At 38.0% G+C, this 288358-nt stretch overlaps 15 protein-coding genes, 1 long non-coding RNA gene and 5 pseudogenes across 23 annotated transcripts; 9 read left to right on the forward strand and 12 right to left on the reverse strand.

Moving 5' to 3' along the window:
• Positions 1 to 11289: 11289 nt before the first annotated feature.
• On the reverse strand, positions 11290 to 15755 carry Cnga4 (cyclic nucleotide gated channel subunit alpha 4). Its single transcript, XM_005341094.3, has 6 exons — positions 15575 to 15755; positions 15348 to 15449; positions 15045 to 15151; positions 14172 to 14817; positions 13092 to 13441; positions 11290 to 12255 (listed from the first exon to the last, which is right to left on the reverse strand). Exons 1-6 carry the CDS (start codon positions 15634 to 15636, stop codon positions 11795 to 11797), a joined length of 1728 nt encoding a protein of 575 aa, XP_005341151.1. The 5' UTR covers positions 15637 to 15755; the 3' UTR covers positions 11290 to 11794.
• A 4305-nt stretch (positions 15756 to 20060) lies between these two features.
• Fhip1b (FHF complex subunit HOOK interacting protein 1B) lies at positions 20061 to 45693 on the forward strand. 7 transcript variants are annotated; one of them, XM_078046572.1, is made up of 13 exons: positions 20097 to 20340; positions 22212 to 22309; positions 29850 to 30178; positions 30305 to 30943; positions 31338 to 31496; positions 31655 to 31741; positions 31937 to 32104; positions 38059 to 38138; positions 38334 to 38539; positions 38968 to 39759; positions 42125 to 42303; positions 42460 to 42622; positions 45174 to 45693. In XM_078046572.1, exons 3-13 carry the CDS (start codon positions 30041 to 30043, stop codon positions 45530 to 45532), a joined length of 2970 nt encoding a protein of 989 aa, XP_077902698.1. In that variant the 5' UTR covers positions 20097 to 20340; positions 22212 to 22309; positions 29850 to 30040; the 3' UTR covers positions 45533 to 45693. The 7 variants fall into 7 exon arrangements, with proteins under 7 accessions (XP_021576401.1, XP_040140794.1, XP_077902698.1 ...); XM_013365594.4 differs by having other exon boundaries at positions 20097 to 20256; XM_013365595.4 differs by lacking the exon at positions 22212 to 22309.
• A 108-nt stretch (positions 45694 to 45801) lies between these two features.
• C4H11orf42 (chromosome 4 C11orf42 homolog) lies at positions 45802 to 50048 on the reverse strand. Of its 2 annotated transcripts, none has more exons than XM_040284862.2 (3): positions 49977 to 50048; positions 46417 to 47215; positions 45802 to 46046 (listed from the first exon to the last, which is right to left on the reverse strand). In XM_040284862.2, the coding sequence occupies exons 1-3, from the start codon at positions 50046 to 50048 to the stop codon at positions 45859 to 45861; spliced, it is 1059 nt and encodes a 352-aa protein (XP_040140796.2). In that variant the 3' UTR covers positions 45802 to 45858. The 2 variants fall into 2 exon arrangements, with proteins under 2 accessions (XP_040140796.2, XP_077902699.1); XM_078046573.1 differs by having other exon boundaries at positions 45885 to 46142; positions 46412 to 47215.
• Positions 50049 to 54772: 4724 nt separating this feature from the next.
• On the reverse strand, positions 54773 to 55890 carry Or52w1 (olfactory receptor family 52 subfamily W member 1). The gene has a single exon (XM_005341090.4). It carries the CDS (start codon positions 55777 to 55779, stop codon positions 54817 to 54819), a length of 963 nt encoding a protein of 320 aa, XP_005341147.3. The 5' UTR covers positions 55780 to 55890; the 3' UTR covers positions 54773 to 54816.
• A 19467-nt stretch (positions 55891 to 75357) lies between these two features.
• Positions 75358 to 86142, forward strand: Or52b2 (olfactory receptor family 52 subfamily B member 2). Its single transcript, XM_078046571.1, has one exon. It carries the CDS (start codon positions 81857 to 81859, stop codon positions 82832 to 82834), a length of 978 nt encoding a protein of 325 aa, XP_077902697.1. The 5' UTR covers positions 75358 to 81856; the 3' UTR covers positions 82835 to 86142.
• Positions 86143 to 92712: 6570 nt separating this feature from the next.
• LOC120889640 (uncharacterized) lies at positions 92713 to 123833 on the forward strand. The gene is made up of 2 exons (XR_005733647.2): positions 92713 to 108225; positions 122073 to 123833. It is a non-coding gene; the product is annotated as an uncharacterized LOC120889640 (long non-coding RNA).
• Or56b4 (olfactory receptor family 56 subfamily B member 4) lies at positions 113499 to 114465 on the reverse strand. The gene is given in 2 exon segments (XM_021720719.3): positions 113499 to 113672; positions 113674 to 114465. Coding segments are annotated over 2 exon segments (966 nt in total).
• An 11491-nt stretch (positions 123834 to 135324) lies between the features above and the next one.
• On the forward strand, positions 135325 to 141027 carry LOC144377119 (olfactory receptor 52K1-like; annotated as a pseudogene).
• Positions 141028 to 145494: 4467 nt separating this feature from the next.
• Positions 145495 to 146364, reverse strand: LOC144376813 (serine/threonine-protein kinase 38 pseudogene; annotated as a pseudogene).
• Positions 146365 to 153454: 7090 nt separating this feature from the next.
• LOC144376814 (olfactory receptor 52L1) lies at positions 153455 to 154576 on the forward strand. The gene has a single exon (XM_078045090.1). The coding sequence runs from the start codon at positions 153595 to 153597 to the stop codon at positions 154543 to 154545; it is 951 nt and encodes a 316-aa protein (XP_077901216.1). The 5' UTR covers positions 153455 to 153594; the 3' UTR covers positions 154546 to 154576.
• A 9689-nt stretch (positions 154577 to 164265) lies between these two features.
• Positions 164266 to 165210, forward strand: LOC101968106 (olfactory receptor 56A1). The gene has a single exon (XM_005341123.2). The coding sequence runs from the start codon at positions 164266 to 164268 to the stop codon at positions 165208 to 165210; it is 945 nt and encodes a 314-aa protein (XP_005341180.2).
• Positions 165211 to 185861: 20651 nt separating this feature from the next.
• Positions 185862 to 187140, forward strand: LOC101958264 (olfactory receptor 56A4). Its single transcript, XM_005341088.3, has one exon. The coding sequence runs from the start codon at positions 186113 to 186115 to the stop codon at positions 187052 to 187054; it is 942 nt and encodes a 313-aa protein (XP_005341145.2). The 5' UTR covers positions 185862 to 186112; the 3' UTR covers positions 187055 to 187140.
• Positions 187141 to 194754: 7614 nt separating this feature from the next.
• Positions 194755 to 195750, reverse strand: LOC106145506 (olfactory receptor 52L1-like). Its single transcript, XM_013366207.3, has one exon. It carries the CDS (start codon positions 195748 to 195750, stop codon positions 194755 to 194757), a length of 996 nt encoding a protein of 331 aa, XP_013221661.2.
• A 9388-nt stretch (positions 195751 to 205138) lies between these two features.
• On the forward strand, positions 205139 to 207512 carry LOC120889641 (olfactory receptor 56A4-like). The gene is made up of 2 exons (XM_078044920.1): positions 205139 to 205387; positions 206817 to 207512. Exons 1-2 carry the CDS (start codon positions 205139 to 205141, stop codon positions 207510 to 207512), a joined length of 945 nt encoding a protein of 314 aa, XP_077901046.1.
• A 7344-nt stretch (positions 207513 to 214856) lies between these two features.
• Positions 214857 to 215804, reverse strand: LOC144376815 (olfactory receptor 56A3-like). Its single transcript, XM_078045091.1, has one exon. The coding sequence runs from the start codon at positions 215802 to 215804 to the stop codon at positions 214857 to 214859; it is 948 nt and encodes a 315-aa protein (XP_077901217.1).
• A 9266-nt stretch (positions 215805 to 225070) lies between these two features.
• On the reverse strand, positions 225071 to 226012 carry LOC101967826 (olfactory receptor 52E5). Its single transcript, XM_005341122.2, has one exon. It carries the CDS (start codon positions 226010 to 226012, stop codon positions 225071 to 225073), a length of 942 nt encoding a protein of 313 aa, XP_005341179.2.
• An 11137-nt stretch (positions 226013 to 237149) lies between these two features.
• Positions 237150 to 242088, reverse strand: LOC144376665 (olfactory receptor 52E4-like; annotated as a pseudogene).
• Positions 242089 to 245396: 3308 nt separating this feature from the next.
• On the reverse strand, positions 245397 to 246317 carry LOC101967541 (olfactory receptor 52E8-like; annotated as a pseudogene).
• A 15757-nt stretch (positions 246318 to 262074) lies between these two features.
• On the forward strand, positions 262075 to 263023 carry LOC144376816 (olfactory receptor 56A4-like; annotated as a pseudogene).
• A 4727-nt stretch (positions 263024 to 267750) lies between these two features.
• Positions 267751 to 268656, reverse strand: LOC144376667 (olfactory receptor 52L1-like). The gene has a single exon (XM_078044921.1). The coding sequence runs from the start codon at positions 268654 to 268656 to the stop codon at positions 267751 to 267753; it is 906 nt and encodes a 301-aa protein (XP_077901047.1).
• Positions 268657 to 282871: 14215 nt separating this feature from the next.
• LOC101957976 (olfactory receptor 56A3) lies at positions 282872 to 283819 on the reverse strand. The gene has a single exon (XM_005341087.2). It carries the CDS (start codon positions 283817 to 283819, stop codon positions 282872 to 282874), a length of 948 nt encoding a protein of 315 aa, XP_005341144.2.
• Between the last annotated feature and the right edge of the window lie 4539 nt (positions 283820 to 288358).

Below are 288358 nucleotides of genomic sequence, written 5' to 3' on the forward strand. Positions count from 1 at the left end.
TTAGTCTAGATAATACCTTGTGATATGCTGAACAGAGAACCCAGCTTCACTGTAGACTTCTAGCCAACGAGTATGTGAACTAATGAGTAGGTATTGTTTAAACCATGAAATTCATGGTAACTTGCTACAGCAGCAATAGAAAAAGGATATACCTTCCATCTCAGGAAGCAGCAAGTGTAGACCCTTATAAACCAAGCAAGAAAGAAATGAAACATTGGGAATTTGTTGAGATTTAGAAAGAAAGATTTGGAAAGATTGCAGTGGCAGCAGTGTGGAAGGCAACCTAACGAGTGAGACTAATAGGATTCTATGATAGTAATTCTGGTGAGAAATGATGGTGGTTCGAACTAAAGTCATTGAGGCTATACAGAAATCTGAAGATGACTCTTTAAATTTATTTTTGGTACTGGGGATTACTGAATCCAGGGGCACTTTGCCACTTTACCCAGTCCATTTTGAGACAGGGTCTCAGTACATTGCTGAGGCTGGCCTCATACTTGTAATCCTCCTGCTTCAGTCTCCCAAGTAGCTGGAATTGCAGGCATGTGCTACTATATTCAGCCTTGAAGAAGACCATTTAACAAAGCTTGGATAAAGACCAGCCTGCTGGATAGGGAAAGACTATCCAGACCAGGCTGGGTAGAGAGAGACCATGACAGAGAAGATAGGAAGAAAACAAAAGAACGAAGCATCATAAAGCTAAAGAAGAAGTGATCTAGGGAGAAAGTGCTGATCTTGTTCAAATGCTTCTCTTGGATTAAAACAAACAAACAAACAAACAAGGATTGAGAAGTGTACTATGAATTTAGTGACTTGGAGATCCTTGGCAACCTTGAAAAGAGCCATTTTGGTGAAGTCACTGAGGCAGAAGATAGGAGGGTATACTAAAAACTGAATGAAAGGAGGAGGTGGGATGAGTAACATTAGGCAAGTATGATTATTTTTTTAAATTTTTTTAACTTGTAGATGAACACACAGTATCTTTATTTATTTTTAGGTGATGCTGAGGATCAAACCCAGTGCCTCACACATGTGAGGCAAGTACTTTACCATTGAGCTACAGCTCCAGCCCCGCAAGTATGATTATTAAGAAATTGAAAGGGGGCAGAACTAGAGATGGATGTGAAAGTAAAGAGTTTTAAGGTGAGAGAACTATAACTTGTTCTCAGATGGAATTACTCCAATATATATAAAAGTCTGAAGATTGATAGATATGTAGAGAATGGCAACACAGAGAATGGCTAATTTTTAAAAATATTTAATTGATTTTATTTTTTAAATACATGACAGCAGAATATATTACAATTCTTATTATACATATACAGCACATTTTTTCATATCTCTGATTGTATATAAAGTATGTTCACACCAATTCAGGTCTTCATACATGTACTTTGGATAATGTCTATCACTTCCACCATCATTGCTAACCCCACTCCCTCCCTTCCCCTTCCACCCCTCTTCCCTATCTAGAGTTGTCTATTCCTCCCATACTCCCCCTCCTTACCCCAATATGGCGCAGTCACCTTATATCAGAGAAAATATTCGGCATTTGTTTTTTGGAGATTGGCTCACCTCACTTAGCATTATTTTCTCCAACACCATCCATTGACCTGCAAATGCCATGATTTTATTCTCTCTTTATTGATGAAATATTCCATTGTGTATATATGCCACATTTTAAAAATCCATTCATCTACTGAGGGTCATCTAGGTTGGTTCCACAGTTTAGCTATTGTGAATTGTGCTGCTATCAACATTGATGTGGCTGTGTCCCTGTAGTATGCTGTTTTTAAGTTCTTTGGGTATAGACTGAGGAGAGGGATAGCTGGGTCAAATGGTGGTTCCATTCCCAGTTTTCCAAGGAATCTTCCAAAGAATGGCTAATTAATAATGCCAGGTTGCTGAGAGGGAAAGGATGTATAGAATCCAGAGTAGAAGTGGAGATGATGGAGAATCAATCTCATTTGTAAGAGGAAATTAGTAGAAGAGGATAGTTATAGATGAAACTAAGTCACAGCCAACCACATCACTGCTCTATTTTCGTTTTTGTTTTTGCAGCTTTATGACTAGGACAGTGGTTGTAGGTGGAAGTGAAAAGTGAAACATCCAGGTCAGGGTCTTAAAGGAGAGCCACAGACCCTCTTTTCCTTACTGCTCTTGTTTGCAGGCTGACTGGGGATAGGAAGGCAGGAAGGGTAACTCACTAGGGATGGCAGAATGACAGGAAGGAAGGACCCTGGGTCTTTTTTATTCTCAAATCATTTTATCATTCTTGGTTTTTACGCATGAAAAAGAAAAAAAAACCCATACAATCTTATGTCTCTGTAATTTTTTTCTCTATTGTCATAGCAACCTAACCAGCATTTTAACTAACACAGTAGATTTATAAATTTGGCAGGGAGCTGCTGTCTTATAGTTCTGTTATCTCTTTGAAGTTGAAGATTAGGCTATCCATGACTGATGTGTGTTTAAAATTTTAGGAGCCAAGAAAACCATATAATGGGAGAAGGAAAAGGGAGACAAGAGGAAAGTAGTAAGACAATAGGAAAATATTGGGGCGCACTGGAGGGTTGATGACCATAAATTTCCAGTGTATCAATTTCTCTAGCAGAAATCAGCTAGTTGGATGCAAATATAACGAATATTGATGGTTTGCTTTATTCAAAATTGGGATTTTTAAATATCTTTAAAATTTTTTTAGTTGTATATGGACCCAATATCTTTATTTTATTTACATATTTTTTATGTGGTGTTGAGGATTGAACCCAGTGCCTCAAATGTGCGAGGTAAGTGCTCTGCCACTGAGCCACAACCCTAGCACTCACAATTAGAATTTTAACACAGTTGTAGGATGTAAAAATAAAGGAACAAGAATGAAGTCATGGGCCATGAAATCTCTGCTGGACATGGAGAAGAGAGAGACTATGCAGGACGTGACAAGGCTTAAAGTGAGAAATAGGTGAGTTCCAGAAGATTGGCAGTTGTCAGCAATGAGGAAGAAAAGTTACGAGTTTCAAGGATTATTGAGAATGAGGAAGCAACACGGTGCATGTAGGACCCCAAATCTGATAGATAATGTTGAGAGATGAGAAGTCATTCCTTTCTGCAGGGGATGGTATATCCCCTAAGATATACCATTCTTAGGGACTGTTCGTTTTAGTATAGGTGTAGGGAGTGCTCAAAGAAGTTGAGAATATAAGAGTTTTAGGCTTTTGGAAAAGAAGTTATAGGGAACAAAATTTATCTGACAAGCTTTTCTTAGTCCCACAAGTCTGGATTAGGTGCCTTCTCTGTGTGCGTATGTAACACCCTGTATCTTTTAATATGGTAATTCCTACAATAACATGTCTTGTAATTGTTTTTTTGCTTATTATTTCAGGGCTCTGTTTCCTGCCTTTGTGACTGTATTTGGAGATAGAGCCTTGAATGAGGTAATCAAGATTAAATGAGGTCATAAGAGTGGGTTCCTAATCCAATAGAACTGGTGTCCTTATAAAAAGAAGAGGAGACCAGAGATCAATCTCTCTCCCTCTTTGTCTCCCTCTCCACTATACACAGAGGAAAGATCACGTGAGGACACAGTGAGAAGGCAATTGTCTACAAAACAGGAAGAAAGCTCTCATCAGAAACTGAATCTTCAAGTACCTTGACTTAGGACTTCTAGCTCTTCTAGTGAGAAAATGTAATTCTGGTGTATAAGCTACCCAGTTTGTGGTATTTTGTTATGGCAGCCTGAGCAGACTAATACGTGCTCCTTTCTTTAATAGTTTATCAAAAGTCCTCCCCACACCTCTCATTACTTGTTTTCTGTCTTTTTATCTCACACTCAGATTCTAGCTCCACTGACTGTTCATGCTTGACTTCAGGAAACTTGAACTTCAGTTTTCTTGTTTGTTCAATATTATTCATCATCTTTGGACCTTGCTCATATTCTATAAATGCTAGTGGGTAATGGGATGTGAGAGTCAGGAGATGGTGAGTTAGATTGATTTCATGAAGATGATTTACAAGGATGACGAAGAAGAAGAAGAAGGACAAGGAGAAGGAGAAGGAGAAGGAGAAATAGCTATAGTGGAGAAGGGGGAAATACCATGAGCAGAAGAGGGAAGAGAGGGGATAAAAATGTAGTGTTAAGAGGGTAGATACTCATATCTCAAAATCAGGAAATTTCATCTATGCCAAGAGTAATCCAGCATATGGAGAGAATGAGATTGCTCAGCTCCAGGAAACAGAAAGTGTTTAGATCTGAGCAAGGAGGGAAATGCAAAGTCAATATAGATAGTCACAGGAAACAATTGCAAGACGTTCTGAAGTAGGCTCAGGGTCAGTCCTGAGTGAAGCTGTCTTTAACTCAAGCTTTGACCTGCCTAGGTTATCTGCTATTTTTTGTTTTCTTTTGTTTTGCTTTGCTCTTTGGAGGGGGATTTTGGACCACCTATCTTCAATTTTATATCTAGAACAATTTCTCTTTCCTTTGGGGAAATTTCAGCCATCTGTGCTCCAATATGGGCACATGATCTTTCTTCCAGTATTCTGTAGTACAACTAAGATAAGAGGGGAACACTTAATGCTTCAGTAAGTGTTCAGGAGAAACAGCCAAAGAAAGGAGAATATAGTTCCTAACACACAGAGAGATAACTTGCTTTATTAGGTGCTGCTATTTCTAACTAGCTTGTAGGTCTAGGAAACCCAGTGTTCATGATCCAGAGTCATGTAATGTGCTCTTCCTCCGGCACCCTGGTTCTAATACCCAGGAAGCTTGGATCCAGTGCTAGGAGTCATAGTTCAGTCCTTGGGGTGCCTGCTTGCTCCTTCCCCCTTTGCTTAGCTCCTCTCTCTGTGTCTGATTAGGTGCCTCTTCCACACCTTTCAAGGCCCTCTCTTCACTGCATTTCTATGATGTGCAGACGTGCTTCTGTGCTGACTCTGCCTACGCAACCCCTGCCCACACAGGAGGCTCTTCTCTTGGAATAAACAAGGAGGGAGCAGGCTGAGAAAGCAGGTGGCTGGAACCAGAGCAGGAAGGGATGTTGGGTAAAAGAAAGAAACCAGGGGCAGGACTGGACTTCTACATTCCCAGGGCTTGTGCTGGGAGAGAGCAGAGGCACATCCCCAGAGGCTGACTCTAGCTAGATGATTATACTTTGCTTTACACACAGGCCTTCATAGGTAGGCTAAGAGAGGTCTGGATCTGCCAAGTCAGGGCTTCACTTGAGGGATGGAAGAGCCAAAGGAAGGTCATTCAGAAAGGGTTTCCATAAATGCCCCCAAGTTATTAATCTCCAGGGCCCTATAGGACCTGTTGATGAAGGGAAAGACTGAGGTCAGCAGGCTAAGGTACTGAAAATGGAAAAGCAATGACAGGAAAGGATCTGTGTAATTTAGGGGTGAAAAGTACAGGGAATTTTCATTCATTTCAGTCCTGAATGTTCCCAGCCATCAGTGGTACTACCTTCAACAGAGCTGCTTTAGACTCTGATTTGGGCACAATCTCCTCAGTAATGTCTCTTCTTATCACCACTGATATACTTTAGTCCTTGTGTAAAATGTAGGAAGAAGGGTTTTCACAGACCAATTGAGATCACAATTCCCTAACATCATTCCTTGTCCCAAAGATTTCATTTCTCCCTGGGTAATTCTCTCAGCTTTTCAAAAGCAATGCAATCCTGAGGCCTGGGAGGGAGTTGTAAGGAGGGATGGGAAGGAGTTCCTTGCTCCCTCTGCTGGCCAGACCTGGCATTGTCAGCACAACCCAGAAGCCAGTGGAGGTTTAGCCCAAGCACAGCTGGACAACCATGCCCCAGAACCCTCAAAGTAAAACCACTATCAGAGGGACACGAATAACATCATAGCTGCTATTCATCATTAAGAAATCACTATCTTCCAGAAACTGGCAGGCAGTTTACATTCATTATCTCATTTACATTTTAATTCTATAGCATTTCCTACAAATGATCCTGATAGGTTTTATAGAAGAGACTGAGAGAGAGTTCCTCAGATAGTGATGTTTCAGAACCAAAACCTAACTCTGATTGATCCAAATACATGCTCTTTCTTATATTTTGTACTTTAAGGCCAGCTTAACACTTGTCCTGTCTTGGGCCATGACTTTGTTCCCAGCTCTAATCCAACTTGAACATCCATCTTTGATTCTAGTCTCAAGCTAGAATCCACCCACCTTGCCTCCTGCTCCTGGCTCCTAGTGCTTGCTCTAGATCTTTCTCCAGTTGAATGGCCTCTGTCCCTATGAATCTGATTTCCTCCCAAGGTTGATACTTTTATTTTCATCTGTCTTCTGGGGTTAGCAGCCAAACACTAAAAAAGAAAAAGGTGGGATGGGTTGGGCTAAAGAAGCTTTAGGGAGAAGCTAACTGGGAACACTGAAGAGGGGTGTACCTCCAATATCTTAGCCCTGCTGAGGTATCCCACAGTAATGAGCGAAGTGGGTGAGTCCTGAGGTCCTGTGGGAGGCAGAAGAACTAAACAAAACAAAACAAACAAACAAACAAAAAAACCAGTTTGTTCTCAGCAGGAGGGCCCTTGAGCAGTCTTGACAGCCCTTTAGAAATTTAGCAGCGACTCCAAAACTCCTGTCTCTTCTCACAGCTGCATGTGTGCAGGCCTGGCTATTGGCATCCCTTCCCCACAGCAGCAGGTGGTCCCTTGTTTTTGGCTGCAGTCCTGATATCACACTTCAGCACATTGGGCAGACTTGCTAGGGATTCACAAGCTTTCCTTTTCACAACTGGATCCTTCTCCCTTGTTACCACAGTTACGGCCTATAACCTTCGTTCCCCAGGAAGCAAGGAGCTTGCCTAGTTCAGAAAGTCCCTTTCTTATCTCCCCATGAGAAAAAGTATGACAAACCTGGATTTCATTCCATGTGACTTAGGAGCCCTGTGAGAGTAGGAAAGCTAGTTCCAGAGCTTCAAAATGAGATGATAGTGGCCTCTTTCTCATATCGTTTTAAGGATTAATTGAAACAATTAATTGGCCTAGGACCTAGCATAAGTAACTCCTCAACAAATCAAATCTAATATTTTTAGTTGCTTTGTGGGCTTCAGTTTCCTGATCAGGAAAAATGAACATAATAATAACTTAAATTTCCTAATATTGTTATAATGACAAAATAAGATAATGTATGTACAGCAGTTTAGAATGATTCAATGACAGTTATAAAAATATACATTTCCTTGATTCTCTAAATCAGGCAATTTGCATTTAAGCTTTTAACCACCTACCTTATGGGGGATTTGATCTCAGAGGTGTTTTGTGGTATTCTTTCTGTTCTCTCTTTCCCTAGTTAGGGGCTTGTAAACATCTCTGGGTGTTTTATGTTAGACAGGCCTGGAACAGGCCTTTGGTCTTCAGAACCTGCTGATTATGCTGGTATGGGTCTTGTTCAAGCCTGCGCACCCTTAGGGCACATGCTCTGAGATTCCAGTTATTAATGTCTACTCTGCCATAATGACCATTCTCCAATTTCCAAAGTCTTAACTCTAAGTGTTCTCTATTCTGATTCCTCTGTGGAAGTGGATTCCAGGCTGCTTTTCTCCCCAGAGACTCTGTGATACACAATTTTGGCTCTATTACCTTTGCCTTCTGGTGTTATTCTTGTGAATATGGCAAAAGGGAATTTGCAGATGTAATTGAGGTTAATAATCAGCTGGCCTTAAAATGGGGAGATTACCTTGGCTTATTCAGATAGACCTAAACTAATCAGATGAACCCTAAAGATCTTTCTCTTGTACTAAAAGGAGAAGTGAAAAAAATGAGAAAGATTTAATATGCCTTTGTTGTCTTGAAGATGAAGGGGACTTGTATCAAGGACACAATCAAAAGGTTCTGAATTCTGCCAACAGTCTGAATGAGCTTAAAGCAGATTGTTCCATAGAGCCTCCAGTTAAGGGCTCAACTCAGCTGACACCTTAATTTCGGTCTTGGGAGACTCTTAGCAAAGCCTGATTTTCTGACTCAGAATAGCAAGATAATAAATGGGTGGTGTTAAATTTGTGTAATATGTTACAACAGAAAAAAGCCTAATATTATCTTTAAGAATCCCATTTCTTTTCTCCTCTTCTCCATCTTTTCCTTCTTCTTCTTTTGAAGTATTGGAAAATGAATGTAGGAGTTCTCTACCATTGAGCTATATCACTAGTTGTTTAAATTTTTATTTTGAGACAGAGTCCCAAATTTACGGAGGCTGGACTCAAACTTGGATCTTTCTGCCTCAGTCTTCAGAATAGTGGGATTACAGGTATGTACCACCATGCCTGACCCCCATTTCTTTTCTTAGTCTTGGCAAATTTCCCTATTTAGGCCCAGAAGCTTCCATTTCTTCAACTCTAACCCCTTTCAGACTGTCAACAATTTACCTCTAAGTGAATTGTTTGTCAAAACCTAGGATCCCTAGTCATAAAATAGTCTAAGACAGAGTTTCTGACAATTTCTGTCTTGGACCTTCCCATACCAAAAAAAAAAAAAAAAACTTTTTAAGTTTAGGGATATAAAGATTTAGGTAATTTCTTTGATAGGTGGAGGTATAAAATGTTCAAAGCCCAAAATGACTATTTCAATAAAAATTTCTTGCTACATATATAAGTACTTAGCCTAGTGTATGATACACATTAATATTCTTTAGACCAGAAAATATTTATTATTTTGTTATTTCAGGAACATAAGATTTTGTTCACTTCGGCCCACCCTGAACTTACTTTATCCAGCTTGATTCCCAAAATATTGTCTTTAACAAGGTGATGGAAACTATTCCTTGATTGGATGACTCTAGTATGGAATTGCTGACATTTAAGATGTCTTAGGCATAGTGATTCCACTATGGAGAATCTGATCTTGACAGATGTGGTAGTGCATATCTGTAATCCCAGCAACTTGAGAGGCTGAGGGAGGAGGATCACTAGTTCAGTTTCAGCAACTTGGTGAGACTCTGTCTCAGAATAAAAAAATCAAAAAGACTGGGGATGTGGCTCAGTGGTTAAGCACCCTGGGTTCAATCTTGGGTACCAAAAAAGAAAAAGAAAAAGAATAATAAAAAAAGAGGGCTGGGGTTGTGGCTCAGTGGCAGAGCACTTGCCTTGTACATGTGAGGCACTGGGTCTGATACTCAGCATCACATGAAAAATGAATAAATCAAATAAAGATATTGTGTCCATGTATAACTAAAAAAATTCTTTTTTAAAATAATAATAATAATAAAAAAGAAACAAAAAACTGATCCCCTCATCTGAAATAGCAGAGGCAGAGCAAAATACATACCTGGCTCTGGAAGAATTTTGCTTTCGCATCCAAATTATGCCAGGTAGTCAGTCATCACCCCTACTCTACTACACACCAGGATTCTATAGGGTGGGAGTGATCACTTGTTCTAATAGAGCCTGCACATTGTATTGTGTCGACAAAAAGCTTACTCTGAGTTCCCTAATGCATCTGGTACCACCAATATGGTCTTTACTACATACCCACCCATTCCACTTCAATATGAGTTGAGGACAGAGATGGTAGAAAACCCTCTTGAAAGAAGGTCAAAGGTTATGTTTTCTCTCATATATGGAAACTAGAGAAGAAAAAAAGAAAAGATAGATGCGGGCCGGGTGAGGGTTATGGTTTAGACAAAAGCTCACGTGTGAAATGATATAAGAAAGTTTAGAGGAAAAATGATTTGGGTTACAAGAATCTTAATGTAATCAGCGCATTCATCCCCCCGCCCCTGATAGGGATTAACTAGGTAGAAACAATAGGTAGGTAGGGTGTGACTGGAGGAGATGTTGCTGGGGGTGTGCCTTTGGGATATATATTTTGTCCTTGTTGAGTAGAGCTCTTTCTCTGCTTCTTGGTGGTCATGTCCTAACCTGATTTCCTCCACCACACTCTTCTGCCATGATGTTCTGCTTCATCTCAGGCCTACAGCAATGGAGCCAGCCATCTATGGACTGAGACCTCGGAAACCTTGAGCCCCCACATAAACTTTTCCTCCTTAAAATTGTTCTTGTAAGGTTTTCTGGTCACAGCAGTGAAAAAGCTGACTAAAACAGGGTCAAGGATCTCAAGAAAATCAAAAGGAGATCAGTAGAGGAAAGGGACCGGGGGTAGAAGTAAAGGGAGGAGGGGGAAGTGCTGGAGAGTGATATTGGCCAAATTATATTATTATATTTTGTGCATGTACAAATATGTAACAAAAATCCCATCAATACGTTCAACTATAATGCACCAATAAAAAATATGGAAAAACATTAAAACCTCCTAAGAAACTGACACACACCTTCTTCTAATTTTGGACTCTATGTGCGTCAATTCTCTTCACTTTGACTGGCAAATATTTGTGTACTTATATGCCAGGCATGGTTTGGGCCTTGGGAATACAGAGATAAACAAGACAGACCTAGGGCCAGACTTATGAATTTTAGTATTTTGTGAAGAAAATCATAAAATACCTGCATATTTTTAAATGATTTGAAGTACAATGACCCTAATAATCTCTCATGATAGTAGAAATTTACTGCTCAGTTATACCTATAAGTCAAGCCCCAGATTCATTTTAATATATCTCCTGGCATAGCTCAGACCTGAAGACTGGCCTATCCTGGAGGAGCTGAAGTGGTAAGCCAGGGTGAATGTGATTCAGAGCTGATATCAGACTTCTCTGTAGACTCAATGCCTTTCCAGCCCCAAACCAGCAGCCCTTCTTCCAAGCACACCAAGTTACTCCAAAACTCCCAACACACTCATCTCTAATTTTCCCAATGATGTTCCACTCCACCTAGTCTCTACTCTCTATCCTATATTTATGAATACCATGCAATGTAGGAGGGTTGGATTTCTGCCGGCACCAAGGCCAGCTCCAATAACTGGTTGGATAGGGAACAGCCAGGGACAGGTACTGGGAACTATTTCCCCCTTGGAAATAGTCCTGAACACAGGGAAGACCTGGCTCCAGATTCAAAGATTGGTCCAGAAGAAGGAAAAAACAGAGTTATATGGTCTGGTTCACTAAACTAGATCAAACCCCTTAGAGCTCAGAGTTGAGGACATACACTATGGTGTGGAATGCAAAACCAGCATATGATATGAATATATCTATGAAAGTATGTGCACACCTGTTAGCGATGTCATGTATAAGATGACTTTTCTTTACCTCAGTACTCTCCATTCTTTTAGTACTCCAACTTTTTTGAACACACCTGTGCTCCTCACCCCTGTGACTCAGAATTCAGACAGAATTTCTCCTGGCCCATCACTGGCTTTGCCTTTTACTTTTAGTCCCATAAATGCTTATGAGGAGGCAAATACTTTATTGAAGTGCAATTTGCAGGGTACATTTGCTAACCACCCATATGGGGAGCATTCAAAGGACATCTTGGAACACCAAGGCTCTGAGTGCACTTTTATGTTTTCACAAGCAATGTACACATCTGTATGTGGTATCTCTGTGTCTGTTGGTGTATGACTGTCAGCATATGTTCGGGGGTACGTGACTGAATGTGCTTATGTGATGTGATATAACTTATATCTATGCTTATGAAAAAGCATTGTGTGCTCTGAGAATGGGAACTCTAGAGCATATTCTATGGAATATAGAATGTTGGGCCAGTGCATGCATATGCTGCTGAGTTGGGGGATGAATGTGTGTTATACCCTACATCTCTAGCTGGGCATCTACAAATCAATTCACTCCTGTCTCTGTGAACTAGCAAATAAGATGGCTGTTTTTGCAGGCAGACTTTCCTACAATTCTGAATTCACTTGGAAGGTGGGTTTCCAGGGGACAGAGATGGAATCATTCTGGTCCTGAGGGTCTCTCCTGGCTGGTCCTTCCCCCTCTGTCCTTGGAAGTTCCTTCCCCAGGCTCGCCTTCATCATCAGCCTCAGTCAAGTCCTCAGGCATTGGCCACTCTCTGGTCTGCCACTCCAGCCGTTCAATACGGTAAGCAATCTTGAGTGCACTGGATTCCAGCTCAGCCAGTAGGCGAGCAAACTTGGTCTGTAGATCATCAAGCTGTTGATCAAGGTTTCTCAGCCGGGACTCTGTGGCTTCCTGTAGGGCAATCTCAGCTGCCTCAGCATTTACATCCAACTTATTCAGTTTCAGCAGGATCTCACGGCCCTTCTCCTCCATGACAGCCTGGGCTTGTGGATACTCACTCAACACCTCTCGGAGGTCCTCCTTGCTGAGACAGAATAGGTCTGAATAACCGAGGCTCTTAATGTTGGCTGTGCGACGGTTTCCAGACATGTTCCCTGTGGCCCGTGGGTGGACAGAAGGGAGGATAGTTAGCAGGGATGTGGGAAGGTACCATTTCACTCCTGAACTAGGATTCCCCCCTCCAATTCATTCAATAACGTACTGGGGACCAGACTCTGTGCTGGTTGGGTATCAGTGACATGCCTCAAAAATTCATGATCTAGAGGAGAAAGACATTTAATGGGATAGTTATATAACAGTATGGTTGGTGCAGTGTAGACATATGCACTAGGTACTATGGGAAGACAGGCAAAGAGCCCTTGTCAAGCTGTAAGGCAGAGAATTTAAGGAAGCCTGGAGGAAGAAATGCCTGAACTGGGTAGGAGGTAATTAGGGGAAATAGGAAATTGAGTGGGAGGAGAGCAATCTAACCAGAAGGAGGAGCAAGAATAGAGAGATGGGCAAATTACCAAACTTCTCTAAGCTTCAATTTCCTTATCTTCAAAATGAGAGAAGATCAGTTCCTACCTTATACAGCTGTGTGAGAATTTGAATTGATGCATGATAAACACTTAGAGCAGGGGATGTAGCAAGTATGAGATAAACATCATTATTACTATCACCTCCATCATTTTCCAATGGTCTGTTGGTGCCTCAGTCAGTACCCATAAAGTATGCTTACTCTCCCTTCTAAGGACCCACCCTGCCAATTGACCTAGGCTCAGTTTCTTCTCAGTGTCCAGCTTCTCTTCTGAGCCCTGTAGTGACTCAGGAAGGGGTGAAGTTGCCTTCATCTAAATGTGCCCTGAAGTACCATCTTGCTCCAGGACAGAGTTCTGCTATCCCATTCTTTTCCCAACTCTGTTCCTGGAAAAAATGCTGGGGTACCCACCTTTGATGTTGATGATACTGATCTCCCCAAAGTAGAGCCCTGCACCAAGCACAGCATACTGTGTGACACCATCATCTGCCACGACAGCCAGTTGACCCTCGCGGATGATGTACATCTCTCTGCCAATGTCCCCCTTGCGGCATACATATTCGCCTGGTGAGTAGGTCTGCGGTTGCAGCTTTAGCACAAGTTCCTCCAGCAAGCTGGCCTCACAGTTCTGGAAGATCTGTACCCGGCTCAGAGTAGACAGGTGTACGGACACAGCCACTTCTGCTCGCAGCCGCTCAGGCAAATGCTGTAAGATGGCTACCTCATTGGTCATCTTCTTGTTGATCTGCAGGTGCTGGTACCTGGGAGAAAGGGTAGTGCCATTTCCTCACCAGCCTGTCTCTTCCCCTTCCATTAGGGCTTAGATCAGCCAAGATCTCAACCACACTCAGGTCTTGCAAAGGTCATGGAAGAACCTGATAGTTGGCTAATATCCTTTCTTGGTTATAGATGTGTTTTGGTCTCTTTGACCTCACCCAAGGTACAGATGCCTCCACCACTTGACAATGAGTACCATACTGTTCACTTTCTGTCAGACTCCATCCCACCCATGATCAATGTTTAGTATTTCCTCCACTGATAGCTACTTCAGTCACCAAGCTCCCATCTTCTCTGAGAGCCTTCTCTCTGACTCACCAATTTTGTGGCACTTATATTTGTTAGAACACAGTATGACATACCATGATACAGTCAGTCATCTTGTTGGTCTTCTGCTGGTGAGGGTGGTGTTGCCCTTCTCCACTCACTCTTTCTAGAGCCTTCTGAGCCCTACCAGACAGTGGGCAGCTCCCATTCCCTGGTTACCATGTTGTCCTTCTTTTTGCATGAGTTCCTCTTCCTATCAGTCTCTTACCTACCCTCTCCCCGGGTTAGATTCCCTCTGTGGAGAACACTCCTTTCCAAGCCCTCCAGCAGACTTACTGCTGGATGAATTTAGACCCTCTCAGCCCAGTCAGTGAGTGGCCCCCACCCCCAACCCTGTTCTGCTAGCACACTCCTCCCTCTACTGGTGTGGAACCCAGGTATTCTCACCAGTCTATAACTCGCCGCTCCAGCCGCCGGTTGACATGGTGCAGCTTCATGTACTTCTTCACCAGGGCGTGATCTGGGTAGAAAGCTGCATCTGCGGTGTTCATGTTGTAGATTACAGAGCTCATGCTACCCATGATGGTGGCAAAACCCATGACGGCCAGCAGGAAATCGCCCACCATGAAGAGGTACTCCTCTTCCCGGGCTGGCAGTGGTGTATCGCCCACGGTTGTCAGGATCAGTGTGGAGAAGTAAAAGCTGTAAAGATACTGGCGCCGCAGACGTTCAAAACCAGGCCGCGCTGGGTCTGGGTACACCCATGCGTCACGCCCAAAGCCCAGGTACCGGGATAGTGCAAAGTATAAACAGCTGTTCCAGTGGATGACGACAAAAATGTAAAGCATCAACTTGGCGATGCGAAAGGCGTTTGGGTAAGCTGTGCGGGTCTCTGTGCGGTCGAAGGCCTCGAAAAGGCGAGGCACACGAAGAAAGCGGTTGAGCCTCAGCGTAGGTATGTGTGGGCCCAGCTGCACGTAGACAGCATCAGTGGGGATGAGTGAAGCCAGGTCCAACAGGAAGCTCCAGGTGCGGACATAGCGACTCGCGATTCTACCCTTGTCAACCACCAGGATACCCTGTTCTAAGAATCCTAGGGGAGGGAAGAAAGGGATGCACTGAGATCAACCACAGGTGAGGATGGGCAGGCCAGGGACACAAACACAGGGACAGGGTGGAGGTGAGCAAGGAGATATTGTCAAGCACAGAGAGACACATGTGAAAGTGCTACCACCGAGGGGACCTTGTTCTTTCTGCTATGAGGGGCTTTCTTTGGGAAGGGAACATGAAACCAAGGGTCAGTTCTAGGGGCTCACTGACCCGTGTGGAAGCGCACTATGATGTCTAGAAGGTAGAGCAGGTCACTCGTGTAGTCCAGCACGAACCAGGCCAATAGATAACCATGTTGCAAGTCAGGAAAGCAGGCTCTGAGAGGTGGTGCAAAGGGAGGACAGAGGATTGGCTTAAAGGCCAAGCTGAGTAAGGCGGTTCAAGGCGGGCCCCTAAATACTATTCTGCCTTGGGCCCTACAATGGGTACTGCCCCTTCCTTAGGCCCTGCCCAAATGCCCACCGCTCTTCTTCATCCCTACTTAAGGCCTCTGTTTTAGCGCCCCTGCCAAACCTGCACACGATGATGATGAGGTTATACATTACTGGGAAGACCATTGTGTTCAACCACCAGTAGTAGTAATCCCCAGATGGATCCAAGACAGGCAGCTTCTTCCTGTGGGCAAAAAGAGAGATCCTGCCTCATGTGTTCAGCAGACATTTGATAGGTGCTACGAAGAGGAATGAGATTCCTTTGGAGTGAGGTGGATAGATCTGACACAAAGGACCAGAACTCCTTACCTGGTTTTGGATGGGGCAGGTGGGCTGGATTCTGTAGTCTTCACTTTGCTGTCTTGGCTCATGATTCTGTAGCCTGGTGCTGGCTTGTGCAATATCCAGGGCCTCTCTGCCTGTAGGTGGCTTGTGGAGGAGGGGGCTATTGCCTGACTGTGTGGAAGAGGCTGTCCTTGAGCTCTAGCTGTGACTTCTGCTCTTAGCAACACAATCAGGGCTAACAGTTACTGAAGGGTGGAGGCAGTGTATCTCCAGCGACCCGCCCTGTCTCCCAGGGTTTAGGCTTACACCTTCCCAGCTAAACACCTTTAATGAGGTCCCTGGAGAAAATGGGTGTGTGTGCCTCAGAAAGAATCCTATACCTTATTTCTTTCTCCTTTGTCTTAACCCCAGGTTGAGCTACAAAGGGACTCTCTAGATCAGGAGACCGGGGTTTTTTATTGTAGGTTCATACACTATTTTACCTTGTTAAAATTCTCTGCTTGAGTCTCATTATTTACTTATTTAACAACTATTTGCTGAGTGACTCCTCTGTGTCAGGTGCTATACTAATCTCTGGAGACAAAGAGATGCCTCTCACATCAGTTGTGAGCTCTGCTTTTCTTATCTGTACCCTTATCTACTACCACATCTACTCAAGCTCCTTCCTGCTGGATGATGTGATGGGGAGGCCATCTTATGGGACTCTTTCCCCTGTTCCTTTCCTATTATCTCCAGTGCCTAATGCCACTAGCTTCCAACATTTGTCTTTCTGTGAATATGCTTAAATTTCTCCCATACCAAAATAACAACCCTATTAATTCTCCCTGAACCTGATGTCCCTTTCAGTACTATCATCTTTCTCAGTCAACAAGTCATGATCAGAATTCCTGCTATGTGTCAGGCCAATATTGTGTTAAGTATTGGGGATAAAAAAAAATGAATGGGACATACTCTCTGTCCTCTAGAAAGTTAAGTGGCTACACAGAAAGCTGTTATTGTACATAAGAAAGTTCCTAATTGAGTTGGGTTCTGTAGGATGAATAGGAGTTAGATACAGAGCTGGGAGGGTGAAGAGCACCAAAGCAGAGTACATAAAGTATGCAAAGACATAGAAACATCAAAATCATTGTGACTAGGAGAATACCAATCTAGTGTTTTTATTTTTTAAAGAGAACCTGTGGGGATAATGGTGAGAGAAGAGACCCAAGTGAAGAGGAGTTTTATCAGACATGTTACAAAGCTTGAATTTTACCCAAAGGCAATGGGTGACCAGGGTCAGATTTGTGTTTTTTTCCTTCATTTATATTTTGAAATCCCTTCTTCCCATAGCTTCTGTAATAGAACAATTTCTTGGTTTTCTGTTTACTTCTCCTTAGTTTGTTTCACAAGCTTCTCTGCCCATTTCTTCTAAATTGGTGTTTTTTTAGGACACTGTTCTAGGCCTTCTTCTCTTTTTACTTGCTTTACCATTTCAGGTGGATCTTAGAATTTCTCACAGAATTTCCTTTGACATCTAATGACTCTCAAAAATTTTCCCTGTGCCAGGCATGGTGGCCCATGCCTATAATCCAGCAACTTGGGAGGCTGAGGCAGGAGGGTTGCAAGTTTGAAGCCATCCTTAGCAACTTGGCAAGACCCAATCTTATCTTAAATAATACTACTAATACTATTATTATTATTATTATTATTATTATTATTATTATTTTGTACCAGGGATTAAAAATTGAGCCACATCCTTAGCCTTTTTTTTTGTATTTTAATTAGAGACAGGGTCTCACTGAATTGCTTAGGGCCTTGCTAAGTTGTTGAGGCTGGCTTTGAACTTGAGATCCTCCTGCCTCAGCCTCCCGAACTGCTGGGATTACTGGTGTGCGCCACCATACTTGATGGCAAGACCCTATCTTAAAAAAAAGAAAAACAAAAGATGTAACTCAATGATAAAGCACTCTTGGGTTAAAGCATCCCAGTGCAACAAAACAAAACAAAAAATAAACAAAAATTCTTTCTAAGCTTCAGTTATTTATATAATTAACTACTTACTGAATGTCCTCACTTGGATATATCACAGTCACTTTCAAACTACCGGATCTATAACTGTGTTCAATATCTTTGCCCATTTACTCTTTTCCCTATAATCCCTATCTCTTTGTCCTTTAAGCCAAAGACCTAGAACAATTATTTATTATTATTATTGTAATACATTGTACAAGGGCAGTTGAAAAATGGCCACAAATTCTTTCACAATGCTCTCTGGAGATTATTTCAACTGAGGGAGTATAGCAAGAGTATGGGGTGTGACTTCTGAGGTTAGATAATAAAAAGTCACATGGCTGATTTCTGGATCTTTTGAAATACTTGTTGTTTGGTAGCTTCCTATCAGAAATCTCTCTCTTGCAACTCAATTATCACATTGTAAGAAGCTGTGCTTGATAGTGCCAGTTGAGTCCAGCCTTTAAATTGTCCCAGCCCAGGCATTACACATGTGACTGATAAAAACTCTAGATAATTCCAGCCACCAGCCTCAAGTCAGCTTCAGGCATTTGGACTTCTAGATGAGGCTACAGACATCATGGAGCAGATACAAGCCATTCCTGCCATGTTTTATTAGAATTCTCAGTTTCTGTAAGCATAATAAAATGGCTACTGTTTTATGACACTAAGCTTTGGGTGGTTCATTGCCCAGCATAATAGCCACAACAAATAAACATATAGAAAAGTGCACATTTACTAAGGATATAGCTTGATAAGTTTTCACAATGTGAACACAACAAAGTAACTAGCACTTAGATCAAGAAAAAGAACATCACTAATCTCAGGAGTCACAGTTTGTCCACTTCTAATCAATACTTTTCCAAGGCTATTTATTACCCTGACTTTTTATACCTTAGCTAAGTTTTACCTAGTTTTGAATTTATATAATCTATCAGTATTTAATCCTTCTTCCTTCCTTTCAGATGAACCTAATCATCAACTTGTCTTTTAAAAAAATCTTTTTAGTTGTAGATGGAACACAATGCTTTCATTTTATTTGTTTTTTTATGTGGCGCTGAGGACCAGAACCAATGCCTCAGATGTGGGAGCAAGTACTTTACCACTGATCCACAACCCCAGCTCTCTCATCAAGCTTTTCTAATGTCCACATGTCCACTACTCTGGATTCTTATCACACTACTTTGGGCCTTATTAGCTCTTGACTGACCTTTTACAAAGATTCCCTTACTATCAATCTGACCATATATAAAACTGTGTTTAACTCTCTATTGTCCCAAGGATAAAAATCAAAATTTCCACAGGGCTTGTAAAACTCTCCTGTACCTCACATTTATTCCTGTCTTTAACCTCATTTAACCTTTCCTCTGCATGTTGCCTAGGCTCTGGACACACTGTACTGACTGTTTAGAACACCTTCCACTTCTCTGTTCTGCCTTGCCTGGGTATATGCTGGTCCTTTTGGTTGAAACTTCCATTTCTTCTTCTTCTTTTTTTTACTTTGAAAGACCTTTAATTTTGAACTAATGTCAGAGTTTTAGAAAAGATGCAAAAATAATACAGAACGTTGTAAACTCCTTATCCACATTCCCCTAATGTCATCATCTTACAGAAATCTAGAAAAATGATCAAAACCAGATAATTAACATTGACACAATGTTTTAAACTACAGACTTGATTTGAAACTTCAGCTTCTCTAAGTTTTTCTTGTTTCCCAAGACTCAGCTCAGTATCTCCTACTGGAAGTCTTCCCTAAGCCCTTTCACCCTTCCTTCCACCCATCCTCTGCATACCCAAATCATCATGATAAGTGCTGTCCCAGATGTTTCTTTGAATATAGCACTTTTCGCACTACTTTGCGATAGTTTGTGTCTAGTTAAGGGTCTGAGGTCCTGGAGGGCAGAGATCTGTTCTAATGATTCTGGAATCCAGCTTGACATGTAGCAATTATTTCATGTTCCTTGGCTGACTGAAACAGCACCCAAAGGGTCACCGAGCAACACAATGCATAGGTGTTGTGGGTGACTGGCAGAGGTAGTAAAATGATCTAGTTCCTTTGCAGTTAGCATTCTCCAGGGGTTCGCTTTTCACAGGTCCCGCCCACCTACTGACTCCTCCCTCAGGCCTAACCTTTAGGACTAGTCACGCCCTTCCACGCCCACTTGTTCACTCTAAGCACCTCCCAGTATCCGTGGCTACGCTCCTTGGCCCTAGTCTTTTCCAGCCCATCTCACTCCTAAATCCCGCCTTGCTGGTCTTTTCCCTGCCTCTAAAAGTCCTGTCACTCCTTAGGTCCTGCCTTCTGCCCTCTGGTTCGACCTTTCCTTCCCAGGCTCCGCCCCCGTCCTGCACCTCTCCGGAGGTCTGCCCCTATGATATGCTGGAGTCCTCCTGAGGGGCGGGGTTTACAGTGCGAAGGGGCGGGACCTGGAAGACAGGCGGCACTCCTTCCTCGGAATGTCGTCTGCCTCCCCGCCCCTGCGTTCGACCGTTGCCAGGAAACAAGAGTCAACGCTCTGTTTTTGGCCGGGCCCAGCCAATGAGCTGGCACGCCATTGCCCAGTTGTGCGTCGCTGGGCGGTTACGTGTGTGCGCGGGGGCGCGGGATGCGTGTGGCGCGGGGCGGGGCGCGGCTAGTGCGCCTGAGGAACGATGGCGGCGGCCTGAACTCACCTAGTACCGCCGCGCCGACAGGGCCTGGCCGGAGTCGGCGTTGTGTGAGTGAAGAGTATACGCAGACCGGAGGGCCCAAAGAGTCGCATGAGGGAATGAGGGACTGGGGAATGATGGCACCGAATTTGGTGACTATTGGTTGTGAGGGGACTGGGCGAGGGGTTGGCAGGTGGTGAGGGGCTAATGAGTGGGAAGGCAGGGTAGCAGGGTGAAGAAACTAGGGATCAATGGACGAGTAAGAGGCTGGTTATGTGAGAGGAGGGGAAGTTTTATGAAGGGACAAGTTGAAGGAACTCATGAAAACGATTTACTAAGAGGCTGGGTCTCCTGAGGGCAAGGGGGAGGGACAGTCCTGGGACCAGAGTGAGTGGCTAAGGCCTGTGCAAGGAGTGGGAGAGTAAAGGGCGAAGGCGGGACCCTTGGGGATGGCGGTGAATGACGAGGGAGCTGAAGGCAGGGCAAGGGAGGAGGGAATGAAGGTGATGAGATGTATATATGGGTGTGAGGTGGTTGGTTCTGTGGCCTTCTTGGGTGGACCGTCCCGTCCAGTGAAAACAGTAGTTTGGGATTGAGTAGGACAGCTTGGGTGGAAGTGTTGTGCATTTGTGTCCCATGCTCCCATGGGTTTGGAGGGGGAAAAAAGGCGTCATGGGCAACAGTAGCTATGATAATGAAAGTGATTTTTGAAGTTCTGTCACCAACAGCGTAATCATTGGAGCCCCATTTCCCTCAAGTTTTTCATTTGGACTGCAAACAAGCTGGACCCTTATGAAGTTTTTTTCCCCCCTCTCTGCCTGCTTCTGAGCAACCTTACTCCACTGTTACGCTTTACATATGGTTGTCATCTATATTGGAATGACCACCTTCAGTTGCTAATTCTACTTTCATGGAAGTCACATATCACATATGACTATATTTAGACTCCCAAATAGGATGGTCTTTCTCTCCTTTTCTTGGAATTAAATTAAAAATTACTTCATTGAGGTAAATTTATGTACAACAACTCATATTTAAAAGGTACATGTGATTAGTTTTGACAAACATACATTTTTACAAAACCATTTTGAAGATACTAAATATTTTTACCATCCCCAGAAGCTTTCTTATTCCTTTGCAATTAATTCCTCCTGCCACATTCTTTAATTGACATCACTTTATTAGTATTTTGCAAGTTCCCTTCTTTTCACCAACACAGACACATGAAAATTTTAGAAAGTTTGTTTGTCATTCAGTGATAATCGACACTTTCAGAATACTGAAATTTCCTCTCTGCTAATGATCTGCCATGAGCTGAAGATGCCTTGATATCTCTCTGGTCTAAAAAAAAAATTGTCCTCTCTAGATCATTCCCTGAGAATTAGGAGCAGCATCAGTCCCCATTCTGTTCCAGACTCTTGGCTTTAGAACCAGCTCTTCTAACTATAGTATATTTTCATTGCTTTTCTCTGGAGGCCAAATAGGACTTCATACTGGTGGAACCCTTGGCAGCCTGCCCAGACAGCCAGAACCCTATAGGATCTGCATGGGTAATACAGGTTTAGAGTAGTGTTCCTAAACCCTGGGCCAAGGGCTCAGTTTATGATAGTTTTCAGCTGTATGAGAAAGAGAGCATAGTGAGTTTTTCATTAAGATAAATTTATTCTGACATTATAATTTTTCTTCTTTTGGTGTTAAAGTGTTTTTTCACCCATGAAATAATGGTGACAGTAGATGGTGAGTTTTTTAAAAAAGATCCTCTTTTCCAAAATAAAAAGTAACAACTGTATTTTTAAAAAATTTGTTTCTACTGGTTAACAAAATTCTGAAATTTACAGTGTGATGGTGGCTATTGTTAACGTTGAGGAAGCATATAACATATTAAACAGTGATTCTGTTTAACTTCTGACATCTGAAGAGCATTCATACTTTCATAGTAATCATTTGCTATGAAGTAAAAATGTCATGCTTTACATAGAAATTTCAAATTTTACTAGATTTACATTGATACCTTGTGTTGTAGGCAAAGGAAATAATTCTTATAAATGAAGAATCACATTCAGAAGCTAGAAGTCACATATGGATAAAGTGGCAAAATTGGACTCAGAACTTGGTTTCAGAGTGAGTGTGACTTGGGGAAAGATTTGTAAATAGAATAAAAGTGATTTGGGACAGAGAATCTAAGACTGACAAAGTTGTTTTTTTTTTTTTTAAAGATTCGTAATTGTTCTGTTTCCAAAAGAGAGATTAAAGGGGCTTTGAGGGCACAGAGTTGAGGGTTTTGTTTAATACTTTGTCAATGTAACAGGTAACAGGTATGCATAGCACTTGGATAACATCAAGATAATGATAGGATAAGCAAAGTCGCATATTAGAGGATTCTTAGGAACTGTCCAGATTCTTAGTTGCACTTGATGGTAAGCTTATTGTATGCTATACTGAACTCTTCATTGAAATAGTAATTTGTTAAATACAAAAGATTTATGTTCTAGAAGATGAAACAGATGAGGATGATGATGTAGACATAGGAACATGTTTGGGGGTATTGTATGTAGCTTTTTATTTCATATCTGCTATGTGCCAGGCACTCTGCTAAGTGCTGGAACAAAAAACTCATTCCTTTACATATTCATTCATTTGTGCACTCAGTAAATACTTCTTGAGCATATTGACTGTTCTCCTGTTGCTTCCATTTTATGGGATAACAAAATAAGTAATGGTCCTATGAAATCTCATGGAGTTTGCAGGCACATGAAAAAATAGTTTCAGTTTAGAGAATGTGAAATATAAAAATATATCATAATGAGGTGATTACTTCTCTGTCTAGTCTGTCTCTCACTGTGTTCCAAACATACATATCCGGTGATTATTTATCTCTACAGGTATCTCAAAATTAACATGCCTAAAACAGAACTTGTATCCTGAAAATGTGCTTTTGTAACCTATTTCACTTTAGACAAGGACTTCATCATTATCCTTCATTCTTTTTGCTCCTTTATCCCCTGAATTCAGTCACTAAAATCTTAATATGTTTTCTTCTCTGTTATCTTTTCTCTATTTATTTCCATTACCATGACTTCATTATTAAAGCCTTGGTTTAGGTCCTGGTCATCTCTCTTATGATTTTTTTTTGGGGGGGTGTATTGTCTTAAAACTTGCTCTTTTCTAATTCATCCCTAGAATGGTCTTTCTAAAAATGCAAATCTGATCACAGAACTCATTGGCTGTGTCCTTTAGGACAACATCCAAATTTTTTAACATGGCCTCATTTGGCCTTATTTTACCTCTTCAGCCTCATCTTCTGCCATTCCCTACTTTGTATTCTAGCTTGAATAGAATTGTTCATAGTTCTCTAATGAACACATTACTGTTTTGAGCCTTGAAATCTTTGCAGTAGCTGCTGCTTCTACTCGGAATGCCTTTTCTTTTCTATCCAGTGAACTTTTCTTATTCTTTTAGGATTGGTTTTGTCAATGTCAGTTAACAGAAGTAGAGATAACCATGTGTGAGGTGAGGATTTGGTGTTGTAATGGGAATCACTATGTGATAGAGGTGCGTTTCCTGATTATAAGGCTCTGCTGAAGTCCTATGAAAAGATCCTTGTAAGAAGTAGAGATGGTATTGGGGAGAGGGGAGGTGTGAGTTTGGACAATATCCTGACACTCTATCTGAGGGATGGAAAAGCTGAGAGGTATGTATGAGCTGAGCTCTAGAGGTAGGCTCCTACTGGGTGGTTCCCCCCACCCCTTGCCCTTTTTATTCTTTTGAGGTTTAATCTGGTCTTTCTACTTTCAGTATTTAGAATAAAAGCCCATTCATGCTTCTTATATTGGTAATCAGTCTTCTTGACTGTGAAGAACCATTGTAGGGAAGGGTAAACCTTAGGACTTTACTGATATGTTCTTGGAAGGTCTTTTTGGTTTCTTCCTGCCTGATGTAGATACTGCAGGTGTATCCCTGCCCCCAACTCTCTCCTGTTTGCCTCTCCCAGGGCAAAGGTTCTTAGGTAAAGCTGAGCCACTTCCTCCTGTGGGTCTGCTGTACTGAGACTGATTGACACTCTTGCTGTATGTACCTGTAAAGTTGTATTTTGGACCCAAGGTGAGGGCCTCACCATGGCCATTTGGAAGTCTTGAGAGATCAGCATCTTCTTCCCCTTTTTACTGTGTGAGTGAGCCTGAAGGTAAATCTGGAAAGAGGGGAGTCTACCCTTGTTTTGGACTTTTGCTACGGGAGGAAAAGAGTGATAAGAGAGTGGTAATTCTGCCACTTTGTCTTGTTCTGAACTGTGCTGAGAATATCAACCTATGTATGGCCTTTTACATTTTTTCAATATATGAACAGGACCTAGATTAAATATTGGATTCTGAGTTGCTGATTCCAGTGTGGTTCTTCTCTTTGCAGTCTCTAGACAGGGGTGGGGGAGGCTGTAAAGAAAGGTCCTGGAGACCAATCTTCCTTGGGTTTGGGAGCAGTATTCTTTTATGGCTAAGAAATAGAGCAGTAATGGACATCCCAAGTATGTATGTTAAAGTTAGGAGCATTTTGTTAATCTTTGGAATTGAGTTCCAGAACTGCTGAAGGCAGTTTTTTAGATTTGGACACATTAAAATCTTATTTTGCTGAGATTGGATAGTTGGCTTTCTTCAGCTTACTGGAGTATGAGTGGGAGGTGGTGAGTATGGACACATCAGAGCAGATTAGATCTCTCCTCTCAGAGTTGTGGGCTTCTTGGTTAAACAAGATCAGAAGAGGAGGAGGAAATAAACATGTAATTTACAGAGTACTTGCATTATGTCTGAAGTGCTACATAAGTTATTTAATTCTTAAAGCTAGTAATACTTATTTCACCAGGAATTTATTGATGAGCAAACTGAGTCTCAGATGTGGGAAATGATTTATTTAAGGAAACTGGAAAATGATTGACTGAGGTTCATAACTTTGTTTGAGGGACTACAGAGCTCAAGCTTTACCTATTACTTTGTGTTATTTTTTTCCCATATTTTTGTTGGTGAATTATAATTATACATGATGGTGGGATTCGTTGTTACATATGGATATACATGATATAACAATATAATATGACCAATATCATTCCTCAATATTTCCTCTCTTCCCTCCCCCTGGTCCTTTACTATACTGATTTCTCTTCAATTTTCATGCACCACCATTCTTTTCTTTTTTTCTTCTCTAAAGCTTCCACATATGAAAGAGATCATATAACCCTTGTCTTTCTGAGTTTACTTTTTGTTATTCTTGGGTGATGATAGGGTTTCTATTTGTTTTCAGTCTCAAATGAAATGTAATGAAGAAAGCATTCTGTAAACAGTGATATTCTTACATTAGTCAGGCTCCTCTTGTAGGTGACAGATGGTCCAAGCTAGTTTTGAGAAGAGTTTAATAAAGGGTCTATATTTACAAAGGTATGGGCAAGGTTTAAAGAGACCAACAAGGAATGATACAGTATCCTGGGGCTGAAAACAATCAAAAGGGCTGGTAATAGGGGGCAAGTTCTTACCATTTATTTAACTGTTGAAATTCTCTTTCTTAGTCCATGCCTCCTTGGAAAGTAGGTACTTTGGAATATATGTAAGTACTGTTTTCAATGAATCCTTGCTACTCTTAGCTACTAGTCTGTGTGATGACTATGTTCTATGGATTATAGGAAACCATATATGAAAGACTGAGCCTTCATTCTCTGGCTCTTCCAAATCCTCATTCCTCTTTTACTCTCACTTTCCTGGACAAAAAAGAAAAGGAGGGTAGGTTGGAGAAATGGAGGTGGTAAATGTAAACTTCCATTTTTGTTTTCATATTTACTTGAAGGCACCCATCTTTTATTACTATTTTCTTTCTCAGAAAGAGTATTATACCTCTTTCTCATGCTAATCCTATGCTTTATTTTTTTGTCCATTATCTGTATCTTATTTATCTGTAACCTTCCACTTTTTTCAGACTTCTCTTTTATGTTTTTGTAGTACTGGGAATCAAACCCAGTATGCATGCAAGGCAATTTCTATACCACAGAGCTACATTCCTAGCCCCAGGCTTCTTTTGTCTTTTAAGAACACCTTGGAAGCTCCCTATCCGAAATTAAAACAAGAAAACTTTCTTGACTTCCTTCTCCACCCCAGTTTCTTTAAGTTTTGCCCTGTCTTCCTCCTTCTCCATATCACTGAATTTCCTGAAAGTGCACCTTAATACTTTTTTGACTCGTATTCATCCTTTAAGCACTTTCCTAAGTTTATAAAAAAACTTGACTAATAAAACTATTGACCCATTTTCAAATTTCATTCTACTTATTTTTTTTTCTATGAAATTATACAGTATGGACAATTTCCAGTTCTTGAAATATCCTTTCCTTGATTTCTAGATAATTATTTCTTAAATTTCTCCATTTCTGATAGCCTCCACAGTGTTTTTCTTCAAAGGCTCCTCTTAGCTTTCCTATATTTCTAGTTTTCCTGATTTCACCCTTAGCTCCTGATGATCTCCTTGGATAACTCAATCTGCTTTCATAGCTTCATCTATTACCTATATGCTGGTAACTCTTGAATTGTATTTCTAGTTTTAATTTCACTCTTGAGCTCAAGTATGATTTTTCTACTTGCTTCTGGTTATCATTAAATTCTGGCAAGTGTCTTAAAACTTACCATGTTTAAAAACTGTACTCATCCTCTTTTCTAAAACACAAATCCCCTTGATATATTTCTTAGTCTATTAATGACATCATCATCTTTATTATTATTATTTTTACTGATAATCCCTTATTCTCCATTCATTTGTCAGGTTTTGTTGCTTTTACTTTATGATTAATTTTAATCAAGAGGGAAATGACCTGAATTTTCATCCAAATCCTGCCACTTACTAACTGGCTAACTTTGGGCAATTTGTTTAACCTTTCTGGGCTTTAATTCCTTACATCCAACATGGGTATAGAAGTACATAGAGAGTTTTTATTAGGTTTAAATGAGCTACTTCATGTAGTACTTAGAATGGAATCTGGCATGTAGTAAGTATTCAATATTTTTAGCTATTATAATTATCATGAAGTTATCTTCAGTTCCACAAGCATTTTCTAATGCCAAGCACTATTTGGCAGGGATTAGAGAGGAGGTTTAATGATATGACTCTTGTTAGAAGAATAGATACATTATAGTATAGATAATTCATTTGTAGACACATTATAGGTTTGAATAATTTCAGTATTTCATAGGAACATGATAAGTTAGAGGTGACCTCAGATTTAGCTTTTTCTTTATTACTTTTACCACCTTAGTTCTTGACTTTTGTTTTTTTTCTGTACTGGGGATTGAATTTAGGGCAGGGCCTTGAGTGTGCTAGGCAAGTACTTTGCCACTGAGTTACACCTCCAGCCCTTTTTATTTTTTATTTATTTTTATTTTTTTATGTTTTTTTTTCTCCAGCCCTTTTTTAAAAAAGAAACTATTACAGCTTCTAATAAATTGCCTTTTGCCATCTGTCTTTTTATCTTATACTGCTATCTCATTATTTTTTTTATTATTTTATTTTATATTTTTTAGTATTGAGGATTGAACCAGGGCCATTCCACCACTGAGCTACATACACCTTTTAATTTTGAGACAGGGTCTTGCTGAGTTGCTGAGACTGGCCTCAAACTTGGAATCTTTCTGGCTCAGCTTCCCATATGTTAGGTTGATAGGCGTGTGCCAGGCTATCTCACATATTTTTAAAAAGGCCAATCTGATCTTGTCATTTTTCTTGTTTAAAAATCTCCTTTGTTTCCAGGGTATCAATAGATAAAGCCCAAATTCCTTAGAATGATGTTCAGTGATGTTTATACCTTTACCCATATTTACCCTTCAACTCAATATTGTGCCTCTCTGCTCTGAATAGTTTGTGATTAAGACACAGTGAACTTGCAGCTGTTCTTCAAATCTGTCACGCTCTTTCACAGTGCTGTATTTTTGTTTATACTATTTTGAATATGAAGAAAACTTTTCCCTTTGTTCTCTATGTAACCAGTATTCATTATTAAGGACTAAGTCATGCTTTGCCTCTTACAGCACTCAAGGTAGAATTAGTTGCTTTCCTTCATGCCCCTGACACTTATTAGTATTTCTATTTATAATTTTGTTGCAGTTTATGTTTATGCCCCACAGCTGTTCTTATCCATATGTATTTCCAGTGCTTACTTAGCACAGTGCCTAGTAATATATCAGTGTGGATGTATATTGAATTAATTAATGAGTAATTCCTGTCTGCTGGCCCTTGCCTTTATGATACTGTCACCTGTCTTACAGAAAGTTTTGTTCAGTATAGTTGCTGCCTTCCTTAGTTGAGATCTGGTAATTGTGAGAGAGTATCTGTATGAAAGAGGTGTTGGTTAATATAACTGTAGGGAAAAATGGGGAGCTAGTTTCTATTTTTCTAGATTCTTTCAGAGCCCTTTTTGAGTATAAAGAGGAAAATAACTGAACCACACTTTCTACAAAGTTTTTATGCTTACCAACTGACAAGAGACTGGTGGAAGTGATCACTGGACTATGACTTGGGCCATTAGGCAGTTTGGTATTTCTTATTCATTCATTCATTTAAGCATTCATACATTGAACAAAAATACTTGATACTGTGCTAGGCACTGGGGAAAAGACAATAATCATAAAAAAAAGGCAAATAAGCCCTACCTTCAAAGAGTTTTTTTTGTTTTTAAGTGGGGAAGATAGACAAGCAAATAAATAATTTTAGATATGGAAACTGAGAAGAGGGAATAGGATTAGGAAGCTATAAAGTGAAGGTGGGAAGATGAGCCATGTGGATAGAATTGTTAAGCAAGGCCTCTGAGATGATGTTTGAAAAAGAATTGAGTAGGGCTGGGGATGTGGCTCAAGTGGTAGCACGCTTGCCTGGCATGCGTGTGGCCCAGGTTCGATTCTCAGCACCACATACCAACAAAAATGTTGTGTCTGCCGAGAACTAAAAAATAAATATTAAAAATTCTCTCTCTCTCTCTCTCTCATCTCTCACTCTCTCTTTAAAAAAAAAAAGAAAAAGAATTGAGTAATAAAAGTAATATGAAGAGCAGGAGAACATTCTAGGCAGGGAACAGAAAGTACTCAAGAAGGCCTGTGTAACTAAAGTATGAGAGAGGAAGAGAATGATAGGAGATTGTGCAGATTAGATTATACAGGCTCCTATAGACCAAGGTGTAAGGAATTTGCATTTTTACCAGTGTGATAGAAAATCATTGAAGGGTATTCATCAGAGGAGAGATGTATGTAATTTAGGTTTTAAAAATTTTACTCTGGTTGCTGTGTGGAGAATGAATTTAGGATGGCAAGAATGAAGCATAGAGACCAGATTGGAAGCTGTGAGTCCTTTTACTAATGAATTGGTCTTGGCAGGAAGAGAAACTAGGATGTGGCCAGGCTTTTGGCCTAATCATATGAGTGAATGTTGGTATCATATAGAGATGAAAAAGTCTTGGTAAATAACAAATTTGATAGTAAAAATCACAAGTTCTGATTAAGTTTTAGGTGCTGGCTGTGTGTATGCATTTGTGTATATATATGTATGTGTGTGGAGTTTTCAGTGAAGTGGTGATTCTGAGTGCTTCTGCCTGGGGAGTAGAGAGAGATAAGCTTCTGTTTATACTTTTCATTCTCTCTCTTTGAATTAGATTTGTTACTCTGGACTGGGCAGTGACCTCTGAGCTTACTATTTCAATCTGGTGTAATCTCTGGCTCCATGGCCAGCTACTGGCTCATACAGACCGGATGAAGCACACTGGAGACAGAAGTGGAGAAAGCCTCCAGCTGGCAAATCCTTGGAGTGTAGTCCTCTGGCTGCTGGCCCTGTCCAGCCTTCCTCATGGAGAGGATGAACTGGCTGAGCAGACTGGCCTCCAGGGGTCCTGGGAACCGAGTACCTCAAGGGGCCAGTCTGCAGACTCCAGTCATGGCTGACCCTGAGACTTGCCTCATGGTCTTCAAGAATCACTGGTCCCAGGTAAGAAACTATATGCCAAAGTATCTAGTGGCCTCCTGAGTTGTCCTAATTTTGTGTTCACTGTTTTCAACCATTCCATTTAGTTACTTTATCATCTTCGATGCCTTCTGTCTTCTTTTTCCCCAGGTGGTGCGAATCCTGGAGCGGCAAGGCCCTCGGGCAGCTGCTGGAGGTGCAGATGATCTCAGTGCTGTGCGCAACCATACTTACCAAATGTTAACACTTTTGGCAGAGGATCGTGCAGGCCCTTCGGCCCCCACCTGCCCTGGGCCTCTTCTTGAGTTTGCTCTACATGAGGATCTGCTGACCCGTGTGTTGACATGGCAGCTACAGTGGGATGAGCTTGGGGATGGGGTCGAGGAACGGCGGGCTGAGCAATTGAAACTATTTGAGATGTTGGTGAGCGAAGCTCGTCAGCCCCTGTTGCGGCATGGTCCAGTTCGTGAGGCTCTGCTCACCCTACTGGATGCCTGTGGCCGCCCTGTGCCTAGTAGCCCAGCACTGGATGAAGGCTTGGTGCTACTTCTCAGCCAGCTATGTGTGTGTGTGGCCCGGGAGCCTACATTGCTTGAATTCTTCCTGCAGCCACCTCCTGAGCCAGGAGCTGCCCCACGTCTTCTACTCTTTTCTCGCCTTGTCCCTTTTGTCCATCGAGAGGGCACTCTAGGGCAGCAGGCCCGTGATGCCCTACTTCTGCTCATGGCTTTGTCAGCTGGGAGCCCTACTGTGGGGCGCTACATCGCGGATCACTCTTACTTCTGCCCGGTTAGCACCCCCTAGGATGGGGTGGGGTGGGGTACGGCATATGGTCATTGTATAGACTGCCTAGAATAGGGGATTTGGTATGACATGTGATCATCGGACAGTACCTTCCTACCAGGAAGTGTGGAAAGGCCTTTTCCTCCAGGAAGGTCCTCAGATTTGAAAGCACATCTGCCCCCCACCCCCACCTACCAGAGTTGGAATGGTGATGAAGCATGGACCTAGGTGGTTAGAGCAAATACTAAGGTTCCTTATGAACCAGTGTTCCAGGTGAGGTCCTGGCACATTGGGTGGCTAAATAATGTGCTTTGGTAATAGTTCTTACCTCTATTCCTAGGAAAATTTTGGACTAATTCCCAATCTTTATATTGCCTGAGCCCTTGGTAACCTCCCCTAGGTGCTGGCCACAGGGCTAAGTGCCCTATACTCCTCACTGCCCCGAAAGATTGAGGTTCCAGGGGATGATTGGCACTGCTTGCGACGGGAAGACTGGTTAGGAGTGCCAGCCCTTGCACTATTCATGAGTTCCCTAGAGTTCTGCAATGCAGTCATTCAGGTAGGACTGGGGTTTCCTAGGAGGTGTGGCCCATGGTCATGCTGGGAAGATAGGGTGGGAAGGGTACATTCCCTGGAGTTCATCTATTCTGTATTATACCATCCTACTCCCTTCCAGTGATGTCATAATACCCTTTCTTTTCTCTTACAACACTATAGGTGGCTCACCCTCTGGTGCAGAAGCAGCTGGTTGATTATATCCATAATGGGTTCCTGGTGCCTGTCATGGGCCCTGCCCTGCACAAGGTGAGAGTCATTGGTGGCAAGAAATATTAGGGTCTAAACTACAGGGTGGTAACCTCAATGTGGGAGGCAGTGGGCAGGGTATTCCTCCTTTTTGTCCCCTCTCTGCTTCTGGTAACTGAGTTCTAAATATATCAATGAGTTAGTATATGTGCAAGGAAGCCCTGAGTTTCCAAATTTTCTATTCCCTTTGTCCAGACCTCTGTGGAGGAGATGATCGCCAGTACCGCCTATCTGGAACTTTTCCTCCGGAGTATCTCAGAACCTGCCTTGCTCCGTACTTTCCTGCGATTCCTGTTGTTACACCGGCATGACACCCACACCATCCTTGACACCCTCGTTGCCCGTATTGGCAGCAACTCCCGGGTATGGCCTTTACCACTGTTCTTGGCTTAACCTGGGTGAGCCATCTCTCTCTGACCTTTGTTCTCAGAGGGTGTTCTTACTTTTCTTTGGATTTTATGTCGAGCAATCATTTCAAAATTAGGGATTAAACTTTTAATCATTTCGGGTACAGAATTTAATCTTATTTTCTTGTTTTTATTATACATGAATCTAGAACAGTTACGTTTTCTGGATGACTTTGGCTGCTCATCATGGCTATAGGTTTTGCCATTCTTCAGTGTTTATAACATTGCTCTAAGGTTCTGTTAAGGTATTTATAGCTTTGTAGTCTGTTGTGGGTAACTTGAGATCACTTTGGGTTTGTGTCTACATTGATAGATAATCCAGCTGTTACAGTAAGCTTACCTTCTCTCCCCTTTAGATTTACTTCATTGGAATGTTACTTGGGACATGCATTTGTTCATATACCTGCATTCTTTCCATCTACATTTTTTTGTGGGAAGTGGTACCAGGGATTAAACTCAAAGGCACTCTGCCACTGAGCCACATCCCCAGCCCTGTTTTGTATTTGATTTAGAGACAGGGTCTCACTGGGTTGCTTAGCACCTTGCTTTTGCTGAGTCTGGTTTTGAACTCTCAGTCCTCCTGCTTTAGCCTCCCAAGCTGCTGGAATTACAGGCATGCACCACCACACCCGGCCCTCCTACATATTTTTATTGAATGTTCATTGTGTGCCATACCATTTGCTATGCTATAATAATAGACATTGATGACTTCCTGTAGATTATTTTATGGGAAATATAGAAAAGAAAACATAATAATAAAATAATTCAAAAGTGTGGTAAATGTTATGAAAAAAAAACCAAACAGGTTACTTAGAAAATAATAGGGTGGTCAAGAAGACTGCTCTGAGGAGGTGACATTGAACTGAGGCATAAAGTTGTAAGGAGTTAGCCTGTTAAATATAAATGAAGGAATAGTCTAGGCAAGGGATCAGCATGCAAAGGATATCAGATAGGGTAAGAGCTTATCATACTTTAGGAAATGAAAGACCAGCATGACTGGAGGCGTATGAGATGGAAATGAGATGAAAGTTTAGAGTTAGGTAAAATTCAGATCATGCAAGGCCTTGTAGATCCAGGTAAGAAGGATTTTAATTAGTAGAAATGTACATGAAATGGGAGTAAATAGTTTCCAAGTAATAATGACTTAATGTCTTTGTAGGGGAATAAAGTATTAGTTTAGCCATAATTAGTCCATATTAAAGGACTTTGTGACCTCTATTTTGGTTCTGGGACCATCTTTGCTTCCTTTTTTCATTAAAAATAGTTAAAGTTTCCTGAATGCTTGTGCTTAAAATAGAATTTTTTTCCAAGCATTAAGACTTCTAGAAAACTGTTCTTAATTTAAGGTACCTGGTGGTATGGTTTCAGATCACCGAGATTTCTGGATAGCTATGTTTTATACAGATGTAGTTTTTAAAATAGGTAAGTTAGTGTATGTAAGAAATATTACATACTGGCTCTGATTAGAACAGTTTTTCTCAACCAGATATACAATTCAGGATCATCTGGGGAGCTTTGAGGATGACAACAGTAATCACAGATTCTAAACTCTATCTCAGAACTCTTGCATTGTATAGTCTTATAGTGTGTATGTTTGTATGTATATGTATGTGTATTTTTTCTTCCAAATATTTTTTATTGTTGTGTTATAGTTGTACAGAATGGTAGAATTTGTTGTTCATATTTGTACATGCACAGAATATAATAATATAACTTGGCCAGTATCATTCTCCATCCCCTTTTTGTCCCTTCCTCCTTCCTCCAGTCCTTTACCTTTCTCTACTCTTTTGGTTTCCCTTTGATTTTTATGAGATCCCTCTCCTTTCTTTTCCTTTTCCTCTCTAGCTTCCACATATGATAGAAAATATATGACCCTTGCCTTTCTCAGTTTGGCTTATTTTGCTTAACATAATGTTCTCAAGTTCCTTCCATTTTCCTTCAAATGACATAATTTCATGGTTTATAGATAAGTAATACTCCATTCTTTATCCATTAGTGGTCATCTAGGCTTTTTTCATAATTTGACTTTTTGTGTGAATTGTGCTGTTATAAATATGGGTATGCATGCGTCACTATTGTATGTTGACTTTAATTCTTCAGGATAAATACTGAGGAGTGGTATAACTGTATGATATGTGGTTTCATTCCTTGTCTATTGAGGAACCTTCATATTGATTTTTCGTAGTGGTTGTACTAATTTATAATCCCACCAGCAGTTTGACTGTTCCTTTTTGTTCACATTTTCTCCAGCATTTTTTAGAAGACTCAAAAAACTCCACAGAAGATCTCTAGAACTCATAAATGAATTCAGCAAAGTAGTAGAATATTATTGTTTGTAATCTCTCTTTTTTTGTTGTTGTTGTTTTTTGTTACTGGGGATTGAACCTAGGGGTGCTCAACTACTGAGCCACATCCCCAGCCCTTTTTATATTTTATTTAGAGACAGGCTCTCACTGAGTTGCTTAGGGCCTTGCTAAATTTCTGAGGCTGGCTTTGAACTTTAGATCTTCCTGCCTCAGCCTCTGAAGCTGCTATGATTATAGGTGTGTGCCACATGCATATCTTTATTGTTTATATTCTTGATGACTGCCATTCTGCCTGGAATGAAATGAAATCTCAGTTTAGTTTTGATTTTCATTTCTCTAACAGTGTTAAACATTTTTTCATATACCTATTGGATGTTTGTATTTCTTCTTTTGAGAAGTTTGGTTTATTTGCCCATTTATTATTTGTCCAATTTATTAATTGGGTTATTTAGGCTTGTTTTGGTGTTAAGTTTTTTTAGTTCTTTATATATTCTAAATTTTAATTTTCTGTTGGAAGAGCAGCTAGCAAAAATTTTCTCTTCATATTTGTAATTGTTTTGTTTGCTATGCAGAAACTTTTTTTTCTGTTTTTTTTTTTTTTTTGAACCAGGGATTGAACTAAGAGGCACCCAACCACTGAACCACATCCTCAGCCCTATTTTGTATTTTATTTAGAAACAGGGTCTCACTGAGTTGCTTAGTGCCTTACTGTTATTGAGGCTAGCTGATCTTCCCGTCTCAGCCTCCTGAGCTACTGGGATTATAGGCTTGGTGCAGAAGCTTTTTAATTTGATGCCATCCCATTTATTAACTCTTGACATTAACTTCCTGAGCTTTTGGGGTCCTAGTGAGAAAATTATTGCTTTGCTTATATGTTAGAGAGTTGATCCTATGTTTTCTTCTAGGTTTTGCCTAGTTTCTGGTCTAATTCTTAAGTCTTTGATACATTTTGTGTTGACTTTTATGCAGGGAAAGAGATAAGAATCTAGTCTCATTCATCTACATATAGATGACCAGTTTCCCCAGTATCATTGTATATAAAGGCTACCTTTTCTTCAGTTTACGTTTTCGGCACCTTTGTCAATGGTCAGGTAACAATATCTGTATGGATTTATCTCTCTTTTTTTCAATTCTGTACCATTGGTCTATGTGTCTTTTTCTATGCCAGTACCATGCAGTTTTTGTTACTGAGGCTCTCTAGTGTAATTTCAAGTCAGGTATTATGATGTCACTAACATTGGGTTTTTGGCTTAGAATTGCTTTGAGAATTGATTTTTGGACTGTTTTTTCTAGTTCTGCTAAGAATGTCATTGATATTTTGATGAGGGTTGCATAGAATCTGTATATTGCTTTTGATAATGTGGCCGTTTTAACAACATTAATTCTGTAGGGCATGTACATTTTAAAAATGCTCCAAAAAGTAATTATAATATGTGCTTTGGTTTAACATTTATTGATGGAAACCAATAGGGAATAGATGTCAAAAGTTCACTTTTACAAAGATAACAAAGAGGTTTATTTCTCATTATGCCATAGTTAAGTCATGGTCATATTCTATTTGGTCTAATGTAATGCTCTGTTTATGTTTAGAGATAATTGATTTTTTTCTTCAGGTTCTTTTTCTCTCCCTGTGTTGGGATCTGTCCATTTTCTTTTTGTGATATCTTATCCTAACTTCTTCAATTATTTGTTATTGTCTTTAGTCCATGATAGTTATTTCTGTTAGTCTCCCATTTGATCTTTGATCTTCAGCCTTTTGTGTTCTTAGGGTATTTCTTCTTTGTGTTCCTTGTTCTTGAGATCAAAACTCTTGTGTGATTACAAGGTGCTCATGTTAAAAATATAGGTGCTCTCCTTTTCACTATCTTGTTCTTTCAAGCTTGATGTTGTTGAACTGACTTTGTAACTTATATAGCCTGTCTTTTGTGCCTTAAAGTCAGTCAATGTGCCTAATTATCTGAGTTAGTTTCCTATTGCTGTTTTAAAAAATTACCACAAACTCAGTGGCTTAAAATAAATAAAAATTATTTTATAGTTCTGGAGGACATGTTTGGATTGTTGGCAGAATTAATTACCTTGTTTTGAGACAGATCTATGTTTTTCTGCCGACTATCCACTGAAGACCATTCCCAGCTTGCAAAGCCTACCAGTGTTTCAGCTCTTGATCTCCTTCTTCCATCTTCAGACCAAGCAGTGCTGTTTCACTTTTCTTTTTGACCCAGCTGGAAGATTCCCTGCTTTTTTTCTCCCTTGTGGTTTGATCCGACACACCTACATTATGTGGGTAATCTCCTCATCTCAAATTTCATAATTTTAATCACATCTACAAATTTCCTTCTGCTGTGTAAGCTAAAAATATTTATAAGTTCAGAATATTTACAGGTTCAGATGTGGACATTTTTGAGGAACTGCTTTCCAGTGAGTCTTAATTTTTTATTGCTTGTCAAATTAGTCATTTAGGATAAGCCTCCTGATTATCCACACTGTCCAAAATGTAAACTGCTATCTCATCTTTTTCCTATTATGTGGTTGGCTTTTTTTTTTTTTTTGGTACTTGGGATTGAACTCAGGGACACTCGACCACTGAGCCACATCCCCAGCCTTATTTTATACTTTTTTATTTAGAGACAGAGTCTCACTGTGTTGCTTAGGGTGCCTCACCATTGCTGAAGCTGGCTTTGAACTTGGAATCCTCCTGTCTCAGCATCCCAAGCTTCTGGGATTACAGGCATGCGCCACTTTACCGGTTTGTGGCTTTTGGTTGACTTTTAATTCCCCTAGTCACTTAACAAACAATTAGCACCTAATCTATACAGATAGTGCTCTAGACAAAGAAGGTTCATTTAGTTGTCTTGAGAGAGCTCAAAGTATCTGACATACTTGCCTTGGGAAGTATAGAGTACTATGGGGATTCAGAGAAGTGAGGGAGAGCTTACATAGATTTGTTCTTTTTGCCTAGCTAGAGATGAACAATCCTTCCTTTTCTAAAGCAAAAAGTTTCCCTGCTCTGGACCCACCAACTTTTCCTTTTCCTGTCAGCTGTTCTTGAGCTTTTCTTTATTCTGTCTTCTGAGAGGCACTGAAGTTGGAGAGTGACTCAAGACTCCTTGTTCACAGCTCCACCCACTTCCCAGTTGGGATTTTTCCAGGTTCCCTCTGGTTTCTTATGGGAAGGCTTTTTGCTGTAGTCTCAGCTGACAGTCATTCACTTGGTTATTGTATTGCTTTCTTTCCTTTTAGTCACTCATTCATTCTGTCACAGTATTTCTTAGTGTTTCTTTTTTGGGGCTTTCATTCAAATATTGCTAGAGTTTCAGCTGACAGGTATACCTAGCCAGAGAATCTGCTGATATTTGTATGGCCTATAGAAATTCATTGTGTCTGACACATGGTTCATTTTTATATGTGAACACTGAAGTCTTGCCAGAGATCTTGTGAACATCTAGTTAATACTTGAATAACTATTATGTGCCAGGCCTTGTGCACATTTGTTGCTCTAGAAGTGGTTGGTTGGGCCTGGGGCTGGGGGAAGGCTGTTCTCATTTAGTGAATAATTTGGAGAATAGAGAGCTCTTATGTTGAGTCCCTCTTTTCTTCCTCCCAGCTCTGCATGGTCTCTCTGAGTCTCTTCAGGACCCTTTTGAACCTCAGCTGTGAGGATGTCCTGTTGCAGTTGGTTCTCAGGTACCTCTGGGGGCAGCATGGAGGGATGGTTGACCCTTAGGGCCTTGCACATTGCTTGGGTGATGGGCTGTATTGGGGTAGCTCATGAGTATCCTTTTGGAGCCTTGCTTAGCCATTTAGTTCCATTGTCCTGTTTTTCCAGGCATGCTCTTTCCTTTCTTATCTACCATGTTCCCTTTCTGCTTTCTTTTTCAGGTATCTTGTCCCGTGTAACCACGTGATGCTGAGCCAGAAGCCAGCTGTGCGTGATGTGGATCTTTATGGACGAGCAGCTGACAAGTTTCTCTCTCTAATCCCACGCTGCTGTCGGCACCATGCCTCCAGCCCACCTCGTCCAGAGCATGCCTCGTGGGCACGAGGTGGGCCTACCAGAGAGGCAGGGAGAAAGGAGGACATCACGGGTATGGCCTGGATTCTGGGGGAGCCTAGCAAGAATGTGGGGCTAGGGTGAGGGGAGGGAGGTGAACATGAGTGGCATTCCTTTTTTGGGGAGGTCCTGGGATTTGTTATTAGTATATGTTGAGTTGTCTTGCAGGGAGAGGATTCGTGAACTCTCCAAAGAAATTTAGAATGGATTCTTAGGCTAAGCTATTTCTTTCCTTCACTTCAGTCCTTTACTTTTCCTGTTTTCATTCTTTGGTGGTGATGGTGGTGGTGAAAAGGGGTGGCAGATAAGGGAAAGGTTTGTCTAGAGGTTGGAGAGTCAGCTATATAAATGAGTTCCATGCTTCTGCCTCTTCATTGCTTTCTTTATTAGTCTCCCTCGGTATCTTATATCTTGTATTCTGTCTCCTTGATTACTCTTATGTTTTCTTTTTCCCCGCTGAAGGCCCTGGAAGCCCAAGTGTTGATTCCTCTTCTGTGGTGACAGTGCCTCGGCCCTCTACACCATCTCGTCTGGCTCTCTTCCTTCGGCAGCAGAGTCTGGGTGGCTCTGAGTCGCCAGGCCCAGCACCTCACTCACCAGGTCTTGCTAAATCCCCAGCCTCCAGCCCTGGCCGACGTCCCAGCCCTGCAGAGGAGCCTGGTGAGCTGGAAGACAATTACCTGGAGTATCTGCGTGAGGCGCGCCGTGGTGTGGACCGCTGTGTCCGAGCCTGCCGTACCTGGTCTGCCCCTTATGATGGCGAGCGGCCCCCTCCTGAGTCCAATCCTCTTGGCTCCCGGACTAAGAAACGCAGCCTACTACCTGAGGAGGACAGGGACAATGGGGGGGAAGGGGAGGAGGAGGAACTAGGGAGTAGGGGGCTGCCTGGGGGCATAGGGGAGGGCCCTGGTCACCTGCCCCCTCCCCAACTCAATGGGGTGCCAGGACCATGGCCTGAGGGGGCCAAGAAGGTTCGTCTGGTGCCGCGTCTAGTGCCACAGGAGGGAGCTGGGGAACTGCTAGAGGGCACCTCTGAGGGCATAGCAGGACTAGAGAGTTTTGGGCAAGAGCTCCGGGAGCTGGAGGTGGCATTGAGCAATGGTGGAGCTGGCTCAGAATCCCCCTTAGAGCCTCCACTACCTCTTGAGGAGGAGGAGGCCTACGAGAGCTTCACCAGTCCCCCTGAACCCCCTGGCCCCTTCCTCAGCAGCCCTTTGCGGACTCTCAACCAGCTGCCGAGCCAGCCCTTCACTGGTAAGCTACTTAGCTTAGGCCTTCCCTTTTGTGTACTTTTTGCATGTTCTCAACATGTTTGTGCTGATTTCTGAAACTTCTTGGCTATGTCATTTCTGTGTACTTGCCTACCCCTCATCCATTTTGCTTGGGTCCCTTCCAGATACATATCATGTCATAATTGTGTTTTTGTATATGTCTGTGTCTTCCATGCTTGTGCTGGTTTGAGTATTGACTTATGTTTGAGCCTTGTATGTCTGTCCTTTGTGCATGTTCCTTCTTTTCCCCTAGTCTGGCTGTTTCCTGGGATTTGTTATTAGTATATTTTATGTTTGGTGTTTTGTGGTGAATTATAACAATATTTGAACATATGTGCTGTCCTTTTTGAGAGGCACCTATAAACCTCTGTTCTGTGTCATTCCCACCTGTAATCTGTCTGGGTGTTGAGTCTTCTGTCAGTTCTACTGTGGCCCAAGGTTAGTTCTTCTGTTTTTTCCTACCCTATTCAGCTCCTTCCTTCCTGTCTCTTCAAATAGGGATCAAGTTCTTCTGTCCACTGCCCTTGGACCTTCTTGGTTGCCTTGACTGTCCAATAAGACTGTTTTAGGGATTTATGATTAGTAGTAAGGACAGAATCAGAAATGGTAAAATACCTCATTGAGGGCAAATGATAAAGCATGGCCCTGTACTCCCAAATGAACCCTTCTGGGTTTTCTGGAATGTTCCTGGAGCTAGTCTTGACCTGAGTGGTTGGGCTGACTCCCCTTTGTTTCTGTTAAAGCATGTGTAGCCCTCATCTGTCTCTAATCCTTACTCCATACCCGACTCCAAGAAAAACAAACAAAATCTCTGAAGCTTTGTGATCGTTAAAATTTAGACCATAGACTTTGGTGAGGCATACATTAACATCTCATATTTGCCATTGGTGTGTGTAAATCACTTATTGTAATAATGGCACATTGTGAGAACTCAACAAGTGGTAGCTACTCACTAGAATTATCAACTCTGGGTGCATGACTGATGTAAATTGGGCAGCCACTCATCTTAGTCAAGTTGTTATGCCTTGGTTAATTATTGTCATACTGAAATATGCTTCTGTCCTGCCCATGGGACTTCTGCTCTGGAGTCAACTTCCTTGTTTTAGAGACTATAGAAAATATAGTTTTCCATTTATTTAAGCTATACTTTGCTTCTTGGCTCATTACCAATAGGAAGTAGTGTGCAGATTTTACCATAGTCTTGAAATATTAATTAAAGCTTCTTTTTTCTTTTTTGTAAACTCATCTGAGCTTTTTGGATCATCTCTTATAAGAAATCCCAGGAAATGAGAAGAACAGAAAAACAAAGTGATGAGTTACCTTAGGACCCTGTTAAGCTAGTTAGTTGTCTTTGAGCCGAGGCTAGTTGTGGAAACTTAGATCTTTTTCAGTATTCACCATCTCTTGCCCTTAATTGTAATTTTGGCTCAATTCACAGTACAGTTCTTAGATATACTCTCTTTTCTCCAAAAACCCTGATCAGAAAGACTAATGGATCTAGATCTAGTGCTAGTGATGTGTTTTAGTTGAGACTGTCTCTCTCACAAATAAAACTGATCCCCTTTTGTTATTTCCTTTTCCTCCAAAGAGTCTGTTTACTATATTCTCGAACTAAACTCTCCTTTTACTGCAGATTTCTATTCTACCTCCTTGGTTCCTGGCTCCTGAAAGACAGAGCTCCCATGTTTTTTCTGGTCCCCCAAAGATTTCTCCTCTAAATATAATCTGTTTGTCTTGGCTGTACATTTTTCTTGCTTCCTTTCTTACCAGGTTTAATGTTCTTCTGTCTTGTGTGGGACCTGATTCTGAATTTTGGTCCTAATTACTGTCTTTACCTAGTCATTCTTCATCCTCTTGGGTGAAGCTTTTCAAAAACTAAGATTTTTTTGTGGCTTATGGTTATAATCAAACACATAAAATTTGTCAGATCTTAGACTTAATACTTTACATTGATATCTCTTTGATCCTCTTAATCACCTTATGAGGTAGGTATATTTTCTTATTTTACCAAGTAGGAAACTGAAGTTTGGAGAGTTCTTACTTATTCAGTAATATATAACTAGTAAAGGGTAAAACTAAAATTTGGAATGATATTTCTGTGACTCCAGAGCCTAAGATCTGACTCTTGAGAGCTCAGATGTATATAAAGCTGGCATCCGGACTCTTGCAGTCCATGTTGTGTCTGCTACCTTATTTCCTCCAGAATAGGTGGTCATAGGATATCAAACATACCCAGAAACTGACATACAAATAATTTTCATCCTGTGGGGATCTCTTGTTTTGGGGAGGAATGCGTGCATTATGCATTGTGTTCAGGCCTTGTGTCCTTGTGCCCACCCCTCCCCCAGGCCCCTTCATGGCTGTGCTCTTTGCCAAACTCGAGAACATGCTGCAGAACTCCGTCTATGTCAACTTCCTGCTGACGGGGCTGGTGGCCCAGCTGGCCTGTCACCCCCAGCCCCTGCTCCGCTCTTTCCTGCTCAACACCAACATGGTCTTCCAGCCCAGTGTCAAGTCCCTGCTGCAGGTGTGCGATGCATGCATGCATGGGTGCGTCCAGGCTCCATGGTGGGCCAGGCCCGCAGCTGGAGTGACCCTGGGTGGGCTGGGAATAGGCTCAATGGGACTAAAAAGGACTGTCAGTCTAGAGCCACCAGAAGTGTCATAAAGTTGTGCTTTTTAGGTGCTGGGCTCTGTGAAGAATAAGATTGAGAGCTTTGCGGCCTCCCAGGAGGACTTCCCAGCACTACTGTCTAAAGCCAAGAAGTACCTCATTGCCCGTGGCAAGTTGGACTGGGCTGAGGGTCCCACAGCAGGACCTGCCCCCCGCCGCTCCGATCCCCTAGGTGAGGCCTGTCCCACCACCCCTCTCCCTACCCTTCCTAGATAACCCCTTAGCCCAGGTTAGCTGAGCTCTTATTCAAGGTGAAACCTTGTGCCAGGAACTAGAGAACTGTAGAAAATAGAGCCTTGATGTTTGTCCTCAGGCATTGATTCCGAGGCTACAACATTGGTCTATCAATTAAGAGCCCAATCAGCAGTATTAGCAAAACCAGCTTTTAAATGGACAGGAAATTTTAAATGGTCAGGAAAGTGGACATAGTAGTTCATAGTTTGAGATATTTTGAGACCTTACAAAGGATGTGACATTTAACATAGTCCTTAAGAGACAGTAGGATTTAGGTAGGCAGAGGGGGAGAGTGTCTTTATTGTTTTGTTCAGGAGATATCCTGGACTGTGTATGTGTAGTTGGAGCAGGGGATTTAGAAGGTGATGGAACAGTTAGTGGTAAGGCAGGAAATATTTGGCCAGAGCAGAAAGTTCTCCAAGCCGAAGTTGGGCTGGTTAGAAGTTGAGAAATGTATTTAAGAAACTGGAGGTTCTTAAATCGGAAGTGGAGAAATGGGTAAGTTAGCAGAGGTGAATTGGAACTAGGAGAAGGAAGTTAGCAAGAAGAGTCAGGAGGCTCTGTCATAATGCAAAAATGGTCAGCAAGGCTTGAATTAGAATAGTGGAAAAGAAAAGAAACATTTGATAAGGTAGATATGGAATAGATATATTGGCAGAATTTGATGAGTGGTTGTGGGGATAAGAAAGGAAGAATTAAATGAGAAAATGGAATTTTAAATAGAGATATTTAATTTAACAAGTATCTGAACACTTGACATATTGCTGAAACAAAGGTTTTTGGAACAGGGAATTCAGGGCAGTATAAGATATGATCTCTGCCTTCAGAGAGCATACAATATAGACAGTGACTAGAGGAATATAGTAATGGAGCAAGGTTCCAAAGGTGGTAGAAATAATGAAATTGAGCACTCAGAAAAAAAATTAACTTTGGACTTGAAAAGGTTGGTCCCCCACCTTTTTGGGCAAACATGAAGAGAAAAATGTGGAAATGACATGTACCAATGGAGTTGTGAAGTGTGGAGGAAGGTGTTAGGGATTTCATGTCATTCTTTTCTAGTGAAATTGGAGGCAAAAATGATATGCTGAGAGAAGAGATGAAATGCAGGCTTAAGGAGAAGCATGTATGAGTTGGGAAGAGACTCTCACAAGGGTTATTGCTCAGCTGTGAAGGCCCTGCTGAAATTACTTAGCATGATTTCCTAATGGTATATTATACTGTGACTATTTCTTACTTTTACAGTTTTAGTACGGGGGTTCCTGGAAGAACCAGGGATATAAAGGTAGATAAGACAGTCTAAGATAAGCTCAGATTTGTGCATGAGGTAGAAGACATTGAAATAAATTATTAAAGTATGTTCAGATAAGGGCAGTAAAATGGGAAGTCAGTGGAGAGCAAGTCAGAGGAGGTTTCCCAAAGAAGTGGAGAGAGTAAAAGTCAGAAAGGATGAAAACAAAATGAAACATAAGAGAGAATAAAATGTAAGGAGACAGAGCTATAAATGCATGTAATGTATCTGTTCGGTTCTAAATAGGTAGGTGCAGATGCAAAGGTAAGGTGGGGTATGGAGAGTTTTGAGAATAAACTACAGGAGACGAGCTTAGTTGTGAGTGCTTCTGAATGCCAAATGTAATAGGTCTCTGTAGATGATGTTAGAGATTGGAAATGGAAACTGCTATCATAATCTAGAGGCTAGAGTCCATGCTAGAATAATGATCATGGGTCCAGACCTAGGAATCCTCTAGAAAATTAGAGAGAAGACAGTGTTTTGAAGGTTTGTTTGAGTCTAAACCAACATAAAGTTGCCTGACCACAACCAGTGGGAGGAAGGTTTTTGTGGGTATAGGACAGGGACTGGTGAATGTTGAAATGGTCATACCAGAAAATAGATCTTAGAGGGAGAGTGGTGTATGACAGAAATGAAATAGTCCCTGAACTATGATGGCACATATAAGCCCTGTGAGTATTGATGGAGCAGAGGATGTATGTCAGGTGTTATAGCTCTGCATAGGAAGGGGAAGTAGTTGACTCTAGTTTTGGAGGGTGATAGAAAGCATGAAGTAAGGGCGTGTTATAGACTGAAAATAAATAGTGATTAGAAAGAAGGGGAATCCTTCCTGATGAAGTGGCATGGGGAAGGAGGAAATCACAGCTGGATATGAAGTAGCTCAGGTGTTGACTAGTTAAGTCTGAGGATGATGGTTGACTGGATGGGGAAGCTTATGTAGAGAATTAAAGGCTTGACAGGTAGCCTTTTGGTGCTAGAATGAGAAAGAATACCTTCCCTCTCAAGTCCTGGGTCATCTTCAAGGATGGAACAGGAAATGGAATTTGAGGTTCACTTCTGCTCCATCTTGTCCTTCCATTTTCTTAGAACCCTAGTGGAGAAGTCCAGGAACCTGGGGGTTGGGGGCGGGGGAATCTACTCTTTCAGACTAAGATAGGTTCCCTGATACTAGCACCTTCTTGATAACCCTGTTTATTCTCAGTGAAGAGCCGGAGGCCATCCTTGGGGGAGTTACTCCTGCGACACGCACACAGTCCAACCAGGGCCCGGCAGGCGGCACAGGTCCTTCAGCCTGGGAGAGACGGAGCAGGACTTGGCCTAGGTGGGGGCTCCCCTGGGGCTTCAACTCCAATTCTACTCCCCCGGGGCGGGGCCCCTGAGCGCCAAGGTGAGGCTCTTCGTGTCAAGAATGCTGTCTACTGTGCAGTCATTTTCCCTGAGTTTCTCAAGGAGTTGGCTGCCATCTCCCAGGCCCATGCTGTAACTTCGCCTTTCTTGTTGGATACTTCAGAGGAGGGATCTGGCCCTCCCATCTCAGGCTTTGGACCCCTCAATCCTTAATTTTCTTCCATGGACAATCAGGGCCATAGGTGGCCTAGGCTGAGGCCAAGGCCCAGGCTCCTTTTTATGTTTGGAGGCAGTGGCAAAAGAACTTTTTAATTTATTTCAGATAAATGTTTTATGGAGAACTTGTTGCAATATGTATAAAAGGGAAATCTCTATTCTGTGCTCATTCTTCTTTCCCACCCTTTATCTACGGGGCTAGGACTCCAAAAAGGTTGTACATAGATGGGGAGGTGATCAGGGGTATTTTTCTCCGGTGATGACATCGATGCCAGGGTTTCAAGGTATCTCTTATGCCCTTAGCTGGTGAGAGGACTCGAAGCCTAGGGAAAAAGTGGGAAAACTCTGTTCTTTGGACCCCGGAATGAAGAAGCAGCATAAGTCCAGGTTCTGGGGAGCAGCAGCTGATGTTTATTGGGAACCAGTATCCCTATGCCAGATCTTGGGGGCCTTGCCCCCTGCATCTCTCGCCTCAGCTTCAGTCGTCGCTGTCGAACTCCGAGGACAGACCCTGCAGCAGGGGCAGGGACATGGAGTGCCGATCGGGATCCCCGGGGCCCCCACCCTGGGCTCCTGGTGGGGGGCTGCGGGGGCTGAAGAGCCAGTTCTCTGCCAGGGTTGGGGATAGTAACAGCTTGACTCATGCCCTGGTCTTTTTGCCTCCCTAGTCCCACCCTCTGGTCCCCCGTGCTATCACCACCCCCTCATCAGGGCCATGTTTCCATCTTACCCACCCCTCGTTCCTTCACTCCATTCCCCGCACCAGGGACCTGTGCATAGTCTTGGGTTACCCACATATTCCTGGGCTATACTCCTCAGGTCCCATCCTTCTCCCATCTTGTCCCTCCCACCCATTTCATCTTCACTTCCTTTAGCAATACCTGACAGCATCTGGGGCCCTCTCCGGAAGGGGTTTCGGCCCTTGTAGGAGAATCTGGTGGGTCTGCCCTCTGGCCCTTCCTGGGGTGGAGGTGTAGCTGGGGCTGGGACAGGTGGGGGCACATCAGCAGCTTCTAGGGGATCAGCAGGTGCTGATGTGGGGGCCAGAGTTGGCATGAGACTGAGGTTGGGTCTGACCCAGTTGGCCCCATGGGGCAGTGGGTCTTTGATTAGAGGCTTCTGTGGTCCCAGTACACCCTTGGGCTGCAATGAAAACTTGAGGCAGGAGAAGGCAACAGGCAATGACCGCTGTAACCGGAGCAGCTGGGGTTCACGGGCTGTAGGTAACAGCCCTAGCTGCAGCCAGGAGCAGGAGAAGACCTGGTAGATGACATAGATGCTGTGGGTGCTTCGGAGCCAGGGAAGCGTCTGCTGTAGGCTCACCTGTCCTGGTGGCACCAACAGGAAGGCAACCTTCTTACGCAGGCCACCCATATGTAGGCGGATTCGGCAGGGCTGCCCATCCAACAGTCGCATCTCTTCATAGGCTATCTCTGCTCGTCCATTTGGTGAGTATTCCCGAGTGCAGTGGGAAAAGACACCCTCAGACCCTGCCTGTTCTAGGAGGTTTGGTAGTGGTCCCACTGGCTTTAGTGCCCTCCGGCCCTGCCGACCTGGCAAAGCCAGGCGGGAGTGGGCTGAACGGGACTGTTTCACTAGCACACCCAGTAGGTCATAGCAGGCTGCATCCGACAGGAAAGGTACTGCCACTACATTGGACCCAAAGCGCTCCTCGATGACCTGTAGGTGGCCAGTTTATAAGTGAGTTACTGAGTTAGGGTCAGGAGTTAACTGATAGCCTACTCCAGATTGACCTTCCCACTGTTTCCTGTTCAGTTACATCTTTACATGCCCAGACTTATACCTACTGCGTATCCACCAGTTCTTTCCTGCAGCATGTCTACTATGTGTTAGGTACTAGGATACAGGTAAGAGTGAGATACTGTTCTTGTCCAGTATAGCTCAGTCTAATGAAAGAGACAAGTGTAAGTAGTCAGCTAAGTGAAGTAGTAACAAGATATGAAGAAGAGAAGAAATGACCTAACAACCTTTGTCTTTGCTAGAAAGAGGATCAAAGAAGGTTTCTAGGTGATAATACTTGAATTTTGAAAGAATTAACCAGATAGGAAAATAGTTATTCCAGTAAGAAGGGATAGCCAATGAGAAAAACTCTGAACTAAACCATGAGGGACATGTTTAGGAACACATAATTTCATGATACTTACATGTAAAGTATGAGGAGGGATGGGCACACAGAAACTAGATTATGAAAGGCCTTGTGTGCATGCATTTCATAAGTGATTGGAATTTTATACTGAGGGTAATGGGGAGCCACTTGAAGGACTCTGGGTAAGAGGGATAGGGCCAGATAGGTGTTTTAGAAAGCTGATTGTTATAAGAAGGCATAAAATAAGAGATGTCATATAAGAGTATTGAAATACTCTAGGCAAAACATGATGAATCCCTGAACTAAATAATGTGGAGAAAATATTACTATATTTAGGTCATAGGACTAGTAGAATTTGGTCTCAAGTGGTGTGGGAAAAGAAATTTCAAGGATCATTCCTAGGTGATTGGTTACATTAGCCAAGAATGCATGTGCAGAAATAGATTCATAATGTCCATTTTCTGTCTATAAAGTATGTCAAGTACCTCTTAGTAATATACTTTTCATCCTAGTTGTAGAGGATAGTTGTTTTAGGAAGTTTAATCCTCATCTTTATAATTTTAGTTCCAGCATGCACTTAAATTTTCTGTTTATTTCCTTTTTGTCTGGGTTTTCTTTTGGGCTTGGTAACCCAGCTATTAGAAAGTATGGCATACTTCATGACCTATAGGATCCTCTTTAGTAATTGTACTTAGTTGTTATCTTAATCCATTCCAAGTTTTCACTGGCTAAGACTTCTGGTTCTCTATTCAGCTAGAGAGCAAGGGTAGATAAAAGTTCCTCTTTTGAGTCTCCTTCATATTTGAGCCCAATGCTTAAAGTGCTATACTTTATTCCCTATTCCCAGCCCCCAAATCTATCATATCTGTAGAGTCACCATTTGAGACTTTTTTTCTGCCATTACTGAACTAAGGTAAAGTACAGACCTTAAAGGGTATAAATTTAGGTTTCCTAGGGCCATCCCAGGAAAGTGATGGTAGAAAATTATCTTTTTAGATATATTTTGTTTGGAATGCTGAATGGGGAGGAGTTCTTGAGGCACATTCTGTTTAGCCACATATTTTATAAGGTACCCAGTAAATTGTCATCATTTCTGCAGACAAGAAACAAGGTCACTCAAAGGTATCCTACCCTGTTCCTTAAATTTGCCATGTATCTCTGGTGACTTAACCTGCACATCTCTACTCTGATCTTCCATTTAGATAGTATAGTGAGGTTTTATTTTATTTTTTTCTTTTCCTACTCAGAGATGGTATAGCATTCTAATACTGGAATTACCCCCTTTTACTCTAATTCTGATTAGACTAGTCCAGATTCAGCCTTCTGCCTTGCTGAAATCAGTTACTTTCAAAACTTGGGAAGACCTTGGCACTTTCATTTCCACTTCCCTGATCTTTGTGGTGAGCAGCTTCCCAGGAAATGGTAGCTACCTGCCGTAAAGGCTGTTTTGAGTCTGGTAGACATTGCTTTAAGATGGTTTAAGCTTTGCAGACTAGCTTCTATTGAATGCTTTAAATACATTTCCCATCAAATCACATAGCCATAACCTGATTCTCCAAGCTGAGAAAACTGCATCTATCTATCCTTTAGCTGACAAGTAATCTGGTGGGACTTATTGGAAACCTGCATCCCAGACGCAGTTATGATCTCTTTTGCTCCTTAAAATTTACACATTTGGCTCAAACCTAAATTTTTCACTTTATTGGAATTAAGGTGGAGAGAATATTTGTTATGGGGTTTAAGATAAAGTTCTAGATTACATAGGAAATTTAAAGGACTTTTCATGATCAGCCCCTATACCTCTTTGCCTTCCTTTTCATGACTACTACTTTGCTGTAGAAGACTGCAGATTGCAAATGAGCATTTGACTTCTTTGTGAGGTTGAATAGGGATCCATATACTTTGCCTTTAATTAGTATACTATTCACTCCCCATTCACCTGCACATTAATCACTCATAATATGTACCTTTTATGTGCCAGCTATTTCTCTTCCTTTTTGTGTAAATAATTCTTTCTTCTCTAGCCAGAATGTTACTCTCTAGGACACCTTCCTGACCTTCCAAGTCCTATCTTTGACTTCCTGCTTCTCTTCTCTGCTCTCATAGCTCTCTATACATTGCTTTTTGAGGAACTTTTCTTAATAATTTTGCAGTTAGGATTATATGAAATGATTTGTGCAAAGCACTTTACCCCAGAGCCTGACACATAAGCAAGCACTGAGAAAATGTTATTTTACTGTTGTCTTAGACTTATTACCCTTTCTTACTTACAAGCTGCTCAGACCCATTTGGGTCATACTTTGATTTCCTCTTTAGCCTCCTTACTTTACCCACCTTATCCTTGATGAGGGTCCAGGTAGCGTCAGCTTCATCCAGTGTTAGCAGGTGGGGGTTACTAACCAACATGGTGGGGTGTGGGAAGGATTGGGTAGGGCAGTGGCTGCTGCGGAAACCCCAAGCTGCCCCGCAAGGTGAGGACCCAGGCCTTGGGCTCTGACCTATTATTCGTGAGGTCATAGAGGTCCTGCTAGGTGATGGAGTCTTGGATAGGAGAGGACAGTAACTCTCTTAGCTTCACTACAGCCTGTGGTTCATATTCCTGAGTGACCTATTCATCCTCCTGCTTTAAGGGAGGAAAATGTAGGTATCTTTTAGGATATGTTTATGTGTGTAGTTCTTGGTCTTTTAAGGAGACATGATCAGGGCTTTCTTCCTTTTAGTAGTCTTCCTGAAGCAATTTACTGTCTATTTAGCTGCATAAGACTTCTTTGTGAGGTTGAATAGGGATCCTGAAGGACATGAAAATATAGCTTCGACTTAGATCCAAGCAATGGTTCTCAACTTTGGTTACACATTGGAATTATCTAGGAATGTTAAAAATTATTGATGTTTGTCTATCTCCTAATTCCAGAGATTCTGATTTAATTGATCTGGGTGTGCCTGGGCACGGTTTCTAAAAGCTTCTTTAACCATTTTAGTATGCAGCCTAGATTGAAACCCATTATTAATGGATGAGTTATAAGTACAGTGAAAAGCAGACGTGTGTAGGTGGGTGGCATGCTGAGCATTGACAATGTGGAGGATAAGACTCTAATTGGGATAATGTTGCCTTAGTAACTGGAGAGAATTTTCAGGAAATCAGAAATGCCCAAGTAAATTTGAGGGAAATTCTTTGTTCTTCACTTTGTCTTAGGCTGATTTGTGTCTAGTTGCTTCTCTCCCACTCCAACTCTTACCTGTTATCTTTCCTTATGTCTTTCTCCAGAGGTCTCAATCTAGTATCTTACTGGAGTAGATAGAGCCTGGTAACTATTCTCCACTCCATCCATACCTTATCTGTCCAAAGAGTTCTCTCAGTCTCTCTGGCAAGTGTCCCTTGTGCACATGAAGACCTCTTGCGTATAGGGAGTGTCCTTCCCTAACTTGACCCAGAGTATAGAGCTATCCCATAAAGTTAGCTGTCTAATGAGCTGGTGGAGGTGATATGAAGGTAGGGCCCAGAGAAGGGTTCTACTATGGTAGGAAAGAGTGTTGTCAAGAAAAGTTTTCCAAAAAAGATGTAACTGGCCTCAGAGGAAAGTATTGCTAAATATGTGGGTATTAGATCTTTGAGCAAATATTTAACAGTGGGCTTAGTCCTATTTTTCAGGAGAGGAGTTAATATAAAATATATCAAATATTTGTTGAGCTGTTTTACGCTAGAGTCTATGCCAGATACCGTTGATCCTTTGAAGAAAGACGTCAGAAAAGTTGAGTAATTAGCTCAGGGCATACAGTGAGTTAGTGGAATATCTAGGATTCAAATCTAAGTCATCTGGATTCTAACTTAAGCCATTAAACAATAATTCCTTTGGTGAAGGGAGAAACCAACATGTTCTTCTATTCATTTTGTGTGGTGGGAGAGATGTATGCTAGATGGAAAGTACATGGTGGCTTAGTTAACAGGAAATGGGCAGGATGGGAGAAAAGCCACAACAGAACAAATCAGAAACCTCAAATTTCTTGTTAAGACAAGTGAAACCAAGTCACTTCCTTTTAGAACATTTTTTATTTTCATAAGGAGAGATTATTTAGTGTAGTATAATTGGTACCTCTCTTTTCTTCAGAAAAGAATTCTCAATGAGTAAGACAAAGGTAGAGGGAAAGAGGCATTCACAATGAAAGTAAACATAAAGGTGATAAAACTGACAATGCAAGAAGGCAGAGTTGCAGAAGTACAGAGACATCGAGAGTGACTGATAAACAGAGATGGAGAATGGAGTACTTGTAGATGCTGAGGGGAGTCCACAATGAAGTGGGTTGTTGAGGTAGAGAAGAGAATAGTGGGTTGTTGGTGAAATAGGATGAGGAAGATTTATCTAGGATTTTTGTTCATAGAGATGGGCTCAGGAAGATTTGGGTCCTGAAGAATTGGGTCCTCCTCAGAAGCTTATACCTTCTGTCTTCTTTATCTTGCTTTCTTATCACTGTGAGTCTATAGGCTTCCCTAAATTTCATACTGCTGTACACTGACATTAAGTAAGTTTCTTTCCTTTTGGCTCATAGAGTCTGAGACTAAAAGTTATTGAAGGTAAACAAATGACAACTGAGTCCTGAATGGAGCTGGTAAGCCCAAGAACTGAGTTGTTTGGGCCATATCATGCTGCCAGGGTTTCTGGGGTCCCCTTGGAAAAGAGGCACAGATTGTCTGCAGAATATTGGAGGGTTATCCGAATGGAGAACATGAGGGGAATAAATGGGAATGTTTATCCAGAGAACATGAGGTTCTTTGCAGGTACCTCTTGGGAACTACAGAATAGTATTGACAGCAAAGACTGTAGAGGAATAAAGAGCCCTAATAAGTCTGTTCACTTCTCTCTCAGGCTATAAGGATGATCAGATGAGTCCCTAATTTCTTATTTGAAACTTCTTGAGACAGTATGTTTTGGAGTTGGAAATTTGTTGATAAAAAGGAAATACAGCATATATATCATATATTAAGTAATACCCCAGCAGGATTTAGGGCAGTACCCTATAATCAACCTCATAAACATTTCTTCAGTTAAATGTATGAATATTTATACTAAATGAGATAAAGACTATGAATAGGGTCATAATGGTTGAGGTCAAGTTTTGGACCAAAGTTATAAAAAAACTTCTCAGGTTATTAAGAGGCATCAGAGAGTGCTAGTAAAGCTTTATAAATATATTACAAGAATGGTATGAATGCAGTCTTAATGCAGAGCAAAATACAAATGTCCAAGGTTATTGATTTTTGGCTTGAAGAAAGAAATTCCTTACTTTGGACAACATACAGCTTTGGAACGAGCTACTTTGGAGAATTGTACACAACCAGGGATTGAAGGTGCCTTAGAAGAGTCTTCCTGTGGTGGGAGGGTGACAGAATTCAATGCTTATGAATACTGGCTGCATATGATTTCCCTTTTCATGTATCAGAGGGGAATGGTAAGAAATGGTGTGTGTGTATGTATGTGTGACATGAGATAACACACAGGAACTTCTTTATATTTCTTTATAATGTTGTAATAAACATCTTGCTGCATATATGTTTGTTCATATCTCAATTATTTTCTCAGATTTATTAAAGATAAATCTCTTTTAAAAAGAGAAGGACATGGACATCTTAAAGAATTGTAACTCATCAGTATTTTGTCACAGTTATCCACGAAATTATGGCTTAGAGGACATTTAAACTCAGAACTTCATGAAAAAAAATTAGTCTTGAGAATGTCTGAACTGGCAGTTGGGGAGATTGTAGATATGCTCCTCATCCACTTGGGTTCAGTGTGAACATCTGAAAATCATGCAAATCTGAGCTATTTCTTTGGATCTTTTTAAAGGACTTGATGAGATCCCATGTGGCCGTAGAGATGGCATCATTTGCTTTTTCAGTTCTGCAGCTGCCTTGTCTCTGTTGTGTCCCATCATGCTTGGTCCAGCTGTTGGAGCTGTGTGGGTTGGGTTTTTCCAGGCTCCAGGTCTTCATGGCTATTTCTGGTACCTGTGGTTAGATAGTTTTCTTGGAGAGCTTGAGTTTGCTTGTTGCCTGTGCAGCCTGCAGCTTTCTCTGACCCACACCAGTGACTCCTGGCCTTCTATATAAGATTATCCTCATTTTGAAACCCATGCTGGTGTGTAAGACTTTTATATAATATTCCTTCCATTCTGCAGTTTTAGGTGAAAATGAATCTCCTGTTGGGTAACACTGTGAACCCTTCCTTTTTAGTACCTCTGTTCTGGCAGCTGCAGCAGTGTGAAAACTTCCTATTTCATCATATTGCACTGACATCAAGTGCTATTAGTGATGTTTACCAGGACAGATAGGGCTGCTGATGGTTTTATTTGGGGAGTATACATTCTTGACTGAAGGTACATAAAAGGGAAGATTGGCAAGATAAAAAAGTGGCTCAGTTTCGGGCAAGTAGATGATGTGGTTACAATGATTTTCTAGAACATCAAATTCTTTTTCAGTTGGATCCTTGGCCCAGGGAAAGAAGTTCTAGCTATTAATTCTTGGGAATTTGGTGGAAGTGAGGGAAGAGGAATGACAATTATACACGAGACCAAGAGGATCCTCTGATTTAGGAATGTCTTAAAAACCAGTTTTCTGGCCAAATTGGCATCACAGAGTACGTTATCTTTCCAGATTCTCAGAAGGTGGAGGATAAGCCTCTATAGCTCCATTCTTGAGGACAGGCTGAAAACAGAATCTGGCTTTATAAAAGAGAGGGCTGTGGCCCCAGACAAGTACCCAAGCATTTATCTTGAGAGGCAGTACCACCCTTTGTGGCAGTATCAAGCCCCCAAAGTTTGGGGTCTGTAGAAGAGCTTAGTTTTTCAACTTAGGTCAAAACAATGGGGGTAGGAGTAGGAAAAAAAAGATACATTTCAATTAGATATTGTTTATTATGATTCCTCATCTTATTTTCCTGGCAGGGTATTGTGTAGCTCCTGCCTCCTGCCCTCCTCCCTTAGGCAGGACACATGCGTAGGCCAAAGGGTACAGATACCAGTGGTGTATCTAATAGGAGTTTCACAGCAAATATTTCTTATTGCAGTCATATTGCAGACAATGGAACAGACAATATAACCCATACTCCCAGACTCCAGAATTTCCTCCAACTGTCCCCTGCCACCTCTATCCTAGTCTAGCCTTCATTGTCATCACTGTCCACTAAAACTGTCTTTTCTTGAATGCAAAAGTTTCAAGGAGTCGGTCCCTGATCTGTTTGGTGCGGGCTCCATAGATGAGGGGATTTAGGGCAGGTGGCAGCAGCAAGTAGATGTTGGAGAAAAGGATGTGCACAGGCTTTGGGACAGTGTGATGACCAAAGCGATGTGTGAGATAGGAAAAAAGACCAGGCACATAGAAGGCCAGAATGACACAGATGTGAGAACTACATGTACCAAAGGCCTTGGCACGGGCTTCCCGAGTAGGCAGCCGCAGCACCGTGTGGGCAATGAGCCCATAGGAACCAGAGATGCCTAGAATATCCACACCTGACACAGCCAGTGAAAGTGCCAGCCCATACAGGTTGTTGACTCGTGTGTTACCTACCACCAACTCTACTACTGCCATGTGTGCACAGTAGGCATGGTGTATGGTCTTGGCATGGAAGTGCTCAAATTGTGCCACCAGCAGAGGGAAAGGCACAACAATAGCTACAGCTTTCAGTACAAGTGCCAAGGCTGCATAACCCACACGGGCTTTGGTGACTAAGATAGAGTAGTGCAGTGGGCGCCCTACTGCCACAGCTCGATCACAGGCCATAGCCAAAAGTACACCAGATTCCACAGCAGTCAGTGCATGTACAAAGAACATCTGAACCAGGCAGGCAGTGTATGGCACAGGTTGGGGCCCAAACCACAGCACAGCCAGCAAACCGGGGGCTATGGATGTAGCTAAGCCCAGGTCTGTGGCTGCCAGTGTGGCCAGGAGTAAAAACATGGGCTGGTGCAGTGTGGAGTCTATCTGTATCACTGCCAGCAGTGCTCCATTACCCAGCAGGGCCAGCAGGTACATGGGCCCAAATACCATTGTCAGCCAGGTTTGGGCTCCCCCTAACCCTGGAATACCAGTCAGCAAGAAAAAGGTTGGATATAGGAAGGTGGAGTTGGAATGTGGAGTTTCTACCATCCTGTAGAGGGTGGAGCTCTGGGGATCACAGGGGCATGATTCTGGATAGGAGAAGGACAAGGAGATTTTGGAGTGTCACAGTGGCATAAACCCATCCATGGAGTATGTACAGGAGTAGTGAAAGGCCAGGAGATCACAAGGGTATAATCTTTGCTTAGGGGTTTTTGGATGGATAATTAAGGTCCCAGTCTTAGCTAGGTTGGGAGAATCCCTTGCTCCTAAAAACCCATAAGGGTAGCCAGAGAAGTAGGTGGGTGCAATGGTAGTGAGGAAGGGGAGTTACTACTATAGTGGCTGGTAGAGCCAGAACCCTCCAATTGGAGATCAGCTGAGAGTGCAACTGAGATGAATGCTCTTCTCTTTCAGGGTGCAAGTAGAGTCGGTCTCATTCTTTGTATATGGGGGAAAAGCCAGTGCTGGGTGGGGATTAGATTATTCAGTCCTCGATTTTGTATCCTTGGGAGGGACCTCTGGGCTTCAGCTTTCCTAACTCAATAATGGAGGTGGGCACACAAGTCTTTCCTAGCACTAACATTTTTGGCAGCAACCCTCCAAAAAGCAAGGAGAAAGAAAAGGAGAAACTGTAATAGGAACCCCTAATGATAGAAGAAAACTTGGTGGGTTTTGGGGGTGTGGGGTGCTCATATTATTCTTAAATTTGATGCAGATCTTGTAAACTTGAATACCAGGTAGAATTGAAGTTGGGGTTGGGGAGCAACAGAGAAAGAGAGAGAGACATCAAGAAAAGAAACTTCCCTGCTCCGTCTTCTTTGATTCTTCACGATCCAGAACGGGGTCCCACTAGAGTCTTATTTCTGGAGTGTCATAGAGGGGAGGTGACAAAGAGGGAGGACAATGGTGCTCAATCCAGAGTAGTACGATTTGAAGAAGAATCACCTTTGATGTTGGAAAAGGCAGGATGAATAGACAGACTCCTCTCAAAATCTAGCCTCCAGCAGAAGTTTAGCAAATGTTGAATGAGGAATAAGTCACCTGCAGAAGCTTGAGAAAGATACACAGCACTGTGTGATGGTCGCTGCTTTTCACCTTGACCAATGTCTGTGGGCTCCTTTATGTGGCTGTTTATCTTGTTTCCCTCAGGGCCTTTTCCCCTCCCACCTGTGCCATATTAACTCTTCCACGTTCTGCCTCTTTTCCCAGTGCTGATGGGCCCAGTAACTCCGAGTACAGTAACAAGGCAGAGAAAAAAACAAGCAAGGACAGAAATTATGGAGTGAAAAGATCTGGGAAAGAACATTTCCTATGGGAGGTCTTTGCTGACTCCCTGAAGTCTAGGAGAAAAAAACCTTTGTATTATTCTGTATTACACTGTTGTAATTAGTGTACTTTTCTTCCCCCTGCCCCAGACTGAAAGAGTTATAGCATTGCTTCTTATCAACCATGGTATCTTCATTGCTTATTACAGTGTCAGGCATGCAGATAGCTATGAATAGTTATTGCTTTTAATTGTAGGACAGAACTGCTAGCTCAAATAGCCTATGATAACTAATAGGGGCTCCTACAGTTTCAGGAGCCTCAGGTGTCCATGGAGAAGAGAAAGGGTTATTTACCATCAACCGCAAGATTACCAAGTACAGTTCTATTATAAGGAGACATATCCTTAAAATCACCATACTATGCAAAAATTACACAATAAAAACCATGGGGCTTATTGGAAAAATGGGATATGGACATAACATTTAAAAACTTCTCAATGACACATTAAAGATAAGAAACAAATAGTAGAACTGTTTTACATCTGGTATATGGTTAAATACTACAATAAATATAATACTTTCCCTTGAAAAAGACCAGGAGTTTCCCTTATGTGAGTGTTGGAAGCACCTTGTGAATTATTGTGAAGTGGTGAAGTGGGTTTATCTGGAATTGGGTAGAAAGTTTTAACACCAAGTATGAATGGATGTAGTTCATAACACAAATACTAAGTAGAGGGAACTGATAAAGGCTTGAGGTGTATGCATGCTACGCTCTTCTACTCAGCTCCAGTCCCTGGGCACAGTTTTGAATGTTCTCCTAGTTTCTTGAAAATGGAATCACATACAAATTTACCTATAGTAAAGCAGAACTGATTGAATATCTTGTTCCTGGACCTGTGCCATGTGGTGAAGATACAGCGATAAAAACAAGAAACTACTTCCTTCAAGGAGCTTATAATCTAGTGGATACAGTGATATAAGCAGTTGTTGAGAGCTATAAAGACCATTAACTCTGGTCAGTATCGGCTAGGTGGGTAGCACAAAGAAGCCTTTCACTCTTCCTGGAAAGTCAGTGGAAATCTCTGAATCAGTAATGGCTAAAAATCCTGTAGGGTTTCCTGTGTGCATGCACTGTTCTAAGCCCTAATCTCATTACAGTCATTTGAGGTGTGTACAATTCTTTTCCCCATCTTATAGACAAAGAATCTAAGGCACTGAATCATTAACTTGCCCAAGAACACACAGCTATTAAATAGCAGAGTTAGGATACTAAAACAGTATGGCTTTAACATACTTAGTCATTACTTCAAGCATTTCAGCTGAGATCTAGCACATGAATAGGAATTTTCTAGAATAGTTGAGAAAATATACCCTCTCCTGGGACAAGCAGTTTTCAAGTCTTTGGAATTGGCAGGTGGTCCCAGGATTGCTAAATGGTATAATGTAGAAAGGACTACAATTATTAGATAGTAGATGGTTTTCTCTCATCTATTGAGGGAGGGCAGGAAAAGGAAAACTCAGGAGATGGGTGTGGGTTGGGAATCATGAAGGAGAGATTGGAAAAATGCTTTTGACTTCAAGAGAGCACTAACGAGACTTTTGGCTATCTTAGGCACCTGTTTTTTGTGCATAGGTTATTTATAAGATTTAAGTCAGATATATTAAGTCCCAAATGTCCAAAATTTAAGTACTTAATTTCTTGGAAATATGTGCTGTTTTGCTCTCCAGTAATCCAAGATATACTGGGAGACTTTTCTCTAGAAAATTCCTTGATTGGTCCCTTAAGGCCTTCAGCCATACTTACAGATGCTCTCTGAGCACATGTTGGGTCACCAGGCTGGTCATTCCCTGTAATTATAGGAGGGGATTTAGTAACATACCTGTGACCTTGTGAGGCTATGTTCCAGAACCTGCTCCTCAGAGGAGGATGCCAGACCTCTGCAGGGAGTGAGGTATGAGGAGAAGAGAGGCCATTCACTGGAACTCAAAGTTATTTATTTTTTTGCTTCTAGGCTGATGTAAAAAATAGGATGTGTTTTCTATTTGGAGACTGAGGCTGATTTTTTTCAGTCCTTTGGTTAATTTAGTTACCACCACCTTCCATAGAATAGAGTTCTCAGATATTGGCACGTGCCTGTGTGGACTTATTCCGTGATTTTTTTTGTTTAAATTGTTCTATGAACAACAGCACATAAGAGCATATTGTCCATTTTCATAATAGATTATGGATCAGAAAATCTTGGGTCCTAGTTGAGTGCTTCTCAACACTGAATTCTATTTTGGAGATCTCCTAAGGCAAATTTACAATTGTGAAATTGAAAATCCCAGGTTAGTATGAGACTCTTTTGTGACTAGCGGCAGCATACTAGTTTGAGTCCTCACCTTTCCTCACTGTCAAGAGAGATGGAGGGACCCTGTAAACTCAGGTGGCACTATCCTATAGAGATATGGGAGGAGACATCAAACCACCACATCCATTCTGTCTTCCAGCATCACTTTCCTCCATTCATTTCAGGGTCCCTAGATCTTACATGAGAGGTTTACTCCATAAATCTCTGGGGCACTGAGAGTCCCCAGTCCTTAGGATAGTGGATGTGCTTGCACTGAGGCCTCAGATTTGAGAGGATGTGTTCTCCCCCTCCATTATAATAGGATCTAATAGAATTGAAGTTTTGGTAGGGATATGGAATAGATCGTATCTAATTTTTATAAACTCTTTTGTGATATTTTCTGCTGACCCTATCTACTTTTCCTTTATCCATAACGGCCATTTCTCCTGGTCACCAAATCTCTGAAACTAATGCTAACCTTGACCATATATAACCAGTGATTCCTTCTTGCTGAGGTCATAGTTGCTGTTCTTGTCTCCAAGGAAGTAGTACTGTACCTGTAAGATTAGGCTAGGACCCAGAACAATGCCCCCCACCACATATCCAATAATTCTTTTCCTTCAATGTGAGGCATGGAAGAGGTATTTTTTGACTAAGTCACTTGGATTAATTATGGCTGAGGAAATCAGTGCTTTGATGATTTATAAAAGGCTTTTCTTATTCAAGACAAGATGCTTCCTGTAAGGGTTCTCTAGCATTTGAAAGAGGGCTCTTGAAGTGACTCTTTTTGGATTGGGTTGAGGATGTATGTTATGGTTTGGAGCCCAAAGGCTCATGTATTTGAAATCTTGGTTCCCAATGGAGCAATGTTCAGAGGATGCCGTAGTCCTCTGAACATTGAAGATGCTGGGCTGCTTAAGTCCGGCTGGGCAAAATAACTGAGAGGTAACAAGCAACTTGAAGGTAATGGGCACCCAAGGTAGCAGGAGCCACTTCTCTGCCGGACTGCAGAGGTACATATACCTAACTAATTACATACAGCTTAACTTAATTGACATCATCTAGACATAGCAGTCAGTCATTAAGGAGTTCTCATCATCTTAATGACTCACTGGCGTTGGCTCAGAAACCACTCCTTCTAGCATACTGCCAGGCGCCATCTTAACTTGGTTGTGGCCCTCATCAAGAGGAGGCACTTTTGGGAAGTGATTGTATGAGGGCTCTGACCTCATCATTGGATTAAACCATGGGTAGCTCAATGAATCACTGCGAGGTGGTGAAAAACTGTAGGTGGTGGGCATGGTTATAGGAAGTTCATCACCGGGGGCATGCTTTGGAAGAGTACTCCTTGTCCATGCCCCCTTTTTCTTTTTCTCTTCTCTGTTTCTGTCTCTCTGTCTTCACTTTCTGGCTGCCATAAGCTGATAGGCTTCCTCTACCACATCCTTCTGCCACCATGTTCTGCCTTATCATAAGTCCAAAGCAATGGTATCAGGAGACCATTTAACTGAAACATCTGAAACTGTAAGCCAAAACAATCTTTCCTCCTCTAAATTCTGCCCCTTCCCCTCAGTTATTTTTCACACTAAGAGGCCATCCTTCAAGAAGTTAATTCTTTGAAGTTATTCTCTGAGATAATACTGCCTTTATTTTTTCCCTATCAATACTTCCTCCTTCTGAGTTCATACTATATGGGTAACTCTTACAACCAGGAAAATACCAATGTCACAGATTCAACAAACATTATTAAGACCTTATTGTATGTCATATAATACTATTGTATGAATAAAAATTCTCTCAGTATTAATTTGTTATGTGCTGCATATTTGTGCCCCCTGCCCCTCCCACTATATATGTTGCAGCTCTAACCCTCAATCTTTGGGAAGTCATTAAGTATTTATGTATGTATATATTTTTTTTAGTTTAAGTAGACACAATATTTTATTTTCATATGGTGCTGAGTATTGAACAAGGCCTCATGTGTGCCAGGCGAGTGCTCTACCACTGAGCCCCAGCCCCAGCCCTCATTAGATATTTATGAGGTCACAAGGCTGGGGTCCTCCTGAATAAATTAATGTCCTCATAACAAGGAGAAGAGAGAGATCTCTCTTTTCCCATGCCTTGTACAGACAGTAAGGGCAGAACTGAATACAAAGGAAGAGAGCCCTAGTCAAGAGCCCTATTAGCAATCACTTTGATTTTAGATTTCACTTCCAGGACTGTAAGAGAGAAATTTCTGTTATGTAAACCATGCAGTCTAGGGCATTTTGTTATGGAAGCCTGAATGGACTAAGATGACAATCTAATAGCCATTAAGTCTCATCTCATTAGCAGCTTGAAAATCTGACCCTTCTCTATCTATGTTGGAATGTGTCATATTTTATTCTTCACAATCTTATTCTGGAATATTGCAGCAGCCTCATAACTGATCCCCTTGTCTCCAACATGTTCTTTATATTTTATTTTTGCCATACTTTTATTTGAGAAGTAGCCGGTCAGTACAAATGTACAGAGCATCAGAACATGCACAAATATCAACACACCCAGAATTGTCAATTATTAATATTTCATCTCACTTGCCTTTAGTTCTTTTTTAAAAAAGACTTTAAAATTTCAGGTAAGGGGCTGGGGATGTAGCTCAAGCGGTAGCGAGCTTGCCTGGCATGCGTGCGGCCCAGGTTCGATCCTCAGCACCACATACAAACAAAGATGTTGTATCCGCCGAAAACTGAAAAATAAATATTAAAAAATTCTCTCTCTCTCTCCCTCTGTCTGTTAAAAAAAATGAAAAAAATAAAATTTCAGGTAAAATTAAAATTTCTTTTATCCCCTATAATGTCCCATTCTTTCACCTTAAAAACAATAATTATCATGACTTTAGAATGTACCCTCTAATTCAGTTTTTAATGTTTTTGTTATTTGGTGCTTTGAAATATTTATATAAATTATTGTATAGTAAACTATATTTTAGAGTTCTATTTATATAAATAAATACATCTTTCTTATTCCTTTAATTTGCTACACAGTTTTATAGCATATAATTTAGCCAAATATTTATTAATAGACTTAAAATTGCTATTGATATCTTAGGACATGTCTCCATGTATAAATGGAAAAATGTATAATAGTTTCAGAGGTATGAATTTCTCTAGAACGTACTATCTAGAAATAGAATTGCTGGATCATAAGGTATGCACATTTTCTTTAGCAAGTTATTGTCAAATGGCTCTTCAAAGTTTAAACTTCCAATTTAGTTTTCCCCTACTCATTCAGTACTCCATAATTCTTTGTCTAGTACCCTTTATGCTCTCCCTTCCCTTGTGTACTGACTGCAATGTCCTATACCCTATATAACTTGTTATACTTTAAGTGTTCATTGGCTGGGGCTGAAGATTCATTGCAAATATCAATTTTTTTCTCAGTTTCATATTACTCAAATACATCTCTTCTGGAACCTATCTCCATTTTTGCACTGGGTGATCACTTCCATGTGTGTGTTCCTAGCCTGTCCTCCATTTTTGGGTGGAAGGGACAATATCAGAGAGTTGTTTGGTGGTCTATAGAGCTTGCATATGGACTGTCTCTTGAGTTCATATTTCTGATGTTTGCTTCTTGCACTTAGTCTGTTGTCACTAAATCTCTGAGCTTCTTTTTCCCTTGGGTCCTTACCACAATTTCCTTGAAAATAAGTACTGCATTTGCTTCATTCCATAAATTTTATACAATTTGGCTATCACTATTCTATTCTATTCTACAGTAATATTCAAACCATTTTTAGTTTTTGCTTTTCATCTTTTTTATTCTTTACTTTTCATTTTATTAGGTGGTTTGGTTTTTCTCAAACCGCCTAACTATACTTTAAAAAATATCATTTATTAATTATCTCTTCCAAAAATACAAATTTCAAAGTGTTTATTGCAACACAAAGTAAAGAAGATGAAGGAAAAGCATGTTTCTCTCCTTCTAGCACCTCTTCCACTCCTAAGGTAATTTTTTGTTAACATTTTACATCCTTCGACACCTTTTCATATGCTTATATGTACTTACACTAACATAGATATTTAGTGTTTAGGTTTTCTTTATTTTTTTAAATTTTGAAATAATATATATTTTCTGCAATTTCCTTTTACTCATTGAGCAAATATTTAATGAGCAGCTACTTTATACTAGGTACTACACTTAGCTACCTAACAATAACATATTGCAGTCATATTTCAGGTCAATAGATAGAGCTTTAATGTATTCTTTTTAAACAGCTGTATACACACTTCTGATTATGAGAATTATATATTTACATGCAGTTGTAAGAAATAATATGGAGAACATTTATAACATTTATCTAGTTTCTCCCAGTAATACCACCTTGAAAAACTATTGCACAGTATAATAGGGTATTCATATTGACGGTCAAGATACATAAAAGTTTCATTACCACAGGAATCCTTCTTTCTGCCCTTTTATAGACGTAGCCACCTCCTTTCTTCCCTCTCATACTTCTGTTAAGAACTCCCAGAAACCACTAATCTCTATATAATTTTGTCCTCTCAAGAAGGTGAGTGGAATCATAGTAACATATAAGCTTTTAGGAATTGTTTTTTTTTGGACTCTTCATAATTCCTTTGAGATTTCTTGAAGTTGTTGTGTGTATGAATAGCTCATTCTTTTTCATTCATTCATTTTTTTTTTTTAAATCTACGTCACTCTACTACTTGGCTACATCTCAGCTGTTTTTTTTGAGACAGGATTTTGCTAAGTTGCCAGGGCAGTCTTAACTTGCAATCCTTCTACCTTAGCCTCCCAAGTAGCTGAGATTATAGGTATGTGCTATCAGTTTTGGCTAGTTCAGTAATTTTTAATTACTGAGTGGTATTATTTTATGGTATTATGTACTAGTTTAGCCATATACTTGTTGAAGGACATCTGAGGTGTTTCCAGTTTTTGGCTATTGCTAATAAAGCTATGAACAATCATATATAACATTTATGGGAACAAAAAGTTTTGATTTCTCTGAGATAAATATTTAAGAGTACAGTTGCTGGGTCATGTTTAGATGTTTAGTTTAATAAACTAACTATATACTATAACACTCCTGCCACAGGTTGAATATTTATGCCACTCCCCTCATCCCACACCTCATTTCATCATATGTTGAAAATTAATCCCCAATGTAATGATATTGGAGATGAGCGTTTGAGCAGTGATTAGGTCATGAAGGTAAAGCCCTCATAAACAGGGTTAGTGCCCTTAAAAAAGAGATCTTAAAGAGCTTTCTCATCCCTTCCACCATATGGTGAAACAGCAGGAAGACAGCTATGCATGAACCAGGAAGGAGACCCTTGCTAAATGCTGAATCTGTTGATGCCTTGGACTTGGACTTTCCATCCTTCAGAACTGTGAGAAGTAAATATTTTTTGTTAAAGTCACCCAGTCTATGTTAATTTTGTTGTAGAAGCAGAGGCTAGCTAAGACACTGCCAAACTCTTTTCTGAGTAGATATAATTTCTATCAACAATTTCTCATCTGAATGCCACTTATTTCCTTTTCTTATTTCAGTGGCTAGAACTCCCAATATGATGTTAAGATCAGCAAGAGTGGGCTGGGGATGTGGCTCAAGCGGTAGCGCGCTCACCTGGCATGCATGTGGCCCGGGTTCAATCCTCAGCACCACATACCAACAAAGATATTGTGTCCGCTGAAAATTAAAAAATAAATATTAAAAAATTCTCTCTCTCTCTCTCTCTTTAAAAAAAAAAAGATCAGCAAGAGTCAATATCTTTGCTATGTTCCTGACCTTGCCAAAAAAAAAAAAAAATCATTCTTTCACCATTAGTGTAATGTTAGCTGTAGGTTTTTTCGCATTACTAAATTGCGATCATTCCCTCTATTTCTAAGTTGATAAGTGTTTTAGACATGAAAAGATACTAAATTTTGGAAAAAATTTTCTTTTTGCTTTAATTAATGTGATCTTATTTTTTATCTTGTTGATATAGTGAATTACATTGATGAATGTTTTATATATTGTTGGATTTAATTTGCTAATGTTTATAATATAGAGTTCTTTTTTTGGTATGGTCACTCTTAAACTGGCCTCATATTGAGGTGGGAAGTGTCCTTTAGTCTATTGTTTTCTGGAAAAGATTGTGTTAAATTTGGCTAATCTTTTTTAAAGTAAGAAGGATTCTCCAGTGAAATAAAGCAGGCCTGGAGATTTCTTTTTCAGAAGTTTTTACGTTACATGTTTAATTTTTAATTTTTTATATATGACAGTGGAACACATTACAATTCATATTACACATATAGAATACAATTTTTCATATCACTACTTGTATACAAAGTATATTCATACCAGTTTGTGTCTTCATACATGTACTTTGGATAATGATATCCATCACATTCCACCATCATTTCTAACCTCCTGCTCCCTCCCTTCCCTACCCACCCCTCTGTCCTTTCTAGAGTTCCTCTATTCCCACCATGCTCCACCTTCCTATCCTGCTATGAATCAACCTCCTTTATATCAGAGAAAACATTCGGAATTTGTGTTTTTTTGGGATTGGCTGACTTCATTTAGCATTATCTTCTCTAACTTCAACCATTTACCTGCAAATGCCATGATTTTATTCTCTTATTGCTGAGTAATATTTCATTGTGTATATATGCCACATTTTTTTATCCATTCATCTATTTGAAGGGCATCTAGATTGGTCCCATAATTTAGCTATTGTGAATTGTGCTGCTATAAACATTGATGTGGGCTATATCCCTATAGTATGCTGTTTTTAAGTCCTTTGGGTATAGACTGAGGAGAGGGATAGCTGGGTCAAATGGTGGTTCCATTCCAAGTTTTCCAAGGAATCTCCATACTGCTTTACATATTGATTGCACCAATTTGCAGTCCTACCAGCAGTATATAAGTGTACCTTTCCCCCCACATCCTTGCCAACACTTATTGTTGTTTGTATTCATAATAGCTACCATTCTGACAGGAATGAGATGAAATCTTAGAGTAGTTTTGATTTGCATTTCTCTAATTGCTAGAAATGATGAACATTTTTCATGTATTTCTTGATTGGTTGTATATCCTCTTCTGAGAAGTGTCTGTTCAGGTCCTTGGCCCATTTATTGATTGGGTTATTTGGTTTTTTGGTGTTTATCTTTTTGAGTTCTTTATATACCCTAGAGATTAGGGTTCTATCTGATATGTGAGGGATAAAAATTAGCTCCCAGGATGTAGGCTCTCTATTCGTCTCACAGATTGTTTCTTTTGCTGAGAAGAAATTTGTTAGTTTGAATTCATCTCATTTATTGATTCTTGATTTTAATTAATGTTTAATTTTTAAAATAATTATGGAACTACTCAGTTAATTTTATGAATTTTTGTGTTTTTTTGGTAGTATATAGTTTCTGAGGAGTTGGTTCATTTTTTCTAAATAATCATATTTATGAATGTAAAGTTGTATTTCTTTATTAGCTATCATGGTAATAGAACCTACTCTGATAATCCCCCATCTTATTCCTGATATTATTTGTATCTTTTTTTTAATCTTTATTAGTCTTTCTAGAGTTTATTAGTTTTATTGCTGTTTTGAAGAGCAAACTTTTCATTTCACTAATTTCCTCCATATTACCCATTTTCGGTTTCATTAATTTCCAACCTTTATTATTTTCTTCCTTCTATTTGCTTTGGATTAATATTTTTCTTTTTTTTCCACTAGTTTATTGGGGTTGAATAGTAGATTGCTGATTTGAGGCCTTTCCTTTTTTTTCTGGTTTACGTTTGTGGTGCTATAAATGTCCTCTCAGAACTGCTTAAGCTACAACCCACAGATTTTTATAATTTTATTTCCATTCATCCAGTACAGTGTCTTTAAATAAACATTCTCTTATGATTTCCTTTTTGATCCATAGTTTATTGAAAAGTATGTTATTTAATTTCCAGATTTTTAGATATTCTCTTTGTTTCTCATTGTTATTGATTTACAATTTGATTTCATTATGGCCAGAGAATATAGGTCTGGGTGATTTCAGTTTTTTAAATTTGATGAGGCTTGTTTTATGACTCAGAATAGAATCAGTTTTTGTGAATGTCTATGCGTACTTGGAAAACAAAATTATATTATGCTTTTGGATGGAATGTTCTGTATACGTTGGTTGGATTCTGTTGTTTGATCATGTTGGTCAGTTCTTCTATGACCTTGTTGTTATTGTTTGTAGTAGTTTTATCAGTTACCAGAAGAAAATAACTCAAATACCTAGTTGAACTTTGTTTGTTTATTCTTTCATTTTTTGCTTCATTATTTTGGGGATCTGTGCTTTGGTGTGTGTGTATATGTCTTCTTGGTGAACTGATTATTGGGTCACTTTGTAGCTAGTAATTCCCTTTGCTGTGAAGTTCACTTTATCTGAAATTAATATAGTCACTCCTATTTTTTCTGGGTAAACATTTGCACGTTATATTTTTCTATCCTTTTATTTTCAACACACTTATGTCATTTAATTTTAAATTAATTTTTTATATGTTCTAATTAGTCATACATGACAGCCAAATGCATTTTGACACATTGTACACAAATGGAGCACAACATCTCATTCCTCTGGCTGTATACAATGCAGAGTCACACTGGTCATACAATTATACATGGGTATAGGGTAATAATATCCATCATATTCTACCATTCTCCCCACCCCCACCCTCCTCCCCTCCCCTCATTACCCTCTGCCCAATCCAAAGTTCTTCCATTCTTCTCTAGCATCACCCCCCATTATGGATTAGCATCCGAATATCAGAGAGAACATTCGGCCTTTGGTTTTTGGGGATTGGCTTACTTCACTTAGCATGATATTTTCTAACTCCATCCATTTACCTGCAAATGCCATGATTTTATTCTCTATTAATACTGAGTAATATTCCATTGTATATATATGCCACAGTGTCTTCATCCATTTATCCATCAAGGTTGTTGGTTCCGCAGTTTAGCTATTGTGAATTATGCTGCTTTAATCACTGATGTGACTGTGTCAATGCAATATGCTAATTTTAAGCTCTTTGTGACACTTTGAGTTCTTCTTTTCCTATGTGTATCCCTTTAATTCTTTCATCTAATTGCTCTGGCCAGTGTTTCAAAAACTATGTTGAATAAAAGTGGTGAAAGAGGGCATCCTGTCTTGTTCCAGTTTTCAGAGGGAATGCTTTCTCTTTTTCTCCATTTTAGAATAATATTGGCCTGGGGCTTAGCATAGATAGCCCTTATGATGTTGAGATATGTTTCTGTTATCCCTAGTTTTTCTAGTGTTTTGAACATGAAGGGGTGCTGTATTTTGTCAAATGCTTTTTCTGTATCTTTTGAGATAATCATATGATTCTTATCTTTAAGTCTATTGATGTGAATGACATTTATTAATTTCCATATGTGAACCAACCTTGCATCCCTGGGATGAATCCCACTTGATTGTGGTGCACGATCTTTTTGATATGTTTTTGTATTCGATTTGCCAGAATTTTATTGAGAATTTTTGCATTTATATTTATTAGAGATATTGGTCTGAAGTTTTTTTTTCCTTTGATGTGTCTTTGTCTAATTTTGGAATCAGGGTGATATTGGCTTCATACAATGAGTTTGGAAGTGGTGCTTCTTTTTCTATTTCATAAAATAAATTGGAGAGTATTGGTATTAGTTCTTTCTTAAAGTTCTTGTAGAACTCCGCTGGGTATCTATCTGGTCTTGGACTTTTCTTGGTTGGTAGACTTTTGATGGTGTCTTCTATTTTGTCGCTTGAAATTGATCAGTTTAAATTGTGTATATCATCCTTATTCAATTTGGGCAAATCATATGTATCTAGAAATTTGTCAATGCCTTCAATATTTTCTATTTTATTGGAGTACAAGTTTTCAAAATAATTTCTAATTATCTTCTGTATTTCTGTAGTGTCTGTCGTGATATTTCCTTTTTTATCATTTATGTTAGTAATCTGAGTTTTCTCTCTCTTTCTCTTCAGTAGCATAGGTAAGGGTCTGTCAATTTTGTTTATTTTTTCAAAGAACCAACTTTTGGTTCTGTCAATTTTTTGAATTTTTTTTTGTTTCAACTTCATTGATTTCAGCTCTGATTTTAATTAGTTCCTGTCTTTTACTGCTTTGGTGTTGATTTGTTATTTTTCTAGGGCTTTGAGATGTAATGTTAAGTAAATAATTTATTTGTTGACTTTTTCTTCTTTTAAGAAATGAACTCCATGCAATGAACTTTCCTCTTAGAACTGCTTTCCTAATGTCCTAGAGATTATATGTTGTATCTGTGTTCTCATTCACCTCTAAAATTTTTTAGACTCCTCCTTGATGTCTTCTGCAACCCATTGTCATTCAGTAGCATATTATTTAGTCTCCAAGTATTGGGATAGCTTTTATTTCTTATTTTATCATTGATTTCTAATTTCATTTCATTATGATCTGATAGAATGTAGGGTAGTATCTCTACCTTTTTATATTTGCTAAGAGTTGCTTTGTGGCATAATATATGGTCTGTTTTAAAGAAGGATCTATGTGCTGCTGAGAAGAAAGTATATTCTCTTTTTGAAGTATGAAATATTCTATATATTTCAGTTAAGTCTAAGTTATTAATTGTATTATTGAGTTCTATAGTTTCCTTGTTCAGCTTTTGTTTGGAATATCTATCTTGTGATGGAAGAGGTGTGTTAAAGTCACCCAACATTATTGTGTTGTGATCTATTTGACTCTTTAACTTGAGAAGACTTTGTTTGATGAATGTAAATGCTCCATTGTTTGGGGCAAATATATTTATAATTCTTAAGTTTTGTTGGCATATGGTTCCCCTGAGAAGTATGTAGTATTCTTCTTCACCATTTTTGATTGATTTTTAGCTTGAAGTCTACTTTATTTGATATGAGGATGGAAACCCCTGCTTGCTTCTGCAGTCCATGTGAGTGGCATGATTTTTCCCAACCCTTCACCTTTAGTCTGTGGATGTCTTTTCCTATGAGGTGAGTCTCTTAGAGATAGCATATTGTTGGGTCTTTTTTTTTAAAATTCAATCTGCTAGTCTATGTCTTTTGAATGGTGAGTTTAGGCAATTAAAATTCAGAGTTATTATTGAGACATTATTTGTATTCCCAGCCATTTTTGTTTATTTTTGGTTTTTAATGTGACTTGGTTTCTCCTTTGAATAGATTTTTCTTTAGTGTTATACCTCTCTCTGCTGATTTTCATTATTGTTTTTCATCTCCTATTCATGGAATATTTTGCTGAGGATGTTCTGTAGTGCAGGCTGTCTAGTTGTAAATTCTTTTAACTTTTGTTTATCATGGAGGATTTTTATTTCATCATTAAATCTAAAGCTTAATTTTGCTGCATATAAGATTCTTGGTTGGTATCCATTTTCTTTCAGAGCTTGGTATATGTTGTTCCATGATCTCCTGACTTTGAGGGTAAGGGTTGAAAAATCTGCTGAGTTACAAATTAGTCTCCCCCATATATGATCTGATTCCTATCTCTTGTAGCTTTTAAGATTCTATCCTTATTCTATATGATAGGCATTTTCATTATAATGTGCCTTGGTGTAGATCTGTTGTAATTTTGTAAATTTGGTGTCCTGTAGGCCTCTTGTATTTGATTTTCCAATTCTTCATGCTTGGGAAAATTTGTGTGTGTGTGTGGGGGGGGGAATTTTTTGATATTCTCTCTTGAAGAGATGGTGCATTCTTTGGTTTGAAACTCTGTGCCTTCCTCTATCCCAATAACTCTTAGATTTGGTTTTTGATGCTGTCCCATAATTCTTGGATGTTCTGTTTATGGTTTCTTACTGTCTTCACTGTGTGATCAACTTTATTTTCCAGATTGTATACTTTGTCTTCATTATCTGACATTCTTTCTTCCAAGTGTTATAGTCTGTTGGTTATGCTTTCTATTGAGTTTTTTTTATTTTTAGATTTTTTGTATCCTTCATTTCAAGGATTTCTGACTTTTTTTTTCAGTCTCTCTCTCTCTTGAAGTAATCTTTTGCTTCATGTATTTGATCGCTTATCTCTTTGTTGGAGTGATCAATGTTTGCTTGTATTTGCTCATTTAGGTCCTTCTTTAATTCATAGAACATTTTAATTATGAACCTTCTATGACATTTCATCAACTTTGCTGGCCGGGGGTTCTGTTATTATAGTATCTTGGTTTGTTTGGGGCACTTTCCTTTCTTGTTTTTTTCATGTTGTCTATGTGTCTTTCTTTCTTGCAGCATGAATCTGAGATATTAGTTTCTTCTCTGTATTCTTGTAGTACATGTGCAGATTGTCTATGCCCCACCTTAAAGTTGGGCTTCCAGACCCTGCTGGTGTCCCTCAATGTATGCTACTGCATCTAAAGGTGGTGGAGGCAATAGCCAAGGTAACTCGAGATAATAAGATAATAGTTAAGCTGCTCCAACACGGGAGCAATGTCTTAAAGAGATGGGGCTGAAAGGGTGGGCCTCACACTCTTTTTGGGATGCCTGCTTTCAGAAGTAGCTACTTCTAGGCCCTGTCTACTGTCAAAAAGTTAGGGTCTACTGTGTGTGGAAGGCTATGGCGATGACTGCAGTGTCCCAAGATGGAAGTGGATTAGGCATAGTGGGGTGGGGGGCACAATCTTGGACTTACCCTGGACCCTGGGTCCTACACAAGTCACTGTGGGTGGATCTGGGCTGGGCCTGGGCTCCTGCGGTAGTTTGATGGTTGGAAAAGGCAGTTCTTTGTCGGAGTCACCATTCTCCTTTTTCATTCTTCCCCTTCCTCCTCCCCAATCCCCTTTTCTACTCCACTGATCTCCCTTTCTGTTTTCTGAATTTCCCCCCTCTCCTTCCTACCCTGCTATTTTGGTCTAGCTTCTGTATTTGAGAGAAAATATTTGGCCATTTACCTTTTGAGTTTTGCTTATTTCACTTAGCATAATGTTCTCTATTTCTATTTGTTCACCAGAAAATGCCATAATTTCTTCTTTCTTCATGGATAAGTAAATTCCATTGTGTATATATACCACATTTAAAAAAATCCATTCATCTATTTATGAGCAATTAGGTTGGTTTTATAACTTGGCTATTGTGTATTGCACTGCTATGAACATTGACAGGGCTGTATCCCTACAGTATGCTGACTTTAGATCTTTTACATTTAGACTAAGAAATAGGATAGCTAGGTCATATGGTGGTTCTATTTCTACTTTTTTGAAAGAATCTCCATGCAGCTTTCTAGAGTGGTTGTACTAATTTGCAGTCCTACCGACAATGTACTTTTTTCTCCACATCATCACCAACATTTATCATTTTTTGTTTTCTTGATGATTACCATTTTGAGTGGAAGGAGAAGAAATCTCAATTTAGTTTTGATTTGCATTTCTCTGATTATTAGAGATGTTGAGCATTTTTCCATTTTTGTTTTTGGCTATTTGTATTTATTCTTTTGAGAAGTGTCTCTCTAGTTCTTTTGCCCCATATATCAACTGGGTTATTTTTTTTGGTATTATTTTGTATTCTAGATATTAATACCCTATCTGAGGAGGAGGTGGCAAAGATCTCACTTTCTGTAGGCTTATGCTATTAATTGTTTCCTTTACTGTGCAGAATTTTTTTAAATATGATGCTGTCCCACTTACTGATTCTTGGTTTTATTTCTTATACTTTAGGAGTCTTGCTACGTGCCTAGTTCCTGTGCCAACATGTTGGAATGGTAGGAGTATATTTTCTTCCAGCAGTTTCAGAATTTCTGGTCTAATTCCTAAGTCTTTGATCCATTTGAGTTGACTTTTGTACAGGATAAGAGATAGTGGGATTAAGTTTTGTTCTTCTACCTATGGATATCTAGGTTTTTCCAGCATCACTTGTTAAAGTGACTATCTTTTGTCTGACATGTATTTTTGGTACTTTTGTCAAGTATGGAATAGCAGTAAGTATGTGTATTTGTCTCTTAGTCTTCTCTTCTATTCCATTGTCTTCATGACTGTTTTGGTGCTGAGATCATGCAGTTTTTGTTAGTACAACTCTGTAGTATAATTTGAGGTCCTGTATTGTGATGCTTCCTGCATCACAATTCTTGGTCAAGATTGCTTTGACTATTCTGGGTATCCTATTTTTTTAAAAGGAATTTTGGAACTGTTTTTTTTTCTTGTTCTGTGAAGCATGTCACTGGTATTTTTATGGGGGTTATACTGAATCTGTATAACACTTTTGGTATTATGGCCATTTTGACAGTATTAATTCTCTATTCAAGACCATGAGAGGTCTTTCCATCTTCTAAGGTCCTTTTTAGTGTTTTATAGTTTTAATTGTGGAGGTTTTCTACCTCCTTGATCACATTTATTTCCAAGTTTTTTATGTTATTCTGAATCAGATAGTTTTTCTAATTTATTTTTATGCAGATTCATTATTAGAATATAGGAAAGTGATTGATTTATGTATGTTGATCTTATATTCTGCTACTTTGCTAAATTTGTTTATCAGATGTAAAATCTTTTGGTAGTGTTTATTGGCCCTTCTAAATATATAATCATGTCATCAGCAAATAAGGATAATTTGACTTCTTATTTGTATCCCTTTAATTTCATTCTCTTTTCTGATTGCTTCGGCTAGGGTATCAAAGACTATGTTGAATAGGAATGGTGAGGAAATGCTTTCAGTTTTTCTCCAGTATGATTTGTCACATATAGTCTTTATAATATTGAGTTAATTTCATTATATCCCTAGTTTCTTTAGTGTTTTAAACATGAATGAGGGCTGGACTTTGTCTAATGCTTTTTCTGCATCTCTTGAGATAATCACATGATTTTTGTCCTTAACTCTATGTGATGAGTTACACTTATTGATTGCATATATTGAACCATCCTTGCCTCTCCTGGATGAAACCCACTGGATGCTGGTGCACTGTTTTTAAATATGTTTTTGAATGGGGTTTGCCAATATTTTATTAAGAATTTTTGCATCTGTTTGTTAGGGATATTGGTCTGAAGTTTTCTTTCCATGAATATCTTTGTCTGTTTTTGGAATCAGGGTGAAACTGACTTCATAAAATGAATTTGACAGTGCTCCCTCCTTTTCTATTTCATAGAATAATTTGAGGAGGCCAATCTCTGGTTTTTTAATTGGTATATTTAGATAACTTACAATTAAGGTAATTATTAATGGGTTAGAGTTTGTCTACCCTTTTATTGTTTGTTCTCTCTCTCTCTTTTTTTCTGTCTTCTGTTTGTTTTCTTGCCTCTCTGTGGATAACTTGAAATCTAATAGGATTACATCTTTTTTCTTTTACTTATAGTGCTTTGACTTGTATAGTTTTCTTAGTAATTCTTCTGTGAATTAAAATATACATGTCACTCATTCTCATCTGTTGTTGGTACACTTTTTAGTGGAAATCTTACCAATTGTTTGTTCCTTTACTCTTTCCATTTTTAAATGTTACCATGTTGAATATCAGATGATGTTGTGACTTTTGTTTTAATCGTTGCATATGATACAAAAACTCCATGAGAAGAATTTTTCCATATTTCTGATTCTTCCATTTGTTTACTTCTTTCTGATGCTCAAAAATTTTCTCCTTTTGACAAATACAGACACTCTTGTCACCTAACATTCCTCTCAGTATCAAGAATATTTTCACCAAAGAAACTCCTCTCTGCTTCCTCCCATTTAAGAGGCAATTACTATTCTTATTGCTATTACTATATACTAGTTTTTGTGTGTAGAATCTAATATAAATGCAGTCATGCAGTATGTAGCCTTGTGTGTCTGGATTCTTTTATTAAATATAGGGATCTTGAGTTTTAGTTTGCCTTGCTGCATATTTAGTAGTTTCTGCATTTTAATTGCTGAATAATATTCTATTGTCTGAAAATATCATAATTTGTTTATTCAATCTCCTATTGATAGATATTTGATCTATCTATTTATTTATTTATTTTTGCTACTTATAAAGAAGTAGCAAAGGAATTTCTATTGAAGGCTTCTGTGGACTTATATTATTATTTCTCTTGGAATTTATGGGTTTATGCCATTCTGTCTCTGTCTCTTTTTTTCTTGTATTGGCTTCCTAGTGATTATTTTATTCCAAAAATTACAAGATGTATTAGGAAGAATATTCTCTTTCTAAACAGTGTTAGAGTACTTTACTTAAGTACTCATATATGATAAATTTTGTGTTTTTTCCCAGTTTTTTATGTGATAAAAGATAAATATCATTAAATTTACTGCCTTAAACATTTTTGATTGTACAGTTCGAAGATACTAAGTATATTCACATTATCGTGGAAATAGCACCCCACCCATTCATCTTCAGAATTCTGCATCTTGCAAAACTAAAATTCTGTACAATTAAACAAATCCCCATTCCCTCTCCTCATCGTCCCTGGCAACCACCATTCTTTCTGTCTTAATAATTTTTTACTATTATAAATAGTTCATATAAATGGAATCACACAGTATATTTCTGGATTATTTTGCTTAGAATAATGTCCTCAAAGTAGGTCAATGTGATTGTGTGTGTCAGAATTTCTGATATCTTAAGAGTTCAATAATATTCCATATAGCTGCATTTTGCTCATGCATTTATCTGTTGATGGATACTTGTGTTGCTTTCACATTTTAATAATGCCGCTGTGAATATGGCATATAATATTTCTTCAATATTCATCTTTCAATTATTTTGGGTATATTCCCAGAAGTAGAGTTGTTGCATCATTCCGTATTTTTCTTTTTAAAGAAAAACCACCATACTGTTTTTTAAAGACCACCATACTCTTTCCTTCAGCAGTTGTGTAATTTTACATTCTCATCAACAATGCACAGTTTCTCCACATTCTGACCAGAAGTTGTTTTTTTTCTGATTTAAAAAAAATAGTTTTAATTTTTTAATAACAGTCATCCTGATGGGCAGGAGGTGGTATTTCATTTGATTCCTTGAGTTATTGACCATCTAGGATTTCTTCAAAATTATTACTCATCTCCCTTAATCAGTGTTTCAGGACTGAGTCTGAACACTTACATATTTACCTTAATATGTCTCTTTATTAGCTACTTAGTGTCTCTAGGCCTCTGTTTTACCATGTTCAAAATGAACATAACATGAATATAACAGTGCATTTTTGCATTGAGTTGTTCTGGGAGTTAAGTTAGATAATTTATGTTAAAAACTTACTACAGTAATGGGGACATAGTAAGGCCTTAATGAATGTTGGTTGTTATTATTTTATTGCTGGGATTTCTGTTATTGCTCTTGTGTCTTCAAATAATTTTTGTGCTTTTTGTTTGGGGGTACTAATTATCCCTAGAATTAGTGCTCCCTCTTGGCACCAGTGGAAGGGTTTTTATTTCTCACATGGTTCACTGACTATATGCTCAATAATCCCAGGGGTACCAAACACTTGTCTTCAGAGGAAGGAAGCTGATGGCTTCTCAGTCTCTAGATATAAGGGTTCTGTACAGGAAGGAGCAGTGAGACCCCTCTCATGCCAACATAATTAGTCACTAACCTTCTCTTTTTATATCATTATTACTCTCTGAGTAAGCAAATTTTTTTTTAGCTCTTCTTTATCACTTTCACAGTCTATCAGATGATACTGTGATGTAGTAGGTAAGTTTCAGAGCATTGTAGTGGCAGAAGAGATTGGTGGGAGAGGAGAGAGAAAGGGGTGTGTTTGTGTGTGTGTATTTAATAGCATATGTAAAGGAAAGAGCCTGAGCCTGGGACAGAGGAAATGGATATGGGGGGAAAGGGGTCAAAGGATGAGAGAAGGATTATAGCATAACATGCCATGGGGTGGGGGGTGTGGGTATTGGGAGAGACACAAGTGGAACTAGGTAGACACTGATAGAAATAAAAATGAGAATATAGAGAAGTGCTGGGAAAAGCACCTGAAGAAGTGGAAGAAAAGACTGTTTGTTTGCAGGTTTGAGGGAAGTTTATAGACCCATCAGAATCACACTGTACCAGGGAAGGGGAATATCAGTGGGAACTATTCATAAAATGGTTCAGAATTTGATCACTATCTTGTATTTAATGAAGCAATGAAATCTCCTGAAGAAAGATTAACTCACTTATTCCATGGATTATTTGATCAAATATTTTTAAAAATATCTATAATGTGCCGGGCTCTGCTTAGTGCTAGGAAATTTTTAGTCACAAAGTGAGGAGCACTCTTGAAAAAATTTTTCTTGGTAATCTGGGGTAAGGCGTTTCTAAACCTGAAAGATCTTCCTCATTCTATTTTCTGTCCTTCATTTTGCAGAAGAAATACAGACATTGAGTGAGGAAGTGGTTATGCATGGATTATAGTATATGATGTTTACATATGACACACTACCATATGATTTCTCAAGTTGGAAAAAAATCCCTAAAATGTTTATTGGGAGTAAAAAAAAAAAAGGGTAGGTGGGCATTTTTCTTGAGGCATTTGTTCATTAAAAACATGAGCCATGGTGGTTACTGGAGCCTGGGATCAGGTAGGTGTTTGGAGAGATGTTGGTTAAAACATGCAGTATTTCATTTAGGCAGCAGAAATAAATTCAAGAGATCCATTGTACATCAATATATTCTATACTTAAAATTTCTGTGAGTAGATTTTAGGTGTTCTCACCACAAAATAAGTGTCTGAAGCAATACACCTTAGTTAGCTTTATTTAGCCATACCACATACAGTGTACTATACATGTATCAACATATGTTGTACGCATTAAATATATAAAATCTTTATTTTCTAATTAAAAATAAATAATTAAAAAGACCTGAGTCACTATTAAAGGGATGGCAGTGGAGTAAGGGAATCTCAGTGCCTCTTCAACATAGAAAAGATTAAAGCAAATCTAAAGCATTTGCTTTAGATTATGAAAGCATCTTATATGATGTTTTTAAGTGTCTGTGAGCAAGAGGGAGGTCATTAAAGTATAAATATAAATTTTCTTCATATATTAAAAGGTAAGCCATTTATAAATTTTAATATCATATTATGTGATGTATATAAATGTATGTAACACTGAACCCCATTAATATGTACAATTAATATTACTGAAAATGTTTAATAAAAGGAAACAAATTTCTTGTGACATAAAAACAAATCCTTCCATTTATTGCACCGCAGACAGAGACTATCCTTATGCCCAGAGGTGGGTAGGTAGCTGTTTTGTCCATTAGGTATATGCCTTCAGTGTAGAGAGTGTGCATTGTAGAGAACTTGAGTGGTGAAAAATTCTTGAGATCTGAAATACTTATGCAAGGAAATTGCAAAGTGAAATTAATACTTCTATAAACAGATGACTAGGTAATAAAAATAGGCAAAAAAGTAACTCAACTCCTTTATAGTTACTCCTTTATATCTGATGTGGTCTGTAGATAGGTACATTTAAATATGTTGTTATTCTTAATAGAGAATTTTAATAGACAGTCTTCTAAATTGGGGTTGAGTGAGGACTTTAAAAGCCTTTATATAGCTCCCTAAAGAGAAAATGAGTAATACCAAAAAATAGAGCTGGGTAGGTACTTAAAGGGAGAAAAGAAGACACTGGGAAGAAAAAGGGAAAGCAGAATCTAGTCAGAGGCTGCAGGAAGTGGCTCCATTGTTCCTTAGCCTAGACTGATTCTGGTAGTTTGCACTCTAGTTACTTGGTTGTAGAGCTGAAGCTATTCCTGTCACTTCGTGATGTCCCTTGGACTTCTATAAATGATAGAAATAGTTTCTCTTTTCTTCTTCTGAGACAGATGGGTGCTTTTTAGAGCACTTGAAGGAAATCCATTAGGTAGTTCTGAGCCAAGCTAAGTTCATCACTGGTGGACTTGCCTAGTGCTCCCTACAAAGCCCGTGAGTCTGAGTACAAGACACCAGTTCCATCTGAGAGATCTGGTATTGGGCTCCTTTTTTCTCTTTGGATACTTTTTCTATTCCCTTTATTCTTCTTTCCTCCTGGGAAAGGAGTTTTCTTTGATCATATTTGAGTGAAAAATAGGACTTTTTAATGTGGCTAAATAGTTATTAAGGTGTTTTGCATACCGGAAAAAATACAATAAGATGACGGCCAATTTAATAATAACAATAAACAATAATAACCATTTTTCTGACCTTATATATATATTGAATCATTTAATCCTCACAATTACCTCATGAAGTTTATTATTGCCACATTTTATAAATGAATTTGAAAAAAAATGGAGGCATGCAGAAATAAAGTGACTTGCCCAAGATCATCTAACTAGTCAGGAATGAACTGGAAAAAGAACTGGGTAAGCCTGGTTCTAGAACTTAATGTTCTCACCTACTGTGCTGTGTTCTCTCCCATTCACTATGGCTCCTGGCCTCTTCTCTACAATTCTGGCTCCTTTGTTTTCCTCACTCTATTGGAATTTCTCTTAGAGCTTTGGTACATACTTTCTGTAAACCTTTGGATGTGACTATTTATGCCTGTGTGGTTCCTTTTTTCTCAAACAAGAACCCTTTCTAGGTGTAGGTAGAGAAGCAGCATGGTTGAGATGGAGCCCTCAGAAGCCACTGAATAAAATGAATATTCTTTCCATAGGTAGTAGGCTTCTTTTCATAACTTCATTAATGGTATCCAGGACTCACTGCCCCTCTAACATGCTGCCTTGGGTATATAGTGTCTCTCACTGCTGGGGTAATATGATATATGAATTGTAAGCAGAAGGCAGGAATTGTTCTTATGAGGACTATATCTGGTACCTTACTATTTTATTGAGAAGGGATATGTAAATAGTAGGGTTGGGAGTGATAGTGGGAAGGCAAATATCCAATAAATTTCCTTCTAAGGAAACTGAATTTGTTTTCTGGTGGGAATTTTGCTTATATAAATTTGAGATTAGGGCTGGGGATGTGGCTCAAGCGGTAGCGAGCTCGCCTGGCATGCGTGCGGCCCGGGTTCGATCCTCAGCACCACATACAAAAAAAAAAACAACAAAGATGTTGTGTCCGCCAATAACTAAAAAATAAATATTAAAATTCTCTCTCCCTCTCTCTCTCTCTCTCTCTCACTCTCTCTTTAAAAAAAATTTGAGATCAACACTTTAATAAAATAGAAGCAGAGCAATGTTACCACTTATCTTTCTCTGTGCCTATCCCAGGAAACCTCAGCCTATCCTGTGAGTAGAAGTTAAACAAATATTTAAAATATATTGGCTTTAAAATATATTGGCTTGGAGGATGTCAAATTATTAGCTTTACTGGGGTCTTTACTTGTTGTAATCTGGCACTGCTCCTTTCCTTGTACCCACCTGAAGTACCATTGTTTCCTCCCAACAGCAAGTTATGTTTTAGTATATTTGCAGAGGCAGGAGGATAGACTTATAGATTGAGGGTTTTTTTTCATTTCTTTACATAACTTCTTCCCTGGTCCTCTCTGAATATCTTTATTAGAGAAACCAGCTAGAATTTATTTGATACCTTTATTCTGATTCTCTCCATACTCTCTCTATGCTCTTTTTCTTCATGTCTCCTTCTAGATGTCTAATAACTAATCCTTTCTGTAGTCTTAATAACTGATAGGTAGTTAGCTTCTGAAGGAAACAATTATTACCTGGTTGGAAGGCTAAAACAAGAAAGGCTCTGTAATTAACACTTTTTAGTAGCAGGGAAACCTGATTCTTTCTGGAGATTAGGGAAGAAGTGCATGGGAAGGAAGGCTGTGTTAATGGAGCCAGTAGAGGACGGGGCAGCAGTGTATTGATTGACTTTATTCAGAATTGTTTCCCCAGGAATCTTAGTTTTCTATGGGAAAGGAGATCAAGGATCACTTATATAGAACTGTCAGGGAAAGACCATGAAATATTCATAAGGAGTATCATGAAAATTGGCCCTCTTGGTTTCACTGGTATTGCTAGCTGCCTTTAGGGAAGATGTGAATCTCAGTCAGAACAGATAAATATATGTCTTAGGTTTCTTCTGAATTTTCACTTGGTACTCCATTTCCATGCACATGGAGCCACAGGTGCAAGTGTTCTATGAAATGTTCAAGGTAATAGCCAGATAAACTTAATATGATTAAATATAATCAAGTTAACATTTAGTTTAGCTAATAGGTCTTCAGGATGGAGATATATTATGAACATTTTACAAAGTGGTATATCTTAAGAGGAGGTATTTTAGCATAAAATTTGGGTAAAGACATAGAAGGGGAGGGAAATTCAGATAAACACAGAAAGAGTAAAATCTTGGGGGAAAAGGACAAGTATAAAATGGGTTGGGGACAACTAATAATGTGGAAAGGGAAAAATGGATGAAAGAAAAAAAAGATAGAATGGGGCCAACATCATGGGGCATGTGGTGATAGAAGGAAAGTGCAACCTTTATTGTTTCTTGAAACAATTTGCCATAGAAGATCTATATGCAAATGAAGCACCAAGGGCCAGAAGTCATTCCTATGCCAGTGAGTATTCTCTAGGAGAACTTGCTGAAGAGTATAGCAGTTGAGAAAATCATGATGTCTTCTAATCTCTGCACATACTCAGGGATGCTTTCTATTTCTGTCACTTTCAGCAGATACAAAAGCCACTATAGAAAGAACCATAATGTTTATCATGACTCACACCAACTTTACTATCTTCCATCCTGGAGTTTTTGTCTTACTCGGCATCCCTGGGTTGGAGGCTTATCACATTTGGTTGTCAATACCCCTTTGCCTCATGTATATCACTGCACTCCTGGGGAACAGCATGCTGATAGTGGTCATCATCACAGAACGTAATCTTCATGAGCCCATGTATTTCTTCCTGTCTATGTTGGCCATCACTGATATCCTGCTATCAACCACTACTGTACCCAAGGCCCTAGCCATCTTTTGGCTGCATGCTCATGACATTACCTTTGATGCCTGTGTCACCCAAGTCTTCTTTGTCCACACAATGTTTGTGGGGGAGTCGGCCATCTTGTTAGCCATGGCCTTTGACCGCTTTGTGGCCATATGTGCCCCTCTGAGATATACAACCGTGCTAACATGGCCTGCTGTAGGAAGGATTGCTGTGGCCATTGTCATTCGAAGCTTCTGCATCATCTTCCCAGTGATCTTCTTGCTAAAGCGACTACCCTTCTGTCAAACCAATATCATCCCCCATTCATACTGTGAGCATATTGGAGTGGCCCGCTTAGCCTGTGCTGACATTACTGTTAACATCTGGTATGGCTTCTCAGTGCCTATTGTCATGGTCATCTTCGATGTTATTCTCATTGCTGTGTCTTACTCACTGATCCTCCAAGCAGTATTTCGTTTGCCCTCCCAGGATGCTCGGCACAAGGCCCTCAGCACTTGTGGGTCTCACCTCTGTATCATCCTCATGTTTTATGTCCCATCATTCTTTACCTTATTGACCCACCGCTTTGGCCATAACATTCCACGACATGTCCATATACTGCTGGCCAATCTTTATGTAGTGGTGCCACCAATGCTCAACCCTATTGTCTATGGTGTGAAGACTAAGCAGATTAGGGAGAGTGTAATTCACTGGTTCTTTGGCATCAAGACTTGGTGCTGTGCCTCCCCTTTAGGCTGATGAGTCCCCAAGAATTTTCATGCCCAGCTCCTTCTAGGAAACTAGGTGTGAAATACACAGACTTCCTGTTTTTTTTCTTCCCACTTTTTAATCCTTTTACTTAACATACTACTCCTCCCCCAACTTTTCTTTTTTTCTCATCTAACTCTTCCTTTTTGCCTCCTTCTCCCTTTAACTTCATACATTCCTCCCTATAATCCAAAATGATCATTAAGTATACATACCTCTAATATGAACAATTGGTGTCTTCAATAGACTAGATATACTCTAGAAGCACAGGAAACTGAACATTCATTACATTAAGGTAGGTTTTAAACAAATGAATGAAAATAATTTTGTATTTAACATCTGAAAAAGTTCCAATTTTTTAAAATCCCCAAATGTGCATTGATTCTTCATACAGAAGGAAGTAGATTTCCACCCACTTATACAATGGAAGGTGTTTTTAAAAACAGCCGGGCATACCCTTCAGCCACCTGGAAAATTTCATCTCATTCTTCAAATCTTAATTTAAGAATTGCCTTCCCTATGAGGTCTTTTCTAATTAATTTCTCCAGGCAAGCTAAGGTTCTTAGCTTTGCCTGTCTAGTACATATTATACAAATCTCTAAATATGTACAGTATATTCTGATGGCTTGTTCCTTATTGTATCCTTAATTGACTGTAAACTCCTTGAAATTGGAAGCATGTGTGTTGTTCATATTTGTACCCTTAATACATCAAAATACCTCATAGATAATAAATGTTTGAAAAAGAATGAGAGTAATACAATTATCTCCCTGAATTCAGAACATGAATCTCTATGATGCATTGACATGATCAACTGACTTAGTCTACAAAAACTGTGATTAATAAACCAGGTCTTCCTGAAATAGTTTAGCAAGTCAGCTATCGATCTTCAGTACTGACTTTTCACACTATTGCTGTAATGTAGAGGGAGTAGACCAAGTAGGAGGAAGAAGGGTACTCTTAGTTCTCTCTTTCACCAGCGTCAGCATTAGGAATTATAGCACAGAGTTCCTGACCAGGTTAGCAAAACTTTAATATTGTCTTGGAGTTCACAGTCTTGACCCTCATTCTTTCATGCTTTTCTATTAAAGGTCATGCACATTCATTTCTTCAGCCACCACCCACACTAATGAGTCCTTCATCTCTCCTTCTCTAGTGTAGAACTTTTTTAAAATTTTTTTTTTAAATTTTAGACACAAAAATCCATGTATTAACTGGTTATCTCCTTCAGGATGTAGAATTCCCACTGAAGCCAACTTTTCTTCCTGTGTTCCTTTTCTTGGGAACTAGATTATGATGACCCCATCAACTTTTCTGAGCTGGGAACCCTGGAGTTTTTTCAACCTCTTCCTCTCAGGCCTGCTGCTCAATAAATTATTGGCTGGCACTGCTTTTGATATTAACACTACATAGTTATGTGGGTGGTATTTGGAGTCATCGGGATTCAAGTTTGTTCCCATTGTGTTTTGGCTGTGTAAAGCTTGTGAAATTTTTTGAAGTTTTCATCTCCAGAATAAATAACAGTACAGGGCATCTTAATTGTGTTGTTGAGAAGGTTAAATGAAATAAATTGTATGTAAATATCTCTTAATATATCCTTAGCTTATAGTATATAAGAAATGTTTTGTTAATACTAGGTTATTTGTATTGTTAGTCTTCTTTTTAACACTGCCTCTACCAATTATTTATGGCCTTTTGCCGCAGTCTGGCTGGGCACGATTCAGGAGCCACTTGTCAAAAGAAACGAACTTTATTTTTAGAACCACACACGCCAAACAAAACAACTCCTCAGGAAAAACCCTCAGAGCCCAACAGCCACCACCGGCTTCCCACAAGCCTCTCACATAAACACAAGCCTCATCACCTCCCACAATCCTCCTGCTCTTGAGGACGATTGGCTGGGTCGCGTGGGCGGAGCCATAAAAGTCCCCCAATGAGCAGCTCCATGGTCTGAAAGGGCGGGGAAACAGCCCAATGAGCATCACCGCAGAGGAGCCAATCAGCTAGATGTTGCTGGGGCCACTGTGAGCCAATCATCAGCCAGCAGCTTGAAGTTTGCTGGGGCCCCTTCGGCTGTGGCTCTCAACATCTCCCCCTCTCTGTTTAAACAACAAGCATGTGGCTTAGGGACTGTGCCTGCCTTAGGTTGTCCAATAGTACATATGGCCCTTACCCGTTATCGGATGGTCAAGGCGTCAGCCTCCTGTCTTAGGTTGGTACCATTGCAATTGGATCTTACCTGTCACTGACTACTGGTCCAGTATACAGCCACACCTGTGGAGAGGTCTTTGTACCAGCAGGGGGGGGGTGAGGTTCTTTGCCTCATCTCTGTTGGCCCCCAAATTTTAGCTGAGCGATCACGACAAGCAGAAGGGAGGAAAATACACCAAGCCAATTTATGGCTCCTTTTGGAAAAATTGTTGACGAGAGATGATGCTAAGGTCTGCACCTGTATCCAGTAGCCCATTAAATTCATGTCCTTGAATATTTAGTTTTAACATGGGGTGAGAATCTAAATTTAAAGAAAGCATAGCCCAATCTACACCTATGGAGCCTAATCCCTTGGAACCTCGTTTTGCAGCATGACTGGAAAATTTATCATGTAGGCTTGGTATTATTAGTAACTATGCTATTCTATTTCCTGATGAAATTACTGATATACCCTTTGGATAACTGGCTATAATTTTTATTTCACCTTCATAATTGGGATCAATTACCCCAGGACTTATCATAAGTCCTTTTAGAGTAGAAGAGCTGCATCCCAATAATAAGCCTATTGTTCCTTTGGGAAGAGGTCCTTTTACCCCTGTGGGAATGATTTGAACTCCCATCTCTGGAGTTAGCACTGATCTGGTGGAGGCGCAGATGTCCAACCCTGCACTCCCTCTGGTTTGTCTGATGAGGGATCTGATGGACAATGTGTCCTGGGCACTACCCTGATGGGGTTGCTGGGTTCCTCCAGTGCTCCATATATTTGTGGTTTTGGGCCCCGGAGCATTGGGCCCCCCTGTCCATTTTTTGGCAACGGAGCCCGATGCCTTTCTCCATGATATCGTCGATAAACACCTGGTCCTTGTTCGTTTTTTGATAATGGAGTACCCTCTATGGTGGTTTGAGAACGGCATTCATTAGCCCAATGTCTCCCTCCACGGCATCGTGGGCAAATATCCAGTATTCTATTCCTTTGATACCTAGTTTTGTTAAACCCTCCTCCTATGGGGCAATTCCTTTTAAAATGTCCTGTTTGTTCACAATTGTAGCATGTTCTTGGCCTGGCATCTAAAGCCTATTTTACTGCAGCTGCCACAATTTGCCCTTGTTCATTAATGTCTCTGGCATCTAAAGCCTGTTTTACTGCAGCTGCCACAACTTGCTCTTGTTCATTAATGTCTCTACATAATTTAATATATGTGTTTAAATCTTCATGTTTCCATGGTCTAATGATATCTCTGCACCAATGATTCGCTTGGTCATAAGCCAGTTGTTTTGTTAATGGCATTGCTTGTTCTGTATTTCCAAAAACTCTGGTAGCTGTTTGAATAAGCCTATCTACAAATTCAGCATAAGATTCATTAGCTCCTTGTATTACCTTAGATAATTGACCTTGTAAACCTCCATGTCCTTGTAAAGTCTTCCATGCCCTAACTGCCTCTATAGCAATTTGTGCGTATACGCCATGATCATATGCAATTTGTTGCTGCTGATCCACATAAGGTCCCTTTCCTAACAACATATCTAGATTTCTCTGAGGATAACCAGCTGCTGCATTTCACCTAGCTGTCTCCTTGCAAAATTCCTCATTGGCAACCTTCCATAACAGGTATTGACCTCCATTTAGCACAGCTTTACACATATTAGCCCAATCTGCTGGCGTCATGTTCAAGTTGTTAATGGATTCGACCAAGCTTACAGTGAAGGGTGCTTGAGGACCATAGGTTGTTACAGCCTCTTTTAGCTGCTTCACTATTTTGAAATTTAAAGCATGGTAAATTCGCTGCCCTCCTACCTCAAATACAGGGCATGTTAATACTTGAGATCCAGTCTCAGGATCCCAACTATCAACTGCGGGGGTTGGGGGCCTCCCAGCATATGGAGGTGGCCTTGTTAGTTGGACATTTACATCCTTTGGTGATAGAAAGGTGTTAGTAGCAGTCTCCTGTTGTAACTTTTCCCCCGATGGCTTTTTCTGCTCTAAACTTTCTTCCTCTGTCTGACTAGTTCAAGAGACCTTCTCTTTTATTTGAATCTTTTCCTCTGTCTGACTAACTTGAGAGACCTTCTCTTTTACTTGAATCAATATGTCTTCTCCTTCCTCTACCATTATCTGAACTGAAGGCTTTGGACTAAGCAAACAAGATACGAACGTCCACAATGGCAATGTGCCAACTGGCAGAGTCCCTGGGCTTTTCTTTTCTATTCTTTTAAAATCTTCACCATGATGGTTCCATTGTGATATATTTAACAACTCCTCCTTAAAAAGCCATGGGCTACATTTTTGTATTGTATCAACGTATGCCCTGACTGCTTTTGATTTTACTGGGATGCCTCCTTCCTCTAACAATTTACTTAACACTCTTTCAGTTTGTTTTTTACTAATTTCTGATCCCATATTTCTACTATAATGCAACCCAACAAGATAACACCAAACAAAACCGAGATAGAATGAAATAAAAATGGAACAACAAAAAATCATTATAGCCTTTCTCCCTATCTGTTCCTCAGATGCAAATAGTTTTTCCTCAGATGTGAGTGGTTTTTCTTCCATCTCACTCATCTCCAGGGACAGGCAACTTAAAACAAAAGTGAAGCAAAACAAAAGAAGAATCTTAAAATGGCTACCCATCCTCTCGCCCTGCCCTCAGGGGCGAGCAGTTTACCTTATCACTTACCCTCAGTCGCTCCCGTGGGAGCCACCAAATCACCACAGAGGATGCTCATTGGAGATGCTCATTGAGCTGTTTCCCCACCCTTTCAGACTGCTGGCTGATGGCCTTTATCATCTTTTACATTTATTACATTAATTTCTTAATTGCTTTCAATGTTTTTAGTCTTTTATAATTTAACCTAAATTACAAAGTGACTCTAAATTAAGCATTGTCAAAGGTATAGCATATAAAGCTTCTTTCTGTCAAATACTTTGGAGAATTCTTCATTCTCCACAGAATGTCATATAGAATAGATATTAGATATCAATGGATGTTTTATACAAAAGTTCCATGGTCAAATAAGTATGGAAAATTCTAGCATTCTGTGACTCATTTACATGGTTGTTCAAGAAAAGTGTGTTTCTGACACTGTAGATATCTGTTTTCATGTTCATTTCATAAAATTTTTGTTGATACCATACCAATCTGTATCTCTAATACAACCTAGTGTTCCAGTAGCTAGAGTTTGAAAATTACAGTTAAGTATTACTGAAAAAATTATATTAGTTTAACAATCTGATCCTGATTCACTCTTCCATCTCTATTTTAAAACACACCACTATGTAATAATACATTAATGTATATATAATAATTATAATAACAATATTTATTTAGAGGTTATACCATACTGGGAGCCAAGAATTCTGTTGCATTATCTTATTTAAATTTTCATATAATCTCAATAGATACTGCTTTATTATCTCTGATTAAGATGCAGGGATACCGTAGGCTGAAAAAGAGATAAATAATCAAAATTACACATCTGGCAAATGATAGATTATTGATGTCAGTTTGTTCCACCACCATTTCTAACCCCCATACCCCCTCCCCTCCCCTCCCACCCCTCTCCCCTATCCTAGAATTCCTCTATTCCTCTCATGCTTCCCCTCCTAATTGAACTGAGGGCCTTGTACCTGCCTGGCAGGCACTCTCCCAACTGAGCTATATCCCTAGCCCCTTCAACCAAATATTAATTACTCTACTTATGAACCCCTCAGAACTTAAATTCTATAATATATATGTCATACTCATCATTATATTTCCAGCATTTAGCATAGGTTAAATATGAATGTCTATGGATTGAAATGTTGGTGAGGATATTGACCTCTGGACCCTTCATTGTAAAATATTATCTAATTTTATGACTGAAAACCACTTACAAATATGCACACTATCCTACCACCCCCAATTAACTTCTTCTGATCTACTATTTCTTCTGTTTCTCCATATCTTCTGACGTACTATTTCTTCCGTTTCCCCATAGGTTTCTATTTCCCTGAATCTTGTAGGCATAGACTGGGCTATACATCTACATATTAACTAGCAGCAACTCAAATTCACTTTGTCCATATGTTTGATTCAGAGATATGGAGTCATTAGCAGATGTACTATGTACAGAGTACTTCAGGAAGAACACAGTTAGATGTCCTGCCTTCTCTGGTTTTTGAGTCAGTGATCTCTGGAGACTGTTTCTGCTGGAGTCTGCTCTAATTAAACCAGATACTCTCTACAGAACAGTATGGAAGAAGCAGTCTCCCTACCCAAGGGATTCTTAGGATGAGGTATAAATACTATCCCATTTCACTTTGGAGTCTGCTTGTAGATTTTTTTCACACATTAAAGAACTTCCTCTTCAACCAGGGTAAATTCCTGGGCAGGGGATGAATGTTTAGTTTCTTATATTTTTAAGTTTTACTGAAAGAGACCCAATAAACTGCTGATTTAGATAAGATCTTCTCATGTCCTCTGGATAGTGTATTGTAGTGCAAGTACACATTTTAATATCTTGAACTACTACATATGTTTCTGCCATGGAGGGTTGGGACTTGGGTTAATATTTTTCCAGAATATTAAAATAGTTTAAAATATTAAAACATTGAACAGTAGGCATATTCAGACTTACAACTTCAGTTGAAATATTTTGTTTACACCAAATTAAAACTTAATATTATTTTACTGTCTTTAATAGATCAAATGAATAAATAATATTTTAAATAAAATTACAGAAAAAATAGCTATTAAAAATTCATAAAAGCATGTGTATAGAGGCTCCCATCTTTCCTTTCACCTTGAGCTCCAAATACAGCCTGGTGTCATGCTGTCAGATTCTATCTTTATTTAAAATTTTGATATTTTGTTCATCATGAATTTTTTATATTGTTCATTTAAACACATTTTGTTAAAATTTTATTTATCTTTAATGTTTTTCTCACACTTAAATTTTGCACCCAAGGTAAGTATTTCATTTATCTCACCTTAATTCTGGTCCTAGGAGAGTCAACACCTGGAGGTTTAGATACAAAGAAATGATGCTCTAATGATGTCTTGAATCTTTTGGTAACCTGATACTAGAAACATATAGAAACAAAGACATTCCTTTTTGTGTTGAAACCAAAATGGATTGGATTTTCTGTTACTACAATGTGAAGTATGCTGCTACACAGACCAAAAAATTTATACCTTGTAATCTTTAATTGTTTTGTAAACTTTATACCATAATTGATAGTTCTTTTTTCTATAATGGAAGAAAAGGATTCTAGTATAATACATATTCCATAACTTATTATCATAGTGATTGATATAAAGTTATGCTTTATAGATTATGTTTTCATGCTGTAATTTCAGCAGGTAGTTGCCTGAAGGGAAATTACTGGATTTAAGGATTTGTACAATTGAAAAATTTAAAAGCTTATTATCAAATTTCTTTCTTAAATGGCTATATCAAGGTACCTATCACAGTACTGGTGGTTAATAGTTTTCCTATTATGCTCTATCAGAACTACAATATTTTAGTATAATTCTGGTTTTTATTTCTTTAAATTTTGTAAAATTGAGTATCTACTCATATGTATATTGGCCATCTATTTTTCTTGTTGTAGAATTACCTATTCCTTGCACATTTTCCAATTTTTTCTTATTTATTTGCACCAACTTTTAGTATTTAAGGATTTTAACCTTTTATCTATTATTTGTTTTGTATAATTTTTCTCCTAAAATCATTACTTAACCTTAACTGCATTTTTTATATAATTGCATCTATCAATTGCTATTGATTTTCTCCGGTTAATCTGTCTATTGTCAGTTCATTTCATGACTCAAAAGTCTAATCTTCAGAGGGTGGAAAGAAAATCTCCTTTCCTATTCATATGAAGACTTCACACTGTTGTTGTTTTTATAATATTTGAAGTTTTTTCAGTTGAATTTTTTCCTAAAGTATATATTTTAATTATTTTTTGCTGGTTATGTAGGAAATCTATAGGATTTTATAATTTTGACTCAAATTTACTATTTTATTGTCAGTTATAATATTTTTAAGATTTCTTTTTTTCTCTTTGAATTCTTGGGAAGATCTCATAATCATTTTAAAAATGATAATTTTGAGCTCTGTGTTCTAAATGTTATAAAAATTACTTATATTTTATTTTAATTTGAAAATGTAGAATAATAATTATAACTGCTAATCTGTTTTCCCTTTGGTTGATTTATTTTTAATTTTTTTTTATTTTTTTATTTTTTTAAGTTATTCTTTTTTTTTTTATTGGTTGTTCACAACATTACAAAGCTCTTGACATATCATACTTCGAACAATAGTTTCAAGTGAGTTATGAACTCCCATTTTTACCCAGAATACAGATTGCAGAATCACATAGGTTACACATTCACATTTTTACATAGTGCCATACTAGTGACTGATGTATTCTGCTACCTTTCCTATCCTCTACTATCCCCCTCCCCCCATCTTCTCTTTCTATCCCATCTACTGTAATTCATTTCTCTCCTTATTTTTCTTCCAATTCCCCTCACAACCTGTTTTATGTAGTTTTTTATAACAATGAGGGTCTCTTTCCATTTCCATGCAATTCCACTTTTCTCTCTCTTTCCCTCCCATCTCGTGCCTCTGTTTAATGTCAATCTTTTCTTCCTGCTCTTCCTCCCTACTCTATTCTTAGTTGCTCTCATTATATCAAAGAAGACATTTGGTATTTGTTTTTTAGGGATTGGCTAGCTTCACTGAGCATAATCTGCTCTAATGCCATCCATTTCCCTGCAAATTCCATGATTTTGTCATTTTTTAGTGCTGCGTAATACTCCATAGTGTATAAATGCCACATTTTTTTAATCCATTCATCCATTGAAGGGCATCTGGGTTGGTTCCACAGTCTAGCTATTGTGAATTGTGCTGCTGTGAACATCGATGTGGCAGTATCCCTGTAGTACGCTCTTTTAAGGTCTTCAGGGAATAGACCAAGAAGGGCAATAACTGGGTCAAATGGTGGTTCCATTCCTAGCTTTCCCAGGAATCTCCATACTGCTTTCCAAATTGGCAGAACCAATTTGCAGTCCCACCAGCAATGTATAAGAGTACCCTTTTCCCCACATCCTCGCCAGCACTTGTTATTATTTGACTTCATGATGGCTGCCAATCTTACTGGAGTGAGATGGTATCTTAGGGTAGTTTTGATTTGCATTTCTCTGACTGCTAGAGATGGTGAGCATTTTTTCATGTATCTGTTGATTGATTGTATGTCCTCCTCTGAGAAGTGTCTGTTCAGGTCCTTGGCCCATTTGTTGATTGGGTTATTTGTTGTCTTATTGTCTAATTTTTTGAGTTCTTTGTAAACTCTGGATATTAAGGCTCTATCTGAAGTGTGGGGGGTAAAAATTTGTTCCCATGATGTAGGCTCCCGATTTACTTCTCTTATTGTTTCTCTTGCTGTGAAAAAACTTTTTAGTTTAAGTAAGTCCCATTTGTTGATTCTTGCTATTAACTCTTGTGCTATGGGTGTCCTGTTAAGGAATTTGGAGCCTGATCCCACAATATGTAGATCGTAGCCAACTTTTTCTTCTATCATACGCAGAGTCTCTGATTTCCTTTGGTTGATTTAGTAAAAATTTGTTAAAATTTTTTATTAAGAATGACTTTGGCTTTGTGCTTTTCCAAATAAGTCACATTAAGTAAGTAATTTGTTTTATATTATTTTAGCATTTCAAATCATAAAAATATTGAGCCTCATGATTCCTAGAATCCCCTTTGAACGTCTTGATTTATTTATTTTTCTAATATCACTTAATTTGGTCATTTACTCATCAGCTTTTTACTGAAAGCCTCTTGTAGGCCTGACAGTATGATAGACCATGGGATTTCCTTAGCATATTCCTCTGATTAGGAATATCAGAGTTTAGCCTCTCTTTAACCTCTTTTCTAGATATAGTTCTTACTTACCTATAGAAGAGCTTGATGAAAGGTAAAGAAAGGCAAAATGAGAAATTCAAAGAGAAAGTAGGCCAGATTCATAGGCCAGGACAGAGTCCTAGGGAGGTAGATGGCCTCCTTCAGTTCTCCTTCCAGTGACCATCTCATCCATATCATTTCTGGTTTTCTTACTACTGCAGAAGAGGCTATGAAAATGCTCTCACATTGGTGCTTTCTTCTCCTCTCCTGACTGTTTGTTCCTGGTGCTTGACCTTGTTGCTCTGAGCATCCCTCTTCCTTTCCCTACCACTCCTGAGATTTTGGTTATAAATTACAGTCCTGAAATGGCTTGATTTAGGCCTGACCCTCCTGTGACATCCCTGTCTCATCTTAGTCCAAATTGTTGTCTCACTTCAGCAGGAATTTCTCCCAGTGAATTTGGAGGTATACCTTTGTCACTTCTGGGAGCCGTCCTACTCAGACCTAACCCTAGAGTGCAGGTTAAGTAGATAGAAAGCTCTGCCTGTGTAATTTAAGAAGGCATGTTCTCCCTTATGTATAAGCTTGGTTTCTTCCCCACCTACTCAAACAAGTATAGTCAGAACTGTTACAATGTAACATGTACGGTCCTAAAAACCATCATGTTATATAAAATTGCACAAGAAAGACTACAAGGTTTATGGGAAAATGGAACACTCAAAAACTTCATCAGTGATATATAAAAATGATAGAAAACCAATAAAACCTAACAGTTTTAGCTGGGCATGGTAGTACATGCCTGTAATCCCAGCAGCTTGGGAGGCTGATGCAGGAGGATTGAGAGTTCAAAGCCAATCTCAGCAAAAAGTGAGGCACTTAGCAACTCAGTAAGACCTTGTCTCTAAATAAAATACAAAATAGGATTGGGGGCGGGGGATGTGGCTCAGTGGTTGAGTGCCCCTGAGTTCAATCCCCAGTACACCACCCCCCCAAAACAAACAAACAAACAAACAAACAAAAAAACCTTAACAGTTTTAAACATGTTAAGTGGTTAAGAAAAAACACATACTACAATAAATATGGCACTTAATTTTGAAAAAGACGTAACTTGCTTGTGGAAGTGGGGGAAGCATTGCAGGTTCTGAGTTATTGTGAAATGTGAAGGAAACCAAAATACCTCCACCAAAATATTGAGGGTTATTGAGTGAAAGACAGTTAAAACACAGGGGACTGTTTGATTTTTTCCTCTGCTTGCCTGAAGAGCATGACAGAGACTTATAAGACAAAAAGGTCTTTTAACCTCCTTCTTTTCCCTCCTAAAGGAAGAATGCAGATCCATCTATTTGTGATACTTGCATATCAGCTCAGAGACAATGTGTTAGAGAGGGATCTGATAGCAGACTTTGTTCCACAAATTTAACTTCCTTCAGTTTTTGCAACTTTGAAAAACTGGAACTACTCTCTCCATTGTCCTTTCAGATTTATTGTTGTTTTAAAAAATAAATGGAGTTCCAAGCTCCTGTTTTGAGTTATGTGAGAGAGTTTCTTTTCTCTTGCATGGTAGACATAGCATATATTAATAAATTTGTTTATGTTTCTCTTGTTTATCTGACTTTTATTATGGAAGTCTGTCCCAACTGTGAATTTATGAGGATTGAGGACAGTTATATTTTTGCTCCTTCAAGTAATTTTTGTCTGAAATCAGAAAGTCATGAAAGGAACTAAGATAAATGTTGATGTATGTGTATATTTGTACTATTTGTGTATTTCTTTTTATCATTTTAGTTTGAAGCAATTTTCTGCTGTTACATAAGGTCTGCATGATGCCTTTGATTTAAACTAGCCTCCCGCACTAGACCCTGGCTGACCAGACCAAGCCGTAATGGAGCCTCTTGTACTAATTGCCATGTAATCAAACTGAGCTTTCTAACAGGCTAGTTTTTAAAAAATCAGAAGATTTCAGTCAACTCGAGTCAGTATAATAAGAAAGTTCTTTCTGTCTTAACCATTTAGGAAAGTAACTTGGAAACAACCAATCTGCTTTTTGTTCTATTTATGCTTTCTTTAGACCTCTTCTGCCTATAAAGCTAACTTTCTCTGCTCAGCTTGTGAGAACATTAATGCTATTTTATGTAAGGGATGTTTCCCCATTCTATAATCACAAATTAACATTAATTAGATGTTTAAACTAAATTTATTATAATTTTGTCTTTTGATATAGCATTCAACCAGTATTTCTAGTGGATGAAATTACATATAAATATTTGTACATATACATAAATGTGATATAGAAGAAACTGTATACCCTATTTCCTATGTCAGCAGTTTCTTTCTCTTATATGCTACCATTCAGTATATGAAGATTCCAAGGGCTTCCAACTTCAAAATATTTCTCCTTAGACCTTCCACGTCTCAGTATTACTTCTAGTTTCTGCCCTTCACTGAACCAATCTCTCATAAGAGACATCTTTGAATATTGTTTTCATTTCCTCATCTTTTTAGTCTATGGCTATTCATCTACTGTCTTATCACTATATCAAAACTTCTTTCTAATGACCTTCATATTCTAAAATCCAACGAGCATAGGCTCATTAGGGAACAGATGGTCCATTCAAATTAGAATAATTTGAGATGGATCATTTATAAGAATGTAGCTAGGAAGAGATGCTAATTGATAGTACAGTTACCTAGGGCTAGTAACAGCCATTCTCATGGCCCATAGATCTGAGGGGATAAGTGAATGGAATCCTGAAATAAAAGGTGGCTTCAGATTTTTTTTTGTTAAAGTTGAATTTATTCTATTTGTTTAGATATGAGTTCTGTTGTTAACTTTAATATCACTCATATTAATTTTGCTTAAATATCTGATTGTGTTGTTAAGAAAAAATTTCACTGGACAGGATAATGGAAGTTGATTTTATTCAGATGCTATTGCCATCAAAAGTGGGGAGGGTAAAGACCAAGTATGAAACTGCTCTGCTAAAACAAAGGCAAGGGTGGGTGTGCGTGGGAATAGTGGATAAAGTGGGTGTAAGCACTGGGGTGAGCCAAGGTGAAAGCACTGGATGTCAGAAAAGAAACCTATTGATGGAATGTGTCAAACACATTGAATTATTTGAGATTGCAGATGCTTTTCTCTGAGATTAGGTCATCTGTGTTTGCTAATTGGCTCCCAATGAAGTTAATTTCCTACCCTTCCACAGACACTGATAAGGGGGTGTTATCACCTTCAATGTCTATATTTCAAGAGCTATTTTCCAGCTCCTTGAAAAAATATTATCAGGGTTGTAAAATGAATAAGAAGTTTGAGAAGATTTTTATACAGTTCAAAGGAGTAGAAAAGAAATTTATAAGCATAAATTTTCTGAAGTAAATGCTGTTAAGTAAGGAGATCAGAGGCCCATAGTCTGCAAATGTCTAAAGTTTATCCAAGTTGAGGGGAAAGTTCAGGCCATCTTAGTCATTGATTGTGTAATTATTTTTCTTTCTAGTAGTCAGTTTTGGCAACTTGCTATATTTAATGAAACCCATAGGGGAGATATGGGTGTGTGCTAATATCTTGATTTTTCTTTGCACTTGTTCCCATGCCTAATGGGGCAAGATGTTTGTAGTCATCTAGATCACTGCCCTCTTCTGACCCAATCTCTAATATTTTGGGATGTCTCACCTCTGTACTTGATTCCTTCTCTTTTTCTTCTTTGTCTCCTCTTCCTCCTCCTCTTCTTTTTCTTCTTCCTTCTTTATTCTTCTTATTCCTCCTCCTCCTCCTTTTTTCCACTGTATTGAACCCAGAGGTACTTTCCCACTGACCTATATCCCCAGACCTTTTTGTTTTTTATTTTGAGTCAGTGTCTTGCTAGGTTGCCAAGGCTGACCTCAAACTTGCAATCCTCCTGCCTCAGCAGTCTCTTGAGTAGGTGGGGTTACAGGATTATGCCACCACACCAGGTTTGACCCACTTCTTGATCCATTGATTGTTGCAGAAGGATAGGCCTGCCTGGCTGTTCACACTGAGCTACCTAATTAGTCACCAGTTTGGTTTTCTGAATGCCTTCCACTTCTCCTATTATTAGACAAATCTGAATTTTATCAATATTATTATTATTATTTGTAGTAGTTGTCTTTTACCGAGCACTTTTTTGTCTTCAGTACTTTTCCATAATCCCACTGAAAATGTCTTTCATCTTTTGGAGATTCCTCATATTTTCTTTGCGTTTACGGCTCTGTATTTGTTTTATAGAGTGTTATGTGCTGATTTATTATTGAATAGGTTGTCAGTGGTTGCTAGGATTTACAGTGGAAGGAGAGGCTGCAGGAGTGCTCATTCTGTCATGTTGCTTCAGAAGTTTTGGAATTTATTTTTTGGAATTGAGACTTCCTCATGGCCTAATAATTTATTGATTTTAAAAAATATTATATAAGAAAAAAATGATACTTATTGTCTGTTTTTACTGAGCGTTAATTCATTTAGTACCCGTTCAAGCCCACCTTTCCATAATTTTCCTCTGTCAGAGGCTAGGAAGCTAATATACCCAAACTTTGACTTTTCCTTGCAAGTATAAGAACATCAGACTCATTTCTGATTATAGATGTAAAAATTTTGCATAATATTTTGTTTTCACTACTTCCTTTTTGTTTGTAATATGGAATTAAACATGGAAGTTGAAATAGCTTAGGATAACAACAGAGAGACAGAACCTAGTTCCCAGTTGCTCAATAGAGGTGACTTAACAACTCTAATTTGCCTGATCCAGTCTCTGTTTCTACCCTCTCTCTTTTTGGGTAGGAGATATATAAATTAATTTGATTATACTTCTGTATTCTAGTTTCTCTTACATACAATTAAACAAAAACCCTAATAAATAATTTGTTTGTAATGTTAGTGAGACACACTTTCTTCCCCACCACCTCCAGGTACAGGTTATTCCATTATCAAAATACTCCATTATAAAAATGTATCAAAATGCATTCTCCAGAATGGAAGGAGTGTCGTGATTTAATTGGTGAATGTAAGTGGGGAAAAAAGGGCAGGTAGAACTTAGTTCCTTTTCTCTTTTATCTGGAGCACGTGTCTTTCTGGCTCTTAGCTATGTAGCAACTTGTTGTAGAAGTTTTATGTCTGGGGGAGTACACAGCTCATTTGTGCCAAGGCAGAGGGTTATGTAGATTTTAGAGAGACTAAATAAAGTGCACAGAAACAGTATCAGAGATATATGGTTTATTGAAGGGAAAGCTACAGGAGATCAGTGACTTCTCCAAAAAGAGTTTTGTGGTGGTAGGCTGACAATTCCTCTGCCCTCACAGTGCTTTTTGCCAAGCAGAGTTGCAATCCCTCATAGGTCTTTGTCCAATGGTGGCCAGCTGGATAAGTGACATGTATTCTTTCTACAATGCCCTCAGTTCTGTACAAGTCCTCCCGAAGAGAGAGGCTTTATATGTTAGGCTGCAGAAGCAGTGACATCATCAGCTTTAGTTTGCTTAGTTTGTTTTATGATCAGCATCCCAAGGAGCAACTGTCCTGGTGTACTCTAACTTGTTCTAGTTCTTAGTGTTCACAAGAGAGAGCTTGCTCTCATTGTTTCCCCAATGTGGCTAGATTTTTAGGAAAAGAAAGGGGGCAGGGAAATGATGTTACTCTGACCCCTTTTCTTTAAAGATGATACAGGAGTTCGCAGTTTTGGAGGGTCAATTTGTTCAAGAAATCATTAACTTTTGATTCATTGTTAAAAGTTCATTGAGAAAGAGGATAAAACACCCTCATAATTGGGTACTCAAAAATACTATTTTGACTTTTTTTTCTCCTATTTATGGCCAAGGCAAGCTTTTGGCCTTGATGATGTTATAGTTAAAGCTTTGTTCCCAGGGTTTCATAAACTGACTTCCAGACCACTCAATATAATCGAATCAAGCCTTTATTGAAGCACACTGGTGGTGACTGACCAGAACATAAAGCTGTTCCCCTGATCAGCCATGAACAATTGCAAGGGCACTCCTTATAAGCCTGAAAACCACAAAAGGGATGTTCGGGGGTCTAGCCAATGCAAGCAAGCCAGGTTACAGAAGCAGGAGAGTGCAGTCAAGGGGCGGGAAGCCCAACCAATCATAGTTAGCCCAGTCACCCAGTTAACAGAAACACAGCCCCATTACCCTAGTTACAGAAACAATGCCCCATTAGGTAGTTCCATGTTCTTAAACGTTTCTATAGCAAAAGGAAGAGAACATCTTGCCCCAGTCATGACCCTTCTACTTGTCATGTTGTTTTACAGGATGAAGTCATAAAACAAAATGAAGTCATATTTGCTTCTACTATCACATTCCCCACTGGTTTTAGTAGGTTTGATGTCAATCTTGCACATCATTAGGCTTCAGTTTCTTTTTCATCCTTATGTGTCTAGGGACCACACTGGGCTCATAAGACCATAAGTCTTACCTCACCTACATTCTTGTGTATATGGTTTAGGAGGGTTTTTAAGAGGCAGGGTCCTACAGTAATCCCAATCAGGAGAAGTACTAGGGGCCCAACTACAGCTGAAATGATGGTAGTCAACCAAGGGGACCATGAGAATAAGTTTTGGAACCAATTGCCTGAAGTTTAAATTTATATCAATTTGATGGCTGAGGGACTTAAAATTTTTAGAGCCTGTGATAAGAGTTGTTGTTCCCAAAGCAGTAGATCCAGCTATTCCCAAGCCAGCCAGGAGGGGAACTAAAATGGGGGTAGTCAGTCTATGTTGATAAATCAATGGGCCCTGGCCTTGTAATAAGTCCAGGTGTTCTTTTCCTTTTACTCCATCAAAATAATAGTGGGTTACATAGTTCAAAGTTATTGACAGTTTGGAGATTTAGGCAAGGGGTTCGAAGTGGCACCCGGGAAGCACAATTTTTGGTAAACAGGGAGTTGTTCCACTTATAAGTTGGGTTGTAGAATCAAGTATCTCTTTCTGGGAGATCACCCAGGGTGATCTTGGGAGTAGTTTCCCAGGTACATCTTCCTGAGCTAGACTAATATTGGCAAACATCTATATTGACCGTAATTTTTTTCTTTAATGTTAGGAACCTCCTACTGATGTAAGAGTAAAGGGCAATGACCGTTCTTGCTACTTTGAGCTGAAAGGGGGCGATGTGCAGTGGGCAAGCAGTTTGAAGTCCCCTTTTAGAAATTGAGAGGGTCAAGGAGTCCATGTAAAAAATCTGGTTAAGGAAGAACAGGTTGTAAATTTACTTGGGGGTGGGCACTTCTATGAGAGAAACAAACAAACAAACAAAAACCACATGAGTATTGAAAGAAGATTAATACAAAATAGCAGTTGAAGCATCTGAAAACCTGTCCATGAATATCATGAAAATGACAGAAATTAATAATTGTTTACTAGGAGGTGGAATAACTGAGAAATTGTACCCATAACAAGGCCTAACAAAGCCTAATAAGACCCTTTTTAGCGAACATAAATCTTTAACATTGTCAGAATTATCAGGAATGTGGATACAACATTTAGTTAAGTTAGGTAATGTCATCTGATTTTTGTAAAATATCTTTATTGGCATGACCTCTGTGTTTAGTAGAGATCCCTTTATCTTTTTTTTACAACTAGGGCTAGATAATTATACTAGAAAACATTGTCTACCTGTGTAGGAAGTTAGGAAGATCTGTAGGGCCTTAAACTGACTAAAAACTTCTGGCAATGTTTATTGGTAGTTATCAGGCATTTTTGCCTAAGAATCTCTCTTCTGTTGTCTTACTTATTTTGAGGGGTGTTAACACAAGTGTACATTTTAAGTTACATTAAAATAACTGTTGTTTCTTTTTAAATACCCAGGAATGGCTGTGCTTTGGTTTTTAACTGGTTTTGCTAGGTGTTTAAGACCAAGCTGGTCAAACTGACCTTGTTTCTATCTATGGGTAAGAGTCAGCTGAGTTTCCTTGGAGGACATTCTTGGGGAACTTGTGATCAGCATTTTAGTGCTCTGTTAGTGTCATCTGCATTAGGATGGGTCAAGGTCTTGCTGACCATGTGGCTTCCCTTGGAAGCATCTAGCATGTCTCCCTTTTTCAATGACCCTCCTCTTTTGCAGCATGTACACTCATTGGCTTTCTATTCTCCAGGGGTCTCCTATCTCCCTTATTGGGAGGTTATGTGGCCCGGAGTTGCAAAGCTTTTCCCCCTGTCCTGGGTTCAGGCTGACTCAGAGATCAAGAGCCAAATATTGGGGCTGGGGATGTGGCTCAAGCGGTAGTGCACTCGCCTGACATGTGTGCGGCCCAGGTTCGATCCTCAGCACCACATAGAAAACAAAGATGTTGTGTCTGCCGAAAACTAAAAAATAAATATTAAAATTCTCTCTCTCTCTCTCTCTCTCTCTCTCTCTCTAAAAAAAGAGCCAAATGTTGGTTTCTTTAGCACCTTAATATTTAAGTTTGGCCTTAAACATCCAGCAAGTCAGTTTTACCAGTTTTAAAGTAAGAATGCTGGACTTTAATGTTTTTAGCTTTACAATTAATTTTTACAAACCACAATATCCTTATTTATTAATTTATGTAATGCTGAAGATCTGCCTGAAGGCAGAAGATGATACCTTAGCATCTACTGTATGATCCTATCACTGCATGCCAACAAGGCAGCTTGCAGACCCAGAGACCCCATTAGATTTTGGCTATAAAAGCTCTCTCTTACCAGGTCCTCCTCCTCTCTTGCTCTCTCTTTTTTCTCTCCCTTTTGTTCTCTTTCATTCTCCCTTTTACTCTTCACTCTTTCCCTCTCTCTTTCCCCCCTCTCTCTCTCTTGCATTTTTCATTCTCTTTCTTTTGCACTTTCCTCTCTCTCTCTCTCTCTCTCTCTCTCTCTCTCTCTCTCTCTCTTTTGTGTTAATCAGACACTGCCACAATAAAGGTCTCTTGGTTGCTCTGAGTGTCATGGTCACTTTTTTTTTTAGTTATAATGAAAACACAAAGTGAAATTAACAATAGTAAAAACATATTTAGCTTATATATAATTTTGAACCTTGGCTGAATTATACATTATATTTTCTATTTGAGATCACAGTAATCTTTCCAATAAAATTAATCTTTTAATATAACTTTAAATCAACTGAAATCTGGCCTACTATGACATGCTGTAAGGTAGGAGGCAGAGCCTTATCTCAGTAAAGCAGGGCTCTTTACAAATCTTAGGTAAAGTGTTTCAGTTCTAAAGCTGATCTTTGTCTCTCTTTTTAGATATCATTTTGTAAAGTTTACATATATTGTTTTCTGACTCTGTATGAATGTTAGTATCACAATATGACATACATCTGAAACATTAATTAAGGAAAGGCTGAGAGTCCTTAACATTTTTTTTCCATGTGGAAAAGTGGCAAATGTTTTATAATATTAATCTTTAAATACATTAGGCTTTCATTACTTTTAAAAATATCTTTAAATTTTTATATTTTAGTGTAAAAGGAAACATAAGATTTGGTTTCAAAACATCAAATAATATAAATAAATCCTCAATAAAATATATTATATTTATAAGTTTAAATTACCATTACAGACAATTTTAATTTGGAGAATACCAGTTTGATAAAATGTTCCTTTAAACCTTTTACCTTAAAGACTTGTATACCTGAAAGATATAAACACATTTAATTTGTAAAGAAGAGTAATGTACCACACTTTTAATGATGTTTTTATATTAACCAAGGTTAGGTTTTAAAGGAAAATCTAGACTCTGTAATGTAGGACAATACTTTAAAATAACAGTTGTTGTTTAGCCATGGATGTACAAACCTTAATTTTTCCAAGATTATTTGTTTTAGGGGATAAAACTTAATAGATACAATGTAATTAATATTTTTAGAAGTTTTGTCATTTTAACATATAAATATATAAGTACATTATTATTTGTTCTTAGAGAACAACCTTGAATAGTTTTAACTATTTGTGTTACATATATAACCAACTTAGTTATATATAGACCTTTTAATATTTGTCTTTTATTTATAGACCTTTACATTACTTAATTAGACCCTTTTGTTTACTTAGTTGTATTATAATTATACTTTACCACATAAAGACTTTTTACCTGGAAATGTTTTTTATTGAATATATTTTTATATTTAGAACTTTTTAATAAATATTAATCCATTGATCCCTTTTTATCTGTTTGTACCTTGAAATAACCCTTATAAATTTTGAATTTAAATGAATTAATCCATTTTAATAAGAAGAAATATTTGTTATTTACAGTACTTTAATTGAAATACAGTTGAAACCTTTTGACTCCTTGTATGTAGAATTATACCTGTTGGGACTTTGTAATTTATAGTAACCTTGTTTTTATAATAACACAAAATGATTTTATCCTTTTTAGTTTATCAGTTTATGAAAACACCAACATTGTTTAAATATTTTACCTTATGGAATTTAAGGAGTTAAGAGTATTTGATATTATATTTAACAGTCAGCATTTTAACTTTGTATCAATTAGATGTCTCTAACAAACACATCCATGATTAATTTTATATAGGTTTAGATATAATTCACGTATCTTTTTTTTAAAAAACAAGGTATCAGACAATGCATTGAATAGTATTAGTAACCTTTTTTTCCTGTTGAAGAAAAATCCTAGAGACAATGGATGTCAGACACTTTATAGACATTAACATTTTAACAGCTGTTTACTATCTAGAAACAAAACTGTGCATTAGTAACTTTAAAGACATTTGTACTTTTATCTATTTTCCCAATTTGAATTGAACCTTTTAAATCATATTAACCAAAAGTATTTGGATCCTTTTTTAAAAAATTATAATTTATGAGCTCATAGTTAATCTTTTTGTACCAAATATATGTAGACATGGCAATACGTGAAGACAGGTAGTACACCGGTGCACCCACACAAAGGAAACAGACAAAACAAAAGCCTTGTAGCTTATTTGTTAAAAACCTATTAGATAGTTAGCCTTTGTAAATTGGCCTTAGAATAAAAGCAGGTGTAATCAGAAAAACATATTAACCTAAGCATATTGGATCAAAATTATAAATTTAACAAATATAGAATTTAAAAATTTTTCTAACTTTTTTTTCTGAGGTGGTCCTGTTCATGAAAGCTGAAAAGAGTGAGGGAACATAGACAAACAAAGGGGGCTTATTTCTCCCTGGAGGAACTTCCCAAAGATGAAGCTTTATTGGTCTCCTTGGGAGAATCCCCTAGGTTGGGGTCCCAAATTTTAAACTGTTTTTTTCTGGTTTCTTGGATAGCAGCCACCAACTTTTAGCCTGACATTGAAAAATCTTTAGACAATTTTTTAATAATTGGAAGTTATTCATGCATGCAAATGCTGAGAGACAAAAGCCAAATTTTCTAGACAAAATTATGTTTTTTGTTATATAATTTAGGAATAATAATTTTATAAAACACTTTAGTTTTAATCTTTCCTCTAAAGGAACTGACGTGATTTACCCTGTTGGCCACTTGGCCCAGTTCCTAAATGAAGACAATATAAATGAATGCCTTTTTCTTTTTACCTTTAGCTTTTACTTTTGACAATTCTTTTAGTCCTATTGGCAGCACTTTACATTTTAATGCAAGCTGTAGTGAGCACAGTTAAAACCATTTTAATCATCTTTTTTACCATTAGAAACAAACTGAGGTAGAATTAACACAGAACACAAAGGGAACAAACAAAAACAAACCAATAGACAAAGTCCTGAAAATTGTTAAGAAAACAAGTTAAAGGGGTACAGGTAGAGATCTCTGTAGCGCTTCCTTGTCCCATATGTCGGTGGAGCAAAGGAGTCCTAATGAAAGCAGAGTAGTTATGAGAACAAGAAAAGGGCCCACGCACAACACATGGACAGATAAATACAAATGTGGCCTGCAAATAGACACTGGACAAATGACAAACAGCAAGAAGACGCTGGAGAAACAACAAACAGCAGAACAGACACAGGACAAGCAACAATTGCTGAGGTCACACAGGGAGACTTCTAATGGGGCAGAGACCACATCTCGTCCTGCCTCCAGACAGATTTGAGGCCTCGCAGGGAGGCCTCCAGTGGGCCCCAGATACAGATGAGGTCACACAAGGAGACCTCCAGGGAGACAGTGACAATGTCTCCTTCTGCCCCCTGAAAGGTGTAAGTGACTGCATTCAATCTGACCTTTTCTCCAGAAGAGTTGACTCACCAGAACTGGGCCGGCAGGAGGCTTTTCAGAGCGTCCTAGGATAGATTGAAGTCACCCTCAGAGTGAGGCTGAGGAACATCTCTCGAGGTCCAAAGGCCCATCTTTGAAGGCAAATTTGGCATGAGGGAAGAGAAGAAATGGATCCTGGATGAGCCCCCAGATGTTATAGTTAAAGCTTCGTCTTGGGGTTTCATAAACTGACTTCCAGACCACTCATGTATAATCGAATCAAGCCTTTATTGAAGCACACTGGTGGTGACTGACCAGAACATAAAGTTGTTCCCCTGATTAGCCACGAACAATTGCAAGGGCACTCCTTATAAGCCTGAAAACCGCAAAAGGGATGTTCGGGGGTCTAGCCAATGCAAGCAAGCCAGGTTACAGAAGCGGGAGAGTGCAGTCAAGGGGTGAGAAGCCTAACCAATCACAGTTAGCTCAGTCACCCCAGTTACAGAAACAGAGCCCCATTACCCTAGTTACAGAATGCCCCATTAGATAGTTCCGTGTTGTTCTTAAAGGTTTATATAGCAAAAGGAAAAGAACATCTTGCCCCAGTCATGATCCTTCTATTTGGCACGGTTGTTTTATAGGATAAAGTTATAAAACAAAATGGAGTCACATTTGCTTTTATTATCACAATGGTTTTCAGAGACTTATTTGGGACCTTGAGGCTATATTTATAGTTGTATAGTTGGCTTTTTATTGGCTAAATGAGTGGCTTGAGGCCTTAGGGAATCACAGGGTTTGGACCTTGATGAGTCACTACAGAAAATTCATAGCTGTTATTTCATAGACAACATTGATTTTAGCAATTTGTGGGCAGGCCAAAGCCAAGTCAAGGCCTTTCATCCAAGCTTTATCAGACTTTAGCAAAGTTTAGGTCATTCATATCTCAGAAAATATCTGGATTGAGAACTTTAATAAGAGAATGGGCCTTATTAAAGAATTAGGGATCCATAGTTTCAGAGAAAATGTGGAGAGTACAGCTCAATAGTCCCACAAATTCACGGGGCCAATAATTTTAGCATAGCAAATGACTTTCAGAAGACTTGAGCCACATTATTATAGAAATGCAAACAAACTTGAATTATAGTGTGTAGCTTTGCCTAGGCAATCATAGGGATTGCGGAGATTACATTTAGGGAAAAATTTTTTTCAAGCTTAAGCCTCTTACACTTTAAGATTAGAACGATATTTGTTTTGTTTTAAAGCAAGGCAACTGAGTAGAGCACTTGCAAATATTTAGCTTTAAGTTAGTACTAAGAGGTACAATGAATTGCTCCAAATCCAGCTGAGGATTTCAGTATTACTTTAGCATACAGAATAATAGAATTTTTCTCAACTGTGACAATGAGTGAAGGTTAATAATCTACAAAATCAGAATCATATTAAGACTGCAAGAGATTAGATGTTACCTGATGAAGTAAAATTCAAAATTCAGCCCAACTTTCCTGAAAGGAGTAAAAAAATTATAAAGGAATCTAAACAGTATAAATGTATTTGATCACTTTAAGAACAGATACAGAAAACAACAACATTGTGTTCAACAACTGGAACATTCAAAAGTCAAGGAAAGCATTTTAAAAATGCATTTTAATTTTAATTAACTCAATAATTATACATATCCATGAGGTAAAGCATGACATTGCAATATATATATATGGTGTGTAATGATCAGATCAGGGTAGTTGGAATTTGTATCATTTCAAACATATATCATTTGTGTTGGGGAAATTTAAAATCATTTCTACTAGCTAGTTTAAAATAGTCAATTAATTGTGGTCAACCATAGTTATCCTACTGTGGTATATGACTCATTAGAAGTTATTTCTTATATCTAGCTGCACCCTTATACCCATTAACTACTCTTTATTCACCCCTTCTTACTCCCCATGCCCTTTCCAAGTTCTGGTAACTGCTATTTTCTTCTCTAATTCTTTGAGATTGACTTTTTAGTTTCTACAAGTGAATGAGAATGTGTGATATTTGTCTGACATTTTGTTTAACATAGTGCTCTCTAGTTCCATCAATGTTGCTGCAAATGACAGAATTTTATTCTTTTGAATGCCCAAGTAATATTTAATTTTGTTTATATTCCACATTTGGAGGGCACTGAAGATTGAATGTAGAGGTACTTTATTTACTATTGAGCTACATCCCCAGTTCTTTTTACAAAACCTTGTATTTTCAGAGAGGTTGTTGCTAAATTGCTGAGGGTCCTGCTAGATTGCTGAGGCTGGCCTTGAACTTGTGATCCTCCTGTCAGTCTCCTGGTCCCTGGTATTACAGGTGTGCATAACTGCACCTGGCTTATGTACAACATGTTCTATATGTACTCATCTACTGATAGACACCTGGGTTGATTCCATACTTAGTTATCATGGATAGTACTGCAATAAACACGCCAATGCAGATGTCTCTTCAGCTTACTGATGTATTTCCTTTGCATATATTCCCACTAGTGGGACTGCTGGATCATATGGTAATTATCTTGATTGTATCTATAAGGATGTTTCTGGATTAGTATAACATTTGAATCTATAGACTGATTGAAGCAGTTTTTCTCCCACCTAATTATTTGAAGGCTTCAATAAAACAAAAAGACCAATTATTCTTGAGAGTCAGAGGTAAGTTCTCCAGTTTGACTTCCTTGAGCTGGGGCATTGGTTTTCTCCTCCATTTAGACTGTAACTTTCACCATAACTATCCTGGTTCTCAGCCCTCCAGAATTTGTATGGCTGTTTTGGTTCTCAGGCCTCTGTTTCTTTCATACTGGAACTCTATCATTGACTCTTCTGGGTTCTCACTTTGCCACCCAGTAATCTCAGGGACTTCTAAGCCTCCACAAGAGGGTGAGTCAATTTATTACACTAAATCTCATTTTTTTTCCCTCTCTCTTTATTGTTTTGTTTCTCTGGTGAAGCCTGATAAGTATAAGTGCTATAAACTAATCAGACCTAGCAGACATCTATAGAGCAGTCCATCTAATAGCAACAGGATCTTCTCAAGGCCACATGGAAAATTCTTCATGGTAGACCATATCCAGGCCATAAAATAAACTCAATGAATTTGAAAGAATCAATCATAAAGTATGGTGTCTGAACAGTGTCTTGAGAGGTAAGTTACTTTATTGACATAAGACCTTTCTTTTTTTTAATATACATATTTGTAACAATAAACTTTCCTTAATCACTGCTTTAGCTACATCCCATAATTTTAGTATAACATACCTTGATTTTCACTCATTTCAAAATATTTTCTAATTTTTCCATGATTCTTTTTTGACTCATTTGTTATTCAAGGGTGTATTGCTTAATTTTTACATATTTGTTAAGTTTCCAAATGAAAGAAAATATCAAAAGATCTATAATAAGTAAAAAATTGTATTAATAATAATTTTTGAAACAACCCACAAAGAAGAGTCCAGGATAAGATGACTTCTCTGGGTAATTTTACCAAACATTTAAATAATAATTGATTCTAATTCTTTACAAATTTATCCAAAAACTAGAAGATAGGTATTGTTTTATAAATAATTTTATGAGGTCAGCATTATCCTCATACTAAAACCAGACAAAGGTATCACAAGAAAACTATAGATCAAAAAATCTCTCATAAATTTATGTACAAAATTCTTTTTTTAAATTTATTTTTTAATTGTAATTGAACACAATATCTCTTTTTTATTTATTTATGTGGTACTGAGGATCCAACCGAGGGCCTCTCATGTGAAAGGTGAGCGCTCTACTGCTAAGCCACAATCCCAGCCCCAGGTACAAAATTCTTAATATAAAAATAACACAGAACTCAGAATATATTAAATGGAGTATATACCATGATTCAGTGTGATTTACATAAAAAATGAAATACATGTTTACATCTGAAAGTAAATTCATGTAATACAATATGCCAATACAATAAGAAATAAAAACCACATGATCATTTTAAGATGTAGAAAAGCATTTGAAAATTCCAATACCTTTCATAACAAAACAAATAAAATATAAGGTAACTTTCTCAATTTGATAGACATGTTTCCCAAGTTTTTAATTCAATGAAATTGATATGGTGCATTAAAATAGATTGGAAATAACAGAGTTTATATATACTTTAATAACTAATATTATTATATTATAAATGTTATAATGTAGTCATATTTATATTACATACCATATTGAAGTTTTTATATGTGTTCCACTTCTGGGATAATGGGACAAAAAGTGTAAATGGTGAAGACTGAAGGGTTTCCCTCTAAGATCAGGAAAAAGGCAATGATGACTGCTTTCATCACTTCTGTTTAGGATAAAGACCAAAAACCTGGAATAAAAGGCATTTGGATTGGAAAGGAAAGAGTAAAACTATTTATCTGTATTTGCTGATGATATGATCTTTGTATATAAAATTCTAAGGAATCTACTAAAAAGCTATTATAACTATGTTTTTAAAAAACTCAGCAAGTTTTTAGAATATAAGATCAGTATATGAAAATGAATTCTATCCCATAAGCTAGCAATAGACTCTCTGTGTTAGCTTTTTCATTGCTGTAACCAAAAGACCTGATATGAACAATTTTAGAGGAGGAAAATTTATTTGATGCTCATGGTTTCAGAGGTCTCTGCCCATAAATGGTCAACTCCATTGCTCTGTACTCAAGGTGAGGCAGAGCATCATGGCAGAAGAGTATAGAGGAGGAAAGCAGCTCTAGTAGGCATAGCAATCAAGAAGCAGAAAGGGGGAGTTCCACTCACCAGTGACAAAATATAAACCCCAAGGGCACATCCCCAGTGACTACCCCCTTTAGCCACACCCTACCTGTCTATAGTTACTGTCCAGTAAATCTCTATAGTGTATAAATGCACTAATTAGATTAAGGCTTTCATAACCCAATCATTTCACCTCTGAACTTTCTTGCATTGTCTCACATATGCAATTTTGGGGGACACCTCATATTTAAACTGTAACATTATCCAAAAGTGAAATTAAAAGGGCATTTACATTTACAATGGCACAAAAATGAAAAAAAATATTTTTACACAAATTTAATAAAGTACAAAACTTATACTATTAAAACAACAAAAAATTTACTAAAAAATTACAAAAGATAACCTAAGTAAAGGGAAAGATATCTATGTTCATGTATTGGAAGACTTAATATTGTTAATATAATGTTAATATTGTTAATTCATTCTCAATATTGTTAATATTGTTAACTCCCTAACTTGATTTATAGATCCAATGCAATCTCTACTAAAATCCAACTGACATTTTGGAATAAGTCAACAAACTTATCTTAAAACTCATGGTACCTAGAATGGGCAAAACAATTTTTTAAAAAGGAAAAAAAATGAAGTACTTATATTTCTTTATTTTAAAACTTAACCACACAGCGACAGAAATCAAAACTTCATGTCACTGATATAATGATATATATGTAGATCAATGAAATGGAGTTGAGAGCACAGGAATAAATTCTCACATTTAAGATTAATTGATTTTCAACAAGAGAACCAAATTCATTATGTGGGGCAAAGAATAGTCTTTTCAAAAATGATATTGGGATAATTAGATATCCACATAAAAATAACTAAGTTGGACTTCTTCCTCACAATATACACAAAATTTACTCAAAATAGATCATAGAACTAAATCTAAGAACTGAAATTACATGTAGAAGAAAAATGAATAAATCTTTTTCATATCTGGGTCAGGCAAAGTCTTCTTATATATTGCCCTGAAATCACATGCAATGAAAGAAAAAAATAGATAAATTAAACTTCATCAACATTTAAAACCTTCACATTTAAAAAAATACCATCAATAGAATAAAAAGATAACCAAGAAATGGGATAAAATACAAATCACATATCTGATAAAGAATTTGTATTTAGAATATTCAAAAAAATTTTGCAACTCTATAATGAAAAGACAAATGATCCATCTGAAATTCAATTTAAAAATGAGCAAAGAATCTGGATGGACATTTCTCCAACAAAGATACAAATGGTCAATAAGCACATGAAAAAATGCTCACCATCACTAAGTCATCAGGGAAATGAAAATCAAAACCACAATGAAATACCATTTGACACTCTTTAGGATTGCTATCATAAATAGATAGTTATAGAAAATAGAAAGTGAAAAAGTGAACTTTTTATTTTAGAATAATTTTAGATTAATAGAAAAAAATATGAAAAGAGTACACAGAGTTTCTATATATCCCACTCCCAGTTCCCCTTATTATTTAAACATTTTGGGGGTGTACTAGGAATTGAACTCAGGGGCACTCAACCACCAGCTCTATTTTAGAGACAGTCTCTCACTGAGTTGCTTAGCGCCTCTCTATTGCTAAGGCTGTCTTTGAACTTGTGATCCTCCTGCCTCAGCCTCCTGAGCCACAAGGATTACAGATGTGCACCACCATGTCCTAGTTATTTTAAAATTTTTATTAGAGCATTATAATTATACATAATGGTGGGATTCATTGTGTTATACTCGTGCATGAACATAACACAATTTGGTAAATTTCATTCTCTAGTACCTCCCCTTTCAATACTTCTTTTCTCTCCATCATCCCCTTCTTCTGTCCTATTGGTTTATTTTTGTGAGATTGCACCACTGAATTTCCTTTTTTTTTTCTCTCCAGCTTCCACATAGGAGAGAAAACATAATGCTTGATTCTCTGAGACTGGCTTATTTTGCTTAACATGATGTTCTCTAGTACAATTTTTTCTCTAGTACCATCATTGTGAATTATACAATTTCATTCTTCTTTATGATTCACTAAAACCACATTCTGTATATATGCCACAATTTCTTTATTCAGCTGTTGATGGACAGTTAGGTTGGTTGCCTAACTTGGCTATTGTTAATTGCACAATAAAAATGGGTATACATTGTATCATATCACTATAGTATGCTGACTTTAATTCTTTTGGATAAATACTGAGAAGTTGTATAGCTAGGTCATAAGTTGTTTCTATTCCTAGTCTTTTGAGAAGCCTCCATACTGATTTTCATAGAGGTTGTACTAATTTACAGTGCCATCAACAGTACAAGTTTTCTTCTTTTCCTTGCTAGAATTTATTATTATTTGTATTAATGATTGCCATTCTACCTGGAATGCACTGAAAGCCTTCTCCGCCCCCCATTATTAACACTAACTTTAGTAGGGTACGTTTTTCACTTGTAATAATCAAGGTTGACACATTATTACCAAGGTCCATGTTTTATTAAGATTTTCTCAATTTTTACCTAGTTTCCTTTATTTTTGTTTCAGGATCTCATTTGGTTATCTCACTGGATTTAGATGCTGTGTCTCCATAACCTCCTGTAGGTCATGACAGTTTTTCAGATTCTTATTTTTTATCACTGTGACAGCTTTGAGAATTAATTGGTGGACATTTTGGGGGCTGCTTTTCAGTGAAATTTGTCTGATGATGTTCTCATAATTGGATTGGGTTGTATGTCTTGGAGGAAGATCACATAGGTAAAGTGCTATTCTCATATATTATAACATGTCATATCATATCATATCATTTGTCATTCCATGGATTTATATTATGAACATGACATTACTCTTAAGTAAACTTGATAATTTGATGAAGTAGTGTTTGTCAGGTTTTTTTCATTTGTAAAAATTACTCTTTTTCTCCTTTATGTACTCTAAAGAAGTTACCATGTTCTTTAGAGGATTTGAGCTCCACTTACTCTAGGGTAGCCTGTATGTTCATACATCATTTGGAATTCTTCTGCCTGGGAAATTTAGACAAATTCTCACTTATTTATTTATTAAATAATTTGTATCAGTATGGACTCATGGATATTCTTTATTTCAAATTCCTGACTTACATTTATATAATTAAAAAGGTGCCCTATAGTGACTATTTCTAGAAGATTTAAAATCTATTTTCTATCCTTAAGCAGGAAAATTGCTACCAAATTTTAAATGAAATTTATTAAAAAGGAATTGATATATAATTTCCTCTTATTTTATCATCTTTATTTTCATTTTTAAAAATCAGTAGTGAAGTTGAATAGAGAAGAAGGGTTAAGAGCAGGGACTCTGGAGCCTAACTGTTGGATTCAAATCTCACTCCACAACTGCCTTCTTTGATCTTAGGCTAGTTTTCCCAGCTCAGCTTCCACATCTTCAAAATGAATAAAAAATAACTATACTTGATTCATAGATTTATTACATGGATTGAGTTAATATTTGTGAAATGCTTAGAGCAGTGCCGTGAACATACTACATGCTATATGAATAAATTAATTCATTTGAATTGATGATCCTAACAATTGGAGGAGTGAAGTTTTATCAAAGGAATCTTGGGCTTCAAAGCTTTTTCTTTTTCTGCAATACTTCATATAATATTCTGTCATATAAAGTTGGCTTATTTCCTAGACACATACTCACTCAAGCCAAGCACCCTCTGGAAGCTTACTCGTAGCTCTTGAGTCCTAAGGGCATATACCATGGGGTTAAGGGATGGAGGGATGACAATATGCAGCACATTGAGAAGAACAGGGATTAGGGGAATCCTTCTTTCTGCTAGGTAGGTGACAGATAACTAAAATAATAGCTGTATAGAAAAAGATAATTAGAATGAGGTGGGAACTACAGGTACTCAGGGCCTTAGATGTTGCTTCAGCTGAGTTCAGCTTCAGTACTGAGTGAACAATCAAAGCATAGGAAGCAAAGACCAGAATCATGTCACTCCCAACAACAAGCCAGGCCAAGGACAACTGGTAAAGCCTGTTAATGGTGATATCATCACAGGCCAGACTAGTGACCCCCAAGTTAGAACACATGCAGTGATCAATTTCATTCTTGAAGTAGTAGTGTCTCTGGGCAGCCAGTATAGGTACTGGTATGGTCAATAGGCCATTCCTAAGCACCATGGACAGTATGGCTTTGATAACAAAAGCTTCAGTAATTATGGAGGGGTATTGAAGGGGATAACAAATGGCTATGTATCTATCCAGTGCCATGCAGAGGAAGATGCCTGACTCCATGCACATAAAAGAATGAATGGCATATATCTGAGCAAAACATTCAGGAAAGCTGATGGCCTTGGAAACAAACTATAGGATGGCCAGGATCTTTGGCATTCTGGTGGTAGCAAGGCCAATGTCTACCACAGCCAGGATACCTAGGAATTGATACATGGGCTGGTGCAAGATAGGCTCATGGTGGATGGTGATTAAGACAAAAAGATTAGCAAAAAGAGCTAGGAGGTAAAGCAGAGCCATGGGCAAGGACAGCCAGTGCTGCCACTCATGAATGCCTGGAAGTGCCATCAGGATGAATTCAGATACTTGAACCCTTGAGCTATTGGCTGTACAGAGGGCAATATCCATATCATGAAATGTCTTGTTCTCAGCATCTGCCTGTGGATTCAGGAGAAAATAAATAAGGCTTTCGTTAGCTATGCTGAGAGTAGAGGAATAAAGCTCACCTACAATATCATGGTCCCTTATAATGTAATGCATTCTCAACCCTCTTGAGAGACTTGGAAAATGTTCAGATAAGGCAGAAAGACCAAAATAGATTCTAAAATACTTTAGTGCAATACATGTGAATACCTACAAACTTTTCCTCCAGAAATACTGGGGTGGATTTTTAATATGACAAACATGGACTCAAAGTGAGAGAGATGTACATTAGATAAAGGGAAGCAGCAGTGTTTCAATCTGGGGGATCTTATGTCAGAAATTATGTCATAATATAAACCCTGCCTGTGCTTTTCTTTTAGACAGTGTCTTGTGGTTGGCAAATGGTGTCTAATATTGATCATCTCATTGCATCTTTACCATTCAGTTATTTACATATGAAGAAACTGAGATTGAATGAGTTGGATACATTGAAAATACTAATAAGGGACTAAACTATAGCAAAAATATTAAATGCATGTTTTAATATTATCCCTCCCATAAAATTGCAGCCAACACATCAGTATCTGTTAGGATACATCCTTATTTCCCCCTCTAATTATGAAAGTAATATTAAATGGACCTGGAGGATATTATGTTAAGTGAAATAAGCCAGACACAGAAAGACAAATACTGCATGATCTCACTCATTTATGGAGTCTAAAAAGGGAAAAAAGAGGAATTAGATCAACAGTTAGGTTTACCAAATTACACTATATGCACATGTGAACGTAGCACTGCAAATTCCACCTTAATGTACACTTATAAAGAACTAATTTATAAAAACAACGAATAGATGGGGGAAGACCAATGAAGTAGAGGAGATGGAATGTGGTGGAGAGAGAAGAGGAAGAGAGAGGAGGTACTAGGAACTGAAATGGAACAAATTATATTCTGTGCATGTGTGATTATGTCAAAATGAACCCCACTATTAAATATAGCTTTAATGCATTAAGAAAACCCAAAAGTTGTTCTCATAGAATTAGAGAGTTAAAATAGTGATTACCAGAGGCTAGGGAAGGGAGAAGGTGGGGTGCTTGGATGGGCAGAAATTGATCCAATGGGCGCAGTTAGATAGAAGAATTAAATTCTATTGCCAGTAGGAGTGTTGATAACAGTTAACAAAAATGTATTATATATTTCAAAATAGCTAGGAATGTGAGTTTTGAATGTTCTCATTATAAAGAAATGAGAAATATTTGAGTTGATAGATATGCTGACTACCCTGGTTTGATCATTACATAATGTATACATGTATTGAAACATCATATTGAACCCCATGTGTAAAATTATTATGTGTCAAGTAAAAACAAAATAAAACTTAAAGTTAATGATACAACCCAGGTCATGGGTGGGAGTACGTACTTAAAATTCTTTGTAATTTACTGTATACATATAAAATTTTTCACAATAAAGTATCGAAGAAAATGACAAAAGCTTGTTATTTATTTATTTATTTATTTATACTAGGGGTTGAATCTGGGCATGTTTTACAACACTGAGCTACATACCTGGTCCTTTATATTTTTTATTTCAAGACAGGGTCTCACTAAGTTTCTTAGGCCCTCGCTAAGTTGCTGAGGCTAGCCTCACAGATGTGTACCACCATGTCCAGAAAAAAACCAGCATATTTAAAGATGTATTTAAAAATAATTATATTAGTAATGGATGTAAGAGGAACATTACCAACAAACTTTCACCCACATCCAGAATTTTGCATGGAACACTTTGGAAATATAGCAGGCATTTATTACATTTAGGCTTCTTTCGTTTAAGTAATTTCATGGCTCATTCTTGACCCTTTAACACTTGATTCTCTTTATTTTATTTTTTAATTACATGAAAGCGGAATGCATCACAATTCTTATTACACATATAGAACAATTTTTCATCCCTCTGTATATAAAATATGTTCGCATCAATTCGGGTCTTTATACATGTAAATTGGATAATGATGTCTATCACATTCCACCATCCTTGCAATCCCCTGCTCCCTTCCTTTCCCTCCCACCCCTCTACCCTATCTAGAATTCATCTATTCCTCCCATGCTCTCCCTCCCTACCCCACTATAAGGTCACTTTATTTTTGATTGTGCTAATTCTTGAACCATTGGAGAATATTTTAAGTAATTGTATCAAAAAGTGAACTTGGACATTATGCTTGGGGAATACTTTAATATCTGAGAGTTCATACCTTTATCTATGAATATCACTTTTCCTTGTTTAGGTATCAATATCACCTCTTCCAAATCTCTGCCTTTGCTTCATTTCATAGCATTACTATAAATTCAAGGCTCTATCTCTTACCATCTCTGATTATTTGAAAAAGAAAAATAAGACAATAACACTTTTAGAAAATAGAAATGAAGAAAAATATAAATCAAAATTCTAGCAACCACAGTTAATATGTTTAACATTTAAAAATATTTATTTTTCAGCATTTTACACAGTTGACATTTCATATACATAGGGGTTTTCATTCTGTGCTTTTCCCTATTCATTAAGTAACTCTTTATAAACATTTTGGTTCTTTATAAATATATTTCCACTGACAACTAAATGTTATCAAATGGTTTAGTAACATCTTCCTCAGTTTTGTCTGGTTGATTGTGCATGCTACAAATTATCTAAATGTTTGGATCCATGTATATTTTATCTTTAAAAAACTTGGTAATTTTTCAAGGCAGAACAAAAAGTTGCTTGCAAACAATATTTCCACTATAAATATTTGTATCTCTTAATCTTTGTTTCATGTCTCAATAGTTTTTGTTTCATGATTAATGTAAAATAATTATGATGGATTATGTTGACTTTTTTGGTTGACTCCAATGGGAATTCAGCTAGAGTTTACATCCATTTAATGTTTATTGTTTTTTAAGTTGCATGTCTTTTATCAGATATAATTGAATAGTCTTGTTTGGAGTTAACTTTCTTCTGGGACACTGGGGTATAGAATTTATTCCTCTAGATCCCTTGGTTTATCACTTATTCACTAACCATGTTAGAGCTTAGCCTAATTTCTCTCCTTTTTCCTGGTTATAGATCTTGGTTCCACAAAAATAAAGAGCTAAGAAAAGCTGGGTGCAGTAGTGCATGCCTGTAATCCCAGCTATTTGGGAAACCGAGGCAGGAGGATCCCAAGTTCAAAGCCAGTCTCAGCAATTTAGCAAGGCCCTAAGCAACTCAATGAGAACTGTCTCTAAATAAAATATAAAAAAGTGCTGGAGATGTGGCTCAGTGCTTAAGTACCTCTGGGTTCAATCCAGAAGAAGAAGGAAGAAAAAAAAAAGAATAGAAAAGTGAAACTTGTAAGCCAAAGATAAGATTATGTAATCAAATTGAGAGATCAGGACAGAATTATAGGATGTGGACTCTATGCCCTCACCTCTCAACACACAAAGCATTAATTGGTTTACTTAGTGCTTAAGGAGGGGCTATAAAGAGGCTCCCAGCCTGCCAATGACTTCTTTTACTGCTTTTACTTTCCTGAGCTGCAGTTACTTATGTTTAACCTGTTGTCAAGAACAGACCCTTGTTCTTGATTCTTGCCCCTGGAGTTTGGGGTTTTAATATAAATTGTGCCCTTGAGATATTTGGTCCTGGTTTGCTGCTTTCTGGGCCCTCCTCTTAGTCCCTGTATCCTCAAGGGCCTAATGCTTTTAACATAATGGGAACAAAGTACTCTTTGGGGTTAACCAGGTACCTGCTGGGAATATACCCATTCAGTCTTGGTCCCAGAGGCAGAATAGCAAATAGACAGCTTTTTAATTCAGGTTCCTCAGGTGTTAATTCAGCCCTGCCTTTTAAATCATGGTCCTCATTATAGAAGGTTCTGAAGTCTTCCCATATCAAAACATCTTCAAGGCTGGGCTGTAGCTCAGTGGTAGAGCCTGCCTTTCATGTGTGAGTCATGGGTTCAATTCTCAGCACCACATAAAAATAAACAAACAAACAAACAAACAAACAAACAAATAAATAAATAAATTCTGTCCATCTACAACTAAAAAAAATATTTATATAAATATCTCCACTCTGTAGCCTTCTTAGAGTTACTCCTATTTCCTGCTTCACAAACTTTTTGAGAAACGTCTAAGTTTTACTTCTTTCTCCTGAATACTTTTCATCTCACTGCAACTTACTTTTGTGTCAACATCATATAAATAAATATTGCTTTTAATAGTGCCTCAAAATGGGCTGAAATTAAAATGTCAAAGGGATATGGAAATAAGTGAATGGGAAAAGGCAGGCAAATAAAAATAAACTAGTGTGACAGTATTAAAAACACATAAAGAAAAACATGGGCAAATGTAACATACCTGACAAAGAAGAATGGTTAATAAAAATAAAATAATGTATATTTCTTTTTTAAACTCCTGGAACATAGAGACAATAATTAACTGCACAATCTTTCTGTTGTGTCAGAGTTTTTGCTGGTACTCCAAGTTGGATGTTAGATGTTCATATATTTTCAAAGGAACCAAGACACATCTTCACAGAAGTTGTTGAGTGGCTTACAATCTGGGCTGCTACACCTTGACCTTGCAATTTATTTCTGAATGGACAAATAAATAAATGAAGAAAAATAACAAATAAAAATATATAAAGGTTTCAAGGCAATTCAAGGATAGTCTGGCATTGCAATTTACCAGTGTCATCTAAATTGCCTGATCCTTCATAATTACACTTAGCCCTTCAACCTGAGCCCCTATTTCTGGGTAGAAAAGTATTAACAACAATCCTTTCATAACTTCCTGACTATGAGGGTGGCTGTGAAGATTACATGAGGGGTTGGGGTTGTGGCTCAGTGGTAGAGCACTTGCCTAGCATGTGTGAGGCCCTGGATTTGAATCTCAGTACCGCATATAAATAAAATAAAGGTCCATTTATAATATATATAAAAGATTACATGAAATTAGCTAATTATATATATATATATTTTAAGATTACATGAAATTAGCTCATCCAGCATTGGAAAGTGTTTCTCAAACTGAAGGATTCTTCAGGGTTAGGTGTTATTACCTTGATCTTTCAGGGTACACACTGTAGGAGGTTGTGTTAAGTTAAAGCCCTTTTTCTGTCATTGCTTCTCTCTTGCCTTTTCCTATTGGATAATTACTTCAATCTTAATCAGTGGTCACCATTGAGGAAGGGTTAGTAGTTTCTCCTTTTGGAAGCTGTTTATAGTCTCTTGTTGGGTAAGTTTCCAAGCCTAACTCTGAGGATGACCTGTCTTACAACATGGATTTATTTTCTGCAGTTCTGCCATGCTACCCAGCATTCACTACCCTGCAATAATGGGCTTATGATTTCCTGTATTGCTTTACTCCTAATGCTTCTAATAAGTTGTTTTCTAGCATGGAGTCATACACAAATTTCTTAAAGTCATTATATAGACCATGTTTAAAAAAAAATATATATATATATAAATTTTATAATATATAGCATATTTTTAATATACATAGGATTCAGCAGACCATGTTATGACGTCTGACTGACTATATCATGAATAAAACAGTTACTAAGCATCTATTGTATGGAGAGCTCTCTGTTAGGCTCAGAGAAGGTACAAAATATGTCAGAGTTCTTGTGCTCAAGAAGTGCATTTTTGTTAGGTGAGCAAACAGGAAAAGTTCATTTAGATTTAATTAATTGGCTAATTGGTTATTTGTAACTATCTTTTTAGGGCACTTTCTAAGATTCATTTTCTTTCTTTCTTAGCAAGATAGCTTTGCCACATAGATCAGTTTTTCCATGGGCATATGAAATTTCAAAACATGCTTCCTTTTGATTCACCCAGCATGTTTGTAACTTAGTTCAAACATGTACCAAGTTAAAACATGTAAAACTGTATTATTGTTACTACTTAAAGAATTGTAACACAGGGAGGTTTCAGAAGTTGTTTAAATTCTCATAGAATTTCTAGAATAGAGCTAGACTAAGAGGGAGAAGAATATAATGGTTATACATTTAGATTTCCAAGTTCTCAAATCCTAGCTTTTCCACTTACTTAAAAAACTATGTATATGGGAGTAAGTTCTATAATTACCAGTGCCTTGTTCCCTTATATATACATTGGGAATGATATTGTACCTGTTTCATAGGGTTATTGTGAGGAATAAGTTAGAATACACACTCCATAATTATCATCATCATCAAAGTTATTTCTGGCCTAAAAGAAGTTCTTAGCAATTATTAAACATCAATTTATTAATGTGATTGGAGATTTCTGGTACAAAGTGAAATTTTTTCTGTTTCTTTAATAAACATATTGTTTTTTGAATTATGAAAATTATATGAAAAACATAAATATGTAAGATGAAGTAAATTCTCTTAAAGTAATAAACAGTTTTATTTAAAGTAATAAACATCTGCTGCTTTCTTTTTCAAATTATATGGAAAGCTCAGACATATTTATGTAAGAGAAAGTAAATTTGTATAAAAGTTATTTTTAAAGGCTTCATATTCTAATGTTAGAATAAATTTTTTAATGAATAATTTTTGGCTTGCTTTAAATTATTTTTTTGGATATATTTGTAAAAATAGAATGGGTGAGAAAATTTGAACATTTGTGAACAATTTTGATAAATTTTGCCAAATTGATTTTGGTATGTTGGTGGCAATTTACAAACCCACCAGCTGTGTATATTAAAGACTGTCAATCTTAGGGTGATATAAAAAGTCAGGAACATTTTATTTTTTTGTTCTCACTTGTTTTCTAGGCAATAGGAAATTTCATTGTAATTTTAACATGTATATTTTGAGGCTGACAATTTTTTTTATTTTACTGGCAACTTTTTTCCCCTAGTGAGTGGTGAATGCAGATTACAACCAGGTCTATCGAGAGTCAAAACTTCTTTTATCTTGCCTTTGTCTTTTAGCAATATGTTTTTAGGCATAATATAAGTACTCATTTAAAAATGCAAGATGAACAAATGAACCATAAAGACTTTCTAATATCATTAAAATGTGTAATATTAATTTTATTACTATATTATATTTCTGTATTTTTATATTTCCATCGTTTGCTAAATAGTGTTTTGCTTTTAAGATTATTTCCTTTGAGTAGAATTTCAAAAGTAATACAAAGGACACAATTATCTTAAAATTTTATTTTAATAGTATCTTATTTTAATTTTTAACTTAAGATATAATAAATGCACATGATTAAAAATTCAAATAAAATGAAAAATATAAACAATGAAAAATAATACTCCTGTACTTGGATTTTCCAAGTTCCTTTCCTTCCCACCAGAAGCAGCCAGTAATATCAGTTTCTTGGAAATACTGGCTGATAATGTTTTTCTGATAATTGGGCTTTTTAATTTAGCTGAGGTGGTACTTATTTCTAGTAATTTTTATTACTTAAAAAAAATTCAGCGTTGATGAACTCAATAGCTATATCTCTTTCAAGAAGTCTTGGATTTATAATTTAAACTGAAGGACTTCCTGCTGTCACACAGCTTGAGTATTTATAGACAGCCTACTCCAGGTCAGATTCCCTGAGGAATCTCAACTTTTCTCAAATTGTTCTCCAGATTTCAGGCCTTTGTTCCTGCACAAGTAAGGATTTTGAAGGAAGAGGACCAGAGTTGAAAGGAACAAAATAAGGAAGCAAACATAAAGCTGCTGAAGGAGGAGAAAGAGGGGAAGGAGCAATGGGGCAACCAGGACAGAGACCTAGGAAAACAGAAGGAAAAGTGCTTTCTTCTCACCATCTCTGGCTGCTGGGTTAATGTTTGCGAAGAGGTCCGGAGAGATCCTCTCTGAATGGAATTGCGCCTGTAGCCACTTCTGTTTTCGTGACAACACTTCTATTCTATGGCTTTGTTGCTGAGGATATATCTAGTCTCACCTCTGGGGCTTCCTCTGATGTCCACCAGATTGGAGATCCAAGATGGAACATTTTCTACTGCTCTCTAGGTCATCGAAGAGCCTTTCCCTAGTTCTTTTCCTGTGTGCTCCAAGAATTTCATGTTTTTTTTTCTTCTTCTTTTTTTTAACCCCCATCTCAAATGGCTTTCAATGATCTCAAGGGGAATTGAACTCAACCTGTGGAACAAAAATGCTCAGTCCCGTTTTAAAATTTATTTTTAATTGGCAAGCAATAATTGTGTACATTTATGAAGTGCAATATGATATTTTGATTTCTGTATACAATATGAAAAAAACTCAGTTAACATGTCCATTACTTCACTAATTTATCATTTTGTGTGTGTGTGTGTGTGTGTGTGTGTGTGTGTGTGTGTGTGTGTGTGGTGAGAACACTAAACATCTATTTTAGTAATTATGAAATATACAAATGTTATTGTTAATTGTGGTAACCATGTAGGGCAATAAATCACTGAAACATATTTCTCCAATCTGAGATGCCGAATCTTTGATCAACTTCTTCCCTTTCTCCATCTCTCCTTCTTCCTCTCCATCTCAGTTAACACCTTTCTACTGTTTCAATGATATTGATTTCTTTAGATCATACAGTATTTGTTTTTCTATGCCTAACATATTTTACTTGGAATGATGTCACCTGTTCCATCCATCGTATCTCAAATGACAGAACTTCCTTAATTTTTAAGGCTATATAGTATTGCTTTGTGAAAATAGACCACCCTTTCTTTCTCCATTAATCTCTTGATAGACACTTAGGTTGCTTCCATATCTTGGCTATTGTGAATGATGTGAAATGAACACAGGAGTGCAGATGCCTCTTTGACATTCCAATTTCAGTTTCTTTGTATATATTTCCAGAAGTAGGATTGCTGGGTCATGTGGCAATTCTATTTTTAGTTGTTTGAGGAATCTCCATATTATTTTTCAAGATGGCTGTGCTAATTTGCATCCCTACCAGTGATGTGCGAGAGTCCCCTTTTCTCCACAACCTCTCTCATACTTTTCTTATTCACATTTATGATGATAGCCATTTTAACATATGAGAGGTGTCTCATTGTAGTTTTAATTCACATTTCCCTGATGATTAGAGATGCTGAGCAATTTTTCATATATCTATTGTCCAGTCATATCTCTTCTTTTCAGTAATGTCTGTTTAGATCTTTTACTCACTTTAAAATTGTGTGGCTTTTTTAACTATCAAATTGTTTGGATTTCTTAAACATTTTGAGTATTAACTTATTATCAGATGCATGGTTTGCAAATATCTTTTACCAATTGGTATGTCATTTCTTTACTTTATTGATTCCTTTGTTGTGCAGAACATAAGTTTATGTAAACCTGTTCATCCATTTTTGCTTTTGGTACCTGTGCTTTTAAAGACCTAACCAATAAATCCTTGTCTGAATCAATGTCATGGAGCTTTTCCTTATTTTTCCTCAAGTAGTTTTATTTTTAGGTCTTAAGTTTAAGATTTTTATTCATTTTGAATTGATTTTTGTATATGGTGTAAGATTTCATTCTTCTGAAATGTGGGCACCCAGTTTTCTCAGCACCATTTATAGAAGATGTGTCCTTTCCCCCATTTGTGTGCTGGCACTCTTCTAAACTCACTATTGTGTTCCATTGGTCACTGTGTCTGTTTTTATGCCAGTACTTTGCAGTTTTGTTGAAGGTTTAGAAACAGGTTTCTCTCGTTCTATGTTAATCTCGGAGTGTCTGCTCCTCTCCTTCAACACACCTTTTCAGCCTCTTCAGGGACCACATTTTTGTTTATTGGAATCCATGAATCTAAGAATAATTTTCCAAATGACATAAAAATGTGAGTGATGATGCTAGTGGACTGATATGTATGACATTGACAGTCAGGGATAAGAATTTCCCTGGATATTCTGATATAGTGCTTGCTCTAATCTTTAAAATTGTTGCTTCCTCGCCCATTTTTTGAGAAAAACACCAAAAGAAGAACAAGATTAGATAACTTACACAATGCAGGCAAGATCTATCATAAAATTACAGTAATTAATGTGATATGGCCTTGGCATAAGACTAAATGAAAAGATCAATGAAAAAGACTGTCAAAAGGTAAATCTCATCTGTAAGGACATTTGATTTATGGCTAAGAGAGGCAGTGTGGGAGAAAGGTAGTCTTTCTAGTAAGAGGTTTGGGTAGTTTAGTAAGTCAGTGGAGAAAAATGAATCTTGATCCTTTTCTTATATACAAAGTCATTTCAAGACTAAATATGAATGAAGGGAAGGGAGGGGGAATGGGAATAGGAAAGACAGTAAGTAGAATGAATTGAACATTTCTAATCTATGTGCATATATGAATATATAACCAATATAATCCTAATCATGTACAACCAGAAGAATGAGAAGTTCTACTCCATGTATGCATAATATGTCAAAATACATTCTACCATTCTACTATCAGGCATAACTAATAAGAACAAATAAAAAAGTATTAAAAAAGACTAAATGTGAAAGCTAAAAATTATAAACTTCTGGATGACAGCATAGAAGAATATATTCATGATCTTTGGGTAGACAAGAATTTCATAAAAAACTAAAACTTAAAAAACTAAACATAAAGGAAAAGATCAAAAAGCAAGAGTATTTTTTAGCTTAAACCTTTTTTCCCCCCTCATGAAGTTGTTGGGTTGTAGAGTAAGTGTATGCTTAGTTTTATTAAAACAAATCCACCCCGTTGCTTTCATAAATGGTTGCACATTTTCTGTCCTCCCAGCAGTGTATGAGAATTCAGGGCTTCTGCATTCTCATCAGCACTTGGTATTGACAGTGTTATTAATTTAACCATTCTGATTTGTCTGTCATTGCAAGTTCTTGTGATTTTAATTTGCATTTATGTGATAACTAATGCTATTGAACATCTTTTCACATGCATTTTGGGTTTGCAGGTCACTTTCTTTAAGAAATACCTTTCTTTAAGAAGTGTTTGTTCAAATACTTTTACTGTTTTTATTTGGGTTGTTTGTTATATAATCTCTTCAAAAAAGTTCTTCATATATCCTGGGTTCAAGTCTTTTCTTGAACATATGTAGAGCAAATATTTCCACCCAGTCCATAGCTTGCCTTTTCATCTTCTTAATGGTATCTTTGGAAGAATAGAATTAAAATAATGTAATGAACTTATATTTATATGTTATCCTTTTTGTTTTCTGTTAGAGAAAGCTTTGCCAAATATAAGGTTGCAAAGATTTTTGTACTGTTCTTTTTCCTAGAAACTTTATAGTTTTAACTTTCATATTATGCCTAAGAGTGATTTCAAATTCATTTTTCTGTGATATAAAGTAAGAACTGCAATTTAGCTATTTCCATACTCTTTATCGATGAATTTATTCTTCATTAATTTACTCTCTGAATTATTTTTAATAAAAAATTAATTGACTACATATTTTTGTATATATTTTTGATATCTATTCTGTTTATTGGTGTTTATATCTATGCCAATATTATACTGTCTTAATTTTGTTGATTTATAATAAATCTAAAATGTAAGTCTTCCAACCTTCACCATTTGTGAGTTGTTTCTAAATTTGTTTTAGCTGTTCTAGGGTCTTTGCATTACATATAAATTTTGGAATTAGCTTTGCAATAATTTTCTTTCCCTTCCTTCCTTCCTTTGCTTTCTTTTCTGGAAGTACAAGGGATGAACCCAGGGATGCTCTATTACTGAACTACAGCCCCAGCCCTTTTTGTTTTGAGATAGTCTTGCTAATTTGCCAAGGTTGGCATTGAATTTGCCATCTTCCTGCCTCAGCTTCCTGAATTGTTGGGATTACAGGTATGGGCCACTGGATCCAGCTTTAACATTGCAAATTTCCATAAACAAAATATCCTGTTTCAGTATTGATTTGGATCGTATCCACTATATAGACCACCTGGGAAAACCTAACATTTTAGTAATATTAAGTTTTCCAAGACAGAAGTATAACTTCTCTCCACAATTTATATCTTCTGTAATTTCTCTGAGCAATGTTTTCTAATATTCAAGGTAGGGATGCATATATTTTTATTAAATTTATCCCTGAGTATTTCATATATATATGTGTGCCCTTTTAAGTAATATGTTTATAAATTGAATTTTTCAGTTTTTCATAGATATTATGTGAAATCCAGTTAATTTTGCATTAATTCTATATCTTATTCACTAAATTCACTTATTAGTGCATTACTTTAGTATTTTGCATATACAATTGTGTTGCCTGCAAAGGATAACTATTTTACTTTTTTCTTTCTAATCTGTGTGATTTTTTTCTCGTCTTTTTTCCCCTAACTACAGCCTCCCATATAATGTTGAATGGGAGTGGTGAGAATGAGTATCTTTGCTTTAATTTTGATTTTAGGTGAAAAGGCCTTGGTTTTTTACCTTGTGTATAGTGTCAAATGTATGCTTTATATAGATGCTCTTTATCATCTTGAGAAGCTCTCTATTATTTCCAGTACACTGAGAGTTATTTTTTAAAAATCTTGAATGTTAGCAAAATTTTAAATGTTGATTTTTGTTTTATGTTTGTTTGCCTCTGTTGAGTGAGATATATGGTTTTTCTCATTTTTTTGTTAATATACTGAATTATATTGACTCATTTTTGCAAGATAAAATATGCTAGATATGCTGAATTATTGCCAGGTAAACTATCTTGCATTCTTGAGATAAGCCCCACTTACTCCCAATCCATTACTCTTTAATATATTACTGAATTTGATTTTCTAATAATTTGTTAAGGATTTTTATATATCTGTTCATGAAAGTTATTGGTCTGGGTTTTCCTATCTTATAATGTCTTTATAAGGTAGTTTGGGATGTGTTTTTTTTTAAATTTCCATTTTCTAAAAGTTTGTAAAGAATTGTTATTTCTTTCCTAAAGGTTTGATAGAATCTACCAGTAAAGCCTTGATCCAATTTCATTTTTCACCCCATTGTCACTGTTGTGTTCCAAGATTTTATCAACTTTTCTCTTAGCTAATATCACTTCCTTCTTCTTCTGCTAGAATATTATGAAGCCAGGTACGATGGTGTACACCTGTAATCCCAGCCACTGAGGAGGCTGAGGCAGGAGGACTGTGAGTTCAAATCTAGCCTCAGCAAAAGCAAGATGCAGAAGCAACTTAGTGAGATCCTGCCTCTTACTAAAATACAAAATAGGACTGGGGATGTCTTCAGCAGTTGAGTGCCCCTGAGTTCAATCCCCAGTACCCTCCTGCAAAAAAAGAGAATATTGTGAAAGAAATCTATGAAAGCATTGATGTGCAGATGTCACTGCTCTACTTAGAACAATGTCCTTGTTTGTTGGGTGTCGCCTTCACCTCTTATTTAACTCCTGCTGCTCTCAGAAGAGCACTCACGCTTCCCACAATCTGTGTCCAGCTTTTCTCTAAACTGCCCTCCTCTCCACTGCTTCCTCCACATTGCCCTCTTAGATGTTCATCGAGAATTCTGTGCTCTATGAGTTTGGTGTTCTTTTTAATGCCAGTGAGTATTCTGGAGCATTCTATTTCGGCGGCTCAACTTTTCTCTCAAATGGTGCCTTATTTTCGAAGGCTTCTCTAATCCCCACAGGCATGATTATGTAAAAATCCAGTTAATTTTGTATTGACTTTGTATCTTATTACTCTGCTTAATTTTCTTTTTTTTCCTCTTTTTTAAAAAATTTTTATTGTAATTTTTTTTTATTTTTTTGTTCTTTTTTTATTGATTGTTCAAAACATTACAGAGCTCATGATATATCATCTTTCATACATTTGACTCAATTGAGTTTTGAACTCCCATTTTTACCCCAAATACAGATTGCAGAATCACATCTGTTACATACTCACATTTTTACATAATGACATATTAGTGACTGTTGTATTCTGCTACCTTTCCTATCCCCTACTATCCCCCCTCCCCTCCCCTCCCCTCCCATCTTCCCTCTCTATCTCCTCTGCTATTGTTCAATTCTCTCCCTTTTTTCCCCTCCCCCTTGCCCCTCATAACCTCTTATAATTTTGTGTATCATTGAAGGTCTCCTACCATTTCCATATTCTTTCCCTTCTCTCTCCCTTTCTCTCCCCCCATTCGTCTTTGTTTACTGTTAGTCTTTTCCTCATGCTCTTCCCTCCTGTTCTGTTCTTAGTTGCTCACTTTATATCAAAGAAGACATTTGGCATTTGGTTTTTAGGGCTTGGCTAGCTTCACTTAGCATAATCTGCTCTAATGCCATCCATTTCCCTGCAAATTCTATGATTTTGTCATTTCTTAGTGCTGCATAGTACTCCATTGTGTATAGATGCCACATTTTTTTTATCCATTCATCTACTGAAGGGCATCTAGGTTGGTTCCACAGTCTAGCTATTGTGAATTGTGCCGCTATAATCATTGATGTGGCCATATCCCTATAGTGCGCTCTTTTAAGGTCCTCAGGGAATAGTCCGAGAAGGGCGATAGCTGGGTCAAATGGTGGATCTATTCCCAGCTTTCCCAGGAATCTCCATACTGCTTTCCAAATTGGCCTCACCATTTTGCAGTCCCACCAGCAGTGTACAAGTGTACCCTTTTCTCCACATCCTTCTCCAACACTTATTGTTGTTTGACTTCATAATGGCTGCCAATCTTACTGGAGTGAGATGGTATCTTAGGGTGGTTTTGATTTGCATTTCTCTGATTGCTAGAGATGGTGAGCATTTTTTCATGTACTTGTTGATTGATTGTATGTCATCCTCTGAGAAGTGTCTGTTCAGGTCCTTGGCCCATTTGTTGATTGGGTTATTTGTTATCTTATTGTCTAATTTTTTGAGTTCTTTATATACTCTGGATATTAGGGCTCTATCTGAAGTGTGAGGAGTAAAGATTTGTTCCCATGATGTAGGCTCCCTATTTACCTCTCTTATTGTTTCTTTTGCTGAGAAAAAACTTTTTAGTTTGAGTAAGTCCCATTTGTTGATTCTAGATGTTAACTCTTGTGCTATGGGTGTCCTATTGAGGAATTTGGGGCCCGACCCCACAGTATGTAGGTCATAGCCAACTTTTTCTTGTATCAGATGCCATGTCTCTGATTTGATTTCAAGCTCCTTGATCCATTTTGAGTTAACTTTTGTTCATGGCGAGAGAAAGGGATTCAGTTTCTTTTTGTTGCATGGGATTTCCAGTTTTCCCAGCACCATTTGTTGAAGATCCTATCCTTCCTCCATTGCATGCTTTTAGCCCCTTTATCAAATATAAGAAAGTTGTAGTTTTGTGGGTTGGTTTCTGTGTCCTCTATTCTGTACCATTGGTCCACCCGCCTGTTTTGGTACCAGTACCATGCTATTTTTGTTACTATTACTCTGTAGTATAGTTTGAAGTCTGGTATCGCTATACCATCTGATTCACACTTCCTGCTTAGCATTGTTTTTGCTATTCTGGGTCTTTTATTTTTCCATATGAATTTCATGATTGCTTTCTCTATTTCTATAAGAAATGCCGTTGAGATTTTGATTGGCATTGCATTAAACCTATAGAGAACTTTTGGTAATATCACCATTTTGATGATGTTAGTTCTGCCTATCCATGAACAGGGTATATTTTTCCATCTTCTAAGATCTTCTTCAGTTTCTCTCTTTAGAGTTCTGTAGTTTTCATTGTATAAGTCTTTCACCTCTTTTGTTAGGTTAATTCCCAAGTATTTTATTATTTTTGAGGATATTGTGAATGGGGTGGTTGTCCTCATTTCCATTTCAGAGGATTTGTCGCTGATATATAGGAATGCCTTTGATTTATGCGTGTTGATTTTATATCCTGCCACTTTGCTGAATTCATTTATTAGCTCTAATAGTTTCTTTATAGACCCTTTTGGGTCTGCTAGGTATAGAATCATGTCATCTGCAAATAGTGATAATTTAAGTTCTTCTTTTCCTATTTTTATGCCTTTAATTTCTTTCGTCTGTCTAATTGCTCTGGCCAGTGTTTCAAGAACTATGTTGAAAAGAAGTGGTGAGAGAGGGCATCCCTGTCTTATTCCAGATTTTAGAGGGAATGCTTTCAATTTTTCTCCATTCAGAATGATGCTAGCCTGAGGCTTAGCATAGATTGCTTTTACAATGTTGAGGTATGTTCCTGTAATCCCTAGTTTTTCGAGAGTTTTGAACATAAAGGGATGCTGTACTTTGTCGAATGCTTTTTCTGCATCTATCAAGATGATCATATGGTTGTTATTTTTAAGTCTATTGATGTGGTGAATAACATTTATTGATTTCCGTATATTGAACCAGCCTTGCATCCCAGGAATGAATCCTACTTGATCATGGTGCACAATTTTTTTGATATGTTTTTGTATCCATTTCGCCAGAATTTTATTGAGGACTTTTGCATCTAGGTTCATTAGAGATATTGGTCTGTAGTTTTCTTTCTTTGAAGTGTCTTTGTCTGGTTTCGGAATCAGGGTGATGTTGGCCTCGTAGAATGAATTTGGAAGTTCTCCCTCTTTTTCTATTTCCTGAAATAGCTTGAAAAGTATTGGTATTAGTTCCTCTTTAAAGGTTTTGTAAAACTCTGCTGTATACCCATTCGGTTCTGGGCTTTTCTTAGATGGTAATCTTTTGATGGTTTCTTCTATTTCCTCAATTGATATTGGTCTGTTTAGGTTGTCTATATCCTCCTGACTCAACCTGGGCAGATTATATGACTTAAGAAATTTATCGATGTCTTCACTATCTTCTATTTTATTGGAGTATAAGGATTCAAAATAATTTCTGATTATCTTCTGTATTTCTGAAGCGTCTGTTGTGATATTGCCTTTTTCATCCCGTATGCTAGTAATTTGAGTTCTCTCTCTTCTTCTCTTCGTTAGCATGGCTAAGGGTCTGTCGATTTTATTATTTTTTTTGAAGAACCAACTTTTAGTTTTGTCAATTTTTTCAATTGTTGTTTCGATTTCATTAATTTCAGCTCTGATTTTAATTATTTCTTGCTTTCTACTTCTTTTGCTGTTGTTTTGCTCTTTTTTTCTAGGATTTTGAGATGAATTATGAGATCATTTATTTGTTGTTTTTTTTCTTTTTTTAAGGAATGAACTCCAAGCAATGAATTTTCCTCTTAGAACTGCTTTCAATGTGTCCCATATATTCCGATATGTTGTGTCTGTGTTTTCATTTAACTCTAAGAATTTTTCAATTTTCTCCTTGATGTCTTCTAAAACCCACTGATCATTCAGTAACTTATTGTTCATTCTCCAAGTGATGCATGATGATTTTTCCTTCCTTCTTTTATTGTTGATTTTCAGTTTCATTCCATTGTGATCAGATAAGATGCATGGTATTATCTCTACTCCTTTATATTGTCTAAGAGTTGCCCTGTGACATAATATATGATCTATTTTTTGAGAAGGATCCATGTGCTGCTGAGAAAAAAGTGTAACTGCTTGATGTTGGGTGGTATATTCTATATATGTCAATTAAGTCTAGGTTGTTAATTGTGTTATTGAGTTCTATAGTTTCCTTATTCAACTTTTTTTGGAAGATCTGTTCAGTGGTGAGAGAGGTGTGTTTTTTTTTTTTTAAAGAGAGAGTGAGAGACAGAGGGGGACAGAGAGAGAGAGAGAGAGAGAATTTTAACATTTATTTATTTTTTTCTTAGTTCTTGGCGGACACAACATTTTTGTTGGTATGTGGTGCTGCTGAGGATCGAACCCGGGCCGCACGCATGCTAGGCGAGCGCACTACCGCTTGAGCCACATCCCCAGCCCCAAGAGAGAGGTGTGTTGAAGTCTCCCATGATTATTGTATGGTGGTCTATTAGACTCTTGAACTTGAGAAGAGTTTGCTTGATGAACATAGCAGCACCGTTGTTTGGGGCATATATATTTATGATTGTTATGTCTTGTTGGTGTATGGTTCCCTTGAGCAGTATGTAGTGTCCCTCTTTATCCCTTTTGATTAACTTTGGCTTGAAATCTATGAGTATGGACACTCCTGCTTTTTTCCGCAGTCCATATGAGTGATATGATTTTTCCCAAGCTTTCACCTTCAGTCTATGTATGTCTTTTCCTATCAAATGCGTCTCCTGTAGGCAGCATATTTTTTGGTCTTGTTTTGTGATCCATTCAACTAGCCTGTGTCTCTTAATTGGTGAGTTTAAGCCATTAACATTTAGGGTTATTATTGAGATATGGTTTGTTCTTCCAGTCATATTTGTTTATTAATGTTACTAAACCTGATTTGTTTTCCTCTTTGATTATTTTCCCCCCTTTACTGTCCTACCTCCCACTGTTGGTTTTCATTGTTATTTCCATTTCCTCTTCCTGTAATGTTTTGCCAACGATTTTTTGAAGAAATGATTTTCTAGCTGCACATTCTTTTAACTTTTGTTTATTGTGGAAGGTTTTAATTTCATCTTCCATCCTGAAGCTTAATTTCGCCGGATACACGATTCTTGGTTGGAACCCATTTTCTTTCAGTGTTTGAAATATGTTATTCCAGGATCTTCTAGCTTTCAGAGTCTGTGTTGAAAGATCAGCTGTTATCCTGATTGGTTTACCCCTAAATGTAATCTGCTTCCTTTCTCTTGTAGCTTTTAAAATTCTCTCCTTATTCTGTATGTTGGGTATCTTCATTATAATGTGTCTAGGTGTGGACCTCTTATGATTTTGCACATTCGGCATCCTGTAGGCTTCTAGGATTTGGGATTCTGTCTCATTCCTCACATCTGGGAAGTTATCTCGTATTATTTCATTGAATAGATTGTTTATTCCTTTGGTTTTGACCTCTATGCCTTCCTGTATCCCAATGACTCTTAAGTTTGGTCACTTTATGTTATCCCATATTTCTTGGATGTTCTGCTCATGGTTTCTTAACAGTCTTGCTGAGCTGTCTATGTTCTTTTCAAGTTGAAATACTTTGTCTTCATTGTCTGATGTTCTATCTTCTAAGTGTTCTACTCTGCTGGTAGTATTCTCAATTGAGTTTTTAAGTTGGTTTATTGCTTCCTGCATTTCTAGGATTTCTATTTTTTTTATTACCTCTATCTCCCTGTGTAATTGATCTTTTGCTTCTTGGATTTGTTTATGTAATTCATTGTCAAAGTGATCTTTCATTGTCTGATTTTGCTGTATCATGTCTTCCTTGAGACTCCAGATCATCTGAAGCATGTATATCCTGAATTCTTTATCTGACATTCCATCTGTTGCAGCTATTTCCTCTTCTAGAGTTGAGTTGACCTGCATTGCTTGTGGTCCTTTCTTTCCTTGTCTTTTCCTACTGCTCGCGTTTCTTTCTGCTTGGTGAAACTGTTGTGTTTTTGAAATTTTCCCTCTGTTTATTATTTATTATCTCCCTTGCAGGGCAGTTAGTGGCTGTGATCCTCCTCCAATTGGGGTGATCTGTCTACCACGCTGGCGGGCCGCTAGGTCTTCTCTACCAGTCGGTCGCAGGTCAGCCCACCCTGCGGGCGTGGGTGGCGGCTCTGCTCTGCCCCTACTCCAATTGTGGTGACGTGTCTACCACGCTGGCAGGCCTCTGGGCCTGTTCCGCTGGTGGGTCGCAGGTCTGCCTACCTTGCAGGTGCGGGGGAAGGGGGCGGCTCCGACCCTCCGCAGGCCGCTGGGCCTGATCTGCCGATGGTCACAGTTCCGCCTACCTTGCAGGCACCGGGGGAGGGGGTGGGCCTGCCCCTCAGCAGGCCGCTGGATCTGTTCTGCTGGTGGGTGGCAGGTCCGCCTACCCTGCAGGCGTGTGGGGCAGCTCTGACACTCCACAGGTTGCTGGGCTTTACCTGCCGGTGGGTCGCAAGTCCGCCTACCTTGCAGGTGTGGGGGCGGGGGGTGAGGGGGCGGCTCCGCCCCTCAGCAGGCCGCTGGGCCTGATCTGCCAGTGGTCACAGTTCCACCTACCTTGCAGGCACAGGGGGAGGGGGCGGGCCTGCCCCTCAGCAGGCCGCTGGACCTGTTCTGCTGGTGGGTCGCAGGTCCACCTACCCTGCAGGCGTGTGGAGCAACTCTGCCACTCCGCAGGTTGCTGGGCCTGATCTGCCTGTGGGTCGCAGGTCCGCCTGCCTTGTAGGTGCGGGGGGAGGGGGCGGCTCCGCCCCTCAGCAGGCCACTGGGCCTGATCTGCCAGTGGTCACAGTTCCGCCTACCTTGCAGGCACGGGGGAGGGGGCGGGTCTGCCCCTCAGCAGGCCGCTGGATCTGTTCTTCTGGTGGGTCGCAGGTCCGCCTACCCTGCAGGTGCGTGGGGTAGCTCTGTCACTCCGCAGGTTGCTGGGCCTGACCTGGCGGTGGGTCGCAGGTCCGCCTACCTTCTCTGCTTAATTTTCCACAAGGTGTTTCTTCAAGGCATGGCCATAGATCCTTTCATGTATTTCTGCTTTGCTGATGGTGGTGCTTTGTCCTAGTTTAATGTATATCTTCTTCATGACCCAGTTAAATCTCTTTATTTCTTTCTATGACCTTAAAAGGAACTCAGAAAAAAAAATTTGACGTCTATTATTGATGCAAGTCAAGGATTAGACTTATTGCAATCTCTTTATGTTTTATACAATTTCTGACTGTAGAGGAAGGTGTTAAGAATTTTAGTCTTGTGGTTCACATGACTGGTCCACATTTAGTATCTCTGTTCTAGACCTTTCTTTATTTTTCTGAGCCTTAAGTCCTGTTACAGTTACCTGTCCATGTTAGTCCTCTTTGTATTGCTTTTGTTGCTGTCCTGCCTGTTCCTTCCTTCTCCACTGGGTTTCTGGACTGGTGTTTTGCTACATCATTATACCTCTCTTTCTCTAAGAGTTGTAATAGCATCATCTGTCAAAACATTCACTATTACCAAGCATATCTTCTTGATCAGCAAACTGAGCATTTCATATTAATGTTTGTTATCTTGCCTCTACCTGAAATGACACCTGCTATATCTTCTCATTTTCTTTGGAACTAATCATTACCTTAAAACACAGCTCTACTAAGTGGATAACCAGATTCTGGATACTACCATTCCCAGTAAACTGTGTTCTATTCTCTTCTTATATAACCTGTGGTTACCTCTGTAATTGAGAAATGATTGTCATTCTGAAAGCGAGAAGTCTGTTTCAGTTCTGAAGTCTAAATTTCTATAAATTTGCTCTTATTTTTTTCTTTAGCTTCATAGAACAAATAATTTTTTGCCAGTCCCAGAAATTTCTTTATGGATTTTAAGAACCTGTGAAAAATCCTGCATTCTTCCATGTCTTCTCCTATGTAAACTGAAAGAAATCAGCCTTCTATTTCCTCTTTTCCTAATGCACTGCAATATTCTTGTATAGCCCCCTGTAGGTTAATCTGGCACTATTATCAGAAGTGATTTTTGTGACTGTGAGGAAAGTGAAAAATAGGGAGACCAATTAAAAAGGGTCAGAGTTGTCAAATAACATATGGATAGCAAAATCTACAGGATTGGGCTAGCCTCACACCTACCATTTCAAGGCTAGGCACAGGAAACATTTTCCATTTTCTATAGCCTTACAGTTTTTGTATGGAGTCTCTCTTTTCATAAAGGCTCTCACATATTAATCTCCTCTTCCTTTCATGGTCTCCTGTCTCACTGGAAGTCCTCTAGGCAATGTTCTATGCTGGTCCTAGGGGGTGCCCCTTCACATTTTTCTGTGTTTTTCTCTACCTTCCCTAGCTCAGATCTTTCTGGACCATCATCAGGTTGGGTGGTCCCATTCCCCATGGCAGGAAGCCTCTTTTTTTCTCTTGGCTGTAGGGCCTTTGCTCCCTCTTGGCAAGTTACTCTGGAGTATGCTGTTCAAAATATTCCCTCCTAGGTTGTTCCCTGGGGTCTCAATACAATGAATAGAACTAGTTAGAAATTTGTTTGAAGAGGAGGCAGAAGTACTAATTGGTTTCTAGGTGGTAGAAACTTCACCTTCAATCCCTACAGACAGTGCTTGAAAAAGTACCCATTAAATACCCTGTTCTTGGGACTTGCCTGGTACCTTAAACTCTCACCTCTCTTGTAGGTCAGTCGTTACAGCTCTTTGGTAAGTAATGGCTAAGGATAGGATCAGGAAAGAGAGATCCATAGTGGCTACATCTATCTATTAACTTTTCCTAACTTTTCCAAATCTGAACAATCAGCCTTCCTGGGGTAGAATTGTGCGCTGTCCATTTTTAGTAGGAAAAATAAAAAACACAGGCAATATTCTACCTTGTCAGAAACTGATCTAGACCTTGGTGGAACAAAGGTGGAAAAGGAAGAAAGACCTTTTATGGAACAGGGCGAGAGAGGGATTGAGGATGTAAGAATTCCTCACTCCATCACAGGCAAACATTCATCTAGTCCTAGGTTAGAAATAGGTTCTTTGGAAGAGTGTTCCTCTGTGAAACCTGCAGGGTTTATGAATCCACCCCAATTACAAGTCCCTGACTTCTCTGTTTCCTAGACCCACTGCCTCTCTTTACCTGCATCCTTGATAGAGGTAGAAGATCTGAGTTTACTGGGTCAGATTTTTTTTGTAAGGCACCCAGACAGCCGCAATTCCTGAGTCCCAAGAGGATAATTGAGACATTAACAATATTCTGGGGATAAAGGTTTAAGGAAGGGCAGTTTTGAAGATAATTTGAAGCAGATGTTCTGGTGATCAGAGCCACATCTCTTGACACTCATACTCAGGGGTTGTTGAGGGAAGCAACATGCTATTGGGAAGAAAGGAGGGAGCATTTTCTGGGAGGATGTGGTGCTTTTAATTGGGTAGCTCCTGTTTGCTACACAGCATCCACCCATGGAGGTATCTGGTTTGTCTCTCAATTTTGAAAGTTTTTGTTATTCTTAAGCAGACTCCTCCCTAAAGTAGTGTCTATTATAGTTCAGTGAAAACAATAATATTAAAAATCAAACTATTTTCAGTATTTTTGACAATGAATTTTTACATATTACCTCTTATTCAATTCCCTCCAAGCCTTTTTGAGATAGATTCTAGTATAATCATTTTGCATGTGAGGAAAATTGAAGTGTCCTGATGCTCTTTTAAGGTCACACAGCTGACATTTGACAGAAAAGGGGCCCTGAACCAGTATGTTGATTTCTTCTCGATAGTCTATTCCATGACACTAAAACTCTAGGTCCACTCATACTTTCCCGGCCCACACACCTTCTGCCATCATTGCCTGGTCTCCTCAGCAGCTGTAGTTGAAGGCATGGGGAATAATTATATGTGTTTTCCCTTGGAGATAAAAAGGAAACTTTCTTGGACATTTTAAAGCTGTGCCATTTCTTTCTTGGACTTTGTTCCAGGCTGAGTTCTTTCCTTTATGCTTAGAGACCTCTTTTGCTGTCATTGAGGCTATAAAAATCAATCTGGCTGTACCTTTTTTATGCTTAGAATGTGAGTTGGTGAAATCATTTATCTTACATTCCAAAGACTTCTCAGACCTAAGAACCAGGTATCTGTGTGTCCTTGTGTCTGTTTCTCACAAGTGAGGATTGTGGTACTTGAGGTATTGAGATGTCAGAAACACATAATCCCTAAGTCCTCCCTATCGGCCCTGTTATTTAATCCCTTTGTTTTACCCTCTATGGCTGAGGGGCTTGGAGGCATACAGGAGCCGTTGATTACACCATGACAGGGTGCTGTCATCTAGGTTGGAGGCCAGTAGATGTGAGCAGTGGTCTGGTTCACTCATACAAAGCCATGATGCTGGGTAAGTTACTTCTTTCCAGATCTCAGTTTTCTAACCCATAAAATTATGTATTGAACGTGGCATATCCTGGGGATATGAATAATGTAAACTATTAGTGTGAAAACTTGAAGAGAAGAGCAGGAAGGCACATCTGCCAGTTTTCTTTCCTGTTCTCATGAAGGTGACTGTGATCCAGAATTCTTTGGCCTTTGTGGTGCTGTTGTAACCAAGAGCCTCTGTTTCCTGCAGGTCACCACAATGATAAACTTTGTGTCAACTCCAGTACAATATCACCTTGTAGGAGGGGAAAACATGGGAGGTTGTAGACTCAGACAGACTTGGTAATATTGGAAAGAGAAGCAAGGAAGAGCCGATCAATGTTGGAGTCATCAGGGAGCATGTTATTCGTTAGTCTTGGCATTCAAGTGAAGTTTGGAGGAGTAGGATGTCTCTAAACTAAGGAATTTTCTAATGTCAGATTTTTGGTGGTTTCAGACGAAATTTAGTAGAATAAGGCCAGAGGATCAGCTGAGGTCAGTGCTGATTAAATCAAACACAAGCATGCAGAATTTGGGAATATGAATTTCATGGGAATAATTTTTATTCAACAATTCCTGGGCATCCCCTTAAAGTATATGGATATGTAACCTGGAACCTGGTTTCTGAACTTCCTGTTCAATGTATTGCCTACCAACTTGCCTCTTCTGTGTTTGAAGATTTTGCAGAAATATTGACTGAACTGAAAATTATTTTTTACTTTCCCCCTGAGAATGATTGGGGAAATTGATGTGGTGGTGGTTGGTGGTGTAATGAGACCATGTGTCTCGAGTTCCCAATTTCCCCATTATTGTGTCTCACCTGCCTGCTTTTCTTTGCAGAGGCCCTTTGTTCTTCCATGTGGGATGATGGCCGAGATTCTTTCCAACAACTCTCATCTCTTCCCACATACCTTTTTCTTAGTTGGCATCCCAGGACTGCTGCTGCCCACATTTGGATCTCTCTTCCTTTCTATTTCATGTTTTTCTTGGCACTGACTGGGAATGGCATCCTGCTTTTTCTCATCTGGACAGAGCACAGTCTTCATCAGCCCATGTTTTTGTTTCTGGCCATGCTGTCTTTTGTTGACCTGGTCCTCTCCCTTTCCACTCTGCCCAAGATGCTGGCTATATTTTGGTTTGATGCTACAGCCATCAGCTCCTTCTCCTGCCTTTCCCAGATGTTTGTCATCCATGCATTCTCTGCCATGGAGTCAGGGGTGCTCGTGGCCATGGCTTTCGACCGCTTTGTGGCTATCTGTAATCCACTGCATTACGCAACCATCCTGACCCCAGTTGTTGTCACCAAGATTGGGGGCCTGGTGGTGCTTCGAGGTGTGGGGTTGACCATCTTCTTTCCAAGCTTGGCTCGTCGACTGCCCTACTGTGGCTCGCACATGATTGCCTATACCTACTGTGAACATATGGCAGTGGTAAAGCTGGCCTGTGGGGCCACCACTGTGGACAACCTCTATGCTTTTACCGTGGCAGTCTTTCTTGGTGTCGAGGATGTGGCCTTTATTGCCTACTCCTATGGGCAGATTGTGAAGACTGTGACGTGTATTCCCTCACCCGAGGCGCGTGCAAAAGCAGGCAGCACGTGCACAGCTCACGTCTGTGTCATCTTCTTCTTTTATGGACCAGGCTTTCTTTCCGTGGTCATGCAGCGCTTTGGGCCACCCACAGCCTCTGCTGCCAAGGTCATCCTTGCTAATCTTTACTTGCTCTTTCCTCCTGCATTGGATCCCATTGTCTATGGGGTTAAAACCAAGCAGATGCGGGAGCAGCTGTTCACAATTCTAGACTCCAAACAGATTGATCCCACTTGAGTATAATTTTCATCAGCTGAACATCAGGGGCCACAGTGGCCCTCTCCCATGGGGCAGAAGCCTCACAGCTCAGGTACACTTGTCTGGTGGGGACAGTGAAGATAAAGGAAATAAAGTTATCTTTAGAGGCTGTAAATTGCAAAATAACTTCTGGATTCTGTGATGTTCAGCTATTAGGGAAAAAGACTAAGAAGGGCTGTTATATCTCAACTAATAATTAAGCAAGTAATTTTCTGATACCATTTTTATCCAAAAGCTTATAGTTTATTTGTGCTGATAATACAAATACATCAAGTAACTAAGAAACAGGACTTTGATGGATCGAGATTCAAGTGACTGAGGGGTTCAGGGAGAGAGGAACTGGATACCTATTTTGGGCACTGAAACAAACAGGGCACCTTCTGTCACACGGCACTCACACAGCCTGTGCATGGGAGTAGATAGGTCCTTGTTACCAGAGAAACTTTGGCGTTAGAGAAAGAGAAATGCCAATTTATGGATATTTTAGAGTTCAAGTTTATGAGAAAAAATACTTTAAAATACTCATATATTATCTAACTCCAGAATTGCAGATAAAGCTTGGTTTCTTTATTCTACGTACTTTCTCAGTCTATGGATAGATGACCTCAATGACTCCTATAATATTATATACTTTTACTTCTTGGAAGAAATGGTAATTATTATTTTATTTCTTCAATTTTAGTCTCAAGAGCAGAGACTTGAGTTAAGCATGCTCTAAGTTTATTGCACACAATAATAATTTTTAAAATTCTTGTTTTGTTTCTTATTTTTTGTTTTCATTTCTAACTCTTCTCATTCTCTTCCCAGTCCCTACCATTGGCACCCACTTTACTGTGTTTTCATGTATTCTTAAAATTGTACATATCTGTGAAATTTATAGTGTTGTCTGAGTGTTATACCTTCCTAATTACACAAGTGCCCTTCTTCAGGTTCCTCAAATGTGTATGTTCCCTCTAGCGAGGGTTGTCCCAGCTCCTCCTCATGGAAATACAACTCCTTGTTCTATCCTCATCACTTCTACTCATTTTGAACTTCAGTTCCAGCCTCAACTCCTTGGAGGAAATTTTTCTAAGTACATCAAGTTACTCATTTTCTCACCTCAGAGTACAGTGTATGTATCTTTCAATTTATAATTATATATAAATATATAATGATATATATAATACATTAGGTAATCTAAACTATATATATCATTATAATGTTATGCTATATATGTAATACACATACTTATATGTCATTGTATATACATATAAATGTGTATGTGTATATAATGTATAAAGGTGTATATATGTGTAAATATAATGATCTCTGTCCTGGATCCCCAGTAGAACATGATTTCTATTGTATTCTTGCATGTGATACGCTCTTAATAAATGTTTGATTTATAAAAAGATCTTATCTAGGCCCTAGTGTATTTCTTCATTAGTCACATTAACATTATGTGCGTTTTTGAATAAATGAATACACAAGTTTCCATATCAGTAGGCATTCAGTATATTTTTTTTGAAGACATGAAATGAACCATTGTCATCACAATCACATCACAAATACTACTTTCTTCACTATCATCATCAAGACTGACATCTCCTTAACTTAGCCTTGTCAATGGTTGTAATTTCAAATGGTGGTATATTGTACACTGTGCAGAGGCACTGAAGGACATGATTACTGTTTTAAGACAGATTCATTGTTGTGCACAAGCATAGGACAAACAGAAAAAAAACGGCATTTGTCTTCCTTTCATTTTTTCTTTTGCTCCCCTTTCTTCTTTTCTTAATTATGACCTTTCACATCTTGAGTATTTACCATGCTTTCAGTGTAATGGTGAGATGAAATTGAAAATGCAGAAAGTATGATAAAATGTGGTATTGCTCTGAGAGAGACTGGTTCCAAGTCATATTGGTTCTAAATCATAGAGAACAGTCCTCATTGGAGGGTGAGTGGCAGGAGTGGGGTATGGACTGGCTTGCGTTAAAGGGATGTATGACCAACGTTTAGAAGAGCAGGGGCTTGCATTGATAGATGGGTAGTCAGAGGGTTAGGGATAAACTTCCTGTTACAGGAAGCAGAGGTTTGCCTCAAATATTTCCTCTTAAGTAGTTTCTGCTTTATGCCATATACTACGACCTTATTTTCTTCTTTAAATATTAGTCTTTGAGATTATTAGTAAGAAGATGGCTCTTAAAGGCAAAAAGTGGAGACCCAGTTTGTCCCTGTAGCTGATCCAAGGGACAGAGTGGAACAAAGATCTGCAGGAGAGGTGGACCAGCCACAGGATTGCAGAGAAGCCTTCTTTAGATGGGTGGAGGATTGAGTGATGGCTACCACCAAGGGGCTTAGAGGTCTTCAAGTGCTTTGAGAAAAATAATTTTGAACAATTCTACTTTGAATATGTTGTATTAGTGAAAAATCTTGTTCATAAGGGTTACTCTTGAGTTTCAGCTCTTACTCCATGGTACCTTGAGTCCTTGAGATAAAAACTTTGCACACATACTCTCTGATGTTCACAAAATGCAGAGCGGGTGTCATGATTATTCCCATTTTATGTCTAATGAAATGTCATATCTCCTATTCAGCAGGAACCACTTGTTTTCTCATATTTCTTTTCTATCTCTGTTTGGTGGAAGTGTTTAGTGTGCTTGTTCCCAATATAATTTTTAGTTCTTTCCCATAAAACAGACAAGCAAACAAATAAGCACAGACGGGGTACTTCTTCGATATTCATGCATTCATGTATATTATCTTCTACCACTCCCAGTTAATTTTTATCTCTCATCATTACTCTTCTTCCTTAAATGATGACAGGGTCAAAATCTGTGTTTTGATCCCTGTGGGAGACATCAATATGCATGTGGATGACCCATTGACTGCTCTGGCTTTTTATGTCCCTGATTTCTTTATCCCCAAAGCTCCCAAATTCATCTTCCTATTCCCATGATATGTCCTTAAATGTCTGTAGAGAATTCTGCGTTTGCTTCCCAACAGATTTCCAACTTTGTTTAACTCCTTCCTACCCATTCTCTTAGGATGATGTTTTGTTAATGAGAGTCTGTTCATGTCTCAGTCATTTGCTTAAAATCCATCTTGACTTTCCATAGCTCTTTAACATGGCCTAAAAGACCCTGCATGCACAGGTTCCAGCTTATACTCTAGTCTAAGTTCCTGAGTAAATAAATAAAATTATTTATAAAAAAATTATTTCAAGTCTTTGAAAATATCAAATTCTCTCTCTTCTTGCCATATGGATTTTGTACCCTCAACCTACTCCACACCCTCTTTCACTTTAATCAGTACTTCTGGTTGCTGACTTGAATTAGGGAGGTCTTTTATGAGCTCTGCAGACTGGAAAAGTCTACCTAGTATATGCTTTTAACACACAGTAGGCTTAATTTCTAATACTTATAACTGCTATTAACTATTTATGTGATCATGTACTTAATATATATCATCTAGTAACACTTTTTATCATTTTATTACTGTTTTATCATATTGTTTACTTTTTCTAACATCTAGTAGAGTACCTGAAGTTGGTAGATATTTATTACAGATGATCTTTGATTTACGATGGGATTACATCACAAGTTGAAAACATAAAGTCAAGGATTTTTTTTTTCCAGTAATTGGGATTGAACCCAGGGGTACTCTACCACTGAACTGTACATCCTCACCCCTTTTTATTTTTTATTTTGAGGCAGGGTCTCAATAAGTTGTTGAACATGTGATTCTCTTGCCTCAGTCTTATAAATTACTAGGATTATAGACATGCACCACCATGCCAGGCCATCAAAGACATTTAATAAACCAAACCTTTTGAAAATCCAAGCGTAGAAACACAGTACACTGTAAAATAAAAGCTTTTTTTCTTTTGTGTGGCTGACTGGGAACTTCAGTAAGTTCCCAGTTGTTGTTACCAACATCATTAGAGTATTCTATCATGTATTGCCGCTTGGTAAAGATAAAAATTTAAAAAATCATATAGTTTCTACTGAATTCTTAGCATTTTTTCACCATTGTAACATTGAAAAATTTTAATTCATAGAAAATCTGTGTTTATTGAATGAATGAATGAATGAGGCTTTCTATCAGCTGTGAATGAAATACTTGTTGACTGAATGAATGAAAGGCTTACGCACTGTTCCCAAGGAGAGGGTAGCCACTCTTCTTGAAGTGAAGGCTGATGTGGTAGCTACTTCAGAGGTGGGACCAAGAGAAGTTCTTGGTGATGGGGAAATATGATAGAGGAGGATTCAGCACATTTTGTTGGGAATTTCCTGGGTTGGACTGTTTGAGAAGCCCTATTTATCCCACTCTTGCTATGGCAAGGAGGTTGATGTCTGTGAGTGTGTCACAATCCTGCAAAGAAACAGCAAAGTACTTCTGAGTCAGGGAGCATATGTCTTAGATTTGATTACCAAGAAACAGACCCTGAAACTTATTTTTATACAAAGGAAGTTTATTGTGAAGTATGTATATTGGAATGACACCTGTCAAAGATTGAGAGAAGCAGGACTACAGAGAAAAAAGCTGAACTGTGATCTCATTCTCCCAGATGCCTCAGCTAACCCAGTGGGGCCTCTTGAGCTGGGCTGACCCTTCAGTGTTGTTAAGATTGAATAAAGTGAGTTAGGTCTTTGTATTATTCATGTGTTTGTGTTTGTGTGTGTATGCATTAATTATGGAACTCAAGGGTGCTTTACCACTGAGCAACATCCCCAATCCGTTTTATTTATTTTTACTTTTTTTTTGCTGCTCTCACAGTTTATTTAGAAGTTTGAAAATTAAAATGTGGGCATTTTTCCCTACAACAAACTATGCCCTGCCACTCCCAAACCCACAGCTGCTACTGCTACTCTGCTACTTCTCCTACCCTGCTTACCACACACTCTTGCAAAACACACTCATGTATTAACCAACTGTTTGGTAATACAAAGGAACTACAGAGTTGCACAAAATAATCTCATTTACTTCCTGTCACAGGCTATGAATGAAAAATTAAGGGATAAACACACTACTTTCATCCAGATTAAAACTTCCCTAACATTCTTTTTTTCTTCATCTAAGATGTTAAAATCCAAGCAGTTTCACTGGGATGTACTTCCCTTTTGAAGCTGACCTTTGCAACCTTGAGACTGAAGAAACCAGTCTCCCCCGCTGGAGCTTAGCCATGATGCTCTACATCAGGCAAAGTTACCATCCAGGTGCAAATGAGGCTTTAATAGTTATCAAAACTTAAAACCAAAAATGAGTAATGCATTAAAGTGGAACCTTCATATTTTTCTGTTGCAGCAAAAATCTGAAGGTGGCAGAACTGCCACAGAGAAGGCACCTTGTGCTAAAAGTCTAAAGAAGCAAGACAGTTATTTATGGCCAATGTAGTAGAATTGGCTGTCATTGTTCTTTCAGATTTCAGATGTATTGTGGAAGAAAATCCACTTACTATCACATTTCAGGAAACTTTATTAATGACATATTGATGGGTTCCATAAACTTCTTGGAAAAGCGTAAGAGGAAAACTCTGATGTTATACAAAGAAATCTGCTCCTCTCAGGATTCCGTGACAAGGGTTCTATTTTGCTGCTTTCATGTAGGAAGGTATCTCCCCATCCCCTACCTCCCCTGACTTTTCAATCAGGCCCTCTAATCACTTGTATGTGTAATTGATGAAGATCCAGTCTTTGTCTTGTCATCAGTCTCAGGGTGATTACTTGAAGCCACTGTTGGCTTAAGAATATCAGATTCTGGAAATTGATCAAAGTTTGAGACATCAACAATGCTTTAAATTTCAATAGATATTGTAGCATCTCTTTGATATGTTACCAGTCAACACCTTCAAAAAAAGAATAACTTTTTATTTCCTCAACTCCAAAGGCTCAATTCTATGTTCCCATTCATAGCAGAATCTCAAAATTGGATCCTTGGCTTTCTCAGAGATGGGAACTTCCAGAGGAAAAAATCAAAATTTCTTTCCAGTTCATTACCTTCTTACATATCTTTTAAGGGGTCTCAGAAAGTGGGTAGCTGATGAGCATCTCATACATGATCACTTCAAGTGGCCACCAACCACAGAGTTTGTTGTACCTGGTCTGCATGAATACCTCTGGAGCAATGTGCTCAGGAGTGCCTGCTGTGGAGAAGGCTAGTTGACATCTGTTTCTTTCCCAGGTTTCTGCATTCCTTTTGGAGTTCAGATTCTGGAAAGTGAAACCACTCGGGGGGACTATGGTTCAGATTCCTATAAAATTCTGTCCAATGTGCTTTTTTCAGTCCTGTGCAAAGGCAGAAAGTTTCACATGGCCCTTAGTGTCCAAGAGAAGGTTGTCTGGTTTGATGTCTCTGTGGATGAATCCAAGTTGGTGATTAGAATCTATAGGTAATAGAGTCTATGACTAGTTTCTGCTATATAAAACTTAGTTTTCTCTTTGGTCAGAGTGGCTTTTTTTAATTCCCCCAGTATTCATGTACTTTATTTCTTTAAAAAAATTTTTTCCATAGGTTTGTTGAGGTAAAATTCCATAGGTTTGTTGAGGTAAAATTGAAATACAATAAAATACAAATATATGAAGTATGCAATTTGGTCAGTTCCAACATGTATGTAACCAAAACAATCAATATTAAAAGTATTTCTATTACTTTTTAAAAATTTTTGAAATCATGCAGAATCTATTTCCTGCATGATTTATTACATTAGAATTCAATAACCTTAAGATATATAGAACCCCATCCCCACATGTCAACTATTTCAAAATTAAATGGCACACTTATAAATATCTCAGAGGTCAAGGAAGAAAATAAAAGAAAAATAAATAAAAAGTACTTTAAACTAAGTGATAATAAAAGCTTAAAATATCATGATCTCTGGGATGAAACAGTACATAGATTAATATTTATAACTTAAAGTACTTGTATCAGAAAGGAGCTAGAATAACAAATGATTTTCAAATTATGTAGCAGGAAGGAAAAATAAGAGTAGGAGCAGAAATATATAAAATAGAGAAGAAATAATACAGCTAAAATTTGATAAAAATCAAACAATTTTAATCAAGAAAAAAACTTAGCACCCCAAAACCAAATAACCTAAACAATAAGTAGGCTAAGAGACTGAACAGACACTTTACAGAAGAAGAAATATAATCAGTCAACAAATATATGAAAAAATGTTCAGCAACTCTAGAAATTAGAGAAATGCAAATCAGAACTACACTGAGATTTCATCTTACTACAGTCAGACTAGCAATTAGCAAGAATACAAGCAACAGTAAAGTACATGTTGGTGAGGATGTATGGGAAAAGGTACATCATAACATTTCTGGTGGAACTGTAAATTGGTGCAACCACTATGGAAAATGAATTGGAGATTCTTCAGAAAAATGGGAATGGAACCACCATTTGACCCAGTTATCCCACTCCTCAGTTTATACCCAAAGGACTTAAAAACAGCATACCACAGTGACATAGCCACATCAATGTTTATAGCAGCCCAATTCACAATAGCTACACTATGGAACTAACCTCGGTGTCATTCAACAGATGAATGGATAAGAAACTGGTGGGTTTGTGGCTCAGCAGTAGAGTGCTTGCCTCGAATCTAGGAGACCCTGGGTTTGATCCTCAGCACCACATAAAAATAAATAAGTGCAACAAAGGTATTGTGTCCAACTACAATAAAAAAATATTAAAAAAGAAATATATGTATATATATATATATATAATATATTACTCAGCCTTAAAGAAGAATTAAATTATGGCATTTTCAGGTAAATGGATAGAACTGGAGAATGTCATGTTAAGCAAAATAAAACAATCCCAAAGAAACAAAGGACGAATGTTTTCTCTGATATGTGAATGCTAAATCACCATAAAGCAGGGGGTGTGGGCTAGAGAATACTTTGGATTAGATAGGATGGACTGAAGGGAGGAGAGGGATTGGGAGTAAGAAGGACAGTAGAATGAATAGGACATTATTACACTACATGTATATGTGATTACATTACCAATGTGATTCTATATCATGTACAACCAGAAGAATAAGAAGTTATACTCCATTTATGTATGATGTGTCAAAAATTCTGCTATCATGTATAACTAATTAAAACAATTAAAAAAAAGTTTTTAAAAAGTGACTTAATTATGAATTTCCAGCAGTCAACACTCCTAAGTCCTGGAGAACAGGTGCACTGAAACAGTATCCATTAAACAATTTACTGGGGTCCCAGATTGTTCTGTGACAATGAGAAGTCTGAACTCCAGAGCACTTTGGAATTTCCCAGATCACTGAACAGGAGGTTTTCTAGCCCAGCTCTCAGGATGTGCAGGATGATGCAGGGGTCATAATTAACAGTGGACAGAGGTGAGCCCCTATTTAGGTATGGGTGCCACTACCTACTCTGCCTCTCTGCCTAACCACCCATCCCTGAGGGCAGTATCCTTAGCTTCAGGCGCCTCCTGCCAATCTTCAAGCCAGCTTTGGTTTTGTCCAGGTGTGTCTAGAGCCCTCTGGGACCTGCAATTGGTAATAACACCCTACCTTCCCAGTGCCCTGACCACAGTCACTGTCCCTGCCTTGGGTAAACATCAAGACGCTCAAGGTAAAAGTGAAAGAACCAGCCATGAGACAGTCCATGGGATTTCAGGTGGGGAAAATGAGGTCAGACTTGGGGCTTATCATTTGAGGGGCAGACTACTGAGAACTTTTGTTTTTCTCAGAGCCCTTGTGATAGGGTCATTTCTTGGCCTGGTTAGTGTGGTTCTGAGTCTCCCAGTGCCTCTGGTTTAGCATCTCTTAGTTTTATTTCCTCCTGAGACAGAACAGTTGTTTTCCCAGGTCTGACCTGGGCACTGACAGGGAGAGTCAAGCACAAAAAGAGAGATCAGAGGAGGACACATTGCTGAAAGCCAACCTGTGGGTTGACAGATGCCTATAGATGTCATCAAACATTTGGGGTCAGCCTGAGGCAGTCATGGGGCATTCTCACCAGCACATATGGTGCAGGAGGACATAATCCATGCTAGTCTTGCCGGGTCTAGAACTCATGTTTCCTAACTTTGGGAAACTTTAACTGCACTGACCTTGAGTGAGGTCTTTGGTTTTTCCTTGTTTGTCAGAGACTGCAGTGACAAAATACCCGATCCTCATTGTTGGTGCCCAGCTAGTGCAAAAGGACTTCATGGAAATCTGGGAATCCCTGGAGCTGAGCAGGGAAGGTTGTAGTGTAAGTTTTCCGAGTCTGGGCATTTTGTCTTTCCTCAATTCTCTCTGTGCTGCTGAGGCTCTCACAAGCCAGACTTCAGACTAAAATGTGCATTTTCAAGGACATCCCAGAGACCAGGGCACAGTGCACTGTCAGGCATGGTGTATCAATTACTTGTGTGTCTCAGGTCTGTTCTCTGGAGCTCTACCTCTGAATGCTTGACATTTATTATCTTCCTTTCTTATTAGACCAGTATCATGGTCACTCTGCTTCTGTGCCCTCCTCCAATAGCTATGCATGGTTTTGTCTCTCCCTCTTTCTCACTCTCATGGAGTCCAGGCCTCTGTGGGACACAGCCACATCAATGTTTATAGCAGCACAATTCACAATAGCTAAACTGTGGAGCCAACCTAGATGCCCTTCAGTAGATGAATGGATTTAAAAATGTGGCATATATACACAATGGAATGTTACTCAGCAATAAAAGAGAATAAAATGGCATTTGCATGCAAATGGATGGTGTTTGAGAAGATAATGCTAAGTGAAGTTAGCCAATCCCCAAAAAACAAATGCCGAATGTTTTCTCTGATATAAGGAGGCTGATTCATAGTGGGGTAGAGATGGGGAGCATGGAAGGAATAGATGAACTCTAGATAGGACAGAGGAGTGGGAAGGTAAGGGAGGAGGCAGGAGATTAGCCAGGATGGTGGAATATGATAGACATCATTATCCAAAGTACATGTATGAAGACATGAATTGGTATGAATATACTTTATATACAACCAGATATATGAAAAATTGTGCTGTATATGTTTAATAAGACTTGTACGCAAACTGCTGTCATTTATTTTAAAAAAATTAATTTAAAAATTTTTAAAAAAGACATGAATTAAGGAGAAGGGTCAGGTCACATCAAAGAAGAGACTTTCTGCTTAGTGACAGTAGTGATCCCTCATGATCAAAGGAATTCCCTCATATCTCACACACATCTGGGACTCCTCCCTGGCCTCTCAAGGTAGAGAGGTTCAGCAAGACTGGTTCTGTCACAAAGCTCCCAGAGTATCTCTTAGCTTGAAGAACACTGAGGCTTAGCCCCCTCCCTGCTCAAGAGACGCTCCACTGTCTGTTACATCATCCTTATCCCTTAAGTTGAGCCTCTGACTTGCCAGGTTCCCACAATTCTCAGTTCCTTTAAGACACTCATGTTCTTATTCATTTATTCTTTAATTTAGTCATGTGGGTGTTTATTTCACCAACATTCCTTAGTACCAACTAGATTCTAGGCCCTTCTGAAGTTTGTGCTGGGGCTGCTCCAGTAAGGAAGGCATGGTCCCGACTCCTCAAGGACTGACACTGACTGGTTTTACAGTGTGGAGTAATCAGTGCACTGACAAAGCAGTGAGGAGACTGTGATGGGAAAGTGCAGAGGCCACATCCTGCTGCCTGGCAGCACTGGAGGACAGCCTCATGGAAGAGAGGCTGCTTGCACTGGATTTACAAAGACAAGTAGGAGCTGAGCAACATCAGTGCTTTGCTTATTGATCGCTTTGCTTTTTGGTCAGAGAGTTAAGGGCATCTTCCCCTTCAGGTTCCTGAGAATAAAGTCCCTCTGCTTTTCCTCTAAGGAGCACAGAGAAAATTCTTGTTACTTTAACAGCTAATATTTAACAAGCAGTTCTAGGCTTTTACTGTGGCTCGGGAGTCACCCAGGACAAAGAGAAGGCAGGTTATACTCAGCACAAGCTTCTCTCATCTCTCCTGTACCCACAGGTGGACTTCAGCCTCGGTGCTCCTTGGATGCTGCCTGTGTTAAGGCCAGGGCACCCAGCACGTGTGTAGCTGCTCTTTCACTTCTCAGCTAAATGACGGGAAATGGCCTTAATCTTGTGGCAGAAGAGGGTAGCTAAGAAAGCAATCAGCTGTCTCACTGGGTGAAATGTTAAGTCCTGAAAGGTGAATTTTTGTATAATTATGAGATTCCTCTAGAGGTTTCAATAGAAATGTCACTGCTATTTTAAGGTGATTCTGATGAAAAACAAAGACAGGGAGATACATACTCACCAGGCAGTTCATATTTTACTGCTGATATTTTCAGAGTTTTGTGGCAGTATTTAATCATTTTTGATTTAGGAAAAGGCACATGGAATGATCTATGGGTGCACAGTCCACAAAAACTGAGGCCTTCTAGATTATATATATATATATATATATATATATATATATATATATATATATATATATATATATACCCTCAACACAGAAAAACATTTCAGAGTGCCATCTGTCTTTTAAAACAAACATGTAGACACAAACATGCAGTTTCAGATTTTTGTGTTGGTGCTTGAGGGGTTAATCAAGTGGTTAAATAGAACACCTAAGTATTTGGCACTTGATGTTTACATGGAGGGTGACTGAGACTGAGTTATTATAGCATTGTGATGTAAGACAGACATGCCAACAATCTGAAACACAGGAAGAGATTCATGGAGACAAAGAAAAAAGAAATCTGATCTTATACTAAGTCATTCCTTATTATTACTGCTAACGATAATAACTATCATTTATAGAGTTATTTATGTATCAAGATTTCACATGTAATATTTCATAAATATTTAGTATAAACCTGTGAATTTATCTTATTTATCTTACTATAAAGTGAGGAAATGAGGCCTTTGAGAGATTAAGTAGCCTGCCAAAATTTCATTCCTACAATATGAAATGGACATAGCATGCACCTGAATCCTTTGGTGCAATCCAAAGCTTGTATTTATCCTACTACAATGTGAAGTGTCCAGCATGCTTACTTGTAATTATCAAGTTTAATAAATTATGATCTTTTCTGTTGAAACAAACCATTAAGATATTGAAAGGTTTGTATTTATTTATTTTAAGAGAGAGAGAGAGAGAGAGAGAGAGAGAGAGAGAGAGAGAGAGAGAGAGAGAGAGAGAGAATTTATTTTTTAGTTTTCGGTGGACACAACATCCTCCATTTTATTATTTTTTTTATGTGGTGCTGAGGATCCCCAGTGCAACACGCATGCCAGGTGAGTGTGCTACCGCTTGAGCCACATCCCCAGCCCTTGAAAGGTTTTTATAACAGTGACAAATCAGAATTGTAGATGAACGAAGGATGATCATAGATTTTAGAGTTCCTAATATAATGGGCATTGACCTAACACAGTCAATGAATCTTCCTGAGGGATGGGAGAGAGTGGATTCGAGTTTGGTGGATGGAAGTATCAATTCAGATAAACAAGGAAGAAGAAGGAATATATGAAGGGAATATACAAAATAGAGTGGTCCAGTGGTAATCCCAGGAGTTTTAGAATGTCTAAAACAAAACATTTAACTTTTGGGAACATGTTGAATGTAAGACACAAGTAATACACAAATACTGTCTTCAAAATTTCATGTGTTTGTCCTAAAAATATGACTATTCATACAGGGAATTCATGAAGAATTTTGACCACTGGAGTAACGTGCTGACATCTGCATTTTAGGAAAAAACCTCTAACTTCAGGGTTGAGAGTGGATTGGGGAGAGACAAAGCTAAGGCAGAAACACCTAATGACAAAGTCCAGGTAAGAGAAGTTGGAAGTATGTGCTAAAGCTGGGACTTCGGGGGTCGGAAAAAAAGGAGTGGCTATCAGAGATGCAAAAAAATAAGACAATAGGAACTGGTGAAGGGGCAAAAGGAATGAAGGAGAAAATGAGTAAGGAGAGTTTCCAACTTTCTGGATGAAGTTGGGAAGGTAGATAGTGATATAACTCACAAAAATATTGACAAGACATAGAGAAAATTTGGGAAGGATAGGCAAGTTTGTCCAATCTTGGATATGTTGAGTGCATAGTCTGAAGTAAAGAAAATTTAAAAAGATCTTTTGTTTCAGAAAGATATTTGACTTAAAAACATAATTTTGGAAGAAATGAAAGTATTTAAATAGTTAAAAGAGTGTGATTCAGAAATAATGTGCAATTTCGTGAAAGGAAGAGAGGATGGAACCCTGGACTCAATCTCTAATAAGGTGGAGAAGATGGTGGGCTTGGGGTCAGAGGAGAAACAACTGTGGAGTGCCAATGTTGTGGAAACTGAAGGAGACTAGTTTTAAAAGAAACAGATGGACTTATTAACATCCAGAGAATGAATGAGGGGAGATCTTTCAAATGCACAGTTCTGAAATACAAATAATTGAATGGTAAAGTGTAAGCATCTCTCCCAAAGGCAGCATGTGTTTATTCTTATCTCTGAGTAAAACTAGATTTATCCTAATTCAGACATGTGCAAGTCTCACCCATAAGAAGAGTATCTCCAGGAAAGGAGATATTTTTCCTTGCCTCTAACTGTATTTCCTTGTGTTGCAGCTCAAGGTGCTTCATTCTTCTGGTGCAGAGGGCAGCCAGAGCTGGACTATGTGGTAACATTTCAGGAGTGGAAAAATCATGACGTTGGTTCCTTTTCCCTCTCTAAGCCCTTTATAATGGCCCTTAGCAATTCTAGCTGGAGGCTACCCCAGCCTTCCTTTTTCCTGGTAGGTATTCCAGGTCTAGAGGAGACTCAGCACTGGATAGCTTTCCCCTTGGGTGTCCTTTACTTCCTTGCTCTAGTGGGCAACGTTACCATTATCTTCATCATCTGGGCTGAGCAATCCTTGCACCAACCCATGTACCTCTTCTTGGCCATGCTAGCTGCCATTGACCTTGTCCTGGCCTCCTCCACTGCACCCAAAGCCCTTGCTGTGCTCCTGGTCCATGCTCATGAGATTGGGTACATTGTCTGCCTGACCCAGATGTTCTTCATTCATGCTTTCTCCTCCATGGAGTCAGGTGTCCTGGTGGCCATGGCTCTGGATCGCTATGTGGCCATTTGCCACCCTCTGCACCATTCCACCATCCTGCATCCAGGGACCATAGGGCGCATTGGGATGGCAGTGCTGGTGCGTGGATTGATCCTCCTCATCCCCTTCCCCATCCTCCTTCAGAGCCTTATCTTCTGCCAGACCACAGTCATAGGCCATGCCTATTGTGAACATATGGCTGTGGTAAAACTTGCCTGTTCAGAAACCACAGTGAACAGAGCCTATGGGCTGGCAGTGGCACTTCTGGTGGTTGGGCTAGATGTCCTGGTCATTGGTGTCTCCTATGCCCTCATCCTCCAGGCAGTGCTGAAGGTACCAGGGAGTGAGGCTCGACTCAAGGCCTTTAGCACTTGTGGGGCTCATGTTTGTGTCATCCTGGTCTTCTATGTCCCTGGGATGTTCTCCTTCCTCACTCACCGCTTTGGCCACCATGTACCCCATCATGTCCATGTTCTTCTGGCCACCCTGTACCTCCTTGTGCCACCTGCCCTCAATCCTCTCGTCTATGGGGTGAAGACTCGGCAGATCCGCCAGCGAGTGCTCAGGGTGTTCTATGTTAAAGGATTGGTCTGAGCCTAATCTAGTTAGTTTCTTCAGAGGTTCCTGCCACAGGCTCAGCCAAGAACTCATGGTTGTATGGATTATATGGATAGAGGCCACTCTGCAATGAAGAGTCCTTCTAGTCCTACTAGCCCCCATGCCAAGAACACCCCACAGGCATTTGGCTCCATGTTCTATTGGGATGTATCTGGATAGCTGGATCATGAAGAGGCCCCCCTCCTTCACACACACACATGTTATATGTATTTTTTTCTCCTGGTGCCCACAGTTGTCTACTCCTTTTTTCAGAGTGATTTCAGAATAAGATAAATGACAGCTCTGATTATGACATCTTTCCTGCAACCCTGTCTGGAATGGGAATGGAAAAGTCCCCAATTTTGCTCTGTTTTAGTGTCTTCAAACCCTTTGACAGTGAGCTCCAAATCACTGGACTCCTGGGTGGCAGCAAGGTCTCTTCAAAGCAGCTGAGAAGGCCACTTTTTAAGAAAAAACCCTTTATCCTAACACTAGTGTCATTTTACTTAAAACAAACAAAATCAAGACAGGTACTTTTGGGCAAGGGAACTTAGTGCCTGCTGATAATGTTACTTGGAAGTTGGAAAGCCACTAGGAGGGCTAGGACATTACTTTATGTACTGGGGCATCAAAAATACCAATAAATTTTAAAACAATAAAATGGTACAGAATATATTCTCTTATCAACACAGAATGTAAAATTGAAAACCAATAACAACATGATGGCAATGAAAAGCCCTAAATAGTTGGAAACAAACAAACAAAGGACATCTCAATAACCATGTATTAAATAAGAAATTACAGGAAAAGTTAGAAAATATTTTAAAGTGATTGATCATGACAAAAGGAAAAGATGAGGAGGTACAGCTAAAGACTAAATAGAGGGAAACTTACACCATTTAATGCTTGTATTAGGAAAGAATAGGTATTTAAAATCAATTATTTAATTTGGCAATTTAAGAATATAGAAGAAAGGAGAAGAAATTAAGCCCAAGTTAAACAAGATGAAGAAATTAATAAAATATAAAAATGGAGAATATCATTTTATATTTTATTAATTAAATATAAAGAAATCTTAAAAGTTGTTTTTTAAAAGATCATTAAAATTGATATACTCCTAGTAAGACTTATCAAAGAAAAAGAAAAACATAAAGGATTAATATGACGACTGAAGGAGTTATCAGTGCAGATCATACCAGATAGTAAAAGAGTACTTGTTAGAAAAAATTTTAAGCCAATAAAACCAACAGTTTGCTTAAGAGGTTTTATTCATTTAATTTTTTACTTTAGTATGTATGCATTTATTTATTTATTTAGTTATTTATTTTATTGGTTCTTTTTAGTTATACATGACAGAAGAATCCATTTTGATATAATTACACAGTAATGAAGTATATCTTATTCTTGTTAGAGTCCCATTCTTATGGATTTACATGGTGGTGGGATTCAGTGTGTTGTTTTCATATATGTTCACGGGAAAACTAGGTCAGATTCACTCTACTGTATTTCCTCTGCTTATTCCCCTTCCCTTCCCTCCATTCTCCATTGTCTAATCTACTACATTTCTATTCCTCCCCTTACCTACCCCCACCCTTTATTGTGGGTTAGATTCCATCTATCAGAAAAAAAAAACATTTGATCTTTGGGTTTTGGGCACTGGCTTCACTTATCATGATAGTTTCCAGATCCATCCTTTTGCTGCCAAATGTCATAAAGTCATTCTATTTTTTTAATATATATTTTAAAATTTCATTTATAGATGGACACAATATCTTTATTTTGTTTATTTTTATGTGGTATTGAGGATCGAATGCAGTGCCTCACATGTGCGAGGCATGTGCTCTGCCACTGACCTACAACCTCAGCCCCATGAAGTCATTATTTCTTATGGCTGAGTGATACTTCATTTTGTGTGTGTGTGTGTGTGTGTGTGTGTGTGTGTGTGTGTGTGTGTGTGTTACATTTTAGGACACCTCAGTTATGCGAGTTCCACCTGTAAAATACCATTTATGCAGACTTGGGTTAAGGATTCTCAGGGGATAGTCTTCCCTTCCCTCCTCCTTCTTCCCTCCATTCCCCTCCCTTTTCCCTTCTTGTCAATTTCCCTTCCTTTCCTTTTTCTTCTGCTACTTCCTTTCTGTTCTCTGCCCCTTCCTCTGTCCTTCTCCCTATCCTTTCCCTGTCCCTCTCCTTGTTCCCCATTCCTCCCTTCTCCTATGGCTTAGTTCAAGAGAGCAGGTTTCCTTAAGATCTTTTTCCGGAACCCTCCCTTTCCCATCCACTAAGAATGTCTTCTTTCCCATGTTTGGCCATTTGTTCTTTGATATGAACTCCTAGCAAGGTCAAGCCCGAGCCATTCTTATTTTATCTCCAAAAAATGCGATAGGAAAACTCACTCTGTGGTTTGTTTCTGGTCAAATGAGCTCTATGCAGAGGCACTTCATATTCAGACTCCCCAAGAGATATTCAGTGACTATGATAAAAATAATTACTTGCAGAAAAAATGTGGTTTTAAATGGATTTTTTCTTTTTGTCAGTGTCAGTATAACAAGGACATGTAGATTGAGTAAATGGACTTTAGAGGCACAGCTTTACATTATTTAGTTGGCTCCAACTTGGAAAAAAGATGAGGAGTCTTTCCCAAAGAGGAAATATGAGGACCCAATGGAATTAATTTGAACTACATATAAACTAGTTCAACTGATCAGAGCTAACACCTATATAATACTTACTATGAGTTCAGCACTAAGTGTTGCTTATATATTAACCCTTACTCGCTAACTAAGAAAACTGTAACCCAGAGAAGAGAAGTGATTTATCCAAAGTAGCTGAGCTGGTAGGCGATGGTGCTGGGATTTTAACCCAGATAGCTCACCCTATGTGTTTGCTTACCACACCACCTTGCCCTCTGCCTGCCCACCATGCAACATACCTGGTAGTAACTGGCATTTCTGAGATGCCACTCCATACTTCACACTTCACTGATGCTTCATTTTTCCCTGAAAAGGAGATTTTCCACTTGCTCATCAAGTCTATAACTCAATTCTAGCACCTCATTAAAAATTTGTTTTTATTACAGCATTACAGGTATATATAATATTGGGGTTCATTTTGACATGGTCACACATACATGGAATATAATGTCCTGCATTTCAATTCACAGTACCTGCTCCCTCTCCTCTTCTCTTCTTTTATTTCACTTCCTCTAGCATCTCATTTTGAGAATCAATTCTTGGGTCTCCTTCTAGTACACATTACTGTGCTATTGAGGAAGCAGAAAACATAAAGCATAAAGGATTTCTCAGAGAGGAGTTTAATAAAAGGGCTATTCATAGAAGTGTTAAAATAGGGGAACAGAGGAGGCCACTTATATCCTCAGGCCTGAAGGAGCAAGGACTGGCAGGGTTTCTGCTGAAGCCTGGTACCTTGGAGCTGTGGAAGGGCTGCGTCTCCACAGGGTCTGTGGCTACAGAGAAACACATCAACATCAGACCTGTGTTAAAGCGGAGTCAGGCAGGATAAGCACCCAAACCCTTACTCCTTTCATATTTTTGTCTTCTGCAGGTGGCTTCTGCTGTTTGAACTAGAAGCAGAGAGTCAAACAGATGAACCCAGAGAAGCAGTCTGTCCCAGCACAGAGCAGGGCAAAGGAGAAAACAGACTTGTGAAATAATGAATAAACACCGTCCTAGATAGAAGCCAGCTGTTTGCCTTCTCTGTGGTTGAACCTAGGAGGTAAAGGGAAAAAAAAATCATACAATCAAACTGACTGGTTTCAGTTGAACTTCATATTCACAGACACCCCAAGAGATATTCAATGACTATTAAAAATATTATTATATTAAAAATAATTACTTGCAGAAAAAAAGTGGTTTAAAATATGCTGGAGAGGAAAGAAGTTGATTCATATGCATGATCTTGAATTAATTAATTAGCTAAAACTGTACTGGTTCTATTGCAGTAAGTCCCATGCAAGTTTGTGGAGAACAAAATTCATGTGAATCTAATCCTTATGAAGCTTATATGTAGTCTTGAAGTGACCATATTAAGGAAGCTGATTTTATTTTGTGAACAACAAGAAGCATTATGGTTTAGATGTGAGGTGTCCTCCAAAAGCTTGTGTGTGAGACAGTGCAATAATTTTTAGAGGAGAAATGATTAAATTATAAAAGATGTAACCTGATCAGTGGTTTAATCCACTGTTGGATTAGCTGGGTGGTAACTGTAGGCATTTAGGGTGTGGCTGGAGGGGTAGGTCACGGGCATGCTGTTGAGGTTTATACTTTGTCCCTGGTGTGTGGAGCTCTCTGTGCTTCCTGACTGCCAAGTCCTGAGCTGCTTTCCTTTGCCATACTCTTCTGCCAGAATATTTTGTCTCACCTTGAGTCCAGTTTTATGGAGTTCCCTGACCATAGGCTTAAACTCTGATACTGTGATCCATAATAAACTTTTCCTCCTCTGTCTTTGTTCTTGTCATGTCTTTTGGTCACAGGGATGAAAAAGCTGACTAAAACAAGAAGTTACTCATACTGCAATGTCATGTAATTACTACCAAAGAATCTTGAGGGCAGGAACCCATAACTACCTGGGGCTAATCTAGTGATGAACATATAGTTGATAATAATGTCAACAGTAGTAGAATGACTGAGACTTACATAGATTAAATTATTTGCCTAAATTCATGCAGATATCAAATAGCAGAGATGAATTCAGAAAACCATAACAAGAAGAGAATTGTATAGTTTTATTAATAAATCCTAGAAAGTTTCAATATAGGAAATTTATCAAGATAACATTTCAAATTGTTGAATGTAGAATTAAGGAAGGTTTAAGTGGTTGGTCTTTACAGCCAAGCAGTAGATGCTGACTTGAATTTCAACTCAGTTTCAAACAATATCTCAATTATTTTCATTCAGTAGCATCATAACTTAAGGTAGGGTCCCCAAGAGATCCAGCTCCTCAGCTGCCAGGACCCTGTTCCCAAAGTACTATCTCTCAGCTGGCTTTGAGAAGTGGGTGGGGCAGTGGGAGGAATTAACTGCATATCATAAAACTCTTTAGATTTCTTTCATCAGAACCATGGAAACAGTTCCAGCTCTGGTTAGTGGAGGCAGACAGTTCCTCAAGCAGGACCTGCTCTGTTGTTTTACCTGTGAGTTCCAGGGGTGAGGGAGGGGATCAGTATTGTTCAGGGTCAGTAGCATCTGTGTCACCAAAAGACAGAACACACTTTCTCCACATTGTTATAGTGGTTCCCATGACAAAAGAGGAAAAGCCCAGCAGTTCTGGAGGCTGAGGCAAGAGGATTGTGAGTTCAAAGTTAGCCTTAGCAAAAGCAAGGTGCTAAACAACTCAGTGAGACCCTGTCTCTAAATAAAATAAAAAAATAGGCTGAGGATGTGGCTCAGTGGTTGAATGCCCCTGAATTCAATCCTCTGTACAAAAAATTTAAAAATAAAAGGAAAATCCCATGAGCTGTGGTACTGGGTGGCCTGCACATTCAGATACCCAGCTTCCTCCCAGAAGGGACCTTAGTCTAGTCTCAAGAATCCCACAGCATTGAATGCAAGGGATCCTGTGTGTTTGATGGCTGAGACCTTTATGAGAGAGTGCCCAGAAGAAGTCTAGGGGTTTCAGGGAGGGAAAGGACAATGACAACAATTTGACTTCAATGTGACACTAGGCACCCAGATCCTCGAAGCTCTGGGAGAAAGTTGGTAAGGAAATTTGGTTATTTTCTTCTTTCAGTGTGGCCCACTATTAAGAGAGAAATCTTCTCTGATTATAAAGGATTTATTTCCAACAGAAACAGATTTATGATTTTTCTCCCAGTGCCCTTAGTGTTCTTGTTTCCTCCTCTTTTCTTTCAAAGTCAATTGTATATTTGTATAATTGTTTAGTTAAAATATCTACACTTTCCTAATCTTTCTTACAATGAGTTTTTAGCATTCTCTTTATCCTGGACACCTCTTTTTAGATAGTACAGGTTTAAAACTGTTACTTAAATCAAGGTGCTCTGAACTGGACACAACATTCTAAGTGTGGCAGAATAGAAGACACCATTTTCCCTCTGATGACTGTTACTTCTTCTTATATAGCTTAAGTTCTAATTTATCTTTTTGTACTAGGAATTGAACCCAAAGGGCACTTTACCTCTGACCTACCTCACTTTTTATTTTTTGAGATAGAGTCTTGCTAAATAGCTGAGGGTCTTGTAAGTTGCTGAGGCTGGCCTTGAACATGTGATCCTCCTGCCTCAGCTTCCTGAGTCACGGAGATTACAAACGTGTACCACCAGCCTGGCATCTAGTAGCTCTTATTAATCAAATAAGTCAAAAGTTTGACTCATGTCTGTGTCTATACTTCCATCTGCAATAAATCCAGTTATCTATATTTTCTCTGTACTTATTCCTCTCTTATCCTCTATAAATATGTACATCCTTCTTACTGAAGTCTAGGTAGAAGGATGAGCTTGTAATTGCTTCCACAAGGTGAGGAAGTAATGAGGATAGGGAAGAGGAAGAATCAGAGACTAGGAATTATGATGCAGGATCATAGATGGGGACCATACATAAGAGATAGGAAAAAGCAAAGCTAAGGCAAGGATCTTTCAGATATAGAATAAGACAAGAAAAGAGAACAGGCAGAAGGTGAAAAATAAGTAATGCAGAGTAATCAGATGTGGTTTGCCACAGGGATGTAAGATATCTGAGGCAATTCTCTTTTGTAAAGGAGGAACTACCATGTTGTTTGCTGCTGGTGTAAGTATGAAGGCAAAGGACCTAGTAGGTCAGAGACTGAATCAGAAGTTTCCCACTCAACAGGGTCCAGGCTTTTGGGGCCAGGGAGTCTTTACATGTGGTGCTTAGTTTAAGATGCCTAAAGTCCAACAAGATATCACAAATCTCGCCCTGTCTGCCTCTATCCCTGCCTCTGGCCCAGAGCTTTCTCGGTTTCTATTCACATCTTGCACTTCTTCCTGTGGTTTGGCTTGCCTCAATTCTTCCATCAGTTCCCTTGGATGCTTGGGTTAATGTTTTTCTGTTTTTTTTTTAAATTTTAACCTCTAAACCCTCAAATTCTCAAAATATAAACATTTATTTCACAACTATTTATTCAGAATCTACTGAGAATTAGGTAGTGTGAACACAGCATGGGATAAAAAGATGAAAACTATATTTTATAGACTTCAGAGATTTTTATAGTGGATTAGGAAAAGAGGAAAGTCAGATGGTGCTGTGTTTTATAAAGTATTTAAATAGGAATAAAATTATTTCCTCAAGGACCTCTTCCTTTTTCTTCATTATCTTTCTTTTTTCTTTATTGCTAGTATTTTTCTTTCTTTAGTCCTTTAACTCTTAGCATAAGAATATTAAAATTTATTGTATTAAACAATAGCACAAACCCAAACTTACCCTTCTGCATTCAGTCAAGCCCATGGGCTCCTCCATCTATCTTCTTCCCACTGAACTGTTCTTGTGAGGATCAACAGTGATTATCTAATTGCCAAATGCAATGGACCATTTATTTTTCTACATTAATGAAATTCTGTAGTGGACACATCTGGCCACTCCATTTGATTTTCAATTATGGCTCTGGAAATTCCTTTCCGGTTTCCTTTGAATCTCTATAATTTCTGGCTGAAGGATCACTGTTTCTTAGAGTCCATTGCTATGCTTGTTTATATTTTAATCTATATATTCTCCTTAAGAAAATGTGTTAAGTCCTATGATCTGCAGTATACACTATATGCTGATAATTTCCAATTCCTATATTTAACTTTGAGCTTTCAAGAAATTGGAGTTGTGTTCTTCAACATTTCATGTCATAGGTATTTGTTAACTTATATAGATTCCATAAGCTCGATATATCAAAATTGAATCTATAATCTCTGCCTCCAGAGTTACATTAAGTCTTTCCAAAGTCAATTGTTTGTTTTGTGAAATTTACTAAGTCATTTAAGGCAGAACAGACACTGCAATTTTTGAATGCCTACCCTCTCTTCTATATAACTAGTCAGTCTAATCTCTGTCTGTGCCATAACATTGACACTTTTCTACACCCTCAGAGCCATTCCAGATCCATTTATTCACACACGTATCAATTCTCAACTGGACTATTGAAGAGAACAATAACCTGTCCCATTTTAGGATGTTCTTTGCTTCTTTTGGTCCCTTATGTTTGACTATGAAAGAACAATGGAGAGAGATTTAGTATATTGTCCAAAAGTGAAATCATGATCACACATCCAATGGGTGTGTGTGATAGATTAAAATATTTGTTAGGATATGAGAGACTTAAGCATTTTTAATATCAATGTGAAGAGTTTGAATACCTAAGGAATTGACAAGAATATTGATAGGTCAAAGTTCCTAAGAAAATCAAGGTAGGTAGAATAAAAATCAGGGGTGAATGAATTGCCATTTGAGGGAGGGATGGAAAGTCTATTTTACCATATACTAGTAGGAGAGCAAGGAGTTAGACATTCCTGGATTTATGAGTCTATCATGGGAAATTGAGCAACTTGAATCTGAGGTCTCTGCTGCCTTTGTGAGGCAGTTGGAGAGGTTAAACGAGAAAGGAGCGGTTTAGCATTTGAAAAGAATTTAGAAAGCTTGAAAAATTGATTGAAAATTGCTTGAAATGGGTGGAGGAGTGAATTATTCAGAGAAGGTTATTGTAATAAACTTGTATATAAAGAGCTCAGTTCAGGTTGGTAGGTATAAATCCTTAATAAAAAGTCTGACTTTGAACACAACTTTCTATAGAAAGATTGAATTGTACTTGTGCTGACTTGGATTAAGTATGCTCATGATGGGGTGTGCCGGAAGTAGAAGCTAGAATGACAGGGAGTGAGGAACCCTCTTTATATTTGGTCAGTGTTTACTTATGTTTTCCTTTAGTTTAGAATAAGATTGGAAGTATAGCATAGATTTTTCCATCCAAAGTTTACTTTTGTTTATGATAAAAATGAGAGAAATCTAATGTTTTACTACTATCAAATAAATGATATCAGCATCCTTTCTGAAAGTACCATATGATTAACCATGATTTTATGATTTATTTAGTAATTTTAGATTATTCTGTAAATAAGCAGGCATTTCTGGCTTGTAGGATTTATAATTGGTTATTTGCTTTGTCAACATTGGTTAGAAAATTTTTCTTACTTTACTATGTGTATTTTATGTTTTTCATTAGTGCATTATATATAATAGTGGGGTTCATTTTGATGTATTCACAGATGCATGTAACATAATTTGTTCCATTTTACCATGTGCTTTAATTCTTTTCACCACTTTCCTTCTAAACCAATGGTGTAATCTTTCTTATTTGTTATTCTAAACTAACTCCAGAAATAACTTGTCAACCCTGCTCCCATTCATCTGAATATCCACTGATCTTTGCCTTTGTCTGGGATTAGTATTTTTTTAATATTTATTTTTTAGTTTTAGGTGAACACAACATCTTTATTTTATTTTATTTTGTTTTATTTTTTATGTGGTGCTGAGGATCAAACCCAGTGCCTCACCCATGCCAGATGGGCGTGCTACCACTTGAGTCACATACCCAGCACTGGATTAGTATTTTATATCTCATCAATTTTCTGGATGGTAAAGTGTTAGTGAATATTTTTATAACTTTATTTTTTTAAACTTAATTCCTAAGTCTTGTCATACATAAATCCAGGTAAAATCTTCTCAGTTGAGGATTTCTCTCATGAAATTATCCAGTAACTACTCCGCTGCTCCAGTCTCTGAATTCCTCCTCATCTGCTTCCCTAACTACCAGAGTTGGCAGCACTGGCTGTCCCTGCCCCTCAGCCTCCTCTTCCTCCTGGCCATGGGGGCCAACACCACCCTCCTCATCGTCATCTGGCTGGAAGCCTCGCTGCATGAGCCCATGTACTACCTGCTCAGCCTCCTCTCCCTGCTGGACATTGTGCTCTGCCTCACTGTCATCCCCAAGGTCCTGGCCATCTTCTGGCTTGACCTTCGACCCATCAGCTTCTCTGCCTGCTTCCTCCAGATGTTCATCATGAACAGTTTTCTCCCCATGGAGTCCTGCACTTTCATGGTGATGGCTTATGACCGCTATGTGGCCATCTGCCATCCACTGCGGTACCCCTCCATCATCACTAACCAATTTGTGGCCAAGGCTAGTGTCTTCATTGTGTCTCGGAGTGTTTTGCTGCTTTCACCTGTTCCCGTTCTCTCTGCTCGTCTCCATTACTGTGGGAAAAATGTCATTGAGAACTGCATCTGTGCCAACCTGTCTGTGTCCAGGCTTTCCTGTGACAATATCACCCTTAACAGAATCTACCAATTTGTGGCTGGTTGGATCTTATTTGGCTCAGATTTCTTTCTCATCTTCCTTTCCTACACCTTTATTCTAAGAGCGGTGCTGAAGTTTAAGGCTGAGGGTGCTGCAACAAAGGCCTTGAGCACATGTGGTTCCCACTTCATCCTCATCCTCTTCTTCAGCACCATCCTGCTGGTCGTAGTGTTGACAAATGTGTCCAGAAAGAGGGTCCCCATGGACATCCTGATCCTACTCAATGTTCTCCACCACCTTATTCCCCCTGCCTTGAACCCTATTGTATATGGGTTTCGAACCAAAGAGTTAAAGCAAGGATTTCAGAAATTGCTGCAGAGAGGGTTTTGAACACTTACCAAACTCTAAAGAACTCTAAAGGACTCAAAGAAATACCATTTTCCCCCCCATTTCAGGATCCATGATTCCAGGCAATAAACTAATGTGCAGATATTGAATATTTCCTACCTACTTTTTGTCTCTTTAATATCAGGAATTTGTATATCCCTCTTAGTTCTTGATCAAAGTTCAAAGACCTATGTGGTATTATTAACATTTTAGCTACTTCACTATGACTAGATATCTACATACTCGAATCATCCTATCCTACAAGAATTTTGCATGGTAGGATTATTATTCCATATACTGATAACCATATATTGATAATCTGGTGAGTGGTGGAGCATTGATTCCAGTACAAGTCTGTCTGACTCCAGAATGTTTCCATGGATTTCCACTCCCTCTTCAATCCTATGTTATTTTTTTATCAACCTGATGCTGCCCATTGGCTTTTTCTCTCAGAATAAAATAGGAGCACAGAACCCAGAGACACAGTCACCTTCTTTTTGTGATCATGGCTCTTCAGGCTGTTATCACAAAAGACTCATGATCATAACTGTACCAACCAGGGCCAAGTAGAAGCCTCACACATCTTCAAACACTTATGGGGACCAGAGTGGAAATCCTTGGGGAATAATACCATCAGTGTAGATGGTGGTCAAACCAACTGAGGTACAGGGAACCTCCTGTGTACTCAAAATCATGCTTCATATGCTCTGGAGTTCTAGAGCTTTGAGGGAGGGGACTATAACTATAGTCTTTGGTTAAATCTCTGGATTCATAATCTGATAAAAATGGGTAAGGAAAAAATTTATTATTGTAGTTGGTAGCATTTATATATTTTTCATGCGGATAGTAGGAAATTGAGGGTTCAGGTTCATCCAATAACCTTACTGAAAGGGAAGGCATAATTCTTATTTGAAAAATGTCACGAAGTAGAAGCCAGAGCCACTTCATTAAGAGGTTAAAGATTGGTTCAGAGGAGAAACTTCCATGATTTGAAATATAGAGTATCAATCCCTTGTTTTAGTGAAAAATGATCATTGTTGTTCTATGAAATATCTCTTTAATGGCTAATTATAAATATTGGATGAATAGGCATTTATTAGACAACTTTAGAATATAATAAGAACTTGGTGAATTGTGGGGTGCTAGGGAGCTTCTTGACATCTTTAAATTAAAGTGATCAGAAAGTATTTTAAGGTAATTTCTTTAAAGAACTAGCAAAACTTGATTATCAGTTAAATGTGTGGCATAAATGAGAGAGAGATGGCCAACTGTATTTTCAAGCTTTCATAGTGAGACTTCTTGGGTTTCGTCAGTTTGACTCTGCTTATTCAAAATATATTGGCATACGCTTATCTTCTTATGGATAAAGACAGAGATCAGGTTCCCCAGAGCCAAACCTAACTGACCTGGAAGCTTGATCAGGCAATTGTCCTTGCTTAATCCTGTGAGAAAAGTTTCAGTAATGTAGTCTTCTTGAGATATTCATATTAATTCTGGGCACACATCTAATTGTCTTTACACACAAGGAAAAAAGTTTAGTAGACTGTTCACTTTAAAAAAAATCTAAATGCCATGTTAATCTTGAAGGTCCTGATTAGTCACATCTCATTTGAATTCCAATTTCTGGACATCATTGCCCTTCTCTATATATTTTTCTTAAATTCCTTGGATACACTTTAAGTCTCCAAATCACTCTGTCCTCTGGTTCTTTCAGAGGTGTATTCCCTGTCATTGTATTTCATAGTCCTCCTGAGACACTAAAGCTATGGTCATTTCACAGACTTTTCCTGAGGGATGGGGCAGGATGGAATGGGATGGGGTTTATTCTACAAATCCAACTATGATCCTAGGAAGGAGACACAAGATAGATGCTTATACAGTATGGATTTATATTTTCTAGAAGTACTTTAGTTTGCTAAGATAGAACATCACTAAATTTACCCCCTCACTTAAAACAACTGAAAAACTGAAACAAAATATGTAAAAAATAATGACTTTCAAGGCATTGGACATCAGGTCATAGACAGTGATAGGTCATAGACTGAGAGATAGGCAGCTGTAGTGATCCTGAATTAGGAAACAATAAATAGTCTACTATTTATTGGAGAGTTTTCCAGCTCATTATATAGAGATTTCAGGCCATATCAAAGGCCATCTAAGGTATAGCTTAGCTGTCTTCTGTGTTGAGGAGAAGGAGATGGGAGTGAAGGATGGCAAGGCCACTAGGGTTCATAAGACAGAGTGTTAGAAGATAGAACAGAGTAAAAGGAATCCTAAAGATCTACAGAGAAGACCCTTGCGTATTCAGCAGAGTACTGACTGATCGGCATATGCATGTGAGGAAATTATTGGAAAATAGTGGAGGGGAAAACAAAGTACTCATACAATACCATAGGGAGCTCTGAGATGACCTTTCAGAGTGTCTACATTGAGATGTATGTGCCAGGCCTTTCCTCAGTCCCATCAATCAGTGATTGGATGCAGATTGCCCCAGAAAGGAGGCATAACCTTGAGTGAAGCAATTCCTTTCCAAGGGCAAAGCACCGAGAAGAACACAGCACCTGCTATAGGTCTGTGTTTTCATGATTATATCTTTTGGGATGAGAGAAAATGTATTATATAGCATTAGGGGATAAAAATATGAAATGAATTAGATATCTTCTATTAAAGGAAGAAATGCAGAGAGATGATGGCAAGACTGGAATGGGTATTGGATAGACAATTAACACAGTCTGACACATGAGAAAGTTACAATGTTATGAACAATGTTTATACCAATGAACCAAAAACTTGTAAAAATATAAAGGGTTGTAAGAAACTTTATGTAAGAATATTCAAAGATATCAATAGCCCTTAAAAAGTTCAAATACTTTCAGGATGTTGAGACAGGAGAATTACTGGATCTCCTGATTTCAAGACCATCCTAGGAAATATAGTGAGACTCCATCTAAAAAATGTTTAAATATTAATAAAATACCTCTTCCCAACAAAATTACTAGTACCTACGTATGGATTTATAGTTTCAGTAGGATATCCAAAAAAGGAGGGAAATTTACACCACTTATTTTATAAAATCAGAATTACCATGTCTTTAAAAGAAAATGACAATTTAGAAAAGATTCTTTTCATTTATGAAAATGAAAATCCAAATAAAACATGCACTGATAGAATCTAACAGAACAAAGAATCAAATGATGCATTTTGATCAATGAATTTCTATCTAAGGAAGGCAGCATTAATTTTAACATCTATTATCAATATTATTTATGACATTAATGCATTAAAGATAAATTATATAATTACCTTGAATATTAGAGAAAAATTTATAAAATATAACACCCATTTATAACTTTAAACTGTTCTTGAAAATTGAGAAAAAAATTCCTTGATCTGATGTGTCTATTTATCAAGTACCTCATTATTATCACAATGGAGAAACTTCAAAGCATCTATATTAAAATTAAGAATAAAGTCAGTATGCCAAGATCTGCTACTTTTCAACATGGTCCAACCAAAACAATAAGACAGGGAAGAAAGAAGAGTTCTAAGTGCATGCCAATTAAAGTGATCAAGAGTGATATCAGAAAAATGGTAGAATAAGTTCTCTGACTTTAATCCTCCTCACAGAGTCTATCTCGCAACTGTCCACAGATAAGAATGCCTTTCTAAAAGTCCCATAATCTGGGGATGAGGATGATATGCTCCCTTGGACCACAGCAACCAAGAAGAATGCATTAAATGTCAGAAGAGCAGTTTCACTTTGAGCACCTACTACCTCCACCCTGCCTCCCCCAGGAAAGCACTACATCATGCCAAGGTGGTTCTCCTGGACTACACCTTTTTCAGTGAGGAAAAGAGGGCCTCAGGCAGATATCCAGCTTCCCCAGCATTCTTCAGTACATCCTGGGATCTCACTTGACTTACTTCGTGAGGAACATAGGGAACTGGCAGGGTTAGATCACCTTGGTGCAAGTAGAAACAAAGCAGAGGAATAGATTCTCAGGGATCACTGTGTGGATCTTGGTGGTGGCACTGTATTCCTGCTGGTAGCAATGCCTGACCTGCCTTTGGCTTTTCCTACCTGTGGAGCTGAGCTGGTTTCTACTTGGCTGGGAAGCAGGCTTGAAAATTCTTACTGGTTGGATCTCCAGCCAACAGTTTGGCCTTGCTACACAGCCCAGCCTAAGGCCCTGTCCAGACAAGGAGGCAAGCTGGCAATCCCACCTGACTGTGGAAGATATCCTCTGACCCTAGTAAGCCAGAGAATCCAAAGAATACCCTCCCCAACCTCAGAGCCCAGCTGAAGACTAATTGCATATCATACTTTGTAGCTCATCATCATCATAAAGGAAAATCTGCATAGACAAAAGATTAGGACAAAGGACTAAAATTTATGCCACTCCAAAAGTCATCACAGGAAGACATCAAGAGAGAAAGAAAGAAATTGCCAGTTATTAAACAGTAAAATGGCAACAGCAAGACCTTACCTATCAGAAATTACTTTTAACGTAAATCGATTAAATTTCTAATCGAAAGACCTTGTATAGCTAAATGGGTTAAGGAACAAAACACAAAACAAAACAAAACAAAACAAAACAAAAGAAATCCTATATTTACTGCCTGCAAGGAATTATTTTAGATTGAAGGACCCTTAAAGGTTGAAAGTGAAGTATCAGAGAAAGATATTCCATGAAAATGATAACCAAAAGAGAGTAGGAGTGGTCATACTTAGAAAAAAAAAACAACTTTCAGCCCCAACTGTAAGACAAAGAAAGTCACTAGATAGTGATAAAAGGATAAATTCCTCAAGAAGATATGACAATTCTATATATTTGTGTACCAAACACTGGAACACTTAAGCATTTAAAGCAGAACTGTAAGGAGAAATAAACAGCAATATAACCATAGTAAGAGCCTTTAATATCCCACACTCAACAATGACCATACACCATGCCCACAAGGGACTCATCTTTGGGATGCAAGAATGGAATAACTTGTAATGTGTGTATATCACATTAACACAATGAAAGACAAAATCATATGATGATTTAAATAGACGAAGAAAAGCATTTGATAAAGTCCAACACTATTTAATAATAAAATCTCTCAATACAGCTGGGAATGTAGCTTGATGGTAAAGTGCTTTCCTAGCATGAATAAGACCCAGGGTTTGATCTCTGGCGGTATGACCACACCAAAAACAAATAAACAAATCTCATCAAATTTGGTATAGAGGGAATATATTTCAATGTCATAAAGAACCACATATGATAAACCCACAATATCATTATAATTGTTGGTGAAAATTGTAAGCTTTCCCCCTAAGATTTAAACAGTTAGAAGTGCCTATTTCCATTACTTTGACTCGTAAGTCCTAGCTAAATAAATCAGGTGAGAAAAATAAAGAAAAGGCATCCAAATTGGAAAGCAAGGAGTAAAATTGTATCTTTTTGCAGATGACATAATCTTATGTATAGGTAACTCCACCAGGTTGTAGACTATAATATCAACATATGAAAACCAGTTGAATTTCTATACCATAAAAATAACTATCCAAAAAAGAAAAAAAGAAAGTAATTCCATTTACAAAAGCATCAAAACAACAAAAATATTTAGGAGTGAACTTAATAAAGGAGACAAAATATATGCTGAAAACTGTAAGATGCTTAGGAAAATAGTTGAAGAAGGCACTAAGAAATGGAAAATTATGCTGTGTTCATGGAATGAAATAATATTGTTAAAATGTTCACATTACCAGAAGCTATCACAGATTCAATGCAATCCCTGTAAAAATCTCCAATAGATTTTTTTTTCATAGAAGTAGAAAAAAACGATCCTAAAATTCAATGGAAGTATAAAAAATTCTGAATAATTAAAGCAATCTTCAGAAAAACAACAAAAATGTTGACACCACATTTCCTGATTTCAAACTATACTGCAAAACTGTAGTAATTAAAACAGCATACTACTGGCATAAAACCAGATACATGGGTCAATGAAACAGAATAGAGAACACATGAATAACCCCATGCATGTATGGTCAACTAATGTCTGACAAGTGTGTCAAGAATGCATGATAGTGAAAGGAGAGTCTCTTCACCAAATAGAGCTAGAAAAACTAGACATCCACATTTGAAAGAATGAAATTGAACCCTTATCTTGTATCACTCACATAAATAAACATAAAATAGATTAAAAACTTAAATGTAAGACTCAGAACCACAAAGCTCCTCGGAAAAAAACAGGAAAAATGCTCCTTGATGTTGGTTTCTTGGCAATGATTTTTAAAATGACATCTAAAGTACAAAAAACAGAAGAGAAGATAAATAAATTTACTTCAAATTTTAAAAGTTCTGCATAGCAAAGTAAATAAGCCACAAAATGAAAAAAAAAAACTACACAACAAAAAGGGAGACAATATTTGTTACCATGCGTCTGATAAGTAGTTAATTCTCAAAATATGTACAGCTATCACTCATAAGACTCAACAGCAAAACCCAATAAACAGCCTGATTAAACAAATGTGAAAAGGACCTGAATAGACATTTTTTTTTTTCAAAAAAGATTTACAAGGGGCTGGGGCTGTAGCTCAGTGGTAGAGCGTTTGCCTAGCGTGTATGAGGCACTGGGTTTGATCCTCAGCACCACATAAAAAATAAATAAAATAAAGGCATTCTGTCCATCTACAACTACAAAAAAATTAAAAAAGATTTACAAGCAGCCATCAGGCACATGAAAAGATCCTCAACATCACTAATCATCAGGGAGATACAAATGAAAACCACAATGTGATGTCACCTCACATCTGGTTGGATACTTATTATAATAGAACCAAATGGAAACAAGTATTGGTGAGGGTGAGAAGAAAAGGGAACCCTTGGGCCCTGATGGTGGGAAAGTGGATGAGTAAGGCCATTATGGAAAATAGTATGGAGGCTCCTGGAAAAAATAAAAAAGGAATGATATGCTCCAGTACTCCCACTTCTGGGCATTCATCTGAAGGAAAAGAAATTGCCTCATAGATATCTGCACTTACCATGTTAACTACAGAATTATTTGTAACAAATCATTACCATTTCTTTATCTGCAGACACATTGTTTCCATGGCACTTACATATCATGCATTAAATATAATTCAGCCATAAAAAAGGAATCTTGCCATTAGCCACAGTATGTACAAACCTAGACGACTTTATGTTAAGCCAATACACAAAGATGGATACCCTATGATATTACTTTTGTGTAATATTAAATTATGTTATGGAATAAAAAATAAACTTACAGGAATAGAGTAGAATTGTGGCTTTCAGGTACAAATGGGGCAGATGGGGGATGTTGGTGAAAAAGTTCAAACTTTTAGTTCTACAATGGATAAATTGTGGAGATCTGTTGTGCAGAATGGTGACTGGAGTTCCCAATACTATATCTGACACTTGAAATCTGCTAAGACAGTAAGAGCTTAAATATCTTCACACACACCCTCACATGGAAATTAACTAGATGAGGTGGTAGATGTGTTTGCTGGCTGGACTGTGATAATCATTTCACAATATATGGATGTTGACTATCACTTTGTACACCCTAAATTCACACAATTTCATTTTCAATTGCACATCAATAAAATTGGTAAAAGTGGTTAAGCTATCATTATTTTTAAATAGATCATCGTCAATTTTTAGGTTATACCATCGGTTCGGTGAGGTGTCCAGATATAAGATAAATTTAAGAGTGATCATAATTTCTCCATGGCAGTAAAAACTACCTAAAATACTGGAAATTAATGTCTTCTTTGGTATAGAAAAATTATTTCCATCTAGAAGTTGGCATGATAATAAATACACAAGATTTGTGGTGCTATTATTTTTAAGTTATGTTTAAAGTATTTAAATTATTGTATGTCAGAGATTAAACCATACTCTTGAATGGATAAATCAACATTGTAAAGATACCAGTTAAAGATACCAGTTCTCCCAAATTGACTAACAAATTTAATGTAATTTCAAGAACTATTCTAGCAAGATTTCTAAAGGAATGTTTTACCATAGTGTATAAAGCCTGGTGTAAGGTTTGGAATATAAGAAAGAGTTTATAATGGATCCCTGCATGTAAGTGATACCAAAAATTATATATAAATATTTATAATCATCTTAATATGAACAAAGAAAAGCACAGATGAACTATCCAACAGGTCATTTACACTATATCTGATGGGTAGAGTTTTGTTGGATTTTAAATGATATACAACATTATGTAATTTGAATTTTAGAATGCTGATATTTTATGTGTAATCAGAGGGGAAAAAAATAAAAACCACTACTACTGATTGACTAGGCTGTGTTGATCAGTGTGAGATGTCAAAGGATCAATATTAGACTAGAGAGAGAAATGCCCAGTGTTTTGTAAGTAAATAAATGTAAGACATCATCAAATGTGTGGGCACATTTGAAGGTCACCAGTTAGAAATGCTTGGAACAGCAGAAAAAGTAAGAATGGGAGGACTGAGAACTACAAAGTAGCCGTTTCACTTTTTATTGGCTGGACCGTATGTCCTTTTGAAACTTCAGTTTGAGTTATCGGTCTGTTCTGGGCTCTATCGCTGCATGGCCCAATGTGTCCCAGATGCACACACAGCAAAAGTGAATAGGGCTGTGTTAATAAGTTCTTGGTGGGAACAGCTCACGCCCTACTTGCCCACAGAGCTGTTATCTGTTTGTTCTCCTCCTGGTATCTGTTAAAGATGGGCCCTATCTTCCTGTGCAGTGGAAAGGGCCAAGCGGTCTATCTAAGCAGCAGGCTGTTGCAACGACACCAACCCCAAACAGATTTATCAAGGGCACCAAGAGAATACATTTCTGCACATTTTCTATCTAGTTCAAGTACCTTCCAGGCAATGATAACTACAAGTGGACCATTGAGACAACAAGGAAATTAAATTGCTTATTATCTAACTAAAATATTTGTCTAAAATATGTGGAAGATACTACAGGCTAAAACATTAAAATATATCTGAGTTAGCCTGATATCTAACCTTTTCCCAAACTCCTCTCACATTTGCCTGCCCTAAATTAGACAATTGTACTATGTGTAGCTCTTTCTATAATTATTATTTACTTATTCACATGCATTTATTTTTTATCAGAATGTCAGTAGAAGAAATGATGATGTGTGAGCTTCCCATTGCTGGGAAAACTGGAAATGATTGTGTGCTGAGTTCAGCTTGTGTCTAAAACACTCTTTCTTATTTAAAGGCCCTATTGTTAACTTGTGTTTGTGGTTGATCCATGAAAACACCTTTCTCATGATCTAACTTTGGGTCAACTTGCCAAGTATCCTTGGAATTGTGATCCTATAGACACAACTGTTGTGCATCAAGGCCGCCAGGCTGTTGCCAGAATCCCCATCCCATTGCCATCTATCCCCTTTGCACCTTGACTTCACTCCTTGTCCAGCTTAGATTGACTGGCCCATCATTTAGTGAGTCCCTTGGAAATAACCTAACATTTTTCATTTCTGTAGATACTTGGAAAAATCCAAGCTCTGTTTGCACACAAATAAATACCTGTCTCTGCTGTGAGGATTTGAAGCCTACTTGAAAAAATAATCCCATATATACATTTATTTATTTTAATGTTTCACATTAAATTTATCATCACAAACTTCAAGACTTGGTGGTAAGGAAGTTTCCTGAAATGAAACTATCCGGAGGAAAAAGAGAGTTTATCAAGAAAGATTCATCAAGCTGGTATTATTGACTAACCATATCTAAAAGCACATTATTAACCCACTGTGATCAAGTTGAGGGAATTCTGGTGCAGGGTTCTGAATACCTCCCTCTTCATCCCTCCCCAAATATGGAATTCTTATTCTATTGAGCTATTACAACAGTTTTAACACCTTCCTCATGTTATGTTTTAAAACAAATTTAAGAAGCCATTTTAAAATTATGGAAAAAAAAATGGTGGTGGAAGTGGTAAGTTTATGTTGGTGGCCAATGCTCAAAAGTATTGAACATTACTACATTTCCCGTATAAGGAAAACTTTTTATATCATCATCCTGATAATCTATTGTGCTTCAGGGTATTCTAAGCTTATGAGTGTTACCAGTCAGAGTTGTGACCTCAGAGACTGACTTTGGGACGTCAAGGTTGTGCGGTCACAGCAATGGCACTATTGCCAGGAGTGAGCAAACTGTTCCTTATCTGTAGGTTAACAGTGCCTCTTTGTGGCTACCAATGGGAATAACAATACTGGAGTGAATTTGGTTCTGTGGTGTTTGAAAGAGGGTTGACAACTGTTTTAGAAAACTCCTGGGGATTTCTAACATTAGTAGGTAGGGTAGTAGGTTGCTTTGTGAAGATACTGTATTTCCTGTTCCTAAGATACAAGGGTATTTGAATTATTTAGAAATAGAACAGCCAGAAATGTATGCTCTAATTTTCTTTTCCCCTGCGGCATTTAGAAGTATCAACTCAAAGACAAGATTTGAGTACTGATCAGTTTAGTGCATAACCTTGTTATTTCATAATCTATGACATTAAAAGTATTGGGATAGGGGCTGTATGCAGTAATAACAAGCAATTAAGTAACCAATACAAGTAAAGTTACTTGTTATAGCAATGATATTTCAGTGGCTTAACACAATAGAAGTTTACTTCTGATCAGCATTCCATTCCAATTCACAGAGACTCTGCTCCAAAGTCAACATTTAGGAACTAATGTTTCTTCTAATGTGAGGATCCTCTCTGTTCTGGTCACTCCAGTGGTGCTTTTGAATCTGGCTGTTAAGCTAGTGAAGAGGCAGTATGTGTAGGAAGTTTTAGGAGCACAAACTGGGAGGCTTACATAATTTCCTCTATGGTTCCACTGGCCAGATTCCTCACATAGATCCAGCTGCCTGTAGGAGAGGCTGGTCACAGATATTCATTTCTGTTACTCTCACATGTAAGATATACTTACTTATTTCCCCAGAGAGATCACCCAAATGCTAACCTGGTCTCTGCATACAACACAAAGTCCTCTCCATCAGGTCTAGGTATGATTCCTTTTGGACCGGGGACGTTCCTCCTCCCTCCACATGTTTAATGGTGGACCAGAAACTGGGTACCAGCCGTAAAGATTCTCAACTGGAAGTGAAGCATGGAATTCCTTTAAGTAGAGTCCTTGTAATTGATAATGCTGAAATACTTTGGGAGTAGCTGCTGTGCTGACATGGCAGATAGTCCCTGAGTAGAGGCTGGTTGTGTCCTTGGGGAGAAACTCTCCTGATCACAGTATTTATGTCTGACCATTGTTTCTCATGTCATTATACCTTTGGAATTTTGTTTCTTTTTCTTTTTCCCCCTTGACCTTACATGTAGCAGGCATTAAAGAGTGTGATTTCTTTTTGTAGTGACCCTGCATTTTATCTACTTCTGATTATAAAATATTAGGACCAGTAACTTTTAAAAGTATAAATAAGAGTTTTCCCTTAAAAGTCAAGTTCTTGTTTCTTTGGCAGTAAAAATCCTCAAAAACCTGTTAGGTTTCTTATCCATTTGTATCAGGTCAGTTCCATGTATTAGTAAGTACACCCAAAGGATTTTTGTAGGCATGCTATCAATTTTTTTTGTTGTTTTCTTTGCCCTTTACCTATTCCATTATTTTCCCACTTAATAATGTTTATTTTAAGACTATCAGACTTGAGAAGGTCAACTACACACCTAATCTATTGTCTTCTCAGGGATGATGTATGAGTTACTGACAGCCATCTTTAAACTTTCTTTTAACATTGGACTTCCAAAAGTAGCAGGACAATTCTTCAAGATTCTATATTTATGTAGTGTCTTTATTATTATCAGTTTCTCCTTGAAATCAGCTAAGTTTCTGCTAAAGAAATCTATTTCTCATAATATTTTGTCAAATGCAACAAATACTGGCAAACATATTGTTATTTTGAATTGTTACAGCTATTTCCCCTAGAGTTATCATGTAGGAGGCATGCCATCTTTCTTTCTTATGGGTCTTTCTAGTATTGGATGTCAGCTTTCTTACAGTCTATAGGCTTAGTCAGGACATCTTCTCAGTTGTTGAAGCACAATTCCAGCTTCTCAGTGGTTCCAAGGTAGGGGTGTGTGTGTGTGTGGGGGGGGACCTTCTCTTTCATGCAGTCATTCTGCGACTTGGCCTCCGGTCACTGTCAGGTTCTACTATTTTTTTAAAGCTTCGACCTCTTTCAGGGGAGTATCTGCATCTGGCCAGAAGTAGGGGAGTAGAGGAGGAAGAACTGTGTGGCTTTCACTGGCCATATTTACTCTTTTATCTTCAGTAGTGCAAGTGAGCCTGGAGAATATAGGAGGAAAACAGAACACAAACCTAGGTAAAACAGCAAACCTAGGTATATCCCTGCCATTCATGTACATTTGCTGCTCAGCTGAAATCCAAATTGTGGAGTGGGATGGGGAAGAAGTGCTAAGAGTAAGTCTGGTGATTTCTCTGGCTGTCCTGGTCTCTCAGACCTGTCAAGTGAGAGCCTGGCCAGTTCTGCCTCTCATTTACCTCCTTCAGGTGTCTTATGAAGTTCATCACCAGATTTCTTAGTTTTAGGTGAGAGAGAGGGGGTGGTCAAAGAAGCTTGTTTAGCTCCTTCTGTCTTTCTCAGTCAGCCTGACATCTGTGGAAGGAAGGAAGAAAACCCACTCTCTAAGTTTCAACAATAAGGTCAACAGGAGGGTACAGGGATCAGAGCCCTTTCCCTAATTCAGTTCCTAGGTTAGACCTGCCCAAGATGTTCATGAAATCTTCCTTCACATTCTGCTTATAATGGTGTCAGGAGCCTGGTATTTAACTCAAACAATGAATTTTTGGCTTAGCTTTTGGGTCACGTAGAGTTCCTTTGTCTCTCATAGGATACTGTTAGGACCTAGTGGTGGAGAGGAAGTAGATGGGTCAATATTTTAGGGGTAGATCTCAGCAAATCCACTAGCTTTTAATGCATTTCCAGTTGGCTCTCCATATCTGTGGGTCCTGCATTGGATGATTCAACCAATTATAGGCTGTTGTATATTGTACTTAGGCCTATGATGACTGGGTTTGTACCAAACATGTACAGACATTTTTTTGATATCCCTCAAAATATAATATACAACTATTTATATAACATTTAAATTATATTAGATATTATAAATAATCTGGAGATAATTTAAAGTATGCTGGACATGTATATAGGTTATATCTGAATACTGCTCCATTGTATACAAGGGACTTGAACATACATAGATTTTCATATCTATGGGGTCCTGGGACCAATCTCTTTTGGGTTCTAGGGAATGATTGTACTTGGATGCTTATAATAGAATAAGAACTGTTTTGCTTGAGAAAGAGGCTGAGAGTTTCCATGGATCTGTGCTTACTCCTTGGAAAGTAAATACTGATTTGTCTGTAGATGGAGTCATGGGTCCATGTGTCTTTTAATTGCAAAAAGGTCTCCTTGACTTTCAGGTTTATCTTTGGCTTACAAGAAGTTTGAAGAGACTTCTATATTTATGCATCTGATTAATATCAATGAGAATATATTTCTGAGATCATAAGATTACTCTTGTCATCATTTCTTTCTCCTGTTGTGGGGTAAATACTGCCTTGCTTATTACCATCAATATCACCTTCTTAAGTAGATTGCAGAGAACTTCAAGCTAATAAACACATTATAAAGAGATCTTATTCTTCCTCTTCTCTACACGGTGATGACCTGAACAGTGCACCTAAATGCTCTTGAGAAAAGTCTTCTGACACTTGCTATGATTTTTTTTTTGTTGTTATTGTTATAGGGAGATTTGGATTTTAAGTTTAAAATTCAGGTTCTGTATCCCGGCTATGTCATTGTCTGCTATTTGAACTAAGAATCTGATTTACATTTTCTATATTTTAGTTTCATTGTCTCCCAAACAAGGATAAGCTTCAATATTGTGTTGTTTGATTTTTTATTCAATATCATATTTAAAAACACCAACTACAATCATGTAACATCTTTGTTATTTTTCCTTACTGGTCTTTGTACTGCCCTTTCTCCTTCCTTCCTCCATTCTATCCTTTCATTTGTCTCTTTAAAAAGTTTTTAATATAAGTTGCATATGTTTAACGTATATAATGTGATGTTTTGATACATAGTGGTTACATAGTAAAATTCATATTAATTAGTTGAGCTAATTAATATATCCATCTCTTCATGTATTTACCTTTCTTCTTTTTTTTTTTTTAGTGGCAAGAACACTTGAGATCTACTGTCTTCGCACATTTTAAATGTATAACACTTTATTTTTGACTTTAGTCTCGATGTTGCACTTTGATTTCTAGAACTTGTTCATCTTTTCTAACTGAATCTTTGTACCCTTTGACCAGCATCTCCCCATTTACCCCACAGTCTACCTGTTGATAACCAATACTCTATTCTCTGCCTCTGTCAATTCTGTATTCTTAGATTCCACACATTAAGCATTAAGTGGGACTGCACAGTATTTTTCTCTGGCTGATTTCATCTTGCATAATGTCATCTTCCTTATTTAGATTCCCCAAGTGCCTCTTGTCTCTCCCACCTTTCCTCTATTTTCAATGGTGAATTAGACCTTTAATAATTTACTCTCCTGGGAAGGGGACCATAGGGCCCAGGCTCCAAGTACCTAGTACAAGGGCAGTAACTCCTATGAGCAGTGGGCAGGAGGGGACATGCAGAGCATTCAGCACTGCATTGCATCCAGCAGCCAGAAACAGCAGCAGTGCAGTCCTCTGAAGTTGGTGAGTATTAAGCTGGGGCCAAGAAAATTAGAAGGGTGTCATTGAGGAGTGAGGGCATGTTCAGGAGCCTGGTATGGAAAGGAGAGAGGACTCTTTCAGTAGAGGCTCACATAGTAGATGCTACCTTTGGGTCCTGGTGCAAGGAGGGCATTCATCTATGACTATGATTTTCCTCAGAGGTGAGGCTAAATCTTCTGTGGCTTGTAGACCTAAAACCTCTGGAGGCTCAGACCTTTACCCATATCACTGCTAGGAGAACAGAGCTCTGTGCCTGGCTGGGACAGAATTTATCTTTCTATTGTAGTGTAAACTCAACTGGAGGCCAAGTGACCACTCCTTTCTTCTAGGCAGTAAGAATTGGGCTTGGTTTCCACAGTGTCATTTTGGTTGTTTCAAGATCTCTCTGATCTCTCCAGACTGTCACTTAGTCAGGGCCAGAGGCCATGCTTTCTGTTCACTAATGCCTAGAACAAAGAATCACTATAACCACTCTCTGTGAATGCCCATTTATGAGTAGGAACTGATGAGGTTGAAGTGTTGAAGATGGAAGCTTCAAAGCAATGCTCCGATGCCCCCAGTGGCCAATGATTCCCCATTCCTCAGATCAGGAGATGGTAAGGGAAAGAAAGAGGGGAAGAAGGGAAGGCAGGGAGAGGCAGAGGGAGAGGGAAAGGGAGGGAGAAAGAAGAAAGGTTCTAGTTACTAGGGAATTTTAAAACAAAGCTGAAAGTACTTACTTCATTACCTGGAAGAATCTTTCAGTGCTACAGGAGTTTTGAGAAAGACATATTCTCCTGTATTAGTTGAAAGACTGGAGACATTCTTGAATCTCACTTTGTCCTACCTCCTCAGTCTGACATTACATTTTCTTGTCCTTCTCTCTGACTCTCAAATATCTCCTTTCTCTTCTCTTTTCGTGGCTACCACCTACGTCCACATCTTAACTGCTTTTATTTTGGACTGTTTAGGAATTCACAGAAAGTCTCCCTATCTTTGTGATTCCCCTTTGATTTATTCCATTACAATTGACTGCTTGTGTTCCTACCAAATTCTTATGTTGAAATTCTAACTTCGTAGTTGATGGTATTAGAAGATGAGGACTTTGGGAGGGTGACTGTGTTATGAATCCAGCTTGGGATTAGTGCCTTTATAATAGATACCTCAAGAGTGAGCCAGCACCTTCTATCTAAAGGACACATTGAGGACACAGTGAGAAAATGTCATTTGTGAACTAGGAAATGTGTCCTCACCAGACTCTGAATCTACTGGTTTGATCTTAGACTTCCCAGTTTCTAGAACTGTGAGAAATAAATTTCTGTTATTTATAAATAACTCAGTCAGAGGTATTTTGTTATAGCAGCACAAAAGGACTGAACCATATCAATATCATATCAACTTCCCTTTTCCAAATTCACTCCCTAGAGTGTACATGACGATGCCTACTCTCAGAAGGACAACTAAGGATCTTCACAAAGCTGCCACTGTTTACCTTAAACATTGTTCCCTGGTATTCTACTCTCTGTCTCCTTCTCCTAAAGAACCAGCTCCAAATGCCTCATCACTATCATCCTCCAACACAGGTCTTTCTGTTCTTACTATTGCCTAAAAGGAGAATCTTCAGTCTCCTCTTTTCTGCATCTTTCTTTGTTTCTATTAGATTTCTATGTTCCCTGACCTAACAGGACTTTAGGAAATTATAGCATTTTTCCCTTCTCACAGTAAAACCTATGCTTAAGTATCATTTGTTCTGTTTCATGAATGGGAAAACTGGACACCAGAGAGTTTATTTTATTTTTTAATATGACAGTGGAATGCATTACAATTCATATTACATATAGAGCATAATTTTTCATATCTCTGGTTGTGTAAATATAAAGTATATTCAACCAATTCGTGTCTTCATACATGTACTTTGGATAATGATGTCCATCACATTCCACCATCCTTGCTAATCCTCTCCCACCCCTCTTCCCTATCTAGAGTTTGTCTATTCCTCCCATACCTTATCCCACTCATTCATTCACTTGTAATTTGTCTCTTTCCCTTTGTTCTATAATCACTATTATGAAATTCTCAACTGTACTCTAAATGGTTACAGCCACTTTTCTCTATTAATTAAGTAAGCTCTCAGAAGATAGCAATTTTTACTTAATCCATATTCTATACTTGGATGCTCCTGATATTATCAAAGCAGAAGTAGATTTCAGGAACATTTGGGTGGGTCTAGCCTAGGGATTGAATTTGGAAAAGTGCTCTGATTTTCTCACTTGTTCAAATTGATCAAGACACTCTTTTGAGTCATATCTGAGATTATTGGAAAGGAAAAGCCTTTCCAGTGGTGGTATGTTTCCTATGCATGTTACCTCTCAGATTCATGCTGAGAGTCATTTTCCTAATCATATATGGAAGTGGAGTGGAAAACCGATACAGAACTGTCCTTTTTTCCAGTTTTAAGCCCTGAATTCTAGTTTGTCATAAAGCCCTATGATGGGTAGAAGGCTCCTCCCGCCCACCCCAGTATTTATAGTGCAATCTGTGTTTGGAAAGCTTGAGATTTTCAAAGTGCAAGTTCTTGGATCAGATTTATTGTCTTTATTTTCTATTCAGGAAGTCAGATACTTTCTTAAACAAACCTCATCTCTCCTAGAGGAGACTTATCCAATGGGACAGTAATTCCAGACACATGGATTATATGACTATGGCCCCTCTCTCTCATCCTGCTGGGACTTCTTGGCTCTCTCTTGCTTTCTTGTCTGTGATAGCCATTATCCTTCTAGGTACCTGACCACTTGCTCTTTATTTAGTCAGAAGAAAACCAGATGGTATCCCTCAAAGAGACAACTGGAATCCTAGCAGATAAATGTTCAGAATGTGGATCCCATATGCTAGGACAATTACAGCCAGGAAAAAGGGAAGCATTGACAATTTTACTTACAAGGAAATGAATTGCTTAGTTTTTATTTTTGTCTTAAACTCACCCTTTCTATTCTACCTTTGGTGAACATCAACTATTTCTATACTTTTCTTGAAGGTGTCTAGTTATGGTCCTCAAAGAGGTGTCTTGTGAGAGAGTTTTGATCTCCTTAGAATCTTTGATATACTCTATCTTTAATAGGAATTCTTCACTAAGTTGTGAAATTAATTCCAAAGAAAATAGATAGTGAAAAGAAAGGAGAGGGTTTGCCCTGGGGCTAGGGGATGGCCTGATGGTAATCTAATCTCCTGGCAGAGCCTTCTACTGGATACCTATGTTGGGAATTTTTGCTGTGTCAGGTAACTATGATTTATAAATATGTGTTCCTGTACAGAGTATGGAAAGCAAAATCTTTGGAAGATTTCTAAGATAAAACACATTTTGGGGCAGAGAGATGGCTAAGATATCAGAAAGTAACTGTATTTTATGAAATAAAAAGAAAGAATTTGCCCTCTTATCTCCAAAAATGTCCATGAACACAGTCAATTTCCTCCTACCTCAGAGGAAAAGTCATTTCTATGCCAGGTAACTGGACAATTGCTTTCATTTGCAACTTAAAATACTACTATAGCTGGGGGTCCAACATGGATTTATTTTTTCTGTTGGAGAGCCAGTCTCATGGTTTTCATTTTGTTTTTATTTTATTTGTTTGTTTGTTTGTTTTCCCCATCACCAAACTACCCAACACAAGGCCACAGGTTTTACCATTTGGATAAGTACTCACTCTTGGCTTCCAGACTTGACAATTTCTTTTGTGAAAAGAGGAGTGGTGTGAAGCCAGAAACTCTGTCCCTGTCATTGTTTTATTCAAGAGCTCTCACTGATGGCATTGCAACAACCCTCTGCTATCTTTTCTGAAACTTTATTCCATCAAATATTTCCTTTTCCTTCTGAATTAACAACTACCAATACCACTTGGGAATGCTTAATCTAAACTTTAAAGACATGCTTAGATCTTTCTCATTTTTGAAAACATAACAATAGCTTGTTTGCCTTATTTTTTTCCCCTTCAAAAAAAGCAAAAAGCACATCTTCACTTGCAGTATGAATTTCCTAGACATATCATATTTTGAATGATATCTGGAAAATTTACTTGGATATTTTGCCAATATCTCAGGGCTAAAACTTTAAATCTAAATTTATTTTAAAATCCTCCTCTCTCCCCCATTCTCATCTCTAATTTCTCAGTAAAGTTTATTTTTTTCTGTCACACAAGCTCAAAAATAGAAACTAATCACTAACACTGTGACGTAAGATTGAAGGCCCTGTCTTTTTCATCTTTCTTCAGTGTGTTTCACATTACCTTGATTGATAACAAGTGGCAAGTACATGTTTGGGTCTGGTTAAATAATGAATCCTGAGTGCTTATTTTCTGTCATCATCCACATGTAATTCTTCTGACTTTGATTATGGAATGTCATTTCAAATCATTTTTGTACCAGGGATTGAAGACATGGGTGCTTAAGCACTGAACTACAGCTACATCCCCAGGCCTTTTAAATATTTTTATATTGAGACAGGGTTATGCTAAGTTGCTTGAGCCTCACACTAAGTTGCTGAGACTCGCTTTGAATTTGCAATCCTCCTGTCTCAGCCTCCCAAGCCACTGGGATTACAGCCATGTGTCACCATCAATTTATGTCTTAATGTACATAAAAAATAAAGAAATGGCCTTTGACATAAGGAAAGGGATCATGATCTAAGGAACAGGCAGGAGCTTGATGAAATTTGGAGACAGGACAATTCACAGGGTCCTTCTGAAGAGTCATCCAGATGGTGGAGTAAGGAGCAGCCTCCACAGAGACCAGGAGTACTTCTGTCTCACCTTCCTTTTTCATAGTGAACTGTCTGAGGCTGTGCTTCTCAGAGAAGGAGAAGAGAGGATTAATAGTATAGCACTCATGGCACCTTAAGAGCAGCTCAACCATGCACAATATTCCTGTGACAGATTAGCTCATAGCCTGATAAGAGCAGTATAAATCAAGAGACCCATATGGGCCAGCTGAAGGTAGCTATGCCACTCAGACCTCCAGATGTGGAAGGGTACTGTTAGACCCAAACTCTTATCATTCCTGAAGCCTATGAACCTCTTTCAATTTTCTTCCCAGAATAACAAAATATTTCTCCTGTCTTCTAAGATTCAAGGTATGTTCTGCTTTTGAAAAGCTCTTCAAAGACCCTGCCTTCCATTTGAAGAAGCACCCACAAGTTTTCATCTTCTTCGTGGTGTCCCCAGTCTCTGTCACTAGGGTGAGATAATCATAGTCCTCTCCAGAGGAACCAAAACAAAGAAAGTCTTTTTGAGCCTTTACAAAGAAAAACAACAACAAATAATTCAGTAAGTGAATGGCAGATCCCATGGCTTTAAAATGAAATCCTCTTTGGGGAGGGAAGAAATTATTGCTCTTGGCAGCTGTCAAGGGCTTCTCTGCCTCTATATCTAGTACTTCCTGAAGAATGAAACTAAAAAATCCTCAAGTCAGGCCCTGTCCAGGTCTGAGGAGTAGAGGGCTGGGCATTCCTTGGGTCTACATGGAATTGGCTAAACCAAACCCTTATTATTCCTGAAGCTCTCCATATAGCTTTGTCTTCTAAACACAGAAGAAAGGAAGCAAGAGAGGGATGAAAAAAGAAAGGGACAAAGGGTTCCATTAGGTAAATATGCTTTTGGATGCAGGTGGAGTAAATTAGTGGCTGTAAACAGGGATCCTACTGTTGGACTCTGTGGCTCATAGTCCTGGCATTTCTACTTACTGGCTCTGTATAATCTAACCACTCTGTTCTCTCTAATCTCCCTTTTGTTATTGGTAAAATATCTAGGAAAATACTAATTACTCTTTAGTATTTTTTAGAAGAATGAAATGAAATGATGAATGTAAAAGCATTCAACATAGTGCCCAGCACACGGCACATGCTCAGATAATTGTTGTTGTTAATGACAATGATGATGTTAATAATGTCAACGATGTGATGTTGTTGTTGTTGTTGATGATGATGTTGATGATGATGATGATGGTGATTATTTTTAAATTTCATTGAGACAGGTCTGGGCTCCGGTGGAAACCCGAAGTACACCACATCCAGGATACATACTTTCTGTGATCATATAATTCAGTCCTTCATTGTAAGATAGTTTGTATTTCCAGTTTGGTTGGGATATTTTCTATGGCATCATCCAGCAACTACTCCACTGCACTGATCTCTGAATTCCTCCTCATCTGCTTCCCTAACTACCAGAGTTGGCAGCACTGGCTGTCCGTGCCCCTCAGCCTCCTCTTCCTCCTGGCCATGGGGGCCAACACCACCCTCCTCATCACCATCTGGCTGGAGGCCTCCCTGCATGAGCCCATGTACTACCTGCTCAGCCTCCTCTCCCTGCTGGACATTGTGCTCTGCCTCACTGTCATCCCCAAGGTCCTGGCCATCTTCTGGTTTGACCTCCGACCCATCAGCTTCTCTGCCTGCTTCCTCCAGATGTTCATCATGAACAGTTTCCTGACGATGGAGTCCTGCACTTTCATGGTGATGGCCTATGACCGCTATGTGGCCATCTGCCATCCATTGCAGTACCCTTCCATCATCACTGGCCAGTTTGTGGTCAGGGCTGCTGTCTTTGTTATAGCCAGAAATGTCCTCTTTTCTCTTCCAGTTCCCATCCTTTCTGCTAGACTAAGATACTGTGCAGGAAACATCATCAAGAACTGCATCTGTACTAACCTGTCTGTGTCCAAACTATCTTGTGATGACATCATCTTCAACCGACTCTACCAGTTTGTGGCAGGCTGGACACTCCTGGGTTCTGACCTCATCCTTATTGTTCTCTCCTACTCCTTTATCTTGAAAGTTGTGCTAAGGATCAAGGCTGAAGGTGCTGTGGCCAAGGCCCTGAGCACATGTGGGTCCCACTTCATTCTCATCCTCTTCTTCAGCACAGTGCTGCTGGTTCTGGTCATCACTAACCTGGCCAGGGAGAGAATTCCCCCTGATGTCCCCATCCTTCTCAACATCCTGCACCACCTCATTCCCCCAGCACTGAACCCCATTGTTTATGGTGTAAGGACCAAGGAAATCAAGCAGGGAATCCAGAAACTGCTGAGAAGATTGTAAGAATTCAAATGTGAGACGTGACCTTGGAAACAGAAATTGACAATGGGAATTAATTTTCACAATGCATAGGAAATTTAAATGTTTCATGTAAGAGTAATTTTGTATTTTGCTTTGCTCAATGATGACTATGGGATATTCATATATTGATGCCTGTTTTCTGTTATACTGACTAGAAGCTTAACTTTTGCCTTTTGGAATAACTTGTAAGTTTTTTCTGGCCATATCATTTGAAAGGGACTTATCAAGCCATAACTTCAGGAACTTTGAGTGATATGGTTGTTAAATAAAAAAGAAATGTTATTCCAATAGTTGTAAATGCTCTTCAGTTTCCTAAATTGTTTAACTCATATGTGTTAGATCTCTTTATTCTCCTTGATATGGCTGAACCTGGTTTGTGCCATCAGTGAGTCTCTTGTGAGCTACAGAAGTTGATTCCAGAACTTTGGTCTGATGTAGAGTGAGTGGCATATGTCATACACTGCTTCTTTTCTCCCTGATAGAAATCATTATCATTTATACTTAAAGCCACTTCTCTGATATAAGAATTTTTTGTAGATTTTTTTCTTATTTGTAATAAATTTGGTTAAATTCTAGGATGATTTATATTTGCAAGGGTAATTTTTAAATATGTTTTTAAATGATTCATTTTAGTTATAGATAACATTAGGGTACATTTTGATATAATCACAAAAGCATGGAATATAATTTGCTCTAATTCATTCCGTAGCACCTCCAGCTCCTCCCTTCCATTCTTCTCTCCCTCTAGTTCTAATGATCTTTCTGGAATTTATTTATAGTATTTTTAAAAATTTGTGTTTCATGGGTATACTTGTTCATGGCATTCGCTGTGATGTACTCATGTATGTACACATGAAAGTTCAGTCAAATTCATTCCATTCTTCTTCCCTTTTCCTGTATTTCTTTCCTCCTCCTCCTCCTCAATCCCCTTTGTCTACTCTAGTGATATTTCTTCTATTTTGATGAAAGATTTCTCTCTCTTTTTTTTCTTTTCTCTTTCCCTCTAACCTTATTTTGGATTAGCTTCTGCATAGCAGAGACAACATTTGAACTTTGACTTTCAGAACTGGCTTATTTCACTTTGCATTATATCCTCCAGTTCCATTCATTTGCTGCCAAATGCCAAAATTTCATTCTTCTTCATTATGACTGAGTAATACTCCCTTGTGTATATATGCCACATTTTTCTGTATCCATTCATCTGTTGAAGGAAACCTAGGTTGCATCCATAGTTTGGCTATTGTGCTGCTTTTCAGAGTGGTTGTACTAATTTGCAGTCCCGCCAACAATGTATGAGTGTAAATTTTTCCCCACATCCTCTCCAACATTTACTATTATTTGCATTCTTGATAATTGTTATTTTGACTGGAGTGTGTCTTATTTTAAGTAAAATATTATGTTCTCTCCCCACCCAGTCATCAGTGTCTAATTTCATACTGTCTTACCTGGTTTCTCCGTCAGATTTCAGGTACCATCTACATTCCCATCCTTTCCTTCATTTCTTAGATATACCTTAAATTGTATTCCTTATCCTATTTGAAGCCCTGTTGTGTCAATCTTCATATCTTGACCTGGGGTCAGTGTAGTTTTCTATAGAATGCAGGCATTTGAATTAGTGGGTGGCTAAATGAGAACAAATGTTTTTAACTCTTTACAGTTCTCATCCCAATCATGCTCTGAAAGTGATTGTGACTGATTGATTGGTGGTGATTGGTTGATATTTCCTGGTATTAATTTACATTAGTAACCAGGTCCCTTTTGGGATAGTAATTGAGGGCTTCATATATAGTATTTTATGAGTCATTTGAGAATGCTTTCCAACTTAGCTGATCTGGGTTGACCCAACATTTCTTGGAGGACTTATAAAGTAATTTATCATTCCTATGATGTTGCCTTTCATTGAAATAATATCTTTAATCTCCATTTTCTGTTTTGCAACTCCCAAGACAGAGCCCAATCAAAACACAATACTTTTCAAGCACTCTTCCCTTCGCTTGTTCTTCTGCCAGCTCCTAACTCGTGCTTTTCTAGATTATGCTCCATACTTGCTGGTATATATATTTTCAAAGTAGCCTTTTCCACACAGAAAACTTAACACTAATGTCTTTGTTTGACAAACTGAGCCCATTCTACAGTCTCAGTTTAGATTTTACTTACTCCACAGTGCCTTATTTTAATCACCCCAATGGAATTGATCTGGCCATCTTGAGTCGTGAGTATATGTTCATCTCTCAGATGTTAGATTGTAAACTTCTCTGAAACTGGTCAAGGAAACACAGAGAATTAAAATTCCATCTTTTAAATTTATAGAATTGCTAATACAGCCCTTTACATATTGTTATATTTGTTGAATAAAAGTTAATAAAACATCACAGTTTGTTTCTTGTTTTCTTTGAAAATGGCTCAGAGAACCAAGTCATTAATATATTCTCCAAAACACTTAACAAAAAGCTGCATATAACTCAAAGTTCAATGCAAACTTGAATACCATAAAATCTAAGGGTTCTTATTTTGGCTATTTATATATATATAAAAAACAAGTTAGAATCTCAGTAAGTTGCTGAGATTGGCCTCCAACTTGGCCATGAATCAGTCTCCTGAGTCACTGGAATTACAGATGTGTGCCACTGCACACTGCACCTGCTATCTTGGAATGAGACTGATTTATTTAAACCCCTGAGCACATGAGTTTGGCCATTTATAAGATGTGTGACTTTTGACTCACAGATCTCAATCTGAGTTAGTATTCTCATTTAAGAAGGACGATAACTCCTCTATTATTAAGCAGTTTTTCCTGATTTTTCAATGTGCTAGATGACCTAATTTATGAAGAGTTTCTCAACCAGAGTCTAAAATATGCTTCTAAATTATAAGTAGGAACCCACTTTATTATTTTCCTCTGTACATTTGCTTCTCTAATGTTTTCAAAGAAATGTATGTTCATTATCATATACCCCTGTGTATTGAGATCAGAAATACACATGTGTTTGAAGTTTGTAGGTCAAACCAGAAGCAAAGTACAGTTCAGGCGTGTATCGAGAAAGGAGACTAAAGGGAGAACTAAGTGTGAAGACTTTTTCTTCAATTTTTTACACCAGATGATAAGGGTTCATAAATTATAAGTTTTTGTCATTTTATCTGATGAGATTTGCTATTAACAAGGGTGATATGGGTTACACTAAGACCTTTGGTTCAAGAATGATGAGGTTCAGGGGAGAGCTCAAAGCTCTACTTGAGAACCAGATTGTCCAACCTGGGGGAATGGATGTCGGAAGGGAGCAATGCTGCAGGGATGTCAATCTGATGTGTAAGACTAGTGGAGATAGCCTAGAGATGAGCTAGAGGAGGCAGAATCAGGATTAGTCTGACATCAGTGCTCACATGTAGACATTTGAGAAAAGAGTGAATTTACTTCTTTATTGAGGAAATTTGTCATAATAAGACTCTGCTTCTCCACCTGTGTTAAGGTCTGTAAACAAGTCAAAATAACACCTGGTATTTTGCCAGGGGAATGTTAGAGTTCATAAACAAGTCTGGATGGTGCCTGACAAAATGCCAGAGGGAGTGGTTTGAGAAGTAACAAAAGCAAGCCATTAAGTTTGGAGACTCCTTATTGGTTGACTGATGTATCTAGTTTATGCTAATTAAGATAAGCTGTGCAAAATGTATAAATAGCTCTGTTGTCCTACAATAAAGGGCTTCCACTCCTGCTGTATCAATCTACACAAGTTGTTCGTCACCTTCCGGTTATTTTGCCCAGCCAACTGGCCTGCGGCAGATGGTGGCCCGTTATGGGGAGCCCCGGGACACTCGGGGGTAAGTGACGAAAAAAAGCTGCCTGTCCATAGATAGGACAGGAGCAATCTGCTCGTCCCTAGACAGATAGGGCGAGAGGGAAAATGGCCATTTCGAGAAAATGGAGAAGATTGATATAGTTTGTTTGTGTCTTTTTTTGTCTCAGTGTATTGTATTGTCTTTATGATGAAAATATGGAAGGGGTGAGAAGTAAATTGATAAGGGAAAGAGGCACCCCAGTGGAACCAAGAATAATTAGGGCATGTGTTGATGGAAGCCCAGGAACTCTAGTCAGAAAGAAAAAGAAAAAGAAAGTTCAGAAAAAAAAGGATTATCAAAAAAAAAGTTGCAACAAAAGGCTATTACTGAATACTTTTCGTTACCGGAGGATGCGTGAATTGTTGCTACGGTGGCTGCCACGTGCTGGAGCGGGTCATGGTGCAGCAAGTACTTTGCAAGCCTCGGTGGCAGCCAGCTCTTCCACTGCTGGGAGCCCAAATCTAAACCTGACCTGGAGGCACAGTCTCCCAGGCTCTTGCTCCCAGTAGCAGTTTGAGTCCAGGACACTCCCTGGACTCTCCTGGGGGCCATCTGGGGCTGCCCAGGATGCTATAGCCAGCAGAAGAGGCTACCAGTGTCTCTGATGTTTGGTGGTTTTCAATGCCAATAACTAAACTACAATGGTTCTCCCACACCTGGAAGCTAATGAGTAATGAGCACTATTAAGGCTTATTTCAAATGCAAAAACCTTGAGATAATGTACTAAATTGTTCAGAAGGTTGTTTTCTTAGTAGAATGCTACAAGATTTTCTTTAGCCATCTGGAGTTCCTGCCTTCATCCCAGTGCTGGTGAAAACGAGGGTGGAAGAATTTCCAGTGTTGCTGAAAACCAGAGGAGACTTTGGCTGAGAACCGGACAAGACTTCGGATCAAGCTAGCTGCCTGCAGAACTTACCTGAACTGTGATTTAAGCTAGCTGCCTGCAGACCTTGACTGTGATTTACCTGGACTGTGAGTTATTCTATTGAGACACTGCTTTATCTGGACTGAGATAACAAACTATGATTTACAACAAATTGTAACTTGGTATCTTTACAAACGGTGTCATTGCTGGTATAATTTTTCCAAGGGCTTCTTGCATGGAGCCATCAATTGGCTTGGTATTGTGGCATTTTGTATTCTCCCTTTCTGTTTGTAGCAGGTTATTTATGGTGTTTCTGTAAAAACCACTATGGTCGTTACTTAAATTAAACAAAAGGGGGAAATGTTAAGGTCTGTAAACAAGTCAAAATAACACCTGGTATTTTGCCAGGGGAATGTTAGAGTTCGTAAACAAGTCTGGATGGTGCCTGACAAAATGCCAGAGGGAGTGGTTTGAGAAGTAACAAAAGCAAGCCATTAAGTGTGGAGATTCCTTATTGGTTGACTGATGTATCTAGTTTAAGCTAATTAAGATAAGCTGTGCAAAATGTATAAATAGCTCTGTTGTCCTACAATAAAGGGCTTCCACTCCTGCTGTATCAATCTACACAAGTTGTTCGTCACCCCCCCCCTCCCCGGTTATTTTGCCCAGCCAACAGGCCTGCGGCACACCTGGAGTTGTGCAAATGGAATCATATGTAAATGTGTTCATCTGTAAGAAGTGACATTTGGCCTATGTTTAGGGAAAACATGGGAAAATTAGTGATGCAGGTTGCTGGAAGGTCAAGGAAACACCCTCAGAAAATCAAAATTCCAATTGGTGTTTAGTTGGATCCTTCACAACTTCACTATGTGTCCTTTCACAGTCAATCCTACTCCTGCCTTGGAAAGTTCATTCCTTTGTCTTACATCTTTCTGCCCAGAGAGGGACGAACATTTGGGATAGCAACCACCAAAAGAGAAAAGTGAGAGGTGACAGATAAAATGAACTCAGATATTTGTCTCATCACTACTCAGTTTTTGTCCTATAGCTCTTACTGATTCTCTAAGAAAATGTGCAAAATGTCCTGAGATTAGAGGTGGAGCAGAGGATTGAAATGCTGGTAACAGAAGGCTGATAGAAGAGCTAAGGGATTTAATAGTTGTGTTCAAAGGAGTAAAGAACAAGGAGAATTATCTCATTGTGTCTAAGACTCTAATAACAGAGTACATGTAACACTCAGACAAAGTAAGACAAAAGCGTTAAAAAAATTCAGGGAAACATTTTCTGATTAAGGTAAGAATATGTGTAATGTAACAGGAGTGAGATAAAATACTTTATATACTAATGCAGCTGAAATACTGTAAGGAAACAATGAAACTAAGACTAATATAATTTTTTTATCCATAGAACTTCCCTGGGACCACAGGATGGGAGAGTGGAATGATCTAAATTGATTTTACTCATATTGTTTTGGAAGAAGCTTTGGGGGGCATTTGAGGGGTTAGAATAGCAGCAAATGATCACTCTAAGAGGATATGAAAGGACATGTACATCAACAGATGTAATTTTGTCTATTTTATTTCACCCACATTTAGCCCTTCCCTCTTACCAGCTCTGGTGTTATTTTTAAGTACATGCCTGTTTTTTATTCTTTTTTTTTGGATGAACTATTTTTAACTCTGTATTATCTCCTCTTTTGGTTTATTATAATTTTTTGTTTTTGAAGTTTTATTTGTTGCTTGAGGGTTTACAGAATATGTCATTATCACAGAATACCTTCAAGTGATAGGTTATTTCCTACATTGTGTAACAAACTTACAGAGCAACTGTTATACATTGCTATGCATTATTCACAAAGGAGAATTATGCAGTCATTAAGAAGAATGATTTTATGACATTGCCAGTAAGTGGGTGGATCTGGAAGCTTTCAAGATAACTGAAATAATCCAGTCCCCCAAATCCAAAGGTCTAATGTTTTCTCTGATAGTTGGAAGCTAACCCACAATAATGGGTGGAGGTGGTAAGGTTAGGAATAGAAGTGTAGTAGATCAGAAAATGGAGAATGGAAGGGAAGGAAGGGGAATAAGCAAAGGAAATACAGTGGAATGAACCTGACATAGTTTTCCCATGAACATATATGAAAACAACACACTGAAACCACCACCCTGCATAGCCATATGTTCTAACTTTCCCTGTGATTTCTTATTTGATATATGGTTACTGAGATGTGCTTTATCCCCCAAGTATTTAGGGCTTTTTATTGCCATCATGTTATTGGTTTTCAAATTCTATGTTGGCATGATAATATATTCTGTACTCTTTTATTATTTTAAAATTTATTGGTATATTTGATGACTAAATACACAAAAAGTAACATCCAGTGGCTTTCCAACTCGCATGTAACATTATCAGCTGGGTCTCAGTTCCCTTGCCCAAAGCTACTTGTATCAATTATGATTCTTTTAAGTAAAATGACATCAGTTTTAGGATAAAGGTATAAAGGTGTTTTCTTAAAAAGTGGTCTTCTCAGCTGCTTTGAAGAGACCTTGCTGCTACCCAGGAGTCCAGTGATTTGGAGCTCACTGTCACTCTTAGAGGGTTTGAAGATGCTCTAAAACTGAGCAAAACTTCGGACTTTTCATTTCCATTCCAGACAGGGTTGCAGGAAAGATGTCATAATCAGAGCTGTCATTTATCTTATTCTGAAATCACTCTGAAAAAAGGAGTAGACAACTGTGGGCACCAGGAGAAAAAAATTAACATGAGTGTGTGTCAAGGAGCGGGGCCTCTTCATGATCCAGCTATCCAGATATATCCCAACAGAACGTGGAGCCAAATGCCTGTGGGCTGTTCTTGGCATGGAGCTAGTAGGACTAGCAGGACTCTTCATTGTAGAATGGCCTCTATCCATATAATCCATACAACCATGAGTTCTTGGCTGTGCCTGTGGCAGGAACCTCTGAAGAAACTAACTAGAATGGATTCAGACCAATCCTTTAACATAGAACACCCTGAGCACTCGCTGGCGGATCTGCTGAGTCTTCACCCCATAGACGAGAGGATTGAGGGCAGGTGGCACAAGGAGGTACAGGGTGGCCAGAAGAACATGGACATGATGGGGTACATGGTGGCCAAAGCGGTGAGTGAGGAAGGAGAATATTCCAGGGACATAGAAGACCAAGATGACACAAACATGAGCCCCACATGTGCTAAAGGCCTTGAATCGAGCCTCACTCCCTGGTACCTTCAGCACTGCCTGGAGGATGAGGGCATAGGAGACACCAATGGCCAGGATATCTAGCCCAATCACCAGAAGTGCCACTGCCAGCCCATAGGCTCTGTTCACTGTGGTTTCTGAACAGGCAAGTTTTACCACAGCCATGTGTTCACAATAGGCATGGCCTATGACTGTGGTCTGGCAGAAGATAAGGCTCTGAAGGAGGATGGGGAAGGGGATGAGGAGGATCAATCCACGCACCAGCACTGCCATCCCAATGCGCCCTATGGTCCCTTGATGCAGGATGGTGGAATGGTGCAGAGGATGGCAAATGGCCACATAGCGATCCAGAGCCATGGCCACCAGGACACCTGACTCCATGGAGGAGAAAGCATGAATGAAGAACATCTGGGTCAGGCAGACAACATACCCAATCTCATGAGCATGGACCAGGAGCACAGCAAGGGCTTTGGGTGCAGTGGAGGAGGCCAGGACAAGGTCAATGGCAGCTAGCATGGCCAAGAAGAGGTACATGGGTTGGTGCAAGGATTGCTCAGCCCAGATGATGAAGATAATGGTAACGTTGCCCACTAGAGCAAGGAAGTAAAGGACACCCAAGGGGAAAGCTATCCAGTGCTGAGTCTCCTCTAGACCTGGAATACCTACCAGGAAAAAGGAAGGCTGAGGTAGCCTCCAGCTAGAATTGCTAAGGGCCATCATAAAGGGCTTAGAGAGGGAAAAGGGAAAAGAAACCAACGTCATGATTTTTTTCACTCCTGAAATGTTACCACATAGTCCAGCTCTGGCTGCCCTCTGCACCAGAAGAATGAAGCACCTTGAGCTGCAACACAACGGAATACAGTTAGAGACAAGGAAAAATATCTCCTTTCCTGGAGATATGCTTCTTATTGGTGAGACTTGCACATGTCTGAATTAGGATAAATCTAGTTTTACTCAGAGATAAGAATAAACACATGCTGCCTTTGGGAGAGATGCTTACACTTTACCATTCAGTTATTTTTTTTTGAGGATTTATTTTTTTTATTGTTTGTTCACAACATAACACAGCTCTTGAAATATCATATTTCAAACATTAGATTCAAGTGGGTTATGAACTCCAAATTTTTACCCTAAATGCAGATTGCAGAATCACATCGGTTACACTTCCACAATTTTACATGATGCCCTATTAGTAACTGTTGTATTCTGCTACCTTTCCTATCCTCTACTATCCCCCCTCCCTTCCCTTCCCTTCTTCTCTCTCCACCTCATCTACTGTAATTTATTACTTTCATTGTTTATTTTCCCATTCCCCTCACAACCTCTTATATGTAATTTTGTATAGCAATGAGGGTCTCCCTTCATTTCCATGCAATTTCCCTTTTCTCTTCCTTTCCCTCCCATCTCATGTCTCTGTTTATTGTTAATCTTTTCTTCCTGCTCTTCCTCCCTGCTCTGTTCTTAGTTGCTTTCATTATATCAAAGAAGACATTTGGTATTTGTTTTTTAGGGATTGGCTAGCTTCACTAAACATAATCTGCTCTAGTGCCTTGTATTTCAGAATTGTGCATTTGAAAGAACTCTCCTCATTAATTCTCTGGATGTTAATAACTCCATCTTTTACTTTTGAAACTAGTCTCCTTCAGTTTTCACAACATTGTACTCTTAAGTTGTTCCTCCTCTGACCCCAGATCCACCATCTTTTCCACCTCATTAGAGATTGATTCCAGGGTTCGATCCCCTCTTTCTTTCATAATATTATACATTATCTCTGAATTGAGTTCACCCATTCACATGCTTTTAACATTTAAATACTTCCAATTCTTCCAAACTTATGATTTTAAGTCAAATATCTTTCTGAAACAAATGATATTTTTGTGTTTGCTTTACTACAGACTATTCAGTAAACATATCCAAGACTGGACAAAATTTCCTATCCTTCCCAAATTTTCCCTAAGTCTTGTCAATATTTTTGTGAGTTATACCACTATCTACTTTCCCAAGTTCATCCAGAAATTTGGAAACTCTCCTTACTCATTTTTTCCTTCATCTCTTTTGCCCCTTCACCAATTCCTATTGACTTATTTATTTATTTACTTATTTTGCATCTCTTATAGCTTCTCCTTTTCCCCCGACTCCTGAAATGCCAGCTTTAGCTCACACTCCCTTCTTTCATCTGGACTTCGTCATTAGGTATTTTTCCTTTAGCTTTGGGTCTCTCCCGAATCTACTTTTAATCCTGAAGTTAAAGGGTTTTTCCTAAAATGCAGATGTCATCATGTTACTCCAGTGGTCAAAATTCTTCGTGAATTCCCTGTATTAATAGTCATATTTTTAAGACAAGCACTTGAAGTTTTGAAGATGGTCTTTGTGTATTTGTGTCTTACATTCAACAGGTTCCCATATGTTAAATTTTTTGTTTTAGACATTCTAAAACTCCCGGGATTCTAAACCACTGGACCACTCTATTTTGTATATTCCCTTAGTGTATTCTTTCATTTTCCTCCTTTATCTGAATTGATACTTCTCATCTCCCACCCCTCAGGAAGATTCATTGACTGTATTAGGTTAATGCCTATTATATTAGTAACTCTTAATAGGATCATCCTTTTTTCATTCACAATTTCTGATTTATCACTACTATAAAATCCCTTTCAATATCTTAATGGTTTGTTTCAACAGGAAGGATCAGTGTTCATTAAACTTGGTAATTACATGTTAGCATGGTAGACAATTCACAATGTGGTACGATAAACACAAGCATCAGGGACTAAAGGATTCAGGTGCAAGCTGTGTCCATTTCATATTCTAGGAATGAATTGTTGGCAGTCTACTTAAACTCTCAAAGGCTTTATCTTAGGATAAATAAGATCAAGTCACAGATTTATAATAAATATTAATAAAATACTACATGTAAATTCGTGATACATAAGTAATTCTATAAATGATAGTTATTAACAGTAACAATAAGCGATGACTTAGTATTGAGATCACAGATTTCTTTTTTCTTTATCTACATGAATCTCTTTCTGTGTTTCAGATTGTTGTTGTGTCTCTCATCATGATGCTACAATAACTCATTCTCTGTCACCCTCCTTGTAAAATATCAAGTGCCAAATAACTAGGGTTCTACTTAACCACTTTTTAACCCCTCAAGCACCAACACAAAAATCTGAATCTGTACGTTAGTTTCTACATGTTGGTTTTAAGAGAGAGATGGCACTCTGAAATAATATTTTTCTGTGTTGAGGGTTTACACATGTAAATGTAAATATAATCAAGAAGTCCTCAGTTTTTGTGGACTGAGCACCTATAGATCATTCCGTGTGCCTTTTCCTAAATCAATAATGATTAAATACTGCCACAAAACTCTAAAAATGTCAGCAATAAAAAAAAATGAACTGCCTGGCGGGTATGTAACTCCCTGTCTTTGTTTTTCATCCAGAATCAGCTTAGAAAAGTAGTGATGTTACTATTGAGATCTCCAGGGGAATCTCATAATTATAAAAAATTCACGATTCAGTACTTAACATTTCACCCAGTGAGACAGCTGATTGCTTTCTTAGCTACCCTCTTCTGCCACGAGATTAAGGCCATTTCCCATCTTTTAGCTGAGAAGTGAAAGAGCAGCTACACACGTGCTGGGCACCCTGGCCTTAACACTTAGCTGTTAAAGTAACAAGAATTATCTCTGTGCTTCTTAGAGGAAAAGCAGAAGGGACTTTATTCCCAGGAACCTGAAGGGGAAGATGCCCTTAACTCTCTGACCAGGAAGCAAAGCGATCCATAAGCAAAGCACTGATGTTGCTCAGCTCCTACTTGTTTTTGTAAATCCAGTGCAAGCAGCCTCTCTTCCATGAGGCTGTCTTCCAGTGCTGCCAGGCAGCAGGATGTGGCTCCTGCACTTTCCCATCACAGTCTCCTCACTGCTTTGTCAGTGCACTGATTACTCCACACTGTAAAACCAGTCAGTGTCAGTCCTTGAGGAGTCTGGACCATGCCTTCCTTACTGGAGCAGCCCCAGCACAAACTTCAGAAGGGCCTAGAATCTAGTTGGTACTCAGGAATGTTGGTGACACAAACACCCACATGACTAAATGAAAGCATAAATGAATAAGAACATGAGTGTCTTAAAGGAACTGAGAATTGTGGGAACCTGACAAGTCAGAGGCTCAACCTAAGGCATAAGGATGATGTAACAGACAGTGGAGTGTCTCTTGAGCAGGGAGGGGGCTAAGACTCAGTGTTCTTCACCCTGCTTTGTGACAGAACTGGCCTTGCTGAACCTCTCTGACCTGAGAGGAGAGAGTGGAATCCCAGATGTGTGTCAGATCTGAGGGAATTCCTATGATCAGGAGGGATCACTACTGTCACTAAGCAGAAAGTCTCTTCTTTGATGTGACCTGACCCTTCTCCTTAATTCTCTTCTTAACACTGGCCTGGACTCTATGAGAGTGAGAAAGAGGGAGAGTCAAGAGCACACATAGCTATTGGAGGAGGACACAGAAGCAGTGTCCATGATACTGGCCTAATAAGAAAGAGGTAGAGCCAGAGAACAGACCTAAGACACACAGATAATTGATTCATTATGCCTGACAGCACTGTTCCCTGGTCTCTTGAAAATGCAGTTTCGTCTTAAGTCAGCCTTGAAAGAGACTCAGCAACACAGTGAGAACTGAGAAAAAGACAAAATGCCTGGACTTAGAAATCTTCCACTACAGCCTTCCCTGCTCAGCTCCAGGGATTCCTAGACTCGCACTAGCTGGGCACCAACAATGAGGATCAGGTGTTTTGTTCAGAAGGCTTCATTGCAGTCTCTGACACTCAAGGAAAAACCAAAGACCTCACTCAAGGTCAGTGCAGTTAAAGTTTCCCAAAGTTAGGAAACATGAGTTCTAGACCTGGCAAGACTAGCACTGATTGTGTCCTCCTGCACTATATGTTCTGGTGAGAATGCCGACCCAAGACCATGCTGAATGCCCTGTGACTGCCTCAGGCTGACCCCAAAGGTTTGATGACATCTATAGGCATCTGTCAACCCACAGGTTGGCTTTCAGCAATGTGTCCTCCTCTGATCTCTCTTTTTGTTCTTGACTCTCCCTGTTATTGCCCAGGTCAGACCTGGGGAAAACAACTATTCTGTCTCAGGAGGAAATAAAACTAAGAGATGCTACACCAGAGGCACTGGGAGACTCAGGACCACACTAACCAGGCCAAGAAATGACCCCATCACAAGGGCTCTGAGAACAACAAAAGTTCTCAACAGTCTGCCCCTCAAATGATAAGCCCCAAGTCTGACCTCATTTTCCCCTCCTGAAATCCCATGGACTGTCTCATGGCTGGTTCTTTCACTTTTACCTTGAGCGTCCATTCTTGATGTTTACCCAAGGCAGAGACGGTGACTGTGGACAGGGCACTGGGAAGGTAGGGTGTTATTACCAATCGCAGGTCCCAGAGGGCTCCAGACACGCCTGGATAATACCAAACTGGTGTGAAGATTGGCAGGAGGTGCCTGAAGCTAAGGATACTGCCCTCAGGGATGGGTGGTTAAGCAGAGAGGCAGAGCAGGTAGTTGAACCCACACCTAAATAGGGCCTCACCTCTGTCCACTGTTAATTATGACTGCTGCATCATCCTGCACATCCTTAGGGCTGGGCTAGGAAACCTCCTTTCGGTGACCCGGGAAATTCCAAACTGCTCTGGAGTTCAGACTTCTCATTGTTACAGAACAATCCAGGACCCCAGTAAATTCTTTAATGGATACTCTGTTTCAGTGTACCTGTTCTCCAGGACTTAGGAGAACACGTACACTGAAACAGAGTGTTGACTGCTCAAAACTCACAACTGAATTACTATTTAAAAATTGTTTTTCTCTTACCTAAGAGAAGGATAATACAAGTGGAAGAAATGATTTACAGCAGAGAGGGTAGAGAGAGAAGAGGGGAGGGGAGGGGAGGGGAGGGGGGATAGTAGAGAATAGGATAGACAGCTGAATACATCAGACACTAGAATGGCAATATGTAAATCAATGGATGTGTAACTGATATGATACAGCAATCTGTATACGGGGTAAAAATGGGAGTTCATAACTCAATTGAATCAAACTGTGAAATATGATATATTAAGAACTGTGTAATGTTTTGAACTACCAACAATAAAAAAAAACTGTTTTTATTTTTTCTACTTAGTTATACATGACAGTAGAATGCTTTTTGACACATCATACATAAATGGAGTATAACTTCTCTTTCTTCTGGTTGTACATTATGTAGAATATCACTGGTCGTGTAATCATATACTCTCATAGGGTAATAATGTTCAATTAATTCTACTATCCTTTTCACCCCCATACCCCCTCCCCTCCATTCTGTTTAATTCAAAGTACCTCTATTCTTCTCTAGCCCTCCCTCCCTTTATGGTGATTCAACATTCACATATCACAGAAAATATTCAGCCTTTGAGACTTTGGGATTGGCTTATTTCGCTTAATGTGGTATTCTCCAGTTCCATCCATTTACCTGCAAATAACATAATTTTTCTTTTTTAAGGCTGAGTAATAGTCTATTGTGTATGTATACCACAGTTTCTTTATCCATTCATCTGTTAAAGGACACCTAAGTTGGTTCCATAGTTTGGCTACTGTGAATGGAACTGCTACAATGATTGATGTGGCTGTGTCACTATGGTATACTATTTTTAAGTTCTTTGGGTATAAACCTAGGAGTCAGACAACTGGGTCGAATGGTGGTTGCAATCAAAGTTTTCAAAGGAATCTCCATACAGCTTTCCATAGTAATTGCACTATTTTTCAGTCTCACCAGCATGGGATTAACCAGTTTTTTATTCAGTGTTTTATTATTCATTTGTTGATAACCTTAGAAATAACAACTTATCTCATTGACATATTATAGTCTAATTCAATATATGTAAGTTAAAGAAATGTTCAAGATTGTGTAAAATTATTTTCCTAAAGTGATATATTTATCCATCTGTAAGATATTTATAGAAGTTAGTAAAAATTAATCATAAAGGAAATGATCACGTATTAACCATTTAAATTTTTTTTAAAGAATGCAGCTTTTACTTGTTAGATAAGGTATGTTTTGTAAGTTTACTATAATTTTTCATCTTAAAGTTCTCTTAGATATATCCTTCATGTTCCTGGGTGATATGTCTTCCTATTGTAAACAGTTTATGTAACTCTCAGTCACCTCCAGGGAGACTATAAGTTGATTACTTTTCTTACTCCACTTGAATATAAATGCAGAAATATCCCTTTTCATCTTGGAAATGTCTGTGTATCTATAGGGACACAAGAGCTCAAGGGAGCCCAAAGACCAATGCTTTGTCTTTCTGGTCACAGGAGAATGGCATTATCCAGATAACATTTTCATAAATGGATCCAGAGGTCAAAGCCATAAGCATAGGATTCAGCAAGAAACCAAGGAGCCACACCTTACCTGAAAAGTATTGGATGGTCAAAAGTGCTGGGTAGAGAAGACTTTCTCTGTTAAGTATTTTTTGGGAACAGTACATTGGATGTTTTCCAAACAATGCATGAGTGACACTTTGAGTTTGTTCTTTGACTTTCTTCATTATTTATTTCAGAGAATGTTATTGTACTCGGTAGAGAACACTGACATTAGAGAAACATGAGCATGTGAGGATGTAGGTCAGCTTAGCTCATGCTCTATCACTGATAGGGAGGAGGATGACAGCACAGAAGGTTTCCTTCTTTGATTATTAGAGGCATAATGCAAGCACCTGAATTTGTGCCAACTGTCAGAAGGGAAAAGGAAGGATGCCTTGTCCTTGACCTTAATGAGTTTTGATCTTTCTAAGAGAGATGGCTAAGTTATGAAACTTGTCAGAGAGACAAAACCATGAAAAAGGAATTTATAGTATTCTCAAAGAATCCATGGGAGGAAGACAGCTTTCAAATCAGAAAGTCAGAATCGTACTGTAAGAACAGAAGGTCATGTGGAGGCAGCTAATTTGATATCTGAAGCTGAGCAGAGCTGTGGCTGAGGTTCTATGTACTGAGACAGCAGGCTTGGATTAAGGTTAACCTAAATGAGAAGTTAGATTATTCCTGAAGTCCTATTCCTGAAAAGCAGTATCAGCTTTACCTAGGAATTAGTTAGAAAGCCATATCATCCTACATCTACAGAAATGGAGTGTGCCCAGAAATCTGTGTTTTTAACAAGTTCTTTGGTAATTCTGATGCATACTCTCCTTTGAGAACCAATAGTCTAGATGAAAAGAAAATTCTGAAGTGATGCCCACACTATATATTGAGAAAAAAATAAGAGCTTCAAACTTTGGGAAATATTTTGCATCTTACACCCTACGTGCCCATAACAACGTACCCTCCAGATCCAACTATAAGCAATGATGTTCTCCCTGGTTCTGAGGAGAACACAGAAGAACTTGAGAACTACTTCACCAGTCAGTTCCTTGCTAGTTAAGAAGATTTATAGAGAAAAAGGCTCCAGTTTGTGAGGCATCGTGTCTAGGGTATGTTTAGATACTCCTTCAGTTTCTCTTTGTCTGATAAACTTAATTTCATTAATTTCCTCCTTTGCCTGAAAACAAAGATTTTTTTTGATACTTACCAAATTCACACTCAAAAAAGCTATGGCACAAGTGTCTTTAGTATTTATTTTTTTCACCTTTAACTTGCTTGGAGCTTTTGTGGAGAGAGGGTACTTCGGATTGAATGTAAGGGAAATAATATGAGACACAAAGACAAGATGCAGAGGCAGGAAATATGGCAGAGTTGCAGAATGGCTAAGCTGCCAGCTTTATTTATATCAATAAGTTACTTTTAGGTCATTGGCATTGGTAGTACATTATTGTTCATTGTATTAGTAGGCAGGTTACAGACTAGTAACATTATGCAGCTTATTTCTCAGTTACATACTAAATTGCAATGTACAATGTTAGGAGCTTTGTGTAGTTCTCAAGAAAGTCCATTGTATAAAGTTATTGTTATGTTAGGCTCTGTGAAACATTGTGGTTGTCTCACAAGAGAGTTCCTTTATTCCTAGGAACTGTGTGTCTGAGATCAAAGTGAAGTTGATAAGACTCTACCACTGAGCCACATTCCAAGCCCAAGAAAACTGTCTTTTTTTTTTTTTTTTTGGATGGGGTTGAGTATCAGGGATTGAACTCATGGACACTTGACCACTGAGCCACATTCCCAGCCCTATTTTGTATTTTATTTAGAGACAGGGTCTCACTGAATTGCTTAGCTCCTCGATTTTGCTGAAGCTGGCTTTGAACTTGTGCCTCCTGCCTCAGCCACCCCAGCCACTGGGATTATAAGCATATGCCACCATTCCCAGCTTTGTTTTGATTTTTTATCACTGCTAAATTGTTTCTTTCATGCATCATTCAAACTTTTTCTGAGTGCTAAGCAATGTTGCTAGGCAAGCAAGATAAAGAGGTTCTAAATAAGAGAGGATAAATTTTAAGGGCATTATGGTGCTTTCAATAACCAGTCTCATATGTCTGAAATATCCTTATTGAATGTCTATTATGTTACTAAATGCCTAGTATGTTTCTCTGTTATGATAAAAAGATAAAATTCCATTTATGGGCTTTTTGGAAAACAAGAAACATTTATGATTGTAGTCATGGTTTTTTAGTACTTTACTAGCTACATTCTTGGAATTTTTGAGCATCACACAAAGGGGAAAATTGAACAGGAAAGGCATTAAAGATGAGTAATAAGAAAAACATTCTAGAAAGTAGAATCTTGGTGAAGATAAGAATAGGACAACAGATGTTACTTTTTTGAGGGTAAAATATTGGATTCCAGAGGGACGAGATATGCACAAAACAACAGTGTTTACAAAATGTAAACCATGTCCTATTGGTGTGGCTAATCTAAATGAGTGTCAATGAATTGTGGAATCTGTCTGGGACATAGTCATGTGAAGGGAGTTATTATTTACCCCTAAAGTATTGAGTACTATGGGAAAACAATTTAAACAATACAATCTAATTTAAACTTAATGGAGACTATTATTCCGTAGAATTGTGGATAAAACTGAAAGCCTAGAATAGAGGCACACAGATCAGTTAGGAGTTTATTAATAATTGCTGACTCTTTTCTTTCCGCCATTTCCAGCCTCACCTGATGGTCATGGTATTATCCTCCAACAAAACAGGGACACAGGTGATTGAATTCCTGAGGATCTGCTTTCCAGGCATGCAGAATACACAGCACTGGCTCTCTATCCTATTGGCTCCTCTCCTGGTTTTGGCCCTGGGGGCCAACTTTGTTTTATTAATGACCATCTGGCAGGAAGCATCTCTGCATGAGCCCATGTACTACCTGCTGGCCATCCTCTCTTTGCTGGATGTCATCCTCTGCCTCACAGTCATCCCCAAGGTCAGACCCTCCAAAGACTTTCTTCCAGGCAGTCAACTAACTTCCTTCCTTCCTTCCTTCCTTCCTACCTTCCTTCCTTCCTTCCTTCCTTCCTTCCTTCGTTCCTTCCTTCCATCCTTTCTTCCTTTCTTCCCTCCTTACTGTTATAATTTGTTATACATGATGACCAAATGCATTTTGATTCATAGTATATAAATGGAGCACAATATTTTATTTCTTTGGTTGTATACACAGTACATTCACATCATTCGTGTCTTTATATGTGTACCTAGGGTAATGATGTCCATCTCATTCCACCAACTTGCCTACCCCCATGCCCTCTCCCTTTCCATTCCTCCTCTTTGCCCTATCCAAAGTTCTTCCATTCCCCCCATATTCTCCTCTCATTATGCATCAGCATCCACTAATCACATTTGTCCTTTGTATTTTTGGGATTGGCTTACTTCACTTAGCATGATATTCTCCAACTCCTTCCATTTACCTGAAAATGCCATGATTTTATTCTCTTTAGTTGCTGAGTAATAATATTCCATTGTGTATATATACCACGGTTTCTTTATCCATTCACCTATTGAAGGGCACCTAGGTCAGTTCCATAGTTTAGCTACTGTAAATTGAGTTGCTATAAACATTGATGTCGCTGCAACACTGTAGTATGCTGTTTTTAAGTCCTTTGGATATAAACCAAGGAGTGGATAGCTGGGCCGAATGGTGGTTCCAGTCTAAATTTTCTAAGGAATCTACATACTGTTTTCCAGATTTTAATCTTCTTTCTTTACACAATATGCCATTTTGCTTCTATGAATCCTCCCATCCCTAAAGGAAAAGCACTGCACCAGATCCCACACAGATATGCCCTCTTATTCTTTATGTTCATGTCTTTTTAAAGTTTTCATTATTTCCAGTGGACAGATCATCTCTCAATATCTAAGTGATATTTAAAATTTAAATTCTCTTCTTACCTGTCATAACATCTGAATTATTCTACTCCTACACTCCAGGGCTCTAGAATTTTCTTTCTAAATGTAATTGGATGTACATTTGTATCATGTACTGTGATAGGAAACATTGTTGTAAAAGGTTTCTTATGTGTATGGAGGGACTTCTTGAAAATTCCTGTGATGGGCCGATAAACCTACTGGAGTTTGGGTAAGAATCATAGAGATCAGGATAGGTCAGGGATACAAATAAGCATTTTTTTTTAAACCAAAATTTAGTCTCTAGAATTAGGAAAGGGTATAAGTTAGATTCTGGAGACTGAGATGGGCTTAGAAAGGATTTGAAATGAGGATACTGTCCCGGGGGGGTTGTGGGGCTGTGGTTTTAGGGTGGGTTGGTTTTAACAAACCTTCTGAGTGTTTTCATAAGAGTTAGGTGCTCTAAGATGATAATGAATATACAGTGTTTTTGAGAACAATGATTCTGGAAGGTCCTGCTCATCTTCTGGTTCAACATGAAGACCATCAGCTTTTCAGGTTGCTTCCTGCAGATGTTCATCATGAATACCTTCCTCCCCATGGAATCTTCCACCTTTCTGGTCATGGCCTATGATCGCTATGTGGCCATCTGCCACCGACTGGGCTACTCCTCCATCATCACAGAGAAGCTTGTCATCGATGCAGCCATCTTCATTATCTTCTTCAATCTGCTAGCCACCCTGCCTACTCCAGTCCTGGCTGCTAGGCTCAACTACTGTGCCAGCAACATGGTAGAGAACTGTATATGTGCCAACATTTCTGTAGCCAAGCTCTCCTGTGGGGATATTCACCTCAATAAGCTCTATCAATTCGTGAGTGTTTGGTGCCTTCTAGGTTCTGACCTGGTGCTCATCTTGCTGTCTTACTGCTTCATTTTGAGGGCTGTTACAAGCTTGCAGTCGGGAGGTGCCACCACCAAGGCTTTGAGTACTTGTGGTTCACATCTCATTCTTATACTTTTCTTCTATACACTGCTGCTGGTCTTCATCTTCACAAACAAGGCAGGAAAGAAGATACCCTCAGAGGTACCTATTCTTCTCAATGTCCTGCATCACCTCATCCTACCAGCCCTCAACCCCATTGTTTATGGAGTTTGTACCCAGGAAATTAAGCAGGGGATCATCAAATTATTCAAATCCTGGTCTTGAGAGATATGAATCCAAGATCAGGGACTGTAGAAATCTGTATATTTCTTGATTTCATCTGAATATCTGAAGGGATATCATATGGCATCCATGTGTCTATCTTCATCTTCATCCCAAACTTTCTAAACTACTTTCAAAATACTCATCTTCATTCTCTCTTTACAAATATGTGCTAAACCCACATTTAGGTATCCATTACATTCTTCATTTTACTTTGTACCACCACAATCTCTCAATTAGTCATTAAATAAGTTTTTAATCCTCTCTATGTTCTTTTCAGTATTTACGTTCTAAGTAAGTCTCATTTAATTTATAGGCAACAATGAGGAAGCACTTTCAATGGAACATGGTGGGTATGAACAGGATTGGGGAAAACAATAAAGCCTTTCTTTCAATAATTTGGGTTAAAAATGATAATGACTAAGGTTAAGGTGGTGAGTGAATATTGAAGTTATGAGTCCACCGTATTTACAGAGTCTATATGTAGAGTGTAAAAGCTGGAAAGGATTAAAGGAGGACACCCTGGATTTTAGCAAGAACAATTGAAATACTGAATTGCCATTAACTGAGAAGCTACCTTGGTCCATAATATCAGAAGATCAGCTTTTGATGAACTTCATTTCTATACCAGTTCTTTTCATGACTGTATATTAGAAATGACTAAAGAATCTGAGTGAAGAAGTAAAAGTAAGCAACTGATGTTTATCAGGGTAAGATAAAAGTTTAGAATAGAAGTTTGAGTCATCAGAATGGTATTTTAAAAAATTTAAAATTTTATTTATTCTAATTTGTTATATACACCTGCAGAATGCAATTCAATTCATATTATACAAGTCAAACCAATTTTTCATGTTTCTTGTTGAACATGAAGTAGATTCACACCATTTGTGTTTTTATACATGTATTTGAGATAATGATGTACATCTCATTCCACCATCTTTCCTACCCCCATTCTCCCTCCCTTACCCTCCCTCCCCTTTACCCTATCTGAAGTTCATTTATTCCTCCCGTGTTTCCCTCCTCCCATCCCCATTATGAATAAGCATCCTTATATCAGAAAAGACATTGGCATTTGTTTTCCTTCTATCCATTTACCTGCAAATGCCATGATTTCATTCTCTTTTAATGCTGTGTAGTATTCCATCGTGTACATATTCCATATTTTCTTTATCCATTTATCTACTGAAGGGCATCTGAGTTGGATCCACAATTTAGCTCTTGTGAATTGTGCTGCTATAAACATTGATGTGGCTGTGTTCCTATAGTATGCTGTTATTAAGTCCTTTGAGTATAACCTGGGGAGTGGGAGAGCTGGGTCAAATGAGTTTCCATTCACCATTTTCCAAGGAATCCCCATACTACTTTCCAGGTTGGTTTCACCAATTTGTAGTCCCACCAGCAATGTATGAGTGTGCCCTTATCCATACATCCTCACCAACACTTATTGTTGTTTTTGTTCTTAATAGCTGCCATTCTGACTGGAGTAAGATGAAATCTTAGAGTAGTTTTGATTGGCATTTCTCTATTGCTAGAGATGTTGAACATTTTTTTCATAAATTTTTGATTGATTGTATATCATCTTTTGAGAAGTGTCTGTTCAGTTCCTTGACCCACTTATTGATTGGCTTATTTGGTTTTTTGGTGTTAAAATTTTTGAGATCTTTATATATCTTAGAGGTTAGTGCTCCATCTGATGTGTGTGTGCTAAAATTTGCTCCCAAAATGTAATATATTTTAAGGTCTGGTATAGTGATGTCACCTGCTTCATTCTTCTTGCTAAGGATGCTTTAGCTATTCTGGTTCTCTTATTTTTCCAGATGAATTTCTTGATTGCTTTTTCTATTTCTATGAGGAATGTCATTGGGATTTTGATTGGAATTGCATTAAATCTGTATGGTGCTTTTGGTCATATCGTCAGTTTGACAATATTAATTCTGCCTATCCAAGAGCAAGGTAAATCTTTTCATCAGGATGGTATTTTAATCTCACTTAGATGTTTGATTTTAGGATCACTAATTTCCATTCCTTCACTCAAGAAACTTTCATCTGTTGAATAACCTGAATTCCCAATTTCTTGCTACTACCAATAGATTGTGAACTCATTCTTCTTTGCATCTGTAACATCTACATTAGATATAATGGTATATAATACATGATTTTTTTGCCTCTGTCCAAGGGATTTCTCAAGTATAATCTCATTCCAAAAGACAGTACTGCTTATTGATGACATTTCATATAGGTGTTTTAGCAAACATATTAAAACATATGTTATTTTATAATATCAAATGTATTAATTAGTGTAATGTAGCAGAGAAATGGACTTTCTATATTTAAAATGGAAGATATGCTTCTAAAGCAAGCTTTAAAGAGACACCAACAACAATGTGATATTACATACTTATTCCACAGAAAGAAATTAAGAAGACTCCCTGAATATGTACCCCATACCACCCCCTGTTTACAATCCAAGAATTCTTCCTAAAATATTTTGGATGGGTGATTTTTTTAGGTCCTTTTTAGTTATAGTCATCAGCCAGTTGTAATAATTTTCTACCATTTGTTTGAGATCTGTCTTTAGATGCATCCAGTCAAGGAGTAATAAGGATGGAATAATTGAGGTGTATGCTTTAGAGTTGAACACAATAATAATTAAACTTATCCAAGATATAATGTGTCTGGGTTATAGTATTCCTTCTCTAGTACCAATATACCAATAAGAATACAGATTTTAAGGCCTAGTCTCTTTCTTTTTATGGGCTCTGGTTCATAGGAATGGCTCTTTGCTTCTTACCCATGTTCCCATTCTAACATTCTGCATTGACTTTCAGTCATCTGCCAGGTCTGGGCTTTGAAAGTCACCTTCTCATGATCAGGGCTACTTTGTTTAGGGAAAGAGGTCCTTCTACCTGTAGTCAGAATTCCTCAGGTTCCACTGACCTGTCTTCTGCCTTTCGCTTCCCATGACTCTATCCTATCATCCTGCTGGGATGTCCACTACTCCTTGGACTTCCACTTATTCTAGGCTTAGACTTTGTATTTACTGTCCTATATGACTGACACAGATTTACTCTTTATATGCAAATGAAAAACATTCAATATGCATAATTTTAATTTAAAAAGAATCTTCACAGAAATCACATTCTTTTCAATATTTTTTTGTTTTATTTATATATGACAGTAGAATGTATTTTGAAAAAAACCCAAAATATATAAGTATATAAATATATATATGGTGTACAACTTCCCATTCTTCTGGTTATATATTATGTAGAATTACATTGATTGTGTATTCATATATAAACATAGGAAAGTAATGTCTGATTGATTCTACTAACTTTCCTACTCTCAGTTTTGCTTTCTGTCCTTCATTTCCTTTGTCTAATCCAAAGTACTTCTATTCCCCTCCCCCAATGTGTGTTAGCATCTGCACATTAGAGAGAACTTTTGGCTTTTTGTTTTGGGGAATTGGCTTACTCACTGAGTATGATAGTCTCAGTTCCATCCATTTACTGGCAAATGCCTTAACTTTGTTTCTCTTTATGGCTGAGTAATATTCCATTGTGTATATTCAATACATTTTCTTTATCCATTCATCTGTTGGAGTGCATCTAGGTTGGTTTCATAGTTTAGCTCTTGTAAATTGAGCTGCTATAAGCATTCATCACGTCAATAGATTTATAGACAACAATCTCATGACTATCTCAATAGATGCAGAAAAAACACTTAAGAAAATATAGCACCCATTCATGTTCAAAACAATAGAAAAACCAGGGTTAGTAGGAACAGACATCAACATTATAAAAGCTGTTAATACTAGACCCAAGGACAGTATCATTCTAAATGGAGAAAAACTGAAAACATTGCCTCTAAAAACTGGAACAAGACAAGAATGCCCTCTTTCATCTCTTCTATTCAACATCATCCTTGAAACAAGTCAGAGCAATTAGTCACAAAAAAGAAATTAAAGGGATATAAATGTGAAAAGAAGAACTCAAACTACCACTATTTGCCAATGACAGGATTCTATATTTAAAAGACCCAAAAACTCCATCAGAAAACTTCTACAACTGATAAATTCAGAAAAGTAGCAGTGTATAAAATTAACATCCATAAATCAAATGCTTTCCTATACATCAGTGATCAATCAACTGAAAGAGAAATTAGGCAAAGACCTTAGAAGTTGAAAAGATCTCTAATGCTCTTGGATAGGCAGAATTAATATTATCTAAGTGGCCACACTACCAAAAGTACTATACAGATTTAATGCAATTTCTATTAAAATTTTAATAATGTTCTTCACAGAAATAGAAAAAAGCATTCATGAAATTCATTTGGAAAATTAAGAGACCCAGAATAGCCGAAGCAATCCTTATCGAAAAAAGTGAAGTAGGAAGCATCACAATACCAGACATTAAATTATACTACAGAACTATAGTAGCACAAATGCCATGGTATTGGCACCAAATCAGAAATGTAGGTGAGTGGTGCAGAATAGAGGACACAGAGACAAACCTATATAAATAATTATCTTGTACTAGACAGAGATCACGTTCTTAATAATCAGATGAAAAGTGGCCTTTTAAAAATTAGCTGTACATAATTGTGGGGTTCATTTTGATATAATCACATATGCATACATTATAATTTGTTCCATTTAAGTCTCCAATACCTCTTCACTCTCTTTCCTTCTCCCTTGGCATCTCCACTTCTTATCCCCATAGCCTCTGCCCAGCACAAATTTATTGTTTTTATAATTTAATACTTATAGGTGTAAATAAAGGTGGAATTCACCATGGTACATTCACACATGCAAACAGAATAATTTGGCCAACTTAATTCCACAGTTCTTCACTTTTTCCACCCCTTTCCTTATCTACACCACTGAATTTCCCTTCCATTTTCTTGCATTTTTCTTGCCCACCTCCCCTCCTTCTTTTCTTGGCCTTACACATATGAGAGAAAATATTCAACCCTTGACTTTCTGAGTTTGGCTTATTTCTCTTAGTGTGATGTTCTCCAGTTACTTCTATTTACTGGCAAGATGCAAATCACCAGATGAATTAATAAAAAAAATGTGGCATATCTACACAATGGAGTTTTACTCAGTTATGAAGAAGAATGAAATTCCCACAAAGTGTCCTTCTTTTGGTTTTTCTGATGGAAAGAGATATTATAACATCTTTTTTTTCTTATAGCATGTACTACTTTCTGAAGTAATTTTAAAATTTGTTTCCTTACTTAATACCTTAAATTTCCCTTCAGAATATACATATATCTTGTCTTGTTGTGACCCTGTACTCAGCACATAGAATGTGTGCAACTTATCAGGTAGTGAATATGTATTGGACAAAGAAATAGCTGGTCCCAAAATTTGGCCTGCAGGGCTACTGCTGTGCTGTGGACACTTTGCAATTTTGATCAATATTTCCTTGATCACTCTCTAGTGAAATATTTCCTTAGATATCTGTCATATGCACATAGAAGAGTGGCTAATTCCTGGCAATGTTAAAGTTACTGACAAATCAGGGCTGGGGCTGGGGCTCAGCAGTAGAGTGCATGCTTTGCATGTGTGAGGAGGTACTGGGTTTGATTCTCAGCACCATATAAAAATAAATAAATAAAATAAAGGTACATAAAAATGTTACTGACACATTCTTCATTTTAACATTATCTATGTGTTCCATTGTTCAAAGGATGAGATTTTTTATATCTGTTCCTTACTGAATGCTAGGTTATGAAGTATTCCATATATCTTATGTCTTCTCTAAAATTTTTTATTACAATTAAAATTAGCCAGTTTCTGATATTGATGTATAGAATTGTGAAAATCTGTTGAAGGCAAGATTTAACTTAAGACATAAAAATTAGGATGAGATTATTTCTTTAACTACTAACTTAAACAATTAATGCTTATTATAATGCTATTTTTTATTATTTATTGTTAAAAGTAATTACAATGTACATTTTCCTGGATTTAAAAGTAGTTCATTGTGAGCCTGTTTAATATACCAAAAGCTAGTAAGAAAGTCTTCTGCTACTTTAAACAATTAGTTTTCAGCATTCATGTGACAGACGAGGATCCTGAAGGTGAGTGATACTTCTGGGTTCCTCTTAGCCACAGAAGTCACCTATGGTTGTTCAAGCACCACAATGCAGAACATGGAACTCACCATCTCACATCTCAGGTTTTCTCTTTTTTGAGTCATTCCCTGAATGTGTATGAACCTAAATTTTATTTCTCTTAATTTTGATGAACTGTTTTGCTCTTGACCTTGCCATCCTCCTTCCTCGTCCTCCCACGTATCTAGGATAACAGGTGTGCACCACTGTGTCCAGATTTGTACCCTGTTTTTTCCTGTCTTTTACGTAGGAGAAAATATTTTTTGATAATCATAGGTCCCAGATTGTTTTATATTTGTCTAAATACCATATGAGTTTCTCAATGATTGCTAATTGTTCTATGTGTCTTTATACTTACCAAGTTCTCTAACCAAGTTCCAGGAAGAAAAAAGTTGCTTTAGGAAACTTGTGCCCCATTGTTAATAGACCCTAGTATGTTTAAGTGTCCTTTTTAGGGTGTTTTCTGATATTGTAACATATGAGAATGTTCTAGCAGAGTCCTGTCCACAGATCACAAGTGGAGTCACTGTGAATCCTACATGTGGCGAAAAGACATTAAGGAGAAGGCTCTCTATGGTAATTCCTTCTAACCCAGGAAAAACTCATTACTTCATGGGTCCTTAATTTTTACAGGAGCTTTATTGCTTTGAGGATTCTGCCAACAGAAAAGGGTCTTTTCTTGAAAAAGAGGAGGGGGAGAAAAAGTATTGGTCTGGTTAGAGGAAAATGAAAGAAATTATGGATTCTAACCACTGTCAATGCTGACATTTAAACTATTGTGGTCTTCAAAATTGCATTATGCAGATGGGATAACAATAGTAATCTTTATAATAGCAAGTGATTATCAAGGCCACTGATATCCACAGTTATATTTTTTTTAAATTAAATGTTTAAAGGTGTAAGTTTAGTGTTAACTGGGAGTTATTTCTCTACTATTGTATTCATCTTCTTCAGTTCTTATATTTTAGACAAAATAGAATCATAAATATTAGGAAATCATTGAAAGGTCACAAAGATGTTGGAATTTTTTTTCTTTTTTTTTTTTTTGCGTGTGTGTTTTGGAAGAGTTATTGGGTTTAAAGAGTAAGGAGTCAGTAACTTATTTCAGAACTAGTACTTACCTTTATTTTAAAATCTTGTCTCCAACTTATGGGTCTCAGCCCAATTTTCCATCAACTGATTAGCAAGTCATCCTACATTAGGAAAGCAGAGAGTCAGTTGCCCTTGTTACCACCCTTTCTTCAGTAATCTCTGGATTCCTTGCTTGATTTCCTGGGTTCTCACCCCATAAACAATGGGGTTTAGGGATGCAGGGATGACATGGTGAAGGACATTGAGCAATACTGGCACATCAGGAGAGACCTTTCTCTTGACCACATGTGTGAGGACAAAGACCAGAAGAATGGTGCTGAAGAAGAGGATGAGAATGAAGTGGGAACCACAAGTGCTGAGGGCTTTGGCCACAGCACCCTCAGCCTTGAGTTTTAGCACAGCTCGCAGTATGAGGATGTAAGAGAGGAAAATGAGGATAAGGTCAGATCCCAGTAGCGTCCAGCCTCCAGCAAACTGGTAAAGGCGATTGAGGGTGACATCATCACAAGAGAGCCTGGAGACAGACATATTGGCACAGATGCAGTTCTCAATGACATTTCTCCCACAGTAATAGAGTCGTGCTGAGAGAATGGGGATGGGCAGACATAAGAAGACATTTCTGGCCACAATAAAAATGACAGCCTTGACTACAAATTGGTCAGTGATGATGGATGGGTATCTAAGTGGGTGGCAGATGGCTATATAGCGATCAAAGGCCATTACCATGAATGTACAGGATTCCATGCCTAGAAAGCTATTCATGATATACATCTGAAGGAAGCAGGCAGAGAAGCTGATGAGCCTGAGGTCAAACCAGAAGATGGCCAGAACCTTGGGGATGACAGTGAGGCAGAGCACAATATCCAGTAAGGAGAGGAGGCTGAGCAGATAGTACATGGGCTCATGCAGGGAGGCCTCCAGCCGGATGGTGATCAGAAGGACAGCATTGGCCCCCATGGCCAGGAGGAAGAGGAGACTGAGGGGCATGGACAGCCAGAATTGCCAGCCGGGAGATGTGACAAAACAATTCAGAAGGAAGTCTGAAATTCCACTGGGGTTGGTGTCATTTTGGTGTGCCGCCATATTTAATCATGAATTTTTACAACTTTCTTTTAGTGATCTGTAAAATGGGGATAAAAATCATCTAATGACTCTAAGTACATGAAGATAAAACAACTTTCTTTACATGGACACAACTTGTGGCAGTATATCCAGGCCATTGTTATTTGTCTGTTTATCCATAATGCCATGCTAGTTGGGCTACTCCTATTACATTAAACAGTGCAGAGGACTGAGATCATGTGATTTATTATGGACTTGATTTACTCAACTTATGCTTTCAATAGAATTCTTGGGTACTTTCAGATACTTAAGAGGAAAAAATTACTTAGGAAACAATTTGTATCTATAAATTTTTCCTGTTTTCTTTTTCATAGCCACATAAACTATCATATCTGCAATTTAACTCTCACAGTATGCCTAGTAGAGCCTGACATAAAAGGGGCACAGATAAATGTTCCTAGTTCCCATGAAATTTGCATTATGTGATTTTAGTCGAATTTATTTTTGATTTAACTATAGATTTTTATTCATCATATACTAAAAATAAAGTTAACTTTCACTTTTCCAAAGATCATTTTTATTTGGTAAAATGGACCCTACCACATAATTCCCCCCCATCTACTTCTTAGATAGATCTTCATATTTGGAGAATAGCTAATTTCTGGAAGAAACAAGTTTAAAGTGAACGAGCAATTTCACACAGTCACAAGGGAGCAAAAAGTGTCATTGAACAAGTGAAAATCTTCTGATTGCAATTGTGCGGGGGAGGAGCTGCAGCCCACCTTTCCAGCCTTCCATCCCTTTTTCATGCTCCTTTTCTATCTTGAATATAATGATCCATGTACATGTTTCTCACCCTCCAGAAGTATTCAATATTGCCACTATTTTCTTTTTATTTAATCTTTCCCCTGGCATTCCATTAGGTGCCAGGGCCACAAATTAAATAAGAAACACTTTTACTGTGAAGGAGTGAAACTAAGATAACTCTTGAGGCTGATGGGTGCTAATGAGAAGAAACTACATGAACAACGATAATTATATGTGCAAGAGCAATGGCTAACTCTGACCTAAGGGATAGGCTAAAGAAAAAGAATTTGTACATAAATTTGTTAAGGAGAGTCCAAAGAGTGTTGTAGCTTAGCAAAAGTATTAGTCAGGCCTTACAAATCATATAGTTCTTTGTACTTAAGTCTGTTTACTGGGACAGAAATCTCTATTAAGTTGTTATTTCATGGATTTAGAAGCTTTTTTTCATTGGGTATTTAAGAACTGTCCTGTTTCTTTTTCATTAGGCTCACCAATATAACATAAAATTATATAATTATTTTTGGAACCCTTACTATTTCCTGGGAAGTGTGTTCAAATATTCTAGAACTTTATAACATTTAATCATCAATATCTAGTAAAATATATCTTATTATCAAATATATCTTATAAATAAGGAACTGAGAGCTCAAGATCCAGATTGGTAGGCAACCATGCTGTACTGTTCTAATCCTAATCCCACTTTACACAGAAGGTTGGATACAATTAATTTCTAGAACTCTTTTAGGCCTTGCAAATAATTCCATGAAAATGTGCTTGCCCATCAATTTTATAAAAAATGAAATATACTTTACTTGTGATGTAACTAACCATTTAAAAAGATGGGATCTTTTAAAGAAGGAATAGTTTGGGGTGGAGTCCGTGTGACAAGGAAGTTGTAATTTTACCATAGACCCCAAACTGTGATATTGTCACATTGGTAGAGGCATACCTTTTTCAAGAGATTCAAATAGTACATTTGTCCAGTTATGCATTTCTTTTTCCCCAAATGCCATTCCAATCCTGTCAGCTGGCTCATCTCAGATTCTTCTCATTTGGGAGACTTTTATTGATACTGGCTGCTCTGTGTGGAGGGAGGATGGGTATTCCTTCCCTGGTCTCCCCATTTCACCTCTGCTTCCCCAAGCAAGTCTGACAGATGTGGCTCTCCAGCCTGATACATAGAAAATACTTAGAAAATCTCCCAAATCTTTTTCTCTTGCTTATAATAGAGTATATTAGCAATGACTTTGGCAAGTCCAAAATCAATTTTAAACAAATTCTTTCATTTGTGACTCACAATGCTCTGAAGTAGGTAGGGTAAGTTGACTACTTTAACCGTCTGTCTTTCACTGTGCAAGTTCAGAGTCAGTGATATTATGCCTTTTCTATGGTTTAACTGATAGGATTCAAATGTGTAAGAAATAGAAGTCCAAGTCAAATGGAAGGACTGGCAATTCAACCATATTTGTGGAGAAGCCTAGGGGAAGAAATATGTGGTTTTTTTTTTTGTCCCTCAATTATTTTTACCCTAGCATGGCATTTCTGAGGGTAATATAAGAACTATAAGATTATTTTGTCTCCCATTCATTTTCTTCTCTTTCTCTGAACATTTATGCATGTTCTTCACTCATAAATCATCTAAAAAGCTCTGAATGACTTACTCAGCCCTAGAAGTAAAGCACTTGTCCTTTTGGCTCTCTTCTTCTTTTAATCTTGGTTTGTAATCTGGGTTGGTAGGCAACCATGCTGTACTATTCTAATGCTAATCCCATTTTACACAGAAGGTTGGATACAATTAATTTTTAGAACCCTTTTAGGCCTTGCAAATAATTCCATAAAAATATGCTTGCCCATCAATCTTATAAAAAATGAAATATACTTTACCCGGGATGTCACTAATCATTTGTGAGAGGCCGAACTGGTGATGAGGACTAAGATCTTGTGTTTTCTGTTTCCAGCCAGAGACAGCATGAGGAATCCAAGGAATCTGAAAGTTTAAAATCAAATCAAAGTCCTTGAAGCCCAAGCCCTTCCCCAGGCTGCATGACAGGCCCACAGCGTGTCATCAGGGAAGCCTTGTTTTAAGAAGTGGAAAGGTTGTTGGAGGGATCACTTAGTTGGATAAAACTCAGGCATGCAAGACATCTCTACACATGTAGTTCCAGATACTATTGCGTGCAGATAGTGATGGGTAGCTCCTTGCTTTTCTGGGTACAATTTTTTGAATTTGGCAGCAAGAGCTTTTACCCATTGATTGGATTGTGCTGAAATGTGCTCAACTACTACTTTCTTACTGCCACCAAGCTGTTGTCTTTGTCCCCTGCCTCTGATGTTACATAGACCAAATGTAATTTCTATCCAATGATCAAAGATTTTTAGAGGCAGATTCTTTGACTTACAACCCCTAAATTTCTATATTTGTAGCTGAAATCTCCAAATTTTCTTAGCTGGGTTCCAGATGATGCACTTCCTAGTTCTTCTACCTGCTATTAATCTCCTTTGGATAAACTCCAGCTTTTATATTTCTGGTGCTACAAAGTGCCCAGAGCAGGACAAGGAGTTCCAAAAGCACAGACTTCCCACTAATGCCTCCTTACCTGATGAGGAGATGGTCTGTATTTCTCGCTTTTCAGACTACTTTAGCAGTACTGATTCAGGAAAGAAAAACAGATCGAGATAGATAGGTGTCTTGTCTTCTGGTTAAACTCAGTACAGCAGCCTGTGCTAAGATTCACTTACAGAAGAGATGAAGCATGGGGTCAGGTTCACAGGAATTGAGGCTCTGGTTGGTTCCAGAAGTATCTGCAGATAATTATACTCTAGATGCTCAGGGACACTACCTTTTTTGAACTTCTCAATTTTTCTCCCCCTGGGCCTAAAAGGTCCTCCTAGGTTAGGCAGGTGGATGAAAAAATAAAGTGATTTTCTTTCTTTCTCAATGCTCTCCTGGTAATTTAGCCCAATACTGTGCAACAGATGGTCTCCTGGGTACAAAGTTTACTTACTCATCTATGGATGTTCATGCTCATTTACATGTGCAAATCAACATCTTTTGCATATTCCAAAAACTCATTCAGAAGTTCTGTGGGCTTCTGGCACATGCTTATTAGATAGGTACAGCCTATTCAATTGAATGAATCAAAGTTAACTCCTCATGTCATTTATCATGCAACTTTAAAAATGCCATAAAAATTATAGTGTATGCTGCAATTTATTCAGCAGGAATCTTTCAATTTAATGAAGCAATTCCAACTTTTTTCTTTATGCAGTAATAATCTACCCTTGATGCCATCAATCTACTTTTTCATCTTTGGCAGTTTACCTTGTCTTCTGAATGTCTTCTATGACTCTACTTAATGTTTTTGAATATATGGGATTCAGTTTTAATGACTGAATGTTTTTGTTTTGTAATTTGCTAATTTTGACCAATTAATTTCCTTCCTCATCCTATTTGTGGTTGTATTTTTTAGTTATGTTCATTTCTAGAAACTTTTTATTGTATATCACACATTTTGGATTTTGCTTAGATACTATATTTAATTTAGTTTTAATTCTGTAAATATTCTTAATCTTTTCTCTGAATGCATTTACGTTACTTGGAAACAATTTGACCTTTTTGGGCTCTGTTAGCATAACCAGAACAAATTTTGGTCTAGAACTAGTTTTGATTTACAACTGAAGAAAGATTCCTTTGAGTATTCTGATTGAAGCCTCATGAATTATGTTTTTGTTTTCCTTTTCTGGCTGGTAGAATGGCTATTCTTTAGGCCCATGTGAGAGCTGGATACTCTCTTTTTTAATCCTTGGGGTACTGTAGTTTCTCCCCCTACCTCATGTAGCTTCCTCATTTGTTACACTTATCACTTGAGGATCCTTTGCAGATTGTGACCATTCTCTCTGTGTGCAGTTCTTTCTTCCCCAGAACTATGCCCTGTTAACTCTAGCTTTATTCTTCTTTAAATACTTCCAACTTGACCTTTTCAATTCAGGAACTCCACTGAATTCCACCTGGGGTCCATCCCTCTTCCCTCACGGTAGCCTGGGAACTGGGTCAAGGCAGCAAACTGGAGCAACTGCCTTTCTTGTTTTCCACATTGCAGGGGTCCCTGTTCTCACTTGCATGATGTCTGCTGTATTAGAACCATTTCTTAATATATCTCACTCAGTTTTGATTGCTCTTTTTTCCCAGTTATTAATGTGAATTCAGTTCCTTTTACTCCATCTTGGCCAGAAGCTGAAGTCTATGGGAATTTTAAACTTTACCTTTTATCACCACTTGTTGTGGCTAATCTAAAAATATGATCTCACAAAATAGCAAGCCAGTCAGGATGCCATATCTTGTGTGATTTCATTATCTTGAATCTGGAAATGGGTTCATTGAAACTGGTTCAGTGAGTGGAATCCCTGCTCTGACACCAGCTATCTGCTCTGTACATATTCTTCCAAGGCAATCTGGTTCCATACCATTGAGCCTCCTCCAGAGAAACATGGACTATAGTTTGGGCATCCAAAGATCCTCCTTCCTTCTGCTTCTGCTGTTTCTGGGGTGAGGTGGGGATCAGGAGCTTACAGTAAACTTCTACCCCATTTCATCCTTATGTCCTTTCCTCTGCATCTTTTGCCTTTTTTGATCCTCTTTATCCTAGTTGCTTAATTTCTCCCAGTCACAGATTCTATCACCTTCTTCTGTTTCTTCAGTTTTCCCACATTTTTTAATAACAAGATGTTAGGGAGAGTCTGAGTTGATCACCTTGCACCATGTAACCCTGAGTTACATTCTAGGACCAAAGGGCATCTACTGTAGATGGAGTGCCCAATATGGCTTCTTTACTTATAGGTCTGGCTCCTGGGTTGGAATGGCTCAAACACAGCAGAATGGCTAGGCACAGGCCTTTCTCTGAGCCTTCTCCATATGACTAACTTGTGCTTCCTCATAGCAGAGCTGCCTCAGGGTAGTTAGATAATTTTCTGGTCAAGGGCTCTTCTCTACTTGCTTTCAAACCTGATCCTCAGCCTTCAACCCCAAAGCTTTCCAAGTTGCAAGCCCAGCTCTCATCACACCACAACCCCTGTTCTAGGCAGGTGTCTAAAATGATAGTGGTGACTTGATGCCTTCGTATTCCCATGTTGCCAGACTCTGTCAGGCAAAAATATTCCTGAATCTGACTCAATATTCTTAGCTTATCATAATTTACTCCATTACTTCCTGCAGGTAAAATATATGGCTGAACTTGTGGTAATGATTTCTTTTTTTCTGACTAGTCCCCTTCCTTGTAGCCAAGAATCCAAGGCTAGAATTTGGGCAGGACAGAATTTTGCTTTCATGTCTGCCACTTGACAAGTTGCATAAATTATTAAAATATTATATTTCTAATTTGTATATTTACTGGAAGAAATAAATGTGAGCATGTTTGTAAAGCCCTTAGAGGTTCTTGTTGGTGGTTCAATGCTGTTGTCTTCTTCTTCTTCTTATTATTATTACTTAACCCCCAAAATAGGCTTCTCAGTATATTTTTGTGGAAAATGCTAATGAGCAATAAGTAAATGTTTGCTGCTACTCAACTTGGAGCCCATTATTCAAAATTGTCCGTGAATCTTAATCTCAAATCAGTGCCCAGTCTTTGGAGCACACGTACATATAATTGCTGGTTTTGTGTTAATTTTATAAAAAATAATTTCCTTTGCTCAGAGCATCTTAAAAAATTATTGCCTATGGGCCTCTATAGCCTAGGCTCATTTTCTGAGAACTATTGTCTAGATTCTTGAAATCATCCTCTAATTCCCCTCAAAGTCAGCTCTGCACATATTGGGTAGCTAACTTTTAAAGTCAGACATTCCATAGTCTGTCCGGCTCTTTTTATTTGCTTTTGAAATAAGGATAAACTTAATTTTAAACAATTTGCATACAAATCAAAATCACAATGAAATATTATCTGACTCCAGTTAGAATGACTTATAAAAAATAAAAAGTAAAAAAGTCAGTCAAGAATTTAGAGAAGGAAAATCTGATAACTCATTTGATGGGACCATTCATTAGTAGAGCCATTATAGAAAACAGTATGAAAGTTCCTCAGAAAATTACCACAGGATACAGCAATTTCAACACTGGGTACATATCCAAAGGTGAGGAAATCTGTATGTTGAAGAGATATCTGCACTCATATGTTTATTGCAGTAGTATTCACAATATCCAAGGTATGAATAAACCAAAATGTTCATTGGTGAGTGGATGGACAGAGCAAAGGTGGTATAAATACACAAAGGAATGTTATTCAGCCATTAAAATCATGACATCTTGTCATTGGCACCAATTTGAGGACATTCATTAAATGAAATAAACCAGGTGCAGAAGACAAATACCGTATACTCTTCCTTAAATGCGAAGATAAAATCATTGGCATAATAGAAACAGAGAGTAGAATAGTGGTTAGCAGAGTCTGGGAAGGGTGGAGGATAGGGGGAGATAGAGGATAACTTACAATCAGACACCTGTGCCTTTTAATTAAAAGGCAGAAAGTATAATGTCTAATGATCTCTAGCACAGTAAGTAACTATGGCTGACAGCATTTAATAGTATATTTCAAAATAGCTAGTAGAGAAGGTATTGAATGTTTCCAACATAAATAAATAATAAATTAGATTTTGGATATATCAGTGTGATCTGATCATTAGAAAATCTACACATGTGCTGAAATATCACACTGTACTCCAAAAATATCTTTAATTGTAAGGTGATAATGAATTAAAAAGCTAATTAAAATGTATGCAAGCAAATTGATGTCAAATTTATAATTTTATCTATTTTTATATGTGGGGTTAATCTATGTATCTCTTTCTCTTGAAAAACTTCTCTGTATTTATGTTCTTCTGTTTTTTTTCTTGTTTATTTTCTGATTTTGCCATAAGGATAATGTTAATTTTTGAAATGGAATTTGCAATTTTTTGAATTTTTTAGTTCTGTTAATATAGTATAGGAAACTCAATAATGTATGAATGTTCCACGATGAAACCCACTATTCAGTGTAATTCATATGTAACAATAAAAGAATTTTTAAAAAAGCTATATTGGCTTGACATTTATTTGGAAGACAATATGAAATGATCTTTTGTCATCTTCATTATTTGTTTTGTTATCATTTTAATCTTTTGAGGTCTTCTTTCTGGTATTTCAAACTTTCTATTTAGCAAATTAAGGGGTAAGGATGAGTGCTTCCCTGGTGTATGGGAAGTCCTGGGTTTGATCCCCAACACTGGGTAAAAAAAGATTTCCTGAACATTTTTTCTTTGTGTTTTATTTCATTCCTTCAAATTTTACTTTCTCCTCTTTCAGTTTACATTATTGTCACCTTAGCCCCATTCTCTGTGTATTTCTGTTCAATGCACCCTGAGTTTCAACCAGGGTCTTATTTCCAATTAGAAGTCAGTTTCATGTTTTTGCAGCTCCTAGAATACCCAACGAATCAATGCTCTTATTTAGCTTCCACACCCTAGTGAGAATAACTTTATGCTCTTGCAGGAGCCACCATTGCAGTCTCTCTCAAAGTTCATCTCAAGGAGGACTGTGAGGCAAAGGTTTTCTCCAATCCTTCAAGCCCAGATAGAGCACTTTAAACTAGTCAGGGCTTCAGTCCTCCTGCCTGAGAGTGTCTCTGAAGGTACGGGCTGAGAGGACCACAAAGAGACTCAACTGGGGGACTAGGGACTGTGCACTGGAATTGGATTTAGTAAGGTAAATCTAGAAGCAATGCTAGAAGGCACAACAATACTACCTTAGTATGTACTCTTTTTTTTTTTCCAAATCTTTTAATATTTTACAAGCTGTGAAGATTTTCATGACAGTATTTTCAAGTTCCTAGGGGTGAATTAATATTATTTTATAACATTTTATGGACAGGGATATTGATGTTCAAAGAGTTTTCACTGTAATTTTGTGGTCAAACTTCTAGATAAGTCCAGGACCCGAATATATATGTAAAATTTAAGACTATCAGTTAATTTCTCTGGCCACTGTATTCTGGTTGTTTTACAAGAAATCTCACATCATTTTTCTACTCATAAACTTGACCTTGTGAATGTGAATGGAGAAAATATCCGGGTGGGAGGAAGTTGTTCAAGGTACTTGTTGCTGCAACAAGTTTTTGCAAAACCTCTTACTCCCTTCAGGAATTTTGAGATACCAGTAGGCTTAAACATGAATATTGTTTTGTACTCTTCATGGATCATATTAGAGAGATTGTTGTGGAATCTCTATGCTATGCCTTTCAATGGGTGTACTGGAGTTATGGGCAATGGAGGGACACATAATGTGATTGGCTTGTGTGGAAATGTTAGAGGAGTTAAACAAAAATGTTCCTGCTATATATGATCTCATTATTGACTAACTGCGGAAGTTTAACACAAATATTTTCAGTTTCTACTTCTGGTATGATCTCATTATTTCCTTATTGGACTACTGTGGAAGATACTCCTGGGGCTAAATGTCAATGGCTTTTAGGATGAAGCATCATTAGAACTCTCTCTCGTATCTGTTTTGTCCTTACCCCATAGATAACAGGGTTAAGGGCAGGGGGAACAACCACATACAGATTTGCCAAAAGTATGTGGATATAGTGGGGGACATTGTGGCCAAAGCGATGTGTCATGAAGGAAAAGAGGGCTGGCAGGTAGAAGGCCAACATGACACAGACATGGGAGCCACAGGTGCTGAGTGCCTTCATCCGGGTATCCCAGGATGGGAGATGGAAGACTGCTTGGAGAATTTGAATATAAGAAAATCCAATCACTGAAAGGTCAATGAATCCCACTGAGAAAGCAATGAAGCCATAAATAACATTGATTCTAATACTGGCACAAGCTAACTTTGCCAAACCCATGTGTTCACAGTAGGTATGGGGGATAATCCTGACACCACAGAAAGGCAATCTCAGGATGAGAAATATGAAAGGAGTCATAAACACCAAATTCCTAACTATGATGACTATGCCCAGAATGGCTATCACCTTGTTGGTGAGGATCATGGTGTATCTTAGGGGGTTGCAGATGGCAATATAGCGATCTATGGCCATGACTGTCAGCACCACAGATTCCAGGCCAGTGCATATGTGGATGGTGTACATCTGTGTGATGCAGGCACCAAACACAATCTCTCTGAGATTGAACCAGAAAATGCCTAGCATCTTGGGGATGGCAGCTGTGGACAAGCCCAGATCAGTGCAGGCCAACATGGCCAGAAAGTAAAACATTGGTTGATGGAGGCTGCGTTCAGTCTGAATCACAAACAAGATAATGATGTTCCCCAGCAGGGCTATCAGATATACTGCAAAGAAAGGAAAGCCGATCCACATGTGAACATCTTCCAACCCTGGGATACCTATCAGAAGAAAGGAGGAAGGGTGAAACTGTGTGCTGTTGATCTGAAGCATGTTGGTGGGAATTGGTTATATGCACATTTCTAATAGGAGTTTTCGTGCTTCCAGTGACAGACCCTGACTTCTGTCATAGCATGTTGCCTATTTCTTGGAGAAATGGGACATCCATTCTTTAATTCCATAACACAGCAGAGGAGACCTAGAGAGGGAATATCAAGGACAGTTAACAGATACATTTTCTTTGAAATATTCACCTCATCTGTAGAAAATCCATGTGTAAAATTTGTAAATATAACAACAATCCTGAACTTTCTATCTCTTTTGTCCCGTCAGTCTCTAAGGAAGAAACTGCATATGGTATTAAATTAGCAAATACTCACTGTTGATTATAATTACTAATGAGGATGTAAAGAATAACTGAGATTGTGTGTGTGTGTGTATGTTTGTGTAAAATATCATCAGATTATGATACAGTATTTGTGGGGGAGATGATAACCCAACCTGTCTGGTGGTTTGAGCAATGATATTTTCTTGTAAAATATTCCTGAGAAATTATGAAGAGGCTATCTGGGAAAAAATCCAGAAAAAATGGAGGATTGGATAACTGATACTTAGATCTGAACTTGGGATGGAATTACAACATTTAGATGCAACTGGAGGTTATTATATAATTTCAAGAAAACAATGTTCCTTCCTAGAACTAAAAAATTGTGTCCTTTACCACATTACGTTCCTTAGCTGAACATAAAACACTGGATTCACCAGATAGTTTTCAGAGCCTTTTATAATTTATTCTATCTTTTCATGACATGTTATGTAAATGGACAATCCCTTCATACTGCCTGGGAAGTGGCACTGGCAATGTCTCTGTCTTTTTAAAGTTAGATCAAGACCTCAACCTGAGAACAGTCTAGTTTATATTAATTTTGTAGCTAGTTTCTGATATAGTGATGGGAAATAATATGTCTAAGTTGGCTGCAGGCTAGTTTACTATAATAATTGAAGATGTCTGGTGCCTTGTGTTCTACTTATGTTTTAATTTCCCCTATGACTTGGAGGCAAGCTGTAAAATGATGTGGTGCTTAGGTGTGCATGAGTCTAGGTAGGACATTATTAGAAAAGACAATGTATATTCTGTGAATGGGTTCTAGGTGGGATTCAGATAGAGACTGGGCTAGTTGTACCTAGAAAGTGACATATCTTTAGACATTCCATGTATAGTTATTGTGTCCCATTGGCTAAGTTTTGGAAAGTTCTATTTATATCCATGTTCAACTTTTTGTTTTTCTAACTATTTTCATTTTTACTGTTATGAAACATCTGACCATCTTTGTTCTTTTGAGCTATTTCCACATTGTCCTATGTGGTTTTTCATTCTTCCTTCAATCTAACGCTTCAAGAAAGACCAACCACATGTTTAATTTCTCTATGCTAATTATAAAGATTAAATAAAAATAGAGGTTATGCATCTCAATAATATTAGTTATCTCAATGAAGAAGCTGCAGAAAGAACTTAGCAGAAAAAACTTAAAGACTAAAGCTAAATAATTTTTTCTTATCAGCAAAATAAGAATGAATACGGAACACCTAAAATTGGCTGCATTAGGAACACAATGGTAAAAACCAGCAAAAGCAGCAACATTTATATTTCATTTTATACTTTCACAGCTTTCTATGACTTTAAATTCATGTCCTCTTCTTTAATACGCTACATTCAATCAAATGGTTGTTCTTTTTAACCTTTAGGTTATACTTATTACAAGAACTATATTTTCTAAAGATATTTGCTTTGGAAAAAGGAAATTGAGATAGAGAATGGATAGTAGGGGTAAGGGAAAAAGAACGGAATGAATCTGACCTAACTTTCCAATATACCCATATGAATAAATTACAGTGAATTTTACCATTATGCCACAAGATACTAATAAAAAGAATGTAGATAAATGGAAAGATCAGTAGGGTAGAGGAAAGGGAACAGGGGAGGGTGGAGGCAGAGGGTAAGGGTAAGTACTGGCAAACTGTACTCCATGCATTTATAATTCTGTCAAAATAAATTCTAATGTTATGCATAAGTAGGAACCTATTAAATAACTAAAAAGAAAAAAAATAGCATTGGAAAATTGTATTGTTTCCTTAATGTTTTAAACTAGCTTTGGTGTTAGTATTTGCCCACTAACACCGTCACAGTGAATTAACTCCCAATAACCTCAGTAACATTTTCACAGTTAAACTCGGCAAATGAAAAATTTCTAGTAATTCTCTTATCAATGAAAAAAATATTTCTAGGTTTAACGTCTAAAGTAACCTTTCTCCTCTGTTGGATGTTAAAATAGTTTTTTTTTTCTTTTTAAGTCAAATTCATTACAGAAGCAAGTGAAATCTTCATCTTCTGGGGTTGCAAACTATGGCCCCGGGCTTCATCAGCTCCTTACATAATAACTTCCACAGATGTAACATCTTATTTAATAAAGGTCATTTCAACTTGATCATCTCCACCCTGAAACCATTTCTTTTCCTTTTTCCTCTACCATACTTAATGGTGTGATACACACATTGTCCCAGGAAAGAATCCCTGGAGTCATCCTCAGTACTTTCCTCTTCTCTACATTCCCTCACTCTTCAGTTCTAAACACTCGTCAATTCTTCATTCAAGTGCACTTAAATACTAGATAATCACTGGGTACACAGTATCAATGTTCAAGGAGCTAGACAGAGTGGTCTTGCTCTTGTGGGTCCAATAGGTTAGTGAGGAGGACCAACACTGATCAGATCATTTAAGTAAGTTGCAACTGGATTACAAAGAGGAGTTGCTGTACACTACAGGCTTAACTAACCTGATCATTACTTTTGGGGAATGATTTCTTGAGGAGCTTTGGCTAAATTGACAGCAGAAGGATGAGAATGGATACATGGAAGGGTGAGTTGGAGAGAAAAAACATCTAGTTTATGGAAAGAATGGGAAAAGATTTGAGTGGTGAGGAATGACAAGGCAAAGATGAAGGAATGGAAGGTCAGTGTGATCCTGGCTGAGAAAGAAGGCACAGAAACGATGAGATGAGAGGGGGTAGAAAACCAGAATGCAGGCTCTTGTGGTTAATCCAAGAATTTTTATCTTGTCTTAGGAACAATGGAAAAGAATGTAAGCTTTAAGCTTCAGTAACATGATTCAACTGCAATTGAAAAACCATAATCTGCTTGCACTGAGAACGTGTATTAAAGTAAGTATGAATACATGTAGCCAAATCAGTTACATGTTTATCACTGACATCTGATTGGAGATGATATTATGGTGCACCCTGCTGCTAGTGATGGGGGTTTTCTAGAGCAGGTCAATTTAAAAATAATTTAGTAGGCTTAATCTTCAGAAACTACTATTCAATCAGTTTTTCTTTCTCTTACTGATACTGAGATAACAGGATATCTTTTACCACAACTCCCCCTAATTCATTTCTTTTCACCAAAATTCCTTCATATTTTTCATTTTTGAAAAGCATCTAGTTGATCAACATATGAACTTTAATTATTAATGAGATTAATCATTGAGATTCGGAAGCAGTGATTCACATGCTATGAGAAGGGAGAAGGGAGCAGAACTCTGTGTGGGACTAAGGGAAAGGATTTGAGGATATGTATAGATACATCCTCAAAAATTTATATATGTATATATATCTTCTATATTTATATGTATATATATTTTATAAATCCCATTGACTCCTTGTGACAGCACTTAGAATGAGTGGGTGGGAGTTGATGTTAATTTCACATGGATTTATTTATTATATTGTTTTTAATATGCAATACAGCTCATGTGTCAACGTCCTAAAACCTTATAAATTGTTACATGTTCTAGCTGCTTCTAGTCACTTAAGTCTCCCAACTTCTATATTCAGAATTCTCTTCAAACTTAATCATTACTACCATTTTCTGACCCCATCAGGTAAAGTACAGAAGTTTCCATAAGAGAAACGTTTATAGCATGCTGCGGCAGGTGCTGCTCCAAATGCAGGTGTACACCAGCCATTTAGTCAAAGTCCTCAAATTCATGGGGCTTAAATCCTAGCATTGCAGTATTTTGCTTCCTGGTCTCAAACAAGATTTCTGCTGTTATTAGAATCCACTTATTTATTAATATTATTTCTAAAATTTCTTTGATATTCTAAATATATGACAAATTCAGAATATTTAATAAGGTTAGCAGCAGCAGAATAAAATAAAATAAAGTTCTACTATGTCACTACATTTTTTGCAAACTGATACCATCATTGTGACCACTACTAATGCAATATTTTTCACCTTTTATATACTTTGTAGTTTTTTCATTTTAATATGCACTTTCATGCATGTTGTCTAAGGTTTTCTCCACCATAACTTTCTGAACCTCTCTTCCCCTTTCAGACATTCAATTTCCCAGTTCAACTTCCTAGTGACTGGCTTCCATCCTCAGAGGCAGAATATTTAATAACCTCTCTACCCAGGCTTAAAGGCTTCCCATCCTGCAACCCATCATTCTTCATTTTTGAATATGCTACAAATCTTCTCCTGGAATGACTGACTACTAAGAGCTTCTCTTCCGAGTGACAATGAAATGAAAAGATTTAGAGAAAAAACCATCAATCATGACAACTGGTGGCTTACAATGAGTGTTCTCATATAACAGCATCTGTTCAAATGTTTGTGTCTACGCATATGCTCCTGTATTTGCAAAAACTGGATTGCTGGTTTGTCACTGTGCATGTTTTGCTGTGTGCTTCTGTGTAGTGTCTGCTTTGTGGCAATTGATCCAGATTATCCTCAACATGACTCCTCTCTCTCTTCCTGCAGACCTTGGAAATGGCCCTCCACAGAAGCACTGGCTGATTCACTGGAGCTCTACCACTCCTGGGATCACTTTGGTTACTGTCACTGGAGCCCTCTTTCAACAAAACCAGGGGAGCTGACTCACCTACTTCTGCCCAGAATCTGAGAAGTCATTCCTCAAGGACTGGATGCCACAGACTGCAAACTAAATGTGACTGAGTTCTCACAAGCCAGGACCAAGAAAATAGACAGCCACTCTAGTCCCCTGGGAAAAGCCTTCACAAGCAGGTTATGTCTCTGGACCTAGGATAGAGCTTTTCATATCCCAGAGGACAGAGCTCTGTTTTCCAGTCAGAGACTTCTGGTTCCCAGTCACTTGCTATCTGTGCAACCTCTAGTGAATATTCTCTCCTAAACAGGTCCCATAAGTCTAGTCAGAAATGGTGGAATAGTGGCCTCACACCAACTCTTTAAATCCCAATGTTTCACTCAATGAACAGTTACTTTTGGCAGAGAGTCAGCACAGGCAATAAAAGAGCACTGTAGGAAAACCCAGAAGCTCCTCAAAGTCAACTCAGAAATATAGATAAGTAGCAGAGATATGATTCTAACTAGTTTCCAAACCTTGAGCTATATATATCTCAAGGTTTATAACTGAAGAATTATATTACATGATTTCTGTGAGCATTTAGTGACTCTAACTCTCTATATGTTATTAATTTAGATAAACATAAAAATAAATATATATTTATATAAAGGGAATAAGTTTAGAGAACAGATTAAAAACATAACTTCTGATCCACTAATTTTTTTTCTACGATTTTGATCTACTTCATGTGACATTCTAAGTCCTAGTTTTGGTTTACTCACATGGAAAATGATAAAATATTGTGTCAACGTATAGGATTTCTGTAACTATATAATAATGTAATTCTTACAAAGTTCTCAGAAACTATTAGGCATTTATTTATAAACAAACATTGGCAATTTTTATAATTTTTAGCAACTTTTATCTTTGAAGTTAACACTTGGAAATCAGAGATAGTTTATGGTTACTTTAACTTTAGACCTATTTTCTGTAATTTGATAGTTGATAAAACATTTCTTAACCTCTCTGCAACTAATGCTTCTCTGTAAAACACCCGGGAGTCATAACAATGACAATACACATAATTTTTCTAACAAGTGAAAGAATTTATGTGGCTAGAGTAGCAGTGTGTTTGAAAACAGATCCATACACTTATTGAAATGAACAACATTCTTATTACTTATTTTAAATAGAATTTATTGGTGTTCAAAACCAGATTAAATATCAGATGGACCAATAGCAGTTACCTTTTTAGTTCACTAGATTGCTCATGTAAAGGACCCTCATTTATTTTGTTCAAGAAATGCATTTAGTTTGACCACTAGATGTCAGTAATGCTCATATGCCAAACTGAAGCTCCTTGATTAATTGAGTCTACATTTGTTGAATTTCTGCTGAGACAATATAATAATTAGATGTTAAATAAAATAAATAATAATAATAAATGGATAATAAATTAAAGCTAAATTAACAATTTTTTTGTCTTTTGAGGAATATGGATATGTAATAATCAAATCAACTACAGTTTTTAAAAAAATAATGTGAATTTTTCTGTGAGCTATCATGCTAACTGCAAACTTTGAAGGTATTTTAGGCATATCTTTGCTTGTATATCTCCAAGGTTAAAACAATCTTATCCTGAGGAAGCACTTATTTCTTATGCAATACAGTAATGTGAAGCAGGAAAGAGGAAGTACTGGGGATTGCAATGGATTAAACTGTTATATGCTTTTATGAATCTGTCAAAATGAACACCACTACTTTGTATAACTATGACGAACAAACAAATATAAAGGACATAGGTAACTTTTCCTGATAATTTAGTTATTATTTATAAAGTTTGATAATCTCACCATACATTATTATGTTCATGTGTTTAAATTACAACATTCATCAAAGCTTTAGAAAGTGCAATGTTTTCTTCAATATCTGTGAATACTCTAATAGGAAAGGATACTCTTAACATTTCAATTGTTTCTTCACACCACTTTGGATCTTGTATAATTAATTCTATAAAATTGTGTGAGAAACCTAGGAGTATAAGCAGGTAATATGTGTGGTGATTACAAGGTTTGTTTCGTTTTTCCCATGTCAACCTCAGTGCAAACATACTAGATTTGAATTCAAAGTGTATTAGTGTGAATGATTTTTTAAATCAACATCACTTTAGTTAACTCTTGGATTATCTAAAATAATACAAAACTATTCTAACAACTCAGAACAAAAAGGGACACAGTATCTAGTATTAGAGACAAAAATCCTGAAATAAAGAGCAAAGAAGTAATTGGAAAGGGAATATATGAAAACTCTGGTCTTCGAGTCTGTTTTCCTTCATCTCTTCATGTATTTGGGCCAGTGTGCTGTCTGTGACCTCCTTTGTCTCTCCAGGTATATTGTGTACTCTGCTGAGGACTCAGGACTACGTACTTCAGTGATAGTTTCCTTTGATTGACGGCATCCGTTTGGGTTCAGAAAAGGGAACATGCCAACAGGAGGGCAGCGGGAGACTGTGGGTTAAGATATTTGTTCTGGTTCTGCCTGCTCCCTCACTGACGATGTCCTTAGTGTCCCCACAGGCCTCACAATCCATCTCGATTCCTGACATTTAGGTTTTTCCAGAATGCTCTCTTGGGCTCTAGATTCCAGGAACCCCTGCCCCTTTTCCAGCCAGGAGCTGTTAATATCCTACAATTACTGTCCCTAATGTCCCTTGTGGTTTCCCTAAAATGTTCACATACTTGGGCAAGTTTAGGGCTCAAGTTGAATTTGTCAACTTTTTTTCCCTGGAGACCTGACTAATACTGACAAAGCAGTCTTAAACTTTTTCTGTAGATTCCTATATTTAAACTTAATTATATCAATCAATTAATTAAATTTTAGTGCTAATTAAAGTGGTGCTTAATAATTGAGCCATATCTCTAGTTCATTTTTATTTTTTATTATTAGACAGGGTCTCATTATAAAAAATAACTTGGTTCAGGCATCAGTAAGTTGCTGAAGCTGGCTTTGAACTTGGGATCCTCCTGCCTCAGTTTCCCAAGCCACTAGGGTTACAGGCACATGCCATCATGCCTGGCTCAAAGTTTCTTTTAGTGCTTCATTGGTGTTGACAACAAATACCAGACTTAACCATAGCAATCTTTCTTTATTATATATATATATGACAGCGGAATGCATTATAATTCTTATTACACATATATAGCACAATTTTTCATATCTCTGGTTGTATACATAGTATATTCACACCAATTCGTGTCTTCATACCTGTACTTTGAATAATAATGATCATCACATTCCACCATCATTTCTAACCCCCTGCCCCTTCCCTTCCCCTCCCACCCCTCTATTCTATCTAGAGTTTGTCTATTCCTCCTATGCTCCCTCTCAAATGTGAATGATCATTTTTACTGTTCATGTTAATTTTTTGTTAGGAACTTTATAGCATAACTGTAGCAAAATATCTTTCCACCACTTGAACTATGTAGACTCTGGTTTCTGCATTTCTAGGGGATCTGTTTTAATGTTGACCATAATGCTTCTGTTCGCATAGTGCCACCAGCTGGAGTAGGGGGTGATGTGTTGTGGGGCAGGGTGGGATTAACAGTCTCCTCCATACACAGAGGGTCAATCAGGACATAGATTGGAAGTACATGGTGGCATTGCAGAATAATGATCTCAAAGACTTTGCAGTAGCATGGCATCCCTGGGTTCAATCCTTGGTACATAAAAAAAGGCTAATGCAGCCACTTCTGTGCAAATGCCTGACAGGTTATGTGGAAACTGCTGCAGGGGTTGGAATGACCACTCTACATCCTGGTGCCAGGGTTGTTGGTCGGGGGATGGTAATTTCTTCTGTTCTCTCTGCCGCCATGAGCATTAAAGATAGAAGGCAGTGTTTGCTTTTGGAAACAGATGAGTGAGATACAACATACAGCCCTAACACATGGCTTGAGTCCAAGGTTCAACGGTGAAACTTTGGTAAACCAGAGTCTTGACTACATCTTGGGTCTGATCTAAGAATCACCCTATTAGCATGTCAACACCTTATGGTGGCCTCATCTTGTGTGATTTCATGAAAGAAAACTATACTATCAAGAGGGAATCTCATCTGGTCACCAAACCATTCTCTTGAAGCCAAGTCCCAGCCAGGAGAACACAGGACAGCCCAAAAGGCAGAAATCACAGAACTTCTTGGGGAAAATGGGAAACTCCGCAAGCTGGTGGTTATAGGAAAAAGATAGTAACAGAGTTCTCTAAGGAGGAGAATTGGACTTCTATGTTTGATTCAGGGTCAGGGCATACACCCCAGAGAGCCTTGTTGTTATCATGCACCAGATGTGGACTTCTAAAATTTTGAGGAAGCTACTCTAAAGCACAAAAAGTTTTCCTGACAAGAAAACCCAGATCAGGGACTCTGCTTAGCTTGGTCTAAGCATTTTCTTTCTTTTCCCCCTGGTGTACTAGGGATTGAATTCAATGCTTTGCTTAAGCTAGACAGATTCTCTATCACTCTGCTACATCCCCAGGTGTAAATTTGGTATTGCAGTTTGATTATGAACCACTTCAGAGCCAGCATTACTATGTGCTTCAATCCACACTGTATGCACTATTATGTTTAAGCTTTTCACATTTCCATAAATACATTTAACTGGAAAATTGCCTTACACATGCTACAGACTTCTTAATATCACTGAAAGAAGAATCCCTTTTATTTAGCATGTTTGTGTGTGTTATAGATATGGATCAGGATGCTCACCACTCAGTACTGTGGACCACAGTGAGAAAGACAAGATCAAGTTCAGTCACTATTTATTAGTGATCTATTGCTCCCACACAGAAATTCTTGAGTCTGGCTCTTCATTATCAACAGCAACTCTAGGCTACTTTCTGTTTTCCATTTTTCTAGATATCTCTACCTAAGGGCCATGGTGTGACCTCACATATTTACATAGAATATTTTTTACTCAAATCTTCTATAAGAGTTAGGAATTTCTGAACAAACGAATTTATCTGAGTGATCTTCCTTCTATTGTATGTGAAAACGATATTAAAGATGAATGTGATATTATCTCTTTTGTGTACATTAGCTCTTGTGTTTCTTTTGACCTCAGCCTTTTTACTCATAAGATAATGGGATAGATAAGGTTAAATATATTTCCATCTTTAAAAATTGATGTTCCTATCAAAATTTTAGAAATTTGAAGTGGAGGTAGTAAATCAATACAAACACATGCAAAACAAAACAACAACAACAAAAACCCTCAAACCAAATTATAACCCATGCACAGATATGGAAATTTCACAAGGGCTATGGGCTACAGGAATTGTATTAGCTGGGGTCAAATTTAATGCCAAGAGTTGCCCAAGTCTACAGGAACTGAATAGTGTTCCTCTTCTAACTTCTTGGTTATACCTGCCCTATTTCCTAATAAACTTTTATGGCATGTTTTTTGTGTATTTTACATATTGTCATGCAGTTATAGAAAATGTTTCCAAAGTACTGGACATGAAGGACACTTGTGAGTTTTAAGCAAGAGTTCTATAGTCAGTCACAAATTTCGGTTCAGTGCTCCTTTGACTTATTTTAAAGCAAAGACACCATTCTCAGATCTAGAGTATGGAAATAGGACTGAATATTGGAAATCAGAGTAAGAATAAGACATAACATTAAAATAAAAATAAATCAAAGATTCTAGAGATGAAGATAAAATTTGGTATCTCTGTTAAGGATAGAAAATTGGAGCATTAGATGATTTCATCCAGACATTGCATTTATCCCATAGACTGAACCTTATTTCTTCATCTAAAATATTGTTAGATCTGTTCTCTTCTGGGATACAAGTTTACTGCATGAGAAGATATATGGAGAAATGGAGAGAGTCATATTTCAAGGCTACTGACACCTCCAGAATCTTCTCTATTAGTCTTTTTTACTTTTGTCCAGATATGGGAAGGAAATGAGGAGAACGGGCAGCAAAAGAAGTTTTGCTGTTAATACTAAACCACTTCCACAGTTACTAATATCGCATTATGTAATAATGTGGATGTGTAACCGATGTGATTCTGCAATCTGTATTTGGGGTAAAACTGGGAGTTCATAACCCACTTGAATCTAATGTATGAAATATGATATGTCAAGAGCTTTGTAATGTTTTGAACAACCAATAAGAAAGAAAAAAAATAAACCACTTCCAATACAAATGAAAGATGTAAACCCAAAACTGATGGTATAAAATATTTAAAATGGAGCTAAATTATTATAACTTGAATTGCATATAGATATGTTTACCCAAACTTTATATAGAATTATTCTTTTTGTACAAATATCTTTACAACACACTCTCGGATCTGCTTGGTCCTAACACCATAAATGACAGGGTTAAGGGCAGGTGGGATGACCACATATAGATTAGCCAAAAGAATATGGATGTACTGGGGAATGTTATGGCCAAAGCGATGAGTCATAAAAGAAAAAAAGGCTGGTGTGTAAAAGCAGAGCATGACACAGACATGGGAACCACAAGTATTGAGAGCCTTTAGTCGTGCGTCTTGAGAGGGAAGACGGAAGTCAGCTCGGAGGATAAGCACATAGGAAGAGGCAATCAGGATCACATCCACAATAATATTAGGAATCACCATAAGCCCATAGATTATGTTGACCTTGATGGGGCACAGGCCAGTCGGGAAAGACCCATGTGCTCACAGCATGTATGAGGCATGATGTGATTCCCACAGAAGGGCAGTCGCAGAATGAGAAATACAAATGGGTTTACAAGAATTGGATTTACAAGAATTAAATTTCTTCCAATGACAACAGAGGCTAGAATGCTGATGGTTTTATTGGTGAGGATTGCCATGTAGTGGAGAGGATTGCAGATGATCACCAGCAAAACAGTCTCCATGCCAGTGAACTTGTGGATAAAGAACATCTAAGCAAGGCAACCCCCCAAACTGATCTCTTGGAGATTGAACCAGATGATGCCCAGCATTTTGGGGAAACTGGAGAGTATTGTACATGTTTGAGGGAGGGCACAATATTTTCCAGTATTGTGGGAAAGAAGCCAGACTGAGAAATCAGAGAGAAGCTGCTTGTAAAACTTGGACTAGTCTGAGGAAATAGCTAGGGTGATAGGTCATGGAATTTAAGTTCAGAGTCAGTCCCATCTTCAGGGTGGAGATTTACAGTATGACCCTTCACTAGCAGAGGAAGAAGTTTCCAGGGGAGTGGCATAGGAGACCAATCTTTCACCACATATCTGGACACTTACCCTGTGGCAGTTTAGACCAGGGTGCTTGCCTCCTTCCTGATGTAGTTGTGAGCCACAAACAATGGCAGACAGTGTGATCCAGAAGATTATTTCTGGAAGGCATAGTGACACATTCATCCTGCTTTAGACGGGTACAAAGATCCCAGCCCTACAGTCCATTTCAAAATCCAGATTTATAATAGTTGAAGATCTTACCCTTCTACTGTCCACCAATGCTAAGATCACTGAGTCCGTGGTGACTAGTCTATTTCTCTGACTCTAGTATGCTATTAAGAGTGTTGGTACTTTGAACCCATTCAAACTGAAAATGGCTTAAATCTTGCTGTATCATTTGCTTTCTGGAAACTTTTAGGCAAATTTCTTTCACTTTCCAGATTCGTTTCTGTTCCCATAACATTGGAAACAATAAATCTAAGTAACATTGTTCGTTTTTTTAATGGCTGATAAGATCAATGTAAATCAAGGAACTACCTCACAGAGTATTCCAAAATAGTATTCATATTATCAATGCCTCCCAATATTATATTTTACTTTAGCCCCAATATTAACACAGTAAATCACGTGGTAGCAAAAATAACAGGCTTCTTTTTAAAAGGCCTTCATTCATAATTAAGTCATCTTTGACTCTCAGATGGTATGTATGAAGGAGGTGGGAATGATGATTGACACATATGAGACCAAAGAGAGAGTGTTGTTGGGCCAGGCATTTATACTTATCTTTAAATCTTTATTAATATTAACATAACCCTACTTTGCTCCTTTGAGGGAAACTGTGTTCTTTCTTTAATCTCCTAAACTCCATGGAACCAAGGCAGTTGATGAGTGTGGGTAATAATCTCTATTTATGCACTTTTTCTTTTTTTGGTACTGGGGATTGAATCCAGGGGTGCTTAAACACTGAGCCACATCTCCAGATCATTTTATATTTTATTTTGAGACAGGATCTTGATAAGTTGCTTAGAGCTTCACTAAGTTGCTGTGGATGGCTTTTAACTTATGACCCTCCTGCCTCAGCCTCCTGAGCTGTTGAGATTACAGGTGTATAGTGCACGGTTTATTTCTGCATTTTCAAGACTGAGTCATGAAAGAGGTTAGGGAGGCAGGCTCAGTTTGGCTGCTGTAGCAGTGGTATTGATTTATACAGATAAAGGCTTGGAATTGGTTTCATAAAGTTAATAAAACTTGAAGAACATAGTGCAGACCAAATATTTGTCATTCCATTTGGAAATTGACATTAATCACCATTCCACCCCCAACTCAAATATATGACAGTGTCCTATAGGGGTGTCTTTCTGTCTTATATAAACCAGAGTGAGTTTAGTTGCTGGCCTTTCCCCCTGTAATATGTAAATTTGCTAGTCTGAGCAATTTTCATTATTTTAGACAGTTCGTGTCAATATGATTATATTTGTGGCATCTGTCTAGAGCAAGTGTACTGGGTACCTGATATTGGTATGTGTGTTGGCCAGTGGGTGGTGTATAATAGAAAGAAAGAGAGGGAAAATGATAGAAATGGAGATAAAGGGCAAAAATAAAAAAGAAATTCTGTATATACGTGTTACTCGTTGGTATGCCACAGTCCTCAGCTGTGGACGCTGTACAATCCTACATGCTCTAATGCATTTGTTGGTGAAGATAATGGCACTTGGGATAACTGTTTGGCAAAAGGGAGGCTCCTGTCTTTTTCTTTCATTTGTCCTTTCCTTCTCCTCTTTGTAGCATCTCGCCTGCCCTGTTCAAGCATTTTACCTCTCACATTCCTTTTCTCAGCTCTCACTTGGAGCATATTTGCAACATGACCCAGGTTCTTAAAGATGGTGCTTGGGAGCCTCTTCAAGTCTCTGTGCCCCAAGCCTACCTGGTCACAGAGAGAAAAACTTTACAGTGAACCTAAGGAATGTCCCAGAATCCCTGAGTTTAGTCTTTGGAATCCTCTGGGTAGAAACATGGACAAGGGTTATTAAGTCTCTCTAACTCTTTGTCCCCACACTGGTGCATCTGCTGAGAAACACTGTACCTAAGTGCAGGGCAGGAGATGTGGCATGGAATGTGAGGAATGGAAATATTCTGATCTGGGGAGTCTGGGAGATGATGTTGAGTCAGCCTCTCTCAGGAACCCTGAAAATATTAAATTCATACTATAAAGTCTTCAAAGTATGACATCTTAGGAAACTGCCCTTGGCAACTGTTCTGTTTTGTTTAATGGAAATTTATAAATTCAGATTTAGTTTGTCTACTGTCACAATTGAGGATTCAAAGGATGAAGAAGGAGTAGAACTTTCAAACAGACCCTGTAGAGTCTGTGGCAGCACATGAGACCTGATGGGGGCAGCTCTGTTTATTGGCAGAGGGCATGCCTTCAGATAAAGGCTTCAGCTTCTTTCAAGCCAGCAAGTCTCCTTCCCAGTTTATAACTATGGTGAACATAAAGTCTCCAGAAAAACATATGTTTAGCTCTTTTGGTTGATGGTGGAAAAACATCTACATTTTCCTAAGAAATCCATGATATTGTATTTTTAAGCCAGAGCACAGAAGTGTGTCTTGAGGGTCTCCCTTCCTAGACGTGGTGAAATGGTCCTGATGGTGACACCAAGGCAGGCCATGGATTCTGATTTTCCCAACTAGAGCGTGAAAGGGACTGATGGACAATGGAATTATTCAGCTGTTTTTTTTTTCTTCTAAGTTTAGTCTTTTTTGAGTTGTTACCATAGAGATGGCAATATCTGTGGTCCAGAAGAGATTCTGGCTTAATCCACTACATTCTCTTGTTCATTTCATTCATTTTAATTAATGAGAAGATTATGTACTATTTTCCTGCTCTCCCCTCATTGAGCCCTTCTTCCCTAATGTATCCCCATTTGTTTTCCCCTATTGAGCCTAACTCTATTCAGTCTATGCTTAAAATTTCTTCCTATGACCTCTACTATGTCCGTGATATACTATGGATATTTTAGGATACAATAAGCACTGTTGTTGCCAAAGTCCTTTTCTCAGTACTCAATCATCCTTTTAAACTTTAGTTGTACATCTTAACTTCATAATGCATATCCTTTTTTTTTGATGACTGAAAGTCCTACATACAACATAACTACTACTTATTTCCACTTCCTTTCAACTGTTTCTCAATAACCAATGTTATTCTTCCATATCAGCCAAATGGATATGATCTCTGGATCTCTTGTATTTTCATATCAGTGTAAAACATTATCATAACATGGGCATGTGTAATTGAATTTAATGTTTTCTATCTTTCCCATTATTTTAGTGGACTGTTATTACAGTGGTGTTTAACTCACCTTATCTAGTGTAATACCTTAAATGTTAGAAGTCTCAGGCATATTGAATAACATTATTCTTGGAATATGAAAATTCCAGACCTGAGGGTAATAACACCATATGATTGTATATATTGTAATCTGGTCCTATACCAAAAATTATTCCACTATGACTTATGGAATCAAATTTTCATGAACAGCAGTATGATTTTTGCCTTAAACCATTTTGATGTTCTATTGATTTTACTTGTGAGACAGAACGCCGGCTATTCCTTGAGGACACTGCTTCTCTGAAAACTTTTTAGGGATTGGATGTTTTTCCACTATAACTCCTCACATGGAAAAACCTCGAGGAAGGCTTCTCATTTATTCTCATTGATACCACTGGAATAATATCCACTCCTTATCTCTAATAATCAAATCTACTTTGATACTCATGACACAATACAGTCAATATTCCTACTTCCTTGAAGATTTTGAAGTCCAATGCACTGCTGCTTTGTTGAATATTTTACCAATATAACTCTTGTTAGTTTTACTTTAAACTATGATGAAAATTTTGTGTTTGTTAGGACTTCTTATATACATGAGTAAAATTTATATTATATTCCTAGAATTACAATATAAGTCAGAATGGTACCACATTTTTACTAAATATTGACAAATTACATCCTGGTTAATTTAACTCTTGCTGTACCCCATCTTGTAGGCAGCTATGAAGGCTTACTATGGTTTACACAAGGATGATAACTGTTTTCATCACCATCTCCATCTTACTTGTGTCCTATATAGGAAACCTTCATATCTCCTTGGTTGGGTGCCATCAGGGAGGATTATGTAATGTGATCAATGAACCAAACTTTTGCCTCATGGTGTTTGCATTTTGCATTCTGTTACATCATTTAACTTTAGTGACATAAAAAAACAAAAACAAAAACAAAAAACCAAACCAAACCAAACAAAAAAACTTCTGTAAAGTTAGTTGCTTAAAAAGAGTAATTCTTTTTTAACATATTTTCTTTTTTAAAAAAACTATTTTTAATTTTTATCGGTGTATCATAATTATACATAATAGTGGGATACATTGTGACATATTCAGAGTACACATAATATAACTTGATCAATTTTATTTTCTAGTACATTCCTTCCCCTTTATCTTCTTTCCTCCTGATCCCCTTCTTCAATTTTCATGAGACTTCTTTTCTTTTCTTTTCTTCAGTCTTCCACACATGAGAAAAAAACATACAACCCTTTTGGTTCAAGATTCTTAGGGTTGGATGAGAAATTATTTCAGTCTAGGCTCTCTCACTTTATCTCTTCCAGCATTTGCTATAAGTCAAGTCATAGTTTGGCTGGATGGTGGAAGACAGTTTCATCTAACTTCCCCAGAGATTTGAGAGCTGAATGCTGAGCTCTTCCTCATTGCCCTTTACAGGTCAGCAAGTCAACTAGGACTCACTCATAACAATCTTGGGGTTTCAAGTGCTACAGCAAGAAACTCCAATTCACAAGCTCTTTTTAAGCCTTTGTTTGCATCACATTTACTGATTTCAAAAGAAGTTATATTCCTGCCCAAACTCAAGGGGTAGGGAAATAAGCTCATCTCTTGATGGGAAAATGTTAAACATCATGTTGAAAGGGCAGTGATTCAAGGGCAAGTCATTATCCCATGGATCTAAATTGGCTTCTCATTTGGCTCTGTCCCATCTATAAAAACACTATGCATTATTGGGCATTTGCAGTGCTGTCTGTCCTAAATCATGTGTGTATGTGGATGTGTTTGTTCTGTACTAAACTGTTCCACCAGTTGCCTGGTCTTGTACACATATCCCACAACTCTGGTTAGTGAAGCTATAGAATGGATTTGGGACTGTAATAGTATAAACCCTAAAAAGTTCTTTAAGATGGTCTGGCTCTTATCTTTTGAATCTATGTTATAATTTGTAAATGAAAACAAATAAACTCTCAGAAATATTTATTATATTCAACACATAACTCAAGAGGATTTAAAAATTATTGATTGTTCCACATTGTTTACCTGGTTTACCTTAAATTTATACTTTGAGTTGAAAAGTCCAAAACATCAGTTGTTGGACTTATCATGTTTCATAGTGCTATTGAAAAATATAGTAGAAAAATAAACTTCCAACTTGGATTTCTATACGCCTAAGAAGATATATTCTTGGGCATAGAAATTTAGGTTGGCAGTTCATTTTTCCACTATAGTTTTGAAAATATTGTACCATTTTCTTGATTTCATAGTTTTTAAAAAAGATATTTGCTGTTAGTTTTCTTATTGCTTCATTGAAGATATTCCCCTCAACCCCTTTGACTGTTTTGACATTTTCTCTTTATCTATTTCCCAGTGGTTTTACTTTGACCCTCTTAGGTGAGTTTTTTTTTTTAATAAATCATGTTTTAAATTTTTGGCTTGATTTCTTTAATAAATTTTATAATCTTCATTTAAAAATATTGATTCTAACCTATATTTTAACTCCTTTATGACCCATGTATATGTGTATATATATATATATGTATATATATATATATACATATATATATATATATATATATATATAACTTGATTGTTTTCTAAATATCTATTGTTTTTCATATTTTCTACCAAGTTATTTCTCTAGGAATTATTATAGATGTTATTTTGATAACTCTCAGTTCCTTATCTCTTCATCTAGGTATGATATGCTGTTAGCTCACCTATTGAATATTATTTTAAATTAATGCAATTTCAAAAAATAAAATTCCTAACTGGTTATTATTACTTTCCAGTTTATGGCTGAAAAATTTCATCTTACATCCAATTTATTGTGTATAATGATCATAGTTCTTTTATAATCCCACTGATTTTCTTTTGAAAATTTTAATGTTGTCTTTTTATTTGATTTTTGGTTGGTAATTATTGTCTTTGATGATTATAAAATCTTTTGGACACAGTATTTTTAACAATTACCTCAATATTAACTCTTCTCACTGAAATTGGATGATCCTCATTAATAACATTTAAAAAATATTTGTTTTATGTTAAGTTAATAGAAATCACTAGGATTGTCATAGAAGTGAGTGAAATGCTGTTAATAGTGACTTCCAAAGTCCAATTTGATCTTTTCTTTTCTTGAGCAATATTCTACTTACATTATTCATTCCTTTAAAATGCTCTTTATTGTAAATTAACATTATCTTTTCTGTTGACATTTTTGAAAGCCATGAACTTATTATTTATTTACTTTGTCCATTTTATATATCTTATTATATTAAACTTTCCATACTCCAAAATTTTTAGGATTATTTACAATTTGTTTTCTGTTACCATCCATTTTCCCACATTTTTTTTGAAGTTCATGAATGGTGTTCTTTATTTCTTAAACATTTTGATGTTCAAAGTCATCCAGTTAAAAACCAGTACACAAATAAATAAATATTCATTCTTGCTCTCTCTGTAATGTGTGATTAAACTCCCCCATATCTAACACCTGGTACCTCCTCTGTATGTGAATAATCACTACCCAAATTCCAGTTCTCCTTTCAGTGAGTAAAATTTACATTATATTCCTAGAATTACATTATAAGTCAAGTCAACACGGTATCATAATTTTAGTAAATATTGACAAATTACATCCTGGTTAATTTAACTCCTAACTTGACCTCTAATTAAATATCTCTATGAAGGAAATTTTGTTATTACCTTAAAGAGATCAATAGTCAGATAGTTCTAATCATAAGTTCTTCCCTCAATGAATTCAAGTTCTCCTCCTTGAAACTTACACTTACATGGCATATTCTGTGTTAGGATTCAATAGAGAATATGCACTCACACAGAAACACACGAATCCAATAACTGTGGTCAATATTTCATATATATGTATTTATGTATATCTAATATGTATATACAATTGAAGGTCAATTTGACAAAAGACATTTCTTTATTAATTTTTTATCATAAATTTCAGTCTCTTAGGTCTTTGGCTTCCATAACCTAAATAAGTTACTCTCATTCAATCTTTTGTAGCAAAGAGACTCTTCACCCACTCCTGGATCTGCTTGGTTCTGATCCCATAAATGACTGGGTTGAGGACAGGGGGGACGACTACATAGAGATTAGCCAGGAAAATATGGATATACTGGGGGATGTGATGACCAAAACGATGAGTGAGGAAGGAGAAAAGAGCTGGGCCAAAGAAGTCTAAGATGACACAGATATGGGAACTGCAGGTGTTGAGAGCCTTCAGGCGTGCATCTTGGGAAGGGAGGCGGAAGACAGTGCATAAAATTTTAGCACAGGAGATGATGATTAGAAGCACATCCAGGAACAAGATAGAAATATTCCCTAGACCATTATAGACATTGGCATGGATGCTGGCACAAGCTAGACGTGCCACTCCCATGTGCTCACAGTAGGTATGAGGGATGATTCTATGTCCACAGTAAGGCAGCCTCAGGAGGAGAAAAATGATAGGTGCAATCATGCACAAGCTTGCAGAACCACAGCCACAGCAATCACCCCAATGATTCTGTTGGTGAGGATTGTGGTGTACCTGAGAGGGTTACAAATAGCCACATAACAATTGAAGCCCATAGCCAGAAATACAATGCTCTCCATGATTGAAAAAGTGCACAAAAAACACTTGAGCAACACAGCACCCCAAACACAGCTCCTGAAGGTTAAACGAGAAGATGCCCAGCATCTTGGGGATGGCAGAGGTAGAGAGACTCAGGTCGATCACTGACAGCATGGCACTAGACTCAAGTTGGTGGATCAGTCCAGATCACAACAGGATGACAAAGTTTCCCACAAGAGCAATCAGATACAGGACACAAAAAGGAAAACCAAGCCAGACCTGTGCAGCCTCCAATCCTGGAATTCCCAAGAGCAGGAAAGAGGAAGGGTGGGACTCAGAGGCATTGGCAGAAGACATTCTCCTGCAGGCTGAGGGCAGTCATGGCTCTAAAGATTGCTGCCAGTTCCCATTGGGCATTGCCTCCAGAATTCATTGAACTCTACAAAATTCAAAACAATAAAAGGCTACGAACAGAGGATTGATAATGGGAATATGTTTCTCTAAAGGCCTTTGATTATTTTTCTTTCCTTTGACTCTTCATAAATAATCCAGTGACACTCCTTATTTGTACTGGAAATGGAAGAGGATGAGCACCATACCTCTTCTAAAATTATGGGTTCAGAGTAGAAAATGTACTTACTCCCCTCTTATTCAAGAAAAGAACATTATAAGGGATAAGAAAACTGATGATAATGATCACTACCACAATATATCAGCTATGATTAATTTGACATATGCTAATTTTCATTGTGTCTGACGTCATTTACGTGTATCATCTTGTTTAGTTCTCCCCAGGATTCCCTGACACAAAATACTACCAAGATCTGCTTTTATGGAAGAGAAAGCTTTCGATAAATTTATTAAATTCCTGTCTGTTTGGAAGTTAACAAGCAGAAGAGTCCAAGATTTGGAAACAGTTTGAAACTAGGCTATGTGACATTGATTTGGATCTGACTGTGGAATACTTGCTAATGGAAGTAGTGATAGAAAGATAAGGCCTGAGGAGAGTAAAAGGATCTAGAATAGACAAAACTTTCTCACAGGAGAGTAAGTCTATAAGATTTACACTACTGGGATTTGATACTTTCTATGAAGCTGTGTTAGTGTACCTACTTCCAAAAAAAAGAGTATACAACAGTTACTAATAGGGCATTATGTAAAAATGTGGATATGTAACAGATGTGATTCTGCAATCTGTATTTGGGGTAAAAATGGGAGTTCATAACCAACTTGAATCTAATGTATGAAACATGATATGTCAAAAGCTTTGTAATGTTTTGAACAACCAATAAAAAAAATAAAAAATAAAAAGAAAGAGTGGAACAAAACAAAACACACATTAGCACTCAAGTATTAAGTAAATATTGCTGAGTGTGGTGGCTCATGATGGTAATCCACAAAATTTAGGAGGCTGAGGCAGGAGGATCACATGTTGAAGGCCAAGCTGAGCAACTTAGTGAAACTCTGTTTCAGAATCAAAATAAGAAAGGCTGGATTGCAGCTCAGTGGTAGAGCAATCCTGAGTTCAATCCCCAATGCTGTTGAGGAAGAGAGAGACATGGTAGGGGAGGAGGGTGAGTGGAGAAGGGCTTTATATTTTGCATGTTGTTGCATATATTGAGGTTAACTGATGCCACATGATCAAAAACCTCCACCCCAAATCCTATTCTTGGTCTTCCTGGCATGGCCAGCCCCTATCCTAAGACTTGATATTTCAAATCCCCACTTAAAAAATGACACTGCTACTAGGTGTGGTGTAGATTACAGCCCAGGAGCCAAGAGCAAAAGTCAGAACTCTCTTGGGGCAAAGCCAAAATCTTTAACATAAATTTGCTCATTTAGTTACAAAGCTATCATTTTTCACTCCTAGATCTAATCATTTTACTTCATTCCTTATGTGGGGCCCCTGAACTCAGTCATAAAATTCATATCTCCCAATAATCAATTTTGGTTTCAGTCTAATCTCTTTGAAGTATGAAGTGTGAAGAGACACCAGCAGCTGATCACCAGGTTGCACCCTTTTCTTTAGCAGGGTGTGTGTGCAGCCATCTAACTGCAAAGACTTCAAGTTCATCAAGTTAGCCTTTGCTTACTATGGTTTTAAAAAAATCAATTTGTGTATTATACACTCTATGTCCATAAAGGCAATATGTGCAGAAAGAATGAGCAAAACACAGGCTATTTATGTGTGGCACCAAGGAATGGGATAGAGTCTTGATTCCGTTCTTAGCCTTCTGACTTTAGATAAGTTTCATCACCTTCTGAATTCTGGTTTCATATATAAGTTAGCATAGTACTATCTACCATAATATTGGGTGGGGTAAATGAGGTCATATATGTCTGAAATATTATAGGTGCCCAGCAAGGATGTTTTCTCCTTACTTCTTCCCAAATTATTCTTCCTTCTCTCTTCCTAGATCACAAATATGTGACATTTCACTCCCTAACCCAGTATGCTCCACTCAACTTGTGTGAGTCCAAATTCCAAGTCTAAACATACACTGCAAACCCTTATCAAGATTTCCTCCTTTGTCTCAGAGAGTCATGTAACAACTGTGCCTTCAGTTCATGTACATATATGGTTTGAAAAAAATCATCAGTTACCTTCAAAGTGTTAGTAAAGTTGGGGTAAGCGGATAGTAATGAAGTCTCTAGGTGCCAGAGAATTTCCTGTTCAAGTGAATAGTAATTCTCCCTTGTCATTACATCAGCTAAAGAGAACCTTTAGGGAAATCTCTGAAGATTCTGACTCTGACTCAGTCAGTTGTCAGTTCTTGTTATTGCACATAATATTTATGACAAGACCCATTTTATCTTTTGCTCTCCTTTCTGAACTTTCTGTCAGTTTATGAACTACTTGGAATAATCCTTTGGGAACTGTTGGATATTCATATAATCAGTAACTGTTTTCTGTTTATTTTCACAAAAGGCATATGATACACAATTTACTATTTAAAAATTTACAAATCAGTGAAATTTTTTTGTTTTGCAATTATCACTGCTATTTAGTTCCAAATAGCTTTCATTACTCTAAAACTAAATGCTATATCCCTTAAGCAGTCACTACCTTTCTTCCTTCCTTTCATCTCCTGAGAACCACTACTCTGAATTCTGCTTCTATAAATTTTCTGGTTTAGCTTATTGTGGATGGTTTATAAATGGAGTCATGCAATATGTGGTCTTTTGTGTGTGGCTTCTTTCACTTTGCCTAATAGTTTCAGAGTATATACGTATTATAGCATGAAGCAATATCTCATCCCTTTTAATGACTAGGTAGTATTCCATTGTATGGATATATCATATTCTATTTATTCATTTATCAGTGGATGTATATTTGTGTCATTTCCAAGTTTTGGCTATAATAAATAGTGTTTCTGTAAACATTTTTTGCACAAGCTTTTATTTGAACAGCTGTTTCTAAATCTTTTGCATATATACACAAAAGTGGAATTTGGGGTCTTATAATTCTGCTTGGCTTTCTGAGGAAACACCACATTGTTTTCCATAATGACTGCAAAATTTACATTCTCACAATGTGTGAGTTTCCACTTCTCACATCCTCTCTAAGATTTGTTATTTTTGAACTTTTAAAATCGCAGCAATCCTAATGGTTTCCGAGTGGTATCTCACCGTGTTTCAGATGTGCATTTCCCTAATGACTAATGATAATGGGCATCTTTTAAAGGGCACTTGGACATTTTTACATCTTCTTTAAAGAAATGTGTATTGAAGACATTTGCTCGTATTTGATTGTTTATTTTAGCATTGCTAAAGTTGTTTATTTTACATTCCTGAATTGTAAGAATTCTTTATATATTCTAGCTGTTAGATTTTATAAGATATATGACTTCTCAATAATTTAACTTATCCTATTGATTTTATTTTCACTCTTTTGATAGCATTTTCTGAATCACAAAAATGTTTGATCCTGATGAAATGCAACTTATTTATTTAACTGCTTCATTTCTGTAATCCTGCTTAAGAAGCCAAAGATGAGGTCACGAAGATTTATTCCTATAATTTGTCCTAAGAGTTTTATTATTATACTATGTTTAGGTTTTGATCTAATTTAATTTAATTTTTGTATATAGTGTGGGATATCCAGTTGTGCTTCTATCATTTGTTGAAGAGATTATTATTTCTTCCAGGGAATGATTATGGAAGGTTGTCATAAATATGAGTTTATTTCTCAGTTCACAATTTTATTCCATTGATTTATGAACTGTTTCTATACTCACACTACACTTTTTAACTTAATTTTAGTTTTCTTATTTTTTGTTATACAAAACATTAGGATTCATTCTGATATCGTCATAAAAGCCTGGAATATAATTTGTGCTAATTCAGTCCCCAGTACTTTTCCTTTTTCCTCCCTTCCTCTTTCCCCTGTTCTCTTCCCTCTACTGATCTTACTGCTATTTACTTATATATTTTTTATTGGTTGTTCAAAACATTACAAAGCTCTTGACATATCATATTTCATACATTTGATTCAAGTTGGTTATGAACTCCCATTTTTCCCTTGTGTACAGGTTGCAGGATCACATTGGTTACACATCCACGGTTATACCTACTGCAATACTAGTGTCTGTTGTATTCTGCTGCCTTTCCTATCCCTTACTATAGTCCCTCCCCTCCTCTCCCCTCCCCTCTTCTCTCTCTACCCCATCTACTGTAATTCATTTCTCTCCCTTGTTTTTTCCCTTTTCCCCTCACATCCTCTTATATGTAATTTTGCATAACAATGAGGGTCTCCTTCCATTTCCATGCAATTCCCCTTCTCTCTCCCTTTCCCTCCCACCTCTCTTCCCTGTTTAATGGTAATCTTCTTCTCATGCTCTTCCTCCCTGCTCTATTTTGAGTTGCCCTCCTTATATCAAAGAAGACATTCAGCATTTGTTTTTTAGTGATTGGCTAGCTTCACTTGCATAATCTGCTCTAATGCTATTCATTTCTCTGCAAATGCCATGATTTTGTTATTTTTAGTGCTGAGTAATATTCCATTGCGTATAAATGCCACATTTTTTTAATCCATTCATCTATTGAAGGGCATCTAGGTTGGTTCCACAGTCTAGCTATTGTGAATTGCGCTGCTATGAACATCGATGTAGCTGTATCCTTATAGTACACTCTTTTTAGGTCTTTGGAGAATAGTCTGAGAAGGGGAATAGCTGGGTCAAGTGGTGGTTCCATTCCCAGCTTTCCAAGGAAACTCCAAACTGCTTTCCAAATTGGTGCACCACTTTGCAGTCCTACAAGCAATGTAGAAGTGCACGCTCCCCCCCACCCATCCTTGCCAGCACTTGTTGTTGTTTGACTTCATAATGGCTGTCATTCTTACTGGAGTGAGATGGTATCTTAGCCTGGTTTTAATTTGCATTTCTCTGATTCCTAGAGATGGTGAGCATTTTTTTTCTTGTATTTGTTGATTAACTGTATATCCTTCTCTGAGAAGTGTCTGTTCAGGTCCTTGGCCCATTTGTTGATTGGGTTATTTGTTTTCCTATTGTTTATTTTTTTGAGTTCTTTGTATACTCTGGGTATTAAGGCTCTATCTGAAGTGTGAGGAGTAAAAATTTGTTCCCAGGATGTAGGCTCTCTATTTACCTCTCTTATTGTTTCTCTTGCATAGAAAACCTTTTTAGTTTGAGTATGTCCCATTTGTTGATTCCTGATTTTAACTCTTGTGCTATAGATGTCCTATTAAGGAATTTGGAGCTCGACCCCACAAAATAGAGTTAGAGCCAACTTTTTCTTCTATCAAATGCAGAGTTTCTGGTTTGATACCAAGCTCCTTGATCCATTTTTATTTAACTTTTGTGCATGGTGAGAGAAAGGGATTCAGATTCATTTTGTTGAATATGGATTTCCAGTTTTCCCAGCACCATTTGTTGAAGATGTTATCCTTTCTCCATTGCATGCTTTTAGCCCCTTTGTCAAATATAAGATAGTTATAATTTTGTGGATTGGTCTCTGTGTCCTCTATTCTGTACCATTGGTCCACCCGCCTGTTTTGGTACCAATATCATGCTGTTTTTGTTACTATTGCTCTGTAGTATAGTTTAAAATATGATATCACTCTACCGCCTGTTTCACTCTTCCTGCTTAGAATTGCTTTTTCTAGTCTGGGTCTTTTATTTTTCCAGGTGAATTTCATGATTGATTTATCTATTTGTACAAGAAATGCCATTGGGATCTTGATTGGCATTGCATTAAACCTATAGAGAACTTTTGGTAATATCACCATTTTGATGATGTTAGTTCTACCTATCCATGAACAGGGTATATTTTTCCATCTTCTAAGATCTTCTATATCTCTCTTTAGGGTTCTGTAGTTTTCATTGTATAAGTCTTTCACCTCTTTTGTTAGGTTGATTCCCAAGTATTTTATTTTATTTTTTTTGAGGATATTGTGAATGGGGTGGCTGTCCTCATTTCCATTGCAGAAGATTTGTCACTGATATACAGGGATGCCTTTGATTTATGTGTGTTGATTTTATATCCTGCCACTTTACTGGATTCATTTACTAGTCTAGAAGTTTCTTTGTAGAACCTTTTGGGTCTGCTAGGTATAGGATGATGTCACCCGCAAATAGTGCCAGTTTAAGTTCTTCTTTTCCTATCTTTCTGCCTTTAATTTCTTTTGTCTGCCTAATTGCTCTGGCCAGTGTTTCGAGAACTATGTTGACTAGAAGTGGTGAGAGAGGGCATCCTTGTCTTGTTCCATATTTAGAGGTAATGCCTTCAATTTTTCTCTGTTTAGAATGATGCTAGCCTGAGGCTTGGCATATATAGCTTTTACACAGTTGAGGTATGTTCCTGTTATCCCTAGTTTTTCTAGTGTTTTAAACATAAGGGATGCTGTACTTTGTGGAATGCTTTTTCTGCATCTATTGAGATGATCATATAATTCTTATCTTTAAGTCTATTGATGTGGTGAATAACATTTATTGATTTCTTTATATTGAACCAGACTTGCATCCCAGGGATGAATCCTACTTGATCATATTGCACAATTTTTGTGATATGTTTCTGTATCCTATTTTCCAGAATTTTATTGAGGATTTTTGCATCTATGTTCATTAGAAATATTGGTCTGTAGTTTTCTTTCTTTGAAGTGTCTTTGTCTGGTTTCGGAATCAAGGTGATGTTGGCCTCATAGAATAAATTTGGAAAAGCTTGCTCCTTTTTTATTTCTTGAAATAACTTGAAAACTATTGGTATTATTTCTTCTTTAAAGGTTTTGTAAAACTCTGCTATATACCCATCTGGTCTTGGGCTTTTCTTTGTTGGTAGTCTTTTGATGGCTTCTTCTATTTCCTCCATTGACATTGGTGTGTTTAAGTTGCGTGTATCCTCCTGACTCAAATTGGGCAAATCATATGACTTAAGAAATTTGTCGATGTCTTCACTATCTGCTATTTCATTGGAGTATAGTGTCTCAAAATAATTTCTAATTATCTTCTGTATTTCTGTAGTGTCTGTTGTGATAGTGCCTTTTTCATCCTGTATGTTAGTAATTTGAGTTCTCTCTCTTCTTCTCTTCCTTAGCATGGCTAAGGGTCTGTCGATCTTACTTATTTTTTTGAAGAACCAACTTTTAGTTTTGTCAATTTTTTTTCAATAGTTTCATTTGTTTCAATTTCATTGATTTCAGCACTGATTTTAATTATTTCTTGCCTTCTGCTACACTTGCTGTTGTTTTGCTCTTCTTTTTCTCAGGTTTTGAGATGAATTGTAAGATCATTTATTTGTTGGTTTTTTCTCTTTTTTTTGAGGAATGAACTCCAGGCAATGAATTTCCCTCTTAAAACTGCTTTCATTGTGTCCCTTAGATTCCAATATGTTGTGTCTGTATTTTCATTTATCTCTAAGAATGTTTTGATTTCCTCCTTTATGTCTTCTGTAACCCATTGATCATTCAGTAACATATTGTTCGTTTTCCAAGTGATGTAGGATTTTTCCTTCCTTATATTATCCTTGATTTCCAGTTTCATTCCATTATGATCACATAAGATGCATGGTATTATCTCGACCTCTTTACAATTTCTAAGGGTTGCCCTATGGCATAATATATGGTTTATTTTTGAGAAGAATCCATGTGCTGCTGAGAAAAAAGTATATCTGCTTGATGATGGTTGATATATTTTATATATGTCAGTTAAGTATAGGTTATTAATTGTGTTATTGAGTTCTATAGTCTCTTTATTTAACTTTTGTTTGGAATATTTGTCCAATGGTGAGAGAAGTGTGTTGAACTCACCCATAATTATAGTGTTGTGGTCTATTTGACTCTTGAACTTGAGGAGAGTTTGTTTTATGAACGTAGCGGCACCATTATTTGGTGTATAAATAATGATAATTGTTATGTCTTGTTGGTGAATGGTTCCCTTTAACATTATATAGTGTCCTTCCTTATCCCTTTTGATTAACTTAGGCTTGATGTAGATTTTATTAGATATGAGGATTGCCACCCCTGCTTGCTTCTGAGGAGCATGTGAGTGGTATGATTTTTCCCAACCTTTCACCTTCAGCTTGTGTATGTCTTTTCCAATCAGATGTGTCTCCTGAAGGCAGCATATTGTTGGATCTGTTTTTTAAATCCAGGTTACTAGCCTATGTCGCTTTATTGGTGAGTTTAAGCCATTAACATTTAGGGTTACTATTGATTTATGGTTCGTACTTCCAGTCATGTTTGATTATTTATCTATTTATATATTTTTAATTTGGTTTGTTTTTCCCTCTGTGATTTAGTTTTTTTTTTCCACCCTTGCTTTACTGAGGTACTTCCCACTGTTGGTTTTGGTTGTTGTTTTTTATTTCTTCTTCGTGTAGTGTTTTGCCCAAGATGCTTTGCAGTGCTGGTTTTCTGGCTGCAAATTCTTTTAACTTTTGTTTATCATGAAAGATTTTTATTTCGTTGTTGAATCTGAAGCTTAATTTTGCTGGATACAAAATTCTTGGCTGGCACTCATTATCTTTCAGTGTTTGAAATCCGTTGTTCCAGGATCTTCTCGCTTTCAGCATCTGTGATAAAAAATCAGCTGTTAACCTAATTGGTTTACCCCTGAATGTAACCAGCCTCCTTTCTCTGGTAGGTTTAATATTCTCTCTTTGTTCTGTATATTGGGTATCTTCATAACAATGTGTCTTGGATTTGGTGTACTGTGGTTTTGTATGCTCGGCGTCCTGTATGTATCTAGAATTTGGACATCTGTTTCATTTTTCATGTCTGGAAAGTTTTCTAAAATTATTTCATTCAACAGATTCTCATTCCATTGCTTTGTACCTCTATACCTTCCTCTATCCTGATAACCCTGAAGTTTGTTTTTTTATGTTATCTCATGTCTCTTGGATGTTTTGCTCATGGTTTCTTACCAGCCTTTCTGAGTTGGCTAGACTCTTTTCAAGATGATATATTTTGTCTTCACTGTCTGATGTTCTGACATTCATTTAGAGTATCTACTAGTGATACTCTAGTTTGAGTTTTTAATTTGGTTTATAGTTTCCTTCATTTCTAGGATTATTGTTTGATTTTTTTTTCTAATCTCTATCTCCAGGTAGAGTTGTTTATTTGCTTCTTAAAACTGCTTATGTAATTCATTTTGAATGTGTTCTTTCATTGTTTGCATTTGCTTTCTAATGACCTCTTTAAGATTCCATTCCATCTGAGTAAGGTATTCCTTGAGTTCTTTATCTGACCATTTTTCTGATGCCTCTAGGTTCTCCTGTAGATTTAGGCTGTCTTGCATTGTTTGTAGTCCTTTTCTTCCTTGTTTTATCATGATGCTCATTTTACTTCTGGCTCTGTTTGACTGCTGAGTTACTGTTTACTCCTATAAATTTATTTTGGTTTTGTATATCTCTGAAGTCTCTCCTTTGTGATAGGAGACTATGTCTAGAGATGTTGGGCTTTATTGTACTTTAAAGCAGATCCATTCATTTCATAAAATGCATACGGATTCTGATGGCATACAGCTATCTGCCGTTTGGTCTCAGCACTTTATGTTTAGGTCCGGTGATGTGAAGGTATAGGGGTTGGTATATCTTGCAACCTTGGAAGATTTCTCTACTGAAGGGGGACATTAACAGGAGAATGGTCCGAGGTATTTGGAGGTATCTAGGGACTTGGGAGCACTATAGATCGCTTCAGAACATTTACCTATATACATTTAGTAAACTACACATAAATGGAGTCGTAATGCTTGGGAGGAAAGGTTTAAGAAGTGGAAGGGAGAAGTCACTAAAGAGAATGAGAGAAAGGAGAAAATAGGTAGAATACAAGAAAAGTGGAAAAAGAAAATTGAAAAGAAATGAAAAAAAAAAAGATAAATGCATTCTTAATGTTCGATTAACTTCTCTTCCAGTAGGTGAAGCTGTGCCCACTGGGCCAAGCTTCTCCTCTCAATATAAAGGAAACAATCCCCAGGCGGCTCTTCCTCCCCCACTCTGTGGCTCTCCAATCCTGGTCGTCCAGGGCCTTTCCTGGTCTCTAGCCACCTCCCCGCTTCTCTTGCTAGGCAGGCCCCGCTCACCGGTGACTTTCACCACAGAACTAGCTACACACCAGGCCTGCTTCTCCCTGGGTACCTATTTTCTTGAACGACTGGGCACTCTCTCTGTTTGCCATTCACCCATTCCCCAAGGTTGTGGTGCACGGGGCTGGGGGCCCTCAGCTTATTTTGCCTGATTCCCTCCGGCAGCCACACCCCCCGGGAGGTGGTGAAAGAGGCCTCAGTTGTCAGCGCTGGTGGGAGTGGTAGCCGGGTGTCAGGTGCCCCTCCTGATTCTCTTGGGTCGGACAGTCATGCTCACAGAGAGCTGGGAGGGGCCCTTGAAATTTTCCTGGCTGTGTGGAGAGGGGGGACCCGAAGTCACACACTTGCAGTCAGTGCTCTCACTGCGGAGCTATCCCATCTTCAGAATTCTGGTGACATCAGTTCTCTGCCATGGTGGATGCTTTTATCTCTTCTTGGGTGTCTGATGGGAAGGGTGGGTCCAGTCTGTCTCTCCCAGGTTCCACCTCAGCTCTGGGTCTGCTGGCCTATGGAAACTGAAGAGTTGTTTCTCTATTCCCCTTGAGCATCTCTGTAGCACTGAGTTGTAGCGGTTTGGTGGTGGAACAGAAACAATCAGCCAGAAACTGCACACGGGGCCGCCTGAATTCACCCACACCAAGCTCAGTGTGGCCTCTGAGAGGCTCAAACTGCTTGCCCAAGATCCACTTCAGGCCACCATTGCCAAATGTTCCTGAGCAAACAGTGTTCAGTCAATCTGACATCTCTCTTTGCCAGTGCAGCTAAGGAAGTCATAAGATGGATCTCTCCGCACCCTCCGTCATGTTGCAATCCCCCTCTTTTCCAAATATTCATTCTCTATAGTGCACATGATGATGCCTACTCTCAGAAAAATGACTAAGAATCTTCACAAAGCTGTCCCTGCTTACCTTAAACATTGTACCCTGGTACTCTACTCTCTGCCTCCTTCTTCTAAAGAACCAGCTCCTAATGCCTCATCACTATCATCACCCTACACAGGTCTTTCTGTTCTTATCATTGCCTAAAAGGAGAGACTTCATTCTCCTGTTTTCTGCACCTTTCTTATTTGCTATTAGATTTCTATGTTCCCAGACCTAACAGGACTTTAGGAAATTATAGCATTTTTTCCCTTCTCACAGTAACACCTATGCTTAAGTATTATTTGTTCTATTTCATAAATGGAAAAACTGGATGCTAGTGAGTTTATTTTATTTATGTTATTTTTTAAAATATATGACAGTGGAATGCATTACAATTCATATTACACATATAGAGCACAATTTTTCATATCTCTGGTTGTATAAATATAAAGTATATTCACACCAATTCGTGTCTTCATACATGCACTTTGGATAATGATGTCCATCACATTCCACCATCCTTGCTAATCCCCTCCCACCCCTCTGCCCTTTCTAGAGTTTATTTATTCCACCCATACCATATCCCACTTGTTCATTCACTTGTATTTTGTCCCTTTCCCTTTATTCTATAACCATAATTATGGCATTCACAACTGTACTCTAAATGTGTATTCTAAAGCCACTTTTCTCTATTAATTAAGTAAGCTCTCAGAAGATAGCAATTTTTGCTTAATCCATGTTCTATACTTGGATGCTCCTGATATCATCAAAGCAGAATGTGAAGGTAGATTTCAGGAACATTTTGGGTGGGTCTAGCCTAGGGACTGAGTTTGGAAAAGTGCTCTGATTTTCTCACTTGTTCAAATTGACCAAGACACTCTTTGGAGTCATATCTGAGATTATTGGAAAGGAAAAGCCTTTTCAGTGGTGGTATGTTTCCTATGCATGTTACCTCTCAGATTCATGCTGAGAGTCATTTTCCTAATCATATATGGAAGTGGAGTGGAAAACCGATACAGAACTGTCCTTTTTCCAGTTTTAAGCCCTGAATTCTAGTTTTTCATAAAGCCCTATGATGGGTAGAAGGCTCCTCCCACCTGCCCCAGTCTTTTATAGTACAATCTGTGTTTGGAAAGCTTGAGATTTTCAAAGTGCAAGTCCTTGGATCAGATTTATTGTCTTTATTTTCTATTCAGGAAGTCAGATACTTTCTTAAACAAACCTCATCTCTCCTAGAGGAGACATATCCAATGGGACAGTAATTCCAGCCACAAGGATTACATTACTGTGGCCCCTCTCTCTCATCCTGCTGGGACTTCTTGGCTCTCTCTTGCTTTCTTGTCTGTGGTAGCCATTATCCTTCTTGGTACCTGACCACGTGCTCTTTATTTAGTCAGAGGAAAAAAAAGATGGTATCCCTCAAAGAGACAACTAAAATCCTAGCAGATAAATGTTCAGAATGTGGATCCCATATACTAGGACAATTACATCCAGGGAAAAAGGGAAGCATTGACAATTTTACTTACAAGGTAAATGAATTGTCTAGGTCTTTTTTGTCTAAAACTCACCCTTTTTATTCAACCTTTGGTGAACTTCAACTACTTCTATACTTTTCTTGAAGGTGTCTAGTTCTGGTCCTCAAAGAGGTGTCTTGTGCAAGAGTTTTGATCTCCTTAGATTCTTTGATATACTCTATCTTTAATAGGAATTTTTCACTAAGATGTGAAATTAATTCCAAAGAAAATAGATATTGAAAAGAAAGGATATAGTTTGCCCTGGGGCAAGGGGATGGCCTGATGGTAATCTAATCTCCTGGCAGAGCCTTCTATTGGATACCTATGTTGGGAATTCTTGCTGTGTCAGACATGTATGATTTAAAAATATGTACAGAGTATGGAAAATTAATCTTTGGAAGATTTCTAAGATAAAATGCATTTTGGGGCAGAGTGGTGGCTAAGATATCAGAAAGTAACTGTATTTTATGAAAAAAAAGAAAGAACTTTCCCTCTTATCTTCAAACTATCCATGAACACAGTCAATTTCCTCCTACCTCAGAGGAAAAGTCATTTTGATGACAGGTAACTGGACATTTGCTTTCATTTGCAACTTAAAATACTACTATAGCTGGGGATCAACATGGAATTATTTTTTCTGTGGGAGAGCCAATCTCATGGTTTTCATTCTGTTTTTGTTTGTGTGTTTGTTTTTTCCCCCATCACCAAACTACCCAACACAAAGCCACAGGTTTTACCATTTGGATAAGTACTCACTCTTGGCTTCCAGACTTGACAATTCCTTTTGTGAAAAGAGGAGTGGTGGGAAGCCAGAAACTCTGTCCCTGTCATTGTTTTATTCAAGAACTCTCACTGATGGCATTGAAACAACCCTCTGCTATCTTTTCTGAAACTTTATTCCATCATATGATTCCTTTTTCTTTTGAATTAACAGCTACCAATACCACTTGGAAATGCTTAGTCTAAACTTTAAAGACATGCTTAGATCATTCTCACTTTTGAAAACATACCAATAGCTTCTTTACCTTATTTTTTTCCCCTCAAAAAAGCAAAAAGCACATCTTCACTTGCAGTCTGAATTTCCTAGACATATCATATTTTGAATGATATCTGGAAAACTTTACTTGGATATTTTGTCAATATCTTAGGGTTAAAACTTTAAGTATAAATCTATTTTGAAATCCTCTTCTCTCTCCCATTCTCATCTCTAATTTCTCAGTAAAGTTTATTTTTTCTGTCACACAGCTCAAAAATAGAAACTAATCACTAACACTGTGACATAAGATTGAAGGCCCTGTCTTATTCATCTTTCTTCAGTGTGTTTCACATTACCTTGATTGATAACAAGTGGCAAGTACATGTTTGGGTATGGTTAAATAATGAATCCTGAGTGCTTATTTTCTGTCATCATCCACATGTAGTTCTTCTGACTTTGATTATGGAATGTCATTTCAAATCATTTTTGTACCAGGAATTGAAGCCATGGGTGCTTAAGCACTGAACTACAGCTACATCCCCAGGCCTTTTAAAATTTTTTATATGGAGACAGGGTCATGCTAATTTGCATAGATCCCCACACTAAGTTGCTGAGACTCGCTTTGAATTTGCAATCCTCCTGTCTCAGCCTCCCAAGCCACTGGGATTACAGCCATGTGTCACCATCAATTTATGTTTTAATGTCCATAAAAAGTAAAGAAATGGCCTTTGACATAAGGAAAGGGATTATGATCTAAGGAGCAGGCAGGAGCTTGATGAAATTTGGAGACAGGACAATTCAGAGGGTCCCTCTGAAGAGTCACCCAAATGGTGGAGTAAGGAGCAGCCTCCACAGAGACCAGGAGTACTTCTGTCTCACCTTCCTTTTTCATAATGAACTGTCTGAGGCTGCACTTCTCAGAGAAGGAGAAGAAAGGATTAATAGTATAGAACTCAAGGGAGCTTAAGAGCAGGTCATCTTTGCACAATATTCCTGTGACAGATTAGCTCATAGCCTGATAAGAGCAGTATAAATCAAGAGACTGACATGTGCCAGCTGAAGGTAGCCATGCCACTCAGACCTCCAAATGTGGAAGGGTACTGTTAGACCCAAATCCCTATTATTCCCAAAGCCTCTGGATCTCTCTCAATTTTCTTCCCAGGATAACAAAACATTTCTCCTGTCTTCTAAGATTCAAGGTATGTTCTGCTTTTGAAAAGCTCTTCAAAGACCCTGCCTTCCATTTGAAGAAGCACCCACAAGTTTTCATCTTCTTCCTGGTGTCCCCAGTCTCTGTCACTAGGGTGAGATAATCATAGTCCTCTCCAGAGGAACCAAAACAAAGAAAGTCTTTTTGAGCCTTTACAAAGAAAAACAACAGCAAATAATTCAGTATGTGAATGGCAGACCCCATGGCTTTAAAATGAAATCCTCTTTGGGGAGGGAAGAAATTATTGCTCTTGGCAACTGTCAAGGGCTTCTCTGCCTCTATATCTAGTGCTTCCTGAGGAATGAAACTAAAGAATCCTCAAGTCAGGCCCTGTCCAGGTCTGAGGAGTAGAGGGCTGGGCATTCCTTGGATCTACATGGAATTGTCTAAACCAAACCCTTATTATTCCTGAAGCTCTCCATATAGCTTTGTCTTCTAAACACAGAAGAAAGGAAGCAAGAGAGGAATTAAAGAAGAAAGGGAAAAAGTGTAAATATGCTTTTGGATGCAGGTGGAGTAGATTAGTGGCTGTAAACAGGGATCCTACTGTTGGACTCTATGGCTCATAATCCCGGCATTTCTACTTACTGGCTCTATATAATCTAACCACTCTGTTCTCTCTAATCTCCCTTTTGTTATTGGTAAAATATCTAGGAGAATACTAATTACTCTTCAGTATTTTTTAAAAGAGTGAAATGATATGATGAATGTAAACCATTCAACATAGTGCCCAGCACAGCACACATGCTCAGATAATTGTTGTTGTTAATGACAATGATGATATTGATGATGTTAATAATTTTAACGATGTTATGTTGTTCTTGTTAATGATGTTGATGATGATGATAATGATGATGATGATGATGGTGATTATTTTAAAATTTCATTGAGACAGGTTTGGGCTCCAGTGTAAACCCAAAGTCCACCACATCAAGGATACATACTTTCTGTGATCATATACTTCAGTACTTCATTGTAAGGTAGTTTACATTTCCAGTTTTATTGGGATACTTTTTATGGCATCGTCCAACAATGGACTCCACTGCACTGATCTCTAAATTTCTCCTCATCTGCTTCCCTAACTACCAGAGTTGGCAGCACTGGCTGTCCATGCCCCTCAGCCTTCTCTTTCTCCTGGCCATGGGGGCCAACGCCATGCTCCTGATTACCATCTGGCTGGAGGCCTCCATGCATGAGTCCATGTACTACCTGCTCAACTTCCTCTCCCTGCTGGACATTGTGCTCTGCCTCACTGTCATCCCCAAGGTCCTGATCATCTTCTGGTTTGACCTGAGATCCATCAACTTCTCTGCCTGCTTCCTCCAGATGTTCATCATGAACAGTTTCCTGACGATGGAGTCCTGCAGTTTCATGGTGATGGCCTATGACCGCCATGTGGCCATCTGCCATCCACTGCGGTACCCCTCCATCATCACTGGCCGGTTTGTGGTCAGGGCTGCCAGGGCTGCCATCTTTATCATGGCCCGAAATGTCCTTCTTACTATGCCGATTCCCATACTTTCTTCCCGATTGAGATACTGTGTAAGAATTATTAAAAACTGTATCTCCAGTAACATGTCTGTGTCCAAACTGTCATGTGATGACATCACCTTAAACCAGCTCTACCAGTTTGTGATAGGCTGGACGCTGCTGGGTTCTGACCTCATCCTTATTGTTCTCTCCTACTTCTTTATCTTGAAAGTTGTGCTAAGGATCAAGGCTGAGGGTGCTGTGGCCAAGGCCCTGAGCACATGTGGGTCCCACTTCATCCTCATCCTCTTCTTCAGCACAGTGCTGCTGGTTCTGGTCATCACTAACCTGGCCAGGGAGAGAATTTCTCCTGATGTCCCCATTCTTCTCAACATCCTGCACCACCTCATCCCCCCAGAGCTGAACCCCATTGTTTATGGTGTAAGGACCAAGGAAATCAAGCAGGGAATCCAGAAACTGCTGAGAAGCTTTTAAGAAGTCAAATGAGGGGGCTGGGGATGTGGCTCAAGCGGTAGCGCGCTCGCCTGGCATGCATGTGGCCCGGGTTCGATCCTCATACCAACAAAGATGTTGTGTCCGCCGAGAACCAAAAAATAAATATTAAAAATTCTCTCTATCTCTCTTTCTCCTCTCTCACTCTCTCTTAAAAAAAAAAAAAAGAAGTCAAATGAGTGAGACCTGACCTTGGAAACAGAAAGTGACAATGGGGCATAGGGACTTTAAATATTTCATGTAAGTGTAAGTTTGTATGTTGCTTTGCTCAAATGCTGACTATGGGATATTCATATATTGATGCCTGTTTTCTGTTATACTGACTAGAATCTTGACTTTTGCCTTTTGGAATAAATTATAAGTTTTTTCTGGCCTTATCAATTGAAAGGGACTTATCAAGCCATAACTCCAGGAACTTGGAGTGATATGGTTTGTCAAGTAAAGAACAAATGTTATTTCAATGGTTGTAAATGCTCTTCAGTTTCCTAAACTGTTTAACTCATATGTGTTAGATCTCTTCATTCTCCTTGATATGGCTGAACCTGGTTTTGTGCCATCACTGAGTCTCTTGTGGAGCTACAGAGGTTGATTCCAGAACTTTGGTCTTATTTAGAGTGAATGGCATGTGTTATACACTGCTTCTTTTCTCCCTGAGAAAAGGCCACTTCTCTGCTGTATAAATATTCTGTAGATTTTTCCTTGTTTGCAATAAATTTTGTTAAATTCTAGGATGATTTATATTTGCATGAATACATGTTTTTTAATCTATTTTTTAATTGATTTATTTTAGTTATCGATAACATTAGGGTACATTTTGATGTAATCACAAAAGCATGGAATATAATTTGCTCTAGTTCATTCCCTAGCACCTCCAGCTCCACCCGTCCATGCTTCTCTCCCTGTAGTCTAATAATCTTTCTGGTGTTTATTTATAGTATTTTTTAAAATTAGTGTTTTGTGGGTATACTTGTCGTTGGAATTCTCTATGGTGAACTCATGTATGTACACATAAAAGTTCAGTCAAATTCATTCCATTCTTTTTCCCTTTTCCTGTATTTCTTTCCTTCTCCTCCTCAATCGCCTTTGTCTACTCTACTTATATTTCTTCCACTTTGATTAAAGATTTCTCTCCTTTTGTTTTCTTTTCTCTTTCCTTCTCACCTTATTTTAGATTAGTTTCTTCATAACAGTGAAAACATTTGGCCTTTGACTTTCAGAACTGTCTTATTTCACTTCGCATTATATCCTCCAGTTCCATCCATTTGCTGGCAAATGCCATAATTTCATTCTTCTTCATTAAGACTGAGTAATATTCCCTGTGTATATATGCCACATTTTTCTTTATCCATTCATCTGTTGAAGGAAACCTGTGTTGCATCAATAGTTTGGCTATTGTGCTGCTTTTCAGAGTGGTTGTACTAATTTGCAGTCTCACCAACCAAATTTATGAATGTAAATTTTTCCCAATTCCTTTCCAACATTTTTTATTATTTGCTATTTTGACAGGAGTGTGTCTTATTTTAATTGAAATATTATGGTCCCCCCAATCCAGTTATCAGTGTCTAATTTCATACTGTCTTACCTGGTTTCTCTCTCAGATTTCAGGTACCATCTACATTCCCATTCTTTCCTTCATTTTTTAGATATACCTTAAATTGTATTCCTCATCCTATTTGGAGCAGTGTTGTGTCAATCTTCATATCTTGTCCTGGGGCTAGTGTAGCTTTCCATAGAATGCAGGCATTTGAATTTGTGGGTGCCTAAATGAGAACAAATGTTTTTAACTCTGTACAGTTCTCATCCCAATCATGCTCTGAAAGTGATTGTGACTTATTGATTGGTGGTGATTGGTTGATATTTCCTGGTATTAATTTACATTAGTAACCAGGTCCCTTTTGGGATAGTAATTGAGGGCTTCATATATAGTATTTTATGAGTCGTTTGAGAATGCTTTCCAACTTAGCTGATCTGGGTTGACCCACCTTTTCTTGGAGGACTTATAAAGTAATTTATTATTCCTATGATGTTGTCTTTCATCAAAATAATATCTTTAATCTCCATTTTCTGTTTTGCAACTCCCAAGACAGAGCCCAATCAAAACACAATACTTTTCAAGCACTCTTCCCTGTGCTTGTTCATCTGCCAGCTCCTAACTTATGCTTTTCTAGATTATGTTCCCTACTTGCATATATATATACTTTAAATATATATATTTAAAGTAGCCTTTTCCACACAGAAAACTTAACACTAATGTCTTTATCTGATAAACTGAGCCCACTCTACCAGTCTCAGTTTAGACTCTACTTACTCTACAGTGCCTTATTTTATTCACCCCAATGGAATTGATCTGGCCACCTTGAGTCATGAGTATATGTTCATCTCTCACAGATATTAGATTGTAATTGTCTCTGAATCTGGTCAAGAGTTTTACTAATCTTTTCAATTTATAGAATTGCTAATACAGTGCTTTACATATTGTTACATTTGGTGAATAAAAAAGTTAATAAAACATCACAGTTTTTTTCTTGTTTTCTTTGAAAAGGGCTCAGAGAATCAAGTCATTAATATATTTTCCAAAACACTTAGCAAAAAGCTGCATATAACTTACAGTTCAATACAAACTTGAATACCATTAAATTCTAAGGTTTCTTATTTTGGCAATATATATATATATATATATATATATATATATATATATATATACACACACATATTTTTTTTCCTACTGGGGATAGAAGCCAGAAGCAATTTACCACTAGCTACATGAACAGGTTGTTTTTTTTTTTTTAAGTTAGAGTCTCACTAAGTTACAGATGTTGGCCTTCAACTTGGCTATGACTCAGTCTGCTGAGTCACTGGAATTACAGATGTGTGCCACTGCACCTGCTAAATCTGCTTATCTTGAAATGAGACTGATTTATTTAAACCCCTGAGCACATCCGTTTGACCATTTATAAGATGTGTGACTTTTGACTCACAGATCTCAATCTGAGTTAGTATTCTCTTTTAAAGAAGGATGATATCTCCTCTATTATTATGCAGTTTTTCTTGATTTTTCAATGTGCTAGATGACCTAATTTATGAAGAGTTTTTCAACCAGAGTCTAACTTGTAAGTAGAAACCCACTTTATTATTTTCCTCTGTACATTTCCATCTCTCATGTTTTCAAAGGAATTTATCTTCATTATCATATACCCCTGTGTATTGAGATCAGAAATACACATGGGTTAGAAGTCTGTAGGTCAAACCAGAAGCAAAGTACAGTTCAGGCATGTATTGAGAAAGGAGTCTAAAGGGAGACTCTAAGTGTGAAGAGTTGTTCTTCAATTTTTACATCAGATCATAAGGGTTCAAAATGTATAAGTTTTTGTCATTTTACCTGATGAGATTTGCTATTAACAAGGGTGATATGAGTTACACTAAGACCTTTGGTACAAGAATGATGAGGTTCAGGGGAGAGCAGTAGAGCTCCAAACCCCTACTTGAGAACCAGATTGTCCAACCTGGGGGAATGGAGGTCGGAAGGGAGCAATGCTACAGGGATGTCAATCTGATGTCTAAAACTAGCTGAGCTAGCCTAGAGCTGAGCTAGTGGAGACAGGATCAAGATTAGTCTGACATCAGTGCTCACATGTAGACATTTGAGAAAAGAGTGAATTTACTTCTTTAATGAGAGAATTTGTCATAATAAGATTCTGCTTCTCCACCTGGAGTTGTGCAAATGGAACCGTATGTAGATGTGGTCATCTGTAAGAAGTGACATTTGGCCTATTTTTTGGTAAAACATGGCAAAATTAGTGATGCAGGTTGCTGGAAGGTCAAGGAAACACCCTCATAAAATTAAAATTCCAATTGGTGTTTAGTTGGATCCTTCAACTTTTCACTAAGTGTCATTTCACAGTCAATCCTACTCCTGCCTTGGAAAGTTCATTCCCTTATCTTACATCTTTCTGCCCAGGGAGGGATGAACATTTGGGATAACAACCACCAAAGGAGCAAAGTGAGAGGTGACAGATAAAGTGAACTCAGATTTTTGTCTCATCACTACTCAGTTTTTGTCCTATACCTCTTACTGATTCTCTGAGAGAATGTGCAAAATGTCCTGAGATTAGAGGTGGAGCAGGGAATTGAAATGCTGGTGACAGAAGGCTGTTAGAAGAGCTAAGGGATTTAATAGTTGTGTTCAAAGGAGTAAAAAACAAGGGGAATAATCTCATTGTGTCTAAGACTCTAAAAACAGAGAACATGTAACACTCAGACAAAGTAAGACAAAAGTGTTAGAAAAAAACCAGGGACATATTTTCTGATTGATGTAAGAATACCTGTAATGTAACAGGAGTGAGAGAAAATACACAATATACTAGTGCAGCTGAAATAGTGTAAGGAAACAATAAAACTTAAGTCCAATATAATTAGCTTTTAAATTCATATACCTTCCTTGGGACCACAGAAGGACAGAGTGGAATGATCTAAATTGATTTTACTCATAGTGTTCTGGAAGAAGCTTTGGGGAAGCATTTGAGGGGTTAGAATAGCAGCAAATGGATTACTCTAAGTGGATATGAAAGGACATGTACATCAATAGATGTAATTTTGTCTATTTTATTTCACCCACTCATAGCCCTTCCTTCTTACCAGCTCTGGTGTTATTTTTTCATACACACCTGTTTTTATTCTTTCTTTTGGATTGACTATTTTTTAACTCTGTTTTATTTCCTCTGCCGAGTCTTCACCCCATAGGTGAGGGCAGGTGGCACAAGGAGGTACAGGGTGGCCAGAAGAACATGGACATGATGGGGTACATGGTGGCCAAAGTGGTAAGTGAGGAAGGAGAACATCCCAGGGACATAGAAGACCAGGATGACACAAACATGAGCCCCACAAGTGCTAAAGGCCTTGAGTCCATCCTCACTCCCTGGTACTTTCAGCACTGCCTGGAGGATGAGGGCATAGGAGACCCCAATGGCCAGGACATCTAGCCCAAACACCAGAAGTGCCACTGCCAGGCCATAGGCTCTGTTCACTGTGGTTTCTGAACAGGCAAGTTTTACCACAGCCATATGTTCACAATAGGCATGGCCTATGACTGTGGTCTGGCAGAAGATAAGGCTCTGAAGGAGGATGGGGAAGGGGATGAGGAGGATTAATCCACGCACCAGCACTGCCATCCCAATGTGCCCTATGGTCCCTAGATGCAGGATGGTGGAATGGTGCAGAGAATGGCAAATGGCCACATAGCGATCCAGAAGCATTGCTACCAGGACACCTGACTCCATGGAGGAGAAAGCTTGAATGAAGAACATCTGGGTTAGGCAGACAACATACCCAATCTCATGAGCATGGACCAGGAGCACAGCAAGGGCATTTTGTGCAATGAAGGAGGCCAGGACAAGGTCAATGGCAGCTAGCATGGCCAAGAAGAGGTACATGGGTTGGTGCAATAATTGCTCAGCCCAGATGATGAAGATAATGGTAACATTGCCCACTAGAGCAAGGAAGTAAAGGACACCCAAGGGAAAAGCTATCCAGTGCTGACTCTCCTCTCGACCTGGAGTACCTACCAGGAAAAAAGAAGGCTGGGTTAGCCTCCTTCTGGAATTGCTAAGGGCCATCATAAAGGGCTTAGAGAGGGAAAAAGAACCAACGTCTTGATTTTTCCACTTCTGATATGTTACCACATAGTCCAGCTCTGGCTGCCCTCTGCACCAGAAGAATGAAGCACCTTGAGCTGCAACACAAGGGGATACAGTTAGAGACAAGGAAAAATATCTCCTTTCCTGGAGATCCTCTTCTTATGGGTGAGACTTGCACATGTCTGAATCAGGATAAATCTAGTTTTACTCAGAGATAAGAATAAACACATGCTGCCTTTGGGAGAGATGCTTACACTTTACCATTCAATTATTTGTATTTCAGAACTGTTCATTTGAAAGAACTCTCCTCATTAATTCTCTGGATATTAATAACTCCATCTTTTACTTTTCAAACTAGTCTCCTTCAGTTTCCACAACATTGCACTCTACAGTTGTTCCTCCTCTGACCCCAGGCCCACCATTTTCTCCACCTGATTAGAGATTGAGTCCAGGGTTCCATCTCTTCTTTCTTTCACAATATTATATATTGTCTCTGAATTGAGTCCACCATTCACATGCTTTTAACATTTAAATACTTCCATTTTTTTCCATAATTATGTTTTTAAGTCAAATATCTTTCTGAAAAAAATGATATTTTTGTATTTCCTTTACTATAGACTATGCAGTAAACATATCCAAGACTGGACAAAGTTTCCTATTCTTCCCAAATTTTCTCTAAGTCTTGTCAATATTTTTGTGAGTTATACCACTATCTACTTTCCCAAGTTCATCCAGAAATTTGGAAACTCTCCTTACTCATTTCTTCCTTCATCTCTTTTGCCCCTTCACCAATTCCTATTGACTTATTTATTTATTTATTTTGCATCTCTTATAGCCTCTCCTTTTCCTGACCCCTGAAGTCCTAGCTTTAGCTCACACTCTCTACTTCTTTCATCTGGACTTTGTCATTAGGTGTTTCTGCCTTAGCTTTGGGTCTCTCCGCAGTCTACTCTTAATCCTGAAGTTAAAGGGTTTTTCCTAAAATGCAGATGTCATCATGTTACTCCAATGGTCAAAATTCTTCATGAATTCCCTGTATGAATAGTCATAGTTTTAGGACAAGCACATGAAGTTTTGAAGACGATCTTTGTGTATTTTTGTCTTACATTCAACATATTCCCATATGTTAAATGTTTTGTTTTAGACATTCTAAAACTCCTGGGATTACCACTGGATCATTATTTTGTATATTCCCTTCATACAATCTTTCATTTTTCTTCTTTATCTGAATTGATACTTCTCATCCACCAAACTAGAGTCCACTCTCTCCCACCCCACAGGAAGATTCATTGACTGTATTAGGTTAATGCCTATTATATTAGAAACTCTTAATATTATTATCCTTTGTTCATCCACAATTTCTGATTTATCACTAGTATAAAATCCCTTTCAATATCTTAGTGGTTTGTTAGTTAAATCAATCATGAAATTTACTCCAGTAAGATTGTCAGCCATTATGAAGTCAAACAGCAATAAGTGCTGAGGAGGATGTGGGGAAAAGGGTACACTTGTACATTGCTGGTGGGACTGCAAATTGGTGCGGCCAATTTGGAAAGCAGTATGGAGATTCCTGGGAAAGCTGGGAATGGAACCACCATTTGACCCAGCTATTGCCCTTCTCAAACTATTCCCTGATGACCTTAAAAGAGTGTACTATAGGGATATTGTCACATCAATGATCATAGCAGCACAATTCACAATAGCTACACTGTGGAACCAACCTAGATGCTCTTCAATAGATGAATGGACTAAAAAAAATGTGGAATTTATACGCAATAAATTATTACTCAGCACTAAAAATGACAAAATCATGGAATTTGCAGGGAAATGGATTGCATTAGAGCAGATTATGCTAAGTGAAGCTAGCCAATCCTTAAAAAACAAATGCTAAATGTCTTCTTTGAAATAAGGTTAGCAACTATGAACAGAGCAGGGAGGAAGAGCATGAGGAAAAGATTAACATCAAACAGAGACGAGTGGTGGGAGGGAAAGGGAGAGAGAAAGAAAATTGTATGGAAATGAAAGGACACCCTCATTGTTACACAAAATTACATATAAGAGGTTGTGAGGGGAAAGGGGGGTAAAAAAAACAAGGGAGAGAATTGAACAATAGCAGATGGGGTAGAGAGGGAAGATGGGAGGGGAGGGGAGGTGGTACAGTAGGGGATAGGAAAGGTAGCAGAATACAACAGTCACTAATATGGCATTATGTAAAAATGTGGATGTGTAACCGATGTGATTCTGCAATCTGTATTTGGGGTAAAAATGGGAGTTCATAACCCGCTTGAATCAAATGTATGAAAGATGGTATGTCATGAGCTTTGTAATGTTTTGAACAACAAATAAAAAAAACTATAAAAAATATCTTAGTGGTTTGTTTCAACAGGAAGGATCATAGTTTATTATACTTGGTAATTACATGTTAGCATGGTAGACAATTCACAATGTGGTAAGATAAACACAAACATCGGGGACTAAAGGATTCAGGTGCAAGCTGTGTCCATTTCATATTCTAGGAATGAATTGTTGGCCATCTACTTAAACTCTCAAAGGCTTTATCTTAGAATAAATAAGATCAAATCACAGATTTATAATAAATATTAATAAAATACTACATGTAAAGTCTTGATACATAAGTAATTCTATAAATGATAGTTATTAACAGTAATAATAAGGGATAAATTAGTATGAGATCACAGATATCTTTTTTCTTTATCTACATGAATCTCTTTCTGTGTTTCAGATTGTTGTTATGTCTCTCATCATGATGCTATAATAACTCAGTCTCTGTCACCCTCCATGTAAACATCAAGTGCCAAATAACTAGGGTTCTACTTAACCACTTTTTAACCCCTCAAGCACCAACAGAAAAATATGAATCTGTATGTTTGTGTCTACATGTTGCTTTTAAAAGACAGATGGCACTCTGAAATAATGTTTTTCTGTGTTGAGGGTTTACACATGCATATGTAAACATAATGAAGAAGGCCTCAGTTTTTGTGGACTGAGAACCCATAGATCATTCCGTGTGCCTTTTCATAAGTCAATAATGATTAAATACTGCCGCAAAACTCTAAAAATATCAGCAATAAAATATGAACTGTCTGGTGGTTATGTATCTTCCTGATTTGTTTTTCATCCAGAATCAGCTTAGAAAAGCAGTAACATTACTATTGAGATCTCCAGGGGAATCTCATAAGTATAAAAATTTCATCATTTAGTACTTAACATTTCACCCAGTGAGATAGTTGATTGCTTTCTTAGCTACCGTCTTCTGCCACGAGATTAAGGCCATTTCCTGTCTCTTAGCTGAGAAGTGAAAGAGCAGCTACACATGTGCTGGGTGCCCTGGCCTTAACACAGGCAGTATCCAAGGAGCACTGAGGCTGAAGCCCACCCGTGGGAACAGGAGAGATGCAGAGAAGGTTGTGGTGAGTATAACTTGCCTCCTCTTTGTCCTGGGTGACTCCTGAGCCACAGTAAGAACCTAGAACTGCTTGTTAAATATTAGCTGTTAAAGTAAAAAGAATTGTCTCTGTGCTCCTTAGAGGAAAAGCAGAAGGGACTTTATTCTCAGGAACCTGAAGGGGAAGATGCCCTTAACTCTGTGACCAGGAAGCAAAGAGATTGGTGAGCAAAGCATTGATGTTGCTCAGCTCCTACTTGTTTTTATAAATCCAGTGCAAGCAGCCTCTCTTCCATGAGGCTGTCCTCCAGTGCTGCAAGGCAGCAGGATGTGGTTCCTGCACTTTCCCATCACAGTCTCCTCACTGCTTTGTCAGTGCACTGATTACTCTGCTCTGTAAAACCAGTCAGTGTCAGTCCTTGAGGAGTCGGGACTATGCCTTCCTTACTGGAGCAGCCCCAGCACGAACTTCAGAATGCCCTAGACTCTAGTTGGTACTCAGGAATGTTGGTGACATAAACACCTACATGACTAAATTAAAGAATGAATTAATAAGAACATGAATATCTTACAGGAACTGAGAATTTTTGGAACTTGAGAAGTCAGAGGCACAACTTAAGGTATAAGGATGATTTAACAGACAGTGGAGTGTTCTCTTGAGCAGGGAGGGGGCTAAGCCTCAGTGTTCTTCACCCTGCTTTGTGATAGAACTGGCCTTGCTGAACCTCTCTGACCTGAAAGGAGAGAGTGGAATCCCAGATGTTTATCAGATATGAGGGAATTCCTATGATCATGAGGGATCAGTACTGTCACTAAGCAGAAAGTCTCTTCTTTGATGTTACCTGACCCTTCTCCTTAATTCTCTTCTTGACACTGGCTTGGACTCTATGAAAGTGAGAATGAGGGAGAGACAAGAGCACACATAGCTATTGGAGGAGGTCACAGAACCAGAGTGTCCATGATCCTGGCCTAATAAGAAAGAGGTAGAGCTCCAGAGAATAGACCTGAGACACACAGATAATAGATTCATTATGCCTGACAGCAATGATCCCTGGTCTCTTGAAAATGCACAGTTTAATCTTAAGTCAGCCTTGAGAGAGACTCAGCAACACAGAGAGGATTGAGAAAAAGACAAAATGCTTGGACTCAGAAATCTTCCACTACAGCCTTACCTGCTCAGCTCCAGGGATTCCTAGACTCCCATGAAGTCCTTCTGCACTAGTTGGGCACTGCTAAGAAGCCAAGTAATATAATGCATGGCATTTTTGGTTGAAAGGTGATGCCAGCTAGCCATTGAGATGATATGATTATGTTAAGATTTGCATTCTTATGGTTATTGGACTCCTGCTGTCCACCTCAGCCTGCTATGGGACTCCTGAAGAGTTCCCATTGGTTGGGGAAGTGTGGTAGGAGGGAATTCCAGAGGAGGAACTTCCTCTGGGGATCCGGGAGAAGGCAGTGTGCATGGATCGGCAATCTTCCCAGGCGTGTATGGAGTATTGGCAGCAGTTTCATAAAATAAAGTTTGTTCCTGCTTAAGTGGCTCGTTATTTTGTGCCCAGCCAGACTGCGGCAATTGGTGGCCCGTACGGGGAACGCCTGAAGCTTGGAGGTGAGTAAAATTTCTCGCCCCTGAGGGAAGGCGAAAGAATGAATGTCCATTTCAAAAAACAATGTGTTCTTGTTTTGATTTATTTTGTTTTTGTTTCAAGCTGCCTATCCCTAGAATTTTCTCAGGCAAACTGGGAAAAATGGTTGGCTCAAGGTTTGATGTTGTTCAGCCCTAAGAAAGAGAAAATTGATACAACTATTTTTTGTTTCATTTTGTTTCAGTTTTGTTTTATTCTATCTTATTGGGTTGCATTACCTTTATAGTAGATTAGAAGCTAGTAAAAAACAAACTGAAAGACTGTTAAGTAAATTGTTAGAGGTCCAGACTATGGTAGAAAACATGTTAGGTCAAGCAAAAGAGCTAGTGAGACAGAGGAAAATTTGAAGGAAGAAATCTTAGAGGAAAAACAACCATCAGGCGGGGAATTACAACAGGAGGCTGATACTAACTCCGTTCTATCACCATAGGGTGTAATTCAACCAACAGCTCCATCTACAGCTGAGCGGCCCTCAACTCCCATAGTTGATGGATGGAATCCTGAGGCAGGACACCAAAGATTAGCATGCCCTGTACTTGAGCAGGCAGGAGGGCAACGAATTCACCGTGCTTTAGATTTCAAAACAGTGAAGCGATTAAAGGAGGCTGTAACAACCTATGGGCCGCAAGCACCCTTCACTGTGAGCAGGGTCGAATCCATTACCAACTTAGACATGACGCCAGCAGATTGGGCGAACATGTGTTGATCTGTGCTAAATGGAGGACAATATTTGTTATGGAAGGTTGCCAATGAGGAATTTTGCATGGAGACAGCTAGGAGAAATGCAGCAGCTGGTTATCCTCAAAGAAATCTAGATATGTTGTTAGGAAAAGGACCTTATGAGGGTCAACAGCAACAAATTGAATATGATCCCGGTGTATACACACAAATTGCTGTAGATGCGGTTAGGGCATGGAAAACTTTACAGGAGCATGGAGATTTACAAGGACAATTATCTAAGGTAATACAAGGAACTAATGAACCTTAAGCTGAATTTGTAGATAGGATTATTCAAACAGCTTCTAGAATATTTGGGGATACAGAACAGGCAATGCCATTTATAAAACAACTGGCGTATGACCAAGCAAATGGTTGCTGCAGAGAGGTCATTAGACCATGGAGACATGAAGATTTAAACACATATATTAAATTATGTAGAGACATTAATGAACAAGGGCAAGTCTTGGAAGCAGTACAACAGGCTTAAGATGCCAGGCCAAAAACATGCTATAATTGTGATCAAACAGGACATTTTAAAAGGAGTTGCCCCACAGGAGGAGGGTTTAACAAAGCTAGGTATCAAAGGAATAGAATACCGGTATTTGTCCACAAAGCCGTAGAGGGAAACATTGGGCTAATGAATGCTGTTCTCAAACCACCATAGAGGATACTCCGTTACCAAGTGTTTACCCACGATATTGTGGAGAAAGGCATCAGGCTCCATTGCCAAAAAACGGACTTGGGGGCCCAATGCTCTGGGGCCCCAAACCACAAATATATGGGGCAATGGAGGAACCCAGAAACTCCATCAGGGTAGTGCCCAGGACACACTATCCATTAAGTTCCTCATCAGACAAACTAGAGGGAGCACAGAGTTGGACATCTGCACCTCTACCAGAGCAGTACTAACTCCAGAGATGGGAGTTCAAATCATTCCCACAGGAGTAAAAGGACCTCTTCCCCAAGGAACAGTAGGCTTATTATTGGGACACAGTTCTACACTAAAAGGACTTATGATAAGTTCTGGGGTAATTGATTCTGATTATGAGGGTGAAATAAAAATTATAGCTATTTCTCCAAGAGGCATATCAGTAATTTCACCAGGAGATAGAATAGCACAGTTATTAATAATACCCAGCCTACATGATAAATTTTCCAGTCGTTCTGTAGAAAGAGGTTACAGGGGATTAGGCTCCACAGGTGTAGATTGGGCTATGCTGTCTTTAAATTTATATTCTCGCCCCATGCTAAAACTAAATATTCAAGGACATGAATTTAATGGGCTACTGGACACAGGTGCTGACCTTAGCATCATATCTCATCAAGAATGGCCAAAACATTGGCCATTACAACAAGCCACTCAAATGCTTCGAGGCCTAAGACTGGCAACTGATCCCCATAGAAGTGCAATGGTATTAGATTGGAAGGATCCTGAAGGATATGGAGGAACTATACAGCCTTATGTATTGGATCATCTTCCTATAAATTTATGGGGACGAGAAGTCCTAGGTCAATTAGGTTTGACATTAACAAATAACATCAATTCTAACACGCCCACTACTAGGGCTAGACAAGGCTTTAGGAAAGAAAACAGATTAAAAGAACAAGAACAATGTATAGCAGAACCAATTCAAATAGATCAAGGAATAAATAGACATGGATTGGATTTTCAGAAAGGGCCACTAAGACAATCAAAATTACTTGAAAATCAGAAAGACCAGTGTGGGTTCCTCAGTGGCCCCTGACTAAAGAAAAGATACAAGTAGCCCATGACCTAGTCAAACAACAATTAGTGGAGGGACATATACAACCTTCCGTATCTCCCCATAATACTCCCATTTTTGTCATTAAAAAGAAATCTGGTAAATGAGGATTATTGCAAGATTTAAGAACCATTAATAATGAGATGGTTATTATGGGACCTGCTCAATCAGGGATTCCCCAATTATCTGCTTTACCAAAAACCTGGTATATTTTAGCTATAGATATTAAAGATTGTTTTTTTTTCAATTCCAATTCATCCTGAGGATAGTCCACATTTTGCATTTACTATCTCTGCACTAAATCATGAAGGTCCTAATCGGAGATATGAATAGAAAGTACACCCTCAAGGGATGACTAATAGTCTAACTATGTGTCAAATTTATGTTAACAAAGCAATCCAGCCACTTAGAAATCAAAATCCCGAACTACAAATATTTCACTATATGGATGATGTGTTATTGGCAAATAAAGATAAAAACACATTGCTAGAATGTTATGCCACACTTACAAATTTATTAAAAAATTATAATCTAGAGATAGCAATAGATAAAGTACAATTAAATCTTCCAATTAATTATTTAGGAGTTCTATTATCTTCAACCATGGTCCGTCCACCAAAAATTCAAATACGAGTAGATCAACTCAAATCACTTAACGACTTTCAAACGTTATTGGGAGACATAAATTGGATAAGGCCTTATCGAGGCATGCCAACAGGAGAGCTAGGACCTTTATTTGATATCCTAAAAGGTCCATCAAATCCAAATTCACCCCGCATGTTAACGCCTGAAGCAAGAAAGGCATTAAAAATCATTGAAACATATATGGAAAATATGCATTTGGATAGAATTGATATAAGTTTGCCTTTATTATTTATTGTACTACCAACAAAAATATTCCTACAGGAGTATTTTGGCAAGAAGGTCCATTATTGTGAATACATTTATCTTATTCTCCTAACACTGTTCTTACTAGATATCCTGAGGCTGTAGGACAATTAATACTCAAAGGAATAAAAGTAGCAAAGGGAGTGTTTGGGATTTCTCCCAATAAAATTATTACTCCATATACTATGGATCAAATTGTTGAGTTAGCTAATGAGTTAAATACTTGGGCAATAATCATGTGTAAATCTATTGTTTCATTTGATAATCACTTACCATCTAATCCTTTGTTGTCTTTTTGGTCTAAGCATCCTGTAGTTTTTCCAAAAATGACAAGAAAAACCCCTATCATGAATGCTCCAAATATAATCACTAATGGGTCAAATAATGGTACAGCAGTAGTAGTTACCCCTGATCAAACTTTTACATTTTTAGTACCCAAACAATCAGCTCAAAAGGTAGAGCTTAATGCAGTATTACAAGATTTTATGATATTTAAAGATTCTGTATTTAATTTATTCTCTGATAGTCAGTATGTAGTTTATGCTATAGTATCCCTTGAAGATGCTGGTAGGATTTCCCCTTCTTCTACTGTTTTCTCTTTGTTTTCCATTATACAAAGTCTAATCTGGGACAGAAAAAATCCATTCTTTATAGGACATATCAGGGCACATACAGGATTGTCTGGAACCCTTAGTTTGGGCAATGAATTAGCAGATAAATCTACACATGACATACATATTTTCTCCACAATAGAAGAAGCTATAAATTTTCATAAAAGGTTCCATGTCAATGCTAATACTTTACAAAAGCATTTTAAAATAACTAAAGAACAAGCTAGACATATAATAAAACAATCTCAAAATTGTGTGACATTTTAACCACAAGTTAATATGGAGTCAATCCTAGAGGACTGATACCTAACTATATTTGGAAGATGGACATCACACACTTGCCAGAATTTGGAAAATTAAAATATTTGAATGTTTTAGTTGATACTTCTTCCAGATTTTTGATGGGCTCCCTTCATGCCAGAGAAAAAACTAAGGATGTTATAGCTCATTGCTTACAAAATTTTGCCACTGTGGGCGTTCCAAAACAGTTAAAAACAGATAATGGTCCTGGTTATGCTTCTACCTCTTTTAAACAATTTTGCTCATCATTTGGCATTACTCACAAAGCAGGAATTCCATACAACCCACAGGGACAAGGCATAGTTGAAAGAGCTCATCAAACTATTAAAATGTACTTATTAAAACAAAAGGAGGGATTTAAAAAGGGGTATATATCCCCCAAAGATAAACTTAAAATAATGCTTTTTACTCTAAACTTTTAAAATTTGGATTCATCAGGGCTTAGTGCTGCAGAAAGACATTTGTATCCAAAAAATGTACCTAAGCCTAAGGTACTTTGGAAGGATATTCTAACAGGACAATGGAAAGGTCCTGACCCAGTGATTGTCTGGAGTTGGGGCTCTGTTTGTGTGTTTCCACAGGGAGAACAACAGCCGATTTGGATACCAGAGAGATTAACCAAAACAATTTCTGTAGACCAAAAAGAAGATGATTTGACTCAAATCCATAACGTCTGATATCCAGAACTCCAGCTTGGCTATTCTTACATCTGTGACAGTGATTAACCAGGATGCTTTTTTCAATATCTATTTTATTATTGCTTTTTCCCACATCATAAATTTCCCTTTTATTTTTGAGCTCATACAGAACTAGGTTAATGTTTTTCTGATCAGTTTTATTTTTTGACTATGGAGTTTTTAAACATTGCAATGGAGATTTCACCTAGGTAAAGCTACAAGGCCTTTACTATTGTCTTATGTGTTGTATATTACGTGTGTACACTTCTGTTTTGGGTTGTATGTCTGTATGTGCGTATGAACATATATCGTATATGAGAAGCGCTCATGAATAAATGGATCCGAATTTTTTTTATTATTCATGTGATTTTAATGGTTTAATTTAAATTGGGTAAACAGCTGTTGAAGATTGTTTTAATATGTGTACATATAAGCAGGTTAACAGATCTGTTTGTTTACTTTTACCTTTCTTTTTCATTGTATTTAATAATTCTGTTCAAGATAACATAAATTGTTCAAAAAATTGTTTTCTTAGTACCTGTTGGAATGTTACATAATTTTTTTTTAGCATCATTTTCAAAATTTCTATCTTCATCCCTGTGCCGGTGAAGACAAAGATGAAAACAAACTACAGTTTCTTCGATAGTTATCACAACAAACTGTATAAACATTGCCTCTAAAAACTGGATTAAGACAAGAAGGCCCTCTTTCCTCTCTTCTATTCATCTTCATCCTTGAAACTAGTCAGAGCAATTAGACATGAAAAAGAAATTAAAGGGATATGAATGTGAAAACAAGAACTCAAACTATCACTATTTGCCAAAGACATGATTCTATATTTAGAAGACCCAAAAAACTCCATCAGAAAACTTCTACAACTAATAAATTCAGAAAAATAGCAGTGTATAAAATTAACATTCATAAATCAAATGCTTTCCTATACATCAGTGATCAATCAACTGAAAGAGAAATTAGGCAAAGATCTTAGAAGATGAAAAGATCTCCCATGCTCTTGGATAGGCAGAATTAATAGTCTAAGTGTCCACACTACCCAAAGTACTATACAGATTTAATTCAATTCCTATTAAAATTCTAATAATGTTCTTCACAGAAATAGAAAAAGCACTCATGAAATTCATTTGGAAAATTAAGAGACCCAGAATAGCTGAAGCAATCCTTAGCGAAAAAAGTGAAGTACGAAGCATCACAATACCAGACATTAAATTATACTACAGAGCTGTAGTAACAAAAATGTCCATGGTATTGGCACCAAATCAGAAATGTAGATGGGTGGTGCAGAATAGAAGACACAGAGACAAACCCATATAAATAATTATTTTGTACTAGACAGAGATCACGTTCTTAATAATCACATGAAAAGTGGCCTTTTAAAAATTAGCTGTACATAATTGTGGGGTTCATTTTGACATAATCACACATGCATAGATTATAATTTGTTCCATTTAAGTCTCCAATACCTCTTCACTCTCTTTCCTTCTCCCTTAGCATCTCCACTTCTTATTCCCATAACCCCCGCCCGGCACAAATTTATTGTTTTTATAAGTTAATACTTATAGGTATAAATAAAGATGTAATTCACCATGGTTCATTCACACATGGAAACAGCATAATTTGGTCAATTTAATTCCACAGTTCCTCACATTTTCCACCCCTTTCCTTATCTACACCACTGAATTTCCCTTCCATTTTCTTGCATCTTCCTTGCCCACAGCCCCTCCTTATTTTCTCAGACTTACACAAATGAGAGAAAATATTCAACCCTTGACTTTCTGAGTTTGGCTTATTTCTGTTAGTGTGATGTTCTCCAGTTTCTTCTATTTACTGGCAAGTTGCAAGACAACAGAAGAATGAATAAAAAATGTGGCATATCTACACAATGGAGTTTTACTCAGTTATGAAGAAGAATGAAATTACTATAAAGTGTCCTTCTTCTGGCTTCTCTAATGGAAAGATAGATTATAACATCTTTTTATTTCTTGTAGGATGTACTACATTCTGAAGTAATTTTAAAATTTGTTTCCTTACTTAATGTCTTAAATTTCCCTTCAGAATGTACATATATCTTGTCTTGTTCGTGACTCTGTACTCAGCACATAGAATGTGTGCAACTTATCAGGTATTGAATATGTATTGGACAAAGAAATAGCTGGTCCTCAAATTTGGCCTTCAGGGCTACTGCTGTGCTGTGGACACTTTGCAATTTTGATCAATATTTCCTTGATCACTCTCTAGTGAAATATTTCCTTAGATATCTGTAGGATGCACATAGAAGAGTGACTAATTCCTGGCAATGTTAAAGTTATTGACGAATCAGGGCTGAGGCTGGGGCTCAGCAGTACAACGCTTGTCTTGCATGTGTGAGGATGTACTGGGTTTAATCCTCAGCACCATATAAAAATAAATAAATAAAATAATGGTATATAAAAAGTTACTGACAAATTCTTCATTTTAATATTATCTATGTGTTCTATTGTTCAAAGAATGAGATTTTCTATATCTGTTCCTTACTTAATGCTAGGTTATGAAGTATTCCATATATCTTATGTGCTCTCTAAAATTTTTTATTACAATTAAAATCAGCCATTTCTGATATTGGTGTATAGAATTATGAAAATCTGTTGAAGGCAAGATTTATCTTAAGACATAAAAATTAGGATGCAATTATTTCTTTAACTCCTAACTTAAACAATTATTGTTTATTTTAATGCTATTATTTTTTATTATTTATTGATAAAAATAATTACAATGGACATTTTCCTGGATTTAAATGTAGTTCATTGTGAGCCTGTTTAACATACAGAAAGCTAGTAAGAAAGTCTTCTGCCATTTTAAACAATTAGTTTTCAGCATTCATGTGACAGACGAGGATCCTGAAGGTGAGTGATACTCCTGGGTTCCTTTTAGCCACAGAAGTCACCTATGGTTGTTCAAGCACCACAATGCAGAACATGGAGCTCACCATCTCACATCTCAGGTTTTCTCTTATTTGAGTCATTCCCTGAATGTGTATGTACCTATTTTTAATTTTTTTAAATTTTGATGAACTGTTTTGCTCTTGACCTTGCCATCCTCCTTCCTCACCCTCCCACATATCTGGGATAACAAGTATGCACCACTGTGTCTGGATTTGTACGCTGTTTTTTTCCTGTCTTTTTACATAGGATAAAATATTCTTTAATAATCATAGGTCCCAGATTGTTTTATATTTTTGTCTAAATACCATATGAGTTTCTCAATGATTGCCAATTGTTCTATGTGTCATTTTACTTACCAGTTCTCTAACCAAGTTCCAGGAAGAAAGAAGTTGCTTTAGGAAACCTCTGCCCCATTGGTAATAGACCCTAGTATATTTAAGTGTCATTTCTAGGGTGCTTTCGATATTGTAACATATGAGAATGTTCTAGCAGAGTCCTGTCCACAGATCACAAGTGGAGTCACTGTGAATCCTGCATGTGAAATTCAAGCACAGACAGTGGCACAAAGATATTAAGGAGAAGGTTCTCTATGGTAATACCAGAAAAACTCATTACTCCATGTGTCCTTCATTTTTACAGGAGATTTATTTTTTTGAGGATTCTGCCAACAGAAAAGGAGCTTTGCTTGAAAAAGAGGAGGGGGAGAAAAAGTTATTGGTCTGTTTGGAGTGAAATGAAAGAGATTATGGACTCTCAACCACTGTCAATACTGACATTTAAACTATCATGGTCTTTTCCCAATTGCATTATGAAGATGGGATAACAATAGTAATATTTATAATAGCAAGTTATTATCAAGGCCACTGATATCCACAGTTATATTTTTTTAAAAAATTAAATGTTTAAAGATGTACGTTTAGTGTTAACTGGGAGTTATTTCTCTACTATAGTATTCATCTTCTTGAGTTCTTATATTTTAGACAAAATAGACCCATAGATATTAAGGAATCATTGAAAGGTTACTAAGATGTTGGAATTTTTTTCTTTTTTCTTTTTTTTTTTTTTTGCGTGTGTGTTTTGGAAGAATTTATTGGATTTAAAGTGTAAGGAGTCAGGAACTTATTTCAGAACTAGTACTTACATGTATTTTGAAATCCTGTCTCCAAGTTATAGGTCTCAGCCCAATTTTCCATCAACTGATTAGCAAGTCATCCTACATTAGGAAAGCAGAGAGTCAGTTGCCCTTGTTACCACCCTTTCTTCAGTAATCTCTGGATTCCTTGCTTGATCTCCTGGGTTCTCACCCCATAAACTATGGGGTTTAGGGCTGCAGGGATGACATGGTGAAGGACATTGAGCAATACTGGCACATCAGGAGAGACCTTTCTCTTGACCACATGTGTGAGGACAAAGACCAGAAGAATGGTGCTGAAGAAGAGGATGAGGATGAAGTGGGAACCACAAGTGCTGAGGGCTTTGGCCACAGCACCCTCAGCCTTGAGTTTTAGCACAGCTCGCAGTATGAGGATGTAAGAGAGGAAAATGAGGATAAGGTCAGATCCCAGTAGCGTCCAGCCTCCAGCAAACTGGTAAAGGCGATTGAGGGTGACATCACCACAAGAGAGCCTGGAGACAGACATATTGGCACAGATGCAGTTCTCAATGACATTTATCCCACAGTAATAGAGTCGTGCTGAGAGAATGGGGATGGGCAGACATATGAAGACATTTCTGGCCACAATAAAAATGACAGCCTTGACTACAAATTGGTCAGTGATAATGGATGGGTATCTCAGTGGGTGGCAGATGGCTATATAGCGATCAAAGGCCATTACCATGAATGTACAGGATTCCATGGCTAGAAAGCTATTCATGATATACATCTGAAGGAAGCAGGCAGAGAAGCTGATGAGCCTGAGGTCAAACCAGAAGATGGCCAGGACCTTGGGGATGACAGTGAGGCAGAGCACAATGTCCAGCAGGGAGAGGAGGCTGAGCAGATAGTACATGGGCTCATGCAGGGAGGCCTCTAGCCAGATGGTGATCAGAAGGACAGCATTGGCCCCCATGGCCAGGAGGAAGAGAAGACTGAGGGGCAGGGACAGCCAGAGTTGCCAGCCGGGAGATGTGACAAAACAATTCAGAAGGAAGTCTGAAATTCCACTGGGGTTGGTGTCATTTTGGTGTGCTGCCATATTTAGTCATGTATTTTTACAACTTTCTTTTAGTGATCTGTAAAATGGGGATAAAAATCATCTAATGACTCTAAGTACATGAAGATAAAACAACTTTCTTTATATGGACACAACTTGTGGCAGTATATCCAGGCCATTGTTATTTGTCTGTTTATCCATAATGCCATGCTATTTGGGCTACTCCTATTACAATACAGTGCAGAGGACTGAGATAATGTGATTTATTATAGGCTTGATTTAGTCAATTTTTGCTTTCAATAGAATTGTTGGGTACTTTCAGAAACTTAAAAGGAAAAAAATTACTTAGGAAACTTTGGGGACAGATGAGATTCTCAATTATGTATCTATAAATTTTTCCTGTTTTCTTTTTCACAGCCACATAAACTATCATATCTGCAATTTAATTTTCACAGTATGCCTAGTAGAGCCTGACATAAAAGGGACACAGATAAATGTCCCTAGTTCCCATGGAATTTACATTTTGAGATTTTAGTTGAATTTATTTTTTGATTTAATTAGAGATTTTTATTTATTATATACTAAAAACAAAATTAACTTCCAATTATGTAAGAGGTCACTTTTATTTGGTAAAATGACCCTATCACATAATTGTACCCCCCTCTACTTCTTAGATGGATCTTCATATTTGGAGAATAGCTAATTTCTGGAAGAAACAAGTTTAAAGTGAATGAGCAATTTCACACAGTTACAAGGGAGTAACAAGAGTCATTGAACAAGTGAAAATCTTCTGATTGCAATTGTGCGGGGGAGGAGCTACAGCGTACCTCTTCAGCCTTCCATCACTTTTTTCATATTCCTTTTCTATCTTGAATATAATGATCCATGTACATGTTTCTCACCCTCCAGACAGTAGTTCAATATTGCCACTTTTTTCATTTTTTTTTAGTCCTCCCCTGTTATTCCATAAGGTGACAGGGTCACAAAGTGAAAAAGAAACACTTGTACTGTGAAGGAGTAAAACTAAAATGATTCTGGAGGCTGATGGGTACTAATGAGAACAAACAACATGAACAACGATAATGACATGTGCAAGAGCGATGGCTACCTCTGACCTGAGGGATAGGCTGGATAAAAAGAATTAAACATGTATTTGTTAAGGAGATCCCAAAGAATGCTGCCACTTGGCAAAAGTATTAGTCAGGTCTTTCATATCATATAGTCCTTTGTACTTAAGTCTGTTTACTGGGACAGAAATCTCTATTAAGGTGTTGTTTTGTGGGTTTATAAGCTCTTTTCCATTGAGCATTTAAGAACTGTCCTGTTTCTTATTCATTAGGCTCTCCAATATAACATAAAATTATATAATTATTTTTGGAACCCTTACTATTTCCAGGGAAGTGTGTTCAAATATTCTAGAACTTTATTACATTTAATCATCAATATCTAGTAAAATATATTATATTATCAAATATATCTTATAAATATGGATCTGAGAGCTCAAGATCCAGATTGGTAGGCAACCATGCTGTACTATTCTAATCCTAATCCGACTTTACACAGAAAGTTGGATACAAATAATTTCCAGAATCCCTTTAGGCCTTGCAAATAATTCCATGAAAATTTGCTTGCCCATCAATCTTATAAAGAAGGAAATATACTTAACCCATGATGTAACTAATCATTTTAAAAATGGAATCTTTTAAAGAAGGAATTGTTTGTGGTGGAGTCAGTGTGACAAGGAAGTTGTAATTATACTGTAGACCCCAAACTGTGTAATATTGACACATTGATACAGGCATAACTTTTTCAAGAGATTCAAATAGTACATTTGTCCAGTTATGTTTTTTTTTTCCCCAAATGCCATTCCAATCCTGTCAGCTGGCTCATCTCAGATTCTTCTCATTTGGGAGACTTTTAGTGATACGGGCTGCTCTATGTGGAGGGAGGATGGACATTCCTTCCCTGGTCTCCCCATTTCACCTCTGCTTCCCCAAGCAAGTCTGACAGATGTGGCTCTCCTGCCTGATACTTAGAAAATCTCCCAATTATTTTTCTCTTGCTAAAATAGAGTATATTAGCAATGACTTTGGCAAGTCCAAAATCAATTTTAAACAAAATGTTTCATTTGTGACTCACAATGCTCTGAAGTAGGGAGGGTAAGTTGACTACTTTAGCCTTCTGACTTTCACTTTGCAAGTTCAGATTCAGTGATATTATGCCTTTTCTATGGTTTAACTTATAGGATTCAAATGTGTAAGAAATAGAAGTGCAAGTTAAATGTTAGGACTGGGAATTCAGCCATATTTGTGAAGAAGCCTAGGGGAAGAAATATGTGTTTTTTTTGTCCCTTAATTATTTTTACCCTAGCATGGCATTTCTGAGGGCAATATAAGAAATATAAGATTATTTTGTCTCCCATTCATTTAATTCTCCTTTCTCTGAACATTTCTGTATGTTCTTCACTCATAAGTCATCTAAAAAGCTCTGAGTGACTTGCTCAGCCCTACTAGCAAAGCACTTGTCCTTTGGCCTCACCTCATCTTTTAATCTTGGTTTGCAATCTGGATTGGTAGGCAACCATGCTGTACTATTCTAATCCTAATCCCACTTTACACAGAAAGTTAGATATAATTAATTTACAGAACCCCTTTAGGCCTTGGAAATAATTCCATGAAAATATGCTTGGCCATCAATCTTATAAAAAATAAAATATACTTTACCCATGATATCACTAAATATTTGGGAGAGGCCGAACTGGTGATGAGGACTAAGATCTTGTGTTTTCTGTTTCCAGCCAGGGACAGCATGAGGAAGCCAGGGAAGCTGAAAATGTAAAATCAAATCAAAGTCCTTGAAGCCCAAACCCTTCCCCAGGCTGCATGACAGGCCCACAGTATGGCACCAGGAAAGTCTTGTTTTAAGAAGTGGAAAGGTTCTTGGAGGGATCACCTAGTTGGATAAAACTCTGGCATGGAAGGTATCTCTGCACATGTACTTCCAGCTACTATTGTGTGCAGATAATGATAGGTAGCTCCTTGCTTTTCTGAGTACAATTTTTTTAAATTTTGGCAGCAATATCTTTTACCCATTGATTGGGTTGTGCTGAAATTTGCTCAACTACTACTTTCTTACTGCCACCCAGCTGTGGTCTTTGTCCCCTGCCTCTGAAGTTATATAGACTAAATGTAATTTCTAGCCAATGATCAAAGATTTTTATATTTATAGCTGAAATCTCTAAATTTTCTCAACTGGGTTCCAGAGGTTGTACTTCCTAGTTCTTCTACCTGCTATTAACATCCTTTGGACAAACTCCAGCTTTCATATTTCTGGTGCTACAGAGTTCCCAGAGAAGGACAAGGAGAGAAGGTCCCACAGTACAGACCCCTACTTGTGCCTCTTTACCTGATGAGGAGATGGTCTGTATTTCTCCCTTTTCAGACTACTTCAGCAGTACTGACTCAGGAAAGAAAAACAGATTGAGATAAGTGTCTTGTTTTCTGGTTAAACTCAGTACAGCATCCTGTACCAAGATTTTCTTGCAGAAGAGATGAAGCATGGGGTCAGGTTCATAGGAATTGAGGCGTTGGTTGGTTCCAGAGATATCTGCAGATAATTATACTCTAGATGCTCAGGGACACTACCTTTTTTGAACTTCTCAATTCCCCTTCCCCTGGGCCTAAAAGGTCCTCCTAGGTTAGGCAGGTGGATGAAAAAATAAAGTGATTTTCTCTCTTTCTCAATGCTCTCCTGGTAATTTAGCCCAATACTGTGCAACAGGTGGTCTCCTGGGTACAAAGTTTACTTACTCATCTATGTATGTTCATGCTCATTTAAATGTGCACATTCAGCACCTTTTGCATATTCCAAAAACTCCTTCAGAAGTTCTGTGGGCTTCTGGCACATGCTTATTAGATAGGTACAGCCTATTCAATTGAATGAATCAAAGTTAACTCCTCATGGCATTTGTCATGGACCTCTAAAAATACCATGAAAATTATAGTGTATGCTGCAATTTATTCAGCAGGAATCTTTCAATTTAATGAAACAAATCCAACTTTTTTTCTTTATGCAGTAATAATCTACCTTTGATGCCATCAATCTACCTTTTCATCTTTGGCAGTTTTCCTTGTCTTCTGAATGTCTTCTATGACTCTACTTAATGTTTTGGAATATATGGTATTCAGTTTTATTGATTCAATGTTTTTGTTCTCTAATTTGCTAATTTTGACCAATTAATTTCCTTCCTCATCCTATTTGTGGTTGTATTTTCTATTTATGTTCATTTCTAGAAACTTTTTATTGTATATCACACATTTTGGATTTTGCTTAGATACTATATTTAATTTAGTTTTAATTCTGCACATATTCCTAATCTTTTCTCTGAATGCATGTAAGTTACTTGAAAACAATATTACCTTTTTGGGCTCTGTTAGCACAAACTAGAACAAATTTTGGTCTAGAACTAGTTTTGATTCAGAACTGAAGAAAGATTCCTTTGAGTATTCTGTTTGAAGCCTCATGAATTATTTTTTTTTCATTTCCTGGCTGGTAGAATGGCTATTCTTTAGGCCTATGTGA

The sequence above is a fragment of the Ictidomys tridecemlineatus genome, chromosome 4 (assembly GCF_052094955.1).
Source record: "Ictidomys tridecemlineatus isolate mIctTri1 chromosome 4, mIctTri1.hap1, whole genome shotgun sequence".
Taxonomy (NCBI): domain Eukaryota; kingdom Metazoa; phylum Chordata; class Mammalia; order Rodentia; family Sciuridae; genus Ictidomys; species Ictidomys tridecemlineatus.

What these genes read in the sequence shown, in the direction of transcription:
- LOC101957976 (XM_005341087.2), bottom strand. Translation starts at nt 283,819, where the DNA reads ATGGCAGCACACCAAAATGACACCAACCCCAGTGGAATTTCAGACTTC.
- LOC101958264 (XM_005341088.3), top strand. Translation starts at nt 186,113, where the DNA reads ATGGCATCATCCAGCAACTACTCCACTGCACTGATCTCTGAATTCCTC.
- LOC144376814 (XM_078045090.1), top strand. Translation starts at nt 153,595, where the DNA reads ATGGCCCTTAGCAATTCTAGCTGGAGGCTACCCCAGCCTTCCTTTTTC.
- LOC144376667 (XM_078044921.1), bottom strand. Translation starts at nt 268,656, where the DNA reads ATGATGGCCCTTAGCAATTCCAGAAGGAGGCTAACCCAGCCTTCTTTT.
- LOC106145506 (XM_013366207.3), bottom strand. Translation starts at nt 195,750, where the DNA reads ATGACGTTGGTTTCTTTTCCCTTTTCCCTCTCTAAGCCCTTTATGATG.
- Cnga4 (XM_005341094.3), bottom strand. Translation starts at nt 15,636, where the DNA reads ATGAGCCAAGACAGCAAAGTGAAGACTACAGAATCCAGCCCACCTGCC. An exon ending in GAGCGGCGAGTTATAGACTG is followed by an intron (nt 13,442 to 14,171) that starts GTGAGAATACCT and finishes CCTTTCTCCCAG; the next exon opens with GTACCAGCACCTGCAGATCA. An exon ending in CAGTATCATCAACATCAAAG is followed by an intron (nt 12,256 to 13,091) that starts GTGGGTACCCCA and finishes CACGGGCCACAG; the next exon opens with GGAACATGTCTGGAAACCGT.
- C4H11orf42 (XM_040284862.2), bottom strand. Translation starts at nt 50,048, where the DNA reads ATGTTGGTTAGTAACCCCCACCTGCTAACACTGGATGAAGCTGACGCT. An exon ending in GGACCCTCATCAAGGATAAG is followed by an intron (nt 47,216 to 49,976) that starts GTGGGTAAAGTA and finishes GGCCACCTACAG; the next exon opens with GTCATCGAGGAGCGCTTTGG. An exon ending in AGGGCCCCAGATGCTGTCAG is followed by an intron (nt 46,047 to 46,416) that starts GTATTGCTAAAG and finishes CCCCTGCTGCAG; the next exon opens with GGTCTGTCCTCGGAGTTCGA.
- LOC144376815 (XM_078045091.1), bottom strand. Translation starts at nt 215,804, where the DNA reads ATGGCGGCACACCAAAATGACACCAACCCCAGTGGAATTTCAGACTTC.
- Or52b2 (XM_078046571.1), top strand. Translation starts at nt 81,857, where the DNA reads ATGTTTATCATGACTCACACCAACTTTACTATCTTCCATCCTGGAGTT.
- Or52w1 (XM_005341090.4), bottom strand. Translation starts at nt 55,779, where the DNA reads ATGGTAGAAACTCCACATTCCAACTCCACCTTCCTATATCCAACCTTT.
- LOC120889641 (XM_078044920.1), top strand. Translation starts at nt 205,139, where the DNA reads ATGGTATTATCCTCCAACAAAACAGGGACACAGGTGATTGAATTCCTG. An exon ending in GCCTCACAGTCATCCCCAAG is followed by an intron (nt 205,388 to 206,816) that starts GTCAGACCCTCC and finishes TGATTCTGGAAG; the next exon opens with GTCCTGCTCATCTTCTGGTT.
- LOC101967826 (XM_005341122.2), bottom strand. Translation starts at nt 226,012, where the DNA reads ATGCTTCAGATCAACAGCACACAGTTTCACCCTTCCTCCTTTCTTCTG.
- Fhip1b (XM_078046572.1), top strand. Translation starts at nt 30,041, where the DNA reads ATGGAGAGGATGAACTGGCTGAGCAGACTGGCCTCCAGGGGTCCTGGG. An exon ending in TCAAGAATCACTGGTCCCAG is followed by an intron (nt 30,179 to 30,304) that starts GTAAGAAACTAT and finishes CTTTTTCCCCAG; the next exon opens with GTGGTGCGAATCCTGGAGCG. An exon ending in ATCACTCTTACTTCTGCCCG is followed by an intron (nt 30,944 to 31,337) that starts GTTAGCACCCCC and finishes AACCTCCCCTAG; the next exon opens with GTGCTGGCCACAGGGCTAAG.
- LOC101968106 (XM_005341123.2), top strand. Translation starts at nt 164,266, where the DNA reads ATGAAATTATCCAGTAACTACTCCGCTGCTCCAGTCTCTGAATTCCTC.